Source organism: Rattus norvegicus, chromosome 1, assembly GCF_036323735.1.
Source record: "Rattus norvegicus strain BN/NHsdMcwi chromosome 1, GRCr8, whole genome shotgun sequence".
NCBI classification, from domain to species: Eukaryota; Metazoa; Chordata; class Mammalia; order Rodentia; family Muridae; genus Rattus; species Rattus norvegicus.
Genome location: NC_086019.1, coordinates 234,383,716 through 234,672,073, shown reverse-complemented (window position 1 = coordinate 234,672,073; position 288,358 = coordinate 234,383,716). Strand labels below are relative to the sequence as shown.

General features: G+C 42.6%; 2 protein-coding genes and 1 long non-coding RNA gene across 17 annotated transcripts; 1 reads left to right on the top strand and 2 right to left on the bottom strand.

Annotated features, from left to right (window-relative positions):
- Nucleotides 1–120,076: 120,076 nt before the first annotated feature.
- Nucleotides 120,077–144,088, bottom strand: LOC102555808 (uncharacterized). 6 transcript variants are annotated; one of them, XR_010063222.1, is made up of 5 exons: nt 143,955–144,088; nt 124,887–125,108; nt 121,463–121,637; nt 121,190–121,262; nt 120,077–121,065 (listed from the first exon to the last, which is right to left on the bottom strand). It is a non-coding gene; the product is annotated as an uncharacterized LOC102555808 (long non-coding RNA). The 6 variants fall into 6 exon arrangements; XR_010063221.1 differs by lacking the exon at nt 143,955–144,088 and adding an exon at nt 143,447–143,701 and having other exon boundaries at nt 120,077–121,079; nt 121,180–121,262; XR_005499627.2 differs by lacking the exon at nt 143,955–144,088 and adding an exon at nt 143,447–143,701 and having other exon boundaries at nt 120,077–121,079.
- Nucleotides 144,089–144,355: 267 nt separating this feature from the next.
- Nucleotides 144,356–188,592, top strand: Pum3 (pumilio RNA-binding family member 3). 9 transcript variants are annotated; one of them, XM_063271704.1, is made up of 18 exons: nt 144,356–144,495; nt 147,226–147,317; nt 148,297–148,515; nt 149,966–150,137; nt 150,714–150,789; nt 151,556–151,649; nt 151,889–151,955; nt 152,923–153,097; nt 154,096–154,199; nt 155,290–155,368; nt 157,576–157,674; nt 158,447–158,500; nt 162,216–162,296; nt 174,506–174,648; nt 175,220–175,442; nt 177,964–178,051; nt 180,056–180,146; nt 183,864–188,592. In XM_063271704.1, the coding sequence occupies exons 2-18, from the start codon at nt 147,236–147,238 to the stop codon at nt 183,994–183,996; spliced, it is 1,980 nt and encodes a 659-aa protein (XP_063127774.1). In that variant the 5' UTR covers nt 144,356–144,495; nt 147,226–147,235; the 3' UTR covers nt 183,997–188,592. The 9 variants fall into 9 exon arrangements, 8 of the variants coding, with proteins under 8 accessions (XP_063127774.1, XP_063127789.1, XP_063127780.1 ...); XM_063271710.1 differs by having other exon boundaries at nt 144,360–144,495; nt 147,229–147,317; nt 150,002–150,137; XM_063271708.1 differs by having other exon boundaries at nt 144,360–144,495; nt 147,229–147,317.
- Nucleotides 186,180–263,007, bottom strand: Kcnv2 (potassium voltage-gated channel modifier subfamily V member 2). Of its 2 annotated transcripts, none has more exons than XM_063287357.1 (2): nt 257,387–263,007; nt 186,180–186,355 (listed from the first exon to the last, which is right to left on the bottom strand). In XM_063287357.1, the coding sequence occupies exons 1-2, from the start codon at nt 258,788–258,790 to the stop codon at nt 186,197–186,199; spliced, it is 1,563 nt and encodes a 520-aa protein (XP_063143427.1). In that variant the 5' UTR covers nt 258,791–263,007; the 3' UTR covers nt 186,180–186,196.
- Between the last annotated feature and the right edge of the window lie 25,351 nt (nt 263,008–288,358).

Sequence of the window (288,358 nt, the reverse complement as noted above, 5' to 3'; positions counted from 1 at the left end):
ACTAGCCCTCTGACACTGTAAACAATTCCCTAATTAAATACCTCCCTTTAAAAGTTACCCTCGTCACAATGTCTCTTTACAGCAATATGACAGTAACTAAGACAACCCACCCCCACGCACCCCTGGGACACTTCCATGAACTCTTTCCCTTGACACAGGAGATTCCCTGCTGTGTGCTCTGAGCCTTTTCTGTAATTCTGTCATTGCTACTTTCACACATAACAGGCTTCTTCCTACACGAGTCTTTCCTTCTACCAAACACCCATGCTGGATGCCTCTGCCCAGTCTCAGCACCTTCAAGTACCTGGCACAATGAACAATAAGACACACACAATAGATGTCTGCAAAGGAATCGGTGCTTGAGGTTTGGGGCCAAGTGTTGGTGTCGGAATCTATTCATGCTTTCTTAAGAGGGGCTAGCCATGGGAAGATAAGGTAAAAGTAGCCAATAAGCTTTGGAGACTCCTCAGTCATGGAGAGTGGCTGTGGAATAATAGGTAAAAGGGTGAATAAAATATGAGAGATACATTTATCTGTCCCCTGCCAGAAGACTAGGAGAATGAAATACGGGTTTTTCATGCTCCATGAGCATGAATTCTGCATTATTTAAACATGGGCAGCCCTAAGGGCGAAAGGGAGTTTCACTACACTGCGGATAGAGAATTCTGTCTTATGAGGAGCTGTTGTGGCAGAATTTGGCCATAATGAAAGTGCTAATTATCTGAACAAGATTTAAGTCCAATCTGCAAAGGCTGCAAAAGGAATCTTTTGCAAGCCCTGAGACGCTTAGTTAGAGGTGTGATCGACTGCAGAAACCACTGCAGTTTCCTTGTTTCATTACCATCTCGAAGTTACTCAGCCAACCAGGCAGCTCATAGTCTGCCTGGGTGTGGTCTCTGGAGCGATGGAGCGAACGATGCTGAGCTGAGGAAGCACGAGCACGAGCCTGGGTCAGGTCTAAGTCTGGGCTGCCTGGCAGAGGTGATGGCTGGAAGGAGTGTTGGTTGGGAGCTCACAGGTGGGTAGGGGGACAGGGTTTAGGAATATAAAATATGCAATAAAGGCAGCTGGGAGATCCGAGCAACCTGTAAGGTGTGCAAACAAGGAAAAAGAAAGGAATAACAGCAAGGAATTTATTGTGGGATAATAAGAACCCTAACATATGAAGGCAAGTTATGAGGCCACAACATAAGGTCAATGGTGAGGTAGACTTCATGGCACAAGGGGTAAGCTGAAGTTGAAGGTGAGTGAAGAGGCTGGCCGAGAGCTTAAGGTTAGAGTTAGACAACGGAACAATCTTAATTCTGCCATTCATCAAGGACATGGAGGACCTCTTCTGACCATTGGCATTTTTATGTGAAAATAACAGTACTGTATTCTGGGGTTCCCAGCGCCAGTAAAGGAGGTAATGTTTACACCGTGCTAGGCAGACATGGCGCATGGGACGCTGCATGTAGTTGGTATTTGTTTTTAACTCTCCTGTTCTGAATCTCTTGGTCTTATACTTTTTATAATAATTTGGATACTCCCTGTCTAATTGAAGCCTAGAAAGTAAAATATATATTTGAATATGTGTGGAGGTATATTGTTCCTGTCCAAATATTTCGCAGGATTTTTTTCTGGACCAGGAATCCAAACAGACATTCTATAAATAAATAAATAAATAAATAAATAAATAAAGTAAGTAAGTAAGTAAGTAAGTAAGTTGAGTGAGTAAAATATGCTTTACTACCAGTAAATTCACAGAACAATTGAGCCAGTGGCTTTCTCCTATTGGTTTTGTAAGAATTTTGTATCATTTTCTAATACTACGTAAGAAAATTGGCCATTGGTCTCTGCCTAGGTGTCAAAAGAGCAGCTGAGAATGAACTCCCTTTTCATAGGGACAGGATCACAGGAGCCAACTAGATGATCAACAGCAAAAGAAGAGCAGCTTCTAAAGAACTCTTAAAGGCATTAGATTAGGGCCCAGAGAGATGGCTTAGTTGTTAAGAGCACAAACTATAGAGGACCTGAGTTCAGTTTCCAGCACCCAAGGCAGGCAGCTGCCTGCAACTCTAGCTTGAGGGGATTTGATGCTCTCTTCTGGCCCACATGGATACCTATACCCACATGTGCAAATATATACACAGAATCATAAACACACACAAAATTAAAGATAAAAATAATCTTTAATTATCCTTGTACCAGGATAGCCAAGTCCTCCTTGATTAAATGATAAAATGTCACTTAATCAAGGAGGACTTTTCTATCCTGGGATAAGGAAACTTTTCACAGAGGGAACACATCAAGATATACTTTATGTATCATACGAATCTGTTTTCTATTTCTGGAAGTGAAGAGCCTTTTTATTCATTCAGTCTGCCAACAAAAATTTAGTGAATGCCTCTACTAGGCACCAGACCCTTTGCAGTGTATTATCAGCTTGCTACTGGATTGGAATCAGATATTTCCTTTAGTGGCAAACACTATCAGAGGTAAGGGTAGACACTATTTGCCTTAGTTTCTTTTCCTGTCGCTATGATCAGTACCATGGCAAAAGAAACTTAAGAAAGAAAGAATGTATTTGATCCATAATTCAATGTTATAGTCTACCACTGCAGATAAGTCAAAGTGGAAGTAACTTGAAGCAGCGGGTCACATTGCATCTACAGTCAAGAGCAGAGAGCAATGTGTGTGCATCTATGCTAGTGCTCAGATTCTTTTGTCTCACATAAAATGAATAATTTAGTGCATAGGGAATGATGCTGCCCATGGTGGATGAATCTTCCCATTCCAGTGTAATCAAGATAATTCCCTTCAGGGAAATCCTTTGTTGAGACTCCTTTTCTCAGATATTTTAGATGATGTTAAGTTGGCAATTAAAACTAACCATCACACTAATTAAACAAGCCCACCCATTATTATGAGTGTTATAAAAGAAGGATATGAGAAAGTAGAAATGAGCTGGTGGATCAGCGAAGGTTCTCATAAAAAGTACAGCATACCCAACAGAATATTTCAAATAAGTTAGATAATGTGCTTAATTCTCTAAGATATACAAGGGTTTGGGAAAACAACCAACAAAAGATGTGAAGTATACCAGCAAAGGTTATTGGGCTCTGGTTGAAATCAGCCAAGTGAAATAACAATAGGAGATCAGGGACAAGAATTTGGAAGATGGCTACTTCAGTTTGTTAGAAAAGAGTGACCATCCATATCCAGACCATACTTTAAAAAGAAGAATAGAGTGGTCAGCTGTTAAGAGCACTTGTTGTTCATTCAGAAGACCTGGATTTGAATCCTATCACTACATAGCAGTTCACAACTGTGTAACTCCAATCCCAGGGTATCTGGCATCTTCTTTTGATTTCAGCAGGCACAAGGGAGATACGTGGTGCTTAAATATACATGAAGGCAAAACATTCATACATATAAAATAAAAATTAGTTTAATTTAATTTAAAATAAGAAGGGCAGAGACCATGAAGGAAAAATTAATGCAAAGGGAGACAGAGTTTGTGAAGTGGCATGGAGGTCAAGATACAAGGAAATGTGAGGTTTAGAGGACAAAAATGTTGAGCGAAAACACTAAGGATGAAGATCTTAGATAAGACAAGAGCATCCTGAGCTTGTCAAGAGAATCCTGCACTTATCCTCTTCAGTTCTGACTTCCAAAGTGAGGGTCTCCATACAGTCAGTCATGGCTGATTAAATCATAGGCCTTTCCAGAGATATCTTGGCTGATGTTGGATTTGAGGGATTACCATTTTGGGGGTCTTCCTTCTTTCTTTATTTAGTTGATGGATATTTGTTAATGTTTTTGTAGGTTTCCTACTGTGCTGGCCAGGGGCTGAGACACAAATTTTATGACCTGTATTTAGAGAGAACATGGGCTAGGCAAGAGAGACAAGTATGCAAGAAGTGCTTGCAGTAGCCTCAGCTGTATCCTTTGCAGAGAGCTGAGTACCAAGGGCTTGAGAGCCTTGCTTTGACTGGTGAGAGAGTACAGAACACAACTCTGAGTTACATGAAAATGAGTTTCCCAGATAGAAAACTAAGCAGACAAATGTCACTAAAGGGGAAAAAATTGACTATTGTATTCCAATTACTAAAAAGTAAGGCATTCTCATGTCTTAATCATTTGTCATAATGAAATGTATTTCCTGTCCATCCCATCTCTAATGCCTTCTGGGTAACCAACCCAGACACACCTGTTCCTTTCATGAATGAGTGGTCTTAGCATTGTTGCCTAGGAGCAAAAAGCATGGATGTTCCCAACCTTTAGGTTCCCTTTCTAATTTCCTGGATCCTACAGATTAAGCACACAGATCTCAAGAGTCAATGGTAGGATACACATTTGAGTGGGAACATGCTGTACTTATCTTTCTGGGCCTGTTTTACTTCCCTGTCAACTCGTCTGAATTTGGAACATTCATAAATCGAAGATACATTTGATATGCCTAACCTATCCAAATCACAGCACAGGGAGGCAACACCATTTGACTAAAAGCTAAGGCTCACCTCAGATGCTCGATGGTCTGTGGTAGTACACTGTCACACATCGCTAGTGCAGAGAACGTTCAAACTTCAGAACGGGTAGTAGCATTCCTGCTGAAAGTGTATCCTCCCCCACATCTCTATAAATTCAGAAATTCTTCAATGGACCCATCATAAACTAGAGACTGCCTGCCTTGGAAGCATATTCTGGACCCTTCGCCTGAAGTAACTCATCATATCCCCAAATAACTCTTGGCAGAAGTGGCCCTGTGCATGTACAGGCACAAGAGTATGGGGATGTTGTCCTGGTGAAGCTGCTACTTCTGAACAACTCTAAGTGAGAGAACATGAACATTTGGTTAGATGTTGGCTGCCACTGCTTGGGGAACTGCACAAGATATAACCAGAATCCAGAAAACGGATGGAATTCTTGAGAAATGGGAAAGGAAGAGAAGAACATGGGAGAAGCTAAAGAGATTGTTCAATTGCTTAGCATAGTCGAAACAGTTCAAAGTGGCTTTCTTGTCCTTTTCCAGAAACATGAGATGTTACATTACAGAGATGTAATTTGACTGGAAGTGCATTTCTTCCGCCCATTTCTCTCATCTTTTGGCACGCAAAAAGAGAACCTCTGAGCCTGGGGAGATGACTCAGCAGTTAAGAGCGCTTGCTGCTCTTGCAGAGGTCCTAAATTCTATACTCAGCACCTATGTTGATGATTCACAACTGCCTATAACTCCAGCTCTAGGAGATGTGGGCATCTGTACTCATGTACACACACACACACACACACACACAGAGAGAGAGAGAGAGAGAGAGAGAGAGAGAGAGAGAGAGAGAGAGAGAGAGAGAGTAATTAGTAAAACTAAATCTTAAAATAGAGTTATGGCAGTGTGAAAAGCAAGTCACTAAATCCAAGTCCCACCCACACTTACCAAATTACATATTCGGAAAGATTCATTTTTGTTTTCCATAAGATGGGACAAAGCTGTATGCTATCTATCCCAAGGAGACACAAAGATCAACACATGTACAAGGGACATCCTTTGGAACTGTAAATTTCTCTGCAGATATGTAAAGATTTTCTTGCTTTTTGTTGCTTTTGCCTGAGGGGGATATTTTTTCCCCAGGGCATCAAAATATAATTTAACATCTGCCAATGTCCTCAAATATAACCAATTCTGTGAAATTGTACCAATGGTAGAATAACAAATGAGCTCAATATAATTTTCTGTGAGAACAAAGAGATATAATTAGAGGACACTCAGTGGTTTCCTGAGGTGTTATGAGGGGAAGTGTAATGGAATTATCTGTGTTACTGTTCTCTCTTCTGCACTCTTGCAAATCCCATCTGGAAAGTGCTAGGTGGAAGGTTTTCAGATAATCTAGACATTTCCTTTCCATGTTACTTTTTTACCATGGATTTTCTGCTAGGCCCCACAGCACTGTTTCTGAAGTTGCACGGCCTAGGTACAGAAGGCAACATGATCTGCATTCACTCACCCTCCACTTCCTTGTCACATAGCGAAAAATTTGATTATTTTCTTTTAAAATACACACACAAGCAGGAAGTCGGAGGGATTATCTGGATCATACTGGCAAATGATCAGATTACTTTCCAAAGCCTATGCTCCCTTTTGAAAGCACCATGGAATTAAAGGTGTTTTGACTCAACTTAGTGAGAAAATTGCCTCAGTCTGTGTGATGGCTTCTATTGATTGACAACTTGACAGGATCTAGAATCATTTTGGAGACAGATCTCTGGGTGGGCCGGGAGGAATTTTCTTGAGTAGACTAGTTGATATGCAAAGACTAAGTGTGGATAATCAGTTGGGGAGGGGGTGGGAGAGGGATGGACACACAGAAAAGCAAGCTGAGCGTGCTTCTCTGCTTCCTGATAGCAGATGTGATGTGACCAACATTTTGTCACAACAACAAGAGAGGTAACAAACACAATTTATCATTTTTGTGTTTCCTAATAAAATGCGATCAGAGACTGTTAATGAGTCATCTTATCAAATGGACCAAGTTATGGAAAGCTTTACCTTGTCACTCCCCTATTTCCTCCCATTTCCTCTCCATGTCCTGTTTCCATCTCATTCCCAAAAGCTAGATACTTCTTTGCTTTAATCTGGATGATCAAGGAAATTAGGAAACACCGTTAGAGGAGGAACTGCATGGGAAGGTTTCAAGGACATCTGTCACCAGAGCATCCACTGCAGCCACGTACAATTGTCATTCTTTCTTGAGAACTTAGACTTTAAGGAGAGTTGAACATTATTCTACAGAGCCTCGTAATTATGGTGCTTCTTTCTTTGTGGAAATGGATTTTTCTTCCTACCTGAGTGGCCTCTACTTCCTAAATTATGAGAGCCATGCCCGCTCTCACAATGGATCATGCCAAGAGAAGGTACTGCCATGCCTGCGGAGAAGGATTGAGATGAGAACATTGGTATTTCTGCAAGTGTAGACAGCCTGACAGCCAAATTTGGAGTCTGGGTGACATTTCAAATTGGTAATGCTCCTAATTACTCAAGCCCTAGGAAACCATATGGAACGCAGCCACCACTCTAGAATTAATACAAGTAAGCACTGTGAACCCATTAGTGACAGCATGTTCTTCTGGGGTAATGGCACCGTGTATGTGTCAGCACAGTGTGATACTGCAGTTAGAATCTCTCTCTGTGTGTGTGTGCATGTGTGCACACACATGTACATGCCAAGTTAAATGTCTGATTCAAAGATAACATCCAAATAGGTGAAGAATGAAAGTCACCAAAGAGGCAGAAGTAAAGTGATTTGAAATTCCAATGAACACGCCATAGTCCAAGCTTGAGCTTCAGCAGTACTGGAGAGGAGAAATCCAGCATCCCTGGTCCACACTTACTCTCACCATTGCATGTTCCATGGGCCGTGGCTGTCATCCATGAGTGTTCCACAAATTAAGCCATAGATCAACTTTCTTCACCCAACATAACTTAAGGATCATCTTTGTTTAGTGCTTATTTATAATCTTGTTTCTTGTTTAAAATTGCAGCTACTATTTACATATTGTATATGTTACACGGTGTCTCCTTGCCTGGCATGTCTCAAGGTGATGGTCTCCCATACTGTTGGAAGGCTCCGATGGCTTTCACTGTAAAAGTCTTTACATGAGAATTCTCACACAGCTGACACTGCACCCTTGCTAGAGTTTCTTGAGCATGTGCCTTGGAAGACAAGTGTTGGTGATTTGCCTGTGCAGCTCATTCACCTTTGCTCTATAATGCCAATTTTGTTTCTCATAAAAACAAAGCACATCCTGTCCCACACTATTTGGCAAAGGCAGACGCCAAGGAAGAGGGAACCATGTTCTATTCTAATTTTTAAATTAAATCATATGTATGTGTATCCCATTTAACTCTGTGACAAGAATGTGGGGTTATCATTGTTTCACACCTTTGTTGGACTTCAGCACTGAAAATAATTACTCATTTCTACCAAGCTGGTGCTTACAACGTACTACTTAGGGTTTGAATTTGCATTTCCGCTCACTGGTGACTCTGCTTTCTTGGCTTATGTGCTCCTATCTTTGGTAAAAGACTTAACTCATGGATTTTGGCAATTTCTCATGCGAATCGGTTCTAATTCATCTGTGGGAATGAATTTTATCGTCTCTGGATTAACCTTCGTGAGGTATAACCTCTTTGTCAATATATCTTGACATTCACATCTTCCTGGTGGTCTTCTAAGACGTGATAAGAGACAAAAGCGTGTGCAGCAGGGCCTCTTGCGTGAAAACCTCCTTTGCTTGGGTCATAAGCTCCAAGGGTGAGGAGTTGAGATCTCAGGTGTGACTCACTTTTCATGTCTTTCTTCAGTTGTGTCCCTTAGTGCTGTTGGGGGATAGAGTAGGAGAGATAATAAGGATTAATAGCTATTCCTAACTGGAAATTTCCACCCTAATATAGAATTGAGCTTATGCATTCATGGTTGACAGTAGCTCCTCCCCAGAGCACAGTGTAAATAATTTAGGCCTTTTCTGGTTTTCATACAGCTTTTTTTCTCATTTAAAGTACGGTGAGGACAGTGTCGCTGTCTTTAAGACTTGAAAACTCGAGCATCTTTGTAGCTTTTTAGGGAAAAGGTATCGAGAGAGAGAGAGAGAGAGAGAGAGAGAGAGAGAGAGAGAGAGAGAGAGCGCAATTAGCTGAAGATTGTCTTGCATTTCCATAATCTGGTCTTCAGCCACACCACAGATTCTCAGTAATTACCAGCACTTCCCAGGGACCATTCTAGAACCCTTGGCGTGATCAAGTTCTGCAAGTAAATTCTCTTTTTACTTAAGCCCATAGCAGCCAGGTCCCTCTCTCAGGTGAGCCTCCACATGGCTGTTTATCACTCTCTGTGGCTGCCACATGATGGTAAGAGCCTCTGGCAAGAAGCTAATTCAGAAAGGGAGAAAGGGGAAAATCTTTTTTCAAACCTTTTGTTTAGAAATAGTTTCAACTTCCAGATAAGCTTCAAAACCAAAATCGATTTACAGACGACTCCAACTTCTTTAGTTCTTTTGCCTACTTATCTTTACCCCGTTTTCTCCCTTTGTTCTTTCTTACCATAACTGTACACACATGAAGATTTGTATAGAGCCATATAAGCATGAATATATTCATATAAAACATATAAAGCACATATATGTTTATGCACACAGAAATACACACTTATAGACATACATTGTAGCCTTTGATAGTTCTGTGTGTGTGTTCTTTTTTTCTAAGAGCAAGGCTCTTCTTTTGTATAAACTAAATTTATAAGCAAAAAGGAAGATGTCCAGTTATGTATGCACTGAGCCATTCAATGTTGCTGCTACAATGTTAGTGGAGACTCCAGTGTAAATGGGGAGGTGGTGCCCTGAGTATTGACGTGAGAAGGAACTATGCCTAATTGCCTCTTCCTTGTATAATATTTCCAGAGAGACTTGGTCTTTATAGTACTACAATTAATATTCAGGGGAAGGGAGTGGGCGTGGTCAAGATGAACAGCCAGAGACTGAAAAAGACAGAGATAGAGACAGAGACATAAACAATACCACACACACACACACACACACACACACACACACACACACACACACACATATACGGGGAGGATTTGTTCTATAGCACATTAGCACATCTGGGTAGCTAGGGTTGATAAAAATTCATTGCATATTTCAAAAGAGGTAGTAGAAAAGATGTTGAGTGTTCCTGACATAAAGAACTGACACATTTGACATGATGGATGAACCAGTTACTCAGACATAATCATTGAACAGTATCCACATGCATTGAAATAGCTCACTATCCTCCATGCATGTGCATGCTTCTGTGTCGACTTAGAAATGCAGTTAAAATTTAACACACTTATCAAAGAAAAAAAAACCCAGGTCATATTCTATTAAACCCCAAAGCAACATGGCTTGCAGAGGACCCTGGTGTTGTGAAATGTTTTTTCGGTGAATAGTTTGGGTGAGCTGGAGACAAGGACAGCTTTCAGGATGCTGTCAAGACTGTAGGGAGTCTGTGAAACCCTTGATAGTCAGTCTGTTCTCTCCCCCGGGCTTTCCCTGCATGTGGTCTAAACACAGGCTGGTTCAAAATGTATGCTGGGCTAAGGATGCCTAGAATCTTCTCAAAGCATGCGATTTAAAGAGGCCGAGGCTTCCTGCTGTGTGGGGTAGAGCTGTTCCCTGAGGACTGGGTGCCTTTGCCCTGGGAGGGCGAGCGGTACCAGTTCGTGGTTTCTACTGCTTCTCCCAACTCTTGACTGCACGGTTTGTGGGTGGCAAAATGTGATTGTGAAGAGCACAAAAATGATTTTGCCTCTAAGAATAGGCTGATGCAGGAGCCCGGCACACAGCGCGTGGGGCTCCTTTCGACCTTTTCATTATTTGGTAATTGAACCGGCAGACATTTAATTCTTTCCTCTGGAGTCTTCATTAAAGTGCTCAGAAAAGATAAAATTGCAACAAGAAAGAAAAATGTACAAATTTAACTACCATTGCTCATGCCTGGATTCTTCCTCACATACCAGGCTTCTGGGCTTTAAGGAAACAGAATATTTTCAAATTGCAGGGAATTCAATATGAACGGCAGTCACTGGCTCAGCCTGATTCCGTAAGGGTTGGCACTCAGTAGGCAGTGCTGTGAATGACTGCTGCTGAGGTCATGTGTTGAATTGAGCCCATTTTGGGGTGGCCATGAACTGAGGTGCACCTACACATTCTCTCTCTGGTTCCCATGTGACATTTCTGGGTGAGACTCTCCTAATCAAGGGACAAGCCAGCACTAAAGACTTCTACAGGTTTGAAAGTTTTGAACTGCCCAACTCATGTAATAAATATTTCTTGTTTTTTTTGTTGTTGTTATTTTGTTTTGTTTTGTTTTTAAATTTTCCCCATCTTCTTCCTCTCCCTCTTTTTTATCTTCAGTATGAAACATGAAACTAAATTTTCCAGAGATAATGGGCCAAACGCCAAAGAAAAGGCATGAATCAAATTTATATACATATGTAGCCAATGAAGGGGCTGTCATTTCATTCAAAGCTGGACTCAGATACATGTCGTACCTCTGTCTGAAGAACAACACTGAGAAGATCTAGCAGGATGATGACAGTGAAAACGTGTCAGGATGACAAACATCCTTGACAATACTACAAACTGTTATCGACTTATAGCAAAGTTCTTGGTCATTTGGACAACATTAATGATCATTTCTGATCCCCTTAAGAACTAGACTCTAAGTGCACAGTTCCTGTGTATACCTCATTTGGATGATTGTAAAGAGACCAAGTATTCCTGGAATTGTGAAGTGGTAGGAGTAAAAGCAGGTAGAATTAGAAGCATCGTGGCATCCTTCCTCTATAGACTCGCCTAATTCATCCTCACGGGAAGTTTCTTGCTCGGTGTGGTAGCCTCTGGTGAATATGACTAAGCTTAAATATAAGTGAACAATAAACATTCAATTTCCTAGTCACTTAAGAATATCTACCTTTTAGTAACCACAAGTAGCTAGTGGCTGTCATAGTGCGCAGCACAGGTATGGGGGACATCTTTCCAGTCTTCACAAAAGTTCTGTTGGGCTGCACTGATAGAGAGGTTGACATGGCCCAAATGCACCTACCTGGCATATAATGGCCAAGGGTAGTGGCTGTGCTCACCTGCCAGTCATGGGTACACGGCACATGGTTTGGTTTTAGTGAGGCGACCCTTTTCAGTCCCTCTGCTGTGCATATTGTGTAGCCTTCCTTTATTTGTATTTATTTGTGTTGGAGTTACTTTTCTATTGCTGTGATAAGACACCATGATTAAGGCAACCTACAAAAGAAATTGTTTAGTTAGGGCTCATTGTTTCCTAGGGTTAGAGTCTCGGATAGCAGGACCAAGGCATGGTGTCAGGGACAGCCAAGAACTAACCTCTTAACTTGCAAATTTTTGGAGACAGGGAGAGAGAGGAAGGAAGGAGAGGAAGATGGAGAGAGACTAGGAATGGCACGAATCTCTGGAAACCTCAAAGCCTTCCCCTAATGACATACCTACTCCAAGAAGGCCACACCTCCTAATCCTTCTCAAATAGTTCTACCAACGGGGGTTGGGGAGCAAGTATTCAGTCCTATGAGTTTACGTGGGCCATTCTCATTCAAATCATCACATTGTATGTGGGATCTGTTATTGACTGAGTTTCCTAGGAAACAGATCAGAGTGTAAATTTATTTGCATGGAGTTTAGTAGATGAAGCTTTCTGTTTTCTCCTACAAATATGAAGTCACATTCAGGTGGGCTTGGGAAGGGAAGAGTTAGGCTAGTGCAACTGGGGGTGTTCAAGATGGGCTAACCCTGGTTTAAGAGTTGAACTATCTAGAGGAAAGTGGCTTTTTATTATACACTTAGGGTTGTGTCTTCAGAAGGGGCATGAATAAGTAAGGTGGTCCTCATGGTATGAAGACAATCCCTACCTAGAGTACAGCTCAGCTGTGAACCATCGTCTCTCTTTATCCTCAGTTGCTAGACAACGAGTGCCTCCATCCTGACAGAAAGACTTGTGTGGTCCACCACAGTATATGCTGAAGACCAAGATCCAGGATCCCAGTTTGGGGATACAAAAGGGAAGGTGCTAGCAGGGATATCAAATCAAAAGATAGGGGTGCACATAATGGTCAAAGGAATGACTCTAAAACCTTAGCAGATGTTACAGGATAATTGAGATCACTTTCTCATGAGTCAAAGCTTTTAGAAACTGGGTATGTTACCTGACTGGCTGTGTTCTGTATGTTATGCGTCTCATGGGATCATACTGCACGGAAAGGACACATCCCTTCTTTCCCCCAGTGTATAGTGCAGTTGGGTGACAAAAAAGTGAAGTTCTCAATACTAGACAGTCAGTGGCAAATGCACATGTATGTGTGACTGCATGGTCGAGCTGGGCTTTCTATGGATCAAGCCAGTGGAGAGGAACTCTTTGGGACTGGTTAAGGGAAAATTTAGAGAAGAAAGTTAACAGGAATTGGTTGCTGAAGGATCAGAGTTAGTAGACTTTTACTCTCTATCTCACATCCTACCCTCACCAAAAAAGATTTTTAAATTCTCTTAGGTTCCCTTAGGATTCCTCATCTTAAATATGTTGATCGTCTTTTCATGTATGCTTTAAAAGCCAATTATTGGAAAGTCACTGCTAATTTTTAATCCTGAATACTAAAAATGCACACCCCCTGAGATTTTCCTACATGAATTTATCCTGACTTCACCTCTTCAGTTTCAGGTTTTTCTCCAGTAACTTCAGTGTCTCCAGTTGCTAGCTTCTATTTCTTCCTCACTCTCCCACGGACTCCAAAAGCATGAGTCACAGAATTCTGTCCAGCCTGTCAACACTTCTTATCTTTGCACTGACAACAGAGTTAAAGGGTGGCAATAAGGAACCTGTTAAGGAAACAATACTAAGCATTTGCATAGCTGAAGTTTTAGACTTCAGAAAACTAGATTTAGGAAGGACCTAGAGTGGGTATGACCACATTCCAGAACCTAGGCGTTAGAACAGGAAGCTAGCATATCACCTGAGAGCGAGACTATATGGAGATTATAGCCCTTAACCTATACTCTCATCACCATACAATGTGGAGGGGTATTGGTTTCTTGTTGCTGCTACTGTTTTAAAAAAGTAGAAATTACTTGGGGTTTAGAACAATACAGACATATTACTTTATAGGCTAGGGGTCATAATTCTCAAACAGGTCTTGAAAAGTATCTTAGTTAGGGTTTTTTACTGCTGTGAACACACACTATAACCATGGCAAATCTTATAAAGGACAACATTTAATTGGGGCTGGCTTACAGGTTCAGAGGTTCAGTCCATTATCATCAAGGCAGGAACATGACAGCCTCCAGGCAGGCATGGTGCGGGAGGAGCTGAGAGTTCTATGTCTTCATCTGAAGGCTGCTAGCAATACTGACTTCCAGGCTGCTAGGATGATGGTGTTAAAGCCCACACCCACAGTGACACACCTACTCCAACAAGGCCACATCTACTTCAACATGGCTACACTCTCTAATAGTGCCACTCCCTGGGCAGAACATGTACAAACCATCACACTAAGCTAAAACAGTGTACTGCGTTCTTCCTCAAGGCTTTAGGGGAGAATCCATCTCTTGTCTTTAGAGGCTTGGAGATACATTCCCATGGCTTTTGCCTCAGTTATTACATCTCCTTTGTTGTCTCAGACTTTCCACCTTTCTCTTAGAAGGACTCATGTGGTTACAATGGATTGCACTGTGATTGTGAACCCATGCAGATTGCATAGTCCAGCATATTTTCCACCTTTCAAGATCCATAGCATATTACATCTGAGAGCCCCCTCGTTATATAAGCCACCATGGAGCAGCGTTCAGTGGTTAGATTGAGGACATCTTTCAAAAGCCATTATTCTGTCTTTCACACAAGGTACCTAACCTTTGTCTTCATTGTCATCTGCACCAGTGAGATGACAGGTAATAGTCACCCTTAAGAATTTTTTTAATTTGGTGAGAAAAGGCCACATAAATAACATCATGGTGCCTGGTATTCCCCTGCTAGTGTAACTTGCCATGGTGGTCACCATCAGTGACATTGGAGATCAGCAACATTGAGCAGGGCTTTACCAAAATGACTTTTTGAAGATGCCCCAAGGACGTCATTTGGAGAGTGAAGAAGAGAGAAAAGCTGGAGCAGCAGCAAGCCTACCTCCCTGAACCCCTATGTTGGAGCATTTGACTTAGGTGAGGGTTTCTAAATTAACTCACTGGGCTTCTGTAGCAACGTGTCCTTGATATAAAAGGCCAAGAGTCTGGAGGCCAAGATCACCATCTGAACTGAGATCTGGTTTCCCTAATTGATGGTAGGCCTTAGAGATGTTAAGGACTATGTGTCGATCCATGTTGGTCTTTCCTCTTCTTAGGGTTTCAATGTTTTCCAAGTTCGTGTGTTGAGAATGAACTGCCACTGTGGTGATGTGAGCAGCCCTGAGGGGTGAAGGTGTCAACTCCAGACTAGAGTCACGACTGAAAGACACTAGCTTAAGCCCTTCCTACGTGCTCTTTTGCTCCTCTGAGATAGAAGAACAAAGACTGTCCCTCCTTCCCTTTCTGTACCTCATGTGAAGTAAGGACACCAGCATGAAACCATCCCTGAGCAGTTGGTTCATACCAGAAACTTAGTGAAGGGCTTCTGCATCTCAAACTTCTCAGCCTCCGTGACTGTAGGAGGTACATTTTTATTTCTATAAATGTCCCAGACTCTGGCAGTTTGTTTTAGCGGTGCAGACTAAGATAACTCTCCTACAGTATGTGTCATCTTAATAGTAAAATCTTATTTCTTGTGACTATGTTTTCAGTTACTTTGCAGCTTCTGAAATCTACGTACATCAGCTTCAGCATCTCTCTCTCTCTCTCTCTCTCTCTCTCTCTCTCTCTCTCTCTCTCTCTCAGCCTCTCCCTTTCACCATCTTCTTGGAGATTTCCCTCCCTGTGCTACTTTGCTGTTCAAGGGCCCTACTTAAGGGGCAGTTCGATTCTGAGCATTTGAGGAAGGGAAGCAACCTGTTGGGGAAAATGCTTGGTTAATCTGAAGCATTTTCCTAGCACAACAGCTGCGTGTTTTAGAGCAGTTGTGATTAGACCCCACGTGTTCTTGGCAAGAGTCAGAGACAGTAGGACACTCTGTCCTTTCAATTCACCAGATGAAGACCTGGGCACAGAGCTCTCGCCAAGCCTGAAACCAAAACGTGTGTGGGTGGTTGATGCTCATAGCTTCTTCGAACCCCTTTGCCCTAGCACCAAATATATGACTCCCCAGATTTACCAGAGAGGAGAGAGAGAGAGAGAGAGAGAGAGAGAGAGAGAGAGAGAGAGAGAGAGAGAGAGAGAGAGAGAGAGAGAGAGAGAGCGCTGGTGCAGGAGATGGGCATTCTGGGATCTCACTAGGTGGGAGGTACCAGAAAACCAAAATCTGTGAGTTCGGCAAGCAGTACAAAGCTCCTCGCTCGCGAACAGGGTTGAAAGAGCAAAATCATCTTAGTCAACAGGTTACTTCTCTGCACAAAGAGAAGCAATCTCTCTGAGCCTGACTTTCCCTAGAACTGATGACCCCGCCTTTGCCCTGGGCTAATGGTTTGGCCTTCTTGAAGCCTCAGATTGGCGGTCAATCTTCCTCTTTATCTCCTGGAGCCCAGGAAATGATCAGTGCCCTTGCACCTGGGTTACTTTTTAATGATCTGAAAGACCACAAGGAGCCGTCATTTCTTTTGTGCCGTTTCTCATTCAGCAACCTAATAGCTACCCGAAGAGAGATTTTCTTGAAAAGAAAATCCGCCTGCTCCTCTTGGGCGCCTCTGATTAAACTCTCACACTGCGCATATTACTGGGCATCGGACCTGCGTGAGGCTGGCTGACTGCGGGGTAGTCGTGGTATCTGCACTCTGGCTTTCCTGCCGACAAGCCGTGAAATAACAGATGAGCGGACACTGTGAATAGTGAGGAGAGTAACCAAGAAGTTGCTGAGGCCCAGGACTTCCTGTGGCAACCCTAGAGGGGGAACCAAGTTTTCCTGTAGGTTACCCTGCTTGTATTTCAATCACGGTAAAACCAGCACCACCCTATATACCACAATGGGTTGGAGACCCATCTCCCTAGGCAGGCACAGAAAATCGCTACTTACAGCGACCAAAGACAGAAGGAAACAGAGTGACTTCTTTCATCTCCATAACTCTTAAAAGAAATAAAGCGTTAACATGTCTGTAATGCGGAGTCTTCAAAAAGGCAACTTCGCAATGGCTACGGCACCGGTAGGTATTGATGGCATGACCGTAGTCAGCCCTGTGTAGGTACACAGCCAAGTCTGGGCTGTATAGCACAAGCAGTGATTCAGGGCTATTTTGTCAACATACAGAAATTATTTATTTGGGTAATGGTAGGTGTATAGCTATGTTCACACTCTATGTTTGTTAGAAACAGGCCATCGTTAAAGTATGAGGTGCTAACACATGCCCACAGAGAGCTAACATGTTTGAGACTGACAGCCAGCGAGTAGGCAGGCGCTGAGCCAGCGAGCCCTCCCACTGCTGGTAGAAATGGAAAATGAAAAGATAGAAATCTCCGAAACACCAGGCAGCTTCTTAAAGTTCAGCATAAGCTTTCCCCAAGACCCACCAACTCCAAAGTATTCAGTAAAAGAAAAGGAAATATATACCCAGATGAGGATTTATACCTGAGATCTGGGAAACAATCCAGGTAGCCCTCAGCAAACGAAATGATAAGTCAGTTCTAGGGTATCTAGACCCCAGAATGTTGATAAGCCATAACAGTGCACAAACTACTCACATATACAACAGTACCAAGAAGTCTTAGACCCACTGTGCTGACAGACAAGGCCGTATGCGTGTGCTTTGGTTAGCTTCGTGTTGCTGTACTAGAACTCCAAGACCAAGGCAACTTAAAAAGGAAGAGTTTGTTTGGCCTCGCGCTTCCCGAGGCTGAGTCATGACGCTGGAGGGCAGACATGGCAGCAAGCACAGAAAGCCGAGAGCTCACATCCTGCACTACAAGTACATAGCAGAGAAAACAAACCGAAAGTAGACAAGGATAGAAGCTCCTCGGTGATAACAATTCCTCCATCGAGGTTGCCCCTCCTAAATGTCCCCAAACAGTGGAACCCAGTGTTCAAATATCTGAGACTATGGGAGGCATTTTCATTTAAACCACCACAGTATGCTTTAATGTGAAATTCTAAATCAAGCAAAGCGATTGCAGTAGGAACAAAAGGTCAGTGGTTTCTTGATCCTGTTGGGGGTGGGGTTGGGGAACAAATGGAGACAACTGCAAACAAAATTGTGAAGGGAAGTTAGGGGTGATAGTTTTTCTCGATCTTTTCTGTGGTGGCGACATGCATGCATGTATTGATTAAGACATACCAAAGGAAATGCTGGGACTCAGATTCATCCCTGTATGCATGGTATGCCTTGATAACATGATGTAAAAACAAGAGTAAACTTTTAATCAGAATTGTCTGAAAGAATGTGTGCAACAGTATTAAAGAAGAAAGAGAGGAAGGAAGGAAGGAAGGAAGGAAGGAAGGAAGGAAGGAAGGAAGATAGGTTGGGTGTTGGTGGTGTACGTTTTTAATCCCAGCGTTTAAGAAGCAGACACTGGTGGATCTCTATGAGTTCAAAGCAAGCCTAGTCTACAAAGTGAGTTCCAGAACAGCCAAGGCTACACAATAAAAACCCTGTCTCAAAATCTCAAAAGAAAGGAGAAATGAAAGAATGGAAAAAGATGAAGAAGAAAGGAGCCATTTATTTCAGATCCGTGTTTTTAAACTAGTGACACGAAGCGCATGTTATTATGCGATGTGAAACACTGATTTGATGTTTGCTAATGACCTGCTTTTAAAGATCTAGTGTGACAAGTTTCCCTTGACGCGTGGCAATGACAGCTACCGCAGCTAGAAGCAAACCTTCTGATATGTACGTTTAAATGGAAGAAACCCAAAATGTGTTGAGGCAAACAAATCATGATGCTCCGTCTGAAATCCAGCCATCGTCACGTAACGTCCTTGAGGCGCAGCTGATGTGTTGCTTCCCCTGAGACCCGTCAGCAGATCTTACAAACTAATCCTAAATCCTCGCATTCTTTGCCCACCCCCTACCCCTCCGCCCCAGAAGCAGGCTTAAATTTTTTAAAAATTCTTCTTCTGGAAGACTTTGGAACAAGCTAAAAAAAAAAATTACGTTACCAAGTTTAAAAATTCTTGCAGATATGAGATTTTTTTTTAATATCATCTTCAGCAACAAAATCACATAATGAAATACCGCAAAGAACCACTTTGAAAGTGTTCTTTCTGCGGCAAGACTCCCCGTTGAAAGATAGCTCTTCTCCTGTTCATTACTGAAAGTCGCCATTATCTTAGAAGAGAAAAATTAAGTTTATTCTTTCTAAAATACCTCCTGAGTAGAACAGCTCTGACAGCTACTTGTCATCACAGGAAATTTTAGCAAAATGGGGCTCTGCCTTGAACGGGAAAGTTCCAGGATTGATGTGTAAGTGAAGAAGCCCTTGGGAGCCCTCCATGATGAAGAAACCCAGAGAGCTAGTGGAACGGACTCTAAAGGACAAATTCATGCTACTACTAGGTACCATAGATGGTGTACTACCACTTAAAGGCATTCCTTCTTTATTGTTGTAAAATACACATAACGAAAAATTTACTGTCTTTGCCCTATTTAAGAGCACAGTTCAGTGCTAAGTATATTTGTATTATCGTACAACTGTCATCGCCATCCATCTCTAGGACTCTTTTCCTTCCTGCAAAATGGAAACTCCATAGTCCTTAAATGACAATTCCCTGTCTCTGGTAGCCCGCAGCCCCTAGCAACCACCTTTCTACTTTGTGTCTCCATGATTTGCTTTTCTCTAGGTGTCTCCTAGAAATGAAGCACACAATATTTGGCTCCTTGTGCTTGCTTGATGGGTTGAGATCACACATAACATGATATCCTTAAGGCGTATTCATTTTGAAACAAGTGCTACAACTCCCTTATAAATACTCCATGTTTAGCATAATTTGCTTATCTATTCGTGTGTTGGTGGACACTTGTTGAGGTTTGGTCTTTTGCTATGTTTTGTAATGCTCTTATACTGGCCTCCAAAGTCTGGTTACCCCTAGGAATGAGGAGATCCTTACATACACCAAGTGATTCTATGTAATCTTGATCCTTAATTTAAAACTATTGGTTGAATAAAGATTCCAACAGCCTATAGCTGGGTAGAAGAGAGTTAGGTGGAGTTTCAGTTCCTGGGGCTTGGGGTCTGACCCAGGGGAAGAGAAGAGTGGAGAGAGAGGATGATACCATGGGATCATGAGGGATGGCCAGTTGGAGTAAGAGTGGCCCAGCTGGAATACAGCTAGACAGCTAGTCATATCCCAAGGTTATTGACGGGGAAGTAGACACTAATAGTTTAGGGGGTATATATCTGCCTAGCTCTAGTGATGATTAAAGCTCATAGGTTTTTGTGTCCTTTATCTGGGAACTGAATGATCAAAGGAGGGGGTAGAAACCCTGACTGATGATTGAATATTTACTATAACAGACACTTGAACTATATCTCAGACCATTTTGTGTTTTATTAAGGAAATACCTAAGACTGGCATTTTTTTATGTTGATAATTGCATACATGTATATTGGTCATATTTAACCCCACTTCCTTTTCTCTTTGCTCTGGGTGCCCCTCCCAAGATCCCCATCTGCTTTTATGTTCTAGTATTTTGTTATTGTTGTTGTTGTTATAAATCACTGAATCCATTCTGTGATGCTTATGTGCACATGGGGCTATCCATTGGCATTTGGGCAACCCACCAGAGGCCATACCCATAAAGAAAAAAAAAGCCTTTCTTTCTCAAGAGGTCATATACCCTGCCAGTGGCTCCTCAGCTAGGGGTGGGGTTCCTCGAACCATGTCCTGATGTTGACTGACTTGATTTTTGTCACTCATGTGCAGGTAACCCCAGGATCCATGAGCTCCTGAGTGCAACAGCCATGTTCTGTCTATGACAGTGCTTCATAGCACTCTTCTCCATCCACTGGTGTCTACAGTCTGTCTGCCCCTCCATCTGTGATGGTTCCTGAGTCTTGCTTGAGAGATGATGTAGACATCTCATTTAAGGTTGAGGACTCACTCCACAGTTGTTCCTTCTCAGTACCTTGACTAGGTACAAGTCTCTATATTTAACCGCTACCCACTGCAAATAGATGTTTCCCTGGCCAACGTTAAGAGTGATACTAATCTACAGATATCATCAGAAATATTTAGAAAGCAGTTTGACAATGTGTCTGTTTAGAAATAGGCCCTCCCCTATGACCGCCCCAGCCCTGGATTTTAAACAGATTTACAGTGTCAGGCCTTGAATCCAATCAGACAACAGTTGGTTATTCCCAGAACAGTCATGCTCTAGTAGGTAAATCTTGTGTAGTATTTTAATGTGAAAAGTTCAATGCTGGGTGAGGCCATTGATTTCCTTCTTCCCTTAGCAGTTTGCTTATTTTCTGTGACCTTGAAAGCCAAGAGGGAGTTTCCCGGTCACTTCCAGATTGATTTCCCTAAGTCTTGCAACCAAAGTGTGTGGTGTTTTCAGCAACGGAGTCTTGTATTGGACAGCCTAGAGCACCGGAATGCCTTGATTTTTAGGGGACTGGGGAGCATTGCCTGGTAGGAAGGCATCCGTGACTGACACTGAGATTTTTATTTAGTTTTCCATGTCCTCTGGGAGAACCATTGTCTACCAGTGCGGTACTTTTCTTTAAATAACTTATTTTAATCACATGTTTTTATACTCCCTTACAAAGTAGTCAGTTTCCACAAGGATTTTTCATACACCATTAATTTTAGTTAGCATAGCTCCCTACGGCTTCCTGTTTGTGGTGGTTTGAATAAGAAGGGCCACCCTAGGCTCCTATAACTGAATGGTTAGTCACCTGGGAGTGACACCTAAGAATTAGGAGGTGTGACTTTGTCCCTGAGGATGAACTTTGAGATTTCAAAAGAGTCCCAGTGTCTCTCTTTGCTTGCTATCTGTGGATCCGAATGTAAAGCTGTCAGCTACTGTCCCAGTGCCCCTTGTCTGCTTCCTGCATGATGATCATGGACATTCCTCTAAGGCCGAATCAAGCCCTCAGTTAAATGCTTTCTTTTATAAAAAAAAAAAAAAGTTGCCTTGGTCATGATGTCTCTTCACAACAATAGAAAATAATTAAGACATGATTACCCTTGCAATTAAGCCTTTAGTCCCTAATATCCTTACTCCTAGTTTTAGTTCAGGGGTTTCTAATGCTGTGAAGAGATGCCATTGACCACAGCAACTCCTATAAAGGAAAACATTTCATTAGAGCTGGCTTACAGGTCATAGCTTTAGTTCACTATCACTATAATGGGAAGCATGGTGACATTCAGGCAGACATACAGTGGAGAGTTCATAGAACCTGAGAGTTCTCTTGGCAGATAAGCAGGAAGAGAGAGCCACTAAGGCTGGCTTGAGCTTCTGAAACCCCCAAGACCCCCCACAGGGAAGCACTTCCTCCAGCAAGGCCGCACCTCCCAATTGTGTCACTCCCTATGAGCCTCTGGGGTTCCGTTCAAATCACACCCCTCTCTTTTATTGGCACATGCATTCTACTGTGCCCTCCCCTGATTAAGGAAGGATGAAGGATATTTTTAAAATGGAAATTTCTTTCTCATATTTCTGGTCACTGAGAATTTCAAGATCAGGGAGGTGGCATGTTTGGTTGCCTGGTAAGGGCTGCATCCTCTATAAAGGAAGACACCATTCTCATATGATAAAGGACCAGCTCGTCTAATGCCTCTCTAAGCCCCTTTTGTAGAGCTTTTAATTCCACTCATGGAAGAAATACCTTTAGGACTTAATAAGCCTCTTAATATGGCCATCCTGGTAACATCTGAGTCAGGGCATATATTACAATTGTGTCAGGTTGTTTCTATATCGAACTATTACAGGTTGAATATTCCATATTCAAGATGCTTAGAAGCATTTTTCCCCCCCAACTTGGAACTTTTTTTCCTTTCTGATTTGTTACCTGAAACTCTAGGATCAGAAATGCTTCAAAATCCCAAACTCATAGTACTGTGAGAAAGTTTTGGATTTTGGAGATTAATTTTACGTGCATGAATATTCTGACTACCTGTACGTCTGCGCACCATGTGCCTGCCTGCGTGTCAGAAGAGGGTATCAGGTTACCTGTAACTGGAATTATGGGCAGCTGTAAGAAACCATGCTCGAGAATCAAAGATGGGTCCCCTGCAAGAACAACTTGTGCTCTTAACTGTGGAACTATCTCCACCTGCCAGATAGTTATTCTGTCTGTATCCATAATGCTACTGTAAATACAGAGGCATGATCTATTTGAGATATTGCTTTCAAAGTTTTGGAGTTTTTTACTCAAAAATAGGATTGCTACATAACATGGCAATTCTAAAGGCTTACTTCCTGTTTGCTCCTTACCTAGTGCCAGCAACCTCTGTCTTACCCAGCTTCCACCGCTAGCTTCACCAAGCCTCTAACAACTGCCCAGTCAGTGCCCTTTCTCCAACCCACCTCAGTCCCTGTAGATGGAAAACACTAAGCAGCCTTTATATTTTAAAACTAGCAGACACAACTCAAGACGGATGATCAAAATGTGAATGCTTCACTCCTTCTTTAAATGAGGAAAAAGAATACCCTTGGCAGGGAAGGGAGAGGCAAAGATTAAAACAGAGACTGAAGGAACACCCATTCAGAGCCTGCCCCACATGTGGCCCATACATATACAGCCACCCAATTAGACAAGATGGATGAAGCAAAGAAGTGCAGACCGACAGGAGCCGGATGTAGATCGCTCCTGAGAGACACAGCCAGAATACAGCAAATATAGAGGCGAATGCCAGCAGCAAACCACTGAACTGAGAATAGGTCCCCTATTGAAGGAATCAGAGAAAGAACTGGAAGAGCTTGAAGGGGCTCGAGACCCCAAAAGTACAACAATGCCAAGCAACCAGAGCTTCCAGGGACTAAGCCACTACCTAAAGACTATACATGGACTGACCCTGGACTCTGACCCCATAGGTAGCAATGAATATCCTAGTAAGAGGATGGAAGGGGAAGAGGACCCAGTGGAAGGGGAAGCCCTGGGTCCTGCTAAGACTGAACCCCCAGTGAACTAGTCTATGGGGGGAGGGCGGCAATGGGGGGAGGGTTGGGAAGGGAACACCCATAAGGAAGGGGAGGGGGGAGGGGGATGTTTGCCCGGAAACCGGGAAAGGGAATAACACTCGAAATGTATATAAGAAATACTCAAGTTAATTAAAAAAAAAAAAAAAAAAAAAAAAAAAAAACTAGCAGACAACTCAATGGGCAAAGAATATCTTGCCCGGTCCTCCTCAGCCTCTGCAGCTGCCTGTGGAGGCTACAAACTATCGGTCCTGAGAGTTACATGTTTGCTACTTCCTACCCGCTCCACAGCCTGATCCGAATCCCTCCTCTCCCTCTCTCCTCTCCTCTTCATCCTGGGAACCGGAATCCCACCTTATCCTTCGCCCAGCAATTGGCTTCTGTTGTCTTAATTCACCAGTTAAAATGGGGAGAAGGTTCACAAGGAATCACCTCAGTATGTTGATCCACCCCTCATAGGGGCAGCCCCCCCTTGAAGAAGCAGAATTAGCATCAAAATACAAACAGCACCAGGGCAATCCACAATACTCTACCACTCACATGCCAACAGCTGTGTACAAGGATTTTCACTTTCTATATCCTCACAACAGTTGCTATTTTCTGGGTTGTGGCTTTTCCTTTGTTTGTGAGTTGGTATTTTTGAGACAAGACATCAAGCAGGCCAGGCAGGCCTCAAACTCAGTATACAACCAACATTAACTTTGAACACCTGATCTTCCACCTCCCAAGTATGAGATTCAGTGCATTTTATTTTATTTTACTTTTGGCACCATCCATTATAATGGTGTGAGCTGGTTTCTTTTTATCTTGATTTGTATTTTCTTACTGACTCTAGAAAGCATGTCTATAGGCTTATTGGCCATTCATTGGTTTTCTTGGAAGAAATGTCCACTCAAGTTCGTTGTGTTTGCCAAATTTTTTCATTAGTTCTAATAGGCTTTTTATGTGAAATGCACAGAGCTTTTTATATATAAGATCATGTTTTCCAGGGCTGTAGTGATGCCTCAGCAGTTAAGATGGTTTACTACTCTTGCAGAGAAAATCCTACAGTCCTGTTATTTCTGTAGACTTGATAAGACTTTTCATTTAAATTTTAGTTGTTAAGGACTCCTTATTTTTTTCTTAGTTTGTTAAAGTTTATCAATTTCTTCAATATTTTACAGGAACCAGCTTCTTGCTTCTTCCATTTTTTCTTTACCTTTTTTCCTATTTGTTCCATTTATCTTTACTTTCCTCCATACTATTTCTCTTCTTCCGGTAGATAGAGTTTAGTTGATTTGTTTTTTGGTCCTTTGCCATCGTTACCTTTCTTGTTTCACACAAGCATTTGCAGTTGTACGTGTATCCTTAGATCTTCTCTTTATTTTGTAAATTTGGGTATTTTGGGATGCTCTTTTTCATTTATCAGTGTTTTCTTATTTTTCCTGTTATTTCTTCTTTTGATCTTTTGGTTATTTAGGAGAATGATGTATTCTTCTGTATTCCTCTTGCTGGTTTCCAATTCATCCTATTTTGTTGGGAATTTGTGCTATTTCTTTCTCTTTAATGTATTGGCTTTAATTTACTATCTAATATATGAAATTTACTGAAGCACACCTCATGAGTTCTTAAGAGTTGTGGGTATTTTGTTCTTGGGTGTCCTATGTATGTTTATTAAATATATCTCATCATTTATATTGCTCAGGCTATCCTGTACATTGTAAAGATAAAGATTTAAACTATTCAACTAGGATTGTAAAAGTCTGACCATTTTGACACACACACACACACACACACACACACACACATGTAACATCTGTGATTTGTGTGTAAATGTTTAAAATTTTTATTTCTTCTTTCTGATAAATTCTTAATATGGAGCCATTCTTCTCCTTTATAACTTTTTTCATTTAACATATATTTTGTCTGATGTTAAGAGAAACTTTTTGCTCCCTTTTGATACCATTGGGATGGAGTTTCTTTCCATATCTTCATTTTGACCATTTTTTGCCTTTGAGTGTAAAATGGATCTCCTGTACATAGCATATAAGGGGATCATATGGGTTTTTTTTAAACACTATGCCTATATCTTTTGATTGTAGAATTTAACCCATTTATATTTAAAGTAATTGTGGGCCAGAAGAAACTAATACTCACCTATTCCCTTGTCTATATGACATACATTTTTCTGTACCTCATTTCTTACAATACTGTTGCATTTGTATTCAATTGAATTTTTGATAGTAAAACATTTAAATTTATTTTTCATTTTCATTTGTATATGTTATATAGCTAATTATCTTTGTGGTTACCATGGTGAGATGTCTAACATCTAAAGTTATGACAATCTAATTTGAATTTATACCATCTGAACTTCAATAATGTACCAAAACTCTGTTCATTTTCAGTTCTAACTGTACCTCTTTCCATAATCACTGTCACAATTAACTTGTTAATTAACCCGACTGTGTAATAACTTCACAATGTATATGTATATCAAATCATCATCATAGTATACCTTAAATGCTAATTTCATTTGCATTTATACAGAGGGGTTACATCTTTTGATTTATATGTTCGCAAATATCAACAATTTTAATGTATTATTCTTTTAAATCATGTAGGTAATCAAGGTGAAGTCATAAGCCATAATTTTAACAGTACTAGATTTTAGAAATATCCATATATTTACATATACTGAGATTATTCTGTCTTCGTACAACTTTGAGTTACCATCTGGAGTCTTTTTATTTCAACTTGTCAAGTCTCAGTTGAGAATTTCTTGTAGCAGTAATTAATTTCCTCAGATTTTGTTTATCTGAGGACATCTTAATTTTCTTTGACTTTTGAGGGACAATTTTTCTGAGCATAGAACCATGTGCTGATTGTTTAGATTTATTTGTTTTATATGTGTGAGTGTTTTGTCTGTACACACATGCACCATATGTGTGCATTGTACCTGTAGAGATTAGAAGATCCCCTGGGACTGGAATGACAGATCGTGAACCACCACGGAGGTGCTGAGACTTGCACTCAGTTCTTCTGCAACAGCACCAAGCAGTCTTAAGTGTAAGCCATCTCTCCATTCCTGACTTTTTTTTCCTTTCAGCGCACTGAATATATCTACTAATTTCTGGCCTCTAAAATTCCTAATGAGGCTTCTGATTATCATGTCACTGAGGATACTTCGTATACAAATAATATCCCTTAGATCTATTTGAAAAACTTCCAGGGACATTATTTTGATGAGTCTTCTAGTCTGAAGAAGCTCTTTTCTTTGGATCCCTGTATTTTTTTTCCCTTTGTCTTGAATTATTTTTATCAGTGGCACTTTTATACCTAACACATTTCAAATTAATAATTTATCTGTCAGTTATCCACTTCAAAACACTTTGTGTTGACCATAGGAAAAAAAAGTCTGATTTCATGTTGTCCACCTTCCAGTTACTACTGTCACCAGAAGGGGAATGTCATGGGTGACTGGACCTACGTCCCTTTCAATTTTTCTGGCCAAGGTCAGAAGTTGGCAACTTTAACTGCCAGCATCACCAGCACCACAATAGATCGGAAAAGAAAAGAGCTTACTAGAACTTTTCAGAGAAAGAGCAGATCTTGCACAGATAAACTTGACTGAGAGAAGGCATGCCAACTTCACTAGGAAATAAGATAAAGTGTATGGAAGCCTTTCGTAAACTGCAAAGCATTGTCCAAATGCTAATTGCTGCTATTATTCCTTCCTGTTAAATAGAGAGCCACGTTATCTACTAGAGTAAATTAATGCTGGTAGAAACCACTATTGTTCCACTCTTGAGCACATGAAAGTAAAGATGCAGTAAACAGGCAGGAGGTCACCAGCAAAAACTGTTCAGCACTGAACCCACGAGTTCTGCTTGTTACTTAGAAATGAGGCTGTATCTACATGAAAGCAACTCTTCTGCCACAATAGGGGAAACCGTGCATTATGGATTTTCTCAGTGCCATTATGTCCCTGGCTTTAAGCTAGGAGACATTCTAGAAGAATAAGATACAAGTCTTCTCTCTTGGAGGAATGCTCTGTTCCAACAAGGCTCCAGTAGTTCCAAACATGCAAATTAAGTCAAGGAGGGTTCAGGACAAATTGACTGGATTTTTCACTTTTTCTCCTGATGCCTTGACAGTCTATCACGCTTACTGAATGATGTTTAATTTAATTCACGTGCTTAAGGCACTGTGCTCTGCATTGCAGCTGTGCACTGTTTGTTTGAAAAGGCTTATGAGGCAAGGCCAAAGGCAGGAAGCACACCACCATGATATCTTGATGAATAGATCCCCAGGGAAAGATGTGCCCACATAATGAAGTCAGAAAAGAAATCACAAATCCCCCCAGGAGGTCCACAGCTTGCAGGTCCAAGTGTAACCAAGATAATTCCAAGAGGATCTGGGTGAGGGAAAAGAGACAACTGTCTCCTCAATTCAGAGCCACACATGCGTGCACAGACATGTGTGATCAAAAGTTGCCAGAATGGAAAGGCACCTATATCTACCTTCTGCAAGGCTGATTAACTAGTTAGAACTTCATTGGATGTTGAGGGTTAAGCGTGTCACAAATCCAAAGCCAAAGTCTCTTGGGCATTTTTAGCCCTCTTTACTAGTCATTTGTTGTTTGCCTCTGCAGCTGACCTAACAGCTTTGTGGTCACTGGGGCAAGTCATTTGCTATGTTCTCACAGGGCACTGGTTTTCCTTTGGAAAACTGAAAAACGGGTTGGCTCCAACCCCCAAATGAAGAATGTCAATCATATCCCATCCGAAGCTTGTGTCCTACTTAGGGTTACCCTTGCTGTGAGCAAACACCATGACCAAAGCAAGTTGGGGAAGAAAAGGTCTATTTGGTTTGCGCTTTCCCATCATAGTCCACCACTGAATGCAGTTAGGACAGGAACTCAAGCAGGGCAGGAACCTGGAGGCAGGAACTGATACAGAGGTCATCGAGGAGTATTACATACTGGATCGCTCCCCATGGTTTGCTCAGCCTGTTTTATTATACAACTCAGTACCACCTGACCAGGGATGGCACTGCCAACAGTGGGCTGGGCCTTTCCCTATCGATCACTAATTAAGAAAATGCTCTATAGGATTGCCTACAGCCTGATCTTATAGAAGCATTGTCTCAATCAAGATTTCCTCCTCTCCGATAACCGTAGATTGTGTCAAGTTGACATAAAGCTGGCCAGCATAGTCTGGAACAACCATTTACTACCCATTTCTTTGGTGTTTCCACCAATGTATTTGAAACATTTTGATTTGTGATTTAGAATCAACTCTCTCTGGGAATGTGGGAGTTGTACTTTTGTGTCAACACATGGACATGCACAAATAAATATACATGTATGTTCACACATCTCTTTTGTCACTCTTGTGAACCCTGATCCTGCTTCTAGCTCCTGCTTTTCTAAGAAAAAAAAAAAAAAACAGAAGCCATAGAGGAGTATTGCTTAGTGGCCTGTTCCCTGTGTCTTGGTTTCCATCAAGGAAGGAGAAATAGCTGTCAACTTGACACAGGCTAAAATCATCAAAAAAGAAGGAATCTCAATTAAGAAAATGTTTCCACGAGATGGAGCTGTAGACAAGCCTGTAGGGAATTTTCTTCCTGATGGATGGGGAGGGCTGAGACCATTGTTGACAGTGACCCCTGTGCTAGTGGTACTGGGTTTTATTTTATTTTATTTTTTAAAAAGCAGGCAGAGCCAGTCATGGGGAACAAACCAGTAAGCAGCATTCTTCCATGGCCTCTGCATCAGCTCCTGCCTCCTGGTTCCTGCCCAGTTTGAGTTCCTGTCCTGACTTCCTTCAGTGATGGATTACAATGTGGAAGTGTCAGCCATATAAACCCCTTTCCTCCCCAACTTGCTCATGGTGTTTCAGCACAGCAATAGAAACCCTAATTAATATACTCTCCCTGATCTATTGATCAGCTAGGTTACTCTTTTGTTAATGAATTTGACTTCTCAATCATTGCACTTTTCTGTCTCGAATCTCTGATACTAAGCAACTGACAACTCCAGGGTTGGGGAGGAATTATCTACAATCATTTTCTATCCTAGGTTTCTGGGCTATCCAGCCTCTTGGTCCTGGTTATCCAGTCAGGGTCAGGGGTGGGCTCCCTCTCATGGCATAGGTCTCAAGCTGTACCGGTCATTAACTGGCCACTCCAAAAATTTCTGTGCTACCTTTACCCCAACATATCTTGTAGGCAGGACAAATTGTAGCTCAAAGGTTTTGTGCCTGGGTTGGTGTCCCAATCCTTCCACTGGAAGTCCTACCTGGTTACAGGAGATGGCCAGTTCAGGCTCCATATCCCCCATTGCTAGGAGTCTCAGCTAGGGTCACCTTTGTAGATTCCTGGGAGTTTCCACTACACTGGGTTTCTACCTTGTCCTAGAGATGCTTCCCCAATTCCAGTTGTCTTTCCTGGTACTCTCCTACTCTATCCCCCTACTCCAACTTGATCCCTCCTGTTTCCATACCTACTCACCCCCAGACATCACTACCCAGATCACATCCATCTCAGATATCTACTCTTCACACTGTCACAGGAAGATTTGAGTGTCCTCCAAACCCTAGCCCCTGCACATACATTGAGCTGTCCTTGTTACTTAGCTTCTCTGGGTCTGTTGATTTCTAGCATGATTATCCTTTATAGTTAACATCCACTTATAAGTGAGTAGATACCATGTTTGTCTTCCTGTGTCTGGGTAATCTAACTCAGGATATTTTTTTCCTAGTTCCACCGATTTGCCTACAAATTTAATGATATCTTTTTTTAACAGCTAAATTAAACTCCATTGTGTAAATATGCCAATTTTATTTATCTTTTTTTTGGTTGAGGGACAGCCACTCTTTGTTTCCAGTTTCTGGTTATTATGAAAAAACTGCTATGAACATACTTGTGATATAATGGAGTATCCTTTGGGTATATGCCCAGGAATGGTATATTTGGATCTTGAGGTAGACTGATTCCCAGTTTTCTGAGAAACTGCCATATTGATATCCAAATTGGCTGCACAAGTTTGCACTCCTACCAGCAATGGAGGAGTGTCCCCTTTGCTACACTTCTTTGCCAGCATGAGCTGTCACTTGTGTATTTGATCTTAGTTGAAATCTCTAGAGGAAAAAAAAAGCAAACACACCCAAAAGGAGTAGATGGTAGAAAATAAATCAATAAAATAGAAACAAAGAGAACAACTCAAAAAAAAAAAATCAATGAATCAGAGAGTTGGCTCTTTGAAAAAATCAACAAGATGACAAACCTTTATCCAAACTAACTAAAAGGCAGAGAGAGAATATTCAAATTAACAAGATCAATAACAAAAGGGGAAAGCATAGCAAGAGACACCAAGGAAATCCAAAGAGTCATTAGGTCTTACTTCAAAAATCTGTACTCCACAAAATTAAACTATCGGAAGAAATGGACAAATTTCTTGAAAAATAGCACTTACTAGAGTTAAGAGCAAATACATAACTTAAATATACTATAACCCCTAAGGAAATAGAAAGTAGTCATTAAAAGTCTCCCAACCAAAAGGAGCCCATTTTAGTTCCACCAGACTTTCAAAAAAGGGCTAACACCAATGCTACTCAAATTATTTCACAAAATAGAAAAGGGAGGAACATTGCTAAATTCATTTTATGAGGCTATTGTCATCCTGATACCCAAAGCACACAAAGACTCAACAAAGAATGAGAACTACAGACCCATTTCCCTCATGAACATTGATGCAAAAATATTCAGTAAAATACTCACAGACCAAAAAATTTCAATAAAGTATTCATAAAACGAATCCAAGAATACATCAAAAAGATCATCCACCGTGATCAAGTAGACTTCATCACAGAGATGCAGAGATGGTTCAACCTATGAAAATCTGTCAATGCAGGCCAACGATATAAACAAGCTGCAAGAAAAACAAACAAATCCACATGATTTCTCATTAGATGCTGAAACAGCCTTTGGCAAAGCCCAACATCTTTTCATGACAAAAGTCTTGGAGAGATCAGGAATACAAGGGGTATACGTAAACATAATAAAGGTAATATACAGCAAGCTGATAGTCAACAGCAAATTAAATGGAGAGAAAGTCAAAGCAATTCTACTAAAATCAGGGACAAGACAAGGCTGTCCACTCTCTCCATACCTATTCAATATAGTACTTGAAGTATCAGCTAGAGACAAAAGACAACTGAAGGGGATCAAGAAGATACAAACTGGATTTGAATTCTATGCTATTGCTTGCCTTGCTGGCTGCTACCGTGTCCAAGGTTTAGTTATGAAAGTACCATAAGTGGAGTGGCTGCATAGGAAGGTTAGTGACACAGTTCAAGCCCGCAATCTGGAAATTGGCAGGAACGGTCTCTTCTGAGGACAGCGTAAGAGAGTTATCTCCCTGCTCCCTTTTCCTCTGGGTGCTTTGCTGTAGCCTTTGGTGTTCCTTGGCTGTGTTGTGCACATTGCTGCTTGCCTGAAATGCTCCTGGTGTATACACCTGCCTCTCGACATGCTCCCTTTATAAGGGCCTTAGCTGCATTAGACAGAAGGTCCACTTCCTCAGTAGAACCTCATGATAGCATCTGCTAGCTCTTCCAAATAACATTACATTTCTAGACCCTAAGTGTGGATACCCACACTTAAATTTTGCAGGGTCACAAGACAACCTCTACCAGTGGTAAATGCTCTACTTCCAATTTCCACAGTAATAAAATAGAATAATGGCACAGTACACTGTATGAGGTTGTTGTACATGGAAATGAATTCACATAGCACAGACACATAGTAATGATTCAGCCCAGGACAGTCAGAACTTCCAGTATCTGGTTTTGGGTTGTCTCTGTGTCTGTCTCCTTCATTAACCTATTGTGGGTGGAGATTGTGCACAGTCAAATACACAATGGTATTTTATCACAGATGATACAGCATCTAAGAATGTTCTTTCTGAGCTATAATCTTTGAGCTGATTGATTAAACTGACTCTAAAGCAGACTGATACCGAGGCTGGAATGGAAAGCCTGCCTGCATTTGTGTGATAGCGTGTTCGGGTAGATTATAGGCTCTCATCCCATTCATGAACTTAGATCCCAGAGGCTCTCCCTGAAAGGAATTTGAAACCTCTGCTTTTTCTTGTCTCTCCCCCAAGGTTTCCTGCTTTTTGAGAAAGCCTGGGGATTTGGTATTCTGCATGCAAATGCCATTGTCTTGAGATATGCAGGGAGCATCCAGCCCAAGCAGCTTACCTTGAGTTATTGGCTTCATTGACCACTGTAGTCCTGCCGTTCTCAACTCAGTTGTGATGTTATCTGTGCAAGGCAGAAAAACAGATGGAGGCACACTGTGATATTTCCCCTCAGAGGCCTGAGTGGGCCAATAGCAATCTTTAAATCTGGGTGCCAGATCAAATAGCACGCTTTGGGTGACTTCTAATATGTATTATTCAGGAGAGATGTTGTTTTAACCTCCACAACTTTACATGACTTCTGAGTTAATAGAAAGTTTTTCTCGTTGCTTGAAAATGAGGTGGAATGGAGCCCAGTAGAGACTAATACATCAGCATGAGAGCTCCAAATAGCAGCTAATTATGGGAAAGGAGGCTTAGTTATTCTGCAGAAAGAATAGACGAGGGAGCCATGTGCAATTGCTCACGGAGTGCACGTGAGGCACAGGCTGGTTCTTGACCGTTAGTGCATTTGGATCTACCTCTCGTACCAGTCACGAGTGAGGTCATCTTGGAGAAGAGTCCAAGTAGCTAGATGGGAAAATACTTACGCAGTAGACAGTGGGGTCAGCATCTAGCTTCTGTAGGGTTACTCTCTGGTTTGTTGAGATCAACAAGTCTTATCATTTCACCCCTTCCATTTTGGTTCAACAAAATCGTTAACGTATGATTGCGGCCTTTGAGGTACATTCTCTTCTATAACAGAAAAGTTTCTGCACCTCTTGACCCCAAGTCTTCTCTCTCTAGACTAGTTTCTTTCCCACTGCTTAATGACTTGCTTGGAGCTCAGTGTTAAGCTCTCTGTGTTCTTCATAGAACTGTCTCAAACAGGACTTGAAACCTGAAAGACCCTCACCCTACCAAGGGAGAGTCTTCTGGGTGGGTGGGGTTGACTCTGTACTGAGGTTTTACGACATCTTAGTGGATTGGGAAAGAAGTTTTCCCACGTGTAAGATCAAATGCTATTTACTGTTATTGTGCATATGAATCTTTGTTAAATTCAAAATAAAATAAGTTGAGAAACATATAACCTGGGACCAGGGACTTTAGTAGGAAAAAGATACACATGTGTGGCCTGAAATATGTCAGCCAGTTTCACTTTTGTGTAGATGCTCTGAAGAGGTACCCATCTAACTGGCTGGTGATGCAAACGTGTAAGCTAGTATATGGGATGGGTTCGTTGTAGAAGAAAGCTCTGTAAGGGTGGAGTGATCTGAGTCACTTGGCCTGACACAGGTTTGAATATTCTGAATCAAGAAAGAACATGGGTAGGGAAAAAGCTCTGAGAGCACCAGCCTAGTCAGTAAACCCCTGTATTAGAGAAAGACATTAGAGAAGTTGGAAGAACACACACCCAGACCCCTAGCCTAGGGACCCGTGGTTTGGAAGGCTCCTAGCAAATGCATTTTGTTCAGACCTAGTTTCTTATCAGAGCCTTGTTGTCTGATGTGTTTACTGCTGTTTTGCTGAGTCCCAGCTCCATTCACATCATGAAGGAGCTCTGTGTGAATGCAGCCTTCTCTTCAGATCTCTCAGCTATCATGAATATTTCATGTGCTTATAGGACTGCGTGCCTGACCACTTGGAAATGGGATGTTTATACTGCTGTCTAAGAGTCATTTTCTTAATTTCTAAGAAAATTCTAAGTATTGTGAAAGATGTAAAGTAGATCTGGTATGTAATGTGTGTTGTGTGTGATGTATATGTTTGTGTGTCAGTGTGTGTGGGGGTGGTGTATGGGTGGGTGGTTGGGTGGTGTATGTGTATATGTGCCATATGCGTATGTGGTATGTATGTGCGGCATATGTAGGTGTGTGTGATGTGTTGTGTATAGTGTGGTGTGCATGGTATATGTGGTATATGTGTGTGTGTGTATGTGGTGAAGGCATGTGTGTGGTGTATGTTTGTGTGTGTGCAGCACATGTCTGTAAGTATAGTATGTGGCTTCTGTGTGGTATATTTGTGTAGTATGTGTGTGTGTGTTGTGATGTTTGTGCGTGTGTGTGTGTGTATGTGTGTGTTGTGGTATACATGTGTGCATTTCACTGAACACCTTTTGCATATGAGGTATCCTTATGGAAAACCTAGATAAAAGAAGCTTCAGAATGCCATGAAGTCCAGGTTGCATTTCTGTGTTGAACTTATCAGTCCTTGGACAGCATGGCTGCACTTCTGTGATGTATGCATTTGGCTAGCCATCTCTATGGAGAAAACGTTCCATTTATTGGCCTGATGTCTTGGGGAAGCTGGTTATAGATTGGGATTATAGATATTTTCAGGTTCTATGTCGATCACAAAGACAAGGGTGGACTCATAAACTGAACTCCATGTTAGAAGATCAAACTTTGCAAAGGTAAATATTTGAGATTGGTGAAACCTGGGAAGAGATTTGATTTTAATATATTTGGTGGAAATAAAAATCCATATCAAGTCAATTTCTTCATTTTTAAATGGCCATACACTTAAAATTTTGCCAGAATTCATAGACTCTTTCATTTCTTTCAAACAAATCCCTCACTTTATCTCATCCCATAACTAACTTTCTTATATTTCCTTTATAAGTTTTAAACAAACAAAATCAAGTATATATTGTAATAATCACTTAAAAGCTCCAATGCCAACTAAATGTTTGGTACAATCTAAAAAGTTACTTTTGCCACTGAAAACCTCAATTGGTCCACTACTATGAAGAAATGAAGAACCCCAATGGAATAATGCCGAGTTCAGTTTTTCTGTCTACATGGTAGAGTTAATGACAACCCCTCTCTCGGTGTCATAGAAGGCAAAAGTACAAAGCTATCACCAACTTTATTAAACCAAAACTCCCCAAACACAATCATGAAGCCCAATTTTACTCCTTTTGTTATGCAGTTATAAGTTATTGATATACATTCCCAGAAGAAGCAAATCGGAAATAAATTCTCTCTTTATTTATTATTATTACGTCTTTCTTAAAACCCATAATCAGCTGGGGACTGACAGCCTTGAACACACTGATGGTGACTCTAGGGTGGAAAACAATTACTAGTAATGAAACTGGCCTGTTGGTATAAAAGGGAGCATGTTCCCAAGAAACCATGAGTAACCAACAGAACAGCACAGAAGAGTAGAAATGAATCTTCCAACAACTAGGTTTTGTTAAGAGTATCAGAACCACAAGACTCCCTGAGGCTGAAAAGACTCCAGACGAATCTGTTAGTTTGGTTCAATGTAATGGAAAACTTGCACCAGGGCCGCACAAGGCTGTTCTATCTCTTGTAAAAAGAAGTCTGAAGGAATGATCAGAGGACTGACCGGACAGGCAACAACGTTTGTAGAGCCAGCCCACTCTGCTTGTATCTTCTGCTATGCTAACCTGGTCCAAGGCTAACAAGGAATGGGGTACCTCAGAATCCCCTGATGCTAGCATTTAATCAACAAATCTTCGTTTTAGGCCACAGGATTAAGAAAGGGAAACTCAGAAGTCACTCTGCAGAGCTATTTCTTCCCTTTAAGAAAACCTTGTTTGGGAAGAGTTTCCAAACAATTTGTGTTTATGTCTACCCCAGAGGCAAGAATTTAGCCACACATTGCAGCGAGAAATGCTAGGGAATGTGGCATTTTAGTTGGTCTATTTTTGCCTCTAATAATGCAAGCATTTTATTTGTAAGATAAAAGGCAAAAATGGATGTTGGATTGGCAGGTACCGGATTCTACACATAGTATTTGTCCGGAGCATTTCGAGAAGAGTAGAAAGCAGAATGTATGGCCGGCAGAATTCTACCTGGTGGCCTTCTCCATCCTATTGGAAAATAACCACTAGCCCTCCCCTCCCTCTACCATAGGAAAAAGGGGGTGATAACATCTACTGTGTGGCTGCTGTTTCCTAAGCAACGGGCAATCACTCTACATGAATTATGCTGTTAAGTCCCAGAGCAGCCCAAGAAGTAAATGCTAATCTTGCTTCTATTTTACATGCAAAGGACTTGAAGCTGTGAGGGTGTTTAACCAACATTCCTAGGAGACAGAGGGGCACAACCTTGACCTTAGGTCTTAGGTCTCAGAAGCAAGTACTCTCAACCACAACACTGCCTACTGTTTCAAATGTGAACACATACAGACAGGCACCAGGGAGGGAAATGGAGAGAGTCATACAAAGGGGTGAGAATAAAGTAACCCCTGAAAGTTTCAAAAATTAGATATTAAAATGTCAAAAAGGGGCTGGGGATTTAGCTCAGTGGTAGAGCGCTTACCTAGGAAGCGCAAGGCCCTGGGTTCGGTCCCCAGCTCCGAAAAAAAAAAAAGAACCAAAAAAAAAAAAAATGTCAAAAAGGAAAAAATGGGCACAAAAGATTAGGGCATTTGCCACCAAGCCTGACACCCTGAGTACAAAGCCTAGGACCTTCAGGAAGGGAAGAACCAGCTCCTTCAAGTGGTTCTCTGACATCTACACCTATGTTATGGCATTGTGTACCCATGCACACATCGTAAACCACACATACATACACACACAAATAAATGTAATAATAAAAAGCTAATAAAATACATCAAAAGGTCATACAAACAAATTTTTAAAATGCAAAACCCAATTTTCTTATCGTATTTTTTCATTGGTTATTTTATTTATTTACGTTTCAAATATTGTCCTCCTTCCTGGTTTCCCATCCACAAACCCCTCATCCCATCCCTCTTCCCCTTTGCCCCTATGAGGGTGCTTCTCCACCTAAACACTCTCTCCCCCCTCACAGCTCCAGTATCCCCCTACACTGGGGCATCGAGCCTCCACAGGACCAAGGACCTTCCCTCCTATTCATGCCAGATAAGGCCATCTTCTGCTACATGTGTAGGTGGAGTCATGGTCCCTCCATGTGTACTCTTTATTTGGTGGTTTAGTTCCTGGGAGCTCTGGGAGGTCTGGTTGGTATTGTTCTCCTGTGAGGTTGCAATCCCATTCACCTCCTTCAGTCCTTCCCCTAGCTCTTCCATTGGGGTCCCCAGACTCAGTCCAATGGTTGGCTGTGAGTATCTGCATCTGTATTAGTCAGGTGCTGGCAGAGTCTCTCAGGTTCCTGTCAGCAAGCACTTCTTGGCATCAGTGATAGTGTCAGGTTTGGTGTCGGCAGATGGGATGGGTCCCTACGTGGGGTGGTGTCTGAATGGCCTTTCCTTCTAGTCTCTGCTCCATTTTTGTCCCTGCATTTCCTTTAGCCAGGAACAATTCTGTATTAAAAATTTTGAGATGGGTGGGTAGCCCCATCCCTCAACTGGGGGCCATGCCTGCCTACTGGAGGTGGTCTCTACAGGTTCTCTCTCCCCTTTATTGGGTGTTTTAGCTAATGTCATCCCCTGTTGGGTCCTGGGAGCCTCTTGCTTCCCTGGTATCTGGGACTTTCTAGTGGCTATCCCTAGTTCCTCATCCCCCACTGCTACATATTAATATTCAACTTCCTGACCCTTCCCATACCTGATCCTGCCCCCCTCCCCCTTCTCTCTCCCTCCCAGATCCCTTTCTCCCTCTACCTTCTGTGGTTATTCTGCTTCCACTCTAAGTAGTACTGAAGCATCCACACTTTGGTTTTCCTTCTTCTTAAACTTCATATGGTCTGTGGGTTGTATCATGGATATTTTGAGCTTTGGGGGCTAATATCCACTTATCAGTAAGTGCATACCATGTGTATTCTTTTGTGACTGGGTTACTTCACTCAGGATGATGTTTTCTAGTTCCATCCATTTGCCTGAGAATTTCGTGAAGTCATTGTTTTTAATAGCTGAGTAGTACTCCATTGTGTAAATGTTCCACATTTTCTGTATCCATTCTTCCATTGAGGGACATCTGGGTTGTTTCCAGCTTCTGGTTATTATTAATAAGGCTGCTATGAACATAGTAGAGCATGCAATTTTAATGGTGTAAAATCATAGTATGTCCTACAAGTATAAAAGAGATACGTATCAAATAGTTTACGTCCTCAGTGGGTGAACCAGCAAGTTAAACAGTTCAAAGGGAAAGTTGAAAAACTTTGATTTATAGACAATGAGGAGTGCCAGAATGATTCTAAGTAACGAGTTGTAGGCAGTGGCATCTTACCTGAGCAGTTCTTTGTCATGTCTCGCAAGATTCCTTGTATCACTGCCATCTCGCCTTATAGACATAGGGGTGACGATTGTCAAGGATATGTTAGACAAGACCCTTCGGAACCTTAGTGCACACCATACAGTCTCAAGTTTCCTGTTGTACTTAGATCACCCCCTTCCTGATACCAGATGTAGCAGCTTTGGGGAAGGCACATGACATCACTCAGACATTCCCTCTGTACACTTAGGCTCCCCTTACCCTCTACAAGAGGTGTACTGAGAATGGGGGGGGGCAAAGAACGACCTTTTCATTTTTAATGTTTTGAAAGCAATTTTCCAAAATAAGATGGAAAATTAAAGTGTTATATTCTTCCACTTTGCATTGTGTGTGGCGCGCGCAAGCGTGTGTTTCTGTGTGTGTGTGTGTGTGTGTGTGTGTGTGTGTGCATCTTAGCATGACCTATGTGGAAGTATGCATTCATGTGTGAGAGTGTGGATATGGAGGCCTGGAACTGATGTGTGAATCATCCTCAGTGACTCTTCTACCTTATTCTCTGAGACAGGATCTCTCAATGAAACCTGGAGCTCACCAATACAGCTAGTCTTGCTAGCCAGCCTGCTTTAGGGGTCCCGTTTCTGTTGTCTGGGGCTAGGATTATAGTTAGGCGACCACATTTATTAGGTCTGTGGGCAACCAAACTCCAGTTCTGAAAGCAGGTTAAGACAAGTGCTTCAACTGCTAAGCCATCTTCTCCTGCGTAGAAAACTGAAATCTAATGGCTGTCCTGACTCCTTTCATGAGAAAATTAGCAGAGAGGTATTAGATGCCTTCAAGATGCCAGAGGCACTGATGCATGGGCAAGGTAGATGAAGCAACTGATATTTCAACAGGAGGCTAGCCAAGATTGTGTACAAAAATAAAAATAAAAACTGTGTGCACGCCCATGCACACTCCCATTGCTTCTACAGACAGTGCATATTTATTAGAACTGCTTGGTCAGAACCCCTCTCCAAGGCTACAATGCTTGTCTGCCTTTTCTTGTCCTCCAGTGGTCGGGTAATTTGGAATATCATCACAAGAAGAACACTATGTGTATTAACATTGGCATTCTTTTTTATTTGCCAGTAGCCCAATTGTGGTCTTGACAGCCTTTCCTTCATAAAAGCTTTATGGGACTTTCTCCTGACACCTGGGAGTGCCTGTGGTGGTCAGGGGGGGGGGGGGGCCTGCTTGATCAGTACAGAGAAGTGTTCTAAACGCCAGTCACAGATTCTGTCCTTAAACTAGGACAAAGACGATAGGAAGACAACATAGCTATCCTGGTCCCTCCTTTCCTGCCTCTGCTCCCATCCCTGTGCTCTATCTCTCTCACTTTGCCCGCCTGTGCCCCTCAGTGCTCTGCTGGATAGCTGGCTTTGCAAAGGGTTTGTTTGTTTTTGTTTTCTGTTTTGTTTTTGTTTTCATTTTATTTTTATAAGCACATCTCTGGCTAGCTACAGGGTCCATTTTCTCTTCCTTGATTACAGACTTCTGATGGCCTTTTTCTCTGAGCATACCATGCACCCAGAGGTCAAGAGGTATACTATGCAGTCCTGAGAATTTATTTTGGTTACAGACGTGGGACAGGTTTGTCCTTGGGGAGGAACAAGAAGGAGGAACAACACTGGCCCCTGTGTTGATGTGAATTAATTAAGATAAGTGCTGTCACCATTAATGCATCTGTATCACAGTAAGGACAATAATAAAGAGTTTCCTCTTGGTATCATTTGACCAAGAGTGAGCACAGAACTTCTCTTTTCCTGTGTCCTCCACATCTGCACAGTTATGTTGAATCTCAATCTGTGCCTACCTGAATATTGACCCTGTGTCTGTGTCTGTGTCTGTGTGTGGATCTCTCTCTCTCTCTCTCTCTCTCTCTCTCTCTCTCTCTCTCTCTCTCTCTCTCTTCCTCCTCCTCCTCTCCCTCTCTTTCTGTGTGTGTGTATGTGTGTGTGTGTGTGTGTGTGTTTAACAAGTCTTGCTCCCTCTTTTATTGAGCAGCACAGAAAGCATTAGCCAGAGAAGGAACAAGAGATACATAACAGACTCCTTAACAGGATTCCCCAAGGCATGAAGTCACTGAATCCAATTGACCCCAATTGACCCAGATAAAAAAACAATATTACAAACATCTTTGCTTATCAGGCAATATCTGCATTTAAAGTATCTATTCACTGTATAGGGCCTCCTTCATCCTGAGTTCTGTTTTCAGCAAATGATTATCATAACACACGCCCCTTGCTCTGGGGTCTGGGGCAAGGAAGATACCTGCATTTTAGATGAAAGGTATGTATTAGCTTAGGTTATAAAGACTGACCATATGGGAAATCCAAAGCAAGTACTGTTGTTCCATTGTTCTCTTAAAGGCAGGTTAGAGAGCCAGGCTGAGGACACAGGACAGTGGTCTTCAGTCCTAAGTGGTCACAAGGTGCATTATTAACTCTGACTGTGAGGCCCAACCAAAGTTCCAGACGCTTAGAATGTAATAGAAAATTTTATCATAAAGCATTGCCACAGGCCTCCAGTACTCTCTCCTCAGATCTTCCTTAGAAAGGACAGGAACCATGATACAATGTTTCCCATAAGAGGTATGAGTGAAAATTGTTCAAACACCTTGATTAGATGGCTTTCTTCAAAGTCTGACACTACTGGTGGCCTGTCCTCTAGAACTTGGTCTCCTGATTTATGAAGTGAAAGTGAAAGTTTAAGACCTTTAGCTTAAACATCCTGCTTACACCAAAGCTACTGGATATTTCTCACAGTGATGTGAAGACTGCCTTTTTAAAATATTTAAACAACTCTTTGGAATCCTCCATTCAGGAATGGGGTTTGAATGGATGGAAGAAAATGAATGATTGGTACTCTAACTTTTTCCTCTCTCCTTTTTTAAAATACCTATACACATAGAAAGAGAAAGCAAAAAAACAAGTTCTCAAATCAAAGATTGTTATCCCCCACCCACCCTCTTCAGGCCTGCCTATGCCCTGATTTGAAATATTCCCTTCACCCCAGGATCATATGCTCAGCTACCTGATTCCAGGTAGTGTCAGTGTTCTTAGAAGCTGTGAGAACTTCAGCACAAGGGCCTTCCTAGTCAATATAGGCCATGAGTGGGGACATTGGAAAGTCCTTAGCCTTGCCTGCTTCCGGTCCAATTCCTTCTCCTTCCTGATCAACTAGATTGTGAACAAACCATGCTATAGGCTCCTACCTCCAGGGCCTGAGGTACCCTGTCCACCATGCTTCCCTGTCCTGACAAGCTATACTCTCTAGACTGAGCCAGTCTCAACTCAGTTTCTCCCCAAATGCTTCTGTCTCAGCCGTGAAAAAGAAGCTGCTACAGTAGGTCCACCGATGTTAGCCATCTAAGCTTATATTAGTCCTTCGTCTGGTTAGCATAAATGTATGTCACAAGGACTGCATTGCTGGTACTCTGAGTGTCACCTCTGCACCTGCTGTCAACCCCCATGCAACAGGCCTGGTTTCCTCTCCTGGCGACTCCCAGTGTTGCTTGGGTATATCATTTCTGGGTGGTTGAAATGTAGGATAATTGGCTGAGTCCCCAATGCTTTGACAATAGGCTGCTTCAAAAAAGTCTGCCCCATAAAAACAAGCTAAATATAATAACCTAAAAGAAGCCTCTTGCTATGGACTCAGTCAGCCTTATTGAATCCATTCCAGCAAGCACAATATAGATTGTTGTGGTGGCACAAGCATGCTTTTAATCCCAGCACTTGGAGATAGAGGCAAGTGGATCTTCTGTGAGTTCAAGGCCAGCCTGGGCTATAGAGTGAGACCCTATCATAAACAAATAAACAAAAAAAATCAAACCCACAGCAACATCAGAAGAAGAATGGTATGAGTGACAGAGGTGAGAGGTGAGAAGAGGTCAGTAGATGGAGAAATGTAAACGTACATTTTTTCTTTATAACATTTAAAAAATTTATTTATTATTATGTGTGTATATACACAGTGTACATGTGTGCATCCAGTGCACATGTGAAAGTCAGAGAACAGCTTGCTAGAACTGACTGTCTCTTACCACATGGTCCTGGAGATGAAACTCAGATCATTAGATTTGGCAGCTGTGCCTTTACCCACCGAGCCATTTTCCAGCCTTAGGCATAGCAATGTTTTATTGGATTTCACATTTCTTCACTTCTAATTTATATTCAGGTTATTACTGTTCCTTTCATGCTTTTCTTTTTAAAGTATATTTTGCTTTTTTAGGTGGTGGTGGTGGTGCTGGGGATGAAGACCAGGGCTCCTTGAGCAGAAACCAGGCAGGCTCCACAAAGGTGCCCGGCTAGCACCTTTCTTTCCTTGTGTTTTTGTCGCTCATATATAATTAAAATACCTCAAGGCTCTTCTTGCCTGAAAGTGTTTTGCATGCCTTCACGGTTTGTGGATTTCGTCTGGGTGTAGAATCGAAGTCTAGAAATCATTTCCCCTCAGAATTTGCCTCATGTTCTGCTCACGTCTGTGTTTCTCATGAGAGCTGGTCTTGCCATAATTCTAGCTCAGCCGAGGCTAGTGTGATTTTTTTCCTTTCCAACTTGGAAAGACTGAGGATTTTTCCTCCTATTCCTACAGTTGTTCAGCTTTGTTTTGATGTCTCTAAAAGTAGACAAAGTAGCCTTTGACCCACTTTCCCTGTGTTGAATTCTCGGAATGACTTTTTTTCTATTATTTCTTCATCTATTCAGTCCATCACTATCCTGACCTTCAGATTGGATGGCACATAGAGTAAATTATTTTTTTAACACTCATGCTTCTTTTCTTCTCTTTTCTTTCTTTTCTTTCTTTTTTTTTTTGGAGCTAGGGACTGAACCCAGGGCCTTGTGGTTGCTAGGCAAGCGCTCTACCACTTAGCTAAATCCCCAACCGCTTCTTTTCTTTTAAGAAGTATTTTGACTTTTTTGTGGCCCTAAGAATGAAACTAAAGGACTCAGTCATGCTAGACAAGTGCCTTGCCACTGAACTCTCCTTCTCTCCCTCAAGTAAAGATATCCTTAATTTTATACCAATCTGTCTTTATTTTATGGCTACAGAAAAATCTATAATATTCTGTTAGTTATTTTTGTAGCTATCTTGTTTCCCTTAGAGTCATTTACTCTGTTTATTCATCTTAAACTTTCTCTTTGGTGCGATTTATTCCTTTGTTTTCTTTTTGCATTACCTCAGTAAACCATGATTTATTCAGTTTTATTGTAGGGAGTACTATACAGAAAGCAATTCAAACACATATAATTCAACTAGCGGAAAATTCTGACACTTGTTATATGTAACTCTAACATCAGGCAGAAATATTCATGTGACTTTCTTCTTTGATATCTGGTGATTCTTGGTTCCTGTTTTTAGTTGAAAAGTGAGGGGCTTAGCACAGAGTGGTATGATCCTACATCCCTAGCAGGCCTCTTTCTTAAAAGAGCTGACCGATGTTTTTGCCTAAACAGAAAAGATATACCGATAGGGGAGTTTCCTGCAAAGTGCCCCGACATATTGTCCAAGTTGGGTGGTGCTAGCCCATAGCCCCAACCTCAACTCCCAGGGTCAAAAACTGGAACTGAAAGCTCTCCCAGTTTGTCTCTGTTCACCCTCCCAAGATTCAGTGTCCACTCTCTGGTTTCCTCTCTGGCCTCTCACCAAGAACAACACTAAGAATTCTAGCCAGGGGATGAAACCCAGTGATATCAGCCTCATACCTTTTGCATATGCAGAAGAGAAGATAGCTCCATCTGTGCAAGATGGCAGCCTTTTGAACTAATTTTTATTTTTTGGCTTTTTCTGGCCCCAAATTTTGATTTTTCTAGCAATTTCACTTCATTTAGAGAATCTTCATTAGCCGTATTTACAAAGCTGAGTCCTATGTTGCATTTGTTCATCAATTCAATGTATTTTGCTCTTTTTCCTATTCTAGTCCAAGCCAATGTTTTCTTTTGCTGGCTCTTTACAAAGTACATTCATGTTACGGTTTCTTTCCCATTAATAGAATGTCATGCATTTTGGTGGGCTCTCTCACAGAAGAGAGGAGACATATATTCACTTGGGTCCTGAAAAAAGGATCAAAGAAAGTGAGTACGTGACTGTACAAATGGACTTCCAAAAGAGTGCCTGTGAACAAAGTATTACTTATTTCAGAAATAAATGGACCAAGAGATAGTCTAGTAAAGATGAGAACTATCAACTTGCAGAGTGCTATAGATGCTATACACAGATGTCACTTGTTACAATTAATAAATACAATAAGCTGAAGCCATGAACACCGAAGCCATCCCCTTAAATGACTTTGTGCTTGTATATACACATATACCACACAGATACATGCAAATACATAGATGTCAGAAGAGTATATATGAAACATGTAGTAAGACTCTAGATATTTATTATCTGCATCTTCTAATTATCTGACATAAAATAATACTATTCATGCAGCAAGAAAAATTAGGTAAATTTTTTCAGTTGTCTGGAAATATCTTTATTCTCTTTCCCTAAGGTCTTCTCAACTCTGCATTTCTACAATCTAGTCTTCCTGAGGTCCTGAATCACAACAGCATCCATGCCCTAGGTTATTTTTCTCAGATGTTAGCAAAAAAAAGAAAAAAAATCTTTTAGACAACATCTTTGTTCTGTGGCAGAAAATTGAAGAAATCTCCCTTCCCGAGGCCATAGATTGTGAATCAATGTTATCTTAGTTGCTGTTCTGTTGCTGTGAGGAGACATCTCGACATGACAACTCATACAAAAGAAAACTAATTGGAGCTGGCTTACAGTTTCATCATGGTGGCAAGGATGGCAGCGTGCAGGCAGACTTGGTGTTGGGGAAGGAGCTGAGAGTTCTATATTTGCATGATCAGGCAGCAGAAAAAGGAGGACTCTGGCTTAGAATGGGCTTTTTTGAAACCTCAAAGGCCACGCCCCCAGTGACACACTTCCTCCAACAAGGCCATGCTTCTTAATTCTTTCAAAGATTGCCACTTCCAAGTCCCACACCGGCGGATCCCGGACCGCAGCAGCTCTCTGCTCCCAAACCCCGTGGGAGAGAGACCCCACCGCCTGATCAGGTGGGCACTCCTGAGGCTGCAGAGCGGAGGAGACCACCAACACTGCCCACCCCTGCCCACATCTCTGGCCCAAGAGGAAACTGTATAAGGCCTCTGGGCTCCCGTGGGGGAGGGCCCGGGCGGCAGGACCCCTGCGCCTGAGACACTGCCGGAACCTGAAGGAAACAGACCGGATAAACAGTTCTCTGCACCCAAATCCCGTGGGAGGGAGAGCTGAACCTTCAGAGAGGCGAACACGCCTGGGAAACCAGAAGAGACTGCACTCTGTGCACATCCAGGCGCCAGAGGAAAACACCAAACACCATCTGGAACCCTGGTGCACGGAGGCTCCTGGAAAGAGCAGCGCAGATCTTCCCGGTTGCTGCCACAGCGGAGAGGACTTAGGCAGTACCCCACGAGCAAACTTGAGCCTTGGAACTGCAGGTAGGACCAACTTTTCCCCTGCAAGAAACCTGCCTGGTGAACTCAGGACACACAGAGGCAAAATTCCTCTAAGGCCGGGCACTTCCTGTGTTTACCGGAAGTCCCACACCGGCGGATCCCGGACCGCAGCAGCTCTCTGCTCCCAAACCCCGTGGGAGAGAGACCTCACCGCCTGATCAGGTGGGCACTCCTGAGGCTGCAGAGCGGAGGAGACCACCAACACTGCCCACCCCTGCCCACTTCCCTGGCCCAAGAGGCAACTGTATAAGGCCTCTGGGTTCCCGTAGGGGAGGGCCCGGGAGCGGCAGGACCCCTGCGCCTGAGACACTGCCGGAACCTGAAGGAAACAGACCGGATAAACAGTTCTCTGCACCCAAATCCCGTGGGAGGGAGAGCTGAACCTTCAGAGAGGCGGACACGCCTGGGAAACCAGAAGAGACTGCACTCTGTGCACATCCAGGCGCCAGAGGAAAACACCAAACGTCATCTGAAACCCTGGTGCACGGAGGCTCCCGGAAGGAGCGGCACAGATTTTCCCGGTTGCTGCCACAGCGGAGAGGACTTAGGCAGTACCCCACGAGCAAACTTGAGCCTTGGAACCACAGGTAGGACCAATTTTTCCCCTGCAAGAAACCTGCCTGGTGAACTCAAGACACAGGCCCACAGGAACAGCTGAAGACCTGTAGAGAGGAAAAACTACACGCCCGAAAGCAGAACACTCTGTCCCCATAACTGGCTGAAAGAAAACAGGAAAACAGGTCTACAGCACTCCTGACACACAGGTTATAGGACAGTCTAGCCACTGTCAGAAATAGCAGAACAAAGTAACACTAGAGATAATCTGATGGCGAGAGGCAAGCACAGGAACCCAAGCAACAGAAACCAAGACTACATGGCATCATCGGAGCCCAATTCTCCCACCAAAGCAAACACGGAATATCCAAACACACCAGAAAAGGAAGACCTAGTTTCAAAATCATATTTGATCATGATGCTGGAGGACTTCAAGAAAGACATAAAGAACTCCCTTAGAGAACAAGTAGAAGCCTACAGAGAGGAATCGCAAAAATCCCTGAAAGAATTCCAGGAAAACACAATCAAACAGTTGAAGGAATTAAAAATGGAAATAGAAGCAATCAAGAAAGAACACATGGAAACAACCCTGGACATAGAAAATCAAAAGAAAAGACAAGGAGCTGTAGATACAAGCTTCACCAACAGAATTCAAGAGATGGAAGAGAGAATCTCGGGAGCAGAAGATTCCATAGAAATCATTGACTCAACTGTCAAAGATAATGTAAAGCGGAAAAAGCTACTGGTCCAAAACATACAGGAAATCCAGGACTCAATGAGAAGATCAAACCTAAGGATAATAGGTATAGAAGAGAGTGAAGACTCCCAGCTCAAAGGACCAGTAAATATCTTCAACAAAATCATAGAAGAAAACTTCCCTAACCTAAAAAAAGAGATACCCATAGGCATACAAGAAGCCTACAGAACTCCAAATAGATTGGACCAGAAAAGAAACACCTCCCGTCACATAATTGTCAAAACACCAAACGCACAAAATAAAGAAAGAATATTAAAAGCAGTAAGGGAAAAAGGTCAAGTAACATATAAAGGCAGACCTATCAGAATCACACCAGACTTTTCGCCAGAAACTATGAAGGCCAGAAGATCCTGGACAGATGTCATACAGACCCTAAGAGAACACAAATGCCAGCCCAGGTTACTGTATCCTGCAAAACTCTCAATTAACATAGATGGAGAAACCAAGATATTCCATGACAAAACCAAATTTACACAATATCTTTCTACAAGTCCAGCACTACAAAGGATAATAAAGGGTAAAGCCCAACATAAGGAGGCAAGCTATACCCTAGAAGCAAGAAACTAATCATCTTGGCAACAAAACAAAGAGAATGAAAGCACACAAACATAACCTCACTTCCAAATATGAATATAACGGGAAGCAATAATCACTATTCCTTAATATCTCTCAATATCAATGGCCTCAACTCCCCAATAAAAAGACATAGATTAACAAACTGGATACGCAACGAGGACCCTGCATTCTGCTGCCTACAGGAAACACACCTCAGAGACAAAGACAGACATTACCTCAGAGTGAAAGGCTGGAAAACAATTTTCCAAGCAAATGGCCAGAAGAAGCAAGCTGGAGTAGCCATTCTAATATCAAATAAAATCAATTTTCAACTAAAAGTCATCAAAAAAGATAAGGAAGGACACTTCATATTCATCAAAGGAAAAATCCACCAAGATGAAGTCTCAATCCTAAATATCTATGCCCCAAATACAAGCGCACCTACATATGTAAAAGAAACCTTACTAAAGCTCAAAACACACATTGCACCTCACACAATAATAGTGGGAGATTTCAACACCCCACTCTCATCAATGGACAGATCATGGAAACAGAAATTAAACAGAGATGTAGACAGACTAAGAGAAGTCATGAGCCAAATGGACTTAACGGATATTTATAGAACATTCTATCCTAAAGCAAAAGGATATACCTTCTTCTCAGCTCCTCATGGTACTTTCTCCAAAATTGACCATATAATTGGTCAAAAAACGGGCCTCAACAGGTACAGAAAGATAGAAATAATCCCATGCGTGCTATCGGACCACCACGGCCTAAAACTGGTCTTCAATAACAATAAAGGAAGAATGCCCACATATACGTGGAAATTGAACAATGCTCTACTCAATGACAACCTGGTCAAGGAAGAAATAAAGAAAGAAATTAAAAACTTTTTAGAATTTAATGAAAATGAAGGTACAACATACCCAAACTTATGGGACACAATGAAAGCTGTGCTAAGAGGAAAACTCATAGCGCTGAGTGCCTGCAGAAAGAAACAGGAAAGAGCATATGTCAGCAGCTTGACAGCACACCTAAAAGCTCTAGAACAAAAAGAAGCAAATACACCCAGGAGGAGTAGAAGGCAGGAAATAATCAAACTCAGAGCTGAAATCAACCAAGTAGAAACAAAAAGGACCATAGAAAGAATCAACAGAACCAAAAGTTGGTTCTTTGAGAAAATCAACAAGATAGATAAACCCTTAGCCAGATTAACGAGAGGACACAGAGAGTGCGTCCAAATTAACAAAATCAAAAATGAAAAGGGAGACATAACTACAGATTCAGAGGAAATTCAAAAAATCATCAGATCTTACTATAAAAACCTATATTCAACAAAACTTGAAAATCTTCAGGAAATGGACAATTTCCTAGACAGATACCAGGTATCGAAGTTAAATCAGGAACAGATAAACCAGTTAAACAACCCCATAACTCCTAAGGAAATAGAAGCAGTCATTAAAGGTCTCCCAACCAAAAAGAGCCCAGGTCCAGACGGGTTTAGTGCAGAATTCTATCAAACCTTCATAGAAGACCTTATACCAATATTATCCAAACTATTCCACAAAATTGAAACAGATGGAGCCCTACCGAATTCCTTCTATGAAGCCACAATTACTCTTATACCTAAACCACACAAAGACCCAACAAAGAAAGAGAACTTCAGACCAATTTCCCTTATGAATATCGACGCAAAAATACTCAATAAAATTCTGGCAAACCGAATTCAAGAGCACATCAAAACAATCATCCACCACGATCAAGTAGGCTTCATCCCAGGCATGCAGGGATGGTTTAATATAAGGAAAACCATCAACGTGATCCATCATATAAACAAACTGAAAGAACAGAACCACATGATCATTTCATTAGATGCTGAGAAAGCATTTGACAAAATTCAACACCCCTTCATGATAAAAGTCCTGGAAAGAATAGGTATTCAAGGCCCATACCTAAACATAGTAAAAGCCATATACAGCAAACCAGTTGCTAACATTAAACTAAATGGAGAGAAACTTGAAGCAATCCCACTAAAATCAGGGACTAGACAAGGCTGCCCACTCTCTCCCTACTTATTCAATATAGTTCTTGAAGTTCTAGCCAGAGCAATCAGACAACAAAAGGAGATCAAGGGGATACAGATCGGAAAAGAAGAGGTCAAAATATCACTATTTGCAGACGACATGATAGTATATTTAAGTGATCCCAAAAGTTCCACCAGAGAACTACTAAAGCTGATAAACAACTTCAGCAAAGTGGCTGGGTATAAAATTAACTCAAATAAATCAGTTGCCTTCCTCTATACAAAAGAGAAACAAGCCGAGAAAGAAATTAGGGAAACGACACCCTTCATAATAGACCCAAATAATATAAAGTACCTCGGTGTGACTTTAACCAAGCAAGTAAAAGATCTGTACAATAAGAACTTCAAGACACTGAGGAAAGAAATTGAAGAAGACCTCAGAAGATGGAAAGATCTCCCATGCTCATGGATTGGCAGGATTAATATAGTAAAAATGGCCATTTTACCAAAAGCAATCTACAGATTCAATGCAATCCCCATCAAAATACCAATCCAATTCTTCAAAGAGTTAGACAGAACAATTTGCAAATTCATCTGGAATAACAAAAAACCCAGGATAGCTAAAGCTATCCTCAACAATAAGAGGACTTCAGGGGGAATCACTATCCCTGAACTCAAGCAGTATTACAGAGCAATAGTGATAAAAACTGCATGGTATTGGTACAGAGACAGACAGATAGACCAATGGAATAGAATTGAAGACCCAGAAATGAACCCGCACACCTATGGTCACTTGATTTTTGACAAAGGAGCCAAAACCATCCAATGGAAAAAAGATAGCATTTTCAGCAAATGGTGCTGGTTCAACTGGAGGGCAACATGTAGAAGAATGCAGATCGATCCATGCTTATCACCCTGTACAAAGCTTAAGTCCAAGTGGATCAAGGACCTCCACATCAAACCAGACACACTCAAACTAATAGAAGAAAAACTAGGGAAGCATCTGGAACACATGGGCACTGGAAAAAATTTCCTGAACAAAACACCAATGGCTTATGCTCTAAGATCAAGAATCGACAAATGGGATCTCATAAAACTGCAAAGCTTCTGTAAGGCAAAGGACACTGTGGTTAGGACAAAACGGCAACCAACAGATTGGGAAAAGATCTTTACCAATCCTATAACAGATAGAGGCCTTATATCCAAAATATACAAAGAACTCAAGAAGTTAGACCGCAGGGAAACAAATAACCCTATTAAAAAATGGGGTTCAGAGCTAAACAAAGAATTCACAGCTGAGGAATGCCGAATGGCTGAGAAACACCTAAAGAAATGTTCAACATCTTTAGTCATAAGGGAAATGCAAATCAAAACAACCCTGAGATTTCACCTCACACCAGTGAGAATGGCTAAGATCAAAAACTCAGGTGACAGCAGATGCTGGCGAGGATGTGGAGAAAGAGGAACACTCCTCCATTGTTGGTGGGATTGCAAACTGGTAAAACCATTCTGGAAATCAGTCTGGAGGTTCCTCAGAAAATTGGACATTGAACTGCCTGAGGATCCAGCCATACCTCTCTTGGGCATATACCCAAAAGATGCCTCAACATATAAAAGAGACACGTGCTCCACTATGTTCATCGCAGCCTTATTTATAATAGCCAGAAACTGGAAAGAACCCAGATGCCCTTCAACAGAGGAATGGATACAGAAAATGTGGTACATCTACACAATGGAATATTACTCAGCTATCAAAAACAACGAGTTTATGAAATTCGTAGGCAAATGGTTGGAACTGGAAAATATCATCCTGAGTGAGCTAACCCACTCACAGAAAGACATACATGGTATGCACTCATTGATAAGTGGCTATTAGCCCAAATTCTTGAATTACCCTAGATCCCTAGAACAAAGGAAACTCAAGACGGATGATCAAAATGTGAATGCTTCACTCCTTCTTTAAATGAGGAAAAAGAATACCCTTGGCAGGGAAGGGAGAGGCAAAGATTAAAACAGAGACTGAAGGAACACCCATTCAGAGCCTGCCCCACATGTGGCCCATACATATACAGCCACCCAATTAGACAAGATGGATGAAGCAAAGAAGTGCAGACCGACAGGAGCCGGATGTAGATCGCTCCTGAGAGACACAGCCAGAATACAGCAAATACAGAGGCGAATGCCCGCAGCAAACCACTGAACTGAGAATAGGTCCCCCGTTGAAGGAATCAGAGAAAGAACTGGAAGAGCTTGAAGGTGCTCGAGACCCCAAAAGTACAACAATGTCAAGCAACCAGAGCTTCCAGGGACTAAGCCACTACCTAAAGACTATACATGGACTGACCCTGGACTCTGTCCCCATAGGTAGCAATGAATATCCTAGTAAGAGCACCAGTGGAAGGGGAAGCCCTGGGTCCTGCTAAGACTGAACCCCCAGTGAACTAGACTATGCGGGGAGGGTGGCAATGGGGGGAGGTTTGGGAGGGGAACACCCATAAGGAAGGGGAGGGGGGAGGGTGATGTTTGTCCGGAAACCGGGAAAGGGAATAACACTCGAAATGTATATAAGAAATACTCAAGTTAAAAAAAAAAGATTGCCACTTCCTAGAGACCAAGTTTTCAAATGTATGAGCCTGTGGAGACCATCCTCATTCAAACCACCACAAATGGGAACCATGTTTTTCCATAAGAGGATGCTGGGATGCCTCACACACACCAGAAAGGAAAAGAAAACAGGATAAAATCAAATCGTGGACTGGCCAATGTACAGTTCAGGAAAGAGACTTCTCAGTGACTTTTCAATATCCATAGTGACCGCGTCTGTCCTCCATGTTTGATTCTATCTAGAAAAGGAAATAGAACATTTTTTATAACAGTTTTTACTCAACTGTTTGAGTTTTTATTCTTTCTTTCTTTTTTCTTCATCTCAGGGTTCTATAACAAAATCGCTTTTTTTTTTCAATGAAATAGCCATAAGGTCTACTGTAGACTGCCGGCCAGAGATCCCTCTGCTTCCCAATGCTATAATTAAAGATGCACACCACCATGTCCTCCTTTTGTTGTTATTGAGTACAGTTTGTACTGCTCATGTGTGCATGGGCCATCCCCTAGAATGTGAGCAAACGATCAGTGGCCATGTTCCCAAAGGACAATGATTCTTCCTCTCAGTAGTCATCAACTGTCAATAACTCCTTTGCCAAGAATGGGGCCTCTGGGGCCCCACCCTAGCCATGCTGTAGCTTTGACTGGCTTGAATCTGTGTAAGCCTGACCCAGCTGCTGAGTTGATGTAGGTAGCAGCTACATAATGTTCAGAAGTCCCCATGTCACAGCTCTTTCCTCTCCATTCGTTGACTCTTGTATTCTTTCTGCTCTTCTTCTACCACGGGGAGATTGAGTGAGATGACCTGTCCATAGCCAATCACTCACAGTTACTTATTCCTGGACATTTTGGCCAGCTATGTGTCTTTGCAATAGCTACTACTTCCTGTAAAAAGAAACTCTTGTCCAAAGTTGGGAGTACCACAGCCCTATGTATTTAAGCATATTTGGAAGACAGTTTGACTGCATGACCATTTAGCAAAATAACAACAGACAACCAGATGATTTTTAAAAGTTGCACAAGTATATCAGTAAGATATACACAAGTAAATAAGTAATTTCTTGGCCCAAATTACTTAGTTTAAACTAACAATATTGTTACTCCTTACCCTGGTACCCTAGGAAGGCAGTTTGGTGACCACCAGGCTGTATCATTCATGCCTCTAGGTGACACAAGTAAGGCATGAAGTTCATCTGGAATTTTTTATATGTTTCAGACTTTAGGGTTTCAGACAGAGGTGCTGAGCATCCTGGGTAAAGACAAACAAGCTCACACAGAGCATCCCTGATGTGAGGAACTACTCTTGGGAGCCTTGTGTGTGCGCATGTGCGTTAAAGCTGACAAGCGAAGAAAGGAAAGGCACAAAGCAATTTGGCTTTCCTCCATGTGCTCACTGAAAAAATGTTTGGCTTTCATTTTTCTGGACTTCTTTTTCCCCAGGTGATTGGTGATTAGATCCTTCTCTGTGATGAGATTTTTACACATACATGATTAACCTGCTCCCATGCAGCCTCTCTTAATTGAACATTTAGATTTTATATCTAGGATTCCTTTTGACCCAGATTTTGGGGAGGTGGGGCTTGAATTTCCTTGAATTTTGAATTTTGCTATTTTTCTTTGAATTTCATCCTAGGATGTGCAATTTTATTCTATACTATTTATCTCTTTAGCAAGACAAGTAAAAATGACTACTTTTTAAAAAAAACTAAACTTCTATTTTGTATGTTCAAGAGAAGAAGGATTGGGGTTTTAAAATTATTTTCATTTTTCATTAAAAGAATATATAGTCTAAAAGATCAAATAATAATAAAAGTGAGTAAATCAAAATAGGAGCCTCTGCCACACCTCCTCCCTCCCAATTCTCCCTAAGAGCAACCACTATGAGCTCCATGCACTGCTTCATCAATATTGTGCCTACATTATCCTATGTGAAATTATTATATTGGCACTCTGTATTTGAGACTATGGCTGTCACATGCAGCAGCTCCTTCTCTTTGGGGTGTAGCCTCCCTTTGCCCCACCTCTCAAAGGACTTACACTGGTTCCCAATCCCTTATTCAAACACTCAGAGTCTGGATGTTTTTCAAAATTCAAATCTAAAGGACTTCAGCAAGGTAATACGATCATGGGCCATGTATTACTTCACACTCCTTCTGGGGGGTCTTCGGCAACACCCTATAATGAAACACATTGCATTTCTGCAACAAAACATGAATGCTGATTTGAAATGGGATAAAGATTATACATAGATATGTCAGCTCAGATCGGGGTTTGTCATCAATAATGTTACTGTAGAATTTAAAAAGTACGTTGATTTCCATAACTTTTCCTAGATTCTAGAATTTAGAATGGGGGAATATATCACCCTAGATCATTATTTGATTAAATCAGTGATGGGTATTGACATTATTATGATGTAATATATAATGTGATGTACATGTTATTCAATGCTGCAGTGCTTGGTTTAGCAGATAATCTATGATCCTGCTTAGTTTGCCTTTCCTGGAGTTAATGACCTTACTTTTTTTCATTAACTTGGTTTTGATATCCCTTGATAAATGGTTCCAGGCCCCAATTGATCTGAGAGGTGCTGTCATGGCTAATCTTGGTTGTCAAGTGGACATACCTGGGGAATTTCTCTGTTGAGGAATTGCTTTCATCAGATTGGTCTGTGGGCGTGCTTGTAAGGCAACCATCTCAACTGCCCGATTGTTGTAGGAGGGCCCTCCCACTGTGGGCAATACCATCCCTGGATATGTGGGCCCTGGCTCTATAAGAAAGGTAGCTGAAAGAGAGTGAGGGGAACAAACTAGTAAACAGTGTTCCTCCATTTTCTGTGCTTCAGTTCCTGCTTCCAGGTTCTTGCCTTGAGTTCCTCCCTTGGCTTCCCTCATTGATAGATTTTAACCTGTAAGCTAAATAAACTATTTCTTCCCCAAGCTGCTTTAGGTCATGGTTTTTATCACAACAACAGAAAATACCCTAGGACACATGCCTGTCAGTACTGGCTCTGTGGTTGCTTCCCTCTCGTTCCCTAAGGCAGGGTTGCCAGGGGTTGACTTTCATCCTCTTTGGTTTGCCTGCCTCTTTTACACCATTGAGTCAGCAAAGGATGTTTTTAGTAGCTTCTAGACGAAGAGTGCTCAAGAAAACAGGAGTCTCGTAATCTCCTCTGAAACGTCTCATTCACATAAGCAATATACTAATACACAAGCCTTTTGGGGTTGCTCTTACGTTTAACAGTTGCTGGCTTCACCTACTTCTCCCCTCTCTTTTTTTGAGCTAGGAGCTTACATAGCACAACCCAGCCTCAAACTATTTATATAGCCAGTGATGGCTTCAAACTCCTGTTCCTTCTATCTGTACTTCCCAAGTGGTGGCTTTATAGGAGTGTGCTACGATGCCTAACTAGAACCCTTCCACCTTGAAATTGAAAAATCTGGTCAACGATCGCCATTTTGACAGCAACACGGGAGGCTTAAATAAAGACCCATGAATAATACCAGAATCACACTTTGTCACTAGTCACCTCTGAAAATGCCTTAAATAATATCACTTGTATTTTAAAAGGCATAGAGGCCAAGACTAAGCACGAAGCACCGGCCATCCGATGGACGACTACACCCTGCATTTCCATTTTCTGTTATTCTTAGCTCTATGAACTTGGCTGTTTTACTTGAGTTATTTCTCTTTCATTTTACTTCCTCGTGTGTAAGATGGAGATGGAAATAGAACCTTCTATTGTTATGAAGCCCAAGTGAGCAAAGAAGTCCATAGAGAGCACATGACAGCCAACATTACCAAGACATTTTTAGCAATTATTGTTATTCTTCGTAGCATCTTTGGTTGCTTAGGTCATTCTCAATCCTCAGGTAGACTTAATTAAAAAAAACATCTCTTTTATAAATACAATTTAATAGATGACCCAGAAAGGTTGTCTTTAAAATAACAAGATAAACAATGCCAATCAACACATCTACCTATTCAGAAAGTTCACCCTTCTCTCATAGAGTCTAGACTCTCCCTTTCCACAGTGCCTGGAGATTCCAGAACAGAACCCAGAGTTGAGTTTCCCACTGGAGGATAGTGAGCATCCACAGAAGCACAGGCTCCCACCACAGTAAGAGAGAGGAGGGTCATAGTGTGAGGGTAAAAACCACAGTATAATGGGTTGACAGGAGCTGGTTGTTTGCAAAGCTGGTTGTTTCCACACTAGGTAAGAGGATTAAATAAGCACTAAAAGACAGTGCCATGAATCCCAAGCAAAGAACATACTGAAGGAAAAACAACTGAAAGGCACATGTATTGGGTTAAATGTCTTACCTAAGACTGCAAGCTTCTATCATCATAGAGCTGTGGGATTTGATTCACAGATATTTTTCACATTAAATATTCTACTTCATTTTAAGTCTTGCTTTGAGGGAAAATTCTATTTTATCCATTTATGTACAAAATAAAATAAAACAAAATTAAACTGGGATTGGCCTCAGGGGGCCAGACACATGTACCTTTCAACCAGAAGGCACACAATTAAATGTTTGGGTCCGTTGTCGTTTGCTCACTAGGGATGATATTCCTGGACATGCAGCCGCGTGAGGTCCCCTTTTCTGCTGACAGCTCTACATGAAACACTACTCCAAGAACCAACTTCTGATAAGGGTCTCTTTTCTCTTCCCCTCCTTTGCCTTCAGATTAACCAAAGTTTCCTGATTTCCTGATATTTTGAGGCCAGATAAAGTAGAAAATAGTTGTTCCATAACTGAGGGATATTTAGCAATCTCCCTACAAGATTGCTCATGACACTGTAACTGCAGAGCATGGTGACCAAAATGCCCCCCATGACACTGCCAAATGTCCCTGCTAGATCTCAGACCTTAAACTTTAGCACCCACTCGTGGGTGGGAGTCCTATTCACAAACAAGACAGACAAATCAAATAGCCGCCACTAGGATATTAAACATAAAACAAGAGAAACACAGCTGGTAAAATAATAACGTGTTTCTCAGACCTACCCCCCTTCCCACTTTTGTCATCTACCCTTTTTATTCTATGTGTAGCTTCTATCAGATATGCCTTGTGCAGAGAACACATCAATCAATACATGTCAGTGTAAATGACTTGATCAAATCTTCCTGGGAATTTCCCCAAATCCCAAATCAATTTAACTGGCTGTTGGCTTTGGGCCATTCCTTTCTCCCCTATGAGACTCTGTTTCTTGGTTTGCCTAATAGAAACTGATATAAAACCCTGCTAGTTCTAAAACACCATGACTTATTGGGTTTCTGTTTTTATAGGAAACAGAATAGCAATGTTGGACCCTTGTGAAGGAGGAGAAAAGAGGCATCATCCTCTAAGGAGTGGCACATGTGGGAGGAAGCAGAAGCAGGCGCTATGTTTTAATGTTTAAGTCAAGCTGGGGCAAACAGTCTTCTGACTCAGATGTCTAGAGTTGACTTCTGCATTTCCTCCTCTTTTTAATCTTAGTAAATGGGCATCAAACAGAAGGAGCTCTGGCTTTCTGGATTTAATAGGTAAAAGAAGAAACTGAAAAATGGCTTTGAAAACAGGGAGTATAGACTGCTCTTCTGAGAAATGTTGCTTCAAAGGGGGTTAAGAGATGGGGGGTGGGTGACTATTGACAAAAGTGGACTTTTGCTTTCATATTGATATTACTAAGTATTTTAATATCTGCCATCTATCTGTCTATCTGTCTGTCTGTCAGTCAGGGGTATTGACAAGATTGGACTTTTGCTTTCATCTTTTATTATTAAGTATTTTCATATCTATCCTCTATCTATTTGTCTATCATCTATCTATCATTTATCTATCTACCCAATTGAGAGGACTCAATTTATCTGAAACAGTTAACTCCCCTACCACATGGAATTGAGTTTAGATCTTCAGGCTATGGAAAGTGCCCTAACTCTCTGAGCGGTCTCACCAGCCCTAATTTTCCTCCTCAGGGTAAAGAAAGGCTATGCATTATAGGAGGTTCTAGTCAATTCAATGTAATCATTAGTTTTTATCAAGGTATAACATGCCAAAAGACAGTATGGCCAGAAGTCACATAAGAGCTATCTGGATGGCAAGTGTCCAGTTTATTGATTTGACCTATTCTGCTGTCTAAAACACGTCCGCCTCTTTCCCAACTCGGGTCCCATGTAAAACACAAACAATTCAGGCCAGCATAAGTTCACGAAGTAATGCTCATAATAAAGGCAGGCATCTTCCTGAGTTCTTCCTCCTCCATTCAACACATGCCTACTTTAGAAAGCTATTTGTCTTCTTCCATGATAAGTTTACCCTTCAAATTCTCCAAGTAAAAAGATTGGAAGGCCTCCGATGACCTTTATCCATCAAGATGTTTTGCTCATTGTCCTTCCAAGGCTTACCTAGAGTCTGACCTGTTCTCATACGACTACTGCTCTCTTTGATCGCAGCACCAATGCAACCCTCTTAAACCTGTGTGTCTTGATATGGCCAAGGCTAGACCATGTGTTCTGCCCACTCCGGTTCTTTCTTGCATTCTGACCTCATTTCCCTGCTTCCATGATCATTCTTCAACATGCTACTTCCTGTACATCTGCAGATTCTCTTACGTGGAATTTTTTCCCTCAGCATTCAGATTTAGGTAATTTCTCTAGTCTATAATGCTTTCCTTATATGCTACCTCTTCAGTGGGATACACCATGACTGCTGAGCTTAAAGGGGCAGTGTATCCTCCTTATTTTCCTCATTGTGATGATGAGTGAGCTGACAAAGGCAACCCAAGGAGAAGAGGGTTTGTTTGGTTTGTGGTTTGAGGGGTATTCATTGGGGTGGGGAAGGCTTGGCTGGTCACGTGCATCCAGTCAGGAAGTGAAGAGACATGAGCACTGATACTCAGCTGGTTTTCTCCTTTTCAAACAGTCTGCAACACAAGCCCAGGGGACAGTGCTGCACTCATTTAGGTTGGGTCTGTCTTCTTCAGGTCAATCTTTCTGGAGACACGGACCAAGGGGTGTTTCCATGGTGATTCTAAACCAAACCAAGTTGATTAACCATCACACAGCCATACATTTCCAGCCCCTCTCATGTGTACTCACTGGTTTCCTCCAGCACTTAGTACCTCTTATAAGAGAATATACCATTTTTCCTTCATTTTAATCTGTCAACCATGTCTCCTCAGTAGACACCTCAAGGGTGAGGCTTATGATTTTCATTGATACATCCCAAAGATCTATATGGCAGGCCCTCAGCAAATATCCTAGAGTGAATAAAAGTCTAATAAGGTCAAGCTAGCTAAATAATAGTTAGTATTGAGAAGCTTAAAATAACTATTATGGAGAAGTTTGTTTTAAATGTTTTTTTCTAAAATTCTTTCTTTTAAAAAAACGTAGAATCGCGACATTTTACAGTTTCTCTTCTTTTTTCTTTGACTACACTTTGTGAACAGGTTCTCATATCATTAAAATTCTTCTCCTGCAGGGAGTTTTGCTCTGAAGCTATATCAGAATTTGCTGACCTAAGCTCCAAAGTGAAATATTATTAAATGATTTTGATTTTCTTTGCTGTTTTGAGCCTATAAATCCTGTCAGAAATGATACTTGGGTGTTTCAGTGTTCCATGAAAATAGAAAATTTTACTTAATTCTATATCCTAACAACTTATAAAAAATAGCACTGATGTGAACATCCTTTTATAGATGTCTAGATGCATGATCTGGTGGTTTCTTTACAATAAAAAGAAAAATATTAGATTCACAAGGGTCAAGGGGAAAAACATATAAAAAAATTATCCTTCTGAATTACCAAGCTGCCCTTAGAAAAGTTTTAGCAATTAACACTTCCACCAGCAGGATCAAGCCTGCCTGCTATGTCTTGCCCATAGTGGGATATGCCCTTTAAAACGCCAATTTGGTTTGGAGGGGTAGGATAGCCAGCTTACTTTGATCTGCATTTTTATGGTAGCTAGTGCATTTAAATGGTCTTGGTTTTTGTTAAAAAAATAATAATAAAATCCTGAAAAATATATATCATCATTGAACTTCACAGGCTTCCTTTTTCTGATAACCTTCCCACTATAAAAAAGCCTTCTTCCCATTATAAAAAAGCCTTCTGTAAAGACTTCTGGCACTGCAGCCGTTCGCTGCTGTGATCTGGAGAACAGGTGGTTAGGCTTGAAGGATTTCTGCAAGAAGAGACAAAAGGATGTGGAAGTGCTGGCTGTTGCAGAGTGGTACCCCTCCCCCCAACGCACACACATACACACCCAGAAGAAAGCATTTGGGTAAGATGTGAAGGAAACTGAGCTTGAATAACTGAGAGGCTAAATTAGCCCATCAGACATAAGCAGTAACCCCGTCCTCACTCAACTTTCTACAAGCAGCCATTTGATTCTCTCTTTATTTCCCTTCTGAAATTCACACAGGGTTTCCCCTGCCTCACAAGATCCCTCCCAGCCTCAAGGGTCACATCTTTAACACTGGTGTGGTCCCATGGTTCTCTCATACATGGTTTTCTTTCCTGATTTCATCTAGTTTCTGAGGTCATCTGATTGTCTCTTGACTGTACATGCTGCCTCTACACAAACAATGCAGACAGAACTCTAGCCCAGGCCTTTGCCCAGAACTACAGACTCGGATGCCCAGCAAGCTGTTGGTATGAATACTTGGATGTCTGCTGTGCATTTCAAAGTTAATATGTCCAAACGCAAGCTGATGTCCTTCCTGGCCCACTTCCATTCATCCTGAGAAACAAAACAAACAAAAAATAAAACAAACATTATTTCTGCTTTAGGATTGCAATGGCCTCTTAACTTATTTTCTCTTCTTTAGCAATAAGAAAAGTGCTCTTGATGGCAGAAGCCAGATCAGAGTTCAGTTCTGTAGAATCCTCTGGTGCCTTCCAAAGTTCTCACAAATGACAGGCAAGACCCTGAGCATCCCGGACCCATCCTGCTCCCCCTCCCATTGTCCTCTCTTCTGCTTGCTCTCATGTTCCTCACTCTGGCCATACTGGCTTGTCCCCTATGTTCTCTTGCGGATACAGTAGAGAAGCAGTACCTGAGGAACATCCCTATGGCTTCACACAGACACCTCCTAGGGCTTCTTCTCATGCCTTGTCTTACTCACACATCACCTTCCTAGATAAACCTCTTATTGGTAAAAGTTAATTAATTAATCAGTTAGTTAATTACTTGGAAAATACTATGTTCTTCCCCCTGGAAGCCCTTATCACTGTTCCCCACTTTCTCAATGATACTTATTACTACCTACAACATATGTTTCTAATCACTTATTTATTGTCTCCCTCCTCAGAAAAGGCTGCATGTTTCATACAGACGGCTGTATGGCTCAGCAGGTAAAGGTGTCTGCCACACATTTCAGTCCCAAGATGTACATGGTAGAAAAGAAAGTCAGCTCCCACAAGTTCTCCTCTGAGCTCCACATGCATACATGCACACACATATAATAAGTTAATGCATGAGTTTTATAAGAACAACCATTTTGATTAGTGTTGATCATTTCTTAGCCCCATCCTCTGGGCCAATGAGCAAGTTAATGCATTATTGTTGACAAAGATAAATGGATTGATTAGTCAGAATTCCTATGTTGTAGAAATATTAAGACCTTTTTCACGTTCTCTTCAGACTTTCCAGTTAGCGTTGGAATTGTTTTTTCTGAAAGCTTTTATCCCAGAGCAGCTGCAGCGTCTGTATAGCTGGATGAGTCAGTAAGTTCCTTGCTTTGTTCTTTTCTTTCCTCACCCTGAATCTGGTATTAGCTCTTTCCTACTTTTTTTTGTGGTTTTCCACTTTTCATTAAACAGCAATGACAGAAACACACACTTAAATCTAAAGTTTGTCTTAACATGCGGAACGTTACAGGTTTACAATTGTATCCTTTGTGAATACACTACTAGCTACTGTGTTATGATGCCCAGTGCAACAACCTACAAAATATGGAAGCAAAGTTTAGAGCAGCGACTGAAGGAACAGCCATTCAGAGCCTGCCCCACATGCGGCCCATATATATACAGCCACCAAAACTAGATAAGATTGATGAAGCTAAAAAGTGCACGCTGAAAGGAACCAGATATAGATCTCTCCTGAGAGACACATCCAGAACATATATGTGTCCAATACAGAGGTCAAACCACTGAACTGAGAACAGGACTCCCTTGGGGGAAATTAGAGGAAGGATTGTAAGAGCTGAAGGAGCTTGCAACCCCATAAGAACAACAATGCCAACCAACCAGAGCTTCCAGGGACTAAACCACTACCCAAAGACTTACATGGATTGACCCAGGGCTCCAACTGCATATGTAGCAGAGGATGGCCTTGTTGGGCATCAATGGAAGGAGAAGCCCTTGGTCCTGCCAAGGTTGGACCCCCCCAGTGCAGAGGAATGTCGGGGAGGGGAGTCGGTAAGGGGGGTTGAATAGGGGGAACACCCATATGGGGAAGGGGTGGGGATGGGACTTATGGACAAGAAACCGGGAAAGGGAATACCATTTGAAATGTAAATAAAGAAATATATCTAATAAAACATATAATTCCATTAAATGCAGTGACGGTGATTCCTCAGCCCTCTTTAAGTAAGTTTCTGAGGTATTTCTCCTGGGAGCGGGCTCTGTCCAGAAGAAGCATCATTCTACCTGTAAGCCTTCAACATTAATGGAAGGAATTGGCTTTGAGTTTACAATCAGGCCTTCAAATATTATTTTGAATAGTTATTGTGGTGGTTTGAATAGGTATGGCCCCCACGGATTAGAGTGTTTGAACACTTGGCCCATTGGAAGTGGCACTATTAGGAGATGTGGCCTTGTCACCATGTAGACGGGCTTTGAGGTTCCCTCCTATGATCAGGCTCCACCAGTGCAGATGACAGTCTCCTCCTGGCTGCGTTCTAAACAAAATGTAGTATTTTTGACTCTTCCAGCAACATGTCTCCCTGCACTGTGCTATGATTGCCTGCGTGCTGTCATGACGATAATGGACTGAACCTCTGAAACTGTAAGTCAGCTTCAATTAAATGTTGTCCTTTAAGAGTTGCCTTGGTCACAGTGTCTCTTCACAGAAAAAAAAAAAAAACCCTAAGGCAGATATCATAATAAAATCAATGAAGAAATACAACTGAATAGTCTCAGAGAGCTTGAGAATATATTTATTCAAGTTGTGGATCATACAATATGTAAGTAGAATACCAAAAGTAGAATAACTGGACCCCATAACAAGGCCGAACTGTATTTGATTCTTGATTCTGTCAGTTACCAACTGTGAAAACTTAGCCGCATGAATTTAATTGAATCTGCTGATGAGAAATCTCCAGGTTCGGGGAGGAGTCATCTCCTTGTGCTTTCCTGCAGTGATAATCCTACGTTCACAGGCCATGCAACCAAAGTAAGGGTCTTCCAGATGCTGCTTATATCACCCCTAATTTCGTATTTAGGAGATGATGAAGTGACCATAGGTAATATGAAGGCACTGGCTGCACAGGGACATGGGTTTGATCCCAAACTCCATTTATTACACACTCTCCAGAGATCATCAGTGGATCATTCTCGATCTCTTGGTATCACTATCAGGTCACAGGTCAGGCTTCTTGTCTAACTTTCCTTAAGATGTCTAGATAGTCTCCTTTCCCCATTATTGTTGCTCTCAATACATGAGAGACCCGTCTTTCTGAAGAAAGGTGTGCTTTGAAGAGAGCATTTCATGTGTAGTATGAGGACACAGCAGAGTCCATTCTCCAGAGGCTGGATCTTCAATTTAATGATAGTCAAGTGGATTCTAGATTCATATGCCGCTTGGATCTGGAAACAGGATTAGTGTCCTGACAGTTTCATGGTGACAGCCGGCACACCATACTTGTGCAACAATTTTTTTGTTATACAAACTGAGCGTTATTCATCTCGGCTATCCATCCACTGCTCTTGGTAACACTAGGATCTATTAACAGCCATGACAGGGGTTGGGGATTTAGCTCAGTGGTAGAGCGCTTGCCTAGCGAGCACAAGGCCCTGGGTTCGGTTCCCAGCTCCGAAAAAAAAAAAAAACAAGCACAACAGCCATGACAGATGACTCACTGCCTCACAATACTTGATGTGTGTCACAGTGATTGCATTATTGTGGACCATAGCCATTAATTCCAGCTTCGTTGCTTTGGACCCTAGGAAATTTTATTGAAAGTATGACTATGAGGAACACAATCCAACACTAGCATAAAATACCACTATTTGGGGTTACCAAGCACAGCTACCCTAAGCTTCTCAAAGATGCCACTGTTGTCTCCATTGAGAAAGGAATGTTTCCTGGGACTGTGTGTGCGTGTGTGTGTGTGTGTGTGTGTGTGTGTGTGTGTGTGTGTGTGAATAACCAGGTCAAAAATCCTCAAGTCTCCCACAATATATTCACATAACACTTCTACCTTCCTGATCACAATATAATTTTCTGCCTCACTTACTGTAGACCAACATGATGACCAAGCTTCAAAGCAACATCCCAGCAAGATATTAAAATCAGGGACTTGTCAATGACTTATGTCCAGATTACAGTTTATTCTTCCTAATACAACCCCCTCACAATCCAATCTCATATAGCCCTTCTTGGTTCTTAGTACAAAATATTATCTAGTATCTGCAATTTCACAGGAACACAAACTCTGTCCTGGAGTAAGACATCCATTTATTCTGAAAGCTATGCTTGAATTATCAGCCTACCAGAAGTGAGGACCTTTAGCTTAGAGGCAGATCTTGAGGAGACTAACACCCATCTTTCTACCACATAATTCAAAAGTTTCTGTGAAGTGCTTAGGCAAAGGGAGGCTGTTGTTCTGTAAGTGGGGGGAGTAATTCTGTCTCTGTTGCCCTATAGGATTCAGGAGCACTGGAAAGTTTCCAATTGGATCATTGGGAAAGCACCCAAGATTCCTTGCTTGATCCAATTCAACTGTAAAACTGCCATTTCTCAGTACCCTACCCTTCCTCTGGAAAGCCCCATGTCTAATCCCCCTTCTATTGTCCCATTTTACTGTCTGGCTTGGAATGATGGTAGCATTAGCTTTAAGGATGTGACCTCTGCTAGTGACATCACCTTATTTTCTGCTGAGTAAGCCATGGAGCACCAAGGACTAGAAGCTCCTTTCATTCTGTGAGAAAAGCTCTGGGATTTATGCCTTGATTTATGGATTAAGGGTTAACTACTCTCAGATTATAATTTGCGAAGCTTCTCACTCAGTTATCAGAGGTTTGCCTTCCTCATTCCACACAATTTTTATCCCCATCCCAAACTTCAAGTATGGTCACCATATAACCCAATGTTTCACCTCTCTGCTGTCTCCTGGTAAACTACCAGGCAGATCTTAGAAATAAGGATAAATCTGACCAAGAGGTAGCAGTCTCCACCTACCACACGTAATGAGAAATTTATTGTAATCAGACCAGTGAACGGCTCCATCTCAATGCTCCACATTCCGGGGCCACACGTGGTATCAAATTGTCTAGGCTGGAGTTTTCCATGAAGCAGGGTCTCAGGCGAGGTTTGTAGCCTGACATATTAAGGAATGCAATCCCAGTGAAACCTAAATAGACAGGAGCAATGGATGGAGCAAGCATCCATTGGATGGATGGATGGAGAACTGATGTAAAAACCCCTTCCAAGATGACTACCGTGTGGTATCAACCAATTACTATCTCGGAATCATCGTATTGCAATGAAATAAACTGCATTACAGGACAGTTTATACAGAGTATGGGAGACAAAAATAATTTATTTATTAAATGTTTATTTAATCTTTCATCCCTCATTGGTCAAACGCTCTAGCCTCAGATCCTGACTAGTCTTCTCTTCTGACTTGGGCCACAGGTCACATGATATCTCATACCCAGAGACAACCAGGAATGCTCCAGCACAGGAGGATAGCAGTATAATTGAGCTGTGCCCAAAAAGATTAGATGAGTGTGTACTTTGGCAAGCTGAAATAAAACAATGTCCTAGGAATCCAGAGTCAACTGAGACTTGGAGGGTCTGAGGTGACAGTGAACAGATAATTTACCAAAGCAGGAGCCAAAAGGCACTTCCCAGCTCCCTCTTCCTTGTCTATGAGTGGGTGGTAGGCATCTATAATGCTTGAAAATGGCAGAGCCAACTGAGTGATGCAAGGGACATCTTATGTAGCAACATGGAGCTAATCATTCATAGAAGCCAGAAGCTCCTGTTTATGAAGGGTCGGGTACTATGAATGTGGGTAGAATCTTGCCACAGGCAATGACAACTTTCTTATTAGTCATCTTATTCTGGACTTCCTGAATACCTTGGTGGCCACGATTCTGCTGTGAAGCAATATTTTCTAAGAAAATTCACTCAACAGAGTGGGCATGCTGCTGGATTCTATTGTGAAACTGATAGTTTATGCCTCAGCTAAACTGTCTCAGTGTTGAAATCCTTGCGAACACTTCTTTTGCACAACTCAGGGCTTTTTGATCTTTCTCCAAATATATTTGACCCTGGTAGTCACTAGTTCATAAAAATAGCATGTGGATCAAAGGGCAGTTCAAATGAGATTGTGAGAGAACGATGTTTTTGTTAGAAGTCAAGGATACAACACAAAGTATCACGGAGAAAGAATATTTGCAGTATTTCTGAGTCCAGTGAATCACATCTGCATCCCCATGGTCCCCTGACTTTGTCTTCCATTTCATTAACCTCTCAGCCTAGACCAGTACTTCTCAACCTGCGGGTCAAGACCCCCCCCCTTGGGAACCAGATATCAGATATCCTGCATATCAGATGTTTACACTGTGATTCATAACAGTAGCAAAATAGTTAAGAAGTAAATTTATGTTATGTATGTTCCACACACGAGGAACTTTATTAAAGGGTGACAGTGTTAGGAAGGTTGAGAACCTGTTTCCACTATATTGCATGTTATATCTGTCGAATTCGTCTTGATTTTTTTTTCTCTTAAAGTGAGACTGTATTTCTGTAGCAATCTTTTTCTGGAACCTATGTCGCACTCTGTGGTTGTCCTGCAATGTTCTACCTCTGGGCGCTTTCATACCCAGATCTGTGGTGTCAGGATTCTCTATTTTATTTTCTATGGCCTCAGACAGAATTGCCAAGTCAAGCAGATAGCGACCACACCATCTCCCAGCCTGATGCTACACACTGGGCTAGAAGCATGCGGTTGCTCTTCACCACGAAGTTATAACATACCTCCTCTCAGAGTTGTGTTTATAGCCCAGATAGATTCAGCCTTATTCCTTATTTCTTAGAACAGGAATTCTAGGCTTCACATGACAAAAAGCCACTGAGAAATGGCTTACGAAAGGATATTCCTGATTCCAGTGTCTGAAGCATTCAGGATGAATTCATCTCCTTCGATACCAATAGATCCAAGGCACAGACATTCATGTTGGGTTCTAGGCGCTGGCTCTTGCTTGGCTCCAGTCTTCAGCTCTGTGTCCATGACTCCTCTGCCACAGTTTGGACTAAAATGCAATCTTGATTCTCACTGGGTCAGATGCTTGACTCTGAGTCCTTCTCTAAGACCAAAGTGAGTAGGTGTGCCACATGATATGTCAGAATCAAGACCATCCAAATCACAAGCTTCCCCAATGGGGAAGTGATGACCCACCCAAAGAAATCCTGTGCCCTACCGGACTTGTCCTGACTGACTACCTTTGATAGGGCCTCCATAAAGCAACCATTCAAGCCTAGGTATATCTTGGCACGTTTCTCAATGCATGCATTGCTCTACAGAAGTGACTTCGCCTGCTTCTCACAAAGAGGTACCACCTGATGTTAGTTTCCTTTTGAAGCCTCCTGAGTCCATTTCTCCTCTTCTTCTTTGTGTTACCAAGCAACTTTACATTTGCAATTATGAGAGTATATAACCTCAAAGAATGGAAAATGTAATTCACACTGCTGAGCTGATGCTTAAGCAGATAAAACCAGATATTCAATAAATAAACACAATGCTGGTAGGAAGAAAAATGGACGGCACATCTGCTTTAGAAAGGGTGCAGAGAGCTGCCAAGATGGCTCAGTGGGGAAAGGTGCGTGGCTAAGCCTAATGAACTGAGTCCCGGGACCCACACAGTGGGTTTGCCATGTAAAGGATCCCTAATAACCCTAGCTATGACACTGTGCCTGTATGCAGAAACAATGTAACCCATGCTTACATTTTTAGAGGTTTGATGTGTTTGTCAGTTTTGTTTTATCTTTGAGACAGTCTCACTGGGCAACCACACCAGGTTTCATGTTGAGTATTTTTAACATGCTCTTCTAATAAATAGAATAAACCAATGTAGAATTCAACTTAATTTTTAAAAGAAAATGGTCCAAAGTAATGAGCCTCCAGTCCTGCTATCTATGGAATGTGTGAACTAGCAAATGCAGCTGCAGCTTGTCCCGAGCTCGACCTTTGCCCATCATTCCTTGAGTCCTCTCCTTTTAGCCTCTGTTTTCTAGTTCTCGGGGTGACGGATGTATACCTTGGTTGATTGACTCTGATAATGCTTATCAGGCATGCAGCTTACCTCCAGCTCCTCCTCTCTCCTCTCCCCTCTCTCCTACTCACCTTCTTTCCTCTTCCCTTTTCTTTTCTTCATCTACCTGCCTCCTTCCCTTTCTTGTTCTGACTCCATTTCCCTTTCTCCCCTCTCCTCTATCCCCTCTTCTTTCCTTCTTTCTCTCTCTCCCCTCTCCTTTATCCCGTATCCTCTATCCTCTATCACCTCTCTCTCTCTCTCTCTCTCTCTCTCTCTCTCTCTCTCTCTCTCTCTCCCTGCCCCATCTCTCTCTTCCTTCTTTGAAAATGGAAAGTTTCCTAATAGAGATAAGCTGGTGGCTTTGTTAGAGTACAGTAAACTTACAGAGACCTTTATCTAAATAAAACATCTAAGTTTTGGAATGCAGGACAGAGAACAGGGTGTTAGTGTGGACAGGGACAAGGAGAAGCTCAGGCTGCAGTCCTCTCATCCTGGACATGGGTGGGAGGGGACTGGAGTAGGATCAGAAAAACAAGTGACCAAGGTGAGGTCACTTAGGAGACATCATGAACATGACAGAGACCAGGGAGGAAGGGCTCCATAGTAGGCTGTATGTACAGAGTGGTCAGGACGTGGGCTGATCCCTTCTATGCATGCTGCCTGCATGTGGGACTAGTGAATCCAGATAGAGTATCCTCAATCAAAAATCTAAAATCCGAAATGTCTCAAAATGCAACAGTGTGAGTTCAAATGTGGAGCTGCAAACATACAGGGTTAAAGTCAAAATGAGGCTACACTAAAAATACTGTATAAAATTCCCTTCAGTCCTGTCTGTAAGGTATTCATGAAACTTATTTACATTTGAGTCCCATCTCCAGGATATCTTATTATGAATATGCAAATACACTAAGGAGGAAAAAACCCTGAGACCCTTCTGACCTCAATCATTCTGGCTTAAGGAGACTAAACACGAGGTGAAAATGATTTATTTTTCTGGACTGTGTTGACAAGCCCTTCCGGATGCTGTGTGCACAGGGATGGTGATGGGAGCTGAGAAGAACCTCTCAGTGGTGAGAACCGCAAGTATGAACTGAGAGAAAGAACCCGGGGACAGACTCTTTCCTTATGCACTCATAAAGGGGCCATAAGCTAACTTGGGAAAACAAAACCCACAGACGAAGAAAACAATGGAAAGTCTCCCTCCCTCCCAAGTAAACAGATGAGCTCTATCCCCCACCCACAGTGACTCTTCAGAGACCCAGCCAGAAGCCAGCTCCCATCTGCTTTTATTATTTTATGATGCAGTACAGGAAGATACTTGAAATTTCTAAGAACTAGAAATATGAAATGTGGTCCAGCCAGGAATTTTTTTTAAACCCAGGCAGTAGGCTTTCTGCCCACAGCTCTCCCATCTGCCCCAGGAATGGTGCCCATTTGTACCACGCCGATTGTGGCTGCAGGGTTTTAATTGCTACTGAGCACACAAGGCAAATGGCGCAGATGCATCCCTTCCAAGAGCCGAGGTTGAGTCCAGCTATAGAGAGGGACTTTCAACTCAGCCACTGCGAGTGGAAGGCTGTCTCTGTCTTGGATGTTTTCCCTTCCACCCACTTGGCTGGGATTCTGGACCAGCTGACTTAGGTAGTTTCCACCTTAGGCTGAGCCTTAGAGATACCTTACAGGCCCTAGGTGCATCTACAGATCAAAACAGTCACAGGCCAGGTTCAGGTATAAGGAGGATTAGCTTTTCCTGATGCTATAGGACAAATGAAGGCAAGGCCTTCTGAGCACTGTGGAAAGTTCTCCTGTTCCTCCCCTCTTCTTTATTCCTTGTTTATCTCCCTTGTTTCTTCTCCTTTTCTCCCTACTCTCTCCCTTTCTCTCTTCCTCCAATACTAGACTTTTGTGACAGTAACTGTTTTCTCCTGAGCATCTCCATTCTACTTCTAAATAGTAAAATATTGTCTGAGCCTATGTGTTCTGTTCTGGAGCCTTTCTCCTGGGGTTATGGGGGCCTTGTTTTTGATCCACGCATTTATAGAGAGATGTGCGACACTGTTCATCGGTACATGTTGTCTAACTTCTTTCTGGCTCTCAGCAAAGCAGGAAGGTTAGGAGATGACTAAGGAAGCTGAAGAACCTCAAACAAATGGTTCCCTGTTCCCTTATTATTGTAATGACTGTTTGTGCCCACGTGTAGGGCAATATAGGAATTGGTGTCCTCCAACGCATTCACTGGCTAAAGGTTTCACTAAATAAGTAATTATAGATCAAATGAAAACAACAGAAACTATCTCTTGCTCCCAACTCAACAGATGAGCTTTCTGATCCTTCCCCAATCCACAGAGTATCTTCGAAGACCCAGCGAGATGCCAGCTCCCCCTCTGATTTCATTAGTTTGTGATAAAATTCCACAAACCATGCTAAGTGCCAACTGTACCCTAATGGATAAGAAAATTCTTATTTTAAGAGGGAAAAATGTAAATGTTCAACTACTACACATTTTTTTCCAATTTTTAATGGAAATGTTTGAGCCAAATCTTCAAGACTAAATGGGAATTAACAGAACAAAGAGAGCTCTAAGGGGAGCAAGAAACGACTAAAGGCTCATGGGTGAGGAATGACAAACACCATATCAGAACCTGTCAGTCATTCAGGGACTCACTCACTACCGACTGCATTCCTATGAAAAGGAGGTGGCGTCTTGCTGTCTGGGAGGACACTTGAGGCTGGGATTCCTTGTTCAAATTTGCTTTGACTGATTCAGTCACCAAAGTCTGATAGCACCACAGTCCTCTTACGTTTATTCTGTTTCTCTTGTTTTGTTTTGTTTTCTTTCTTCCCTGCAGGCTGGTGAGGTAGAACCTGATGGAGGATGGGAAGATGAGAATTGATTAATCGAATGGACATCGGACATCGGGTTCACAGAAGCACAGCGCAGACGCATGTACACATGAGGACAGAGTTAAGGGCTAAACATTTTCCATCTGTATAGGCAAGTCCCCAAGTCTTTGTGAATTTGGACCTAGAAATTCGAACTTGTAACAAGTTCCTCCTTAAGAATAACATGCCAGAGGTACTGCAGGAATCGCCTTTCTAGGAGCCAGGGCTGGTTTAAGAGGGTGCTATCCTGAGGAGAGTAGACATTATTATACAATAATGATAAAGCCCAAAGCATCAAAGTGCTGCCTATTTAACCCCGACAAGAACCTCTATGGTAAGTTTATAAGTATTGCTGCTGTAGAGGTGTGGAATTGAATGGAATTCAAGTGACCTTTTTGAGTCCTACTGTGTCAGCAGCAGGACTGGAATCATAGGAACTCTTCATTTACACCCTTGACCACATCTAAATGTTTAGGACTGTTAGCCATGCTGATGCCAAACTCTTGCCATGTGTCTGGTATGGTCTCTGTTGCAGCGGGTCCACAGTGGTGTGAGAGGACCACGAGTGCTCTGGTACATGCTTGACATCTGAGTTTCTGGGTTGAGGGTAGGAAGTTAGGCAACGTGAAGCGTGCTTGCCAGTATTTGTCACTTGCTGTGGTTCGGACGTCACTGGAAAAAGTGTGTCAGCTCTGAGGAGCTGACAGGAGCCACCATCAGTTCTCCATCAGACACAGCCTCCACTCACTTGTGAGTCACTGCCTGCTGCTGGACACCAACAGCCAAGGCCTTTGTGCAGACACAGGCCAGTTTGCACGGAATAGTGGAAAAGGTAAATCTGTTTCCTAAAACGTCAAGGGTGTCAAGAGGATTCGAAGATCTGTAATTGTGCTCTGGTAAGGGAAGGCCAAGGACATTTCATTTCATCACTTGGACATTATGAATAAAGCAGGAAGGTACTTGCAGGGTCTGAGAAGGACTCAGGCAGGAACCTCACCATTCCCCTGAGCCTGAGGAGAGCAAAGTCAGAGACACCGGAGTCCTTGACATGACCCAGCTCATGTCAACAATTTATGTTCACTTGGGGCTTCCTCTGTTCTCCACAATCATGGAATAGCAAAAAGAGCTTCTTGGAACACTGTGTTTATAAACCTTGTAACTCAGATCTCTCAATCAATAAGAAAATTGTCATAGGCACTGCTCAAAATAAGGGTGTTATCTAACTCCCTTTTGGTGTGTAGACTCTCCTTCCCTCACTACCCTGATCTGCCCTGGATATAAGCTCAACTCACCCACAACCAGTAACCCATACCCTCCCATTGATCCTGGTAGATAAAAGAACGATAGAAAATGAAACAGTGCAGTAGCTTAGCTGGAGCTTCGCTGCTCATCAGCCTGGAGTTTCAACCCTGGCCTTATCCTGTGTGATACTGGGGCAACTCATCCAAAAGCTTCACGTAAGTGGAAACCAAACTGGCCTGAACTGAAACGCAATGACTGTCCCACAAAGACGACAAAGCCTAATGACGCAGTGTATCTTTGACACCTGTTTCAAAGGTTCGAGATCATCTGGATCTCACTTTTAGTCCTTGGCTTTTAAATCTACACCCTCTGGTTTTATCCTGTTCCTTTACTGTAGCAAGATCACTACAGAAGCCCCAGCTTCTGTGTACCAAGTCCCACGAGGGTCTAGGTTTTCCTATTAACTTAATGAGCACCTCAGGGTTAGTACAAATAGATCTGATTGTTCAGTCTGGATCATAGGCCTATCCTTGAGCCAATCACTGCCGTCAGGAGGAAATTAATGTTCTGGATGGCCAAACTGAAATCACATGTCATACCTGTTGCTGAGGACAGATTAAGTTCATATAGTACTTTTTGGGAACGAATACTGTATAGTAGGAAAGATACCAAATACCCGTTGTAGAGAAGTTGCAAAAAAAAAAAAAAAAGCAAAATATACTCAAGTAAAAACACTTAGGAAAGCACAAAGCATTTCATGCTTGGCACGCGTAGGAAGTACTCAATAAATGCCTTGATGATGTTATCCCCCACGAGTTCACACTTTCTGCTTCCTCACTTGTAGACTTGAAATTGCAGAAAGAAAGCTAGACTGCTTACTTGCTTAAGTGCCATTGTCACAGCAGAAGTGTGACATCTTTGACTTCTTTCCCTCAAAAACACTTTTGACATTAGGCTCTTGATGGCACGGGTGGTCAACTTCACATTGTAGATGCAGAGACTGACTAGCTGTGCAGAAGCACACAAATTAGTGTCTCCACACCTCTCACACCCCACAGCTTTAGACTTTGAGGGGGAAGTGTTTTCACATGAGCTAAACTACTCAGGGATGGTTCAGTCTCATCCATTGCAAAAAACCTGAAGATAATGTCTCTTTGGTAGGAATTGTTGGAAAAGCTGAGAAGACAATACTTCTATCCCCAGATACTGTTCTATGTCCTTAGACTGCAATAATTCAGTGGTGCTACACATCTTTAATCTCAGCATGCAGGAGGCAGAGGCAGTCAGTCTCTGAATTCAAGGCCAACCTGGACTACACAGAAAAACCCTGTCTTGAAAACCAAACAAACAGTAATATAATAAATATAATATAACATAACATCTCATTTAATCATCACCACAAGCATATGTAAATTGTACTTCTGTCATCTCCATTTGGCAGATGCCAAAAATGAGGCAGAGGGTAATGAAAATTTGCATAAATGCATAGAAATGATACATGCGTTAAAGTTAAGATTTGAATGTTTCAGAGGGCTCCAGAATTTGGGCCTTTAGCCATTCTGTCCCAACCTGTAAAGTGTAAGCATGTCTATGAATACACCCAGGCCCACAAATTCATAACAATAACAATAAGCACAAGGCTTTGAGTGCCTGTTCCACATCAGGCGCATGTACTAAGTGTATTGGAGACAGTATCTTACCTCTAAGAAAACATTCAGTAATGATTCCTCTTTCTCTCCACTTGAAGAGACTGAGATGATGAGGCCTCATGACTTATCTTGGTTCCACTTTCATAGACAGTGATATAAATCTTTAATCTTTCAGTAGTGTTTTGCCCCTCTTTTTGCCTTAGAAAATCAATATTTGCATTGTTTTCTCCTGGGAAATAAAGTTTAGTCTCAGCCAGATCATAATTTGTCTAGAGCAACATAGGAAGCAATGGGCTAGCTGGGAAAACATTCATCCTTCTTAAAAGTATGATGGACAAAGTGTTCCTGTGGCAGTCAGGATAGGTGTAGCCTTCTACAGTAACAAAAGGCAACCTTAGTGGTATATGACCACACAGATGACTTTCTCCTTCATACTCTGCATAAACGGAGTCAACCCAGTATTTGACAGCCGCACTAGCGTCAACTCAAACAATGCTGGTCTCTAAAGAATGTGCATAAGCAGGTTCTGTGCAGAGATAGGACAAGTCACCTCTGCTCACATGAAACTGGTCAGAGCAAAGCCTGTACCTGAGAACAAATTGCTAAAGCTCTGAAGGTGACTCCTGCTGGCCATTTTCACTGCTCAAGGACACCTCCTGACTCCCAGGGAAGGTTTTGAAAATGATGCCTATGTTAACCTTCCAGGAAGATCATGCATTCACCAGTGTGTTGACAAAGTAAACACTTATGGAGATTCCACTGTGTTTCAGGGACAGATACTGTGGTGGTTTAAATATGCTTGGGCCATAGGGAGTGGAAGTGTTAGGAGATGTGCCTTGTCAGAGGAAGTGTCAGGGTAGGCTCTGGAGGTCTCCTCTTATGCTCAGGCTCCACCCATTGTGAAAGAGAGCTTCCTCCTAGCTGTCTGGGCATACCCCTTTCTTCCTGGCTGACTTCAGAACAAGATATAGAACTCTTAAGTCCTTTTCCAGCACTAGTCTGCCTGGAGGATGTCGTGCTTCCCACCGTGATGATGATGGATTAAACGTCTGAAGCTGTAAGCCAGTCCCAATTAAATGTTTGCCTTTATAAGAGTTGGGTTGGTGTCTGTAAGAGTCATGGTGTCTCGTCACAGCAATGGAAACCCTAACTAAGACATAGACGAAAGTCGTTTGTTCTAGTACCTATCTGTACAGAACGTAGAGTCTACCTGGAGGACTGAAAAACAAATAACTTCAATGTAAGACCAATAAATACAATGTGCCAAACACAATAGAGAATTCTAGAAATATTATGATTTCTGAATGAGAGAGAAGTTTAAATCTTTGGGAGCATCGTGAAGGTCAATACTCCATGAATCTGTAAGAATGCCTCTAGACTGTTGGATGGGGTGTCTCCAGAGATGGGCTAGCAACAACACCTTTTAGCTATGAAGTGATTTAAAGTTTACAAAGCCCATCTCATGCATTTTCTTTGTTTGGCACACACACACACACACACACACACACACACACACACACACACACAAGAATGAATTTTTTATCACCTTTCAGCAAGTGACAATTTGGAGATCCAGAAGCTAGAAGCAGTATTTTAAGGCCCCACAGCTAAACAAATACAGTGTCTCCATTGTGTTCTGTTGTCCCCTTGATTCCTACTTATTCTGCAGGTGACATACACTGTGGCCATTTATGCATGACTCCTGCTGTGGCCTGGTAGGAAGTTAAATCACGTCCCTTTTCAAAAAGTCAATTATGCCCATGACCTTCTTAACACAGTAATAGTCTTATAATCTGCTGCAAGTTTTTCTTTTTGTTTGTTTCTTTGTTTTGGGAGGTATTAATAACCCTTACCTGAACAGCTGTGTGTGGAATTAGCAGCAACCCCTGTTTTGACTTCTTGAAGATGGTTGTCAACTGGGACCTGAATCATCCTCTCTTGAGTCGTCAAACTACATCAGGACATTATATTCCACTCTTGGCAGTTCTGGATCTTTAAATAGAGGTTGCATGATTCTCACAGGGAGTTGACAAGAAATGGGCTTCTCAATCTCCCAGCATCCCTTGACAGTAATTATATACTTAGCCTCTCTGTTGAAACAAAGGTGTGCAAGACAAAGGATATTTCCTATGAATGCTTTCTCTTCCTATCTGTCAATAAAACAATGATAATTTTAGGAGTTTTCTTCTGCCTGCCCACCGCCTGTGTTTATTTCCTTGCAAAGTAGAATTCCCTTTGTGTTCCAGATGGCATTGTGGTTTGGTGTGGCCTTCCTTGGATCTCTGTTTCATCCTCCATCTTCCTAGCCTAGTGTATTCAACACTTGCATTTGTAGACACAATTACAATTCTTAAGGATTAATTTAAGCAACAGTAGTAGTTATTCTTTAATTTTCAAGAAAATAAGCATTACTTTTAATATATTATATATCAAAGTAATGCTTACTTTATTTATACATATATATATTTAAATTTTTATATTCCCAGGTGAAATAAACACAAAATGGTTTTCCATAGTACGGTATCAAATTTAATTCAAATCCACAAAACCTTATAAGCTGGTAACTGCACTGAGAACAAGAGAGCTAAAAGAGAGTCTGCCTTCTCTGAGCCCTCTTCATCCCTCCCAGGGTGGACCAGGTGGAATCTTCATGCCTGGTTATCCAACCTCTTATGCCAGTAATTGCTTGAATTATTGCAATCCCCATGGTCCTTGCCAATCCAGCATCCTTCTCTCAGGCAGGCATGTTTTACCAACATTAATGGAGATACAGGAACTTCTGAATCTGTGTTCTCCTTTCCTCCTACTGAAAAAGTTTTTGCAGGAAAAATAGAAGAAAGTTGACTGTCCATTTGATGGTTTTTTTTGTACAGGCAATACTACTCTCATGACTCCTGACCCCCAATTTGATACTTATCCTTGACTTCTTTTTTTTATTTAAATCTTTTTTTTAAGATTTATTTATTTATTATCATATACAAGTACACTGTAGCTGTCTTCAGATACACCAGAAGAGGGCATCAGATCCCATTACAGAATTGAACTCAGGACCTCTGGAAGAGCAATCGGTGCTCTTAACCACTGAGCCATCTCTCCAGCCCCTATCCCTGACTTCTTAACCCTTTGCCAAGGTTTCCTCAAGTGTCACAACTCTCAAGGAGATTTTACCAGATGATGTGTCCTTGTGAATGTTAACCTCTAGGCTTATCATGGTACCTGACTAGTAAGAAATCCTTAGGAGTCTGATAAAAGTGGTGGATATAGGTTCAAGTAAGAGAAACCAGGGGAGAGAGAGCACATAGAAGTCCACTCCAGGGTGACCACCAGAGAAGAGAATGGCACACACCATACTCCATGTAAGTACATTTGTTCAAGGAGTGTGGATAGAAATCTATCTCAGGGATATCCACATACTTGAAGTTATTCCTCAAAGAGGAGGAAGATGAACTTGAAGAGATTTTTTTTCCTACTGGAAAAGTTTCTTTGCGACTGATCAGTTGGAATTTTTAAAGTGTAGATAATCTGTATCCTCTATATTGACAAAATTGGATAGAAATGTGACTTATCACACCCAACAATTTAATTTTGTACCCTTTTGCTCAAGTCTTCACATCAGAATTGAACCTCTAGGACTTTGTCTCATGTTTAACCTGCCCTTGGTTTCCCAGGAGTCATTGCCTGGCCTCAGGGTAACTTAGTACAGTGTTAGAGGTTCAAAACCATGATCTCACTTCCTTCAATGAAATAAATAACCCCAATTTAAACACACATAAACAAGGTTCATCTAAATGGACGGTGGAACCCATCTGCTCTGACAGTGTGTCTTGCTTCCTGAAGCCCTCTCACAACCTCCAGATAGATTGATGTCTAAACTCTAGGCTCCTCCCTTGCATCAATGCTCAGATTAAGCATTTCCTAACTTAACTGTGTTATCAATGGGATGTCTGGTGAACTGTGATTAAGAAATATGGTTTGACATGGTGATTGAGTCTGTGAGTTTGAAATGTAGTCCTTCTGCTGTCATCTATGTGATATTGGGCCAATCATTTTATCTCTCTAGGCTTCCTTTGCAGCACTGTTATGTCAATTTCATGGGATAGTGATATTTATCAATTCTTGAAGTGTGTGTTCACATTCAACACACAGTAATGGATCAACAGAGGTACTCTTATGTTAAAGCATCACACGAGTCAAAAACACAAAACAAAATGGGTACAGGTATGGCATCTTCTCTGTGGATCCCAGAGGAAGTGTTGTTTATAGTCAATATATGGCAAGTAGAGAGAACACACATGTGATTTCACCTGTTTTGGGGCAATTGGAATAGAATATGGGAGAAACTGGAGGCTGCTTAAGATGCCTCTGTCTTCATACGAATGGCAAGCATTTAAAATCCCTCTTAGCTATCCCCAAAACCTAAAGGTATTACAGGATATTTGATCATACTGTGAATCCCAAGATGTTGTTGTTTACTGAAAAAAACCTGTTTCTATCTGTGGTGTGGCTCAGCCTTAGCACATACCTTTCATTCCTTTTGCTGGAATACACACATACACACCCTTATTATACACCTTTAATCCCAAACAATGAAAGTAAAGTTAATTTGTAGTGGGGAAACAGCCATGTTTGAAAGTGATGTCCAATTGAGAGGCAGACAAAGAATAGGGTATTCCCAACTCTTAAGAGAATAGATGGGAAAGGGAGGCTACTTAAGAGAACACAGAACAGAGAAAGGATGAGAGAGGACAGTTTTATCAGGACAGTTTTACAGAGACAAGTTGCAGAAAGAAAGCAAGTTAGACACAGGTGAAAACAGGGCAAGGCAAAGACTGAGAAGGAGCCAAGATTAGAACATATTGCCAAAGGTACGAGGCCAAACAGAGCAATTCAGTTGGAGGCCAAGAGAGAAGCTGGATTGAATCAGTCAGTTTAGAGAGGAGTAGAGCCAGAACAGCTGAGTTGAACCAACCAGCCAGAGTTCAGAAGGAACAAGAAAGGGTGAGCTTATTCAGCAGCAAGTTTCAGAGGCTGAAAACATTCTAGGCCTAGATTAGATTCTATAAAGGTTAGAAACTTCCAGGACTAGGCCTGGCTGAGCAGACAGAGGCAGTAAGCCTTAGAGACAATTAAACCAGGCAAATAAAAGATACTTTTATATATGGTACTCAAAATGATTGGAGAAGGAGAAAACCCAGTGTTGGTGGACTTTCTCCATCACATTTGGTAACAGATACTTTCTGTCCTCTGCAACATGTAGAGTCTACCTTTATTTCCTACTCATTACAATTCAATTTGTATATTTATGTATTTGTGATTTTCTATGCATGTACCTACATATAATATTGTTTTCATTTCTATAATAAGATTTTCCTAATAGTCTTCATCTTCATTCTTCTTACCCATAAGTCCTGGTTCTATACCAGTAGGTCTGCTTTGTTCCTTTAATAGATGCATGCAAGTCCAGACATGGATAACATCATAATGTCTAAAAATAATAAGAACAAAAACCCCAGTTCATGCCCTGGCCTAGCATTTGGAAGGCTGAGGTAGGAGGCTTGCAAGTCTAAGGCCAGCCTACATGACATAGTAAGACCCTTGGTAGAATAAGAAACAAAAGAAACATTAAAATGCTGCATGGCACTTGGGCTGCCTCCTACATTTTTGCTATTGAGAATGTCTCTAGTAAAGATCTTCAAATATATAATCTCTACAGTGGAATCCCAAGTGAGAGGCCTAGACATGGAACTGTTGTGACAAAGGGCGTGTGCCTCTTATGCTCCCACAGATGATACTGCCTCTCTCAGATCACAAACGGTCTTGCCTCGAGCCTGTAACAGGTGAACATGTTCAATGCTCACTCTTCTACCTCTTTGCCTAAAGTGAACGTTCCAGTCTGTAAGACTCTGACAGGTCCAGAAATTTTTAAAGATTTGTTAAAATTATTTCAAATCCTACATAGGCATGCATGCTTGTGTGTGTGTGCGTGTGTGTATGTGTGTTTGTTCACATATATGTACGTGCATGAAACAGAGAGAGAAGGGGGAGAGGGATAGGGAAAGGGGGAGGGGAAAATGGAGAGAGAGAGAGAGGAGAGGGAAGGAGAGGAGAGGAGAGGAGAGGAAAGGAGAGGAGAGGAGAGGAGAGGAGAGGAGAGGAGAGGAGAGGAGAGGAGAGGAGAGGAGAGGATATGCAGGTACACATGTATACATAAAAACCAGAGAGGTCTGATTCCCTGAATCTGGAGTTGCAGGTAGCTATGAGCCATGTGGCAGGGCATCATGCTAGCTGCTCTCATGTCAACTTGACATACATGCTAGAGGTATGTGAGAGGAGGGAACCTCAATTGAGAAAATGCCTCCATAAGATCTGGCTGTAAACAAGCCTGTATGGAATCTTCTTAATTGTTGATTGATTTGGGAGGGACCATCCCACTGTGGGTAGTTCTATTCCTGGGCTGGTGGTCCTGGGTTCTACAAGAAAGCAGACTAAGTAAAACATGAGGAACAAACCAGTAAGCAGTAGACCTCCATGCTCTCTGCATCAGCTGCTGCCTCCAGGTTCCTGCTCTGTTTGAGTTCCGACCCTGGCTTCCTTCAATGATGAACAGCAATATGGAAGTGTAAGCCAAATAAACCCTTTCCTCCCCAACTTGCTTTTTGGTCCTTGTGTTTCGATATAGCAATAGTAGCCCTAACTAAGACAAATGCTGATAACCAAATTTGGGTTCCCTAGAAGAATCGTGAGCAATCTTAACCAATACATGCTTTCCTCTCTGAAAGAGCCTGCCTTATTAATGTCCATTTTGAAAATGTTTCCAGAATGAAACTCAGGGCAGTCTCTGTATTCTGCTAAGTGTCAGGTACAAAAGACAGACTGTGGATGTTCTGAATCTTACTTCTAATTACATAGTGTAACATAAGTTTAAATTAAGTTGGAGCTCATTTTACTGAGTTTCGAGTCAAAGCTGAAAAGTTTATTTTCACGGGATCTATTTTTGAGCTGTGTCTCCTCTTTCGCTGACATGCGACTCTTTGTCACCTTTCCTAGTCTAAGCTTTTGTATTTTTCTGTCCATGCACTTGTCTGCATTTTTATATCTTCAGTAGAGCTGATGAATCATTTATTTTTTTAATCCCTATGTGTAAGACATAATGTACTCTTACTTGAAAGTTGCTTCTCTCTAGCCCACTCCATACCCTTTTGATTTGGTCATGGGAATGTCTCTGAATCTATCCTCTTGTATTTTGCTCACATCCATAGTCCTCAATGCAGGCCAGAAGAAATGTGCTCTACCCTTAGCCAGAGTGCTACCCAAATGAGCTGAAATATCTGGATCCACTCTCCAGTCCCCCTCGACAACCACACTGGAAAGGAAGACAATGAGACTGGTTGACTCTCGTTTAATATCTCAGTGGAAACGCCCCAGGCTTCTGGTTGTCACAGCTTTCTCAGTCCGGAAGGAGTTAAGTTTTTGAAGTGCTGATGCAGCTGCATCATTTCAAATAAGATGCTGTTGGGAGGCAGTGAAAGTCCTTCTTCCTGTAAGGTCCCCATTCTCATTCCTCCTGCCTCAGTCTACAGCCACCGCGGGTCACAGTGTATCTTATGGCTTCTTGTCCTCCCAGATTTTCACTAAGGATGAATTTAGAAAGCACTGTGGGGACAAGAATTTATTCCTACTTCTAGACTGAAATAGTAACATCTTTAATTTCTTTTCTTCCTCTTCATCTTTTAGTGAAGGAAACATCAAAAGGACATTTCAGTCTCTGGCCATCAGGGTCTTTCTCTTCCTTCCATTTTATTTCTGCATCCTGCTTTCTCGTTGATACAGTTGCATCGTCCACGCAGGTCAAAGCTTTGTCATAGTTTTAAATTTTGCAACAAAGTGTCTGCTCTCATTGTAAAACCAGGGCCTCCCTGAGCTCTGAAGTCTGGCATACTTCTGCACACGTTTCCATCTGCCCCTTTCTAATCTCAACTGCTTTTCCAGCCCTTGCACAGATGTTGGTGGCTACAGATGTCTTTCTCCTGGTGCTACAGAAACTGGGCTCTGGAGTCTGCTGAGTCTTTCTGTTCTCTGTACTTTGGGTGGCTTCCAGGCAAACAGTAGAAAATGCTGACTCATGCCATGTTCCTCCAGGAACTTATCATTTTCTTCCCGAACCCTCATAAACCAGCTGCTAAATGATGGATTCTAAAAAAAAAATAAAAAATAAAAATAAAAGATGTAGTGAGGAGCAGGAGCTAGCATGTGCCTGCAGGTTGAATTTCCATCATTTCTGCCTCTAGCAAAGCAGTCCTTGCCTTTCAATATTTACATTTTAAAAGTATCTCATGGTATACATATAATTGAGCACATTTAAACCGTTTTATTTTTCTATTTCCTTTATCTGAAAAACTTTGGGTTTCATCTATTCAGGCTGCTCTGGTTTTTTGTTTTGTTTGTTTGTTTGATTGATTGATTGTTTTACTTATCTGAATAATCCTTCTAATAGGTTCTTATCATCTTAGAAATCAAACCATTGACTTTCAGTCTGGCTTGGCTATCACAGGTACTGAAGCACCCACCTTTGAGGTCACATTTCTTTTGTGTGTGTGTGTGTGTGTGTGTGTGTGTGTGTGTGTGTGTGTGTTTCTTCTGGTTTTTTTTTTGCCTTTTTTTAATTCATTTTTTATCTACATTTTAAATGTTATCCTATGTCCAGGTTTCCCCTCCAGAAACCTGCTATCCCACCCCCACCCCACTCCCCTGCTTCTATGAGGGTGCTCCCTAACCCACCTATCCAATCCCTTCTACCTCCTGACCTGACATTTCCCTACACTAGGCATCGAGCCTTGACAGGATCAAGGGCCTCTCCTCTTATTGATGCCCTACAAGGCCATCCTCTGCTACATATGCAGATGGAGCCATAGGTCCATCCCTCTGTACTCTTGGGATGGTGGTTTGGTCCCTGGGAGCTCTGGGGGTGGGGGGTTGGGTGGGGTCTGATTGGTTGATATTGAGTTCTTCTTATGGGATTGCAATCCCCTTCAGCTCCTTCAGTCCTTTCTCTAACTCCTCCATTGGAGACCCTGTTCTCAGTTCAGTGGTTAGCTTCGAGCATCGGCCTCTGTATTTGTCAGGCTCTGGCAGAGGTCACGTGTCGATTTGTTTGTCTGTGAGCCTCCTGAGAAGAGGGACTGAGTCCCAGCCTGTGCTGCGCCTCTGTTCACTCAGCACAGTTCAGCAGGGTCGAGCAATGACTAAAGGAATGGAGGCAGCTCTAAGAAACTGGCTTGGCACAACGGAAAGAAGCAGCATGAGAGACTTTGCAGGCGTACAAACGGAAAGCGAGATAGGAGGTTGCTTCCTACTAGCTTGTTACTCTGAGGTAGTGAGGAGAGCAGGCCTGGAGTCTGCTGTATCCTGGTTCCATTTAGTCTCTGCTGTATGCTGGTTGGTGCCTCATGACCTCAGGCAAGTTTGTGAATCTGAACCCGTTTAGCATCATAATTTTCTCACTGCATCTCACCGAGTGCCATTTGTCATAACCGTCCCACAGGTCTTCACAATCCTAACGGTAATTCTCCCACAGTACACTCAGTGTACAGTGAGCTCATAGGAAGTCCCTTCCTTAGCTCTCTCTAATCACTGTGCTTTATATGTTTGTTGTTTAGAATTCTTGTTTTTCCTGATATTTTCTGTGAGCCTTAGCACTTCCTGCATGGTGTCTCTGTCTCCAGGATGTTTTTTATTTATTTATTTTTTTGGTTTCCAGTAAGAGTCTATTGTCCCTTCCCACTCCCTTAGATGGGATTGCCTCTCTCTAATTGCTAAATAATCTTTTGAACTCTGAACTCTGAGGAGGAGTCCCCGTGCAACCTCAGGGTGTGACAATGCCTGCCCTCTCTTTTCCCACCAGAACCATTTACATTGTGCTCTTAGCATTTTGTCTCTGACAGCTCCATCATTGTGCAGCTATCTACTATTTTATTGCTCTGGCAGCAATAAAATAAAACCTATCCTTTTATGAACTTTATGAAATCCGTATTCTGAAAGGTCACAGACACGATCTCTAAAGCATTTTTGACAACCTGCTCCTAGGAGTAAAACCACTTTATGTATACCTTCCCCACGCGTATCAGATGAATCTTTCAATTGGGAGCAGGCACAACAACAACAATAATAACAGGAAGTGCAGAACTAGCATGTATGGGTTCATGTATAGTCGCATGCATATCCACATATAGACAGATTGTGTACACATGTAGGAATTCGTTTTGTAGTGCATACAAAATTAGAAATCAGTGTGACACATTGACAACATTAAATATAGACAGATTATTGGATCTAACTCAGCTTCTTATCCTATGCCAAAATATTTTGAAGCACTTTTTAAACATTATGGATCCCCGTGAAGACCCACTACACACAGGTTTGGCGAGGGATTTGGTTTAGAGAGAATTTGATGAGCTTCGTGGTTCACAAAATTGGAAGAAGTGCTGATCAAAGAATTAACCCGTGGAAGCTTCAAGCCCTCCCTCAGCAGTCTTCACTCAACAGCTTTACAGAGAATGCCATGCACGGTCAAGCCTCTGGACAGCTCTGCATTTGGTCAGCTGCGTCAAGGAGAATTCTGGGAGGAGATTTCCGCAGTCTTAGTGAAGTATGGTAGGTGGTGCCTCAGCTTTTCATGACTACTTTTGCTCTCCCGCCTCAGATTCTCTGTGTGCTCATTACATGGTGGCTATCACCACAGATGGGCCATGTTATTTAGAAATAAGAAGAGTCTTACTGAATCATAGGTCCCATCTTTTCAAGACCTGAGCAACTAGGTAAAGATAACAGTGCCTCATGTTTATTTGGTGAGAGCCTCACACTCACCCAGGGAATTCGCCATGCTCTGTGTGTTTCAACAGCTATGCCATTTTCCTAAATCTGCTGGAGTAAGTTGTTACATGGTTGCTTAAAATAACAATGGTTTGTCCTTCGGTTCTCGAGGTCTGAAGTCTGAAATCAAAAAGAGAATAAGGCCCTGTTCTTTCTCAAAGCCCAAAGCTCAAGGAGAAATGTTGCCCTAAAAATTTCAGTCTCAAGGTGTTTCAGAATGATTGGCGTTCCCTGTGGCAGCACCCCTTGTCTCCCTAAGCCCTTCTTCCCTCTGTGTGTCTGTGTTCTTTCTTCTCATAAGGATGCCTTTCTCTATTGGGTATAACTCATATGGCCTCATCTAATCTTGGTTGCATAGGCAAAACAAGGTCCCATTCACAGTTACTGTAGTTTAAATTAAAACATAAATTTTGTGAAGGCACGGTATGATCTTTTATGATGATGACCAAAATATTAAAAATAATAGCTAAATATCTTTTCCACTCTCCCAGTGCTCTCCACACATTCCCTGGGGAAAATTCAAACCCCTCTAATAAATACTGCTCTAATGTCCATGTCTTGCTTAATCAATAAATCCTCACTGATAGGCTCAGTTTTCCTTAAGCCACCAGCCACTTCTGTTTCCCTATCCCTTTCTTCCTAATGACCACCTCCGAGCCTATTTAGAATTACCATATCTCATTGAATGTTACCAAAAAAGAAGACATATTAAAGAATGGTTTTTATACTCAGTATTGAACTAGATGCAGTCTCACCCAAACCATCTGCTCTGTTTCTGTACAGTTTTAAATGAATGAATGAGAAAAGATTTTAAGTACACATGTATATAAATGTATAACTACATATAATATATAAGATATAGGAACAAGTCAAACAACTTGTTCAAAGTAGCCAACAGTGATTAGTCTTTTGTAGACACAGTTTAGGAAAGCTATCTAATACTGCCACCTCTGAAACTTTGAACTCTAACTTTTGAGTTTAATGTTGACCTCCAGGGTGTCTTGCCACAAACTTTACATTATTTTCCTGTCATTTCAAGTACTCGCACATTTCCTTGGTCAGATGAGTCACTATGAGATCAGTGAGCTCAACTCCCACATCGTACTCTTCACCCATACACGGAGTGGCTCTGACAACCATTTTCAGCCTCTCACCGACCACTCTGATCTGGAATTCTCTATCTTCTTGTATCCTTCTGTCATTGGCAAACATGAGGACTTTCCGATTAAGGCTAGTTTCTCAGGAAATATGTATAACAGTAGATAAATGGGACCTTAGGAAATTCAAAAGCTTCCTGACAGCAAAGGAAATAACGGAATGAAAGAATGGCTTAGAGACAAAGCAGTAAAAGCACGAAACCAAAAGATGGTATACCAGCTGGTTTTGTGTGTCAACTTGACACAAACTGGAGTTATCATAGAGAAAGAAGCCTCCCTTGAGGAAATGTCTCCACAAGGTCCAGCTGTAAGGCATTTTCTCAATTAGTGATCAAGGGTGGGAGGCCCATTGTGGGTGATGCTATCCCTGGGCTGGTAGTCCTGGGTTCTATAAGAAAACAAGCTGAGCAAGCCAGGGGAAGCAATCCAGTAAGCAGCACCCCTCCATGGCCTCTGCATCAGCTCCTGCCTCCAAGTTCCTGCCCTTTGTGAGTTCCTGTCCTGACTTCCTTTGGTGATGAACAGCAATGTGGAAGTTTAAGCTGAATAAATCCTTTCCTCCCCAACTTGCTTCTTGGTCATGATGTGCAGGAATAGAAACCCTGACTAAGACAGATGGGTATCATGGAGGGGGTAATATGATTATGTACATGCATGAAAATATAATGAGATTTGTTTTATATATAATCAATGTATGTTAATAAAGATAACCAGAAGCCTAAAAATAAGGAAGCTTACAGGAAAAAAATTAAACAACTCAGCAATAAACAGGCTAATGAAATGAACAGACAGTTCTCAGATTATAAAATGCAAATGACCAATAAACACACGAGAAAATATTCAAACTTACCAGTCATCAGAAAAATGGAACTGAAACTACACTGATACCCCAGCTCACTGAAGTCAGAATGGCAGTCATTAAGGAAATAGAAACAGGGCTGGAGAAATGGCTCAGCAGTTAAGAGCACTGGATGCTCTTCTAGAGGTCCTAAGTTCAATTCCCAGCAACCACATGGTGGCTCAAAACCATCTGTAATGAAATCCAATGCTCTCTTCTGGTGTGTCTGAAGACAGCTAACGTGTACTTGCCTACATTAAAGTAACAAACGAACAAACAAATAAAACAAGCAAGCAAATCAGCCTGCAGCCCCAGGGCCCCAGGGAAACCAGAAGAGACACCTAAGTACTTGTCCTGGCCCTGCCTGCAGAGGGTGCAAGAAGAGAAAGATGGAGGACCCAGTGGAGAGCTGGGAGAGAAAGTAAAGCCACATGGTTCATGCACTGTGGAAAGATGTGGCGCTGAAGACTCCACAGTGGTGAGAAGGAGGCAGATATGAGGAGTCAGCCTGTGAAACCACCTGGGGCCATGGTGATGTCTGGGCCTGGGCTGTCCCACAGGGCCATGTCTGGGTCAATAACCCTACTGCAGCTGGGCTGTGTACTGATGTCTGTGGCCTGGGTTGCCACTGAATGTCAGTGATATGGGCTGCTGTCTGAGACCATATTGATGGCCAGAAGTCATACTGCTACTGGCCTGTGCTGCCATGGTGATATCTGGACTCATGCTGCTGCCAGTGAGCATATCTGGGTCCATGGTCCTATAGTAGCCAGGGCCTGTGTTCATGTCTGAGGCCCATGTTCCTACCAAAGACCAGTTTGTGTTCTGGGCTATCACATGAGGCCATGTTGATGTCTAAGCACTGTGCTGAGTAGCCCTCATAACACCACACTCTGGAGAGCTGACCTTACCCCTCACCTGAGCAGCACAGGAGAGCTAGTTCTGGTGGTGTATGGGTGTGAGAGAGCTGGCCCTGCCCCTTGCTGGATGCAGCACTCTGGAATGTGGCCACCCCACACCTTGCCTGAGATGCACAGTACAGCTGGCCCTGGTGGCAGACTCTACTCAAGGGTATAAGTGTGGGTGAGCTGACCCTGCTCCTCACCAACCTCAGCACCCAGGAGAGTGGCCCCTAACACCATGCCTGGCCATCACAGTAGAATTGGCCCTGGTGGTATGGGCAAAGGCCTCAAGGGCTAAAGAGGGGGAGAGCTGGCCCTATCCACTACCTTGGCCAAATGAGAGAGCTGCTTCTGGTGGCACGGGAGAGCTGATGGACTGAACTCCGCTTCTGCCAAGACCTCTAGATCCAAGGCTCTGAGTTGGCCCACTCCAACTTTCACCCCATCAATGAACTGCTGGAGTACATGAAGGGGCCAGTTCTACAGAACCAAAGCTGCAGGATCTCCATGACAAAGGGCAACAACAGAATATCTGAGAGGAGTCCTAGTGAGACTCTATTGATGGAGTAGCAGAAGCCAGAGGCCTTGAATCAGACCAGTGACTCATTGCAATGAACAATCACAAGTAAAGATGTGTGTACAAAAGGGTGTATTGTGTGACACACTGTGACTCACTGCAGCTTCAGGGGCAAGATTCCTTTGAGGGGTTTGTTCTCTTTTGAGGACAGATATGAATGGATGGGAGATGAGCAGAATTGGGGTACAAATAACCAATAAACCAATAAAGTGTTAAAAAAAAAACAGAAGGAAAGAAACAAAGAAAGCAAAAACGTCCAGGCAGTAATGGTGCATGACTTTAATCCCAACACCCGGGAAGCAGAGGCAGGCAGATCTCTATAAGTTTGAGGCCAACCTGGTCTGCAGACTGAGTTCTGGGCAAGCCAGAGCTACACAGAAAAACCCTGACTTGAAAAACCAAACCAAACCAAACAAAAACAACAAATATTACACAGGTGCAAACTAAGGGTGTTGGTAGTCTATTTGAGCTCCACCCCCAAGCTACCTGGGAACGGCCAGGTATGCTCCACCCCATGGTTGCCTGGCAACAGCTAGCTGTTTCTGACTATAAAAGGGGGCTAGTTGCCCCATCCTCTTCCTCTCTTACTTCTCTCTTGCTTTCTCTTTGTTCTCTTCTCTTCCCCTTTTCCCTGTCCCTTCCCCTTCCCTCCACATGCCCATGCCCAGCCTCCTTTCCTCTCCTCTCCTCTTCTTCTCTCATTAAACCTCTCTGTGTATTGAATTGGTATGCTTTATCTGGGTGCAAGCTGAGATTTAAACCCTAACAAGGGGGAACTCCAGTCTACAGCCACTGGAATGTAAACTAACCCACCAGCATGGAAATCACTATGGAGACTTCTCAAAAGACTCAAAGTAAACCTATCATGTGACCTGGTTAACATATCACAGACATGCTTGTGTATCCATGGTTACTGGAAGTGTTCACAATGGCTAAGTTATGGATCAAAGCTAAACATCCAACCACAGAGGACTAAATAATACTTGTATTTATACAATAGAGTTTCTTCAGCTATAAACAAAATTACATCATTTTCTAGAAAATGAATGTAGCTGAAGATTGCCAAGTTGAGCTGATTAAGCCAGTCCCTGAAGGATTGTATCTGAATCATCTCCCATGTGGTTTCCAGATTTTTATAGATGTATAAATCATGTATGACATGCTGCTGAAGTGTAAATGAAACTCTCTAGAGAACAAAGGAGACAAATATGAGAGGGATGGAAATGGGGAAGGAAGAGAGGAAGAATCTGAGCAGAGTGTAAGACATACAAGGAAATGTTCTTATGGAACACAAGACAGTGCACTATGACTGTAATACAGAAAAATAAAGATCCATGAGTAAATATTTATTTATTAGATAAATATTTATTTTATATGTATGAATGTTTTGCTCAGTTGCATGTCTATACTACAAGCATGTCTGGTGCCCATGGAAGTCAGAAGGAGGTATCAGATTCTTTGAAACTGGAATTATGGATGGATGTGAGCCACCATTACTGCCTGGATGTTTTTGCTTTCTTTGTTTCTTTCCTTCTGTTTTTTGTTTGTTTGTTTGTTTGTTTGTTTTACACTTTATTAGTTTATTGGTTATTTGTACCCCAAGGATCCTCTGCAAAGGATAGTAAGTAATGTTAACTGCTGAGCCATGTCTCTCACTATACAATATGATTTTCAAAATTTTCATCCAAAATAAAAAATGTGCTTCAATTTTGAACAATACATAGGTGTGTCTTCCTCTGACTTATTTACCCCCCCCCAATGCTTCCAGCAAAGTTTGAGCATCTTCTAAGGAGCACACTATCAACATCTAGTTTACCTACATCAGTGGTCCTCAACCTGGGATCATGACCCCTTTGTGGGTTAAATGACCCTTTCACAGGGGTCACATGTCAGATATCCTGCACATCAGATATTTACATTATGATTCATAACAGTAGTCAAATTACAGTTATGAATTAGGAACAAAATAATTTTATGGTTGGGGGTCACTACAACATAAGCAACTGAATTAAAAGGTCACAGCATTAGGAAGTTTGAGAAAACTGCTATAAAGTCTAACTTTAAATGTCACAGATGCAGTCAACTATTAAACAGAAGGAAATTAAAAACAACAAGCGAAGTAATCTCCTTTGTCAATTAGATGAATTTCAACAAAATCAAAAAGCATAATGTTGTTTTACTTGATGTGTGCCTATATTTTCCTCTCATTTCTTTGTGCCCAAGAAAATCTGTGACTTAGTTTATAGCTTTCAATTGACCTAACATTATATTTAAACCTCGTTAGGTAACTATGGCTAAAGATGGACTTTGGAATTTGGAAAAGAATTGTGGTAATCAAGTTAACCCTTAGTATTTAACCTCATCTATGTAATTAGATGGATAATTATTAGGCTAAGGATTAGGAAGAGAAGTCATAAAAATGGCATTTTCCTTGGTAGATATGGAATAACTCAGCGCACTTTCAGGGATATGTTAACAGCAACAGTGTTTGGAACCTTACATGTGCCCTTACATGTGCCTTACATCAGCATGGTGAGTCTGCCTCTAAGAATTTATGCCAAGGGAGTGATTGCAGGTATTACATAAAGATGTTTCATAAGAATGTCCTTTATAGCATTTTGTCCAAAAATTATATCTTGTTATTATAAATAACAACAGTATAAGATATAAGCATTTCGTAATAGGACTAAATAAATACTTCTTTGCCCATAATATGCCACCAAAAGTTTTTAATAATTTAACTCATGGCATCAAACTTGCTTATTAAAAAAATTCTGTCAAACAGCACTTAAAACACATACATCTATAGCCACATAAATGAAATAAGAAGAACATCCTATTAGGTCAACTGAAAAAAAATCCTTACCCGGTAGTGTTATAAAATATCTTCTTCATTTTTATGATGACTTTTCACTTTCTCTATGATGAATATGTAGTACTTTTATAATTAGGACATATACATCACTCAGAATATCCAACAAAGACTATAAGCATGGCTCCTTCAGATCAGCCATCAAGAACATCCCAGATTACATATTGTTATCAGTTTGTTCCTTCCACTATAATTGCATGAGCTTTCTCCTGGGGCCCCTTAAGCTCAGTCACATCTGTCAGCTGTTTACATCCATCTGAAACTTAGCTCAGCCATGACTAGAAAGGCACTTCAGTGAAGACCGTAGAGCAGCTGGTCCTTAAAGCCCCTTTCTGTCATTACGTGGGGAAAGTGCTCCACACCAGACACTTTAATCATCCAGGAGTAGTGTTAACTTGGTGGTTTTTAGATGAAGAAATTATAACCGTCATCTGTTCTCAAGAATCAACAAGGCATTCAATGGCCCCTGTCAATATTAATAGCATCTAAACAAGCAAACGAGAGCATGAGTAAGACACCAGAGCACATTCATGAAACTGCAGTGTATGTAACAGACCCCTAAGGCATGTGTGCGGTGCTGTCTTGTGAGATGATGTTGTTTCTCTGTTCCATAGACAGAGCTATGGCATTCAGGTTGTGATGCTGGTGAACCAAAACAGGTTTCAGATCTAAGAATACCCTCAATTTAAAGAATCCTTTGCTGTAGGTAAGATGTGCTGTATGTGTATATAAAAGGTCAAACGTTGGGGTTGGGGATTTAGCTCAGTGGTAGAGCGCTTGCCTAGGAAGCGCAAGGCCCTGGGTTTGGTCCCCAGCTCTGAAAAAAAGAACAAACAAACAAACAAACAAAAAAAAAAAAAAAAGGTCAAACGTCCCTGCAGCTAAGTCAAAGGTTTACAGTAATGCTGTCTCTTCAATTCAGATATGGACTTGGTGCTTTATGATCCATAAAACAGAATTTGGTACACAGCAACTGCATGCCAGAAAGAGTGCTGGAGAGCCCCATGAAAAAAAATTAGTCGTATGGCTTAAAGTACCAGTCTCTCTCTGGTATTGGTCCCCTCATGAAAGTTAATGTTGCTTTTTGGCTTTCATCCACTAAGGAGGCTTTGTGAAGTGGTTATCTTACTAATACACTCAAATAATGAGTTCATTTAAAATTACATTTTTTAATGGCCTAAAGTGTTGGAGCCACAGTTAAAAGTGCTTTTTCCTAGGAACAAAACCAACAACCAAAGAGTGAGTGCACATGGAGAGACCCATGGCTCCAGCCACATATGTAGCAGAGGATGACATTGTCTGACATCAATAAGAAGAGGCCTTTGGTCCTGTAAAGGCTCTTTTCCCCAGTGTAAGGGAGCATCCTCATAGAAGCAGGGGATGGGAAAGGGAGGAACTGGGGAAGGGAATAACATTTGAAATGTAAATATATAAAATATTCAATAAGAAAAAGAGTGCTTGCTGCTCTCCCAGATGACCAGAATTCTAGCCTTCAAAGCACTAAATACACTCACACAGACACAGACATACACAAGACATAAATGAAAATAAAATAAATCTTAAAAACAAGTAAATACAATAAATAACCTTTTGTAATTCATTTGATTATAGATTGTGTGGCTGGGAATTTTTCTCTTTAGATGTTATACACATTTACTGTGATGCTGCACTGTGTTTTAGTTACTTTTCTGTTGCCGTGACAAAATATCATGACCCAGGAAACTTATATAAACTTATATAAACCAAAGTGTTTAATTTGGGAATCCACAGTTCTACACAGTTAGAGTCTGCGATCATTAAGGCGGGAATGGCAGGCATGGGATGGTGCCAGGGCAGAAGCTATGAGCTTACATCTGATTTAAGATTAGAGAGCAGAAAGCTAGCTGCCAATGCCATGGGCTGTGGAAACCTCAAGGCCCTGCCTCTACCATGACACATCTCAAACAAGGAGACACCTCCTCTCCATCCTTCCCAAACAGTTCTATCACCTGGGAACCAGGCATTCGAACGTACGTGCTCTGGAGACCTTCTCACTCAACCCACCACAAAAACGTGTCTAGGGAGCTCTCCCACTTTAATACCTATTTATAAACCACAGTGGAAAACAGCCCTGAGCAAAACACACATTTCTTACTAAGGGGAAAATTTTTATTCATATTTTAGTATCTAAGACCTTTACACTGAACATCATATTTCTCCATCCTTATAGCTTTCCTGAGATATATCAAGCATATGACCCAGGGTTGAGCCATAGGGTAACAAGCTGACCACTTGCTGGCATACCAACCTACAAGTCAACTTACTGCCCATCGTGCTGTTCTCATCTGTAAAATGAGGCAAAAATACATAGCTTGCTGGGATTTTTGAAAGGCTTTCCATAGCATGCCTATTGTGGCTTCTGTGTGGTATACAGTACATGCTGGTGTCTTTCCTTCCTCCTTTTCTTCATGTTCTCTGTTCTCCAGCGGTATGTAAGGTAAATGGCTAATGATTCATAATTCATTCCAAGCAGAAACATCTGAACCTTGAATATTTGGGGGTGACTTGGAAAACTCACTTTCTGAAAACAAGAATATGTAAACCGTGGAGTTCCATTTCCCCTCACCTTATATGACAAGGTTCTTCCAAGAACGCTACCTAGAGATACCCCGAAGGAGCCAACTGTTGCTTTGCACAAAGCACACACATAGAGGCCAAGAGAAGGTCAGAGTGAGCTGGTCAAAGGCCAAGGGTAACCCAACCACAGCCCAGTCACTTAGGCAGGCTGTCACAGGAGGGACATACACCTTTCTGTCCTTTTGGTTGCACTCAAGTGACGAATTTAATTTTTTAAAAAAATGTTTGAAAATATGACCCTCTTGAGAATTCTAGATCTTGGGTGGGTTTTTTCTTCTTTTTTTTTTCTTTTTACAGTTCCTATCTTGATTCTTGAGCTCCAGAAGCCTAGTGTTGATAGGAAGAAAATGGCAGAATGTTTGAAAAGCTGGACTTAGAGTAGGTGCTGAGCTAATGTTCAGCAGTGACAGTGCCCTTTTTCTGTCCTCTACTGAACCTCAGTTTTCTACTTGCAACAAAGGACAGAAGAATGTGTGTCCCAGTGTGTGTGTGTGTGTGTGTGTGTGTGTGTGTGTGTGTGTGTGTGTGTGTGTGTGATGTATAGTTTGTATATGGTTTGGTATTTATGTATGTATATATGTATGTATGTATGTATGGATGGATGGATGGATGGTATATCTATGGGATATGTGGTGCATGTATGTGGTATGTGTGGTGCATGTATGTGGCGTGTGTGGTATGTCTATGGGAATATCAGTGGTGTATATGCATGGTGTGTATGTGCTGTGTGTATGTGTGTGTGTATGTAGTATGTGTGTGTGGTGTGTAGTGTGATAGGAACAAACCTTCTTCCTAGTCCAGAGAGGCTTATAGCCTGCCTAGGACTCATAAAAGTCAAATCAAATCTAATCAAATCCAGGCAGTACAGCACAGGAGGAGATAGACAGACTGACTGCCATGCCACTCACAGACCTGCCCTGCAGCACATGGCACAGGCAGGCCATAGACACCTGATTGCCACCATCCCATACAACATGGACGGAGAATGTCACCCAGGGACCTGCCAGCCTTGTGTCTAGCTTGCACTGGGAGTTATCACGATGTGTAAGTATGTGGTGGTCAGATGGGAGAGAAAGAGAAGTGGAGCAACTTGAGCATTTATGAAGAGAGATGGAACTGGAGACTTCAAGGGTGGAGTTTCTGTTATAAATGGTCAGCCCAGTCAACTGGAGCTCTGGTGATGTTCCAGCTTGAGCTGTAGCCAAGGGCCATGTCTGGGTTTGTTGCTACACAGCACAGCAGCAGGGGTAGGTGTCATATCTCTTGGTAGTCATATTATCATTAGGGAACATGGGGATGTCTCTGCTGGGGGCAGCCCCCGGGAAATACATGATTGTCCAGGGGCTGCACGGAACTGTCCCCGCTCCTCAGTGGGTTCAGTGCTCTGGAAAGCTGGCCCATCTCACTGGTGGCAGCACTTGAAAGAACAGGCCCTGGACTCACCCGAGCAGCACAGTGCAGCTACCCCTGGAAGTGTAGATGCAGGGGATCAAACCCTGAGACCATGAGAGCGGGAGAGCTGACTCTGCCTCCTGCTGATGGCAGCAATGGGTGGCCAAGCCAGAGCAGTGTGAGCTCTCCCTGGTGGTACAGATAAGGGAGACCAGCTCAGCCACTACCCAGGTCGAGATCTAAAGCTCTAAATTGGTCTACCTCAAAATCTCTATCATCTGAAAATGGTTTGGGTACATAAAAAGGGCTGCTGTTTCAAGGCTGCAGGATCTCCATAACACAATGCAGCAACAGGATAACCAAGAGGAGTCTGGATCCAATATTACAGTGTCACAAAAGCCAGAGATCTCAAACCAGACCAATGACTCATTGCAATGAGCATTTGCAAGTGAAGATGTGTGGACAGAGGGATGTACTTGGGATACTCTGTGACATACTACAGCTTCCAGTGATGTGGAAGATGAGAGACACTTTCTATGCTTTCTGTTTTTGTTGCTCTTGTCTGTTGTTTTAAAAACAAAACCCCAAATGTTTGATTTACCAATGAAGACTCAGGAACCAGATGCTATGGTGAAAGCCTGTTAGCTCAGAGAGGCAGAGAAAGAGCCCAGCTGAGCTTCCTCCTCCACAGGCATCCCAGAAGGAAAGTGCTCCTTCTCCTTCTCCAGCTCTCTTAAATGCCCTTCAACTCCAAGTCCCTCCTTTCTCTTTGCTGCGTTTTCTCATGTTCACTCTTGTAATCTGATTGCTACCTCCACCTCTTGACTTTATCTCGTGGTTACAGAAAGTTCATGAGTTAAAGGCGTGTGCTAAGGCTGAGCCACACCACAGAAAGAAAGGGTTTCTTTTTTTCAGTTCACCATCTTAGGGTTCACAATGTGATCGAATATCCTGCCCCAGTTGTTTGTGGGGTTTTTTTGAGGGGTGCAAGGAGAAAGGGCAGAAATGAGGGGATAGAGAGGAGAGGGGACTGGAGGGTATGATGTGAAACTCACAAAGAATCAATAAAAAGTCTAGAATGAAAGGAAGGAAGGAAGGAAGGAAAGAAAGAAAGAAAGAAAGAAAGAAAGAAAGAAAGAAGGAAGGAAGGAAGGAAGGAAAATTAAGCCTAAGTGCTGGTGAAATCAGGAAGTCACAGTGAATCTGGAACTTGGAAATGACTCAGGCAGTTTCTTAATCTACTTAGCATATGCCCCAGTAACCTCACACTGAGGTATTACACACGTTCAACTGATTATTTACTGTAGCTTTATTCATAATCACCAAAAACTAGAAGCAACTCAAATGTATTCTAAATGGAGACTTAATCAACTGTAGTGGGTGCATATAAAAGAATATTCAGTCATAAAATGTGAAAAGGGGTAGAACACTAGAGATCATTTTTTAAAAAGAAGTCAGACTTTTCAGAAAAGATAAATACTGTATTTTCTCTTATTTGAAGAATCTCCCCCTCCCTGTGTGTCTGTGTGGGCATGCACATATATCCTCATTGCACATTAAAGGAGAAAGGGGACCACGAGAAGGGAAAGAAGACAATGTAGAGGGGAATTGAGAACAGGAGAGGGAACAGAGGATATATATTATGAACACAGAAGGATAACAGGTTTGGGGAGGAGGGGGGAATAAGAAAAAAGTGTAATTATGGATATACATGGAAATATCACAATGAAAGCCACTTCTTATGCTAACCAAGACTTAATTTAAAAACAACAAGTTTAAAGGACAGGAATGAAGTCTTGTCATTTTACCATAATGTAGGTGAGTCTGAGATTCAAAATATCGATAACTGATTCTATTTGTATATCATTCTGATAAGAGAAGATGTGCTTGTTAGTAAAGCCCCAGAAGTGAGAAAGGACTCAGTCAGGTAGGGCAGATGTGCATGTAGAACCATCCAGAACAACAGAACAGGTCTTAGGGAACTTGAGCCATTGGCTAGCAAACAGTAAGTCAGAGCTTTAGTCTCTGCTAAGACACAGGAAATGAAAAGTTCTTTCAGTGAACAAGAATCTGGATCGTTGGCTCACATCTGATTTAGGCTGTGCATAATCAAATTCACTATATATAGTAGGCGAAAATAGATTCAAGGCTGCCCATAAAACCTCCAGGGAAAGCGGTGGGATTCAAGCAGGGAGGGACAGAAGATGGAAAGGGGGAATTCCATAAAGCCTGCCTGCTCCAGCTTTACTTTGAGATAGCACCTCACTCCTTCACCGTCATAGGGTCCTCTAGTCATCACGAACCAAGCAGGGAGGACAATGATAGTGAGACCCGTCAGCATGTGAGTTCATAAGCCACCTTGCCTACATTTTCAATAGATGTTTTAGGCTTGTTTAATCTTTTTTCTCTAAAACTGTAAACTTCACATCCTATATTGAGCAAACTGTTTCTTGGTGTTCCTTGGACTGGTTCCTTATTGCTTCAGACATTTTCCTAAAAAACTTTTGTTATTTTATCTTTAGAATAGCCACTCCCCACCATGCAATGGATATGCTCTGTATCTTCAGGGAATTCCCAAAATCCTAGACAGCATCAAGGGTTACAAACTCAGTAGCCATATAGATGTAGATGTATGATGTAGAATTTAGTCCCTAACTTGGGCACGGTAAGAGAGGAACAATAATAACAATAAAGTAGGACAATTTTAACAGGTATACTCTCGTGAACGTGACTGGAATGTATCTTCCTCTTCAAATACAGAATTTTTAGCTTTCATATTTTCAGACCACCATTACTGGAACATCAAGTAAAGACTGCAAAGCCTGAGGGTCTGTCAATGGTGCGGAGCTGACCCACTCCAGAGACAGTTTTAGGGAACGATGTCCGCTTTGTTGCACATAGACAAGTACTTACACAGTAGAAGGCTATCAACATTACCTCAGATTGGACAGTGAATGCTCGTACCACCAGGGTTTTGAAGTACGTAAAAGGAGATGTGGAGAGTGCAGACCATCAGCAGACCAGCTACAGGCTGCTCATGCCACTTCAGAATTCAGTGCTCTGACTTCTGGGAATACTCAGGAGCATGGTGGGCCATGCTTCTTATTTAGAGGCACGGTGGGCCAGGTAGACTGGTCACCAGGTCACGCCTGCATTTTCTACCACAGCAGTAAACTTCAGGTACCCAAACCAAAGGAGGCAAAGCTATGCCTCGGGTGGACCTACCACACTTCAAAGCCCACAGCATTGACTTCATTTCTGATATTATTTTAAGATTTATTTATGTATATCGTACGTGAGCACTTTATCTGCATGCATGCCTGCACAACAGAAGAGAGCATCCGACAGGAAATGTCATCATATCCCACTACAGATGGTTGTGAGGTGAGCCACAATGTTACCACATGGAATTGAACTCAGGATCTCTGAATGAATAGCCAGTGCTCTTAACCGCTGAGATATCTCTCCAGCCTTGGTTTCTGAATTCCCTTTAAAGGAATTAAAAACTCATGGACTTGTGATGTTGTGTGTGGGAGTGTGCTTGTCCAGCACAGTTGAGGTTCTTAGTGCCACACAAACACTGTGAGCTTGACTGTGATTCTGGCACTTGGAAGATGCAGGAAGAGTATCAGAAGTTCAATATCAACCCCAACAACATAGTGAGCTTGAAGCCGTCTGACCCTATTCGACAAAGTAAAAGTAAGTAAATAGGAATTTAACAAACCCTTACGTACATGCCACATTTGACAGATATGAGAGCATGTTATGGTGGACTTCTATTTGAATTTTTAATCTGCTCTTGTCCCTGTCTTCCACAAATCAAAAGCTAGCCTTGGCACAGCATGTTCTGAATTTCGCTTTTGTTCCTTTATTTATGTGATAGCGTTGTGTGCCACTGACGTGTCTGTAGCCCTTAAGAGATAACAGTGAAGGCTTTTTTTCAATTCCCTTGGCTTCATAGCAAGGCAAGGCAGCATGGAGGGGAGGCGTCCCCTTTACTTCATGGCATTTGCTATTCTATTTGTCACCCATCAAATAGGGATGAGAGATGGTCTTTCCAAAGACCAAGCTTCCCTCAGCTGAAGCAGCCCTTACAGAGCCCTTAGCAGAGCAGGCTGACACAGCAGGGGTTCCCCTCAGTAAGCAGCAGTGAAGTGCATTCACCAGCTGCTTGGTTGTTTGTTGTCAACCAGGGCTTTCAGAGGTCCATTCTGGTGCTTCCTGGATACTCATGTGAAGCCATCTTCCCTCCCACTCCTGTTTCCAGATGATCTAACATTTCAGCAGGCCTCTATCCCACTCATCGGTGATCTTTTCCAAGCACCTTCCTCACCCACCATAGACATATGCCTGCCCCGCCCCTTCTTCAGTGCACACGGTAGACTTACACACCTTTGTTTTCTAGCAGATAAACTCTATAGATTCAATCTATATCCTAGTCAGGTTTTGATTTCCCCTAATACTTAACATTGTGCTTTAAGCATCATGGATGCTCAATAAATGTACATCGACTAAATGGATTGATCCTGAACTTGAGTAATTAGAATTAGGAAACAGGGCTGGATAATGCTCCAATTCTGTTTTAAGCATGACGAGCAGAGACTAGACACATGTGGTGGTTTGAATGTGTTTGGCCTATGGGAAGTGGCACTATTAGAGGTGTGGCCTCATTAAAGTAGTTTGTGGCCTTGTTGGAGGAAGTGTACCACTGTGGGGTGGGTTTTCAGACCCTCCTCCTAGCTGCCTAGGAGACAGTCTTCTCCCGGCAGCCTTCAGATCCAGAAGTAGAACTCTCAGCTCTGCCTACACCATGCCCGCCTGGACACTGCCATGCTCCCCACTTGATGATAATGAAGCGAACCTCTGAACCTGTACATCAGCCCCAAATAAATGTTCTTTATGAGAGTTGCCTTGGTCATGGTGTCTCTTCACAGCAGTGGAAACCCTAACTAAGACAACACCTTAGTTACAGAAATATAATACGACTCATGCTGAGGCCTCTGCCCACTGATTCCAGTGTTCCTTCCAGTTGAATATTCATGTGGCATCAGTCCTTCTTGGCCATGCCCCTCCAGGAAGCCTTATCAATCTGTACTAGTGGACACAGCAGAAGAGTGTGTAGCCATTAGAATCCAAAGTTTTAATACTGAACCTTTGAACAACCCTGCAGATCTGTAGAGTTTACACATGTGTGGCTTTGCTGAGGCAAAAATTGGCTTCAAATATAAGCTACAAGGTAAGTGTGGCTTTTGGTTGGATGGCAGGTCTCCATGGGAGCAGCGATCTCTCCAGAGTATTTCTTAAAATGTGTTGTACACCTTAGTTTTAGAAATTTAAGTAGGTTCTTAGTAAACTTTACTATAAAATGGCGCCGTGTTCAGTAGAGTTGATTTCAGCGGGGAGATATAGTAGTGACTGACAATTCTAACCTTGTCTCTGCAGGTTTACTTGGAGTGGAAGAGGGTAGCATATCTAAATGATACTTATTCTGTTTGTAGGGGGAAATCAGCTTACTGTATCACCTGCAAATCCGAAACTCATCTTAAAGGCGGCCCCTCGATGGGGTGGTTGACTTTGTGTGAGTCTGGATGCATCGGAGGTTCCAGGAGCACAGTCATCTCCGGCTATGTTGGTGCTTCCAGAGATTTGCGTTTAACCTGCTGGGCCGAGATGAACAGATTGCCATAGCAGCATCTAATCTGTCAGGAACAAAAGGTAGAGTAGGTCTCCCTTTATGCTTCCTGCCTCCCTTGGCTGTGACATGGGTCTCCTCTTGTCTCTTCTCTCAGATACTTACCACTAACTCCTCTGGTTCCTGAGCCCCAGAAGTGGATGGGTTAAAGCTCTGGCTTCCATGGCTCCTGGGCTGGTATCGATGGTATCAGGTCTGCATGGCTGAGTGTGTATCAAATCCTTATAATAAAGCCCTCCACATGTATAAGTCACATGCATGCATGCACGTATGTACACAGGTACATGTACACACATGAACATGTATGCACATGCACACCCAGAGGCACAGACTCACATACACAGGCACACAGAGAGAAAGATACACATAAGAGCACTCATACACACATATAAAAGCATACACACACACACACACACACACACACACACACACACACACAAGCTGAGGAACTCCAGGCTGACATGGTGATAAAAAACACAGCTCTTGACTCAAAGAGGAACATAGATGAGCCTGCTCTAAATGATGTGTTCCAACGAGGACATGATTACACAAGATTTTAGAGTCAAAGAACAAAAGAAAGCCTGAAGAATTTACTGGTGAGGACATGAGTTAGGTGGGCCACAGCATAAAAGGTAAACACTGCAGCTGGTTCTGGATATCTTAGAAAATTCTCTGCTAAGTTAATATATCTTAAAGATCTCACCTGATAATTAGAAGGAAGTTGGGTCAGACACGAGGTGGCCAATGAATAGTTACAAAGGGAACTGAGATAGACCAAGATAATTTACTCTGGATGTATAATATTCCAACTCTCTAGCATGACTAAGTTCTAAGAAGGATACCAGCTGTGTAAGAACACCGATGAAAATATTTTTGGGGGGATGGACTTTAGTTCATACACATCAGGAACTCATGATAGAGGTTAAATGCCTCTGAGTGTCAGTGATGCAAGACCTTTATCAAAAAGTCCCTAAACAATATGAAAAGAAATTGGGTCTATCATATAAGAATTCAGAGCAGAATGAACTTTAGGATTACTGGCTTGGAGGATTTGGGAGATGTTGGTAAAGTGATTGCCTGGCAGCCAAAGGCCTGAGTTCAAATCGTAAAACCCAAGGTAAAGACAAAAAGAAACAAAACCAAAGGCTGGGTGTAGTGGCTCTCACCTGGAATCCCAATGCTGGGAAGGTAGAGGTGGTACCTGAGGAACAACAGTCAAGGTTGTCTTCTGTCCTCCACAGGTGCACACACCAATGTGCATATACATAGGCTATGGGGTTGGTTTGTACAGATCCTTTCAGTCTTCCATTCTCTGGTCATGTAAAGGACAAGATGACCATAGATATTGTAGGGGTCATGTTCAGACACAGTGATATTTAGAAACGTCAAAAAAATAGGAAACCATTGTTTTGCTGTCCCCTGTTGAAGTAATGACATTTGCCACTCACTGTGCACCAGAGAACCTTCTAAATGTTTTTGCACACATCAACTACTTTATATCCCCACTAAGCATATGCTATTATTAAACCCATTTAACAGATGAAGAAGTAGGGGCAGCATGGTTCAGTCACTTATGACATACATCTCCAGAGCCAGAGTAGTAAGCCAGGCAGGTCACTCAAGCATGGAACCTTTTGAAAATAGTCCAGACTGACTTGTCTGCTCCATTGGACGAAGCTGAGTCAATGTTTATATTAAATCACTAAATCAAAAGGAACACAAGATTAGCTTGGAACGAACTCAGGCAATCAAGATTTATCCCAGAACTAGAAGTAAGTTCATCTTCTCAAAGACATAGACCCTAAAACAAACTAAAGTTCAGTTGCAAAGAATAGGATTGGAGCCAGGGAGAAGAGCTCACTGAGAGGGATTGACACACAAGAGTCTAGCTTCATAAATCCCATTCCCTCGGTGACATTGTAGTCGTCCATGCATGTGTCTTTGCCTCCTCCAACTTGCTTGCAAGCATCTCAAAGATAGGAATAAATACCACACATCTGCAAATTTCCCACGGGCCCCAGCATAGGACTTTATATAGAGAAATTATTCAAGGAATATTTGTTCATTGTAATTGAATCTTCATTCTGAGTCAACTTAATTGGCAAGGTCAGCAGATGACCGTGCTCAAGGCAAGCAGATAATGCATTTTCACATAGATCTTATAATCAAGTGCGTTCTTAACCACTTCTCTCTCGCTGTGCAAAAACGCATGAAGTTATACATTAACATAGGTCAGTGCAAAAGCCCAAAGTTATTAAATTGTTAGTGTCTTGCACTCAGCACCCTTAGAGTTAATAGCAATGTCATGTGTTTATTGTGACTTCAGAGTTCCACTATATTGGAAAAGACACTGTACTCAAAAACATACATCAAAGAGCCATAGACAAGGCTAGGCTATGTAATTTGCAGGGTTCAGTTCAGAAAGATGTAGTATTTTAGTAAATCAAATGTGGCATCCTTTAGGCCTATTGTTCAAACCTGCAGGAACAAGTGGCTTTCAAGACACTGGAACTTCCTAATATTTAATTGCTTATTGAATATAGAGAAACAGCACCAGCCCCTAGTGGGTCATCAGGGCACCACCTTGTTACCCAGTGATGCAGAAGAATACTTTCACAGCCCCCACTTTTCTGGACTTGTGCATAGAGCTCCCCAGGGTAGAATACACAGTAGGGTCCCTAAGTCACTCACCCTCGACATGATTTGGGTGCAACCACAAAGAATGGTCAGAAAGAGCAAAAGGAATTCAGGCAGGATCTAGAGTTTGGCCTGTGAATGAAAACTTACTATAGAGAGCCACACAAAGAATACTCACCATGGTCCAGGGCTCCCAACTCCACTGTCCCAGTACACATAACTCACAAATCACCTGTCACACATCACTCGAAAACTCAAAGGTAAAACCAATCACTTCAGATAACGGGATTTTCCCAGACTCAACGGCTATACAAATAATGTCAAGGAGTTTTTTAATATTTTACAGTTTAGGCCTTTAGCTTGGGCTCCTTCCCAGTTCCTCTAAACTGACTAATTCTGGCCTACATCCTGCCACGTGGTCAGATCGACCTCTCTGCTTGCTCTCAATCATCCATCCACCTCCCCGTCTGCTGGCTAAATCTCTGATTTCTTCTCCCCAGAGACCCTTTCTCTGCCAAGAAGTTCTGCTGCAAGCTTGCACTGCCGTAAACCTCTTCAGCCATTGCCCTCCCTGCCAAGCGAAACCGCACTGCCTGGGATTGTGGGTCTAAATGAACCTCTCTCAGGCTTCTCCTGTCGGGTCCTCGTTCACATCAATGAAAGAAAGGAACCCGTGGCAGCACTCTGCTATGTGCTGATCATGTGGCCTGGCTATGGCCTCATAGAACCTGGTTTCAATCAAACAAGGCATTTTTAGGGAAGATAAAGCACATTTTAAGAAGTGGTATCATGAAGAGAAAAAATATAGCTGAGGGTATGGGGGAAGAATCAGACAACGGGGAGATATTTGCTTACCACATGCTCCTCCATTCAGTGTTTCCTTCCCTAAAAGTAGGCTGAACTGACTTCCGATTCTGCCCCACAGACAGGTACTAAGGAACCATCTGGTATTTGCTTCATGTTAGGATGAAGCAACTGGGTATATTCCATAGATCGAGCTCTTTGGCAGCAGAATAGAGAATTCAAGGAAATGGAGTGATTTATTCAAACATCCGAATTCTAGGTCACACTGCTGCTCGGATAAATACACTGTATTTGATGATATAATGTTACCAAGATATGGTTGGTATCATAGCACGGTGCTTAAAAGCCTGTTAGAATTCTGTGGTTATAAGAAGGTAAAGGCAGCTGGAGGTGGTTAAATTTAAGTTATACCTACCTCTGTTCAAACCCAAGTTCTACTATGCATATACTGGCTAAATTTGGGCCATTTGCTTGTCTAGTATGCGCTTAAGTTTTTTTTTTTCAATCAAGTAAATTGTGATAGGGTTTTGTGACAGTTAAATAACGGAACTGTGCGAAATGATACATAGAAACAACTTAGCACAGCGCCTGGCTCATTAGACATAGCCATTATTATCTTAGGAAATGAGCTGTTTACTTCCAAAGCCAGCTCTGCTTATATTTGTTCTAAAACCTCTGTGATTCCAAGACAGAAGGAAGGATGAATGCTCAGCCCTCTCCCCAACCAGACAATCATTCCCCCTCTGTACTGCACACTTTTTCAAGAAGAGAAGGGCCAGACCTCCATTCTTTCTGCTGCTATAATACTCCGCTAACCAGGGGCAGCCTCAAGAACTGACTACCAAACATGGAGTGGCATCTACTTTACTGTCAGTCTCTTCATATGTGAAGAGAATTTAGGGAAACAAAAGTCACTTTCTCTTCATAGCTTAATTTTAAATGTGTTGTCTTGTCAAATAAATGATCTTCTTTATTCATTCATTCATTCATTCAGGTCTCTCCTATCACCCTTGGTCAAAAGTCTGAGTAGAGAAAAAACTAAAGGCTTGTTGAGTTGAGGAAGAAATAAGATACATTCATTTAGTAGTCACAACGTAGTCTTCATAGAAAAGTCTTCATTGTTGCTATAATGGTACAATATGAAAAATAATTTCTGGAAAGTCTACTTATATAACATGTCAGAGTACACATAATTTGGTGTGAACAACAAAATAATTTCTTTATTAGAAGCCCCAGAGGCAGCTAGCATCCCCCAGGGATAAAGAAATATCTGGAAACTAGAGTGAAGAAAAAAAAAACATTGTTATCAAGATAAAAGATAAAAACTCAGAGGCCATGGTCATCTAAGACTAGAGAAGTCAGCAGTGGTAGTAATCTAGAGTCATACATGCTAGGTCTCCTTGTTCAAGAAAAGAGGGGGACTTAGCGCCCAATGGTAACACCTGTGGGGGGTGTTCTGAGCACTGGGATTCTATCAGCATTCCCACTGAGGTCAAAGGATGAGTAGGGTACAATTCTGTGGTCTTCCTGCCCCTCCTTGTCAGTTACAGATATTGATCTTGTACTGAGGCAGGAAATGGAGGTCAAAGTGAACCCTGGCAAAACTACTGCTCAAATTTTGACATGCCATTGAATAACTGGGAATAGATTTCATTGTAATTCAAATCTGATCGGTGGAGTTAGGATGTCTGTTGGGTAGTGTTTCTAGTAAGTTTCCTGGTGCTGGATGCTGCTGTCTGGTGGACTCTATTTTCAACAGTGAGGAAGCCTAGGTTGTTAAAGTATTTGGTGGGTGCATTAATGTAACACTTTTGTTTGGTTGGTTTGGCTGGGTTTTGGTTTTTTTGAGACAAGGTTTCTCTGTGTAGTTCTGGCTATCCTGGAATTTGATCTTTAGTACATCTGGCCTTGAACTCACAGAGATCTGCCTGCCTCTTCCTCCTGAGTGCTGGGATTAAAACCTGGCTCCATCACGTCTATTTTGACTTAAATCATTCTCTTGTTTTCTTTCCACCAAACACTGCATATTGTTCATCCTGATCTCAGAAAACAATGAAAATAACTTTCATCCGATTTGACACATCCTTTAGAAGGAAGATGAGTGCTAACTGTCCTTGGCCAAACCCTGGGTTCACCAGGAAGACCCTATCTTTACCCTCAAGGAACAAAAGCCACAGGTAAATATACTCAGCAACTATTTTTAAATGCCTTTTCTTCTTAGGACAAGAAGATACATGAAGAAGGTCAGAACAAGTGAATATGTTTAACCTGAGCCCATGTTTCCTCATCTGTGACTACAGATACTAACAAACGCTTCAAAGTTTTGCTTCAACGATTAAATGAATCTCAAGTCTCTGATAATTGCTTAGTGAATGGGTATATAGGAAAAGTATGTGGGAAAACAGAACACAGAGTGTTGGAGGGTTTTGCTCAGGGAGCCTTACTGGTGTGGTCACCATCACATTGATGAGATGTCTACTAGAAGTCTAGAGAAATGAACTCAGTGGGGGAAACAGTCTCTTGAAAGTTTGAGCAGAAAGTGATACTGCTGGGTTTACTTGGGCATTAGAAAGCAAGTCTGCTTCATCTATGACCAAGAATTGAAAGAGAAAACTGAGTCAAGAGACTGTTGCAAAAGAGCAAATCAGAGATGGAGTGTTAGTGGCAAAGTGGTAGAGCTTCAGTGGTAAAGATGCTGAGAAGTGACCAGATAGATTTGTGATCTGTTTTGGAGACACTAGTGATATGACAGGTAGGGCACTGGATCTTGGTAAGAAAGGGACAGAAGAATCGAGGTTAGTTCTTGTATTCACAATTGGGCCACCTTTATCCATACAACAGACTAAGGGAAGAGCACATTTGGAAGGCAGCCGTGAGCGTGCTAGGTGGAGATGGCTATTGCACATCCGTGTGGAAGTGACCACAGAGCAAACAAGAACACTCAGCTGGAAGTCAGGAGTACTGTCTGAAGATGAGGAGAGAGTGGGGAGCATGCATTGGTCATTGCAACAAAGGGTTACATGCCAGAGGGGGAAAGGGTGGAAAGAGAAGAAGGGGAGAAAGAAAGAGGGGGAGGAAATGGGAGGCCAGAGGAGAAGTCTAACATTTAAAGGTTAGAAAGAAGAAAAATTCTCATCAGGAAGACCAAGAGGTTTGCAAGAAGTGTAGGGTGCTCATGGTGACGTGAAATAAAGTAGTTATTTTGAGAGGGAGGAATATGTAATCTTCATTGTGTGGTTGTGGGGTCAAATATGACAGAGATTTGTCCCTTGAGAGATGCAGCATGGATATGATCCATGATTGTGACAATAACAGTTTAGGGATTGGTGTGTGTGTGTGTGTGTGTGTGTGTGTGTGTGTGTGTGTGGTGTGTGTGTGTGTGTGTGTGTGTGTGTGTGTGTGTGTGTCAGGGTCTGTGGGGTGAGATCCAGTAGGGAGATATATCCAGACAGCTCTTCTATGGAGTTTAAATGTAAACAGAGGATCTGGTGGACAATGGGTCCCGTGTTGGAATCTTGGTCTCAATAGCACCTGTGGCAGCTCATTCCCTCCAAATCTGGCTGCACAGAAAACAACCAATGCTTTGCTTTGGGGCTGTAAGTGGGCTGAGACTTTTCCTGAACCTTAACTCCAAGACTGGGACTGTGGCCCTCTCTGACAGACTACCCAAGAACAAATGTCTGCCTTCACATTGTCCTTCTAAAGTAAGAGCCAACAACTCACCCTGATGCAATGTACAAAGCAAGTAAATAACAAGTGAATCAACGAACATTTGTGATTTCTCACAAGACCAGAATGTCTCTATGTATGTGATGGCAGTCAAGAACAGGCTCTCAGAAGGATGACCCTCAGGAAAATGGGTGGTGGCAGTATGAAAGTCAGACCGTTCACATAAAAGCAGTTTTCATACACATACTGAGGTGCCCATGAAATTGATAACTACTTAACTATAATTTTTAATTGCGAATATATTCATATAATTAAAAATTCAAAAGGTTTAAAGGACACACAATGATGTCCCCATCTGCACTTGTCCTTTATATTTCTAGTCCAGTGCTCTGGAGGCAACCAGTAGTTTTACTCTCTTTCATCCTTCCGTATAACAGGTGCATCTGCATATATGTCCTTCCTCACTCTCTAGCTTTTGGTAAAGGTGACATTTTACTCCACATTTCCTTCTGCATCTACAGAGCTGGGAATCTGACAGCAAGGGGAGAAGTGAATTTTTGTTAGTCCTACCAAACAGGTATTGAACTCAAGATAAATATTTTGGGAGAAAGCATTTGTTCCACAGCAGGCATGATAAATGGGGCCTGAGTAGAGTTCTCGTGTGTCTAGAGATGATGCTTGCTAAATGAGTTTACTTATAGCAAGATGGGAAGTGCCCAAGAGAGCCCAGGAGAGCCAACATGTGTGCTTAAGCACTCTTACACAAGTAGAGATGTTCTAGAACTTACCATCACTCGTGCTTGCTCACCACCACCAGCCCTTCTGGGAAGACCTTACCCTCCTGCCAACACACCCACAGGCCCTTGGCTGGCTCTGTCTGAAGCTAATGGGCTGCCAAGATCACCACCTGTCTCCTGTCAAAGCTGGCTTTGTTCTACAAACGCCTCTCTTTTGGCTGACCATCAGTGCAATGCCACCATGGGTTCTATCACATCGCTGGGTCCCCGAGCTCCTGCTTTGAAGTCTGGCCCTCAGATGCTGGCCTGAGACCCTCTCCTAGCAAAAGGCCTGGGCCTGTTGAACATGAACCAGTTCTAATATCTTCTCTTAAAAAAATAGATGCCAGCTTTTAAAAATGACCATCTGACATACCCGGTGAAGTGAAACTCATTTCCAGATGATTCCCAGCTGTCACAACAGCACCATGCCTGATGGGCACAGTCATCACAGAGGCAAGGAGCATGAGTTCTTTTCACATCTGACCTGACAACAGCAATTGTGATTAGAGATCAACTTGAGATCCTCAGAACAGCTACTTGTAATTACAGCAATTAACGCACGCTCGCTGCTTTACCATTTATGAAGCACGGTTATGTGCACTGTCATAATATGCTACAGAGTGATGGCATCTCAGGAAAGAACATGGGTTCTACCCAAGCTTGGAGACCAGGAGGAAGCACACAAGTTCTTACACAAAAGATAGCAAAGCGAATATACTGCCAAGCATGAAGAAATACTCCATTGCCAGACTCAAAGGTGTTAAAAGAAAAATGGACTGAATCGTGAATATGACATGCACACATCATGGCAGGAAGCCCCAAGCAAATTGAAGTCCTATAATAAAGTGAAGCTATGAGCTGCTGAGCAACTGATTGGCTAGTGTGTGCTATCGTCTGCTGTTTCGCATATAGCATAGGTTATAAGAGGTTTTGTGTTTCAGTATAGCAACGAAAAGGGACGAAACTGTGAGTTTTTGGTTTCTCTGCCCAGGGTCCTTTCTTACATTTCTGATATTCTCTACTGATTCCTAAATCTCCTGCTCCTTTTGATTTGAATCCAGGAAGTGCTTAATGGTTCCTAGTCTAGCAAGCTTCTTCATGTGGTCTGGGACCAACCTTTTCCTAGCTCTTTAAGACTTAGTTATGAGCTTATATATGATAACCAAAATTCTAGGAGAGTTGGAGCTCATGGTTGTCTTTTGTCTTGGTCTGAATTGAATTCGTATTTGTATATAATGTGAAAGGATTTAGCTTGATTACTATCATACCAACCTAAGCTGAGCACAACCATAGTTCAATTTCTTAGCTACTTTTCTGTAACTTTAATGATTTTGCAAACCTTATTTTTAAGGATGGTTCTTAAATGCTTTAACCTCCCTTTTAGCCCACCACCCACCAGAGGTAGTGAAAAAGAAAAGATATGGGGGAAGTGGATCTGTTTAGAAAGGTTCTTTGGAGCAACTCCCATCTGTGTTGTCTGGAAATGGGCAGTTCTGTTCACAGGTCAGCAGGCAGTGGCAGCTCGATCTATTTGCAAACACCTCATGGACACACCAGCAGTCCAGTTCAGTGGAGTCGGGTCAGCAACAGTGGCACGACCTAGCAGCGATATCCAGGCTTCAGCATTGGCTCAAGTCAGCAGGAGGGACTAACAGGAACACTAAGAGAAGTTCTCGGCTGTGCCTCTCTCAGGGAAACAAAGATTAGAGCATGTTGCACAGCTAGGTGTACCAGCAAGCCAAGCTCTCCCTCTGGCACTCCATTGAGTCCTATTTATACTGTGCAAACATCACGTGTCCTCTACATGCCTTGCCTCAGCATATGCCTTACCTCAGCACATGCATGCAATCTGCCCAAGTCCATGGAAGCAGCAGGAAACTACGGCATCCCACCAGAAGTTGTTTGGTGCATTTCTCTCAAGAGGGTCCTGACAAATGCAGCTCAGCTATGCAGGGTAAGGCAAACCAATGCATACATTTCCTTGTTAGCAAAAATATCCTTCATCATGAGTTCCTTCACATGCTTGCTCACATCCTCTCTCCTGTGTCTGCTTCAACACAATGTTTCTTCATGGGTCTGCCTTAACCTTTCACACCTATGTCTGTTTTAATGAAACATTCTTTCACGTGCTTGGCACAACGAAACACCATCCAACTGACTTTCCAAAGAACCCCTAAGTTTCCACTTTACTTTTCTATTGCTATGATAAGATGCCATGACCGAGGCAACTTGTAGAGGGAAAAATTAATCTGGGGCTTATAGTTTAAGATGCCATGACCATCACGGCAGGGAGCAAAGCAGCAGGAAGGCAGGTATATAAATGGAGCAATAGCTGAGAGCTTACAACCTGATCTCCAAGGTCAAGAGGGGAATGAGGGAGGGAGGGAGGGAAGGAGGGAGGGATGGACAGACAGAGACAGAGACAGAGACAGAGACAGAGACAGAGACAGAGACAGAGAATGCCTTTGGATGGCTCCAGTATTTTGAACCTCCTCCAACCACCTCCCTAGTCCTTTCCTAGAAGTTCTACCAACTGGGAACCAAATATTCAAACATAGGAAACTATAGGGGACATTTTTCATTCAAAACACTACACTGGTAATGTTAATTTGTCGATTTTGTGGGATTGTAAAACTAGCTGAGTCAGCAGGCTTACGTGGTTCACAGTCATGAACCCTCAAAGGATAAAGTCATGTGGTCTGAGGACAGTCAGAGCTCAAGTCACTTCTCTCCTTGAGAGTAAACATGCGGATGTGGTGGAGGAGCTAGTGACTGGGTGTGAATGAGTGTGGAGCAGGGTTAGGGACTGGGCTGTGCCCATGCATTATTGCCTCCCTCCCCCATCCTCAGACTTTCCCAGCAGATGGCCCTCCTCTCCAGAAACAACTTCTTGGGATTCTTCCTTCTAGAGCAGTTCTTTCAAGACTCACCAAATATAGAGATCTTACCCATTTCATGAGGTTGTAGCCTAAGGTCTGAAATGGAAACTGCTTTTGGTCTTTGACCAAAGCCAGACCGCTGCCAGCATGGGCAGAACACTAAATAGAAGAGGGTCTTCCAGAATAAAGATCAGGACAGAATGAGAACATGGAAGTGGTGTGGGAAAGTGGCCATGAGAGTTACGGAACATGTTCTGTTAGATTTCTTCGGAAAGCTTGAGTGTCCTGCCTAGGACTGCTCAAATGCTATCCTGACCTAGAGACAAGATGAATAATTATTAATAAAGAGGGCAAAGAGAGGAATGAGTGGGGAAAGGAGTTAAATTATAGAAAAGCTTCAAGTGGGGTTAACAGAAGTAGCAAATGTGCATCAGTCGCCTTTCTATCAAAGTGGCTATGAGTAGCTATCCACATCTATTCACCCATGCATCCATCCATTCATGTATGCATGCATGCATCCGTCCACCCTATGCTGCCTTTTTATAAATGGGTTTAAATTGGTTCCCAAGAGTAAGTTGTATGTAATGATATGATATAAACTATACTGGGAGGGAAACATAGAAATACAAGGATGTAAGACTGCATGGGAGCCAAGAGTAAGGCTGGCTACAGACAGTTTCTACCTCTAGATCATGTGACATTGAAGAGGGGAGGACAAGCAGGGTGAGCATTCTGGTAAACCTGGGGTGTGGTCTACCACCACCTTGTCTGCCTGTCTGGGTGTGTCTAGCTGTGTCAGCCACAGCCCGTGGGATCAGTGGAGTGACCTCTACATAAATTCAATATAATGAATGGGCACATCTGTGAGTGTTGTGGACATTAAAATCCAAATAGCAAGTTTGCTTCAGTTGCATAAGGAATAAAAGCAGAAAGAATTTGCATAGGGACAGGGAATAAAAACCTTGTCAGGGGTTATGAAACAGCAACATTAAGTTTTTCATAGTTAGAAAAACAGCAAGTTTTCAAAACTTTATTTTGGAATTAAAAAAAAAATAGATGTAAAAGTGTGTTGACAGGGCTGCCTGTGGGCTTCCCTTATCTAAGATCTCCCTCTACTGACTGTGTTTGCTTGCTGGGTTTTTTTCCCTCCCCTTTGAAACTCAGCGGGAGAGTCCTTTGAAAGTGACATGCCTGTGAAATGGCTTTGAGTCCTGGCTCACAACATGGAGAAGGGCCAGGTTCGGGGAGGGGAATGATAGGTCCATTTGGGAATTGGAGGATTGGAGCCATCTAAGTTCAATCACCGGGAGAGGCAGTGCCTGGAGATCAGATGAGAGACCCGAGGCAGAGCAGTGGTGGGGAGAAAAGCTCAATGAAAGTGGATGAAAGAAAGAGAAGACGGAACATACTCTGACTTTGAGAGTCTCACAGAAAGGTCAGGCAGACGGGCAGGAGGAAAACAATACAACCTCGGTCCTTTCCCGAATACCTTTTTATAGCATTTCCTACTGACGACAATCCATCTTTGACTACAGTACCTCCAGTGTCTGAGAGCTCCTTTCCTTACTGGGTGGCTATTCATCCTCATCATTATTTCCAATATTATTATTGTTGGCATCTGTTTGTTATTGATATCTTTTGAGACAGAGTCTCCCAGCAGCCCGGGCTGGCCTAGAGCACACCATTCTCCTGCTTCAGCCTCCCAAGTGCTGGGATCATAGGCAGGCACCACCAGGCCCAGATGACACATTCTTTTTATTAGAGATTTATTCCTTTTGATGGATTGGGATCTGCTTCTCTGCCCATTCCTATCCCCTTTCTTTATTCTGCCACTGGGCACGAGAAGGATAGACTGTCTCCTTGTGCGTTTGCTCACTTCTGTTCTCATAGGAATCCCATCAGACAAACATAACCAAATAGTTAATCCCCCCCACCCCCACAGCCCAGTTCCAAACCTCTTCCCTACTCCTCTCAGAAGCCCTTGAGTATAAAATTGTTGTCTTTCTCCTTTCTCCACAGCCTCTGGCCTGTGGAGATGTCTGTTTTATGGATACTTCTCCCTTAGCTCTTCCCTGGCCGCGTCAGTGAGACACATGATTTTCTCCATCTTCAGATGGGGAGGCTGAGGCTCATAGTGATATGTGATTTGTATCAGGGAGGCCACACAATGAATGGAGGATAGAATCTGGCTGGGAAAACAAGAGCTCGCTGATGCTGAAGATGAGACATATATATCGCTGTGATTCTCCATCTTCTGCCCAGAGACAGCATCAGACACAGAAGCCCATGGTGGTATTTACTGTGTAGACCAAATGGTAGTGATACCTACTTGAAAATCAATAATTGACATCAATATCCTATACGGTAGAGAAGCTAAGATTCTGCAGGCCCGCGCTCCTCTCCTTGGTTTTTTCTGCACAGCCTCTGTAGAACCCCAACCCTTGTCAGCCCCTGGCTATCGAGACTAGTCTTGGTTTTGTTGTTGTTATTTTGATGCATGCGTTTGTGTGTGTGTGTGTGTGTGTGTGTGTGTGTGTGTGTGTGTGTGTGTGTGTATAGGACATGGTTTCTCTATATAGCCCTAACTGTCTTGGAACTAACTTTGTAGACCAGGCTGGCCTTGAACTCAGAGATCTGCCTGCTTCTGCTTCTTGAATGCTGAGATTAAAGGCAGGTGCCACCACTGCCCAGAAAATGGCTAACATTTTTGACTCTCCAAAGTGACTGTCTGTGACACAGCCTCCCACAGTTCTTATCAGCACACAATCTATTCAGACCAGTGTTGTGGACCGGAAGGTCTTACCAGTACTTCCAGGTTCCTAGAGGGTGACACGTTTTTATTTATTATAGTTTGGTTATAATAAGCCCTCCAGAAGTGAGTTCTATAGCCTTAGATGTGTTTGTCAAGTGCTTTGAAGCAGTGAGTATATACGGACACTTTAACTGAGACTATGAGCTAAAGGCCCGGCACAGCGCCTGTCTCACACCACATCAACTCTGAAAATTAGTTGTATAATCTGTTGAAAGAAACTGAAAAATGTGTACTTGTTCCTTCCAACTGGGGATGAGCAGAGACAATGGAGTTAACTCAAGGAAAACTAGGTTACAGGAACAAGAGAGTAAGGAGACTGAAGAACCATGAAAACCATAAAATAAATGTTATCTCCCGTTTCTATTTTCTAGAGAATGGTTCCAATTCTCTGTCTTGCGATTGGCATGGAGATTCAAGGGCCTTTGAAACTTCTTTTTCCGTAGTTAAGTGGGAATGGAGAAAATCATAGAGGTCTTAAGGAAATGAAGACAGTTACTGATGACAATGTGTAACAGGGAAAGGAAGCAGGGGACGGGGCAGCAATTGGGGGCAGGTGTATTAATCAGCGCTCACAGAACTGCTGGCTGAGGGAGCAGCAGAGGGAGCCGAGTGCCAGGGGTTAAGTGATTTTGGTAATGTTCATATTGTTGAATCTGTACTCTCTTAAGGCTTTCTGATAATAGTGAGAGAAAAGCTGGAGGGTTGTGCTGTCTGCAGCCAATACCAAAGCACTGAGGGCCAGAGAGCATGAGGTAAAATTCCTTTCACCTGCTCCCATCTGTGGCTTCTAAACTGCTACATTTTCTCTCCGTGATCTCCAACTGCATGAGGTCTGGAGTAAGGGGAACGTCCTAGAAGATCCAGGAATGCTGGTTGGTGGTAGAACTTGGATATGTGTATGGTTAAGACTGAATATTTAGATCCACTTGAGGAGTGCCTCCTGAGAACCTTATTTTCAACTCGGCTGCAGGCTGAAGGACAACCAGCCTGTGGGATCTAGACTTCTGCCTCCCTCAGTACTCTTGGCTAGGTAGAACTAGCCTAAACAGGTCAGGGATAGGATGGCAGGGGAGCCACTGGTCATTTATTATTGATCAGAATTCGTAAGAATCATCTGGTAGTGATGCTCTCCTCACTCATTCCCTGTGGGGACAGAGCCTGACTATCCAGTTCCTCCAGTGAAGCTGCTGGGTGTAACCAGCTTCTACAGAAGGTGAAGTAGGACACATCTGACCCTGTGTGCCCAAAGGAGACTCTTAGAGTTGGCTCAGCTTTAAGACTTTGTTCCCTTTCCCTAACTTGGAAATATGTAAAGAAAACATGTAAAAGCAGATGCTTAGATTCATGCATTCGGGGTTGGAAGGATGGCTCAGTGGTTAAGAGTACATTTGTCTCTCTTCCAAAGGACCCAGGTTCAATTCCCAGTATCCACACTGGGTGGTTCACAATCATCTGTTACTCCAGCTCTTGGGAATCCAACATCCTCTTCTGGTTTCCATGGACATCTGTACATATTTGTAACACACCCACATACAGACATTCATACATACAAAAAAAGAGAAAAAAATCATGCATTAACAGTTTAAAGATAGTTTTTGCAGCACACACCTGAAAGCCTAAAAGTCTTGATTTCAAGACCTAAAAGCCTATTTTGTTTATTTTTATTTTTTTGACCTTCGCGGTTTGGCACGCCCCCACTTTTGTTGATTTGGCATTCCCTCTGTGGATCAACTTTCATCTGGCTTTGGAAAAAGCGCCCATCTTTTACCAGGCACTTTTAACCTGCGGGATCTCCATTTAGCTTAATTGGCATATTTATGTATTGAGATGGGTGCCTAGAGGGCTTGGGCCACAGCATCTTTTGTATAAATCGAAAAAAATGAAATGAGCTGTTCTCACAGTGGTGTGCCCTTCAGTCATGGAGCGCGTTAAAAGGCTCATCATTTACAGGCTTCGAAAGCTCGGGGAGATCAATAGGTATAATGCAGCCCGGGGCCATTTAGAAAAGCAAAACTTGGGCATTTTCAAACCCAATTACTTTAGGAGCTTGGCCATTACTAATTCCCGCTAAATCCTTCCTGGGCCTCCATTCCAGTGTTAAGGAATGGCCTCAGAACAGAAGGCTCTGCTTGCAAAGGCTAACCCAGGACCTGCTCCTGAGAATTGGACAATGCAAGCTCTGAGAAGCTGGCACTCCTGGTCAGCCTCCTCTGATCACGAGCTGAGCTGCAGACTGTCATTTTTCAAGTCGCTTCTGGGGCCCAGCATGCTTTGAAGGCAAGTGTGGGAATTGATTCTTATTAGTTTAATATAGCTATAGTTAATGGCTTATAGATTTTTATATACTCTGGCCCAGCTCGACATGTCTATTAAGTCTCTATTAAAGTTGACAGAGGACAGAGCAGGTCATAGGAGGTGGACAAATACATGGCTTCCCTGCAAGCCATACTGAGAAGTGGCTCCTTAACAAGAGATTCTTAGAACCTCCTAAAGACTTGAGAGGAAAAAAGAGTGAGGAGGGGGAGACCTATGCCTGCACACCAAGGGAATGGAACTTGTGAGCTCAAGAAAGCCTGTCTTGATTAGAGCAAAGATAGTATCAGGCTAGCACAATGACCTGCTGGGATAAATGGCAAACAGATTGCCTGCCCTTAGGAGTTTCTATGCCTGCCAAGATGGTGGTGGGGGGTAAGAAATGTTCACCTAGAACTGGTGAAGAATCTATTTGGAAAAAAAATCTTTGAGGATGCAATTATGTTAAGGATCTCCCAGTATGACCATCTTGGATAATCTCCATGGGCTGTCAGAATAGTTATAGATAGCTTTGGAAAAGAAAAGATGCTGACACAGAGATGGGACAATATGAGACGAGAGTAGGGACTAGGGATGGGGCAGCACACCTGTGAGCAAAGAAGTTCCAAGGATTACCAGCAAGGACCAGAACCTGGAGTCGGGACATGGGGTGAGTTCTTCCTCTGAACTATACTTCCAACATTTTGTTTGGATCCCTAACCTCCAAGAATTCCTACACCCAAGGGAATGACTCCCTCACCAGCAACAGGTTTTGGGTAGGATTTTACAGGGGTTACACTGACTGAAGGAGTTACCTAACAAGAAGGCAACAGAGGACGAAGAGCAGCAATGGTTCTGTGACTACCAAGTGCTCCTTCCTGGGACTCCCCGCTCCCCTTTCTCCAACTCACCTGAACTCACACACATGAGCTCAACTAAATCAGGGCTCTGGGAACAGGAACTTAAAGTGAACAAAACAAAAAAAAATTCTTCCGATAAAAGACTGTATGAGGTGCCTGAACCAAGAACAAAAGCAAAGCGTAAGTAAACAAAAACTATATTTAAGTCTCTCCTAGTTTGATTTTCTGTTACTGTGATCAACGCCATTACCAAAAGCCACTTGTGGAGAAAAGGGGTTAATTTAGATTACAGGATGGATACAGACTATTATCAAGAGACCAGAGCAGGATCAAGACAAGAGATCATGGAGGAGCACTACTCACTGGCTCAATCCTCCTGACTTGCTCAGCTCTCTGTCTTCCACAGCCAGGTTTACCTACCCAGAAATGGTATTGTCCATGGACAGCTGGGTCTGCCTACAGCAGTCAGCAGCCAAGAAAATGCTCCTCAGACATGTCCGCAGGCCAATCTGATGGGTGTGATTGCTCAACCGAGATTCCTTCTTCCCGGGTAGATCTGGGTTTCTGTCAGGTTGACAGCAGCTAACTATAATAATAGATAGAGCAAAATACTAGAATCAATGTAGATGAATAATGAGTCACTGAGTGGGAAGATCGGTTTGTAATGAATCTGACAGACAACGAGCTCGTCTCTTTAATGCACTTATAGAAAGTTGAAAAAATGACCTGAAATTCCAATGTTTTGTTCATTTGATTTTGGAGATTTTTTTGTTTGTTTGCTTGTTTGCTTATTTGTTTTTGAGGCAAGATCTTGCTAGACTAGGTTTACCTCAAACTTGCACTTCTTCTCCCTGAGTCTCTCAAGTGCTTGGATTATCATTGTACATCACCATACCCAGCTCCAATCATTAAATGGTTTTGATTTGAAACCATTTGAAACAATTTGAAAAAGATTTGAGGAAAAATTCCCAGAAGCTCAAAACACTATGAAAACCCCAACTTGTTGATAATAAAATGATTATATAAAATGTTATAATAAAATAACTTTTGAATCCCCGAGTGGAAAAAATACAAAGTTCTTCAGAATAAAGTCATCAGGTTTGGGTGACGTTGACAATTGTTCAAATAGACACACCACTTCAGAAGGTCATAGGTTTTATTGGAGATCAGACTTTTTGGTAATACCTGAAATTAGTGCTTGATAGAAAACAGACCAGAAGGCTTGAGAGCACGGAGTACATGAAGGTGAGGTTGTGAGACAGGGATGCTCACACACTTCTGGGTTGCAACCTCTCTAGAGACTAATTTAAAGATACTAATCAGTCTAGAAATCTGTGAACTCATGTGGAAATTCCCAACCTCTGCTCTTAAAGGGAAATTCCTTTGCCACATCCCTCCTGATGCCCACAGAGGTCCTCTCTCCATCTTCCCGGCATTCTCTGTAACCTGCTCACTTGGTTCAGACTTTCCTAAACCTCAAAAAGAACAGTTGCCTTCAGATGATGAGGCAGAAAGAAGAACATTGCCTGACAGCCTCCTGCTGCTTGATTCTGGAATGTTTTTAGTATCAATAGATGTCCTGTATATTTGTTCAAGCTCTGAGGTTACCAGCAGGTAAATAATACAGAGTTGAAAGATTTAATAAAGGTTGAACACAAGTGCTCTCAATGCTCGGGTCATCATTTGGGTGAGTTTGAAATACTTCAAAGCTTCCCTCAATCACCAAGTGTTGATTTCCAGTTACATTTCCCCCAAATTTGTTTGTTCTATGGCAGATCTAGAAGGAGTGTAATGACTGATGCACAGGCCATAACCAACTAGAGGGAGATAACATGAGCTTTAGAAGTAGACATGGAAAGCATCGGTAAAACACACACAGTCCAGTTTTTAAAAGGAACCTCCAAACCTATGTGCCGGAAATAGTGAAAGATGGGCCAGGCAAACTTCATGGCTGAACAAGTAGTTTGCCTGCACTGAAGCCATCAGGCAGGACATCAGATGAGGTCTGTGTAGTACAGCAGTGTCAACTCCAGCAGAATCCTGCTTCTTCCCCATCATCTTGAGCTGGCACCTGGGTTTCTTCCCAAAAATTTTGGGCACTTGGTTTTGAGCCTTCTCCAGAGGAAGCTAGAAAAAAAAGTCTGTGATGAAGAGTAAATTAATTACCAAAACTCACAATGTAGGTCCAAGGAATTTAGGAAAACGACATTCTCAACATAGAGTAGCAGCTCCAGAACTCACAGGTGCTGACCTTGGCTGTCAATGTGTCTTTAGCCGAATACTCTCTTTGTTGAGCATCCTCATCCCTACCTTCTTGCCTGGACCTTTTGAAAAATAAATATGTGTTATTCTTTGAGACACTATATATTTTGATCATACTCACCCATTCTCCCAACTCCTCCATATCCACCCTCTCCATCCTCTGCTTCTGATTTGAGCCCCACCCCCACCTCCCATTAAGTCTAGTTTGTGTTGCCCAACTGGCCTTGGAAATGGGACCTGACCTAGAGAGTGGTGAACTTACCAAGAATCACATCATTGAAGGAAACTGGTCCTTCCTCTCATAGTAGCTACCAATTGCTAATGGCTCCTCCGCTGGTGGTGGTCTCATGCCAACCTACCTCCCCTTCCCACGCTGGGATGTTGTCTTGCTTGAGGTTGAGCCAGTCTGGGTATGCTGTGACAATCACTGTGACCTCCTATGTATAAGTGACATTATATCTGACAAATACTATTTCCTTGATGTTATTCAACACATCGTCTTCAAATCTTTCTGCCCCTTAGAGGGCAGGGAGGGAAGAGAAGTGTGATCTGTTTATTCCATTGAAGGCTGAGCATCCCACAGTCTCTTACTCTCTCTGCACATTGACCACCTGAAGGTTAATTGCCTGTGTTGATTTTCATCTATTACGTGAAGACTCCTGATAAGAGTTGATAGATGTGCTGATTTACACATCTATAAATCATTAGCATGCATTTTATTACTACATCCATTTAACAGAGTAATAGTACTGGGTTCTCCCCTTGGACCTAGCTAGCCACAGGTTTTTGTCTACTCTCACAGTGCTGCTATGGGTTCTAAGGAGCTAAGAAAGTTGCTCAGAAAGTTGTTGGTTACTTCATAATATCCATACCACTGTTGGACTAGTAGGTATATCCTGTCAAGGAAGTCACTGTTGCAAACTGCAGGGTTTACAGCTTACAGAAGAGACTCGGAATTACTCTTCTCTTCCGGCAGTATGCATAGCACTCCCCAGTGCCAGGAAAGCTAGACAATAGAGATGAAGCTTCTGTGTGAGCATCAGCTTGGTTTTGCCATATTCTATGACTCTAGTGTTTGAGGGTCTATGGGGCTCCATTTTTCATTTTTTTAATAAGAGTTCATTAACATAAATTATAGTTAAAGCTGCGTCACTTGGCCTGATGGGATAGTTTGTGTTTACGGCATCCCATCCTTGACTTTTAAGATAGTGTTTGAGAAGGTAGCATGCTTAATCTCCAGACCTGTATATTCTTCAAAATTTCCCTGAGGATGCTCAAGCTATATTTTGAAGCACGACATCCTTATAGGTTAGCAGAGGGCAGTGCAGATGCCTGCCAAATCGACCCCATTTTCCCAAGGCTGACTTTTGTTCTTAAATAAAGGCAGCACCTATATATTTAGGACTTAGAAAATGCCACTAGATGTCTGGCTCATGTATAAATACAGTGGGAGAGATGTGGGCTTCTTTGGTAATTATAATGTCGTGCCTGATATAAGGACTTGATTGAAAACTGAGAAGTGAAAGCAAGTGTTTGAGGTCACCAGTATGTAAGGAAAAGTAGATAAACGTTACAGAAGTGTTCGAAAGAGCAAGGGAGTGCCCCGGGGGCTGTCAGCAAAGGGGCTGGCATGGTGTAGCCAGGACAAAGGGATGTGGGCACTCTACCAGTTTACGTCATCTTGTTTAAATTAGCACAAATGTAAAGTTTGTTTGAACGACTCATTGGGCTTGTTTGTAAATGAGATACCAGGACATTAAGGATAGTTATTCTCTATTCTCCTTTCCACCCTATTAAATATGTATATTGTAAAAAAGCTTCATTCCTGAAGAAAATTCAAGCCTTTATAAATTCAAATCTTCTGAGACAGAAAGAAAGGAATAAGAATTACAGAAGCAGCCTGTTTCTATAAAGTAGATTTTTATGAAACGACGCCCAACAAACAATTAGTCAGAGAGGGAAAGAAGAAGACTGGGTAGCTTTATATTTTCATTTCTTTACAAGCTAAGAGTAATGAACAGCCAGGGCTCTCCCAGAGAGCGAGATGGGACACGGTGCTCTACCGAAGTATACCAGGACTCACTCTGCGGTGGTAGATTTGGAGACAGAGGTATTTTTTAAGGACAGAGAAGTGGATCCATGGCTCAAAGGGCACCCCAGCATAGGTTCATACACCAATGCCCACTTAGCGCACAGCTGAAGATACGTGCAAAGGCACTGGGGAGATCCGCCTTAAAAAGTGGAGTAGGGGCAAGAAGGAGAAAGGGAAGGGGGGAAAGTAAGGGGAAAGGGTGAATAGATTTTGATTTCTGCTTTGAACATGATCAATGAACAAAAATCAATTCTAGAGGTTTAAATATTTAAATATAAAAAGCAAACCACATTTTTTTTTAGAAGAGAACACTAATAAAGCAGAGAGAGCACAAATAAAGGAACACATGTGCAGGCCACACATATGCACATACACTTGGAGAGGGAGGTAGAAAGATGAGATAGGGAAAAGGGTAGAAGAAGAGGGAGAGGGAGAGAGAGAGAGAGAGAGAGAGAGAGAGAGAGAGAGAGAGAGAGAGAGGTGGGTGGGAGGGAGAGACTTAAAAAAGCTACCATGAACATGTACCTTCACTGACCATTCTGTACATCGGTTCAACTTTAAAGGCTGGACAAAAATCAAATGATCAAATGTTGAAAACATGGTACAGTCCAAAGTCAGTGAGTTGTTGGTGGGACACTAGTGCATTATGTAATTGGAGAATAGCATATCTTTATCTAGCACAATGTCAGCTATGAATTCCTGAACCTAGCAATCTTGCCGCTAGATATATTCTCCTTAGAGAACGTCAGCATAAACACATCAGAAGACAAGCAGGAGAATCAACTGAACAACACACTCATTATAGAAAAAAAAAACAGGAAAATTAAGGTCTGAAATAAAATTGATAAATGGATTGTGGAAATTTTACTTAATAACATTCCATGCAGGAAAAAAAATCAATAAACAAAAGCTGTAAAGTACAATGTGGGTGTTTTTTAAAATGTTTGACAAAAGGTGGAGACAGAATTATTCCTTATGATTTCATTTTTATAAAGACGTAAGTTTTAAAGCAAACAACTGGGCTGGGGCTGGAGCTCGGTGGTACAGGATTTGTTTAGCGCTCAGAGGTTCACACTCTGAATAGCAAAGCCTAAGGTATTCTGCTGGGGGTGATACACGTGTATGTGTAGAAGGGAAGAAAGGGGGAAGCACTAAGCTTAAAAGGGGAAGAGTAGGAGCTGTAGACACTTGGTGACATTTGAGGCTCTGAGGACAATGCTCTTCTTGGTGTGGACACTAGTTTCCCAGGTCACTTTACAAGGTCTTTTAAACTACAGTAAGATATAGAGGTTTAAATCTGGGTGTGGTGATTCATGTCTGTAAATTCAGCACTCAGAAGGATGAGGCAGGAAGGTTTTTGCTATTAGCCCAAGCCTAGCCTGTCACATAGCATGTTCTAGGCCAGCCTAAGCTAGAGTGTGAGACAGCCCTCTCATCTCAGACTCTCTCTCTCTCTCTCTCTCTCTCTCTCTCTCTCTCTCTCTCTCTCCACACACACACACACACACACACACACACACATATATATATATATATATATATATATATATATATATATATATATATATATTATAAGACCAAATCCACGACATACCTGGGGCAACGTGATAAATGAGCTCTTTCCTCTCCAAGCAGTCATGCACAGTGCTTTTGAACAGGTTCCTTTCTGTCTCTGTTAATAGACTGAGAGATTTTTCACCCTGGGATGCTTGTGGGCAGCCGTGGCAGATCGGCGACTATGCATGCAAAGAGTGCTGGATTTTCACAGAGGTTGGATTTCACGGAGAAACTCAGCTTCTCTCAATTCTTCCATATTCTGTGTGAAGATACATGAAGAAGAATGCTCAGGGCAACGCTGTTCAAAACAACCCAGCGCTCGAAAGGTCTCCATCAAAGTGAAGCTGATATTGTGCTCTATTGTGGCTTTGTTTAGCCGCAAATAGAAGCTGCGTGCAGCAATCTGTTTTAATCTATTTTCTTACCCAAATGTTGAACAGAACAAGACAAATAGAAAATGTCCTAATGTCTATGGCCCCGTTGCTTAAAAGACCAAATATATGTGAATATCTATTGTGTTGGGAGGTTCGTGCTTATATCTCAAAAGTTTCGGGGACAGAAAACGATGGGGTTCCAATGGATACAAGTCAACATGGTCCAGAATAACTGAGGTAAATGCCGTAGGATTCTTTAGAATCCCTTAATTACTGGTGTATTCGTCTCTGAAGCCATGTAGTGTTTCAAAAATGAAGGAACTTTAACAACCACTCAGCAGCATTTGCTTTTGCTTTTCAATTTTATATATGCTGTGTCAGCCTTACAAAGAAGTAATATCAGAATAAGTAACAGCTCATTAAACGGAATAATTTTAGATTTACAGCCACGCCTCTTACGTATTTGTTAAAATCCCTATCAAGACTTAGTACAAATTTCACAATACACTGTCTTATATATACACAATATTCTTCTTATATGTATCCCTCATCTTCATCATATTTTCCATACTTCTCGAAGTGGTAGAGTTTGTATCTATTTTAAAACTGTTGTGTTTGCCCGGGGTCCGCCTGGCCCTGAGGGGCTGTCACCTTTTACGTTACAGATGCTAAGCCTCTCTGTTCAGTGTACTCTAAAGATGCCCATGCTGGTGTCCCAGTTCTCATTAACACATTTAATGCAAACAAATCCAAATGCCAGTGTGAGTCTGAGGACTGACTGGTTGTACAAAGGGTAGAAACAAGTGAGACACGAAGACGTGGGCCTATTCTTTTTAAGGCGCTCACGGTTGCCTAGCTTATACTGGGACTGCATCTCCCCGTGTTTGAGGGAGCATGCCTTCTGGGAGGTCCTGGGATAGCTTCCCAATGAATGATAAATGGTGTTGCTGTGTGAAACCAGTCCAGGAAGCTGCAGATAAAAGAAACTACAGTTACTCTGTGGGGCTTGTCCCTGTGGTTGCTTGCTGGTGCCCCCTGCTGGCACTGGTGTCCTGGCTTACACATTTCAGGAAGGCTGCCAGTGACTGCTGAGTGATTCCGCTGCACATGTCCCAGTGAGGCTGCACCTTAACTGAGCAGACACCGGGCGTGAAAATAGAGTGATTAGCATACGCATCCTGTGCATAATAACAAAATAGACACTTTAGGGAAAACTGGTTTTAAGGACTTTTATTTGTACTAAGGAAAGTGAATTGTTACATCAATCTCGTTCCATTAAAATAACCCCATGGTAACTGACCCTTGATGCTCTTATGCTCATGGCACCAATGAAAGGAAATAGTTAACAAAGGATTGAAAACTGGTTTATCCCCTCTGGTAGTTGGGTGACACCTCTGTAACCTGTTTGAAGGAAGTTCCTGCAGGCAATTGACAAAAACTGTGTCAGGCAAGTGAAATTGTGACAGAAGCAGGTCCAATAGCTCTTCTGGTGTTGACTCGAGTCCAGCAACCTCCAGAACCAGGACAGGTTCCCAGAGCTCCAGCCTGGCAGGTGGTCACGTGGCTACTGCCCATTCATGGACCGAAAATAGAATAGAGGTGCGGGTGACGAGAGTGAGGTGTTGGGACAGTTCACCGCTTGCCTTCTTAGAATAGAGTTTAAATAGTTTGCTGCCTGCCCAGGCTGAAGCACCACCTTCGGGAGTGGTGGAGCCCCAGCTGCCAGAGCGAACACTGCCCTGGCTGCCGGCTTTTGGCCGGAAGTTGTTCCGTAAGGACTCATTGACAGGCATCCTAAGCCACTTTAAATTGTTTGGAAAGTGTTGAAGGCTAAGGATTGCTAAGCTGGGGTCTCTCCATAGTCACAAGCTCCACGGACAAACTGAAGAGGTCCAACTGAACGAAGAAATCTAGAGAGCGTGTGTGGAGGGGTAGGACGATGAATATTTTCACTGGTATCTTAGTAAGATGAAGCAGCTTATACAATGTGAGAGTAGGTGACAAACATCCCAGGACGGTTGTAAGTATCTTGAAGTGTCATTTTGTCCACATCTGTCCCACAACTGCAATGGGGAAGAGGCCTGCCCTGGGCTTTATTATTCCTGCATCAGTAAAAAGACATGAGTGGTACCACATCACACGTTTTCTTAACTATTCACCACGTTTTAGCAAGATTGGCTGCTTTTTGTAATCCAGAGTGTACCGCTCTATATATTTAAAGGGACCGCGCCGATGAGTTCAGAGGCGTAACGGATTGCCAGGGGTCTAAGAATCCCTGTGTTAAACTCTGTTGTGAACCTGTTTGGGAAGAACAGACTTTGGTCATCTTGTGCGGGGCAGCCTGAAGATTTGCCTGAGAAGAGATAGAACTCCTCAGCCCCCGTCCCCAGAGCTCTAGGCACCTATCCTTAGAAGAAATGTGGACAATAACTGTGACTCGTCCTGCTAAACCAAAGGGGTGCTCCAGCCAGGCTTTCCATACCATCAGGCATTTCTAGGCTCATACTGCCATCTGGTGGCCAGTGCCCGCCATCATTTCTGTCTGTCCTGTAATTGGGAACATCACAACAAATCAGCCTCCTTGTGAGGGCTCAGTGCTCTTCTCCACTTCTCCGATCGTCTATTGTCTCAGTCCCGTTAACTCTCAACCCTTACAGACTCGGTGTTTGACAATGCTCACGAATCACTTTGCAGACACACACCTGGAAATGTAAGTGTTTACTTGGGGACAGTGACTGGCAGTATTTGAATCCGTTTTCCTACAGTTTCACTACTAATGGAAGTCCCTTTTTCTACAGAAGGCAGGGAATTATGTAGCCCAGGATGACTTTAAACTCCTTCTGACTGCCTGCCTCCATCCACTTCCTAGATGCCAGGCTTCTAGGTGTATGCCATGACACTCGACTCCAAAAGCTCACTTTTATCTGTGCTCGTGTCTGGGTAAATTTAAATACAGGATGTACAGAGAGATGGTGGTGCTCCAGGGAGCACACATTTTTGACAGCTGGAGGCTTCAAGTGCGGTTAACGGTCCTGGAGTCTCAGGCTCCTGGCGTCCTGACCAGGATACTCTCCCGTCCTTGGTCACCTTGCCCTCCTCCGCTCAGACACTGTGGTGGTAGATCCTCAGGCTCTTCTACACTCCACCCTCTTATCCACTTCCAGACCTCACCCCTCTTATCCACTTCCAGACCTCCAGTGCTTCCTGCCAGGCTCCAAGCTTCTTTCCCCTTCGAGTTTTGAAAGGGCCTCATCCCTCCCTTCTCCCACCTTGGCCCCATCACTTCCTTCTGTATGTGGTGCCCAGAATAGTCCAGTTTAAAACACAAGCCGAGCCATAGCCTCCTGGGCTCACTACTCCTCAGAGTGAAAAAAGCCTTCACACTACAAAACACTATCATCCACCCTTTGAGCGAGTCTCTAAGCCTCCTACACAGACGCACCGACAAGGGGGACTTCTTGTTACCCTCCAAACAAGTGTTGTGTGCCCGTGTCTCGGGGCACTTGCAACTGCTGTCCTTTTCTGCCCCAAACAGCAAATACCAACAAAGCTCATTCCCTTAGTTCTTCCCAGGTCTAGGGACTCTACTCTGCCCCTTCCTGATTTGATTTTCTCTGTATCGTTGTATGAATTTTACTAATTTTTGTTGACTCTCTCCCAGTGATAAAGCAATCTTCCTGAGGATGCAGATAGCTGCTCTCAGTGTCAAATCCCCAGAGTTTAAAGAACTGCTAATCACGGGGCAGAAGACAGAATGTCTACAAGCTGTAAGACTCCCTGACTTTCCATCTGGATACCACCCTGCACCCGTCAGCGGGCCTACAGCAAGATTGCCCCCTCCCTGGCTGCTCCAGGATCCAGGAGAACCATCATCCTGGGTAGTTGAAGAAGTACCAGTATACAAAATGGCACTATTTGGTTTTGTGAGGGTTGCTTAGGTTGCTTATAATGAGGTCTTATGTATAGCTTTGGCTGGCATAGAATTATATATGTAGACCAGGCTGGCATAGGAATCCATACGTAGACAAGACTAGACTAAGATTTCATATGTAGACCGTGCTATCCTGGGATTTCATATATAGACCAAGCTGGCATGGGGTTCTATACATAGACAAGGCTAGACTGGGGTTTCATATGTAGAACAGGCTAATATGGGATTTTATGTGTAGACCAACCTGGCCTGGGATTCCATATGTAGACCAAGCTGGCCTGGAACTTACTGCAATCTTCTTGTCCTTTAGCATCTCTAATGCTGGGGTTAAAGGTAGGCATTGCCACACCCAGTCTTTTGGGTTTGCACTTTAGTTCCTCTGTCAGGGCTTTACAACGATTATTTGTCTTTAAAGGGTTTTGAATGCTAGTTGACGCATCATAATGGTAGATATTTATGGAGTTCAAGACAACATTTCAATGCATGGGCATAGTGTGAAATGATCAGACAAGTATAGCTGGCATATCCATCACAACAAATATGTATTTCTCTCTGTGGGAACTACTCAAAATCATCTCTGCTAGGTATTTTATTTGTTAAATGTAATTAATTTTCTTTTTATTTATTCACTTTACATTCTGCTCAATACCCCTCTCCCAGTTACCCCCTCCCACAACCCTTCCCCCATATTCTCCTCTGAGCAGTGGGGACCCCTCTAGGTATCCCCCCACACCGTGGCACTTCAAGTCTCTGAAAGGCTAGGTGCTCCTCCCACTGAGGCCACAGAAGGCAGCCCAGCTAAAAGAACGTACCCCACACATAGGCAACAGCTTTTGGGATGGCCTCTGTTCCAGTTGTTCAGGACCCACATGAAGATCAAGCTTCACATCTACATATGAGTGGAGAGGCCTAGGTCCAGCCCATGTGTGTTCTTTGGTTGGTGATTCAGACTCTGAGAGCCCCAAGGGTCCAGGTTAGTTGACTCTGTTGGTCTTCCTGTGGAGTTCCTATCCCCTTCGGGGCACAGTCCTTCCTCCTGTTCTTCCATAAGAGTCCCCAAGCTCCATCCACTGTTTGGCTGTGGGTGTCTGCACCTGTCTGAGTCAGCTGCTCGATGGAGCCTCACAGAGGACAACTTCCTCCTGTCTGCATCTGCTAGGTGCTTCAAATACACAACTGTTAACAAAACTCATCCTGCTGGCTTAGACCATAAGACGTCGTTCCTCTGATTGTACTCCTGTATTGATTATCACCCTTTCTCCAACCCCCTTCTTCACCCTTCTCAGCTTCTGTGAGATTAGCTTTTTAACTTCCATCTATAATGAGAGCATATGGCCTTTGTCCTGAGTCTAGCTTATTTTACTTAACATGCTAACTTCCCTGACTGGTTATCTATGCCACTACACATGACCGACTTCCATTCTTTATGGTCGGATGATATTCCATTGTGTATCTCTATCACACTTTCATTGAACACCATCAATCAGTGAATAGCAGTTTATCCCATATCTTGGCCTTGTTAATAGCAATGAACAGAGGAGTGCAAGTGTCTCTCCAGTACACTGATTTCATATCCTCTGGATGTATATCTAGAGTCAGGATAACTGATCATATGGCAATTCTATTTTCTTGAGGAGCTTCCAATATTACTTCCTAAATTTACATTCCTACCAGTGGTGTATGAGAGTTCCCTTTTCTCTGTTGGTTGTCAAGAACAGTGTCCTGGTTTTCCCCCTATAGTAGTTTTGTACTTTGAGGTCTTTCACTTAAGGTTCTGTATACTGAGTTAGTTTTTGTTCCTTAGGAACAAACATAAGGCCCTACTGAGTGTTGAGACACATGCCTTTAACCCCAGTCCTCAGGAGGCAGAGGCAGGCAGGTCTATCTGAGTTGGAGGCTAGTCTAGTCTATGTAGGCTACAGGCTATCAGGCTATCCAGGGCTACATAGTGAGACTCAATCACAAGACAACAAATATGAAGACCCCCCTCCAGTGTGAACCATGACATAACCTGAGGGGTGGGGTTTTATGGTGTGCAGCTAAGCATCTGACAGTTTTAAGTTACTAAGTGATTACAAAGCACAGCCAGGACTGCAAGACACTACTAGTTCAGAAACTGGCAGCTGGACCAAAGCACTTCTGTACTGTGTCACCTCTCAGTTTCCCACAAGAGATGGGACAATTGGTTTCTGTCCCCATTTTACAGGAGCTCCAAACAGATAACTGACCTGGCCATTCAGTTAGTCTCAGAGCTGGGACTTAAATCTGTCTTCTGACTCAAATCCCAGACTCTTTCCACACAACTATAGCAGAAGCCATCTGTAAATAACACCGTCTATTCATGCATAACTATCTCCACTCCTCCTTCATATTTAGCTCGCATTTCCTTTTCTGTCTTGTCCCAATAGATCACTAACCGACAAAACTTGGGAACAGACCCCAGGATGCATTATTCACTCAGGACCTAGAATATTTTGGGTTCTGCACAAGTTATGTTTTGAATGAATGAATAAATGAATGAAGCCGTTGTTCCCAATGTACTCTGAAAATTCTTGTCCCGCTTTAGTGATTGTACTGCCTGGTGGTAGTTACTCTCAAAGGTTGGTAATTAGGTCTGGTGAGATGGCTTAATGGATTAAAGGTGCTTTTTGCCATGATACACACACACACACACACACACACACACACACACACACATTTATTTTAAGGCAGGTGGTGGTAGTTTAGCACCAAGAACAAGTGATCTCATACCTGGGCCTAAGGAGCATGCCCCCACCTTGGACACATACATAGCTGAAAATGTCACTGAGTATTGAGGTTTGAAAAATTAAAGTTCTGCTCACAAGTCTCCCAACAGCAGGCTGTCATAAATAGGTTTCAGTGGAACAACTTGTTCTCCCAGCACGATTGCAAGTCTAAGAAGACAAAGGAGGAAAGAATAATCTTGCATTAAGTTGCTCACGGTTATTTTCTCTTAAGGTGAACCTAATGACTCCCCCAAACTAGAAATGTCAGGTCCCTCCCTACCAGGCAGTAAGGCATTCCGTGGTCTCTTTCTCCAGCTTAAGGCCAGAGCTATGGACCATGCTTTTTCAACCTTGGCAATGTGGATTTTAGGTTTGTAGCATGTTTTTGTGGGTGGGAATTTGTCCTATGCACTGTAGGAATTTAGAGGTGTCCCTGCCCCTACCAGCAGCTTAGTCAAAGCCTCTCTCCAGAAGTCCACATGATCCTGTCAGAGGCTCTTGCTTGACCTCTTCCTTTCTCTTCCACAGGCTATTTCTTTTATAGCCTCTCTGCCTTTACTTCCACTTATTGCAACACAATGAGCTAATGCAACTGGTACCAGACATAGTTCCATAAAGCTGGGAGCAAGATGGAGTTCCGAGAATGGCCCACTCACCGCCACTTGGCAAGGAGGACCACAATCCAGATTGAATATGGGGCACACAGGTCCAAAGGGCAGCATGGCTGCTAAGTTGCTAAGCAAATCACTATCAACAGGCAAGGGTATCTGATGAAAATACTCTTGTCAGTGCCGTCAATGGTTCAGGCATTTGGATGTTTTCAATTACGTTTTTCATCCGTGTATTGTAATGCCTGACAGAAACAACCTAGGGGAAGAGAGGTTTGCATTGGCTCCCGGTTTAAGGTGATGCAGTCCATGTGGCTAATCTTGGTTGTCAGGTGCTAAGCAACTGGAACCCAAGCTACTGAGCACTCCTGTGGGGAACTTTCTTTTAGATTAGGTGATGAGAAAGACCTCCCTAGACCTGGGCCACACCCTCTGGTGGCAGCCCACAGCGAAGGACACCAGAAAATGAAGCTTTGCTTTTTTGCCTGCTTGCCCTCACTCTCACTAATCCCTTCCCTGGGATTAGAACCTACATCTCTAGGGCTCCAGTTTAGACTGGAGATTGGCAGCTAAGAATCAGTGACAGCCAAGATGGAAGTGATGATGACCTTTAACCCTCAAGGCCGGCCTATCAGCAACCTACTTCCATCAGCTGGGTCCCAAATCCTAAAGGTTCTACAACCTCCTTAAACACTAGGTGTTAAACTGTGGGGACATTTCATATTCAAACCTTGACAAAGTGTTCTGTGCTTTTAAAAACATATATTGGATGATTTGTGCAGAAGAGTAGTGAGTAACTGGGTGCCTTTTAGCAATGAAGACCTAGTAGGAGGACCAGCGGACTTTTGGTAGTTTTCAAATAGGCTTCTACCTCCTGTGGGCAAAAGGACAAGCTGAGGAGAAAAACACATTTAAAAGTCGTGAATCTCAAGACTCTTGCAAGTGTTCAGCCATTGTAGTGTTTATAGTCAGGTCAGTGTTCTGGCTGAAAAACCTTGAGACTCTGAAATGTGAGCTAGGGACATGAGAGGATACCCCAGTGGCAGTACCGAGCACCCTAGCAAAAATCTAGATTGCCCCCCATGCAGGAAGACATATAGATGTCTCTTCCTGTAAGAATCCCTGTCTTCTCTCCCCAGTCAACAGCTGCCTCACTGCCTCCCTTAGCCATCAGACCAATAACTAAGATTAAATCCCAGCAGCAGGCTGGGGCTGGTGATAGAGATTGTTCTAGAGCAGACTTTCGAGAATTTCCCTGCGCACACTGTCTAAGGCGGAATACCGAGCGGCTGAATCACAAGGATACCGGACCAAGGGACTAAAGGAATAAAATGACCATGCAAAGATATACATACATATATATATATATATATATATATATATATATATATATATATATATAATCTTTATTCACTTCCCCAAGGCTTCTTAACGCCTTGGCATGGCCTCCAAAGGTCAGAGCAGAGCCATGGTTATGTGGCTTCCCAAAGGCCTGACTTTACCATAGCAGATGGTAAAAGATAATGAAAGCAGTTGGAAAATAGGATGAGAAGCAGTTCAAATTACTTGGAGTAATCAACATTCATTTCTAGTTTTGTACCAGGGCTATGTTAGCTCGCCCACCCTCTGTCTTAATATAGTCCGAAGAGATCTGGGCCATCTGGACACTACACAGAATGTCACTTCAAACCAGAACATCAATAAAACAAAGGCATGCTGGAATGATAGAGGCCTTGATTAGGAACAGGTGTCCCATAGGGCAGGCAGTAAACTCTACAAAGTGGGACACTGCGGTAAAGCTTCTGGGAATCCTATGAGAATGGACATGAAACGGTAACGCTTTTTTTTCTTTTCTTTTTTTCATGCTAATACACATCCACAAAGGAAGAGTCACTGAACAATCACTTTAGCCAGTTGGCATTAGTCAGTCTTCAGCCATGGATGGAGTAACTATGGGGGCAGAGATAGAATCTAGATAAAGGCCCATAGCACAAACTGTCATTTAACCAAGACCAAGGCAACGGCTACTTCCAGTGACCAAAACCCAGTAAAGGACACTCTATGGCACTTTAACACAAAGAAACCAGTGACAAGTTCACATTAGGTTCGACTCATTCTGAAGGGACCACCAGTTCCTTTTGATAGAAGCAATGTCCTGTTTTAGTTATGAGTTGGCCTTTGCCATTCACAATGTCTCCCCTAAAATCTGAATCTATCAGCCTATGAAATGCCTGGTCCTTGGGCGTAAATTCTACAAAACATAGCCTGCGTGTGGGAGATGTGCATCGGACTGAAACGGGGGCAGTGGAGGCCTGTTCCTTCAGTGGGGGCCATATCACACCCTGTCCCACCCAGATACAACCTGACAAAGCAGGATGGTGGCTTGTTGAAGACATAGCTGAAGCACTGGCCGAGAGCTGACCATCTGCAAAAATGAAGGGCTGTCATTCAGAATGCAGAGCAAGTGGTGTACTCCCAAAGATAATGCATGTGTCTAAAGATGATACATGTGTCTAGGGACCAAGCGATAGCAGGTGTGAATGGAGACAATTACCATTATTCTCTGTGTCTTCCCGGAAAAAAATTATGTTTCCTGTCTCAAACTATAGGCTCTTCAAGGTAAAAATAAAAAATAAAAAACCATTTTCCAGTAGGGACATACTTGCCAGAGGAAAGAGGAAGAGATTCATTGAATTATGGATGCCACCTAGATATTTTGTACTGGTTGTATACAAGACCAGCAGATAAGAAGAGGAATCACTTATGGCCAGAAAAATAACTCCAATTAGTAGAAGTTATGGCTGCTTCTATACAATAAAGTCAGGATAGTCAATAGAGTCAGAGGATAAAGAGCCCAGGTGACTTACTTAGATGTCTTGCAGGGTTCTTCAGCCCCCATTGTGGCTATAGATGTGTAGCAAAGTCTTTAAAAAGTATGATTACAAGCACTGCAAATGACTATGTAAGCCAGCCATCAGAACCTTGCTGATAGAGAAGGGTGAGTTGAGTTCCAATGAGGATCAGAAAGGATCAAGGATGCCCTTGAGCCCCTGTTGCAGCCCCTAGGAGACAACAGTTTGTCCCACAGGTATCTTCCTTCTAACTTTTTTTGGATGGAGAGAGTTATAGGGAATTTGGAGAGCTGTTTTCCCGCACAGTTGAGAGAAAGACTGTTTGGGTGTTGGACTCTGGTAGCCATGGAAGTGAACTGGTCCAAGTGCTTCTTAATGAAGACCCTGGAATTAGCGGTGCCATAATTTCGGGAGCCACGGTAACATGAATGCTATATCTATGTTCTTCCTAGATCCTCTTCCAGTGGATGAGTGCAGCAGCCACACTAGAGCCCGGATAGTTCTACCCTACAGGCCTTCTGAGGCAGTCACTTAAGTAAGTGTCTACACTGCACTTCCTTCCCTGTTGCTTAGCCAAGACTTTCTTGGAGCTTTTATTATTTTAAGGCACAACAGCCACCTCCTTCTGTCTCTCCCTTCATAGCTGTCAGGTCTAGATCTCCGCCCTCCCCCCTCCCACAGACACTGATTCCATGTTCCTACTCTCTCCTTTCAAAAGCCTTTTTCAGGATAAATCTCTTAGCCCTTGAAATCTAACTTGGCATCTGCTACTTGGTGACAGGATGAGTGAAGTTTTCCCTTTATCATAAAAGCAGTGGTAGGTGCAGAAAGGGAATTAGGTCATTATTAGAAGATACAAATTAAATTTTTATTATTTGTAAAAGGCAAAACCATAATGATAATTAAAAAATTATTCGTTGGGGCTGGAGAGAGATCTCCCTCATTAAGAACATTTGCTTTTCTTTCAGATGACCTGGGTTTAGTAATCAGCTCACAAGTGCCTATAACTCCAGGTCTGGGGCTCTAGTACCCTATTATGGGCTGCTAGGCCTCCTACATTTAAGTGGTGGCAAACACAAACACACACGCACGCACGCACGCACACACACACACACACACACATACACAGAGAGAGAGAGAGACAGAGAGAGAGAGAGAGAGAGAGAGAGAGAGAGACAGAGAGATCTTTAAAAAGGAAAGCAGAATGTTATTCTTTGAAACCACGAGTTCCTTCTTTGTTCATCTAATGACTAAACACATGCATTGTCATTGTGTCTTTATTGCTTATAGGTTAAAGACGTCATAAAGAAAAACAAATCAGTGCTTTGTAAAGAAAATAGCTTCCATTGAGTGTAAAAGCAAAAGTTAAAGGCTTACACTATAAGCCCCTTTATTGTCCTCGTTCTGATTAAGAACACAGAACTGCTGTGTGCTGCTTAGTTGTTAGGTACATCTGAGCACAGTGCACATGTGCGGTGTGTGAGAGACTGAGTGTAGGCTTTAAGTGGGGCTCCTTTTTATTGCATTTTCCTATCACATGCCGATGTGACAAATCACTAGTACAGCAATCAGATCAACCTTTACCCCAGGCACATCCTTTTCTCTTGCTCCAAAGCATGTCACAATACAAGCAAATAAGGACAAGGCTAACTTCATGTTTACTGGACAACAAGAACATAATGAGTAATTGGTGGTTAGACTCACTATCTCATATTTCGAGAAACTTGAGGTATGAAAAAAGACAGCGTACCTTACTCTGAAGCAGTTCTTTATTTACTAAAGGAAAACACATTGATGATTGTTTCCATGGATTTATTATTCCAATAGATTCTTAGAAACCATCTTTGCTAAATGTTCACTCATGCTTCCCATCAACATGCCCTTTATCCCTGCATATACATGTAAGAACAGAAAACCCAAGTAAAATACACAGTAAGCAGAATTTTAAAGAACTTAGGGGAGGGGAGGTGTATGGGAGATGATACCTGACACACCTTATTTTGAAGAAGGGAGAGAGAAGGAAAGGGAGAGGGAGAATGCAATCATGCTGAAATGAAAAAGAGAAAAGCAAGCATTTCCCAAGCAGGTTTTGAGATGTACAGTTCAAATTTAGATTTTTCAACTTCTTGTGGTGTTTAATCATTATAAGAGACCTCAGTCAATAAAAAAGACTCATGTGTGTTGAAGACATTCTGTTTAGAGAAACAAGAATATTATACATTAATTTTTATCTTTGTTGACTGCAATGAGAGCAAAGACCAGGACATTGCAAGATTTAATTAGAAAACCAAATCAACAATTTGAAGGCCATTCCTTAAACAAGTGGCTCTTGATTTAGCTGCACATTAGGGCAACCTGGGGAGTTTCCACAGTCTTTCCACCTTGGTCCACTCAAGATCAATTAAATGAGAATTGCTAACATCTTTAACTCCACAGGTGATTCTGGTGTGCTTCCAAGATTGACACAGATTTCCTTGGTTACTAAAGTTATTTTAAGCTTTAAAGTATATTCGTTTAAGCTACAAATTAAATATCTGCAGCACCACAGCCTGTCAGTCCTAGAAGTAGTGATGCAGCCCAGTTTTAAGCCCTGATATAGGAGAACATCCTTGCTGGGTCTTCTTCTGGGATGAGAACTGAGCCCTATTACAGCAGGAAAGGTGGACTTCACCCCTTTGTCCATCCCCCTAGCCCAGGGCTGTGCTATAAATCCTAAACAGGACACATGCCCATCAGAAAGCAGCAGACATGAGAATAAATAAATGCTAAATATGTTGCCTACGTCCACACTGAAGTTGACTCAAAAATCACTACTCTTAACTATATAGCGACAGTAGTGATGAACCTTTAAATAGATTCTCATCTAACTACAGATTAAATTTCATGCTGTATCAGAGCTTCAAAAACATCTGGAAATATGGAGATCTACATTGAAATCATTAGAAGTCGAAGAATGGACAAAGTTACTGGGTTTCAGACAAAATCATAAGATGCAACACTTTTGTATTATCCTATAAAAATGAAATATACTTCCTCACTCCAGACAAATAAAACTCCTGGATCAATCCATGTTGACAGCTTCTGGGACGTTATTTTTAAATGTACTACTGCTAATAATGAAGGTTTTGTGATAGAACAGGTTTTTATCCCCCTTGGTGAAGAGGCAGATGAGCGTAGGGGGTTAGTGTAAATGTTCAAGTGGTTTGGATGTGTCATCCAGATAAGGTGCTGCTAGTTCTGAAATTAAAGACACAAACATTCCCAGATTGTGTGGTAGGGGTTGTGGTGGTTTGAATATGAGTGGCCCTATAGACCTGCGTGTTTGGATACTCTGGATTAGAAAAGCAGTTGAATGTTTTAAGTAGGGGCTTCATGCGACATAGTGGTAGGAGCGTGTATGGCAGTGATGCTGGGGGTGATTTGAACTGTGGAGGTCTGGCTCAGGTTTCAGAGGAGAATATGTACATGTGATGTTGAGACTGTTCTTGTCATATTTTGGCTAAGAATGTGGGGGCTGCTTTCTGCCCTATTCCAGAAAAAATCTGCCTGAGGCTAAATTGAAGAGTTTTGGATTGTGTTGGCCAAAGAAATCTCAAAACAGCCTAGTATATTCTGTCATGTGGTTTATTAGTGTTCACTCTTACGGAAATGTATAATGAAAAGGAGCAAGCTGAGCAAGGAAAAAATAGAAAATGTACAATTTGAGCAGAAAGGGGGTACCAGGAAGTGGACTGGAGCTAAGTCCTGCATTCAAGGAGATCAGGAAATTAAAGAAAAGCCTGATATTAAATGAAATAAAGGGAGTGGTGACCTCAAGGCAAGATCCCACCTAGGTAAGCTTCCAAGTTGTAAAAAGGAGTTAAAGAAAAGTTTAGGTCCAGGCCTAGAGGTACATGCCTTTAATCCCAGCACTTGAGAGGCAGAGACTGCTGGATCTCTGAGTTCCAGGTGAGCCTGGTCTACAGAACAAGTTCCTGTACAGCCAAGCTTAGGCAGTGAAGGAAACCATCAAAACCAAAAAGCTGGTGCAGATGCAATCTGATGAGGGGTCCATGTTCCAGCCCAGCAAGCTGTAGAACTTGGCAGATTTGGCCAAGTGGTTCTGGCTTTAGATTCAAGGATGCAATAAAGGGGTAATGGCATCTTGCCTCATGAAAGCTGCTGAGGCCAGGTGTGTGGCAGGGGTGTCCACACGTGAAGGCCCAGAGAGGCCACTGTCTAAGGATGTGAAGGTAAAGCCTGGATTGCCTTGGAGACACCAAGATATTGCAGATGCTAGAGCTGTGGGCTATCTGCCAAGGAAAGCTGCGAACAGGGAGCGGAGCCAGCCCAGGAGAAGTGTGTTGTCGGCAACAACGCTGAATGGAGTTAGAAATCTGAAGAGCACTCTGACATCAGACGTGGGTGTAGTGTTTGGAGTGTTCCCAGTTAAGAGATTGCATGGGTCTCAGAAGAGACTTAGAAGTTTGGACTTTTAAACAAGTCTGAGACTGTTATAGACTATGGGGGCTTTTGAAGTTGGACCACATGCATTTTGAATTATGATATGGATACAAGCCTATGAGGACGAGTGAGTGAAATGTGGTGGCTTGAATAGAAATGGCCCCCATAGACTCGTGTGTTTGAATGCTTGGCTCATAGGAAGTGACACTAATAGGTGGTACAGACTTGTTGGGAATAGATGTGGCTTTGTTGGAAGTGTATCGCTGAGGGTGGGCTATGAGGTCTCCTATGCTCAAACCAGACCCAGTGCGGCATTGCCCTTCCCTGCTGCCTGTCAGTCTAGATGTGGAACTTCATCACCATTTCTGCTTGTGTGCTGCCGGGCTTTCTGCCATGCCAGGAATGGGCTGAATCTCGGAACTGTAACCAGCTCCAGTTAACGTCTCTCTTTATAAGGGTTGCCTTGGCCGTGCTGCCTCTTCATAGTCACAGAAACCCTAACTCAGACAGGTATACTCTGTAGTTCTTTTCCTTCTGGGGAACATTACTTGTCAGAGGTTTCTAAGTGTTCAATTGACACTGCAAACCAGGCTCCTGTGGGCCTTAAATTCCTGCTCCTTATTCTCCTTTCTTTGGCATTTGTCAAATTAATAAATTCCAGTTAATAAAAGCAGTCTAGAGGCAGCCACATTGAATTTGGAATCTGACTCTTGGAATCAAAGCTAGTGCATCCCCTTCCTGCAGGGGAATGGGGAAGATCACCTCCAAAATTCCTATTTACTTCATTTCTTTTTAAGTTATCATAAAAACTAATTGGTTTCATTGTGAAATTTTAGTACCTATGTGTATACATTTATACTTTGTTCTTATCTACCCCATCAGTGTTCTCTCCACTCCACCTCCCCTCCCTTCCCCTCCCTCCCTTCAAACATTACTTCTTTCTGCTTTCATCTCACAAATTTCTTTTGTTTCCCTCTCCCTTCAAAGCTTTGCATCCCGTCAGTCTTCTTTCTAGTGTCATGCCGACACACTCAGGGGTAGGGCGAGTATCACAATAAAGGCAGACAAGTACTTATAAAATCTGTGTGCTGAGCAGTGGGATGGGTACCTCAGAAGTAAGGATGGCTTCTAGGCTGGCAAACTGCACCGTCTTATGTATCAGCCTTCTCAAGCTGAGCGTCTCAGAGTAAAACACTGAGTGACTTGGAAGATGAGACAATCTTAAGGTCAGTGGCTTAGTCATCGTGAAGACACATCATGACCAAGGCAACCATTAGAAACAAAACCATTTAATTGGGGCTTAAAAGACGTTTAGTCCTTTATTGTCCTGGTGGGAGCACTGTAGAAGCATGGCAGCACTCACAGCTGAAGTAGCTGAGAGCTACATCCTGATTCTCAGGCCAAGAAAAGACAAGAGATTGGGCCTGGCTTGGGTTTTTGAAACCTCCAAGCTCACCCCTCAGTGACACACTGCCTCCAACAAGGGCACACCTCCTAGTCTTTTTCAAACAGTTCCATTCCTCTGTGACTAAGCATTCGAATATATGAGCTTACAGGAACCTTCCTCATTCAAACCACCAGTTAGTACACAAGGGATCAAATACCAAATGTTCATCTTTTCCAGATGTACTTGGCCTGTCTCTGCCAAAGATGTTCAGACTTTAACCCACAGAATATGTAAATATGATTGTATTTGGATAAAAAGGTCTTTGCAGGTATAAGTAGGAACTGGAGATATCCTGCTGGGTCTTAAAACAAGCCCAGTCTATTTTGTAGGCTCTTGATCTTGTAGATAAACAGAATTGAAAATCAGGCTCAGAAGAGAAGAACTCAAGGACAATTTTATTCAAGTTTGCATTTGATTTTTAAGGGTGCTTTTTAAAAATCATATTTATCATGTGTGTACTTGCAATGTGGAAGTCAGAGGATAAGTTGGGTTCAAGGGATTAACTTCATGTCTATTCTCAGGCTTGGAGCAAGCACCTTCACCTGCTGATCTATCTTAAAAGAACTCTGTGTGTGCATGTGTGCGTGTGTGTGTGTGTGTGTGTGTGTTGCATATGCACTGTGTGTTTGAGAAAAGCAAAAGGGCCAACAAGCCAGAGATCTTGACAGCTTCCATTATTAGTCAAGAAAGTAGGCAGAATCCATAACATGTAGAGCCCAGGGCATGGTGAGTTGGGGAGGAGTCTTCAAAGAAAACAAAGTCCAGGTAATTCAATTTGGGATTGGGCTGCTAATAGGGAGATACAAAAAAGAAGAAGGAAAAGTTACAGTCAGTTGTAATTCAGAAAGTAGGAAGGCAGAGTAGAGAGTGCCTGTAAGCAACTGCCTTGTGAGTGAAACTTCGAGAACATTAAGTGCCTGTTTCATTGAGGAGACAATTATGCCTCCCTTCTTAACATGACTTTAAGTTAATATATTTTGTAAAGTTTCTAGAACAGATAGATTTCTGAGGTGCATTTCCTGACCAGATGTTTGACAGGAAGATTTGGATTAACTGGAGAGTCTAATATGTTTTTGTAATTTTATATTTTGATCCGTTTAGAATATATGTGTCTCCACCCAGCAGCAGAGGTATGACTTGGGTCTCTCTCCCCGCCCCCCCCTTTTTTTTTCATAAAAAATACTGAAGACCTTTTTAAAATTAAAGTAAAACAAAATAATAAAGTAGCCATACTTTATCAGGGTATTTATAGCTTTTCCTTAATGCGTCACAATAAAGTCCTGCAACTCCATCCCTTTCATGTAATATTTATGGAATTTGTTTTCATAAGCCTCTTGTAACTGTGTAACATTAAATATTAAGGGGCAGTTGTGATACGCACTTCACATGGCACTTCTAAAAAGGACCCACTGTGGTATTTTCCACTTTCTTAAAATAGGTATGGTTGGCCAGTTACAGCAACTCAAGCTCCAGGGATGGCTTTTTTTTCCATGGCCGCCCTTTGTAAATTTTGTATACTTAGTAAACCTTCAAGGCACAAAATGGCCAGTCCCTGGCCTCAGGAGCTCCAGCAGCAAGAGTGAAAAAGCTAAAACAGCTGTTAACTGCCTTTCCATTTCTTCAAGGCAGAAAAGCGCCCAGATCCTGCCCCATGGTCCCTTGACTTTCCTAATGGTCATTTTCTAATGGCTGCAATAGCCATTCGTAACCCTGAGGTGGGAAAGTGGCCAGGCCCCACCGTATAAGAAAAAAAAAATCCAGACCACCCTGGAAAGTCCCCCCTCCTCAAAAACCCGATATAGTCCCCCATCCTCCAATTCTGCCCAGTTCTCTGTTGCTTTTCATCCAGGCAGAGGCAGCTACCCTCCCTAGCTTTTCCCTTCAAATTAATCCCTTGCCTGAGGTTTGTTGTGCAGTATGACTCTGTGGTATTCCTTGGCTCCTGACAGCCAGGATATCTTTTGGAGCAGAACTGTCACAGGGGAAATTTTCTCCGAGTCAGAGCAAAGCAGCAACACTAGCATCGGGGAAACTTTCCCAGCAGCTGGAGCAGAACTTCTGTAGGGGAAACCTTTCCCTACCGAGCTTCAACACTTACAGGTGTGTTACCAGAGACACAAGAGGCAGGGTCCACCTGGAATTATAGTCTGTAAGCTTATTTGCGAACGATCTAACAAATTGTCAAGTGTTCTTACAATAAAGATCCAGGAGAAAGAAAGGCAGGGGCAGGAGCCAGAACCATAAGCCAAGGGACTGCTGAAGATACACGGGAAGTTCACCCACTCCTTGGGGCTTCAAATGGGGTCCCGCTCAACCAACATCTACATTTCAGAACTGTTAGGTAATAAGGTTCTGTTGTTTGGCATGACGTGGGGTCCCGCTCAACCAACATCTACATTTCAGAACTGTTAGGTAATAAGGTTCTGTTGTTTGGCATGACGTGGGGTCCCCTGAAACTGAGTTTACAGTAAGTTGCCATGTAGGTGCTGGGAATTGAACCCAGGTCGTCTCCAAGAACAGAAAACAGCTTAGCCACGTCTACAGTCTCAAATATCAAGTTAACTACGTCTATTGCTTCCTCGGTAAAATGGAGTAATACCTTAAATATATATCCTGAAGTGGAAAAATGGGGAAATGTATGCCCAAACACGAGCCGACGTTAAAACACGCCATTTACGGAGAGAGCTTTTCACATTAACTTACTGTGCTTGGTTCTTTACACGAATGGTTCCCGAGGGATCTAATTTATCCAGAGAGTCACAGCTAGGGTGGGAAATGAGGGAGACATAGGAGTAGGTAAGCAAGATTACAATAGAACACACTCGGGGACAGCTTTTATCCTCCAGACTAAACTAACGAAAAAAGACGCGAACGAGCACACAGACAAGCGAACAGTCCAAACGCTAGCCCGGATTGCAGACTTAAGTCCTTCGGAAACCCGGCAGCCCTCGCGAGAACCGGCGTCGTTCCCAGAAATCTGCAGGCTCAAGCGTCACTTTCCCGAGCCACTGACTCGCCTTCCACCTGACGGATCCCCTCAAGGGCCAAAACTCACGTAGTCCTCTCGCGTATAGGGGCGAAAATGGACCAATAGAAACTACGGATTTCGTGTTTCCTAAGCTCCACCCCTTGACCCCAGCACCAGGACGGGACAATACAACCGAGGATCCGGGGCGGGGCGGAACGCGGAAGCGGAAGCGGCGGTGGGTAGCGGAACTCCGTGAGCTTCTTCCCCACGTGTGCGGTGAGTGTTGTGGAGAGTTTGATGCGGGATGTGCGGGGCTAGTTTCCGCCGATCGCTGTGGAGCAGGGGGCTCTGCGGGGTAGTGGGCGAGCGGCATCTACAGACCCACCCCCGGGATGGTCTGCCTGGCCGCTTCGATGGCTCCGAGTTGGAGGAACCCTGGCGAGGGCAGGGGTTAAACCCTCTCTATTGATTATTGTAGAGCTAGAGGAACTAGTTCTGTGGGTCACAGTCACCCCGCCCGTCCCTTGACAGACCTTGTGCATAGGAGCAGTGCAGGGAAAGCTGAAGAAGGGACCCATAAGCCGAGACCTAAAGCGTGATAGGAGGCAAGAGTATTTTAAACAGAGGCGGTGAGCTGTCCCGGAGTTGGGAGTTGGGAGTACGGCGCTAACTAGATAAAGAGGAGGGTAGAACTTCGGAGCCGTGGTGTCGAGTTTCTTTATTTCTGTGTAATGGGAAGCATTTTTCTTTGTGTCCCTATGCATATAAAACATTGAAGGATTATTAGAAAAAAATTGGAGGTTCACGGTAGGCCTCGATTCTCTTAAAGAAAAATGTACTTAATTTGCAAGTTCGGCAAGGAGACTTTTGATTTGCATTGAGTGTTGGTAGTAGAAACAGGTAACTTGAAGGGGATTACAAGATATAACTTACTGATGGGTACAAGGTGACTGGCAAAGAAGTAAAAGTCAGGAGCAGTGTTCCAGTTTTCTCTCTGCGGAGTGGAGTAGATGATGCCCCATTGGCTACAGCAAGATTAGGCAGGGAGAGAAAGATGGCAGTGTGTGGTGGAAATGCAGAGCGTTATGATTCAGACATGACGTATAAGATGCCAGTTATATGCATAATCAAAAGGTGTTGAGGACTCATTGCTGTAGGTGTAGGACGTTGTCTTGGGGTCTGAAAACACCCTTGTCCCAAGGCTCCACCTAATTTGCTTTTCTTGCTCTTGGGTTAGCCATTAATTTGATAGTGAAGTAACTTGGCAAATGGTCATGAGGGTTAACATCATGACTGCCACATACCTTTGTCACTGTGAGAACAGCACCGCTCTGCTATCATGTGTCACCCTCTCCCCGACCCAAGCATAACTTCAATCTAATAATAAAAATCCCCAAAGGGAACATAACCTGTAAAAACGGAGGAGGTATGATGGCTACATCTTGGATAGAAAGAGGACAGGAATGAGAAAATTGATTTCCAAATAAACCTTGTGTTACACTAGTGTCATTTCGAAAGTGTCTTATTAAGTTGCCAATGGGGAAGCTGAGTAACAGATCTATAGGCTCTTTATCTTTTTAAATCTAATGTAAGTAAATAAAGGTAGCCCTTGAAACCTACATTTGAGGGCCATTGGCACAGTTGCTTAGCATGTGGTATTTACATGAAACCTACATGCAGAAATGTAAACATCTCTTTTCAAGTGATAACATGACTGTAAAATCGAGATGCCCAGCAGGGAGCAGTTCCTGTGCTGGAATTAGAGAGATGTACCCTGTGTGTACACTGCTGGGTATCAGACCCACAGCATTTTCCAGAGTGTTTCCTGGAGAAATTGGTTCTGCTAGGTTTGGGAAGTCTTGTATGTTTCAGTCTTTGCATTGGGTAGTTCATGGTAGCAAATTAAAGAATTTGAAAGACCTTTCTTTACTTGCTGACTATTACTATTTGATTTATTGTTTTTCAAATACATTTTAACCTGGAACCTTGGAAAAGAAAGTTGGCTTTTCTTTTTTCTTATGTATGTATGTATGTATGTATGTATGTATGTATGTATGTATGTATGTATGTTCGTTCCTAAGACGTTTCAGGGTCCTGAGGAATCAATCCTGTTTTGTTTTGAGTTTTGCAACAGTATCTCATGATGGAGCCCAGACTGGACTCTAGTTTATGTTGCCTAGAGTATCCTGCCTCAGTCTAGGTGCTAGGTTGACACAACTGTGTGTCATCACATCCAACAAGAAATTAATTCTTGAGTGGAAGTTTCTAATCTGTAAACATTGTCCAAGAATTCTTGCAGGTGACTCTTGAGGTCATTTAGAGATGGGAGAGCATGTAACTCTGGGAACTGTAGACAGGAGCCTGGCGATGCTTGCCTTTTGTCCACATGTGTTCTGCTTCTTGCAGAGTTTGTAAGTTGGTGGAAGGTGTCTGTTACCTGTGCTCAATGAAGGTCACTGTACCCAACAAATGGCATGAGATCCCTTGGAATAAAATATTACATAGCTCAGTGTGACTTAGAGGTCAGCAAGTCATTTGGCTACCTCTAAAGCAGTTGGCCAATAACCTTTGTTTTAGCTTTCTTGTGTGTTAAATTAAATTGCAATATGTGCGAAGTACAGCTTATTGCCGGTTGTTGCTTTGTACTGAGATGCCGAGAAGTCCAGTGGCAAGGTTTCTATTACTCAACTCCAAGGCTTCCCAGGTTAAAAGCTGCAGACACGGTGGTCTATGTTTAGCCAGTGCTGTTGCTTAAGTGTTGCCTCCAGGTGTGTCGAACACTAGCCGGGGTGTGCATGTCATGGGCTCTTGCTGGGTCTTTTTTGCCCTCAGTTTTAAGTCTTAGAGGTAACTGTATACTTGGTAGACTTGAGAGCATCTGGGCGCAGCTTGGATGCTTTCTCCTGCATCTGAACTAAGGACTAAACACTGCACCAACTACTTATTGACTCTTATTGGATGAGCAATTCAGTGATTTCTCTGTGGCTTTTGGCTTTTGTTTTTCAGAAGTACTGTGATGGAAGTCAAAGGGAAGAAAAAAATTACAGGAAAGAGTCCACAGACATCACAAGGAAAGAATAAATTTCATAAAAACAGTGGTAAGAGGGCCTTGCCCCAGTGTGCTTCCCTTCTGGTGATTACTTAGATGGGGGACGGGAGGGGAATTATAGTAGGTGCTGCTCTGTTCATGGGCTGGGGTTACAGTCAACGTGGTAAAAAGAGGCCACTGCTACTGTCCACAAGTCAACCTGTTCGTCGTGGAACTTCTATGAGATTACCAGAATAATTGAGGCATTTTTTATTTCTAAAAGATCTTTTGTGTCAGTGGTTGAGTGGCCTCATTCATTCGCTGTGCAGTTCATTTTAATATTGATGTGTTAGAGCTGGCTAATACCAGCCTTTACCTTCTGACGTCTGAATGGTGATGCCTCTGGAGTTCCATCAGGTGTCAGTATTGCAGAGTAGAAACATCCAGGCCTATAGCGATAACTGCTCCCTAAGCAGTCTTATGATTCCCTCACAATGGTCTTAAGTTAGCTATTGTTGTTGGCATCCTGTTTGTTGGGTATATGTAAACTTTGGATCAAAAATTTTAACCAGATAATCTTATTATAGACTTTAAGATTTTTCCCAAATTAGACCATTTCAGAAATACAGTCTAGCTTACTTTTATGATATACTTTCTTCAGTGATACTCATTTTGTTCTTAGACTCTTATTTTGTAGAACCACGGATTGAGATTTTCGTGTAAATACTGATGATAGAGCCAGTAACCTCTAGCATATGCAGAAATAGCTAACAATATCTGTTGTTGCTAGGAGGTAAATTATAGTTTATTATGAGCTCCTCTACTTTCTGGGGCTTACATCACAGTTTTATACAGTTTTATAATCAGAAAGTTTTTATTTTGATTTGATTATTTAAATACGAATCTTTCCAAAAGGGTTAATGCGTAATTGAGAGCAAGGCAGTCTGTTGCAGTACAGAGCATGTCATTCTGTGCGGCATGCAGTTGAGTAGATGCCGACGATTTAGGCTCAGAGTCCGTGAACTAACACGTATTCCTTGTACTGCTAGAGTCTAGTTCTGCAAAGGCATTCCCAAGGAAAGCTGCTAAGGAAGGCGGGCCTAAAGTCACATCTAAGAACTTTGAGAAAGGTGCCACAAAACCTGGCAAGAAGCGTGTGAAGCAGTTCAAGAACAAGCCACAAGGGGGCAAAGGACCGAAGGACAAATTCCAGAAGGCAAATAAATTCAACAAGAAGCGGAAATTCCAGCCAGATGGGAAAAGTGATGGTAAGCTGGTTCACAGAGGCATTGCAAAAGCCTCCCCATGCCGAGTGGTGACTGAGCCAAGGTCCCCAGGTCCTCCACACTGTCAGACACCACTTGTCCTTGCTCCGAGACAGGCAGCATTTTGAAGTAAAAGGAAAGAAGCACACAAGAGTTTAAGTAAACAACAGCATGTTTCCAATCCATATTCCTCTCACTGGGGCTGGAGAGTTGGTTCTGTAGGTAAGAGCACTTGTTCTTGCTGAGGACCCAAGTTTGATTCCCAGCACCCATGTGGTCAAACAGACACACACCCATCCAGAATTCCAGTTCAAGGGGATCAGTGTCCTCTTCTTACTCCTCAGGCATCAAGCACACGTGCTGTGCCCAGATATGTATGTAAACAAAACACTCATAAGTGAATCTAGCAGTAACTGGTATTACTATTAGGTTTTATTATGACTCAGTTTACTTTTTATTCTTTTGGTCTTTGCAATGAGTCAGTTTTGTAATCAGAGAATGGGAGATAGTTAGAAATAACTAATTTTTAAAGGACTTGGAGAAAATACTCATGTAAATGATACCCTAGTGAAAAACCCCTACTCACTGGTTGGTATTACTGTTTAACTGATAACATAATCAGAGTTCAGAGATTATGATATAGGTATATATAGGTATAGGTAGATACTCAACCTGTCTGGCACCGATCTGTAGAGAACTTAGAAGCTTGCTGTGTGTTGTCATGAGTGAAAGGCAACCGTGGGTTGGTCTTGGATTTGTATCTTGTTTCTACCACGTGGGGGTGAGGGGAGGCTTTGGACAGGCACTCAATGTATGGTACCTGCTTCCCCAGTGTAGAGGGGGTGATTGAAGTCATCTACCTTGTGCTCTAGGAATTCAGTAGTGCATGGCAGCTCTTGGAATAGTAGAGTTTTTTTTTTTTTTTTTTTTTTTTGATGTTTTGATTTCATGAGGAACCCCACGCATGCAAGTGCTCCACCATTGAGCTTCACCACCAGCTTTTGGCCTGTAGATTTCTCAAATTGTTTTTCCTATTTTAATCTGGACTGACTTGTTTCCATTGAAAATCTGACTTAAAGGCAGTTGTCTGTGCTTTAAAGTGGAGTGTTGTTTCCCAGTTGAAGATGGTGCTTGACATTTTTAGGCACTCTGTAATCCATTCATATTCCATGCTCTCACTAGGTCTCCTGTTCAGAATTATAAGCCATTAAAATGGCTGGGCTTGGCCAGCCAGGGTGGTACATGTACTTACTGAGTTTGAGGCTAGCTTGTGAGACTCTTGTCTTAAAAAAGCTACTAAATAAATTGTTTTAGATAAATTTTAAATGTATAAACTAGCTAAAGATTATGGTCAAATGTAAAGTTTCTGGGAAATTGTATTTTCCCATTGCAGCGTCTAGAACTGGTATTGGTTCTGATCATTGCCCTTTGTACTAACCACATTCGTGTTTAGTTTTTGGAATGTTAAACACACTGAATCTGACTCTAGAATCAGCAGCCAAGAAACCCAAGTGGGATGACTTCAAAAAGAAGAAGAAAGAGCTGAAGCAGAACAGACAGCTCAGTGATAAGACCAATTACGACGTCGTGGTTCGAGCAAAGCACATTTGGGAGAGCTTGAGAAGGTACTGCCACCTCTCTGTCTTTATCAGTCTGTTTGAGGCAAGGGCAGCACAGAGGTGTTCCCTGCAAATGCAAACAGACAGGTGCTCTAAGCATCCAAGACCACACCTGGTTTCCTGTTGCATACTCCCAGCCTGCTCTCACGGCAGCAGGATGCACTGGTGTCTGCCTGGTGCGGATGTGTGAGAAATCATTAGGATGGTGTCAGATAGCTTTATGGAAATGGAGAGAGTCAAGTGGATTTGATATGTATCCTGGAAGATTTCTTAGAAAATGAAGCACAATTTCCTATGAGCTAGGTTTTGAGATGTTTAAGTATTTGCCATCTGAGATTGTTTTATTATTTTTCTTTGCTTCTGAAGTTCTGTCTGTTAAGATTTAGATTGATGCATAAAATTATACCTTGTGAGATGAGTTCTGTCTCTGAGAAAATTACTTTTGTCTGGCTGCTCCAGAATAATAATTTTAACATCAGAGATTTGCTGCCTTCAAAGGAAAAACCAACTGAACTGGTGACCATGTATTGCATGGCGTTTGGTTTTCATGTTTAAATAACTCCATCTGTGCTTCCTCTGCAGAAAAGACTGTGACAAAGAAAAAAGGGTGAAGCTCATGAGTGATTTGCAGAAGCTGATTCAAGGAAAAATTAAAACTGTGAGTAGAGTATGCTCATTAGTCCAATTTAAAAAAAAATCAGGTTGCCTTTGCTCTTAGGGAGGGAAGTTGGCTGATCATGACAGGGGCCCAACCACTGTTATACACATGTACAGGGCTATCTCAGTGGCGGGACCCAAGTGTGGATGAATCCTTTTGTTAGTACTTTATGCATCGCCATCCCTTCAGCTGTCTCTGCATGTTTTATTTTTAGTGTGCTTGAGTATTGACTGTGGCTCATGGCCACCGTGTCCAGGTGTGGAAATTCTTCCCTTATAGCATCGTGTTAGTGTTCACAGCTTTCAGGTTCTGGAATTACAGATATTAGTGAGAAATGCTAGTCCAAATTGAAGGGCCATAATGCTGTACAATTGTGACCAGATTCAAAAGCCAATCGACTAAGGTTTCTTCTCCCTGGGATTGTCAGTGTGTTGTGTGTGTGATAGGGTTACTGGTGCAGCAACACTTCTGCATTGGCCAGTCTCACAGCAGAGCCTGTTAATGTTCAGGAAACAAAGCTATAGTCGGGCAATCCTGTGGGCGTGGTCATAGTGAGGATTGGCATTTGAAAGGTGGTAGAATCCAGCTATCAAATATGGTAAGAAGCCAAGCCAAGCAGCAGTACCCGTATAATCGGGTATGGTTTTGCCTCAAGCAGTCTAGTGCAGATAAGCTGAAAAACGTATGAATTGTAAGAAATAGTGTGAATAGTGAGAAACGATTGTTCAGAAATTCCAGTGTAGAAAGCTCCAGCCGTGTCTTACAGATTGCCTTTGCGCATGACTCAACTCGAGTGATCCAGTGCCTCATTCAGTATGGGAGCGAGGAGCAGAGGAAGTGGGCTTTCGAAGAATTGCAAGGTATTGGTAATAAGCAGTGTGTTTATCTCATAATAAAGTCACTTGTTTTCCCTCGGAATGCTGAAGAATACCCTAGGATGTAGTTCCCTGTTTTCTGGGAGACCGTTTTTGTTGCTGTGTTTCTTTCCTGGAGCGAGGAGATAAGCCCTGGTCCACAGTCTTGCACGAGCTCCATTCCTTGTTTCTGGACAACTGCAGGGAGGAGCTCAGATCACTGAGGTGCTTTGCTTCTCCTCCAGGTGACTTGGTTGAATTAAGTAAAGCCAAATATTCCAGGAATATCGTTAAGAAATTTCTCATGTATGGGTAAGTTGTAAGGTGGTGGTGGTGGTGATGGTGGTGGTGGCGGCGGCGGCGGCGGTGGTGGCGGTGGCGGTGGCGGTGGTGGTTTTTAACTTTCAATTTTGTGGATTTTACTTTTGCATGAATGTTACTTTAAAATCTCTGGTCTTGGTGATTGCCTCCAGAGACTTGTGGTCTTTCTAGGGCATAACACCTTAAAACAGTAACTGAAATTGCCTGAAAAAAATGGTGCTGCCTAATCTGTTGTTAAGGACCTTATTACATAGGAACTTACAGACCAAGGCATAGGAAAAGTGTTGATCAACAGCATTTATTTAGTTTGTCGTAACAGTATTTAGAGGGTAGAAGGTTAAGAGGGACAGATAAACTGACTGAATACTGCTTGAGACAGAAATAGGTTTAATTATGATCCTGGCTATTAGAATAAGTCCCATTTTTTGTGACAGTTGAAGTTTATTTTATCTCCGTTTGTCCCCTTGACTTTACCTTCTCCTCCCCTTTTCTTGTGGTCTAGTTGAAGGAACTGTTTCGGGCACTTCCTATGGCCACTGTTCTAGGTGCATCGTAGTTCATCTAGGTCTCCTAGCAACCTTTAATGAAAAAGCCTTTAACTTCAGGGCTTCAGGGCTGGGGCTGTAACTTAGTGGTAGAGCATTTGCTTTGCATTCATGAGGTTCTAGATTCTGTTTTAAAATAAAATAAAATAAAATAAAATAAAATAAAATAAGTCAGCTCTGTGGACTGATCATCAGAGCCAGGCTTTCTTACTCAGGATTGTAGCCTGCTTTGTCTTCTAAGTGTTCAAGTCACAGTACAGGGAGATTGACTTTCCCATTCACAAGCTTTCCTGCATAGAGAAGTCCCCGCTCTAACTCAGACATTTAGTTGACCTTTGGAGAAGTTGTAGGTTTATTGTCACCCAGCCTCCTCCTGCTGTCATTTACTTTTTCTGTGCTCTTTGTGACTTTAGAAGTAAACCACAGATTGCGGAGATAATCAGAAGTTTTAAAGGTCATGTGAGGAAGATGCTGCGGCATTCAGAGGCATCGGCCATTGTGGAGTATGCGTACAACGACAAAGCCATTTTGGAACAGAGGAACATGCTGACAGAGGAGCTCTATGGGAACACATTTCAGCTTTACAAGGTGGCCTTTCGGGAAGTTCCTTCCCAGTGTGTTTGTTTTTCTGTGAGGTCTCTTTAACTTTCAGGGTCCTATATTTAGGATGCGGTTTTACCTGGGTAGTCCTTCAGGACAAGTCAGACTGAGATCAAAGACTTCAGTAGTGAGCGGAGCTTTTCTGCTCCATAGCCAGCTCTGCCTAAGGTGCACTGGACTCCTCTTCCTGCCCTGTCTCGTGTTTCTTCCTGGTTTTGCCTTACTTTTGTCCATGTTGGATCTGGGGACAAGAGACCAGGCAATGGATAATGGATAGAAGTCTGAGACTGGCCAGTGATGGGACTAGTACTGCTCTAGGACGTGTTTTAAACTGAGATAGGAGTGTCCAAGTGACAAGAAAGGATGTGGACTGACTGTAGGGTTCTCTCCAGGAGCTTCAGGGCCTGAGTTGAATTGCATTAGCATTCCTCTTGTGACACCCAACTGTACTAGGTGCTTGGTAAGATGTGATGGCTGGTGATTTAGTTAGTGGTTAGCCTGGCTCTAGAAGAATAGCCAGCTACCCCATCCCCTTTTCCAGGCTTCTACATCCTTTGACTCAGTCAACCAAAACCGTTAAGAAAAACTCATGTCTATATTGGATATGTGTAGATTTTGTTCTTACTGTTCCTTAAAGTATAATATCTATTTGCAGAGCATTTCTGCTTTGTTAGGTCATGTGGATTTAAAATATGCTGTAGGATCATATGGATTATGTGTGAATATGTTGCTGTTTCTCTATGAGAGTCTTAAGTGGCATCAAGTTTTGAATCCTTGGAGGTTGCTAGGGTCAGTCCTCCATGGGGATGACCACACATTGGCAGATATATAAACAGGGACTCAGATCATGAAGATCTTGCTGCCTAGTAGGTATTTGTTAGTGTGAAACATCTCAAATGTGTCTTAAGCTCAGTTTACCATGGCTGTATATCTTGCTTGTTTTGAAGTGATTACATGTGGAGGCGCTTGCTTTTCTTTCGTTTCAGTCAGCAGATCACCCAACGCTGGAAAAGGTGCTAGAGGTGCAGCCAGGGAAGCTAGAACTTATCCTGGATGAGATGAAGCAGATTCTGACTCCCATGGCCCAAAAGTAAGACAGGGTTTTTATTAACAGATTGAAAGAGGCATTTGAGGGAGCTACATCTTCTAGAATCCTTGCCAGAAAGGGGGCACGTTTCCTCCTCCTGTTAGTTACCAATTATGAATAAGAGCATAGAACTCTTTGTATAAAACCATTCTTGATGCAGGTAGACATCATTCTTGATGATACTGTATCTTACTGCCTAACTTGTAATAGTGATTTATAAACTTTCTAAGAGTGATAAAAACCTTTTTCCCTAAAATAAAGTTATAGTAAACCCTTGCATGTTAAATAGCTTTATAAAGTCAGTTGATTATTTAAACTGCACTAGTTAGAGCTTGCTGCCTTCGTGTCTTTGGTACCCTAACAAAATGGTTGAGCACAAAGCTTCTGGGACTAGGCAGGATGGGTGGGACTCCTGATGTCACAGCCTGTGTGCGTGAGGGGCCTCGTTTCCTGACCTGTGGAATTGAGGCGGCAGCAGCGCATCCTCGGTAGAGTTGTATGGAGATGAAATGGATTAATGTTGGCAAAGCCTTAGAAGAGTGCTGTGCGCATCAAGATTCCGCACTGTGTTTGCCTGGTCCCTGTGAACTTTAGGTCTTTGTCTTGAACATTAGCCTGCACAGCACATTAGAGGGGCATAGAGTGAGTAGGAGTTGTTGCTCCTGGTGGCACTCTTGTGGCTTATTCAGATTGTAGTGCTGCTGAAACTATTCTGGTACTGAGACATTTTGAAGGATGCTTGACAGAAAATAACCATGAGGACTTAGGTCTACGTGTGAGTTCTTAATGAATTGTCCAGTCCTTGGGGAGGGGGTGCAGCTGATAGAAACTGGGATAAAACACAGTGGGACTAGGGCATTAATCATCCTAGAGAGCTTGGAAATTTGTATCCTAGTCTCAGTCATAATGAAACTAAACCAGTGTCGCAGACAAAAATTCTCTAACCTTTTAGTGCTGCTGAGGGATGCATTGATATTTATGTATTTAGTGTATTTAGTAAAACTATCTCACTTGTTTAGGTGATCTTTAGGTTACCTGTCTTTGTGTGACTGCTTTGCTGCATCTGATTTTCGTTTGTTTGTTTTGTTTCCAGGGAAGCTGTGATTAAGCACTCACTGGTTCATAAAGTATTCTTGGACTTTTTTACCTATGCACCCCCAAAACTTCGATCAGTAAGTTCTTGGCTTTGTTCCTGCATTTGTAAAGCCAGTGTGGCACACTGAGTGTGGAACTTGGGGCCTGAGACAGGACAATACCTACTAGTGCGAGGTTAGCTGGGGCTCCATAGTAAGTTCCAAGCAGTGCGGACTGCAGTGTGAGATTGCGTCTACACTGTGGCAATGTACAGGGAAAGCAGGCTGCTCTGATGGCCACAGTCTTTCAGAAATGCCAGGTTTTCCTTCTCACTTAGATAACCCACTACACAGACACTGAACAGATCTGCTAAATCTCTTTAATGTTTTCTCCCCAGGAAATAATAGAATTGACCCTGGTTTTATTAATGCCACTGAATTTTACATTTTAGTTACAATCCGGAGAGTGTCCTCTAGTAATCTAATCCAGAAGGTAACATATTGGAGCATTGCTCAGTCTTCCAATAGTTTAATTTTTTTTTTTTTAAAGCCTGCTTTAAAAGGTTAAGGGAGGATACTTAATGTAAAACTAAATGGCCTGTGAAAACCTGAACCTTATCTGATGGAAGGCAGCGGACCAGTGAAGGTAACTGCACTGTCCTTCCAGTCAGTGGTGCGAATACAGATGAGAGTTGATACCTCAGCTCCCGACCTTCGCGTGCCTCATCAGGCCTAGCTGCTGTCCATTTGCTCTTAGTGTTTAATTCCAAGGGCTGACTAAGTAGCATGCCTGATTTCTCCCAGTGGAACTCGAAGCCCTCCAATTAGCATGTAGAGAAATTTCTTTGCAGCAGCCCCAAGAGCTTGTGACGAGAACAACATTCTCTTAGGGATCTTCTTCTTCCCTACTGAAATCAGTGTCTTAGGGTTTTTCATAGTTAGTGTGTTTTGGTGACAGTAGAAGGCAGCATTCAGTTACAGCAGGGGTTTGGAGTAGCTATAAAGGGACAAAACCTGAAGATCTTGGAAGCATAACCAGAACCTGTGTCACACTCTAGCCCAGTAGCTGTTCTTTGAGAATTTCATATATGTATATAATGTATTTTGATCATATGTCCCCCCCTGCTTCCTGTCAGATCCGCCTCCCAATTTTCTGTCATCCTTTTTTTTTTTTTTTTTTTTTTAAATAACCCCTGAGTTCAGGTTGCGCCACCCATATGTTCACAGTTAGGAGTCCATCCATTCGACTTACTACAAAGGATCAACTGATAGTAGCTCTCAGCTCAGGGTGGAAGCTTGTGAGTCCCTGTCCCACCCCCACGCTGCTCTAAACTGTGGATGCAGTGGTCCTGTCCAGTCAGGTGCACTCCAGGCCAGAAGACTGTTGGACCTGGGTTCCTTAAGCTGTGGCTCCTAGAATCTTCCTGCCCACTCTTTCTCAATGTCTCCTATGCCTTAAGGGGAAGAAGCTATGATTTAAATGCCACATTTATGGTGGAACGCTTTTGAGCATTTGGAGAAATTCTTAGGTTCAGGTATGTGACCTGAAATCCCTTCTTGAGACTCATTCCTGTAGTGGAAGGTACTTTTCAGGTGAAGTGCAGTCCTTTTGTATATGTTCTCTTACTGTAAATTTTTAATATGGGTCCCTATAGCTATTAGGTTACAGAACTCATACATATGAGTTGTGGAAATCCAATCCTGTGCTTTATTAACCACAGAAACTTGAGTCAGGATGAGGTTTGATTGTATTTGTATAGACACATGTAGGGGAGCAGTTTCTTTCCCCAGCTGTTCTCTTAAACACTCCTCAGACCACTAACCCCTGGCTTCTTTTCTGATAGTCATTAGAATATATCACATGCTACCTATGAGCACCTTTAAAAATAGGTATTGGGGGGCTGGAGAGATGGCTCAGTGGTTAAGAGCACTGACTGCTCTTCCAGAAGTCCTGAGTTCAATTCCCAGCAACCACATGGTGGCTCACAACCATCTGTAATGGGATCTTATGTCCTCTTCTGATGTGTCTGAAGACAGCTACAGTGTACTCATATATACAATAAATAAATGAATCTTAAAAAATAAAGTAAAAACCCCATTGGTTTTTAAAAAATAGGTATGGGGAAGAGTGGTTATGCTGTTTATCAGACATTAACTGTGAGCTGTATTTGTTGTGTGTGCCTAGAGAGCCTGGCTGTAGAATTAAAGCGACAGTGTTTGCTGCCTGGGCTCCCTGCTCTTCATTCTCCACCTTGCTGTTCTCATGTACACAGGAGAAATTACAACTGACCTCTTCTGTTCTCTAGGAACTAATTGAAGCCATCCGGGAAGCAGTGGTGTACCTGGCCCACACACACGATGGCGCCAGAGTGGCCATGCATTGCTTGTGGCATGGTACACCCAAGGTAAGTGTCAGAGCCATGTCTTGCCTGCAGTCTGCGTCTAATGAGCCCTTAACTTGGAGTTGGCCTTTGGACTGCCTTGGGTTCCCAGTTGTACATAAGCGTTATCCTCTGGAAGGTGTGTCTTAGGGCCTCCCAGGGCTTTGGCTTCTTCGAGTCTTGTCTTCTCTGCTTCAGCTGAAACCCAAGGCTTCACTGAAGATAAGGAAGAGATCCTCTGGTACATCCTCAGCTTCAGTACAGGGGCTTGTGGACCTTTGTTATTTACTCTTTATGTAATGGTCATTCAGAGAGGGAGAAGGGAAGGGATAAGAAGTGGACACACTGTGTGCATATTCTTGTATATGTTAAGTACTCTGAGAAAAAGTGAGCATCGGTCCTGATCAGAGAACTTTCCGTTTTCTATCCTTTAAATGGTAGTTGTGTTTTATCTCCCATTTACTTACTGCAAATTTAACTACTGCACAAACTATTAAACACATCTGTATACTCGACTCTTGGCATATCACATATTGGAAGAGGGGTGGTTGTAAAGGTGACTTCACTGGGTTTGCATGTGCCTCAGAAGCTCACGGTTCCATATCTGTGCATAAGGTGAAGGGTATGGAGCTCCACACAGCTGTTTATCGGGGCACAGTGCTCTGTGCTTCATTCTCCTTTATAACTTCTCTTCTCACTGATGATGCTGGTAAAAATTAATACTACACAAAGTATTAGCTATGACGTAAGCTTAATGTATAAATAGACGTCTATCAACGCAGTTTTTCTTTTTAAGGACAGGAAAGTGATTGTGAAAACAATGAAGACGTATGTGGAGAAGATTGCTAATGTGAGTACAGCAAAAGTGATTTCTTAAAGTCACTAACTGTCTTGATGTTAACTGTGAGATGCGTTTGTGCCTACTGGGAAATTTGAACACTACAGAAAATTGTTAAATTTGTTCATTAAATCTTTTCTATCTCTTTTTCTAGGTTAATTTACACAAAATGGGGCTCATAATGTAGTTCTTTCTCTCTTTGTATGAGTTGTATATGTAGAGAGCAAAGACAGGGCCTCATGTGTTCTGGGGGAGCGCTCTGCCTGTGCACTGCACCCCAGGCCCTATTCAGTTATGACATGTAAAGACTGGTATGTATTCCTGCTTTCATGAGTGTCTCCAGACATGTTAACTAAACATGGGATCACAGCTGCCTATTTAAGACATATCTAAGTAGATAATATAAGATTATAGCTCAGAAACATGATACTGGTTTCTGCTACCACCAAAACCTTAATAAATTAAAACTTTTGTCTTGGCATAAACTTATGTACTCATGAAAAGGTTAAGCTATTCAACATTAAATATTTTAGCTCCTTGCAATGTGTTGCATTAGATACAAAGTTTTTTTTGGTTTTTTTGTTTGTTTGTTTGTTTCTGGGGATTAATTGTTTCTAGGTGGGAAGCAGCCCAGTGGATAAACTACTTAAAGTTGAGGTCTGGCCTCCACACGTGTATGCACAGGCAGTCTTGCACTCACATACTTGTGTGCATAAGCAGTCTCTCACACATGCGCGCGCGTGCGCGCGCACACACACACACACACACACACACACACACACACAAGCATTACTATCCACACAATAATAAAGATAATAGAAGTCTATATGTATTTAGATGTTGAATAATTTTCCATACTAGTAAATTTCCAATATCAAAGTAATGGTTAAAATAGGTAGTAAAAATACTGGTAGTACTGTAATTTTAATTATATAGTTCAGTAAATTTGTCAGTTACTGGTGAGTGAAAGTTCAACTTTTTCCTATTAAAGAAACCCAATGAGAACAACTAACATTTGTCAAATTCTTTCAGACCAAGGTCGGGTACATGCTGTGTGATTTAGGTTGTCCTCTGGCATTGGGAATGATGGGAGTTAGTGTGCAATCATTTGGTAGATAGCTAACTTTTCTATACGGTGAAAAGTGCTTTCTTCAGCTTGTGGTGTAAAAGAATAGTCTACTCACAGTTCATTGTTGAGTAAGTTCTGTGTGAGATTTAATTGGAATTCTTAAATTAGGATTGAATAAAAATGGGATAGAAAGTTCTATCTAAACTATATTGGTAAGATACTTTTTAAGTAATAAAGTTAAACTTTTTAATTTTAGGTTTTGACTTCATGAAGTATTTGACCAATTCAGTTTCTGAGATCCTTATCCTAGCTTGGCATTGTGGTGGTGGTAATCGTGCCTAGTGATTTTACATCTTTTTAATTTAAGAATTACTTTTGAGGGAGGAAGTAAACAAATATAAATAACCCAATAGATTTGAACTATCAAGTTTTTAGAATCTCAGATGTTATTGTTGGGTTTTAAGGTTTTTCAATTTTTATTTTATTATTCCAGTGATTTAAATTTTATTAGTCCTTTCAGATCAAAGATTGAATCTGTCTTAGTGTCTTGAACATTGTTGTGGAGTCCTTCTGGGAGTCTGTGAGCCTTACTTGCATCAGTGGTGTTAGGTCCTTGGTATTTGCTGTGTTCCCATTCTCTAGGACTCAGCTGCTGCAACGCATGCTCAGTGACGTTGCCTGTTACTCACTAGTGTAACTGACATGGATGACTGGGACTTCAGTAGATACAATCTTCACTCTGTTCTGTGTAATTGTGCCTTTACAAGATGGTGTGACTCTGTCTGCCTTTTAAACTGGGTTGTGGACCAGTGTCTCCATTCATACAGAAGTACCTTGCACTTAGTCATAGAGACGAGTAGTTTTGGATCAAGTGCACTGTCCTTTACCTGTTCCCTTCCCTCGCCCTGGGAGCCACTCTATTTGAATACATGCTTTCCTCACTCAGTCTGACTTTCCAGTATTCCACTGCATGGCTGTACCATGAGTCACTTAACACGGTCCCTGCTGTTGGGTGGTTTCTAGATTCCTAAGTTGTTAGGATCCCAGCACACATTTTGTATGTGTCTACTTTGTGGAAGCATGTCTGCAGTAAATACCTAGAGCAAAAATTGCTGGGTGAGGACATACATGCATGTGGTATTGATGTTGTCAGCTGCTTTCCAGAGAAGCAAAGCCCTTTATATCCTGGCCAGGGTAGGATGCCTGCTCTCCCCATGTCTCTGAATTTCTTTTTTTTACTCTTACTCTTATCTATAGGCTAGGTAGAGCTGCATGTATTTCATTCTTTTATTATTTATCCTTGCTATTTCTCTAAAGTGTTTACACATTTACAGTCATTTGCCTTTTCTGTGAATCAAGTCTTCCATTCTGTTTTAGTTGATCTGTATTTTTTGTATAGTTTGTGTCTTAGATTAGTTTTTTTTTCCACTACTAGTAAATTTCTCATTGCCTCTGACTAATTTTATTACCTTTCATACTCTTTAGACCTAGTTCTGAATAAAGCAATCCCCATCCCTCAAAAGGCATACCACCTGAGATCTCACAAGGAGTATGTTAGAAACTCTGAAAACTGGGTTCTTTTGGTCTCCTCAGATGCCCCAGGTGACGTCTGTCACAGGTGTAGGAAGAGTTGCACCTATTTACACTTTGAAAAGCAGTGATTAATCTGGTTCTCATTATGTTTTACTTATTGTGCACTTTTGTTTTTGGTATTTGTTATTGTAGATTTGGGGGCATTTATTTGTTTCTTTGTTTTGGAACCTGTGGATTTATGCTGCTTGTTTAATGAGAGACTTACATGGTTTGGATTTTTGGGTTTCTTTTTTGGGGGGAGGGTATTTGTATTTAAATATAGTTATTGTCAAAGAAATTAGACTATACGATAAATAGGATGGACAAAATACAGTATAAAAAATTTATAGTTCTGTGACCCAAGGTGACTGTTTTGCCTTGTAGAGTTTTCTGTGCACATGTTTATTTAAGTGTATGCATATAATCGTGCCTGAGGATACTCATTTCTATTTTGGTAATTTGAATAGTTTCTATTTTGTTTAATTGTCTCATTCAAAATTTACAAATAGCCATTCATTAATTCATTAACTGAGTACTTGCTATGATGTTGGATTCTCATTCTTAGGCTATATGATTACATGTTTCTCTCTTTTTTTTCTATATTAACCTTATTTCTGATATATAATTAGCTAGTTCATTTGAGTGGCTTTGATTCACCTTGCCTGCACGAGGCTGGTACTGACTATGGGTAGGGCATAAGAAGGAAACTTTTTTTTAAGACTGAATCTCACTGTGTCTGTCATACAGTGTAGATCTCAAACTCAGAGATCTACCTGCCCCACAGATGCTGAGATTAAATGCATATGCTACCATGTCCAGGTTTCTGGGGTAACTCTCATTTTGTCTTGTTAAATTTTTTATTACATTAAGTTATTTAGTTGATGTATATGGTGAGAGACAGGAGGTCTGCACGTGTCTGTAGGTCGGAGGACAGCGTGGGAGAGTCTGTTCTCTTCTTCTACCGTGTGGCTTTGGAAGATTGGACTCAGGTCATCAGGCTTGGCAGCAAGGGTCTTTACCTACAAGAATGTTTTGCCAGCCCTGTATGAAATCTTTTTAACCTTTTCTGTCTCCCCTTTCTTATAGGGCCAGTACTCTCACCTGGTTCTCCTGGCAGCGTTCGATTGTATTGATGATACCAAGCTTGTGAAGCAGATAATCATATCAGTAAGTAATGCGGATGGGCTTGAGTTGCTTACGTTGGTCAGTGACTGCTGTTGAAGTTTAATGTCACACATGTAAACACTTTAACCTGTGCTTTCTGTCTGTATTTTTCATGACGTTTTAGTTGCCTGGGTTATGGCTTGTTCTGTTAACTTGTTAGTAATTGGGTTTTTTTTTGTTTTTTTTGTTTTTGTTTTTTTTTTTTTTTTTTATTAACTTGAGTATTTCTTATTTACATTTCGAGTGTTATTCCCTTTCCCGGTTTCCAGGCAAACATCCCCCCTAATCCCTCCCCCTCCCCTTCTTTATGGGTGTTTCCCTCCCCACCCTCTCCCCAACAATCACGTTCACTGGGGGTTCAGTCTTAGCAGGACCATTCTCAATTCAGTGGTTTGCTGCTGGCATTCGCCTCTGTATTTGCTGTATTCTGGCTGTGTCTCTCAGGAGCGATCTACATCGGCTCCTGTCGGCCTGCACTTCTTTGCTTCATCCATCTTGTCTAATTGGATGGCTGTATGTGTATGGGCCACATGTGGGGCAGACTCTGAATGGGTGTTCCTTCAGTCTCTGTTTTAATCTTTGCCTCTCTATCCCCTCCCAAGGGTATTCTTGTTCCCCTTTTAAAGAAAGAGTGAAGCATTCACATTTTGATCATCCCTCTTGAGTTTCATTTGTTCTAGGCATCTAGGGTAATTCAAGCATTTGGGCTAATAGCCACTTATCAAAGAGTGCATACCATGTGTGTTTTTCTGTGATTGGGTTAGCTCACTCAGGATGGTATTTTCCAGTTCCAACCATTTGCCTACGAATTTCATAAAGTCATTGTTTTTGATAGCTGAGTAATATTCCATTGTGTAGATGTACCACATTTTCTGTATCCATTTCTCTGTTGAAGGGCATCTGGGTTCTTTCCAGCTTCTGGCTATTATAAATAAGGCTGCTATGAACATAGTGGAGCACGTGTCTTTTTTATATGTTGGGGCATCTTTTGGGTATATGCCCAAGAGAGGTATAGCTGGATCCTGAGGCAGTTCAATGTCCAATTTTCTGAGGAACCTCCAGACTGATTTCCAGAATGGTTTTACCAGTCTGCAATCCCACCAACAATGGAGGAGTGTTCCTCTTTCTCCACATCCTCGCCAGCATCTGCTGTCACCTGAGTTTTTGATCTTAGCCATTCTCACTGGTATGAGGTGAAATCTCAGGGTTGTTTTGATTTGCATTTCCCTTATGACTAAAGATGCTGAACATTTCTTTAGGTGTTTCTCGGCCATTCGGCATTCCTCAGCTGTGAATTCTTTGTTTAGCTCTGAACCCCATTTTTAATAGGGTTATTTGTCTCCCTGCGGTCTAACTTCTTGAGTTCTTTGTATATTTTGGATATAAGGCCTCTATCTGTTATAGGATTGGTAAAGATCTTTTCCCAATCTGTTGGTTGCCGTTTTGTCCTAACCACAGTGTCCTTTGCCTTACAGAAGCTTTGCAGTTTTATGAGATCCCATTTGTCGATTCTTGATCTTAGAGCATAAGCCATTGGTGTTTTGTTCAGGAAATTTTTTCCAGTGCCCATGTGTTCCAGATGCTTCCCTAGTTTTTCTTCTATTAGTTTGAGTGTATCTGGTTTGATGTGGAGATCCTTTATCCACTTGGACTTAAGCTTTGTACAGGGTGATAAGCATGGATCGATCTGCATTCTTCTACATGTTGCCCTCCAGTTGAACCAGCACCATTTGCTGAAAATGCTATCTTTTTTCCATTTAATGGTTTTGGCTCCTTTGTCAAAAATCAAGTGCCCATAGGTGGGTGGGTTCATTTCTGGGTCTTTAATTCTGTTCCATTGGTCTATCTGTCTGTCTCTATACCAATACCATGCAGTTTTTATCACTATTGCTCTGTAATACTGCTTGGGTTCAGGGATAGTGATTCCCCCTGAAGTCCTTTTATTGTTGAGGATAGTTTTAGGTATCCTGGGTTTTTTGTTATTCCAGATGAATTTGCAAATTGTTCTGTCTAACTCTTTGAAGAATTGGATTGGTATTTTTATGAGGATTGCATTGAATCTGTAGATTGCTTTTGGTAAAATGGCCATTTTTACTATATTAATCCTGCCAATCCATGAGCATGGGAGATCTTTCCATCTTCTGAGATCTTCTTCAATTTCTTTCTTCAGAGTCTTGAAGTTCTTATTGTACAAATCTTTTACTTGCTTGGTTAAAGTCACACCGAGGTACTTTATATTATTTGGGTCTATTATGAAGGGTGTCATTTCCCTAATTTCTTTCTCGGCTTGTTTCTCTTTTGTGTAGAGGAAGGCTACTGATTTATTTGAGTTAATTTTATACCCAGCCACTTTGCTGAAGTTGTTTATCAGCTTTAGTAGTTCTCTGGTGGAACTTTTGGGATCACTTAAATATATTATCATATCATCTGCAAATAGTGATATTTTGACTTCTTCTTTTCCAATCTGTATCCCCTTGACCTCCTTTTGTTGTCCGATTGCTCTGGCTAGAACTTCAAGAACTACATTGAATAAGTAGGGAGAGAGTGGGCAGCCTTGTCTAGTCCCTGATTTTAGTGGGATTGCTTCAAGTTTCTCTCCATTTAGTTTAATGTTAGCAACTGGTTTGCTGTATATGGCTTTTACTATGTTTAGGTATGGGCCCTGAATTCCTATTCTTTCCAGGACTTTTATCATGAAGGGGTGTTGAATTTTGTCAAATGCTTTCTCAACATCTAATGAAATGATCATGTGGTTTTGTTCTTTCAGTTTGTTTATATAATGGATCACGTTGATGGTTTTTCGTATATTAAACCATCCCTGCATGCCTGGGATGAAGCCTACTTGGTCATGGTGGATGATTGTTTTGATGTGCTCTTGGATTCGGTTTGCCAGAATTTTGTTGAGTATTTTTGAGTCTATATTCATAAGGGAAATTGGTCTGACGTTCTCTTTCTTTGTTGGGTCTTTGTGTGGTTTAGGTATAAGAGTAATTGTGGCTTCATAGAAGGAATTCGGTAGTGATCCATCTGTTTCAATTTTGTGGAATAGTTTGGATAATATTGGTATGAGGTCTTCTATGAAGGTCTGATAAAATTCTGCACTAAACCCGTCTGGACCTGGGCTCTTTTTGGTTGGGAGACCTTTAATGACTGCTTCTATTTCCTTAGGAGTTATGGGGTTGTTTAACTGGTTTATCTGTTCCTGATTTAACTTCGGTACCTGGTATCTGTCTAGGAAATTGTCCATTTCCTGAAGATTTTCAAGTTTTGTTGAATATAGGCTTTTATAGTAAGATCTGATGATTTTTTGAATTTCCTCTGAATCTGTAGTTATGTCTCCCTTTTCATTTCTGATTTTGTTAATTTGGACGCACTCTCTGTGTCCTCTCGTTAGTCTGGCTAAGGGTTTATCTATCTTGTTGATTTTCTCAAAGAGCCAACTTTTGGTTCTGTTGATTCTTTCTATGGTCCTTTTTGTTTCTACTTGGTTGATTTCAGCTCTGAGTTTGATTCTTTCCTGCCTTCTACTCCTCCTGGGTGTATTTGTTTCTTTTTGTTCTAGAGCTTTTAGGTGTGTTGTCAAGCTGGTGACATATGCTGTTTCTTTCTGCAGGCACTCAGCGCTATGAGTTTTCCTCTTAGCACAGCTTTCATTGTGTCCCATAAGTTTGGGTATGTTGTACCTTCATTTTCATTAAATTCTAAAAAGTCTTTAATTTCATCCTTTATTTCTTCCTTGACCAGGTTATCATTGAGTAGAGCATTGTTCAATTTCCACGTATATGTGGGCATTCTTCCCTTATTGTTATTGAAGACCAGCTTTAGGCCGTGGTGGTCTGATAGCACGCATGGGATTATTTCTAACTTTCTGTACCTGTTGAGGCCCGTTTTTTGACCAATTATATGGTCAATTTTGGAGAAAGTACCATGAGGAGCTGAGAAGAAGGTATATCCTTTTGCTTTAGGATAGAATGTTCTATAAATATCTGTTAAGTCCATTTGGCTCATGACTTCTCTTAGTCTGTCTACGTCTCTGTTTAATTTCTGTTTCCATGATCTGTCCCTTGATGAGAGTTGGGTGTTGAAATCTCCTACTGTTATTGTGTGAGGTGCAATGTATGTTTTTAGCTTTAGTAAGGTTTCTTTTAGGTATGTAAGTGCCCTTGTATTTGGAGCATAGATATTTAGGATTGAGAGTTCATCTTGGTGGATTTTTCCTTTGATGAATATGAAGTGTCCTTCCTTATCTTTTTTGATGACTTTTAGTTGGAAATTGATTTTATTTGATATTAGAATGGCTACTCCAGCTTGCTTCTTCTGACCATTTGCTTGGAAAGTTGTTTTCCAGCCTTTCACTCTGAGGTAGTGTCTGTCTTTGTCTCTGAGGTGTGTTTCCTGTAGGCAGCAGAATGCAGGGTCCTCGTTGCGTATCCAGTTTGTTAATCTATGTCTTTTTATTGGGGAGTTGAGACCATTGATGTTGAGAGATATTAAGGAATAGTGATTATTGCTTACTGTTATATTCATATTTGGATGTGAGGTTATTTTTGTGTGCTTTTTTTCTCTTTGTTTTGTTGCCAAGACGATTAGTTTCTTGCTTCTTCTAGGGTGTAGTTTGCCTCCTTATGTTGGGTTTTACCATTTATTATCCTTTGTAGCGCTGGATTTGTAGAAAGATATTGTGTAAATTTGGTTTTGTCATGGAATATCTTGGTTTCTCCATCTATGTTAATTGAGAGTTTTGCAGGATACAGTAACCTGGGCTGGCATTTGTGTTCTCTTAGGGTCTGTATGACATCAGTCCAGGATCTTCTGGCTTTCATAGTTTCAGGCGAGAAGTCTGGTGTGATTCTGATAGGTCTGCCTTTATATGTTACTTGACCTTTTTCCCTTACTGCTTTTAATATTCTTTCTTTATTTTGTGCCTTTGGTGTTTTGACTATTATGTGATGGGAGGCGTTTCTTTTCTGGTCCAATCTATTTGGAGTTCTGTAGGCTTGTATGCTTATGGGTATCTCTTTCTTTAGGTTAGGGAAGTTTTCTTCTATGATTTTGTTGAAGATATTTACTGGTCCTTTGAGCTGGGAGTCTTCACTCTCTTCTATACCTATTATCTATTCTTAGGTTTGATCTTCTCATTGAGTCCTGGATTTCCTGTATGTTTTGGACCAGTAGCTTTTTCTGCTTTACATTATCTTTGACAGTTGAGTCGATGATTTCTATGGAATCTTCTGCTCCTGAGATTCTCTCTTCCATCTCTTGTATTCTGTTGGTGAAGCTCGTATCTACAGCTCCTTGTCTCTTCTTTTGGTTTTCTATATCCAGGGTTGTTTCCATGTGTTCTTTCTTGATTGCTTCTATATCCATTTTTAATTCCTTCAACTGTTTGATTGTGTTTTCCTGGAATTCTTTCAGGGATTTTTGTGACTCCTCTCTATGGGCTTCTACTTGTTTATTTATGTTTTCCTGGAATTCTTTTAGGGATTTTTGTGAATCCTCTCTATAGGCTTCTACTTGTTCTCTAAGGGAGTTCTTCATGTCTTTCTTGAAGTCCTCCAGCATCAGATCAAATACGATTTTGAAACTAGATCTTGCTTTTCTGGTGTGTTTGGATATTCCATGTTTATTTTGGTGGGAGAATTGGGCTCCGATGATGCCATGTAGTCTTGGTTTCTGTTGCTTGGGTTCCTGCGCTTGCCTCTCACCATCAGATTATCTCTAGTGTTACTTTGTTCTGCTATTTCTGACAGTGGCTAGACTGTCCTATAAGCCTGTGTTTCAGGAGTGCTATAGACCTGTTTTCCTGTTTCCTTTCAGCCAGTTATGGGGACAGAGTGTTCTGCTTTCGGGCGTGTAGTTTTTCCTCTCTACAGGTCTTCAGCTGTTCCTGTGGGCCTGTGTCTTGAGTTCACCAGGCAGGTCGCTTGCAGCAGAAAAGTTGGTCTTACCTGTGGTCCTGAGGCTCAAGTTTTCTCATGGGGTGTTGTTTATGAGCTCTCCGCGGCCGCAGCAACCAGAAGATCTGCGCTGCCCTTTCCGGGAGCTTCCGTGCACCAGGGTTCCAGATGGCGTTTGGTGTTTTCCTCTGGAATCAGTAATGTGTGCAGAGTGCAGTCTCTTCTGGTTTCCCAGGCTTGTCTGCCTCTCTGAAGGTTTAGCTCTCCCTCCCCGTTAGTAATTGTTTTAAATGACCACGGTTAAAATAACATTTCAGACACACACAGTATGTCCTTAATCACCTCTTGAAATTGATCCATTCCTATACCTGTGACAGGTTAATATTGACACTTCTACTTTGAATTAAGGTGATTGGATTCTTTTTATAGCAAAGCAGTGCTTAAATTTAATTGATGATTAAGTGTGGTGATGGCTGGCTCAGTTTAACACACTTTCTGTGGACAAGCAGCCTTTGCGGTTGTCCAGCCCATTCGTCCCTGTGTGCTGGGTTATGCGGATGGAGAAGACAACAGCCTGCACGTACTCAGTTGTGCTTGTAACATCTTTTTACAGAAGCAGGTTAAATGTTACTAAAGTTGAAATATTAACTTCCCTCTTACAACTTATCAATTACTCAGGTACCAATTACACAGGTCTAATACAATGACCAAAGGTGGTAAACACTTGAGAGGATGTCTTTATCCCTGCTCTTGACTTTCAAAACTCTTGGAAAAGTAGGTCTTATAGTCAGAGCTGTCTGTCTTCCATGTGTCCTTTGTGACTCGCATTTTCTCATTGTGCTTGTATGAACCCTTCTTCCCTCTATATAGGATGCACAAGTATTGAATGGATAAGGTCGAGATTACCCAAGTGAGAAAGAGAAATTGCAATATTGTTAACAAAGACCAAAACTGAAAATGTTTTCAAAGCTGCTTAGTCTTTGTGAACACAGTTGTTCACCTGAAAAATCATAAAGGCTGTTGTAAAAATCATAAAGGCTGTTGTGTTTGCACATGAATGACAAATGAGACTTACAGTGTCAGCAGAGAGAAGACTGTGGTCAGTGGGGATGCTGTGGCCTTTTCAGGCCAAAGTGAGGGTGGCTGGGTGTTTACCAGCTCTCCCTAGTGGAAGGGCGGTGGGGAGGCCTGTTGTTCTGATGGCAGCTGTAAATCCCAGCTGTGGGTTCTCATGCCCAGGCTGACACCTTCCAGCTTTGTTCTTGACTGTGTGAAAGTTGTAATGACTTGTAGAGGACTGGATTGTGGGAAGGAGCAAGTTGGCAAGATTTTGTGTCACAGACTGAGTACTTTGACATGTTCCTTGTGACTTTAGTACCCTTTGACTCCAAGGAATAGTGATTGTTTTTAATTCCTGTGACAGAGATGTAAGGCTGTAGAATTGGCTATGAATAAAGCTGTTTAACAAAAATGGAAACCGGCTGGCCTATTGAAAGTTTGCTTTTGTGTAGTATTTCACAAAATTGAAAATGCATAACTGTTCCAAATGGATTTCAGGGAAACAATCACCCTTCAGGACTTGCCAGAGCTGTCTGCTGGGTTGGTCTTTCCCAACAATTTATCTCACTTCAGCTTGCTGTTGGAGTCCTTTTCATTCTCCTGCTTATCAATTTGAAGTCCACAACTGTGGAATCCACATTCCTAAAAACTCATGGACATGCCTCTCACTGACAAATGCTCAACCAGTTCTGTGTGCCGTTAAGCCCCACAGTTAGTGATAACGCTGTGCTTATGTTCATTGCTCTCGAGTTTTCCCACTCATCCATCACAGGGTCTGTTATGGTTTTTTAAAAATAGCCAGGAAAGATTCAGCATTGCCAAGCACTCCTCAGGGTATCTGTACTTCCCAGAATGTTAAGTCGAAATCCCAGCCTTGTCACTTGTATCTTTCACTAAAAAAACTAAATTTAAGCTGTTTCTCGTCTACTTTGGTTTCCCAAATGAGCATATTTATAAATGAAATGTGATCCCGTTTCTTTTGGTATGCACTGGCTGGTTTGATAGCAATGTTCCTAAGGAAAGGGATAAGAAGTCTAGCCAGCCGCTGTTTGGGAATGAAGAAGTGTTGGTTCATATTTAGATGCCTTCTCTTCAGTATGTGCTCCAAGTTACAAAAAATAACTTGCTGAGTTCTCAGCCTTCCGTCTTGTGACACAAAGAAGACCTGGCTGGTCGTAGTGTCTCATCCTATAATCCCGTCACTTGAGAGGCCAAGACTGGAGGATTGCCATGAATTTGGGGGCCATCCTGGGCTGAAGAGTAAGATACTGTCTTTAAAACTGGGGGTGGGGTGTTGGAGGGAGTAAAACTTGACAGGGTTGAGGCTTTTCTTTCTTGTGAAGAGCTAGATAGTAATTATTTGAGGCCTTATAGGCAGTGTATGGTTTTTCTTGTTTGTTTATACTTCTAAAGAATGTTTTGCAATGTAAAAAAAAAAAAAAAAAAGCAGGAGGAGGGGAAAGGCGAGTCCTTTTCTAGTATCCATAAAGCCATGGGCTTCATACCCATCACCACATAACCCAGGCCTGGTAGCATAGGCTTTTAGTATCTAGCACTTAAGTAAGAGGGTGAAGGTTATCCTTGGCCACAAAGCAGCTCTGAGGCCAGCCTTGGGATACATGAAACCCTGTCTCAAAGACAAAAACCAAACCATTTTTGGAGAGGTGTATATGAAGTTCATTGAGGGAGCACGTGGACAGCACACAAGAGGCTAGGCTTCAGTCCCTAGCACTGGAAACCAAAAACTAACAGCAACAAAAAGCAGAGAAACCCCAAGGATTACTCTTTCACTTATATTGGCTTTTGCTATCCCGTATAATTCTTAATCACATGTGTGTTCTAGTTTCATTTCTATAGCAAACAAACAGGGCTGGAAGGATGATTCCGAGATTAAAAGCACTGTCTGTTCTTCCAGAGGTCCTGGGTTCAATTCCCAGCAACCACATGGTGGCTCACAGCCATCTGTAATGGGATCTGATGCCCTCTTCTGGTGTGGCTGAAGACAGCGACAGTGTACTCACATACATAAAGTAAATAAATCTTTAAAAAGCAACCAAACAAACTAAAACCAACCTTGGGAAGAAAGGGTTTATTGGCTTACACTTGACAGGTTCAGCCCCTTATTGTGGAGAAGTCAGGGAAAGAACTCAAAGCATCACATCTGCCATCACTAATAGAGTAGGCATGGATCCTTGCTTCTTGTCAGCTAGGGTTTGGTCATTACCCCTATACCTAGGGAATGGTGTTTCCCACAGTGGATTGGGTCTTCCTACATTAGTTAACAGACAAGACAATTTGCCCACAGTCATGCCGACAGGTCACCTGCTTTGATAATTCCTCAGTAAGACTCTTCCCAGATGATTCTAGGCTGTGTCAAAGTGACAGCAGAACTAAGCAGTATAGTCCTTTGATGATGTTCCCACCCAGACAGTAAACCTCCAGCGTTGCTAGGTTTTCTCTTCAGAGTAATTGTCTTTACCAAAATGTCAGGTTGAAGTCATAGGTCGATAATCACTCTTTGTTTCCTAAGGCCATTTGCCAGGTAGTGCTCTCTGACCTCTCAGCCATATCTCTTCCTCCCTTGAAGCTTTCCTTAGGTTATTTTCATTCATATATAGAAGGTAACTGTGATCTGACAGGACTTAGAAATGCCCATAGACTAGGTGCTTACATGAACAAGATAGACTAAGTATTCAGTAAAGAGGGAGGCTCGGGGCTGGGACTGGAGAGAATACCTGCCCTGAGTGCAGCCAAAGGGTGGGCTTTGGAGTAAGTCATGTTTGTAAAGTACTCAGCTTTCCTAGTCATCTAGCCTTCCCTCGGCTCTTCTGTTGGTATTCGTTATTGAAGTCTCTTCTCTTTGTTTTTAACTTTCCATTAATTCTCTTCCCTGTTCGCTAGGTTTTTAGCTCCTTGAGGCTAATGTAGTTTATACAGTTTTTTGGTTTTTTGCTTTTTGTTTTTCCCTTACATATAAGCTATTATGGTAAGGTGTTTACTATAGGTTCAGGTCTCAGGTTTCTGTTGCTTGTTCTGTTTCTGTCCTTGTGGAAAATGTGTGTACACTTGAACTCCATTGCCTATGTGTATCTTTGTTTTGAACCATGAACCAGTCGCCCTCTTAAGAATGCCAAGGAGCTTAGGCAAAGGCCTGTTTGGTCAGAGCAAGTCAACTGAATGTGTCAGTTACAGAAGTTGTTCGTCCTGGCTGTGCCATTAGAGTGGTTCTCATGTGTGGGGCCTGCCAGTGTCCATTGCTTATTTGGTGCCTCTCCCCTTTTCTCATGCCGTGAAAAAAGAGTCCAGCTACACTGAGGACATAGGAAAGCTTCCCTGTGTTTGGGTCATTAAATAGCTCATTAGCAAAAGCACAGCTAATAATAATGCCACTTTGGGACTTATTTACTTTGAGATTAGAAAAAGAATTTGATAAATTCTGTGTGATTTTCCCCTTTTCTGTTTTCCCTCTTATTACTGAAATTTTACGTTCACCTTTTTTCCCTGGTATGACTGAAATTATAGATCCATTTTTAAGGATCTGGAAGGCTTCGTGTTTTATGTGGAAATTATGCTTTGATGTCTTCAGAGGTAATTAATTCAGAGATCTGGGTGCTCATTGTAGTTCTGGAACCTGGACATAGTGTTGTGAGGAGGGTCATTCAACATGGTAGATGAACAGCACTTGGCAGTGTCCGCTTCAGTCTCAGCATATGGCCACTGGTGGCTGCTCGCATTAGATATCTGAGGTATATAGACGGGTGCAGCAGTTGAAGGAAGCCTAAGATTTTATCATCAATATATGAATTTTGCTGTATTGCGATGCTGTGGTTGATAACTGACTTTTTAATTTAATTCCTTGTACTAAAAACACTAATTTAGTAGAAAAAAGGTATTTTTTGTGGTTTGATTTTTTTTTTTTTTTTTTTTTTTTAAGAGCCAGTGGCTGCTCTTCCAGAGACCCAGGTCCAATACCCAGCTCACACTGCTGTAACTAATGCCATTGGATCCAATGCCCTCTTCTGGCTTCTGCAGGCACTGCGTGCATGTTATGCACAGACATACATGCAGATAATATGTTTGTTTTTTTTAATTCTTAAAAAAAGAAAAACAGAACAGGCTGGAGAGATGGCTCTGTGGTTAAGAGTACTAACTGCTCTTCCAGAGGTCCTGAGTTCAAATTCCAGCAACCACATGGTGGCTCACAACCATCTGTAATGGGATCTGATGCCCTCTTCTGGTGTGTCTGAAGCAGTGTGTGTACTCCTATATGTTAAATAAATAAATCTTAAAACAAATAAACAGGCCTGACTATGTATCATTTTAAGAGAACTTCTTCCTTTCAGAGGAGGTGTATGCTTTCTTCAGATCTGACAGATTTGGAGTCACGTTCAGGATGAGTCAAATCCCTGCTTCTAACCCTGACCTATAAACCTAGCAAGTGGGCCAGCACTCTCTGGCTCCGGGTAACTTCCGCTCAGTTGTGTGTGGATTTGGACATTTAAGAAGGCTGTCATAGGAAATGATGTTGTAACAGTAATGATGCATTTCCTTTGTGTTTTCTGTTAACAGTCCGGGTGTGATTTAGTTCAAGATCTTTCCAGGCTACCTAGCAAGAACTTGTCTCTAAAAATAAAATAAAATCTAGATTTACTCAGGCGTTTAGCTGGGGGAGAGCACTATCATTTCAGTCCTAACCACTGGCAATGCTGATGTCAACTCCATAAGTGGTGAACATCCTCTTGCTGGGTTATCTTCTCATCTCCCTGTTTGTACTTTTCACTGTAGTAAACGGCCTTCATTTGCTGGGCATAAGCAACCCAGCTAGGCCTCTGTACCTTTGTGATTAACAGCAGCTTTCTCTCGTGCCTCAGCAGGGAGGTTCTGAGGTCCAGGCTTCATCAAGGCTTATGCTACATTCAGCGCTCCTGCTCCTGACTGTCCACTCAGATCACAGCAGGTGCTGTCCTTAGTAATAGCAGCCCAGGACAGGCTTCTAATGAGCCGAGGTAGCTCTTCTAAGTTTAACAAGTCCTTGGGTTTGATCAGTTAGTTCAAACAGGTCGTTCAGTAATGATGGCCACAGTAGAGAATTAACTGTTCTGAAAGCAATTCTTTGTGCTTTGATAAGAGATGTCAGAATTGACGTCACTGTGACGTGAGTGAGGTGAGGAACGTGCCCAGGGTGTGTTCCTCCCCATCCAATCTCAGCGGGACTCTGAGGATGTAATATGCAGTGGACGTTTTTGTTCTCTTTAGGAAGTCATCAGCTCCTTGCCCAGCATCGTTAATGACAAATATGGAAGGAAAGTGCTGCTGTACCTGCTGAGCCCCCGAGCCCCCGCCCACTTGGTGCCAGAGATCATCCAGCTGCTGCAGAAGGGCGACGGCAATGCACACAGGTGAAGGCCGGCTCGTGACTCCAAGAATTCCTCACAGATGCATCCCTCTCTCCCTCCATCGCCCTACAACTTCCCCGTGAATTCCGTGGTCTCAAGAGCCTACCTTTAAGCCTTCCTCTCAAGAGGAAATGGCGGTATCGGGCTGAAAGAACACAACTGAACACCTCCCTGGCACACAGTAGGCCTTCAAGTGTATAGTGTGCTTTTTGTTTACTTCACTTTCAGAGTTCCCAGGCTCTTACCCTTTAAATGTCCTGAGAGCATCTGTAACGTACTCTGAACACATCCTGTCCTGCATGATGACTTGTCACTGGTTTACGGTGGGCTGGACTGGGAATGGTTACTCTGACCGTGGTGTAGCGCAGCTTCCTTTACTGAAGTCTTGCTCCAGGCCAGGTAGTGTTCAGATCCTGGCAATGGCAAGACGGAGCCTAGTTTGCCCTTCACTCACTAACTGTCCAGATGCTCGACAGGACAGACAGTTACAGTCGATGGCGCCCTGGGCTCTTAGAGGGCTGTGATAACACGATTGGTCCCTTAGCTTACCACCTCCTTCAACGTATTCCGACAGTAAGAAGGACACTGCAATCCGCCGGCGTGAGCTCTTGGAGTCCATCTCTCCAGCTTTGCTGAGCTACCTGCAAGGACACACTCGGGAGGTGGTGCTGGACAAGTCCGTGTGTGTGCTGGTGTCTGACATCCTGGGATCTGCTACTGGGGACGCTCAGCCTGCTATGGATGCCATCGCCGGTTTGGCAGCAGAGGAACTGTATCCTGGGGGCAAGGACGGAGAGGTGATGTGCTGTTGGTTATAATACCCGCAGGAGAGCCACGGGGCCTGGAAACCGTCAGATCTGGAGACTGCAGAGTGTTAATAGTAATGCCAGTAGTAGGTTTAAAAATGATAATTTAGACCTCCATTGTGGTAGTTCTTGTCTTCCCCAGAAAACAGCAAGCCACCCTATAGTGCTACAGACACATGCTATGACTCGTGCTTATCTGTGATTCCCCCTTACTACCTTTCCACGTTCCGTGCTTGCTGTTGCTGCTGCTTCCTTGGTGTGAATTGCCGATTTTCTCTCTATTGTCCTGCTCTATTGTCCTGCTCCATCAGTTCAAAGCCTAACTCATTCCCTTGCCCACAGTTCTCCTTGAAGTATTCCCTAACTTTGTTTGACTCATTAAAAAAGACTCATTCAGCCAGGTGCATACCCACAAACCTAAACTTTAGACTCTAGAGATTGGGGTAGGAGAAATAGGAGATCAAGGCCATCCTCTTCTACATACGGAGTTCAGGGCCTGACTGAGCTAGATGAGTCTGTCTCAAACAGTATAGTCGCCCGTTCTGATCATTCTTGTTTGTGTTTACATGGATATGGTGTGGTCCTACATTGCGTCTTAAGTTCACTGATTGCTTGTACCTTGTTAGTGTAGACAGCAGGTAGCACCAGCCTCCACAGCAACCCAAAGCTTTCGGAAGACGCACTATTACTATAATTGTTTAGATTAATACGAAACAAAAACTGTGAAGGACAACTGTGTGTTCTGTGAGAGACCCAGCCTGTCCCTAGGTAGCCTTCCTGGAAATGGAAAAAGCTACGCTGAACCCTGAAGGGTTAGAGCTCAGCCAAGAATGGTGGAGAGAAGAGCGTGGGCTGCAGGGAGGTTGTACTGTAGCCCTGAGGAGGGAGCATAGCAGACCAAGACTTCCGCTTGCAAATTAGCAGGCAGACAAGAGGAAGGCAGGGGCTGATTGTACTGGCCTTTGTCCTGCGCTGGCTTGTAAGCTCCCGGAGCTCTGAACTAGCAGCTGGTTACAGGGAACCACCGTTTTTTTTTTTTTTTTTTTTTTTGAGTCTTTGACCTCTGCTGTCAGTTAGTCTCACAAAAGCCTTTATGTGCTAAATAGAGCAGCCTTTCATTATGATCCCTGGCATGGCTCAGGATATAAAATAAGCTGTTCAAGTTCTAAGCCTTTCATTCATTAATTGAAAAAGCAATAAATCTGTCAGGAATGCTTAAAGAGATACTCAAAGATGAAATGACAGTCCCTGCACTTAGAGTTTGGGATCCATGGGCAGACATGTGCATGTCACTTTTATGTCACCTTTATGTTAGCTGAATGCTAACATCTGCATTTTAGTTCAGTCCCCAGGACTTTAAACCGGTGATCTGTGTAGTTCTGATGAGAAGTCCATAGGCTGTAGATAACAGAGTGCCTTGTGGTAGCAACATTGAGTCATCACGATGCAAAGGTGGTGCTGCACCGAGGCAGTCTGCCTCCCCCATTACGCTCCTTTCCTCTGCCACCTTTCCGTGTTGTTCTGAGCATAGCCAACTTCCATAGCCACAGCACTTCCTTACCTCAGAGTCTCGGGCAGGAAGGAAAGCAAGAACAGTGAGGCCTTTCCTTGTTGGCCAGAAGACCGTCTCCAGCCAGGCTTTCCTGCCATGTCATTAGTGAAAATCGGTCTGAGTCACATCTGCTTCCAGTCCAGTCTGACAGAGTGACTGGATGGCCATGACTGCTTAAAGCCATTGAGGAATGTAGTCTCTGAACACAGTGGAACCTTGAGAGGAAACAGGTTAGGGGCTACTTGTTGAGTAATTAAGTAGTCCAGCATTTTTCCAAAGCACGATTATTCATTCTATCTGTAATTCCCTCTAGCCATGGGTCCAGTCTGGCATGCAGCCATGTTAAAACCCACACACATTGGATTCTGAATACAATGGATGCCTGGTATTGTCTGGCATGCTTTTGACACATGGGTTGGAAGAGACAAGCGGGTTGTGAGCTGAAGCTCAGGCCCCTGGCTTCCTGGAGCAGGTCAGATGAATGTGTGATCAAATACTGCTCTCTGTGGAAGTAGTGCTCATTGGTTCTCAGCCTAAAGGAAAGGAGACACTGTTACTGTGGGAACAGTTGGTAAGGGCAGCAAGTCAACTGCAGAATGTCTTCTTGGCCTGATGGTTAGGTCATTGTGGTGAATGATATTTAAACACCATGTAGCGTCGTTCTCCCCAGAGGTTTCTTTGTATCTTAGAGCAGTGTATTACTGTGGGAAGAGTGGACAGTTACCTGATGTTTAGATGAATACTGTACGTTGCTATTGAAACAAACTCACTAATTCCTGAACTACTTTGTAGGGCTCTGATGTCCTACTTAGCTGTGCTCGTTGCTCCCTGAGTATGTGATGGGCATCCTGAGTAAAGATTTCTTAAGACTGCATCCATGCCTACACATGGAGTAGAGATAGACTCAGGGACCAGAGACAGACGATAGCTTCCAAAATAATGTTCCGGGTTCTCTCGTAGCTCCACATTGCTGAGCATCCTGCAGGACATCTGGTCCTCAAATGGTTAATAGAGCAAGATAAAAAGATAAAAGAAAATGGAAAAGAAGGTAAGCTGTGCAGCTTGTCTTTCTGTGTTTTACATGGAATGTTTGCATTTCTTGACTTTATACTGGCCGTTTAGGTTAAGGTACGATTTGCCAAGTATGTAGAAATCATGCCAGTGAATAAGTAAGTAAGGATTACGTTTCAGGGGTTGGGCTACAGCTCACTAGTAGACTGCCTGTCTGCTTGCCTACCGTGCAAATACTTTGAGCTGTTAGAGTGGCTGGGAAAGGTGAGGTCATGGATTTGTTTCTGGAGACAGCTTACAGTGCTGTGGCTAGCATGCCCCTTGGTACAGGGTGGAGGGTGGCACTGTCCTCTCACTCTCAGTTTTAAAATGAAGACCTGGGATTACTTTTTGCTGCAATTATTATTGAAAAAGTTGATACCTAGTTTAGGTGAATTTGACAAGTTACTAATTTCCAAACATTTTTCTAATGATTTTTCATAATTAAAATGTCAAAAGCCCTAAAACGTGGTTGTGGGCTTGGAGTGTCGGTTGTTCTCAAGCACAGGTAAGTGTCTCTGTTTATCCAGGTTATGTGTTGCTGTGTGACAAGCTACCACAGCTTAGTGGTTCTCTGAGCAGTGGTTTGGGCTTTAGTGGAGCTTGTCTCTGTCTCTGTCTCGAGGATCCTCATTGGGACTGGAGTGTCCCCACGATTACAGTGGCTGCCACAGGACTGCCAGTGTTAGCCGCACTTGCTCCTCCTCAGCTGCTTGGGCTTGCACACGACTGATGACCTAGAGGGCATGGCACATGTGTGGAGGGCAGAAGACAGCTTCAGATGTCAGTCATTGCCTACCTTGTTAAGACAGAACTTGTCTTTTGTGATCTATCGCTCCATATGCTAGGCTAACTGGCCCCTGTGCTTCTAGGGGGCCTGTTTGCACATCTTATTCCACCAGGAATATTGGAATTCTAGGCCTGGCTGTATAATAATAGCAAGCTGCTCCCCAGCCGTACACAGTTTCTAGGAATCTGAGGCCAGGCGCTCAGTGCTTATGCAGAAGCACTTCCCCACCTCAGTGCTTGGTTCCTAGACTGAGTATCCAAGGAACAAAGCACATGTATGCTTATGCCTCAGGAGTGATCTTTAGAGGTCATCTCACGTCACTCCACCATGTTCTGTTGTTGCAGGCAGTGAGACCACCCAGAGACTTAGATTCCACCCTTCATGGGGGGCTGGCAGCATGTAGAAATGCACTCAGTGGAGAACATCTTGTTTTTATCACCTTTGGAAGGCAAACGGCCTCACTAGCTGATAGCTGCCCCTGTTTACCATGAAGAGCTAAGTGTGCTCCGTGCGTATCTTTGAATTAATTACTACCTATCCACAGTGCCTACTTGAGACCTTTGCCGTCAGCATACGTCATCCTTTCTTCCCAAGTCCCAGTCACTAGAATTCCCCCAGTGGCTGAGAATGAGGGGCATCTCGAAGGCACGTGAATAACATGCTAAGACCTTGGAGATAGAGTTACAGATGAGCTGTGCTTGGAATGGAGGAATTGGCTAGCCTGAAGCTCATGGCCGTCCTCTAGCCTCAGCCTCCAGAGCTGGGACAACAGGTTATGTGACTATGAAAACACTGTAGAGAGAAATTGCTATGAGTAAACCAAACGGTCGTTCGTTAGCCCCTAGTGCAGTTACTGGTCCTTCTAGTTAAATTTTTTTCTGTTAGGGGAACTGATTCAGGCTGCAGGTGAAATGATACTGTCAAACATTTACTTGCTGAGTAGGTCAAGGTTAAATCATTAAATATTACAAAGAAATACAGATGTGATCAAATGGGTTTTTTTTTTAATTAATTTGTTTTTCTTGGGTAATTATTGCTAAAAATAGTTTGGAAGTTGCATCAGAGTTAAGAAAAGTGACTGTATTAACACAGTACTAGATCTGTACTAAATTTTTAGTGTTTATAGGTGGAGGTTTTTATTAACTTAGGGGGAGAGAGATGAGGGACAGGAGTGTGCATGTGACGCTCACTAAGTGTCAGTCTACTTTACAGGTTGTTTTGCAAAAACCCTTGTAGAGTGCGTTGGTATGAAGAACCTCAAGTCCTGGGCCAGCATCAACCGAGGAGCCATCGTTCTTTCCAGGTTGGTAGTTGTGTTGTGTAACAAATACACTTCATTTCTTTCTTTTTCTAAAATTTATGCCCAATAATGTGGGATTACTCCATCTCTCTTAGTCTAGACAAGTATTAAAAACTACTTGTGGAGGTGGTGAGACAAAGGCATTTGCCACTAAGCTTGACTGCCAGGGTTGCCTCTTGGGGCCCACATGAGACAAGGCGAGAGCTGAGTCCTTGTTGTCCTCTCACCCATCGCATATGCTGAGGCAAGGAGCTTTGTGTGCTCACCTAAAAACCATAAACAGATGGGACTTAGGATTTTTTTTTAAAAAACAAATACAGCTCTTCAGTCCTCATATTTAAGTGTCATCTTTGGGTGTCAGGGGTCACAGAAATTTACATTTACAGTGTACACAGTTTCACTTCATTCGTAAGTTTAACCAAAATTTAGTTTGTTTGTTTGTTTTTTTTTTTTTTCTTAATGAATAAGATGTATGCCTCTGGAAACCCACAAAGCTGTTAAGTGAAGCCTGACCTTACAGTTTCTTTTGTGTTTAGTGACTCCAGGTAGAACAGGAGTTGTTAAACTACAAGGAGTTGGTGTGGAAATGGAGGCCTTGCTTATAGATTGCTCTCTGGACTTGGCAGTGTTGAGTTTATAATGTATAGAACATTGTTTAAAATGCTCATTTTATAATATCTTGTGCTTGTTTGAATCAGTTACTGGTTTTGTTTGTTTGTTTGTTTGTTTGTTTGTTTCCTGCTATGTTGCTGTCCTGGTTTGCTTCTCAGTTATAAAGCAGTGGTCAAAATCAGCTTTGGGGAGGAGTTCATTTTATCTTACCTTCCTGGGTTGCAGTCCATCACTGAGCACAGTCAGGGCAAAAGCATGAGGCACGGAACGGAGACAGTGGGCAGATGATGCTGGCTTACTGGTTTGCTCCAGGTTTGCCCTCAGCTGCTTTTCTTGCCTGGCCCAGTCCCAGGCCACCTACCAGGGATGGCATGTGCCACGGTGCTGGTGCTGGGCTCTCCCACATGCATTAACTAGAAAGGGCTCCGTGGCCAGTCTGTTGCAGGCCGTTGATTCCTCTTCACAGTGATTCTAGTCAGTATCAAGTTGACAAAACTAGCCAGAATTTACCGACAGTGAGAAATGAGTCCTCAGCTTGACCTAGCTGTCTAGCCTCACTGTGTGATTTGTAAGCATTAGGCTCAGTATTCCATTATACCATGTGATCTACTGTGGATACACGAGAATTCATTTTATTTGATGGTCTGGTTATTGCATGTAAACTAGGCCACCTGTTTCTTAGTCAAATGAGTTAACATCCCAGGGGCTGTCAGAGTCAGAGCCATTAGCTGCAACAGGGACTCTTTGGCTCGCGTTTCTTTACCGGGCCTCTGGAGTGTTAGCTCTCCTGACAGATGCTTTCATTCTGCCCAGCTAAGTGGAGATTTCAGGGATGCCATGAAGTTAGTGTGTAAAGTTTGCTTATCAGTCAGCACTCCCTCGGGTAGGTCAGACATAAGAATGATGCAGTGTTGTTTCCTGTGGAGCTTTGCCTGGAACTCTATGGAGACACATAGTGTTTAAGGTTCTAAACAGAAGGTCAACTGGTAAGACTTCAAATGCAGTCTTCATGTTTGCTGGATTCTTGAGTAGCATTTGTTTGCCAAAATTCCCTGCCTGTTTCCATTTTAGCTAGAATGTGTGTTTTCTTTGGGGATTGTTTAATGTTGGTTTGTTCACAGTTGCTATTCAGTTACTGAAGGAACATTTTGGGTGGAAAGGAAAAAGCCTTGTGTGCTAGCTGAGGAGTAACATTGTAAAGTAGATAGAGATTTCCAGCAGCTAGGAAAGTAGGCCTTGTTCAGTCTGCCTGGGCCTCGAGCCCTGCCCACTGTGTGGTTTGGAAAGTCATTGAGCTTTCCTGGTTTTCCTTGGTTGTAAAGCAAAGTTAATAATCTGTGAGAACAGGGCATATAGAGTAAGTGCCTTTCACTGTCTGTGTAACGCACTTAACAGATGCTAACTTTACTAACACTGTGTACTGTTTAGCCAGGGTGCTAACATAAGGACACTGAGTGACAGGTCCATTATAGGACGCTCTACTAGCATCTGTTGTCATCTCCTGTGAGCTGTAGGATACTGCCTAGTATTGTTAACACACCTTCCTCTTTATTGATACAAATGAAAGTTACTGGACCAGGGGCTTTTGAAAATGCCAAGTGATCTCCTTATAGAATATATTTCAGAGGTTGACATTTAAATGTAGTCCTAAAGAACTTGGGAGAGAAACAGAAATTTGGGCCTGGGGGCCTACAGTCAGGTGCCTGTGACCCAGCCCTGTTTAATAGTTCTCAATTACTGCTTACTAAGTATCAATCGCTAGCTTAAAAAAAATCATTCCTCTGGGGACTGGGGGTCTAGCTCAGTGACTTAGCGTGAGTGCGGGTTTGGCCTGAGTACTGCTCAGTGTGAGTGCGGCTCAGCTCGGCAGCAGAATGCAGCCATAGACGTGCATAGTCAGTGGTGGAATCTCTGAGACCCTGGAGGAGAAGGTGAATTCTGTTGTGAATCCCAATCTACAGACCAGAAAACTGAGTCTAAGACAATCAACATGCTCTGAGTTACTGACAGAGACAGTTTCTGGCCAAATCAGGGACGTTGTAAGGTAAAGCCCTTACACTTCCACAGCACACTATGTTGTAGGTGACAAAGTCACCAAACTGCTTTCCTCGTGCTTTGTCTACCACACCTGTTCTCTAGTGTGAGCTCATCTATGTAGCCATCTGTAAATGAGTAAACCATACGATCTCTGCTTTTGAGATCGTCACCCAGATAAGACAGTGCCCTGGTGACTTAGTCACTGTTTATTGCTGTGGAGAGACATCCATCACCAAGGCAGCTAATGGGGGGAGGGGTTGCTTACAGTTTTAGAAGGTAAGTCCATGGCCATCATGGCACGGAGGACCGGCATCAGGCAGGCAGGCAGGCATGATGCTGGCACAGCGCAGAAGCTGAGAGCTCACTGTGACCCACAGGTAGGAGACATGAGCAAGACTGAGTCTAGCATGGGTTTTGAAACCACAAAGCCCACCCCAAAGGCTCTACCTCCTGATCCTCCCCAAACAGTTCCATCTATGGCTGCATTCTGCTGCCGAGCTGAGCCGCACTCCATACTGAGCCATGCTCAGGCCAGACCCACACTCAGCCCTGAGCTAGACTCCTAGTCCCCAGAGGAATGCTTGTTTTTTTTTAAGCTAGAGAGTGATACTTAGGTTTATATGAGCCTAAACCACCATGCCTGCCAATCAGTGTGAAGGCAGGATGCGAGTAAATCAGAAGATAATCACAACCAATGGAGTCAGTCTTGGCTCGGTGACTCCGCCCACAAGTTCTAAGTCATCTTCAGTTTCAGAATGTGGACAAGTCTCATTTGGTGAATTTTACTTGTTTTAAACTACATTCATTTGTTCATTTAGTGGGCATGGGTATGTGTGCACACGTGCATGGCACAGCACACGGATAAGCTAGGAAACAAGTTGCTGCAGCCGGTTTCCCTCTGCCGCATCCGCCTGTGACCCAGACTGGTGGCCCCCATCCGCTAAAGGTTCAAAGCTCTGTATAACGAACTGTGCAGGGGCGACTCAACAATGAATTGGTTACACTGTGGGCTGTGTTTCAGATTCAGGGCCTTCATGAAATTTAATGTTTTGATCCTTTTCCTCCCTCCAGCCTTCTTCAGAGTTGTGACCAGGACGTTGTAAACAAAGTCAAAGCTGGACTGAAAACCCTGATTCCTACCTTGGAAAAAACCAAAAGCACCAGCAAAGGCATCCAGACTCTGCTTGAGAAGTTGACTGCATAGGCGCGCCAGATGAGCAAGCTGGAACCCGCTTCCCGAGGGGAAGGGTGGAATCTGTCACACTCATAACTGGATGCCCTATGCATGTACTTGTTAAAGGACCTATTTATATATAAAATTGTAAAAGAGATATTTGGTTTAATGTCAACTGTCTGATCTGTCGGACTGAGTACTACACAGTTCGAGGTATGACCGATGCAGAAGGGTTAGCAGTCAGACTGGTAAGGTGGGCCCAGATGTGTGCTCCGTGGTTGAATGGCTTGATTCAGGAAAGGAGACGGGTGTGATCTGAGAAGACTTCCTGGAGTAGGTGGATTTAGAGGAATGTTATAACAAAGAAGGAAGGACATGAAAAGGTCAAGCTGAGTGTGTATAGTGGGAGCTGTAATGTGATCTGAACTCCAGGAGGCCTGTGGCCAGGGCAGCCTGCGTTACTGCTTCAGCTACTGCGCAGACTGAGCTCCATCAGGTTTGCTTTGAAAGCTGCTCCAAGTCCAGCGCATGAGCGAAGTGTGTTACAGGAATTAGGAGATCATGGGTTCTCTGCTGGGAAACTCTCCTATCATTGTATTTGGGCCTTCGGGGTAAATACCTTCCAAGGTACAGTCCCTAAAATAGCCATAGCCCATAGTGTGACAAAGGGGGGTTGGGGCTGTGGAAATATGTTAGAGTGTAGAGGTTTGAGTGCAAGTAAGTTGTTTGGACTTTAAAAGTACAGTTGGCTTTCAGCAGCAAAGCTGGAGATCTGTAGATCACAAGAGCTCATGTAGCAGGCGTTTTTAGTACAGAGGCCTGTCCTTGCTGCTCTGGGTGTCTGAGGATGTAATGAGGCAGCCATCTGGTCTGTAAGTGCTTAGGCCGTCTGGGAAATTGGCTATCCTGACTTCAAGGTCCCAGGACTACTAAATCAGCTTCTGGGCCTTTCCCGTTCTCTCATGCTGGGGTATGTAGTAAGCCCTTTCCAAAGGCTTGACTCCTGCCTCTGTTGGTTGGATCCTCAAGGAAGATGACCATGGAGTGAGGAGGAAAATGGGGGAAAGACAGTTTGCTTTGTTTCTGTATGATTAGCATATCATGGTTTGGGTCTGAGTTCTCCATAGAAAGGACCATTTGGAGAGATTAGAGGGGGGTGCTACATGTTTAATCTTTAAAAGTGAAAAGATAAACACGTCTGTAGCAGGAAATAACTAAAAATGCACCATTCCACACTAATGCTGGCTACTCTCTCACCCTGGTGGTCTCAGTGCCTCCATGGCCAGCCCCAAGCAGCGACTACCCGTCTCGCAGTTCTCCTGCTGGGGATCCTGGTCACATTCCCAGCCATCTACCCCCTGTGTTTAGCTGTCACAAGTCCCCATAACCTGGGATAATCCAAACTCTAGAGGCTTGTAATTTATCAGTCAGATTTATATTATTAAATTCTCGGCCCATAAAACACCCACACAAAGAACTCAAAGCTCAGTTGATATAAACACAAGATATACACCTAGCTGGGGCAAACACGCCCTACTTATCGCTTAATCATTTATCTAAGAAATCCCCAATACTTACGGCTTCCTGGACTATGGTTCTGGCTCCTCTTCCTCTCCTATAGGTTCCTTCTCCATCTCCCCTGTCTCTGTCCCTTTGTACTCATCTCTAAAACTCTCCGCCCGCCTTCCGTTTCCACTGCCCAATCATAGGCTCCCGCCTTATCTCATGCCTGCCTTCCGCTGCGGGCAGACAGAAATCTACACATGTACATAACTTGCTTGTAGGAAAAGCAGCCATTTCTTACAAGCACTAACTCACGCTCTCCATAATGATTAGAGTTCTTAGCTCTGGTGGATTTCTAAACGTAATCTTGAATGTATGTTTTTTAATATATACGGTTTTTTGTATTTGGATATATACATTTTAGATGGGGCTTCATACTGCAGGAAATACTTGCTGAGAGCTTAACATTCTGTTGTCCCCTTTTATGCAGTACACTGCATCTGTGATAAAAGGGGTCTACATAAATTGTTGACTATTGAATTATGACATACCATTTTTCTCACCAGAGTTACGTAAACATACCTCTTACGTTGCATGGCTCCAACCCTACAGCCATTTCCTCTTCTGTGTGCCTGGTGTGATTCCCCAAAGCTGTTCTGGTATCTGCTTAAGGTGCACCATCAGTGTCTCCTACCTGATGTGTCTCATGTGGGTCACAGATGTACAATTACTCACCAGCCATATGCATATTCCTTTTATTCTTAGGAAGAAGAGCAGTGGTGGGTTCAGGAAGAGTGGATTTACTTGGGAGTGCTTGTGAGAATCCAAATCTCCACTGTGGACTGTGGTCCTGAGGGTGGGATGTTTGGAGTTTGTTACCTTGCCACTATAAGGAAACACAGTAGACATGCTGCTGAGTAGGCTGAAAAAGGTCAAGAGTTGAGAACTGTCATGATTTTGAGCTGCTGCATAAGTCAAACAGCTGTGTTAGCCTTGAACTCCTGATGACAAGGGAAAGCAGACCTTCATTCTCATTTACATTCATTTCACTGTAAATTGGATCTTTAGAAATTTGCAGCCCAATGAGCTAACCTGGCTCTGAATACCATTAGTTTTGCACACTGCCCAACACTTGAGGTCCCATCTCCTGGAGACTCTTGTGGCTTTCTGAATGTCCTCAGAATTGCATGCCTTGCCCCTTCATCTCCTGTGGAAAGCCCATTTCTCTTATTTCTTCTTGCTTAACACTCTTACCTAAATGAGTGATAGCCTTTATTAGACTTCCTGTGAAACAGTGCATGTGAAGTCAAATAGAGTGCTGGCAAATCTGAGACTGTACTCTGACTTGTAGACAGTTTAGCTGGGTATAGAATTCGTTATTTACACACATACACACATAAATTTCATCATAGAATTTGGAAGTATTAATCTTGTCTGTAGTATGTAAAGTTGCAACATAAGCCTAGTGACACTTTGATACTTTATAGGTAGTCTTTGGGGTGATATAAGAGATAAACATTTGAAGGTCTGTGTCTTCATTCCCTGTCCCTTTTTTCTTGATATTCCTTTTAGGAATTCTTGTTTATTTGTACTTTAATTATGAGTCTATCATTTAACCATTCAATTCCCCCAACTGTGAATGTTGCCTTTTTCTCCCCTTGTTTTTATCTCTGGCTTTTTTTATGAGTTATTTCACACACACATACACACACACACACACACACACACACCAGCCCCCACTCCAACCCCTTGTGAGATGTCTTCCTTTTTTCTAGGGTATGATATCTCTGTGTCTCCAAGTGCTGGCTGTATTTGTGGTGGATGCTTTTGTTTTACCACTTCTCTATATGGTCTATTTTGGACACTCTCCTTTCTCCATACATACCACAGACACTTGAGACCATGAGAAGAAGGCAGCCTGTTGTCTTTGCTGTCACTGCACTATGGGTGATGGGGTACCATTCTGGTATTTCACTGAGGTCTTCCAGATGTCATAGTCAGGGCCTTTTGCCTGGGACCCTGCTGTGCCTCCTGGACCACTAAACCAGCCACCTGTAACCTGCACCAGATTACCAGGCATTGTGCTTTTAGAGGGCCAATTTTGGGTCCCAATAGTTTTTCTCCCTCTGGCACCTCCCAGTATTGAGCATTTGGAACAAACTGTAACCCACAAGATCTAAAGTAGGGAAGGAGTGGATAACCAGTTGAGCTGGTTTGTATGAATGTAAACCGTTACTCTTAGGTCTAGATTGTACATGGAAGGAACAGAGCTGATGTTTCAGTTTGTAAACTCTTCCTAAAAGACTTACTTTCTTCCATGGATGGATAAGCTTAAAGGCCTTGAGAGTTTATATAATCAGACCTCACAACACAGCACATCGACTCCCAGCCCATTCTAGTAGTCAAGCAGTGCCCACGAAGGGGTGCCTATTACTTCCAGTCTTATGTAATAGGCATTTGCATAATGGGTAAGGGGCTCAGAATACATGACTTCTTTTGTTTGCTTTTTGTTTTTTTCAAGTCTTGCTATGTAGCTCTGGCTGTTTTGAAATTCACTGTGTAGACCAGACTAGCCTCAAACTCAGAGCTCTTACTGCCTCTGCCTCCAGGGTGCTGCAGTCAAAGGTGTGCACCACTGCATCCCGCTGAGGACTCAGTTTCTTGCATGACCAAACTCAAGGCTGGAGTTAGCATTTCTTTTTATATTTCAGTGAAATCTTATAAAGATCATATCTTAATTAGAGCAAGCTGATCTCATCTAATAGTAAATCTTGGGCCAGCAAAATGGCTCAGTGTCCCTGCAACCAAATCTAACAATCGGAGTTTGTTTTCTGGGACTCGCTTGGTGGAAGGAGAAAACCAACCCCCCAGACTGTCCTGTAACCTCTGTGCGTGCACTGTAACATGGCTACACGCACACTAAATGAGTGTAAAACTTTGTAAGTTAAACTTTGCAGAGGCGTGTGTATGTTTGAGTTGAGGACAATGGCGACATCACTGGAACATGAAGAAGGCTGACTTGTGTGAGCATGTCTGTAATCCCAGCACTTGGAAAGCTTTGGCAGTAGGGTCATGAATTTGAAGCCAGCCCAGGCTAAAATAAATAAAAGAGTAAAACATGAAGTCTTACAGCATTGGTTTGTGTGGCGCCCACTAGAGTGAACTAAACAATGCTCTCCGCTCGGGGCTTGCAGTGGTCCCCACAGCAGTGAGCTGGCCTAGCATGCAGGAGGCTGATAGGTCTGTTACGAGCAGCCCAAGAACGAAAATGCAGAACTTGGGAAACAGGTCACACCATGCTCTCCACCAGTGCCTTCTAAGTTTGAGACATCACCGAGGGTGCTCCAAATCCCTTAGCCTATGTTGTGGGAAATGAAAACAAGTGTATAGTTGACATGGGGGTAGCCGGGTCAATGATCCCAGTGTCTCAGCCCCATGAAAGCCCCAAAGTCCCCTGAGGACGCTCCAGTGGAGATTAGACAAACCTGTCTCCTTGTTTAGCTGTATAATAAACTCACTTTGCTTCCTGGGTGCTGTGGGTCTCCATCAGAGATCCCAGTCCATCTGATCCCAGCTTTTCTGCGTTTGTCTTTTCTTCCCTCGCCATCCCTGTTACGCTTCTAGGACCTCGCTGCACTGTCTGGGTGGATGCTTAGCATCTTCACTAGAGCGGTCTCACCGGGGCTGCAGTGTGCTGTTTGTCTAGGCTGCATTTTATGGGTAGTGCAAAGCGGCTACTCCACATTTCAGCCTGCAAACACTCTGTACTCTTAACAGCGTCTTGGAAGGCATTGCTGATGCCTTCTCTCCCAGAGGATGATGCTCTAGAGTCTTGCATAAAAAGAAAAATTTCTCACTCACTTAGGAAATTTTATCCAACAAGTAAGCACTGTTAGGAGCCTGTGGAAGGATGCAGCTTCAGAGATGTGGGGGTGAGAAATTTTAGCCCATGTTCTGTTCTCAGTTACATCCTGGGAAGACATGATTATCTCTTGGTGCCCCATGTGTTGAGTACTTGGGTGGGAGGCGATAACGGTTTGGTAAGGTCATGAGAATCAACTGACTTTGCGCTCTTAATGACTGCAATTAAGCATAATGAATAATTTAGATATCTTAAATTACTTCAAGATGCTTGAAAACAGACTCCCCTTTCAAAGAGAACTTGTCTTGCACTTAAAGCTCATGTGGCTAGCCCTATCCATGTATCTGCTGGGGGTTACACGGTGTTGCTTCACCAGCAGCAGTGATGGGACTCTTAAAGACCAGCACCACAGCGGGAATGTGCTCTTTGGGAAGCATTTGACCAGATAGGAGTTTTGGTTTTCTTACAAGATCAACCATTCTGCCATTTGTATTTCAATCTCTTAAGCCAAGTCTACATATGGATCCGCTGGAAACAGCAGCATGTTATCTGGGCATATTATCTTTGTCCATCAGCATCTTGCTAGCAGTTGGATTTCATCATTGTCTTAGGTGGAAAAGAGGAGGCCATTTATGACCTACCCCAGCTTAGGAATCAAGACCTCATGTCCCCCAAATCACAACTGATTCTTTGGGGGAACAGGGATTGGTTAACAGACCAAAGTACTCTGCTTAATTAAAAGCATCCAATCAGAATGTAGAACATTTGAGTTCTCCAGCTTAGGTGAGCAAAATAGTGAAAGATGCTCTCTTCGAATCCCAGGCCCCTCGGACCCTGAGCTGCAGCGGCTTGCATGAGTATTAACCACGCTCCATCACTTTCATTCTGCGCACCTGAAAATTGCGAACCTTTCCGCTGCATCTTAACAGTGATACTTGAACATGGCAGATACTTGACAGGCAGCTCATTTTTTAGTGCTTCCTAAGATAACAAGAGTCGGGCTCAAGGGGTGTTAAAGCACAGCGTTCTGCCATTCCCTGCCTTCTCTACGGCAGTCTGGTTTGCTTTCCTTCTATAACAGCCTCTAAGTCCTCGAAATCTTCATTGCTGGACCTAGGGGTTAGGTTAGCAGGGTGAGATGGCATGGCTTCTGAAATGTATTTGCACACAGATCCCACCGCTTTGGAAGATGAAAACCAGGTGGAGTGAGGGGCAATAAAAGGTATTGTCTGGGGGTTGGGGATTTAGCTCAGTGGTAGAGCGCTTGCCTAGCAAGCGGAAGGCCCTGGGTTCGGTCCCCAGCTCCGAAAAAAAAGAAAAAAAAAAAAAAAAAAGGTATTGTCTGGCATGGCCAGCCTGGAGTGACTGAAGCCTAGCTCTGTGGTTTAGTCAAAGCCTAGCCCGCTGTTTGGTCAACTGTGCGAAACTGGCACGACTTCAGCTTCACTTTAATCTGTGATGAAGGTGACGCGCACCTCCCTGCATCTTTGTGAAGATGAGATGAGTTTGTGTATGTGAAGCACTTAGAACTGGACCTAACCCAATCATCCAGGCTTCCTACACAGAGGTAGGACCACTGGGGTTGGGAAATTATTCTAAAGGTCCCTGTGACAACTCTGAAACCTGTGACTTGCGAGTGAAATGAACTCTCTAGCCTTTGGAGGTAGAACATTTCTGCCTTCCCTTTCCTGCACGCAGGAGTCGCTGGAGCTAGGCGTGTACCGCTTCTGCCATTGTCTAGGGTAAGAATATCTGCAGTCCCCTCCAGTCACTTCTGCCTCTGGGTTAGGAAGCCTGGAGGAACTCTGAACCCAAATAGAATCCTTTTGAAATGCAAATGATCCTGATAGAAATAGCACCTTGAGCTGTTGCTTGTCACAACACCTTCTTGTGAAGTCTGTCAACCCCATTATGTAGATGGCGTAGTGCAAGACTTGTTAGAGAGGGAGGCTGGTTCCCTGGGGAAAAGAAGGGGGTAAGATGAGGTCACCTAGGCTCAGTAGGTAAAGGTGGTAGTCTTGGCCTCCAGAGGTCAAGTGTGAGTCAGTGTCAAGAGACACGGCAGGGATAGCCCTGGGTGGTGGTTTTGCCACAGAAATAACTGGAGTTTTTTTGGAGAGGGCTACCATGGGGGTCTGCCTACTGGCCAGCAGGTGATCTTGATCCCCAGTTTCTTCATTTATAAAACAAAATACCTGCTTACTTTAAACCATCTGCTTACTTAAGTCTGTCTTCAGAAGATCTGTTAGTGCTGTGTGGCCCTGTTTCTGACCTAGAACGTGGGCAAGTGTTCATCTCCAGAGCACTCATCCCTGTGAAGGTAGAGTAATGCCTGAAAGCTCTCGGGATGCTCAGAGAAGCTGTGTGCGTGCCAAGGTGCCTTGAAAAACCTTAGCTAGTCACGTGTTCCTAGGCTCATTTTAGACCCATATTACAGGGTTATAGGTTACAGATTTAAAAGAAGGAGAAAAAGAGGCAAAAATCAAAATTTCTACTGTCTGGCAAAAGGATCCAGATTTGCCCCCATTCAAGAGCTTGCTAGAGCAATGTCTTCCTGCCTGTGGGGCATCAGTCTTTCTAAGGGAGGCATTGCTGTTTGAAAAGTGGGTGATAAAAGTAGGCTGACTTGTCTAGCCTCAGTGGAAAACGTACCTAGCCCTACTGCAAATTGATAGGTCAAGGTGGGTTGAAGTCCATGGGAAGCCTCCTCTTTTTCTGTGAATGGGGAGGTAAGCTGCAATCAGGATGTAAAGTAATTGAAAAACAACGAAAAAGAGAAGTGGGGGATGGTGGGATGTGTAGAACAGTAAGCGTTAGCTCTCCAACAACATGGCAAGCACCTGAGGTGATGGCCTGGAGAACTTACCCAGGTTGATCTAAATTTGTCATCTTGTTCTAGGAAGATCCTTACTCTGTTTGTGTGTGTGTGTGTGTGTGTGTGTGTGTGTGTGTGTGATTTCAATCTACTGTATCCTGCTTACTTTTTTAATAAGTTACATGAAAATTATTATATGCTTGTATAAGGATGTAAGCTTGGTCTCACATGACAAATGCCGTCTTTCGTTGATTGTATGTTTAATGCTCTAGGTGTAGTTATGTTATTTTTCAACCTTTTGTTTGAACCAAACCTATACAACATTTGGCCCTGGTAAAAGGCAGTAGCCAAGCAATAACCGATCTTCAAATAGAGAAAGCAAGCTGCCTGCGGCTGTTGTGGTGTCATCATCAGTGTCGGCGTGGATGTGCTGTGGACAGCTACTTTCTTGCGTTCAGATGCATTATAAATTTGTGTTGAAGGAAATGTGAAGAGTGACATTTCTGTTCCTTTCTGTTCCTGAGAGTCCTAGTTACTGCTCTGTTGCTATCGTGAACACCATGACAAAGCAGCCTATAGAAGGAAGCGTTTAACTGGGGGCTTCATTGTGGTTTCAGAAGATAGTCCATGATCATCACAGCACAAAGCCTGTCAGCAGCCAGGCACAGAGCTAGAACGGTAGCTGAGAGCTTACATATGATCCACAAGCACTCAACAGAAAGAGTGAGACTAAGCCCGGTCCCGATTTTTGAAACTTCTAAGCCCACCACTTCCAACAAGGCCACACCTCCCCCACAAGGCCACACCTCCCCCACAAGGCCACACCTCCCCCACAAGGCCACACCTCCCCCAACAAGGCCACACCTCCCCCACAAGGCCACACCTCCCCCACAAGGCCACACCTCCCCCAACAAGGCCACACCTCCCCCACAAGGCCACACCTCCCTCAACAAGGCCACACCTCCCCCACAAGGCCACACCTCCCCCACAAGGTCACACCTCCCCCAACAAGGCCACACCTCCTAATCCTTCCTCAACGGTCCATCATCTGGGACCCAAACATTCAAAGACATGAGCCTGGGGCGGGCATTCTTATTCAAGCCACTACAATGATGAACATTAAAGCTTCCTGCTGGATTGAAATGTTCCTTGACATTTTATAATTGAGGAAGGAGACTCTTCTCTCGTTAGAAAATCTTAGTCAGGGAACTTGGCCCATATACAATGTGACAATAGGACTGTTTGAATCAAGAAAAGCACTTACCATGCAGGGAACAATTGTTTTAGGACTCAAGTGGGCAAAAAGCAAACTGATATTCTATGAAAATGAGGAGCAACTTAAAATATCTCTCCAGAGAAGCTGTTTAAGGACAAGCACAATCAAAAAATAAAATAAAATAAAATAAAAAAGGACATGAAGTTCCAGCAAGTGGGGTGGAAAAAGTTTGCAGCCCATATTTAAATCAGTCAGCAATAAAAATGAAAGATAGAAATGCAAGTGTCTGTATGCCTACATATACTTCCTTAGCGCTCCCTGAGGCTTTTTGAATGGTTTTCTTTTATCTCCGCCTAGGTGAATTCAGCCAACTCAAGATCAAGAATAGCTTTGAGGCTACAGCATGTATCTCTGGCCAGCCTGTAACTGCTGGTCCTCCTGTCCCCATTCCCCAAGTACTGAGAGATTACAGGCATGGCCATCGCCCCCTGTTATGTGTTTCTGGGGCACAGGTCTAGGGAATGGTAGCCAGCTGATAACTTTTCCAAATAGGAAAAGCATGTTTTTCCTATGCATGCCTGGCCAACACTCACCAACTGCGCTATGTCCGCAGCCTCAGAAAATAGGGTTTTTAAAGTTTTGTACAGGACATGGGGAGGTGGAACAATTGGTAAAGTGCTTGCCACACAAGCATGAGGGCCTGAGTTCAAATCCCCCACCATCCATGTAAGAAGCTGAGTGTGGCAACACACAAATCCCAGGAGCGTGCAGGATGAAGACGGGAGGATCCAGGGCTTGTAGGCCAGCTGCTCTTGCGAGGTTGATGAGCTCCTGTGTAGCAAGAAGCCCTACCTCAGGCAAGAAGATGGATCGATTGAGGAAAACACCTGATAGTGATCTCTGGCTTCCCTTTATCACGAATACCTGCATATAGGCGTGTAAACACATGCATATACATACAATGTGTGTGCTGAACAAGTATAGACCTTTTTGTTACTTCGTGAGTGGTAAAAAAAAAAAAGGTAATTATTTTCATGGCACTTGCATTATCTATTATTTAAATTATGTAAATATTTGGTGGGTGACTTAAAAGGTTCAGGACGTGCTTCAGTGAGCATGTGGACTTCATCAACATATCCTGAGGAGGGTCCTAGGGCCTGTGGCCGTAACTGTCTAGAGATGAATTGTATTTCATATCTCATGGAGCCAATGCCACTCACTGGTTGCCTTCTCGGCCTCTTGCCTCCTGTGTGTATGCCAAAGACTTAGCCAGTGGTGCAGAATGTGAGAAGGGCAGACAGGACCTGTACAATACACCGGCTGAGGGGAGGAATACCCACCTTCCTGGGCCACAGCGGGGGTAGAATTTCTCTGACTTTTCCCCTCTAAGGGGCGGCGCTTGCTGTAATGCTATCCTGCTTAGCTTAAGAGTCAAGGTGCAGTGTAAGATCTGGGAGTAGGCAAGAGTTCTAGGCCCTCTCCCCCAACACTTAAGCATGTGACTTAAGCTGAGCCATCCACATTTTCTGGATCTTCCCTCTGTCCACTGTAAGAAGCGGCCCTTGAGATATATCAGAGCTTTCGGATCTTTGACGCCATGATTTCTGCACGACAGGTCAGCAGCTGAGTGGAGCAGGATCACGGCAAAGCAGACTAAACTCTAGAATCCCCACCAGGACTCAACCATGTCGCCCCAATCGTATCTGCTTCAGATGTTCAGATGTGGAGTCAGACTTCCTTTGTAACTGCACTGTGGTCAGGACACAGCAAACCCAAGTTAGAAAACCACTCATCAATGTCATCTCGGTGTACCTACCTTCCGGGGGAAAGCGTCCCTGACTTACCTAGGAGGACCTGCCCTTGGTCCTCGGTGCTATCAAGCAGTCAGCACTGGACAAGAAAGCCTTAGGCTGTGAAGCCAGCTAAGCCCTTCTTTGGATAGCACAGAGTCCACGCTACCTAACAGTGTGTCCCTGATGTAGCATTTCTTTCCAAAAGGAGGATCTTACATAGCGCAAAACTCTAGGCTCCACACGTCCTTGTGCTACCTCTGTGCTTCTTACCACAGAGGCACTATCACAAGCCTGTCTGGAAATGTCGAATTCGTGTCTTACAGCCTTTTAGACAGTAGGTGGGAGCAGGCAAGGCCAGTGCTGTTCTTGCTAATGAGGCTTTTTGTAAATAGAAGCACCTAGTAGACCTTCCCCGTCCACCATCACTGTGGCATAGCTTTGAGACTAAGAATGCACGCTCGAAGATGACATTCTGTTTGATGCTTTCAGTTACTCTCCATTGCTTTCCATTCCTGGACACGTGGACTGCTGGTTAGTTTTTGCCAACTCGAAGCAAAGACAGCTGGGAAAAGGATACCTCAACTGAGGGATTGTCTCCATTAGACCGGCTTGTCAGCATATCTGTGAGACTTTTTTTTAATTGCTAACTGTCTTAGAATTACTATTGGCTGTGATGAAACCACGACTAAAGACAACTTGGGAGGAAAAGATTTATTTGGCTTATGTATCCCAAGTCACAGTTCTGAAAAGGAAGGCAAAGTCAAGAGCTCAAACTGGAGGCGGGCAAGGGGCAGAGCCTAGAGCCAGAACCTAATACAGAAGTCGCCGAAGATTGCTGCTTACTGGCTCATCCTGCCTGCTTACAGCGTCCATCCCCTCCAGCCCAGGGGTAGCATCACCTACAATGGGCTGAGCCTACAATATCAATTGATAATTAAGAAAATGCCTTTCATTTCTCCCCGTTGCGGTTTCCTTCTCTCAGGTGACTCTAGCTGTGTCAAGTTGACATGAAATCAGTCAGCATACTCATTTGGGAGGGCCAAGACTACTGTGGGCTGTGCCAGCCTTGGTCAGATGGGTCTGGGCTACATAGGTGGCTAAGCAGTACTCCTGCATGGTCTCTGCTCCAGTCCCTGCTCGGACCTCCCTGCATTATTGACTATGATGGATATGAAGCCAAATAAACCCTTCCCTTCTTTCTGCAGTGTCTTAGCATAGCAACAAAAAGCAAGCTAGGATACACTGTGAGAACCTCTTCAAGCTCTACTTTTCTTGTCCATAAAATTATAATAACCGTTCCCCATAGACCTGTGAAGGACCAAGATATGAACTCACAATAGTCTGCATGTTTAGGTTGTGTACATAGGTTTGCTTTTCCTATTGCCATTGTTGGATGACTGGTTACAACAGAAAGAACTGGTTGGTTCTCTCAAAACCCTAGAAACAGTCACTCATTTTTTTTCTTTTTTGCAGTGTGTGTGTGTGTGTGTGTGTGTGTGTGTGTGTGTGTGTGAAATGCATGTGTGTATATGCCTGTTTTTGCATGTGTGTGAGTATATGTGTGCATGGGTACACATGTGTGTGGTAGCTATGTATACATATATATATATGTATATACATATACATGCATTTTCATGTATATATACACACATGTGAGTGCATGTGTGTATGGAGGCCTGGGCTTGATGCTGGGAATCATAATCCATCACTCTTTCAACTTTATTCATTGAAAGCAGGATCGCTCAGTGAGACCCAGAGTTCACCGACATGGCTAGTCTTGCTAGGTAGCTTGTTCTGGTGATCCTATCAGTGCCTTCTCAAATTAGAATTGTAGGCAGTCTCCCAGATCCAGATAGCATTTATGTGGGTTCTGGGAATCCAATCTCTTGTCTGACAAACACAGCACACACATGCACACATCACTACTGCATTTTTTTTCTCTTTTAGAACCTTGATCTTGAACTGGGTAGTTGAGTATCCAGCCAACAGGCGTTTTCAGCTTTCTTCACAGAAAACAAAACAAAATGTGCCTTGTTTTTGCTGTTCCTTGCGAGGTTTTATATTTGCAGTATGATATGAGAAGTGGTGCTGTGCTCTGACAGAATCATGCTAAGGTAGGATGAGTGCTCTCTAGTCTACTCCCTTAGACCCAGCTGTGAACTCTGGACTCCGACAGCTGCCCCAGTGAACCTGTGTGCAAGGCTCACATGTGGCCCTGAAAATGCCAAGCAGAAGGAAGTCCAGGTCCCTGGCAGCTTCTTGGTTCTGCTAGACTTTCCTTGGGTGGCCTCCTCCTCAAATTCTTAGGGTAAGTGCTTCTTGAATCTGTGAAGGACTCACTAAAAAGAGTTCTGTATTCTACCCAAAAAGTTTCTAATTGCATAGATTTGGGTTGAAGTCTAAGAATTGGCATTTCTAACAAGTTCTGAGGTAAGGTGCATGGTGCTAGCGAAGGCAGAAACTATATACAATAGGAAGTAACTCCTCACTCATGTGGGCCTGCTGTCCAGGATGCTCTGTCAATAACAAAGAATCCCTTGTTATTGACTTTTCATAGCTCACTCTTCTTGTTCTGATGAATAAAATAAACACAGCCAAATGGCTAAACTATTCCTCAAAGAGAAGCAGAAAACCAAGGCAGACCTCAAATTGAGTCGCTGACCTCTGCACTATTTACACATGCAATGCATATGGAGGACCACGGATGTGCTAGGCATGTACAAAGATGATCAAGACAGGCAGCTGGTGCCTAGCAGATACTCACAGGTGTGTGGATCAGACTGATAGCCAGTGTGCTTGTTTCTCTTTCTGTGACAAAAAATGTCCCTGACTATAGCAATTTAAGGAAAGAAGGTTTTATCATGGCTCAGTTTGATAGGTTACTCCACCTCGGAAGGGAAGGTGATGGGTTGGTGAGAACAGCTCTAGCCATGGTGGCAAGAGTGTGATGATGTAGCTGGCCCCCATGTCTCTGCAGTCAGGAGACAGGAATGCTGTTGCTAAGGTGAAGCCCCCCTTGTATTCCATCTAGGACTCCACCCCATAGGATGCTGCCCACATTCAGGATGCGTCTTCTCAGTCAAACTGCTCTGGAAATGCGTTCGCAAACATACCCAGAAGCGAGTGCCCCAGGTGATGATTCCAAATCCGGCTGAGCTGACACTGAAACGTAAGTGTCACAGCCAGTGCCTGAACCAGAAAGAGGGCAACAAAAGATCCCAATGGCTTCCAATCATTCAGTCTGAAAATGGGGGGTCAGAGAGTCCTCTTGATGCATCTTGAACTCATCTAAAGAGCTTAGCCTACTTGTCAGGGATCCTCCAGTAATTGCCTGGGTTTGGGAATCCAGTATCTGGAATATTAAAATACACTTGACGAATTTGTTGTGGATTCAAGGTTGAAAACCACTGGTCTGTTCCTCCAGAGAGGCTGGGTGGTTGGACCCAAAGTTAGTGGCTTAGAGAACTAGAGGCAGCTCTGCTGTGCCTGCCGCACTGTTCTTCAGATGCTGGGTGGCTCGTCTGACCAAGGCCAGGCACAGGTGAGTCCTCACGTGTGCTCAACAGGCAGTTCTGTGATCATGTGTCCCCAGCTCACTTACAACTCGCTGCAGCTCATCAGTTTCCCTAACAAGATTTTCCTCGGTGACAGAGAAACAGATCATTTTAATTAGCACTAGATAATGAATTTAAATGGCGTTGCAGTCATTCCAAAATCTCCCTTAACTGTCCTAAATAACATCATGCAGGCAGCACTCCAGTGGGATTTACTGCGGAGGAATATCCACGTCAAGAACGCAGTTCTTTAAAGGCTCCTTACATGAAATTATTTTCTCTTGATACAGTCAGTTAGAGCCAGGCTGGAAGGATTTACGTGTCATCTGGTGGCCTTGCTTCTTGGCTGTGCTAATATCTGCTCATCCATTTGTCTCTAAGAGGAGGGAATTTGTTCTGTCTCCTGAGGAGCCACTGTCCCTTCAGAAAGTCCTTTCTACTACTCAGCTAAGAAGGGCTCCTGTGCCTTCCCCCTCCATTCTCACTTCTGCTCTCTGGGAATTCATTCTCTGCTTTTCCATGCTAAGGGGATTCTTCTGAGAGCCCCGTATTGGATTTGAATAGATGGTGCTCTAGAGTGACTACTATTGTCACCAGGTCTGGGACTGAAAGAACCGAGAGGATATGTCCGATCCTTGAAGCTCTGGGGGATCTTGCAAGTCCTCTACATATCCATTGCTGGTTGTGTATTTTTTGTTTGCTTGCCTGTTTGTTTTGCTTTTTGAGACACAGATTCTGTACATAGCCCCGGCTGGCCTGGAACTCACTATGTAGACCAGGCTGGCCTTGAAATCACAGAGATCTGCCTGCCTCTGCCTCCAGATTGCTAGGATTAAAAGCATGTCTAGCTTCTTGTGAATATTTTTGATTCACATTTCTCAAAGAAAAGGAAGGCAAAGGGATATGTTTGCCACCTTCAAGCCATTAAACCGCGAGCATGCTTGTGTTGACTAGTTTTTAGGTCAACTTGACACAGTCTAGTGTCATCTGAGAAGACAGAACTTCAATTGAGAAAATGCCTCCACAAGATTGGGCTGCAGACAAGTCGCCAAGACACTTTCTCAGTGACTGATGTGGAAATGTCTAGTGTGAGGTGGGTGCTGCTAACACTGGGCTGCTGGTCCTGGGTTCCATGAGGAAGCAGGCTGAACACACCAGTCAGGAGCACTCCGTGGCCTCTGCATCAGGTCCTGCCACCAGGTCTTTGCCTTGAATTCCCTTTTCCTGCTTTGGTGATGAACTGGAAGTGTAAGCAAAGTAAACCCAAGTTGCTTTTAGTCACAGTGTTTCATCACAGCAATAGACACCCTAAGTAAAAGCAATGCCCTCTTGCTATTTTAGTGCCATCTCAGGCCGTAGTCTGGTTTAGAAAGAGGGACTCTAACGACTGAGTATGGTAATGTATGCCCATGATCCCAAAACTTGGAAGGCAGTGGGAAAAGGATTGATATAAGTTTGAGGCTCATCTGATCAACACAGTAAGTTCCAGGCTAGCCAAAAATATACAACAAAACTCTCACCTAAAAACAAATGTAAAAGAGAAACTCTGCCTTCTCTTCCTACCTGGCCTTGACTTCTTGTGGACAGGCTGGTCATCAGTAGACTTAGCTATTCTATGAAAATACAGGTCATTACATGCTATTCAGGAACACGTCAAATGATTAGGTTTTCTCCAAACATAGACTAAATGGGCTTGAGGGCTTTAGTCTCTGAGATTCCAGGCTACAATTCCTGATTTATTGACATGCTCTGAGGACACTCTTCTCCGGGTGACTTAAAATCTCTTGGGAACTGAACACTATATTCCATATATAGAATGCAGCCATTACATTTCATATCTTAATATTCTGCCTATTGAATCCATCATCCCCAAATAACACTTGTTTGATCGCATTGTAATTCCTTGGTCTTTTTCACAGAGTAAATGCACTTGATTTTGGTTTCCCAGAATCTAAAACAACATGATTTTTCTCCGTCATCCCCTTTGCCACCCTGATTCTCTGTGCCCAGAGGTGAGAATATAACGGAAGCTCCTGCCCAAACTGTTAAGAAGATGTGCTCTTCATTCACCATGTTACGATACCAGCGTGATGCAAGATTTGAGTTACTATTGCATGTAGCCAATGGGAAAGAAGGCAGAATGGAGGAAGTGGGAGTGGGGATAGCCAAGTCTATGTAGCATCATTTGAACCCCAACCCAACTTGCGCTTGAAGTCAGATTTAACTTGCAGTTCTCAGTTTTTCAAAAATAAAAATCAGGAAATAGTTTAATTCATGCACCAAGAAAAAAATAATACATAGCACAGTCCAAAAGAGCTGGACCCAAAGGTTGTAAGAAACTCAGCACAGAGGTGAGAGCCCAGCTTATGGAGCAACGAAGAGAAAGCATGTTATTTCTTGTCATGACTGGCAAAGTTTGCATTTCTTTCCAGGTAGCCCTGCTCTGTGAGTTTATGCATTCACTTCTCGTTGCTGGGGATTTGTAGGTTCATGCTGGCCTGGGAAACTTTGAATTCTGCTTCTAGGTAGAGCTTGCATTTCTGAGGAAGGGGCTATTTTTAGGTTTGGTTATATTACCTCAGATGTTTGAGGTAAGGGCTTATCAGACTATGGCCCTCAGAAAGTTCATGCTGCCTCACCTCTGGTCATTTTCTCCAGTAAACTAAGCATTTCTGTGGTCACTGTGGCTCTCATTCCTTTCATGGTTTTCTGTTGCTCATTTCTCATGGATTCTATCCCACGAGCTAGTGACCTCTAACAAACATGTAGGCCACCTCACAAGAATGATTCTCAAAATGACTAATATGAGGGTGATAACGAGAGTGAGACATACCCCAAAGCAAGGTCTCCCCACATTTGAGACTTAATCACTCAGCCAGGTCAACCGATTGTCCTTTCTCAGTTAGTTAGAATACGTGGACACAACTGTCCTGTCTTAGTTTCAACAGTCTCTCATTTACTGATTAAAATGCCACTGTGTTTCTAATAAGAGTGCATAGCTCCTCTTTATTAAGCAGCGAGTTTATCTAGAATTCTTCTGTTGGTTTAATTTCCAGTTCCCACATGCTGGCTCATAACTATCTGTAACTCCACTTCCAATGCCCTTTTCTGGCCTCTGGGTACACTGTATGCACATGACGCACAGACACACATGCACATAAAAGATGAATGAAGAAAATTAAATGAAGGCACACAGTCAATGCAAAGTGTGGCTGAGTTACGGACGTCTGTGTTTCAGCCAAAGCAATTAAGAAAAGGAAAAAAAAAAAAAAAACCTGAGAGAGTGTTGCAGTCCATTTGGCTCAGATGGTTCCTTTGCCAATAGGATGTTAGCATGTGGTGGGAACTCTTGGAATAACGTGGGCTGGGAAGATGACTTAGTTGGTAAACTGCCTATCTTACAAGCACAGGGACCTGAGTTCAGATCCTCAGCACCAACTTAAATGTGCGAGGCAGAGCCAGACACAGCGGGATCCCTGCAGCTCAATGACCTGCTATTCTAACCAGTTGGCGATCTCTCAAATTCTGACCTCAGCCACATACACCTGCACACACACACATGTACATACACCTGCACACACACATGTACATACATCTGCACACACACATGTACATACACCTGCACACACACATGTACATACACCTGCACACACACACACATGTACATACACCTGCATACACATATACATGTACATACACCCGCACACACACACATGTACCATGCATACCTTGGACTAACAGTTCTACTTTCAACTATAGGATCTCTTGCAAACTTCCATTCTCATTCATGTTTTTGTTTTGATTTTTTTTAATGGGCAGGGTAGAGAGTACCACTGCAGGCTGGTACAAGGATAAACCTTGTTATTTAAGCCTTCTGTAGAGTAAGCCCTTGTGTAACTTCACTTTTAGGAGATGATCCTTTATCCAACACCCTTTCTGTTTGTAATACAAACAAGCATCTTCGTCCCAAGAGGTATAAGCCTTTAAAGCTAGAGCAAATGGGCTGGGAGATGGCTGTGTGGTTAGAGCGCCTATCACAAAAATGTGAGGACCAGAGTTCAGATCCCCAGGAGCCATTTAAATACCGAGTAGAAACAGCAGCCCACCCGCATTTCCAGTGCTCAGAGGCACAGTTAAGATCTACAGAGTTGGGGTTCGGGATTTAGCTCAGTGGTAGAGCACTTGCCTAGCAAGCACAAGGCCCTGGGTTCGGTCCCCAGCTCTGAAAAAAAGAAAAAAAAAGACTTAAAAAAAAAAAAAGATCTACAGAGTTAGCTGGCTAGGCAGATGAGATTAGCAGCAAGCTCTGGTTCAGCTGAGAGACCCTGCCTCGGTGAAGAGTGATGGAGGAAGAGTCCTGAGTTCAACCTTGGGTCTCCATGTGCATGTGCATACATACATATGTGAACCTACACACACTTGTTCCTACATACACAAGTAACACATTGTACCCCCCCCCAACACACAAAAGAAAGAAAAATTAGAACAAACATCTTGGAACAGTTGTAAGTACAAAGTCATTAATTTGACTGACAGTGATTCCTTGTCTGTCCTAACATTGTCTCAAAATGCTCTGCTAAATGTTGTAATTCTGACAGGGGACAGGGGAGAGTCACTTCCCATTCTAACAGTGATTTCTGGAATCACTTATCTCTGTATGTAGTCCATTAACATCATGGAATGACAAGACCACTTCATCAACTCAGCCAATAAGACCAGTGTTGGCAATGTACTCTTCTAAATGCATAGTAGATTCTGTGTGTGTGTGTGTGTGTGTGTGTGTGTGTGTGTGTGTGTGTGTATGTGTGTGTGTGTATGTGTGTGTGTATGTGTGTATGTGTGTGTGTATGTGTGTGTGTGTATGTGTGTGTGTGTGTGTGTGTGTGTGTGTGTGTGTGTGAAGACTGGACTGCTCATCTATTCTTAAAGAAAATAGCCGACCGGAAGTCCCACACCTGAGGATCCCGGCCCGCAGCAGCTCTCTGCTCCCAGACCCCGTGAGAGAGAGACCCAACCGCCTGGTCAGGTGGGCACTCCTGAGGCTGCAGAGCGGAAGAGACCACCAACACTGCTCACCCCTGCCCACATCCCTGGGCCAAGAGGAAACTGTATAAGGCCTCTGGGCTCCCGTGGGGGAGGGCCCAGGAGCAGCAGGACCCCTGCCAGAGACACCGCCGGACCCTGAAGGAAACAGACCGGATAAACAGTTCTCTGCACCCAAATCCCGTGGGAGGGAGAGCTGAACCTTCAGAGAGGCAGACAAGCCTGGGAAACCAGAAGAGACTGCTCTCTGCACACACATCTCGGACGCCAGAGGAAAAAGCCAAAGACCATCTGGAACCTTGGTGCACTGAAGCTCCCGGAAGGGGCGGCACAGGTCTTCCTGGTTGCTGCCGCTGCAGAGAGCCCGTGGGCAGCACCCCACGAGCGAACTTGAGCCCCGGGACCACAGGTAAGACCAAATTTTCTGCTGCAAGAAAGCTGCCTGGTGAACTCAAGACACAGGCCCACAGGAACAGCTGAAGACCTGTAGAGAGGAAAAACTACACACCCGAAAGCAGAACACTCTGTCCCCATAACTGACTGAAAGAGAGGAAAACAGGTCTACAGCACTCCTGACACACAGGCTTATAGGACAGTCTAGCCACTGTCAGAAATAGCAGAACAAAGTACCACTAGAGATAATCTGATGGCGAGAGGCAAGCGCAGGAACCCAAGCAACAGAAACCAAGACTACATGGCACCATCGGAGCCCAATTCTCCCATCAAAACAAACATGGAATATCCAAACACACCAGAAAAGCAAGATCTAGTTTCAAAATCATTTTTGATCATGATGCTGGAGGACTTCAAGAAAGACGTGAAGAACTCCCTTAGAGAACAAGTAGAAGCCTACAGAGAGGAATCGCAAAAATGCCTGAAAGAATTCCAGGAAAACATAAATAAACAAGTAGAAGCCCATAGGGAGGAGACACAAAAATCCCTGAAAGAATTCCAGAAAAACATAAATAAACAAGTAGAAGCCCATAGAGAGGAGACACAAAAATCCCTGAAAGAATTCCAGGAAAACACAATCAAACAGTTGAAGGAATTAAAAATGGAAATAGAAGCAATCAAGAAAGAACACATGGAAACAACCCTGGATATAGAAAACCAAAAGAAGAGACAAGGAGCTGTAGATACAAGCTTCACCAACAGAATACAAGAGATGGAAGAGAGAATCTCAGGAGCAGAAGATTCCATAGAAATCATTGACTCAACTGTCAAAGATAATGTAAAGCGGAAAAAGCTACTGGTCCAAAACATACAGGAAATCCAGGACTCAATGAGAAGATCAAACCTAAGGATAATAGGTATAGAAGAGAGTGAAGACTCCCAGCTCAAAGGACCAGTAAATATCTTCAACAAAATCATAGAAGAAAACTTCCCTAACCTAAAAAAAGAGATACCCATAGACATACAAGAAGCCTACAGAACTCCAAATAGATTGGACTAGAAAAGAAACACCTCCCGTCACATAATTGTCAAAACACCAAACGCACAAAATAAAGAAAGAATATTAAAAGCAGTAAGGGAAAAAGGTCAAGTAACATATAAAGGCAGACCTATCAGAATCACACCAGACTTCTCGCCAGAAACTATGAAGGCCAGAAGATCCTGGACTGATGTCATACAGACCCTAAAAGAACACAAATGCCAGCCCAGGTTACTGTATCCAGCAAAACTCTCAATTAACATTGATGGAGAAACCAAGATATTCCATGACAAAACCAAATTTACACAATATCTTTCTACAAATCCAGCACTACAAAGGATAATAAATGGTAAAGCCCAACATAAGGAGGCAAGCTATACCCTAGAAGAAGCAAGAAACTAATCGTCTTGGCAACAAAACAAAGAGAATGAAAGCACACAAACATAACCTCACATCCAAATATGAATATAACGGGAAGCAATAATCACTATTCCTTAATATCTCTCAATATCAATGGCCTCAACTCCCCAATAAAAAGACATAGAGTAACAAACTGGATACGCAACGAGGACCCTGCATTCTGCTGCCTACAGGAAACGCACCTCAGAGACAAAGACAGACACTACCTCAGAGTGAAAGGCTGGAAAACAACTTTCCAAGCAAATGGTCAGAAGAAGCAAGCTGGAGTAGCCATTCTAATATCAAATAAAATCAATTTCCAACTAAAAGTCATCAAAAAAGATAAGGAAGGACACTTCATATTCATCAAAGGAAAAATCCACCAAGATGAACTCTCAATCCTAAATATCTATGCCCCAAATACGAGGGCACCTACATACGTAAAAGAAACCTTACTAAAGCTCAAAACACACATTGCACCTCACACAATAATAGTAGGAGATTTCAACACCCCACTCTCATCAATGGACAGATCATGGAAACAGAAATTAAACAGAGATGTCGACAGACTAAGAGAAGTCATGAGCCAAATGGACTTAACGGATATTTATAGAACATTCTATCCTAAAGCAAAAGGATATACCTTCTTCTCAGCTCCTCATGGTACTTTCTCCAAAATTGACCATATAATTGGTCAAAAAACGGGCCTCAACAGGTACAGAAAGATAGAAATAATCCCATGCGTGCTATCGGACCACCATGGCCTAAAACTGGTCTTCAATAACAATCAAGGAAGAATGCCCACATATACTTGGAAATTGAACAATGCTCTACTCAATGATAACCTGGTCAAGGAAGAAATAAAGAAAGAAATTAAAAACTTTTTAGAATTTAATGAAAATGAAGGTACAACATACCCAAACTTATGGGACACAATGAACGCTGTGCTAAGAGGAAAACTCATAGCGCTGAGTGCCTGCAGAAAGAAACAGGAAAGAGCATATGTCAGCAGCTTGACAGCACACCTAAAAGCTCTAGAGCAAAAAGAAGCAAATACACCCAGGAGGAGTAGAAGGCAGGAAATAATCAAACTCAGAGCTGAAATCAACCGAGTAGAAACAAAAAGGACCATAGAAAGAATCAACAGAACCAAAAGTTGGTTCTTTGAGAAAATCAACAAGATAGATAAACCCTTAGCCAGACTAACGAGAGGACACAGAGAGTGCATCCAAATTAACAAAATCAGAAATGAAAAGGGAGACATAACTACAGATTCAGAGGAAATTCAAAAAAATCATCAGATCTTACTATAAAACCTATATTCAACAAAACTTGAAAATCTTCAGGAAATGGACAATTTCCTAGACAGATACCAGGTATCGAAGTTAAATCAGGAACAGATAAACCAGTTAAACAACCCTATAACTCCTAAGGAATAGAAGCAGTCATTAAAGGTCTCCCAACCAAAAAGAGCCCAGGTCCAGACGGGTTTAGTGCAGAATTCTATCAAACCTTCATAGAAGACCTCATACCAATATTATCCAAACTATTCCACAAAATTGAAACAGATGGAGCACTACCGAATTCCTTCTACGAAGCCACAATTACTCTTATACCTAAACCACACAAAGACCCAACAAAGAAAGAGAACTTCAGACCAATTTCCCTTATGAATATCGACGCAAAAATACTCAATAAAATTCTGGCAAACAGAATTCAAGAGCACATCAAAACAATCATCCACCATGATCAAGTAGGCTTCATCCCAGGCATGCAGGGATGGTTTAATATACGGAAAACCATCAACATGATCCATTATGTAAACAAACTGAAAGAACAGAACCACATGATCATTTCATTAGATGCTGAGAAAGCATTTGACAAGATTCAACACCCCTTCATGATAAAAGTCCTGGAAAGAATAGGAATTCAAGGCCCATACCTAAACATAGTAAAAGCCATATACAGCAAACCAGTTGCTAACATTAAACTAAATGGAGAGAAACTTGGAGCAACCCCACTAAAATCAGGGACTAGACAAGGCTACACACTCTCTCCCTACTTATTCAAAATAGTTCTTGAATTTCTAGCCAGAGCAATCAGACAACAAAAGGAGATCAAGGGGATACAGATCGGAAAAGAAGAGGTCAAAATATCACTATTTGCAGATGACATGATAGTATATTTAAGTGATCCCAGAAGTTCCACCAGAGAACTACTAAAGCTGATAAACAACTTCAGCAAAGTGGCTGGGTATAAAATTAACTCAAATAAATCAGTTGCCTTCCTCTATACAAAAGAGAAACAAGCCGAGAAAGAAATTAGGGAAACGACACCCTTCATAATAGACCCAAATAATATAAAGTACCTCGGTGTGACTTTAACCAAGCAAGTAAAAGATCTGTACAATAAGAACTTCAAGACACTGAGGAAAGAAATTGAAGAAGACCTCAGAAGATGGAAAGATCTCCCATGCTCATGGATTGGCAGGATTAATATAGTAAAAATGGCCATTTTACCAAAAGCAATCTACAGATTCAATGCAATCCCCATCAAAATACCAATCCAATTCTTCAAAGAGTTAGACAGAAAAATTTGCAAATTCATCTGAAATAACAAAAAACCCAGGATAGCTAAAGCTATCCTCAACAATAAAAGAACTTCAGGGGGAATCACTATCCCTGAACTCAAGCAGTATTACAGAGCAATAGTGATAAAAACTGCATGGTATTGGTATAGAGACAGACAGATAGACCAATGGAATAGAATTGAAGACCCAGAAATGAACCCACACACCTATGGTCACTTGATTTTTGACAAAGGAGCCAAAACCATCCAATGGAAAAAAGATAGCATTTTCAGCAAATGGTGCTGGTTCAACTGGAGGGCAACATGTAGAAGAATGCAGATCGATCCATGCTTATCACCCTGTACAAAGCTTAAGTCCAAGTGGATCAAGGACATCCACATCAAACCAGACACACTCAAACTAATAGAAGAAAAATTAGGGAAGCATCTGGAACACATGGGCACTGGAAAAAATTTCCTAAACAAAACACCAATGGCTTATGTTCTAAGATCAAGAATCGACAAATGGGATCTCATAAAACTGCAAAGCTTCTGTAAGGCAAAGGACACTGTGGTTAGGACAAAACGGCAACCAACAGATTGGGAAAAGATCTTTACCAATCCTACAACAGATAGAGGCCTTATATCCAAAATATACAAAGAACTCAAGAAGTTAGACCGCAGGGAAACAAATAACCCTATTAAAAAATGGGGTTCAGAGCTAAACAAAGAATTCACAGCTGAGGAATGCCGAATGGCTGAGAAACACCTAAAGAAATGTTCAACATCTTTAGTCATAAGGGAAATGCAAATCAAAACAACCTTGAGATTTCACCTCACACCAGTGAGAATGGCTAAGATCAAAAACTCAGGTGACAGCAGATGCTGGCGAGGATGTGGAGAAAGAGGAACACTCCTCCATTGTTGGTGGGATTGCAGACTGGTAAAACCATTCTGGAAATCAGTCTGGAGGTTCCTCAGAAAATTGGACATTGAACTGCCTGAGGATCCAGCTATACCTCTCTTGGGCATATACCCAAAAGATTCCTCAACATATAAAAGAGACATGTGCTCCACTATGTTCATCGCAGCCTTATTTATAATAGCCAGAAACTGGAAAGAACCCAGATGCCCTTCAACAGAGGAATGGATACAGAAAATGTGGTACATCTACACAATGGAATATTACTCAGCTATCAAAAACAACGAGTTTATGAAATTCGTAGGCAAATGGTTGGAACTGGAAAATATCATCCTGAGTGAACTAACCCAATCACAGAAAGACATACATGGTATGCACTCATTGATAAGTGGCTATTAGCCCAAATGCTTGAATTACCCTAGATCCCTAGAACAAACGAAACTCAAGACGGATGATCAAAATGTGAATGCTTCACTCCTTCTTTAAATGAGGAAAAAGAATACCCTTGGCAGGGAAGGGAGAGGCAAAGATTACAACAGAGACTGAAGGAACACCCATTCGGAGCCTGCCCCACATGTGGCCCATACACATACAGCCACCCAATTAGACAAGATGGATGAAGCAAAGAAGTGCAGACCGACAGGAGCCGGATGTAGATCGCTCCTGAGAGACACAGCCAGAATACAGCAAATACAGAGGCGAATGCCAGCAGCAAACCATTGAACTGAGAATAGGTCCCCCGTTGAAGGAATCAGAGAAAGAACTGGAAGAGCTTGAAGGGGCTCGAGACCCCAAAAGTACAACAATGTCAAGCAACCAGAGCTTCCAGGGACTAAGCCACTACCTAAAGACTATACATGGACTGACCCTGGACTCTGACCCCATAGGTAGCAATGAATATCCTAGTAAGAGCACCAGTGGAAGGGGAAGCCCTGAGTCCTGCTAAGACTGAACCCCCAGTGAACTAGACTATGGGGGGAGGGCGGCAATGGTGGGAGGGTTGGGAGGGGAACACCCATAAGGAAGGGGAGGGGGGAGGGGGATGTTTGCCCGGAAACCGGGAAAGGGAATAACACTTGAAATGTATATAAGAAATACTCAAGTTAATAAAAAAAATAAATAAATAAATAAGAAGATTATTAATAAAAAAAGAAATTGAGACTCTTATGGAAAATTAAGCTGAATAAAACTTTTAAAAATTAAAAAAAAAAAGAAAATAGCCAAAACATTCTTAAGATTTATTTTCCTACTTTTCTACCTTTTATCGATCCATCCTTGGAGACATATTGCATAGAATCACCACAAAGTCTAGTGGGGCAATTCCAGTCTAAATCAAGGCTTATCAAATAAACAGATTGATAGAATCAGGGACTCCTGGAGCTTGCACACAAAGAACTTCAAATTTCAAATGTTTAGTTTGATATTTTTTTCAGGTCTGAAAAAGTTTACATGGCTCAGAATTTGTCTTGAGACCAAGATTCTAGTTCTGCTTAAGTTGATACCTCAAGCTCATTACCTTACCTTAAATGGCATTCGGTGTGAAGAAGTTCATGAAGAATCAACAGGGTTAGTGCATTCAAAATAGGCAACAGAAATAAGTAGAAGCTAAGTGAGGGTGCCCACTGGATCTAGACTGACTTTAGTCTTGAATTTATTAGCACATTGTTAAGATTCTTATAGAGAGAATTGGAGTGTAATTCTAGAAACCTTTATTTGCCAATTAAATGATGCAACCCATGGTTTGGGGAGATTTTATATCCTATTTTTTCGAGGGCATTTCTAATAAATAACTATTTTATCTACGGGAAAGATCCCCAAGGTGACCACAACTTCAAATTATCCTTAGTGAAGTTTACTAATTTTTCAAAAACATAAAATTCCAGTCTTTAGTGTTGAAACTGCAACTGGTCCCAGACCTTAGCCCAATAGATCCTATTCGGGCCTTGGAGCCCAGCATGTGAGCAGCACTATTGGTCAAAACAGGAACAAAGATCTAGTCTGCCTGCCAAATGGGATCAAAGGCCACGTCAGAGAACCCAGGCTGGAGCTGGAAGAGTCTCTAAATGTACCAACCTTGCCTTTTGGCTTTAGTGCTTCCATTTCTTGCTAACTGCTCTTGTTAACTGAAGTGTTTCAACCCAGGATATGATTTTTTGTGCTTAAGAAGCAAAGAACAGTAGGGCTCGGGGCTGTAAGATTTGGGCAAACTCCCCATGCAGCCACTGGCTCTAAAGGCTTTCTGTTAGCTTTAAGAGTCTGTGTGTTCTCTGAAGGAGTTACCACATGACAAAATTTCTAAGCCAGCTAGTACCAGATGAAGCTAACACTAGAACTCCACACAGCCACGATGAAGTAAACACGGTGGGCTCTGTGGCCTTGAAGCTTCTCTGGACCGTTTATGTATCTCTCCTCCAACACAAAACTAGAGCAAACTTATTATGATATGGTGAAATTAGGACACTGGAAGCACATGAGAAGGACAGATGAGGGTTTCCTGTGCAGATGTGGGGAGAGTGCCTCATCTCCACCTACACTGTACATTGGCCAACCCTGTTAGTGGCTTGGTACAGGGAAAGAAAAATCCTCAAGGTCTTTCCCAGCACAGATGATGCTCAGTAAAAAGAAGACCCTGTCCTCAACAGTGATGGCTTGAATGAAAATGGCTCCCATAGCTCATATTCGGTGGAGCTGTTTGGGAAGGAGCAGGAGCAGAGTCCACTGTGTGTGGACTCTGAGGGTTCCAAAGACTTGTACCATCCCCAATGTTTCTCTCTCTGTTTCCTGGTTACCCATAAAGATGTAACCTCTCAGACGTTCCTCCTGTCATGCTTTTGCTCTGGCTTCATGACTCTAACCCTCTGAAACAATTAGCCCAATTATGGGCTGAAGACATGGTTCAGCGATTAAGAGCACTGACTGCTCTTCCGAAGGTCCTGAGTTCAATTCCCAGCAACCCCGTGGCGGCTCACAACCATCTGTAATGGGATCTGATGCCCTCTTCTGGTGTGTCTGAAGAAAGCAACAGTGTACTCATGCACATTAAATAAATAAATAAATAAATAAATAAATAAATAAATAAATAAAATGAGTAAATCTTTTTAAAAAAAGCCCAATTATACACTATCTTTTCTAAGTTGTCTTGATCATGGTGTTTTATCACAGTAATAGGAAAGCAACTACTATATCAGCCAACGTATTATTTCCTTATTAAACTGTGAGGTTTTCCTTAAGACTTAATATTTTAAGAGTGTGTGTGTGTGTGTGTGTGCCTGTATGTGTGTGTGTGTGTGTGTGTGTGTGTGTGTGTGTGTGTGTGTAGATGTCCACAGAAGGCAGAAGTATCAGATATCCTGGCGTGGTGCTGTGGATACCATGTGGATTCTGGCAACTGAACTAAGGTCTTCTGCAGGAGCAGTGTGTACTTTTACTCTCTTCAGTTCAAACATTTTGGTGGTGGCCACTTCTTATGAGCCTTAAAAGAGAACCAGGAGAAAACTACTCGAAGGAGGAAACTCACTCCACCATAGTTTGAGAGGAAAAAGCCATCTTTTCCCAAGTGACTATCCTGTCCACTACAGACGGAGTCATTAAAGCCTCTGAAAACAAACCAACTTCTTGCACTGCCACCCACCCCTGAGGGACCTCATTCCTGGAATGTACTTTAGCTTCGCTAAATAAACCTCTGCTTAAACTGCCCCTATCTCTCTGCTGAATTCTTTCCTCTGGAAAAACAAAAACTGAGAACCCTTTCCCTGTGATATGATGAGAAGGACAGGGTACAAATCAGAAAACTCCATGCTAAAAATGGCCAGAAACTCAGCTATCAGTAAGTACGACCACCACTTCATCATCAGATGATAAAGGGCATCGCTCTCTGCCATGACTGACTCCTTGAAATGCACATTCCTTTTAGGGTAACAGCACTGCATGAGCTTTTCGTAGCTGACTGGCTAGGAATTGTAAGGTCACGTTGACCTGGGAAGCCTTGAGTTTTGTTTATGGTTACAGCTTGCAATTTAGGGAGATAAGAATAGTTTTTAGCTTGTTGACTATCCAGTGACGATGAACAGTTATTCTTGGGTTAGTCCAGTAACAGTCTCTAAAAAAGTTTATCCTTAGCAAGTCACTTGGAGGAACAAATCGCTGGGATAGGGTGCTGCTGGTCTAAACTACTTTGAGCCTTCCTCAAGAGTCCTAACTAAACCTACCAGTTTTCTATGTAGTGGAGTGCTAGTAAATGTTTACTGACCCATTCTTTTTGGGAGGGGAAAGGACAGTACCTCATGTATCGTGCTTTCCTATTTTATAGTCTGTGCATGCCCACTGTAAGAACACAAGCTATTGACACGAAGCCTACAGGCTTGCAGATACTCTGAAAATGTAGCCATCAGCTTTCATAGCCAGATTTAAGACACTACTTTTTTTTGGTGGATTTGTCAAGTTCTAATTTGTTAATTTGTTTGTTAGTTTTGCTTTGTTTATCAAGACCAAACCAAACATTATCAACTAGGGAACCTCCCTCTCGTAGCAACTTGACATGGGTACTCCAACCACCACTATTTGGGGAAGTTCAGCAAGCTCCACATTTAGCTGTTGCTACTGCCAGCCAACTTGTTTCTACTTGGTCCAACATAAAAGGCTATCCACGTGAGCAGAGGGTGAGAGACTTTGGAGAACTGAATCCGAAATGGGATTTCTTCGTCGACTCTTCTTCCCTCAAGGTTCAGATAGCTACGTGGCAGAAGAGGAAGAAAGATTGCGAGAGCGTGAGGTGGCAGATTCTTGTTTAAACTACTTTGATGCTTACTCATCCAAGAAACAACATCTTCCAGACACAACAAGGCCGATGCACATGTGAACTCACAGCCACGGTGACGGTGCACATAAAAATCGCACAAGTCTAAACCAGACAAAAATCCCAGCACTAAAATGGACATGGACATGAAGTCCCACCACAGACACGAAAACTATTTAGAGTCGAGATCTGCTGGGAAAGGAAAAATCATTTTTCTCCAGTGGAGTGTCCCTGGGTGCACCAACTACATTCCCGGCAGGCTCCATGCCCAGTAGTTGACCAATGTAAAAGGAATTCCATGTTGTTTGTGTGCTTTTGTGCGGTATTTTTTGCCTCTAATGGTTTTTGTCCTTTGTTTTGACTTTTATTTTTTTGTTTGTTTCACTAGAGTTGAGAAAGAACGTGACGATGGGTACAGAGGCAGGTGCAATCTGGGAGGAGCTGAGGTAGGGGGAAATACGATCAGGATATATTGTGTGGGAAAAATGAATAAAAAAATAAAGGGCTATCCAGTATCCTGCATCCTTCTGTCAGCCCGTTCATCTTGTTGGACCAAGAAATGAGACAGCTTTATCTTTACCATGGCTGATTGCTTTTTTTTAAGGAATCCATGCTGGCTCCTAATGATGACTTTCCATTCTGAAGGGCCAACCACACACTAAACACTCCAGGCTAGAGTTTTGATTACACGGCAATGGTCTCACTACTTTTTAAATCTAGTCACTTTGTTTCTATTTAGCGTGCCTATAGCCAGTCTTCGTTCCAGTCCCTCTTCCATTCCCCCACTCCCTCTTTTTAAGATGGGGTCTCATTTATGTGGTCCAGACTGGTCTCAAGCTGGGATCCTCCTGCCTCAGTGTCTCAGATGCTAGTACAACATTACCGCACCCACGAATCTGTCAACCATCATCAAATATTCTGCCCATACATAGTGGGAAAAAACAGGAACAATTGGAGTTGCAATTTCATATGATCTTACCATTTTAATCTTTATAATTTTGCCAATATCTGATTTTTCCCCCAACAGATTCTTAATTTCAAATGTTTCTAGAAGCCTGCTTTACTTAAAGAAACTGGGGTTCTTTTCTAATCTTCCTTCAATCTTCATATTGATTCCACTATAAATAATATGTTCTGAAGCCCTGTGATAAAAGTATTACTGGTGTAGGGATAGTATATTTCCTTCTCCCTGTCCTTTGCCAAATGCCCTTCCCTGTCACCATTGAGTCTGTGGATTTCCAACCAGGATAGACTCCTCTTACCATTTCCTATTCAACTCTCCAATAGGTCATATTTTCCACAGATACTTGGCCCTACAGGAGCTCTGGAATGCACAGATTTTAACTACCAATAGCTGACCATTAAAATTATTTTATCCAGTGTTTATTCTCTCTCTCTCTCTCTCTCTCTCTCTCTCTCTCTCTCTCTCTCTCTTTCAATACCACCCCCTCCCCAACATCTCAGAGAGCTCCCACTGTGTAGGCCCTGGTTGGTCTGGATCTTGACATGTAGACCAGGTTGGCCATGAACTCACAGATCCATCTGCCTCTGTCTCTTGTCTGTGGTGCTGGGATTAAAGGCATGTACCATCATGCCCAGCTAGTGATTCTTCTTTCTTTGCTTTTACTCCTCTGTGTGAGGAGTTCTCAGGTTGGAAAGGCTGTACTGGTGTGTGTGTGTTCCTCTCCATCTCTGACGACATGCCTTGTCCTTGACTGAGACTTAGGCATCTAAAAGTTTTGCCATACCCCTGACACCCCAAATCCTGTTCTTGGGTATCAGCTATCTATACTGTTAGCTCTTCAGCTCCCAAATCCTGTTCCAGCTGTCCTTCAGGACAAAATAAAACCAAGCATAACCTCAGGGCAGTCAAGCCAGGAAGCTGCATGGTCCCATCATTCGAAAGGGGGTCGTTCTTAGATTCTGCTCTCTCCTTTGTTACCGGCTGACTCTTTGACCTTGAGCAAGTCGCTTTAACCCCCTTCCCTTTTCTAGCCAGGGAGAGCATGGTGTTTCTTCTTCAGAGTTGTTTTCAAAATGGAACGAGAGTGTTTCAGAAGGTGTTTGTGAGGGAAGCACTGTACACCAGTGAGCTTGCTAGTGACATTCCAAAAGCTCCTTGTAAAATGTGGGGATGTGACATTCATTAGTCCACAGTTGTGAGGTTTAACCAAGTCATCATCCATTCATGATCAGAAGGATTTACATGATTGATTCAGCATCACAATGGAAGGAGAGAGAAGGGTAATGCATTTGCTGAGCCATTGATCTTCATTTCTCTTAATTGACACCTTCGCTAGTGAAGCTCAGGAAAACGGTGGCACTGTTTTTTGCCTTGAGACAGCTTAAGTGAAACCCTGGCTCCTGAGGACCATGCGTTAACTACTTCTATGTCACCTCGAGCAAACTCTTCTCCCATCCCTAGCTTCTGAGGAGTAGGTGGAAGAGGAGAGAGAAAAATTGGCTTTGTCTTCCTGTTGGTAATTTAATGTTGGTAATTTAGAACTGATAAAAATAATGCTGTCCTTATGAGCATGTTGTCTAGAAGTGTGTGTGTGTGTCTTGTGTGGTGGTTTTTTAATTCCACCGGTTACTGATAAAATCTCAAGAAAAGAAAGTTGCCAGATTTGGGATTGGTCTATGCCATACCCCTTCTCCTACTTAACATAAACTTTTAGAAAGAGGACTTTACATCAGATTTAATAAGTTTGAAGAAGTCTTTTATCATTAATTATGTGTGAATATCATTATGTAAATAATATTAGGAAGAAAATTATTATTTAAAAATTCAATATGCATAATGTATGCCAGCTCATGGCCTCCCTGGCAAGGCTCTCAGGACCCCTGAATCTGTTGACCACAGATCTGTCACTAGGTTTTCTGAGCCACTGTCCACTTTTTTGGGAACCACCTCACATCACTGTGTATTGGGGCACACACAAAGACATGTGACAAAAAGATTCAGGCCAGGGCAGATCATGGCTGCTTCCTAAGAAGATACAGATGTCTTTATCTGTCTTCTCTCCTTTCTTCTCTGATTATTTGTCTTATTAAAATAGAATATAATGTGCTTTCTCCCTATTCATTAAAACCACACTAAAATACTTCCCAGGCCACTGGTGTAGCAGCCATCTTCCTGCTGATGGGCATAACCTCTCTTTCCCTTCCTTGCTTTCCCTTACCGTTCTCTGTTCTCTCCCCTCCCCCAACTGTGATCTACGCAATTTATCTTAAGTAGCGTCATGAATAATCCTTTTAAAAAGAAACCAGATCATCACATTTCTGCTCTCAAGACCCTGAAGCAACTCCCCATTTCACCACCGATTGACAACCAAAGCCCTAATATTATTTACGTAATGATATTCACATGTAATCGATGACTTAAATTGCTTTTTTTTTTAAGCTTGTAAAGATGTTCTAAATAGGCAGAGGAGAAAGTGGAGCCTTGCGGCTGTGGCCCAGAGCCACAGAAGTCACCCACGGGTTTGTGCAAAGTTAACACCAGGACACTACCTGGCATGTCAGGAGAAGCCAGGGCAGGTTTGCAGTATCTGGGAAAGCGAACTTGGAGGTAGGGAAGAAGCCTGCTGTATGTTGGGGCAGGGGAGGCAGCACCTACCCAGGTCACACTAATGTCTCAGGGCAGCCAACCCTCAGACATCTGGTCTTCCTGGCTACACAGGATTTTTGCCCACAGCTGGGACATCCTCTGGAAGCTGGCTGTTGCTAGTCACTCTCCTCATTGACTTGTACAAGGAAGCTGTCTACCTGCTCCTGAGGGGCGGTCAGTCATGGCAGCCGAGTTCACAGGATTTCTAACACTGACGCGAGCACATCTAGATTCTGTACTGTCTGCTGTCCATCACTGCAGACCCCTTCTGTAGATCCAGGGTAGCCAGGGCCTCGTACAGAGCTTTAGTCACTTGCATTGTACTCTGTGTCACTCTCTTCATGGTCACAGCTGTCTGCACCTTAGAAACTACATCATCAACGTGGGACTTGTTGGCTCCTCCTCAGTTTTCTGTCCACTTTGGTCTGCTCAGCCTTGGACTCCATCTCTGTCCTCTTGGCTGGCTTCTCCAGTTGCTTTGCTTTGAACTTTAACAGGACTAGGGTATGGTCCATGGCCAGCTGGGCGGCATAGGGGTGGCACAGGATATCACCACTGACAGTTTTAAAGTAGAAAATGTTTGCAAACATAGAGAGGGAAAAGCAACCACACACAGAGAGCACGTTACATGCCTTTTCAGCGATTGGCCACGCATACAGATACGTCTATAACTGGGAAATGATTTTCAGCAATACCGTAAGATTGTTTTCCAACCTGACATCAACTTAGCATTGTCAGGCCTCTGTGGACTGCTACAAAATAACCAAATAAGAATCTTTAATATGCCTGTACCAGATGACGGTACCTGGTTCTAGGTATTTGGTGGCCACTGCCATTGCCACAAGCTCTGACAGGCCCGATAGTTCTGGCATCTGACAGACACTCTCCCTAGCAACCCAAGGAGACCTTTTCAGTGGCTCCTCACCTGACCTTTTTTTTTTTTTTTTTTTGGTTCTTTTTTTTCAGAGCTGGGGACCGAACCCAGGGCCTTGCGCTTCCTAGGTAAGCGCTCTACCACTGAGCTAAATCCCCAGCCCCCTCACCTGACCTTTAATGCTACTTTAAACTTTAGCTCTTAGACTCTAAGCCACACACACACCCTGTATCCTTCCTCCCATGGAGACTCAGTGTGGTAGTGGCTACCTGAAACACAGGCTGATGCCTTTTTCCCAGACAATGCTACTCCCACCTCATTAACAAACAAACAGTTTTCATCTCCTCTCTCTCTCTCTCTCTCTCTCTCTCTCTCTCTCTCCAGTCCCCCCAACTTCCAAATTAAAAAAATAAAGACAAAACACTTTGCTGGAGTCTTCTCATAATTCTCAATTTTGATTTCGAAATAGCAAAATTAAAACTTACCCACCGTTCGAGAGATTTAAATATACTAAAACTCAAGAAAAGCATTCTAAAAATATTTTTTTAATCTAAGGCAGAAACAGTAGTAAAGAGAAGTTAAAAAAAAATTATCCTATCTTACATAAACAAGTACACACAAAGTAATCCTGCAGTTGGTGCCCTGCCCAGCAGTTTGAGAAATGAGACAAAAAGAAAAGCTTCAGAGGAACTGCAGCTTGCAGACCAATCCCTGCTCCAGGGAGACGTGACCTTGGCTGTGTCAGGAAAGTTCCTGGGCTGGCAGCTTTGTAAACGGTGAGTCATAATCCTGTCACCAACCAGAGAGGGTCAATCTTTCAGAGAGGAGAGAGGGGGATGGGGCTGGAGAACCAGCTTCTCAGGGCCCAGTCAGTAACCCAGAATGGCACATACTGACTTGCGTTAGGTATGTGCGACTTTCAAGCCAATCAAATTCAGCCAATCAAATTCAGTCTCCAGTTAAAGAATCTCGGAGCAGCGTCTGCTGAGTACCAGATGCTGTGGATACAGCAGTGAACAAGACAAACAGGATCTCGCCCTGGCATGCTTAACATCTGTTCGTCTTCTCCCTGTAGGGAAGCTGCACACGAAGTCAATTTATGATCAGAAAGTTGTGTCAGGACCCTGAAACCAAAAGCAAAATTAAAATGGTGATGCTCAGTGTAGTTTGTGAAATCATGCCTGGCCAAATGTAGGTCTGTGGGGCAAGGCATCTTCTCCTAAACAAATGTTGGAAATGGAAATTAATTGGGGGGTTTTCATACCCCTTGTATGATACTGGGGGTTGAACAGGAATCTCAGACATACTGGGCAAATGCTCTACCAATGAGCTACATAGTCAGCATATAAACTGCAGCGTTCAAACTGCTTTTCTCTTCTCTCTCTCTCTCTCTCTCTCTCTCTCTCTCTCTCTCTCTCTCTCTCTCTCTCTCTCATCAGGTATGGAGGTGTATGCTTAGAATTCTAGCCCCCAGAAGGTAGAGGCAGGCAGATCTGATAACAAGGCCCAAATGATCTAGAAAGTGAGTGATTGTCTGTGTGTTCAGCTAGAGCTGAACAGTGAGACGCTGTCTCAACAAAACAAAACAAAGTATGAAAAAAGTTGAGGTAAATTAAAGATGCTTAGAAGACTGTAAATAATAACTGTAAATAATAACTTGACGAACCACGAACACTTGCCCCATCCTGATTTCCCGAACTTAACACCTTATCTCAAAATTCCCAGACATTTTTCTTTTAAAGGAAAATCCTTTTTGTTGTTTTAATAAAAAAAATAATAATGTATGCTTTTTACAGAGAGTGCACATAGCTAAGAGTAGCACAAAGGTCAATGCTTAAAAATATTTACCAGGAATATGATACCCAGAAATAATTTATTATTTATATTAGTCAAACTCTTAATTATTTATTTTATATAGTCTTAGTTTCCAACACAGACTGTCTTCAAATTTGCTATGTATCCATGCTAATCTTGAATTCAAGATCCTCCTGCCTCAGCCTTCCAAATGCTGAGAGTACAGGCATGTCCCACTATGTCTAGCTTGGTCAAACACTTCCTTATAAACACTTTCAATTTGAAGACAAGGTAGATTGAATGGCAGCAATGGTTTTGTTTTGAAGCATCCTGTTCTATGCAATTGTTTTAGAAGAAAAATAGAAATACAGAAAGAGGAACAATTGGACTTCAGTATTTTTATTTGTAAGAGACAGATCATTTATGTCTAAAAAGGTAATTGTGAGAAACATTGACATCAGAGGTTAGAAAAGCATGTTGTTAGCATATCTAATGGCTTCATTATGATATTTTCTCACCCACACACATTATAATGCGTTTCTATCACATTCACCACCTTCTGCCTCTCCTACTCCCTCTGACCCTCCCCATTCCCTCAATGGATTTTGTAAGTTGATGTCAGCTGCCTTCCTCTTCTGGGAACACAGCATTTGAATACGAAGTTGTCTTTCTCCTTCAAAATCTCTGATTTTGTTACGTTTGCTTCTGTATGTCTGTATGTTTACACATGCAGATGCACATACATGTGTTGGTTGACTAGCACTATATATTTGCTGCCACATATCTGAGCACTGCCTTCTGTCTACAGCTCTTACTCCCCGTTACTGTCTGTTAGCTCGACACTGAATTTGATTTTTGTGTATATGTTCCTGAGTTTTCTTTTACATTCTTTGTAAATTACCTGGGTGCCGATTTCTGATTACTGTATATTGGCACTGCACTTGACGTTTCTTTCATTTATTGAGATAGACACTTTAAATTACCCTGGCTCTGGGTATGGCCTCGCCAAGTCATACTTCCTTTTTCTCAGAACTTTGTAAAACAGCGTCCTTGTCTTCTAGTATTAAAACTGTGCTGTGGAGAAGTCTGGAGCCTGGCTAAAAGTTCAGCCTCTGCAGGGGCTTGTTTCCTGCCTGTATGTCAAGTTTTTAATTTTCAATGGTTAAGTAGGCTATGTCCAAAATTTCCTTGCTTCTGGCTTGCCCCATTGATCTAAAGATTGCTTTATATATCTATGCGTTTTGTGTACAATTTCCGCTCTCTATATATGGAATTTTCCAATTTCCATAAGTATCACTTATGGGACTGTTTGATTGCTTTTATGTCATTAGTTTCTCTCTCACTGATTTAGTAGCTGCCCATCTCCATGGAGATTAGCCTTGTCTTCCTCTCACTTTTAGTTTTGTCTGCTCACTTCTTTTCTACTTCATTATGTCTATAGTTGGTTTGGCTCCTACTGTGTTTATAGTCTTTTTCCCTATCCTGTAATCTATCTTTTAGTTTGTTTATCTAATCAATAGAGCCTCATTTGGAACCACTTCTATAAGAATAACTGCCCTGCCCTCCTACTCTACAGGCAAGGCAACCGTGTGGTACTGCCCTGTTTATTATATTGCTCCTTTCCCTCTGGCCCAGGAGTCCTGACAAGAATCATACCTTGCATTTGGTTGTTATGTCTCTATGTCTCTATTTGGGCTGCTATAGCAAAGTATCCCAGAGGACAGGAAGCTTCTAAACAACAGAAGTGCACACAGTTCTGTAGGTGTAGAAATCCAAGACTGGAATGCCATCAAGTTCTATAGAATCTGTTTCTTGGTTCTGTAAGTCATCATCTTGTTGACCCCTCACAGTGTAGAAGGATGAGGGGAGATGTGTTAGTTAGGGTTTCATTGCTCTGAGACACTATGACCAAGACAGTTCTTATAAAAGACAACATTTTATTGGGGCTTACAGGTTCAGAGAATCAGTCCATTATTATTATTACGGTGGTAAGCATGGCAACATGCAGACAGACACGGTGTTGGAGCTGAGAGGTCTACATCTTGATCTGAAAGCAACCAGAAGATTGTCTTCTACAGGTAGCCAGGAGGAGGGTCTCCTCTGCACTGGGTGGAGCTTGAGCATAGGACTTCAAAGCCCATCCCCACAATGACCCACTTCATCTATCAGGGCCACACCTACTCCAAAAAAGGTCACACCTCCTACCAGTGTCACTTCCTATGGGCCAAGCATATTCAAACTACCACAGGATATATCATGGAAATATTTCATTTCTTTTAAAATTATGTGTAGGTGTGTACATCTGCATGTGGATTTGTGCATGTGAATTGAAGTGAATTGGGTGTTAGAAACCAAACCCAGGTCCTCTGGAAGAGCGGCAAGTGCTCTTAACCACTGAGTCATTTCTTCAGCCCCTTTATTAATTTCTAATGATTCTTGTTTAATGTCATCACCTTTAGTTAGGGGGTTCTACATTTTTTTGTGTGTGTGGGCTGAGGAGACCATTATGTTTTTTTTTTCAGTTTCTAATCCGGGATAGCTCTTCCACATCTCTTTGCCCATCTGCTTTTCCCCTTCCCTATTTTCCTCCCATCCTCTCTTTTATTACTGGGGATCAAGCCCCAGGCCTTCACATGCTAGGTAAGTGATCTGAATTTCATCCCCTACTCTAACTGGTGGAAAAGGGGATAGTTACTTTAGAATGTTCATAACCTTGATTTTGCCTGATAATGAATGGTTTATAACATGGGCAACAACAGCATAGTTCTCCAGTGTTTTAAGTGACACTTGCTTTTAATTGCCCTACTGTTAATGACATTAACTTGGACTACTTAATTAAGGAGGATCTGGCACCACTAGTTTGAAGCCACTTCTTTCCCTTTTTGAATTAGTAATTTGTATTGGGGGGGGGGATGGATTGTACCATGAGCCTGTGCACAGGTTATGTTTATAATGAAACCATTTGCTAACTCATTTTAGCAATGATTTAGGATTTTCATGCCATTTTAAATGATGGCAGGATTTATATTTTTATATAACCAAATAGCATTTGAAATAGTCCCTTCAGTATTTCTTCTTGGAAAATCCTCTTTGTTCTGTCTCTCTTGCCTGCTGGGACCAAGGCCAGCTCTCAATACCTCGGGGAAGGACTGATGTGGGGGGTTTTAGAAAATGAAATAAAATTCTTTATCCAGAGTTTCAAAATAAGGTCTTGCAAGCCTTAGATACCGTTCACTCTTTATTTTCATTGCTATGGGTTGAACCTAGGGCCTTGTGCACAGTAAGACACATGTGCTCTACCTTTGAGTCAAACTCCCTCCTCCTCCTCCTCCTCTCCCTCCTCCTCTCCCTCCTCTTCTTCCTCCTCTTCTTCTTTTCCTTCCTTTAAATTTAAACGCTTGGCTTTGGCAATTACAAGAAATCTTACACTGATGTTATAATTCAGGGAAGGATTATCAATGTATAAAATAAAAATCTGTTGGGAAATAGGCTGTTTGATATCAGAGGACCATGCTTCCAATTTCATACAAGTTTCAAAGCAGAGTGTGGCATTGCAGGAGAGACTTCTAGCTAAGTAAAGCTAATATCCCTATTTCAGGATGACTAGACATTGAATATCTGCTAACCCGATGTTCTTTCACTATATATAAGGTGTACACCGCACAGAAAATTCCTTTTTCCAAAGTTGTTTAACCTGAATCTCATCTCCAGATTCAATTTCTGGTTTATGAAAAATACATGTGAGACAGAAGTCAGTGTTATGGGTAGAATGTAAATGTCCTACAAGGGCTAATGTGCTTCTCTACTTGATCCTAGCCAGTGACATTGCTTTGGGAAACTGTTTTAAAATCTCTGGACCTTAGGGCTGGCTGGTGGACATAGGCTGCTAGAGATAGCCTTTGACAGTTACAGTTCATCCCTGCTTCTTGACCTGCCTCTTCTTCCTGATCCGTTAAGATGTTGTAATGGTTTGCATATGCTTGGCCCAGGGAATGGCACTATTAGAAAGTGTGGCTTTGTTGGAGGAAGTGTGTCACTGTAAGGGTGGGCTTGGGGACCCTCCTCCTAGCTACCTGACGATGCTCAGTTGGTTCCTGGCTTCCTTCAGGTGAAGATGTAGAACTCAGGTCCTCTTGCACCATGGCTGCCTGGATGCTCCATGCTCCCACCTTGATGGTAATGGACTGAACCTCTGAACAATTAAATGTTGTCCTTTATAAAACTTACATTGGTCATGGTGTCTGTTCACAGCAATAAGACCCTAACTAAGACAGAAATGAACAAGCTGTGTTACAGGGTCCAGCTGCCATGCTGTCCCTGCTATGATGGACAGAAACTGGGAGCAGAGATAATCCTCCTCCTATAAGTTGCTTCTGTCCAGTGTTCATTCTCTTACAATGATCACAACAGTAACCATAACAATACAGTAGGCTGAATGGCATTTTAAGGCAGCTGTCAAATCAAATGTGGCACATTAAAAAATATCCAATGGGAAGGAGCTGCTTTAGATAAAAAGATACTAAAGAGAGAAAACAATTAAACCAGATAACTGGGAATATATATAGGATGTTGAGATATTACTGGACTCATGATATGAAACCTTCAAATTTTGTACTCGTGATAGTATATGCTATAATTTTACATAACAATATGTCTACTTTTAGACTATACATGCTGTAATACTCAGAGAGGGCACTCACTAGTTATGGAGAGAACATCTGGGTCTCTAAATTTCTCCACATCTCTTTTTTATTTTTTTTGAGAATTTTGTATAATGTGTTTTGATCATATTCACCCTCTGTCCAGATCCACCCTCCTTCCCTGAAGTGGAAATCTCTAGTGTCTTTGGAGACTCAGTTGTGTCGTGTGATGTTTTTCTGGAAGCTGTCTCAGAAGATGTTTTGGTGAAGCAGACATGGGAGAGGATGTTTTTCTGAGAACGGACCCATGGTGTTTTTCTGGAAGCTGTCTTGTGAGAGGGCACATGATGTTTTGCTAGAGAAGGCACTTGAGCAGGTGTCTGATGTTCAGAAAGAATATATATAAAACCACACAGACAGTGAGCGGATGCTCTTGCATTGAAACACTTGAAGCACTTCGCCAGTCTTCTCTAACGATGCTCTTGCATTGGTTCACCTTGCTGTGCTTTGCTGGTCTTTACCGATCTTCACTTGTTGTGACTTCATGGAGAGAAATGTACCTCTTGGTATTCTGCCTGTTTCTTGCTACTTCCACATATTTCTGCCATTTTCGCAGAGGCTTGTGGTTTCTTCTGGATCGAGCCACTGCTATTGATTCAAGTCTGATATTTGGACTGGACTGCTGATATCCTGATAACAAAGATCAGAATCGCCCCAAAGAACTATTTCTAAACAGGTCCACATCCCCCTTGTCCTATTAACTTATCTTTTTCTGCTACCTCCAGTTGGTGGTCTAGAAGGGAGGTTAGAGCATTTAAGAACTTAATTAAAGTAGGTTTCGAAAAATCTAAGCCTTTAATTCCCTTCCCACTCAACTTTTTATTCTCTTTAAATATAACACACACACACACACACACACACACACACACACACACACACACACCTAGTTTATGTTGCCTATATATTCTTGGATATTTGGTCATTTACTGGAAAAATGTTGATTTACTAAGGGTAGCACTCTGAAAGAAAACTGACTCTCTCTCTCCCAAGAGCTAACAATTACTACCAGGTCCTGAGCTATGGGTGGGACATCATGCCCACTTTCTCCCTCCATATTGGGATTTTGTCTGGCTTGAGTTTGCCCAAGTCCTGTGCATGCCACCATAACCACTGTGAGTTCATAAGTGCAGTTACTCTGGTGAATCTGGAGGGCACTGTTTCTGGTTTCTGTGTAGTTGCTTACCATCACTGGCTCTTACACTCTTTCTGCCCCTCTTCCACAATGATCCCTGAGCCTTTCAAAGAGGAGCTGTCCTATTTAGGGCTAAGCGTTCCACAGTCTCTTGGTTTTTGCATCATAGTCATATGTGGGTTCTTTGTTAATCACCATCTATTGTAAATAGAAGCTTCTCTGATGAGGGTCAAGATATGCATTAATTTGTGGGTAAGTCATTAGGAGTTAGTTTAATACTAAATTCATTTATCAAAATAACTGTAATAGGATTTCTTCTAGAGCCTATGACCTGTCCTAGTCACAAGTATTTGTCCCAACAAGAGTGCCAGGTATGATTTCATCATGTAGAACATGAGTTAAATCCAATCAGAAAAAGGTTGGTTACTCCTATGATGTTCACACCACTATTACACCAGTTGGCATGCATTATCAGGCTAGTTGTTATTGTAGCTCCCTGTGTTCACAACTAGATGACGATTGTTTTTATTATCTAGTAGAATGCTTAAAACATTTCAGCAGTATGAAAGCCAGCCAGTAGAGATGAACCTTCTAGATCAGTATCAGCTATATCTTTTAATAGTCTATGACTTAAGTACATGGTATCTTCAGCAATAAAGTTTTCCAAGCTCTGGGGGATAACCAATAACATTGACAATAGCCTCTGCGGTGGTTTGAATATGTGTGCCCCAGGGAGTGGCGTTATTAGGAGGTGCAGCCTTAGAGGAAGTGTAGCCTTGTTTGAGGAAGTGTGCCACTGTGGGGCTAGGCTTTGAGAGCTTCCTCCTAGCTTCCTGGAAGCCAGTCTTCTCTTAGCTGCCTTCAGAACAAGATGTAGAACTCTCAGCTCCCCCAGAACCATGTTTATCTGGACACTGCCATACTTTCCACCATAATGATAATGGTGGAAACATCCAATTGAATGTTGTCCTTTATAAAAATTGCCATGCTCACGGTGTCTCTTCATAGCAGCGGAACCCTAACTAAGGCAGCCTGTATTGTTTAGAGGTCTATCAGACCTCGCTGGTCAATAATCCAAAAAGGGCAATCCATTCTTGGCACTAATTTCTTTTTGTTTAGCCTGTGGGGTGTGTGTGTGTGTGTGTGTGTGTGTGTGTGTGTGTGTGTGTGTGTGTGTATACATATATGTGTTGTTGTAAAAATATAAAGGTAAAAAAGAGTAGTTGTCTTTTACCCCGCTAGGTCCCCACTGCGATGCCCCAGATATCTGCTAGATATCTTGGCGGAAACACAGCCCAGCCGCACACTTTCCTACATTCAAACCCTCATATAGAAGAACACACAACACAATAATCTTAGATCCAATTGGTAAGATATAATTGCTCACTTAAACATACAAAGCCCAGTACCATCCATTCCTTGAGAACATTAATAACAACCTGTAAATACACAGAGCGGAATCTTAACATCACCTGCCATGGCTTCTCGCCTCTCTCCGTCTCTCTTCTCCTAGTCTCCTCCTCTTCCTTCAAACTTCTCTCCCGCCCATCCTTCCTTCTCCTCCAATGACAGGCCTCCTTCTATCCTGTACCTGCCTCACCTGTGACATCATCCTACATACATGTAGTAGGCAGTAATATTATATTTTGTTTATCTCTATTTATCTCTCCTCCTGTTTCTTCCTTCACCCTTCTCTCCCCCACCACAATTTAACCCTTGCTGTACTATTGTTCCCCTTTACATCTTTATAATATACTTTATAATACACTGTGTCTTATCTCTTCTCCCTTAAGAGCCATTTCCTTAAGAAAATCTATGTGTGCTTCAAGCTTGCAGAGAAAAGGCTGTGGTTGCTTTCAGCTGGTCTACGATGCTGCTGCCACAAAGCTCTACAGCGTCTGTGCTTATGCTACAGAGACCAATGTCTTCACAGCTCTACAGGTCAGAAGCCTAAGGTCAGCGTGGCTTAGTTAGGATGTCAGTCGCTGTGGTAAACATCATGACTGAAAGCAACTTGGAGAGGAAATTGTTTATTTTTTTTCCAACTCTCAGTTCCCATTCCATCACTGAGAAAGCCAGGCTAGGAAGCTGTAAGGGTGCTGCTTACTGGCCCACTCCCATGGCTTTCTTAACCTGCTTTCGTATACCATCTAGGACCCACCTGACCAAATGGACTGGGTCCTCCTACGCTGATCATTAATCAAGAGGATACACTACAGACTTACAGGCAAATCTTAGGGAGCCATTTTCTCTACAGAGAATTGCTTTTTCCAAGATTATAGCTTGTGCCAAGTTGATGTAAAACTGATCAACACACAAATACTGTCAAGGTTGTTCTTGTAATGGGCAAAAGGAGGAAAGGGAATAAAACTCATCTTTTTTCTCTTACTCAAAATGTACTCCCACAAAAACCACACATTTATTGTTTCGACTGACCTAACTTCCTCTGCTTCTTCCTCATCCTCCTTTTTCTTCTTAAGACATGGTCTCTCTGTCTCCCAAGTACTGAGATTAAAGCTGTGTGCCACTGTGCCTGGCAAGGACTAATTTTCACTTTAATTGTTCCTCAATACATTATTGTGTGATTATGTGGGAGCTGCGCACGTTGGTTTTTCTTATTTAGCAGTTGAGAGTTTCTAGTTAATAGCAATGTCAATGGATGGCTTTAACTCAACTGGTGCTCCCCCTGTGTATTGACTACAGTATGTGAGCTATTTGTGCACTTTATACCGACACCACAAGCTACAGTGGTAAAATGTAAATTGTATCTATGCCATTGCATCAGAAATAAATTTTAAATATTGTTATTGTACTAGGTGTTCACCTAAGGCTATGGTAGACATGTTAGGCAAGTGGTTTACTACTAACCTACAGCCCCTAGCCTATTACTTTAAACACAGTAAGATTTTTATCAATTTTCTAGTTAAATATAGACAGATTTTAAAGCTTAAATGAAGGCACACTTTGGAGCTGGCGAGACAGCTATGCATGTGGTACACAGACATACATGCACATACAAGATAAAAGAAAATTAAATGAAGGCACACAGTCAATGCAAAGTGTGGCTGAGATAAGGAAGTTTGTGCTTCAGCCAAAGCAATTGAGAAAATAAAAAACCGGGTGGAGGGATACCCAGGAGGACCTCCACTCACTCAGAGAAGGGGAGGGGGGACTGGGGAAGGACTGTCAGAGCGGTGACCAGGAGTGGGACAGTGAGAGGGATATAAAGTAAATAAGTAAAAAAATAATTAATAAATAAAAACAAACAAATAAGAAAAGAGAAAACCGAATTGTTGAAACTGCATGCTGAAGTGCAATTGCAATCTATTACACTAAGTCTTCTGAAATAATATTTGTTGTGTCAAAAGCTGAGATATTTTAAACAAAGAATTAGAGTTTCCTGTTAATAATTATTTGCTAGAGTAAATTACTTTTAACCCACACAGAACGGTTTGAAACAGGACTTGATCTTGCTACTTTGAATTCAGAGCTGTGCACGCATGCCCAGGCACACGCACATGGTACTCTTAGGTGCTGAGATGGCTAAAGGAATTCTTTCACTTATAGAACTGGGCTCAGAAATTATGAGTAGACTACAGTAAACACCCTTATAAAAGGTAAAATATCTAGGTCTAAGTGGACAGTTACCAAAGCCACGGAAGGCCTTCAGAATGTGACTGACTGTCATGGGCTCAGGCTGTGGCTAGTGCAAGGCCCATAAGCACAACCAGAGTTGAAAGTGGAGAGGTTTGTTACTTGCAAGAAGTAAGAAGACTGCTGGGGTAAGGCTGTCCGGTGCAAACACATTAATAGTCATTTAAAGTGGCAGCACGTGGAGGCTTGTCTAGAAGAGAACCTACTTAGGAGTAACACTAGTAACTGGGCAGTGACGGTTCACACCTTTAATCCCAGCACTCAGAGGCAGATGCAGGAGGATCTCTGTGAGTTCGAGACCATCCTAGTCTACAGAACTAGCTTCAGGACAGCCAGGGCTAAACAGAGAAACCCTGTCTCAAACAAACAAACAAACAAACAAAGTAAAAAAAAAACTAATGAACTAACTAACATTAGCAATTTCAGAGATCAATTTATTCAAGGTTGGACAAATTGCAAGTATGTTTCTTTAGCTTCAGATGAGTCGTGTGATAAAAAAGCTACCACCTAATTAATTCTTTAGGCTCAGTTCCTATGACAGGATCTCCAGGCTTACAGAGAAATGTTGTCATGATGATGAATCCTTGTTAACTCATCGTGTTGAGAGATGCCTAGAAAATTGGCAAAGCATACTCCTGCTTGTGACTGCGAAGGTGTTTTCAAAGGAGACCCGTATGTGAGTCAACGAGTTGGGCGGGGAAGACCCGCTCTGAATGTTGGTGGGGTTCAAAAGGCTAGAGAACCATGGGGAATAAAAGCAGAAAGGGAAGGCCTGAGTCAACACATTCTAAGCCCTCTTTTGGGTGGATGCTCATTTAGCACGCCGTCATCCCTTTTGACATCAGATACCACATTCTTCTGGTTTTGACTGGGCTTTCCGTCAGCCACTGGGTAAGATGTTTGCTCACAGGCTTTCAACTTTCACCTGGGGCTGTGTTTCGAGTCCTTTTGTCCTGAGACGTCTACTGAGACCAAGCTTGCTCAGCTCCCCAGCCAGCAGCCAGTCACTGTAGGACTATTTAGCTTTAGTTGTGGGGTTGGGGATTTAGCTCAGTGGTAGAGCACTTGCCTAGCAAGCACAAGGCCCTGGGTTTGGTCCTCAGCTCTGGAAAAAAAAAAGAATAGCCTTAGTTGTAAATGACTCAAATACATCTTTATATAACTAAGTGTACATCTATTGGTTCTGCCCCTGTGGAGAATGGAGACTGAAGGAGTTGTAAGTTTGAGTCAAAATCTTAACATCGTGGAACAGATGTCTAGATCTTTTACATCTACTAAAGAAATACCCCTCCACTCAACTGCACTTGATTGGTTTTTATCACGATGGCTAATGTTCTAGCTAGGTTAGGGTAAGAGTCTGGATTTAAAATAAGAAAGATCCAGCCATGGTTATGCACACTGATAATCCCAGCATTCAGCAGACAGAAACATGGAATCAAGAGTTCAAGGCTGGCCTGGGCTACATAGCAAGACCGTGCCAAAGCAATGAAATATTCAAGAAAATGGCTTTCCCACTGACTTTGTTTTCCAGATCAATATTCCTGATGACAGTTTGTTTTGGCCTTGCTTTCCTGGCAAAGGGTCTCTGTAATGCTCTCAGTCCCATAGTTGAAACAGGTTATATCGTCTTCCTCAATAGTTGTGCCCTTTCTCTGTCTCTGTGCCTCTGGATTCCCAGACTGCCTTAACTTTCCTCAAAGGGAAATGAATATGTTCCCTCCAAAGAATGGGAAGGCCACCTTTGCTTTTTTGTCATAAAAAGGGTTTGTGAGAGAACCTTTACAAATACCTGCTAATGAGCACAAAAACCGCAATATCTACAGGGCAGTAACACAGTACTAAGCTTTCCTCAAACAAAAGGCTAGGCTTCTCCAATGAATTGCTACGTCCTCTCAGCTCCTCTGCATGATTGCACATTAGTCAAAGACTATGAAAGGTACAGACCTCTTCAGAACTGGATAACGTTGAAGAATCCTGAAAATCCTTTGCATTGTATGTAAAGGGAGTTTGAGGCCAGGGAGATGTTTCAGTGGCCAAGGGCACTTGCCACTTGCCATGAAAGCCGAATGACCCAAGTGTGATGCTTGGAACCCACACAAAGCTGGAAGGAGAGAACAAATTCCTCCACCAAGTTGTTCTCTGACCTCCGCATGCATGGTGTGGCATGTGTGTGCCCCCAAATGCACATCCTGCACACATATGCAGACATATAATATAGTATAATATGATATAATAATGATAAAATTGCAAATAAAAGGATGTTCAAAATATCTTTGCTTATTTCAAAGTTTTTTTTCATGTTTCTTCCCAGCACATTTTAACTGTAGGAATTTGAAATCTAAAAGGAGAAATTTGTACACCAAGATTATAACAGAGAAGGGAATTAATTGTGCACTATCGTGCTGTTATTGAATGAGATAAAGTTTACGTTACATAAATTTTTACATGTTCTAATAACATGTACACCACATTAATACATGAAGACTCCTACTCATATACCTGGGGTCCTTAGACAAAGATATAAATTCCATCCATTGCTCTTGGGGACAGAGAGCCTATACTTGGCGCCAGACAGGCATAGTCCAGAGAGCCATGCCCCTGGAACCCAGTGTTTGGATTCTGTAGAAATACATATACATCTAAGAGCTTGTATCCTCCATTTACTCATAAAGACACCATTAAGAGGCAAACACACAGAACTGAAACTATGTGACTCGGAGAGCAATCTTGGTCTGGAGTGCGCTCACTTCAGTCCAGCCTCTTCTCCCTCCACCACCTTCCACCCTTGAAGACTTTCGATGTAAGCGAAAGGCTTCCATCCCCTTCTCCGCATGCTCTACTCAGGAAGGACACATTCTTAGACTCAGCTCTCTTTTCCCGGAGTCCCTGGGAATCAAAATCTCCAGAAAGAGCCCACCCCTAGCCACTGGGGAATTTTTTAAAAAACTTTCCCATTCAATCTAATTTGCATTAAGGGCCAGTAGCCCTGCACTGGGTTGCAGGGCTTGTTTAAAAAGAAATACATGAGAAGACAAGATCATCTGAGAGTTAAAAAGATATGCATGGGCAGACTATCCAAATTAAAATCAATTTGTAGCTCAGAAAGACGACAGAATGTGCACAGGGCTTCTCCCTGGCTCATTGGTAGAGCTAGGAATAGAACCCATGTAGCAACTGGAAGGTGAATGTCACTTCTGGGTGACTATGTCTCATGTGACATAGTCTCAGCTTAATGAAGCCTCACCTTTCACCACACAACTAAGTGAAACCCTGCTGAGTGAGTTCAGCCAGTTTAGCCTTGATACCTGACCACTGTCCATATCTGACCAAATTCTCCCTCTCCTACCTCCAGATGTTGTCTGAGCAAGAATCCTGTTGGATTGGTTCAGCCAGAATCTGATGACTCTGATGACTATGTCAGTGACTTTGCACCTACTATTGCTCGCTAAAACTCCATTATAATACATTAAACACTCATCTTCACAGTACAGTGCCTTCCTAGCTTTCTTCTCCTGGGGTCTTATGTCTTTTGTATTTTGCTATTGTTTGTTGTTGACACAGGTTGGCCTGGAATTCACTATGTAGCTTGGCTGGGAACTCAAGATAATCCTCCTGTCTCTGCCTGTCGAGTGCTGAAATTACACTTTGAGTCACTAAGGCCTCTTCCAGCCTGCCTTTGAATAATGTTTCAAGTAACCATTTGTTTACCACACAGCCCTAGAGATTCTCCAGGCAGGTTTAATCTAATCTCAAGAGCCCTTTAAGAGCAGCCAGTGGCAAACGTCAGAAAGATCTAAGATATAAGGGGGTTTGAAACTCAATGCTTCTCCACTGCAGTTATCAGAGAGTAGTTAAGAACAGAGAACCTTCACTTCAATGACTACAGAGAACTGGATTTTCCCGGAAACTGAGTGGTTCCAGAGGAAGCAAAAGATCCATAGAGGTCCTCCAGGTAAAACCTAGTTAATTTTAACTTTGCTTCAGGCACGAAATCCTTAAACAAAGAACCTAGCCACACCCCTCAAGTTTTTCATCTATGCAACTGTGAGATAAGCATAGAGTTTAAAGCTGTTGAATTTGTTCAGCAACTGAAGCCCGTTGGAGTCTTTTTCCCAAAGCATTCCATTAGGTATCCCCACTGCCTGACAGGACAAAGGTCCTTCTGCTTGCCTTGTGAGGGGTGGAGTGGTTTAGAGGGGTAAAGGAATTTGAGAAGATAAGCTCTCACTTCTGGTGATCATAATAAGCACATTGCCACTTCTGAGTAGGTGCTGGGAGGCAGGCTGAATGAAAAAAAAATACTGAAATAAAAGGAAAGGAAAATGATTGGCCCTACTTATGCTAGAGGAGAAAGCTTATTGCAGATAAAAGGGAAGAGAGCATAGCCAGAGGCGGGGCAGCTGGGAGAGTCCAGAGTGGTCAAGACACTGAGCCCTGTGAGGAGACCTGGGAGAGAGGAGAACCAGGTGCAGTAGCCAGAAGGTTCAAGAGAGAGCAGATGAAAAGACCAGGTAACCAAGATGGTTGGATTATAGGGGGAAGAACAGCTAGGGAAATGGGAGCACAGCCCTTGGGCTAGACAAGTTTAAGGTAGATGTAGCAGGCAGGAGGGCCTTGTAACCAGCTAGGAGAAACTGGAAGCCAGGTCCACTTCTATATGTTAAATAAACACTCCAACCCACTTGTCTCAGGTTTGAAACCCAATACAGGCATTGTAACTAGATGCTTGCCTTTGTTACTTGGTTAGATTTTTCATGGCCATAAGCTATGGAGAATTCTCTTATTTGATAGGTGAAGAAGTGGTGACCTGATAAGGTCAGGGAGTGGTAGAAGGTGGTGGTGCAGAAGTTCAAATCAGTTGTTTGACCCATCTGGCTTTGTGCTCATGGTTTCCAATGTTCTTGTACTTATTGTTGGGTTTGCTATAACAAGGACCACAGACTGAATGGTTTAAACAACAGAAAGTTGTCTTCCATTTCTGGAGTAGCAAGTCCTAGATCATGTTTAGTGGCGTTGGATGTTTCTGGGGACTGAGTCAGACGTTTCAATGATTCTCTCTGGCTCCTTGGAACTTTTTGATAATCATTGCTATTCCTTGGTCCATAGTCTGGTCAACTGATCTCCTGTCTTCATTTTCACATATCATTCTTCCCAGGTATGCCTTTATCCCTCCTTCCTTATGAGCACAGGTATGTGGGATTAGGACTCATACTAATGACCTCACTTTCATTGGATCACCTTCCAAGACCCTGTCTCCAAATGAGTTGTATTTGTAGATCCAGAGAGGACTCAACATGCTTGTGGAGAACACATTACAACCCCATCCTGAACCACAAACTGTGGTTCTTATGTAAAGGCAAGAGATACACAGCTCTTTGCAGTTGTGCATTGCCTTGTTCCATTAGTCTCTAACGTGGAGATTGGTATCAACATGCAAGCCATCAGAGAAGGATGAAAGGGAATCTGGGTTTTCTTCTCTTGGCTGTTCAGTCATCCAGTTTCTTAGCATTCTATACCATGCCTATAGGTGCTTCTGCCTCTTTGAATCCTATAGAATGGAAGTGGTCAAATGCTCCTGAGAGGTCACTCTGATTGGCTTTGGGGTTCCAGATCTATCTCTGCCGTGCACGGCTGAGGGCAGAGAGGCCTCTGGTTGCCTCTGGGCCAGAAGGTAGCTTTGGGTAGATGAGGCTTCTTAGCAGGAAAGAGGAATCTGGACCCAGGTCAGAAGTTAGACAAACATTAATGACTTCACTTGACCTTCCTGGCAGAGGGCCTGTTAATAGGAAGACTCTGTTATTTGTCCCCTCTCTGCTCCTAGCCAAGCTATGATACGGATTTTATATATAAATTCATACATCATTTTCATTGTCAGAATTTTATGCTTGCACCATATTCTGCAGTTTGTAAAACATTTTCTCCCATGACCTTTGCTGAGAGAGTCATTTCCTTCCATTTCGTAGGTGGACAAACTGACCTGTTTTAAAGTCACCCGCATTTGGTAGAGATTGTATTAATTTTGCATTGCTGCCTGTGACATAATACTAGACAGAGACAGCTTATTTAAGCTCATAGTTGCAGAGAGATTTGAAGCCATGGCAGGGAAGGCAAGTGGCATGACTCTGTATCATGAATTGTGATAGGTGTTCATGTAGACATAGACTAGAAAGCACAGAGAACAGGCTGGGACAGAGAGCTGTCTTGAATGACTGGTCCTAAATTACATGGACTTGAAGGAACAGCCAGGGGTTGAACTTTGGAAGCTAGGGAATTAGGAAATTGCTGGTAAACAGAAACACGAGGTGCAGAAGGCCCCCAGGGCAGATGACTTCACTCAGCTACCCACAGTGGCAAGGCAATTTCACTGCAGGCAACTGTCACCACATTGAACTGAAAGGGCAAGTGTCCTCCAGGGATACCTAGGTAGAAGGCAACAGTGACCCTGTAGCTATCTCCCTGTGCCTTGGAACAGATGGCCTGCTACAGTGAACCAAAAGCAAGAGAGGGAAAGAGTAAAAACACTTTGTGCATATATCACATGGTGGTATTGACCTCTGGCTACGGAAATAGTCACTAACCTGACAGGACTGAGGTAGAAGCCAAGACTTGCACTCTTCAGTAACACCTCCCGCATCTAGTTCCCTCTACTCAATCCTACCTCCAGGGTCTTGACATATAACCTAGGTTTGTAGTCCTCCTGCCTTGGTCTCACAAATGCTAGGGTCACATGTGTGTTACACACCCAATGCAACCCTGCACATTGCCTACTCTGCCCCAGAGCACTATGTAGGTATGTCTTTGTGGAACCCAGGCAGGCCTCCTTTTCCCTTTTCTCACAACATTCAGCTTCTTTCCTCAGACTTGGGCTACACATAGTTCAATGTCACTCCAAATTCCAGCCTCTGTTGCTTTTTGGTTGAACAGGATCTTACCCCGAAACTAAAGACCTGAGGAGGAGCTTTGAAGCTTCCTAAAGAAACTCTTGAGTTTTGCTAAAACAAAGAAGTGTGCAGCCAGAGCAGAGAGAGCCTAATGATTGGTAGAGAAGTCACTAGAGAGAGAAAATTCATTTTTTTTGAGTCTCTTCCAACAGGGAGAAAAGCTTTCAGCTTGTTATATTTTCTTTCCAATGATTCCTTTCAATAGCCCTATTACATGTTATGGTTTTCCCATCATATTTACGAGGGAATTGAAGCCCCATAGGGTTAAATAACCAGCCCAGGTCTCATGGTAAGAAAGAGACAGAACTTGACCTTCTATGTGGAACCTAAGATAGGCTGTGGCTCTCACAGTAGCGAGCACCTAACATGCTGGACTATCTTCTAGATGCCAGGCAGACCTTGTCGAATCCTGAGAAATACGTCTCACTGGGCCAACATAGGAGCTGACAAACGGGCTTAGCAAGGTTAAGTGTTCTGCCTAAGGACATGAGCAGGATGTGGCAGGACTCAAAAGGAGTTTGGAAGGTTCATGGAAAGCCTTTCGTCTTCCAGCCTCCTCCAGGGCAGAGAGGGATCATCAGGCATTTGGTACTTTAGAAAACTTGACCCTAGTCTCTCAGTGTTCTGCATCCATCATGGGCTCTGTTGAGATGTATCCAGGGCAACATGTCTCTCCTACCTTACACACACGGCACGGTTTTGTCATTGCCATCTGCCCTGGGGCCAGCAGGACCATCCCACCACCTCTTGTTCACGCTTGTAACAGTTCCTGAAGAAGCCTGGTCCACTGTAGAATCACTCAGGCCCCAGGCTTTCATTCCCACCCTCGCCCCCCTCTAACAACAACTCCTTACACTTTCCACATTCTCCAGCCCTTCTGTGCAATGCCCATCACCGACGAGAGCACCTGTATTCCTCACCTTGCTCTTTCAGGCTGGACCTCCTTACTTCCTGCTTGTGTTAATTTTCTGCACCACCCTCTCCAGTCTCCCCAAGACAGGGTTTCTCTGAATATTCCTGGCCATCCTGAAACTTGTTCTGACTCTGTAAGCCAGGCTGGTCTTGAACGCAGAGAGATTTTTGCCTATCTCTGCCTCCCAAGTGCTGAAATTAAAGGTGTGCACCACCACCACTAGGCTTGCATTGATGTTCTAAGAGAAGGCACTACAGGATAAGACAAGCCTCCATTTTGTGGAGCGATTCTTTGCCTTGTAGGGCCTGTTGCATCTTTGGACCACCTGTCCGGTAAATACTGGGTGTGTTCTCTAGTGAAATGCCAATGGTCATAACTCTTCCTGGCTCCCCACTGTGGGCTTTGTAGTCCACTCTGTGAATGGTGTTAGTCTATCCAGAGGCTTCTGCCTATTCAGCTTGGAGTAAAGCAGGTATCCTCCTAATTACTTACGACTGCTTCCAGATCATTGTGATCCTTCCTTCCTAACCAAGCCAAGCTGAAAGCAAGCTATCAGATCCCCACTCCCAGTCACAAGTATCTGCTGATCCCCAGATCCTCTCTCTAATTTCTTGGAGGGTATGAGCTGGCTCTTTGTGAGCCTCACCATCCAATAACTCTGTACTACTTAAGAGATTATCGTGTCTACCAAGATACCATTGCAATACCCTTTGTCTCCGACCTCACTTTTGTCTGTGTCCCTATTTTAGACACCCACTATCCATCTGGCTCTAGATTGGACCATCCAGGTACAATAACCAATCAAGTTGGTTGCACATGCCCTAGTTTTTGATCAGCTCTTCTGATTCTCCCAGTTCACTCCCTGCAACCTCTGAATGTGATAATTCTGAGCGTACCAGGATCTTTTTCTCATCTTTCCCACACCCTTGCATTGCTCCTGGATACACTGAGAGCATGAGGTCACTCCTGGATGGGATAAATCTCTTTGGGGGACATGGGGTGGGGTTTTATTATGTAACTAACTGGCCTGGAATCCTAGGCTTTCCTCTTGCCCCAGCCGCAGATGTGCTAGGATTATGATTCATGAAGCATGAGTGGCTGCGAATCTTCCTTTCAAGGGCTGCTCTCTGGCTGGGCGTCCTCATGCTTTCCCGTAGGGTGTTTGTGAGAAATACTTGGTGATTCCTCTTGCTCCCAGGCATCTGCAGAATCAGCTTTTCTTCTTCAAGTCACCCTCCATGGGAAGCCTACCCTACTTCTCTCATTTAAACTTGGGATCCACCCTAATGTGTTACTTCTTTTCTGCTATTGGGCTGATCACTGAGAGGCTACGCATTCCCCTTGTTATTTATTCCTCTAGAATGGAAACTCTGCAAAGGCAGGGCATTTTCTTCACCTCAAGCCAGTGCTACAACAAAGCTTGGCACTTCCACAGCTATTGAGAAGAATTTGTTGTGTGAGAACCAAGTGCTAAGACTGCTTTCTGAACACAGGTCAGGGGGGCTTCTCACTACTCTGTGTCATCTCAAGATATGCCACAGCTATAAATTACATTTGTGTATGTTTGAGTTTGAGACTTTTCTTGGGGGATACTAGTGGGGTACAAGGAAGAAATTACATAAAATACCTTTGACAGTGTGTCTTAGTTAGGGTTTTACTGCTGTGAACAGACACCATGACCAAGGCAACTCTTATAAGGACAATGTTTAACTGGGGCTGGCTTACAGGTTCAGAGGTTCAGTCCATTATCATCAAGGCGGGAACATGGCAGCATCCAGGCAGGCATGGTGCAGGAGGAGCTGAGAGTTCTACATTTTCATCTGAAGGCTGCTAGCAGAATACTCACTTCCAGGCAGGTAGGATGAAGGTCTTAAAGCTCACATCCATGGTGACACACCTACTCCAACAGAGCCACACCTTCTAATAGTGCCACTCCCTGGGCCGAGCATATGCAAACCATCACACAGTGTAGTGGTGATTCATGATCTGGACCAACTGAATTTTTTAAAGATGAGATGAAAGTTTCATGTAGTGCTGTCAAAATGAAGACACAGGGTCTGATTCAGTGCTTTTCTGTTCCTTTTCTCATCTTCCTTCCCACCTTACTCTCTCACTTCTTCTATGCATCTTTCCTGTATTCTACCCTCCCTTTCGTCCTCCCTGCTTCTCATTTCATTATTCATACTCCTCTGACCCCCTTTCCCCTTCTCCTTAGCTTTTTCAAAGAACAAAGCAAATTATGTTTTGGAAGGAATTTTAATTTCCAAGGCACAGGAAAAACGAAATTGTCCCCACTCCCGAGTTTCCCTTGAGCATCTGTACTTTAATGAAATAAATGGCCTGGAGGAAACTGGGAAGTGTGGAGGTCAGGTGATGGGTCCATCGTGTCTGGCTTCTCTCCCTCCCTCTGTATGGACTCCATTTCTCTAGGGAATGAATCAGGCTGGAAACTTGGCCCTAGCCCCTTGTCTCTTGCTACTTATGAAACCAAAATAATTGACAGGTGAGCTCAGAGACCTTGGGAAAAAAAAAAAAACAGAGGAAGGAGGGAGCAGCTCCTCAGAACTGGATCATGAAACTGGTACAAAAGCAGAACCTTCTTCTTGAAGGCCAAGTTTTATTTTCAAGAGGTATTGGCTTAGGGGAACCCGGTTTTCTCTCCCTTCTCCATAAATTGATCTAAAACATCTGTAGGTGGTAGAACAATGGACCGGTTTTGTTTCATGTTAAACTACCAGATTCTGGTGGCATTTGTGGAGCGGCTATGGAGGCAGCATGGAAAGCACATGATTTGGGTTTAGTTCATAATCATTTTGTCTCTGGAACCTTGGGTATATTGCATGCTGAGCTAGAGAACTCATTTAGTTTCCATTTCTGTTACTGGAAATGGATAGCAGTACCTTCCTCACAGAGCCTTCCTAAGGAACTGCATTGCAGCAGGGACAGTGATGCATGGGAAGGAAGATGGAGTCTGGGTGCTTTGGTATCTTATATGTTAGATGTACTCACTGGCAGGCAACCTGGAAAAACGGTGGTCATCGATGGGCACCGGACACTTCACCATTTCATATTGCTTATGTGCAGATGCGTTTAGGGCCAAACACTGGCATTGGATAAACTATCAGGAGCTTTATCCAGACATAGATTCTTCTTCTCTTGGCAGCCACTGAATCCCTGGAGTTCTTCATTTAGGAGTGGGGCTTGTGACATTTTCCCCATCCCCATCGACATGTGGACCAGGGTAGTCATTATGCAGGTTTTGTTTAGGCAACCATGCTGTTTGGATTTCGTGTGTGTAGCATTCCAGTCATGCCTGGAGGACACTATCTCATAGTGACCTTTTAAGCAGCACTATCATCTAGCACTATGTAAGACACTAGGAATTGGGGATCACGAACATTTAGAACACAAACATATTTCAGGTCATTTCTCTGTTGTGAGACAGGGAAGTTTCAGCCACCCTCACTGTGCAAAGACAACATCAAGATGTATGCAGATACAGAATGGAGGGCACGTCAAGTGGCTTAGGCTCTCACCGCAGAAAGAAATGACTTCCAAATGGTAGTACCTTCCCAGGCCAGGCAGGTTTCTCATTTACACTGCATATCTCACAAGGTTGGCCTTGGGTTCTACTCAGGCTCATTCCTCACAGCCTGATGGTTGTTCTATCACGGCTTCTGTTCTCACACTCACTCACAAAACCCAGATACAGGGCTGAAGGTGTAGCTCAGTTAGTAGAGTGCTTGTTTAGCATTCCTGAAAGCCCTGGCTCCTTTCATGCAAATTATATTGGTAAACTGTCATATAGTTTACTGTGTTAAAAGTGAACCCTGAAAATACAGAAGGCTCTCCTTTCTTTCCTCTAAAACCTGTGCTGAGCAGGTTGGGTCCTTGTCTGTGTAACAGGGAGAGGGAAACAGTAACTAATAAGAGTATTAAAAACTGTATGTCCTTGAAGGTGAACCATTTCTCACACAGGTAACTAGCATTCACCCCATGCTATAAAAATGCTCACAGTGGGAGGAGAGAATAGAAAGCTCATGCTGAGCTAGAGAACTCAGCGAGGGAGCCAGCAGACTGCCTCTGCATCCCATTGGTTTCTGTTGGTTATTTGTGAGCCACAATTTAATGTTCCCTTTGATTTCTCTCTTATATCAGGCTTCTCCAGTCTGTTTCTGGTGAAAATTGTGAGCTTTTAATTGGAAGGTATCTGTTATATGTTGCTTCTGTCTATCTGTAGTGATTTGACTGGAAATGCTCTCATAGGTTCACAGATTTGAATGATTGATGCTTAGTGGGGGGTGAGCGTGGTGCTACCTGATAGGGATTAGGAGGTGTGGACTTGTTGGAGGAAGTTTGACACTAGGTGTGAGCTTTGAGGTTTCAAATGCTCAAGCCAAGCCCAGTGGCTGTCTCCTTCTGCGTGTATCCTATATGTGTTATCAGATTATTTATACATGTGTACATGTATGTGCACACACATGCATGCGTGGGTACCTGCAAGCACACACACAAGCACATGCACAAGTACACATATCTTTTTATGTAGCTCCGAGTAACTTACAACTCCAGGTCCTCTGTGTCAACCTTCTGAGTTCTGGGATTACAGGCATGTGCAGTTATACCCAGCTTGGATAGGATAGCTATTGTGCCAGGTATCTCCATTATCAGATCCCCAGAGAGGAAAGCTGAAATCTTCCTAGGGTCATTTTCTAAAACGTATAAGAATGAAGGATAACATGAACAGAATCCATGTAGCTTTTCTGAATTAGAAAATCCTGCCCAGCCCCACCCCCAAAAGAGCAGGGCACTAGGAGACATCTGAAAGAGTAATACATTGGTCAACAATGTTTGACTTGGACATAGGCAAAGGGCAGCATGTGAAACTCTGCTGGCATTTGTCTGCAGAGGGATCAACCTACAAAACAAGGCAAGTCAGGTAGAAACCTGGACAAAGTAATTTCCTGATGTCCTTTGAGAGGATCAGAGCTTCTGTTCCTAGTTGCAAATATTCTAGCTGGCCCTATGCATATCATATATGCATGAAACTATTTGTATGAGTGGAATGGCTTACGAAGTGCACCCAGTGGACTGAATAATTGGAAAACTGCTCTGCAAAGGGCAGAGCTGGGAGCGTTGGACAGGAGAGCTAAACCACTTAGTGCTTTGAGGTGCCGGTCATCCCAGATCATCTATGAACTGGATGTGCCTCTTGGCCTTTAAAGTAGAGAGCTGGGTTTCATTGCCTAGGATGATAACCTGTGGAGGCATGACTGTCCACAAACACACACACACACACACACACACACACACACACACACACACACACTCACAAACACACATAGCTGCGCGTGTGCACGCATGCGTTGTTGTTTTGCTGGCAAATTTGGGGAATACAAACTGCTTTTCGCAATGCACTTGGGACATCAATCAGGATTTCAGCTGGAAAATGCTGACGGATCCAAGGGGACCACCAAAGTGACTTTAATAAACATTCTCTTTACAGAGATGAAAGGGACCAAGTAAGAGTAATGAGGTACTAGGGGACAAGCAACAGTGAGGGGACTCTTCTACTCCTAGACTGAAGGACAGCAGGAGGAAAGCCTCTGCAGGGGAATTCTGAATGCTGTCACCAAAATAGAGAGCTGGTAAGCTGAACTACAGCTGTGGGGACTCAGCTTTTGTCTTCCGATCTCTGATATCCTGGCAGAAGGCTCAGAATCTGCCTATACAGACCTTTGTGGCCACACAGCTAGGTGGGGAATAATAACTAGATTAGAAATGTCAACAGAGGACAGGGGGAGGGAAGAATGCTGGGCTTAGGCACCACATTCATCTCATTCAAATTGTCCTAGTCACCAGTGTTTAGAGGCTAGTAGTATTTAAATCCATTTCCCTTGACCTAACTTTTTTTTTTTTTGGAATAATGTTGTTTTGTTGTTCGTTTGTTTTTTATAGTGATAAAATTAGTTTCTTTGACTTTTAAGAAAGGTTCCTTGTAAACATGTCACTTTTTCCCATGAGGTAAATCAGAAGCAACAGTTGCGATCTAACTAGTAGTCACTGTATAGGGCATGGTTCAATGTCTTCATCACTACAGGAAGTCCTTTTGAACACATTGGCCTGGGACCTTGTGCATAGCCCTGGATGGTAAAGATTCAAAGTTGGTTCATTCAGGGCAGCAATAGCTCTACCTGTGGGTCATGCCCTTTTGGGGGTCGCAAATCAGATATCCTGCCTATAAGATATCTACATTATGATTCCCAACAGTAGCAAAATTACAGTTATGAAGTGGCAACAAAAGTAATTTTACGGTTGGGGGTCACCACAACATAGGGAAACTGTATTAAAGGGTTGCAGCATTAAGAAGGGTAGGAACCACTGCTTAGAGCCCTCTCGGTGGATGTGTCTTGTTTGACATGAGCATGGCCCTGTCAAGGACTTCAACACATCAGACCCATCAGAAAGGCAAAATCTTTCCCTATGAAACATTTGTGTGAATGTTGATAACGTGTATAGGAAGTTTCAACTGTAGCTTCCTCCTGGATGTTTATAGCCTGAGACTGCTCTCTCATAAACCTTCTAGCTAAGGTTTATGACTAGCTAAACCTGCCTCCTCCTTGTTCTGCTATATACAGTAAACCTGCCACCTCAATTCAGTTGGATAAAAGAAATGCATTGAGTTCCTGGCTGCCATGTCTCCATTACCGTGCTTGGTCCGAAGCCTAGCTTTCTGTGTATGTGTCTGTGTGTCTTGTCCTTTCTTCATTCCATGATGTCTGAGCTGGGTCAACTACTGAGCCCTGAAGAGCACAGCTTCTTCTTGATGACAGAGGACACTGACTGAAATATGAGCAGCTTTCTTGTACAACAACAAAATGGTGAAGAGAAAACAGAGATGATGAAGAGAAAGAGGAAGAGGACGATCAGCCTTTATTTAATACATAACATGTGTCAGGATGCTAAAGTTTTAAATATACACAATGTCATTTAATAGTCATCCACATTGTGAGGAAAACACCATTATTATTTCTATGTTAACAATGTGGGAACAAGTTGAGAGAAATTACAACCACATAACTCTTAGGTCATGCCAGAAGAAGCTGCCAATATTCAGTCATGTTTGATGAAAACGTCAGCTTCATATGGTTCAACTAAGTGGAGTCTATTGCAGAATCAGCTTTAAAATCAAGAGTAGGTTGATTGTGATTAAGCCTTTGTGAGTGACCAGGGAAACCTTGATAACGCAACTGAAGTATTAAATTAAATAATGTTCCTATGCCTGGTACACAAGCTCACAAAATGTTCTTTTTGTGTGTGTTAATTGTATTCTGCCTGACATTCTTACTCCCTGGGGGAGGCAGTGCACAGCTGTCTGAACAGATGTGGCCAGTGAGACTGGGAGGAGGCCTCTTGCTGTTGACTAGATCGCATCCCAGGAACCTGGAAAGTTCCAGATTTGTTATCAGTGCCTCCCCCCATACCCCATGTGCCCCCATCCTGTCTCTCAGGGAGTTTCTTCTGCCTTGCAGTTCTGGGTCTGCTCTCTCAGAGCAGAAGGAGTGTTATGATCATTAGGTCTTCCCTGGTCCCCATGATAGCCCAGAAGTTTCACTTCATCAGCAAATCCATTCCTGGAGTTTGAAGTGCTCCAGGGCTGGGGATGGACAGCAGGGCGGCCGCCTTGTTGATTGCGTTGTGTGGATATGTGAGCTGACTGAGTTCATGTGATTACTTCTGGCAAGGAGACTCGTTCAAAAATCCCCCCTCCTTTTAGCTGGCAAGAGAAAAGACTCCCTTGGCTGAAGGGTGTGCTGTTTAGGGCTTGGGGGTTAACTAAATGAAGAAAACTTGACACTGAAAAACAACAGTACAGGATTATCAGATTTAGCAAGCAAAATGCCAGACTTGTAGTTAAATTTGAATTTTAGAAGCCTATACTATGCAATATTTGAGATATATTTCTATTACAAATTGCTGCTCATCTAAAATTCAAGTTGACCCTATGTTTTGGCTTGAATAGGTCCCTCTGTAAGTCAGGTGTGCTGTCACAATGGCATATTAAGAGCTGAAGTGTTTAGGGCTGATTAAGCTATGAGGCTGTTCCTTCATGAGTTATGGTATCACGGCCCTTATAAGATACTTGGAGGCAGTGTTCAGGAAGCTCGCCTTATGCTTTTAGGACACAGTCTCCTCTGTAGAATGCACCAAGAAGACACCAACTTGACTGAAGAGAGCAGCTTGAACATATAACCCAACCGGCCTGTGTCTTGTTCTTGGAGTTCTAACTGAGCTGAGGGAAATAAGTACTATATGTTGCTCAATCCACAGTATTCTGTAACAGCCCCGCAAAACAGAGTAAGACACTCTTTTGATTTGTTGTTGCTGTGAAACACCATGACCAAAAGCAACTTGGGGAGGAAAGGGTATATTTCATCTTACTTTTCTAGGTTGAAATTCATCACTAAGAGAAATCAGGGCAAGAGCTTGAATCAGAAACCTTGGAGGAATGATGCTTGATGGCTCACTCTCTGGCCTGCTCCCTGGCTCACATTCATCTAGCCTTCTTATATAGCCTAGGCTTACTTGCTAGGGATGATGTCACCCACAGTGGGCTTGGCATAACAATAATCATCTCTAAGTGTTAGTGCTTACTTATCAAGCCAAAATTTCTTGTAATCATCAGTCAAGATAACTATTCACAGACACAGCCATGGTCACAGACCACTTTGGTCAGAGCAATCTCTCAACTGAGGTTCCCACTTCCCAGGTGACTCTAGATTGTATCAAGCTGACGATGGGAACTAACCGGCACTGATGCCGATGTATGAAAGTCACACGTTTAGACTTCCAACAGAGCCTTGTGCCTCCCTCAGATGAACCTATGCTTAAAGCCACTATTTTAGTGGCTAGGAGAGTGTGGATGGACCATTTAACCTCTCTAAGTCTCCATTTCTCCTTAAATAGAACCAGAGCATCTAACTTAAGGATGTACTGAGGGTTAAATGAAGTTAAAGACTAGATGTATAGTCACTAACATTTGCCTCTGTCAGTAGCACAATTATTCTTACATATGATTCAGATGGGGCAGTCATACCCTGAGAAGGATTCTATAGCACCACGAACTCCAGTTCTAGGGGGCAAATCTCTGTGTGCTCTGTTCAAATGAGCCTTTGATTTTAAGACTTCAATTTACAGGAGCCCTGTGGACTCAGAAAGGAATTAAAAGAAAGATCTCAAGAAGAGAAATGACCCAAAGGGCACTGGTTTCCAACCCTCAGCCTAGAGAGGTCTTCCAGCGCTTGCCTTACAGCCATTGTTGGGGAGGCAGCACTGCTCTCCCACCCCTTCTCTGGGAAACAGAAAGAACGGAAGTCTGCATTAAGAGAGAGGTCACTTGGGGGCTCCTTTCAAGGGAGAGAGAAATTCATACATACAGAAAAATGTCATGGACCAAGTTTGGGTTCCCATAGTAATTCTAGACATTCCTCAACATTGGCATTACTGACATCTAGTAATTTGTAGGGCAGACACTATTGTATACTGTAGGGATCTGTAGCACCCCATGCCTCCCTAATCTACTAGATGCTAGGAACCCGCCTCATCCTTTTTAACTATAGTGATGATCAAAAACATCTCCAAATGTGGCCTGGGGAGAAGACTTGCCTCTGGTTGTAAACCACTGAGAATGATATATCAGATGTTACTCACTCAGACACTTTGAACAGCTATCATGTACACAGCACTTATCTTCAAACCCAAAACTCATCCTTCAAATCATCAAAACTCATTCTACATCTCACAGTTGAAGAGACCAAGGCTCAGAGGGTTGAAGTAGGTTCCTTACAAACCATCCAGCTGGTAGATCTGGGATTCTGGCTGAGAGGTTGGTCTGATTCCAAAGTTTCTCCTGCTCCTGCTGAGACGCTCCATTCTCTGGAAAATTAAGGGCCCCTCCTCCTGCTTTGAACTAGGAAAAATCATCTCTAGTCAATTCATGTCTAAATATATGCATCAAGCTTGATGCCATGAGAAACTAAAAGAGAAATCTAAGATGTTGCTTCCTTGCAGCCGTTTCCAGGACTGACGTCATACATAAACACAATCTAGCTAAAGGGCCATGTGAGGAGTTTTGAATTTGGGCCCAAATGAGCATTTTTAGAGTTAGAACTTTGAACTGAATGCTCTTTGTCTGCGTGGGCTTCACACGCCCCTCTGTTGCCAGGGGCGGGGGGGGGCATAATTTTAAAAGAAGCAACGAAGCTTTGAAATTCATGGGTTCTATAAGCCTTGTGTCCTAATGAAGCCTTAATTCTCTTGCCTTGTGGCGGACTGTGCATTACTTCCAGATAAACATTCAGCCATTTTCTTCGTGGCTCTCTGCATAAAGTTCACTTTTCCCCGTTCCCTACGGATGGCGGTGTACTCGTAAGCTTTGAGCTTGCTGTAGTAATCGGAGAACTTGTTGTAGAGGATGGAAATGGGCATCCCGTTGAGAATAATCCCAAAAGCGATGCAGAGGAAGGCAAAAAGCCTGCCCAGGTGGGTCTCTGGATACATGTCTCCATAGCCCACGGTAGAGATGCTTACCTAAAAGGAAGGAAAGCAGTATGGAACCGTTAGCCCTGAGAATGATGAGGAAACGGAGCCTGCAATAAAGAGCCGCACCACCCTGGAGGTGCACAAGGGAATCGCTAAGAGCTCGGGTGGAGGCAGCTTTCAGAGCTGCCTGCAGGATTATGCCATGCAAGGACTACAAGCCGTGGAGCTAAAGACTGGTTTAAATCCCGACTGGCACACCAGTGTTTGTATATGCAGTACAGGGAAATAAGATCGACGCTAAGAAGCTGTAGGAACAAGCATTTATATAACATATGCTGAATTCCTATCACGGACGGTGTTCAGTAATTGTCTGTTTTCGTGCCCCTTCCAGTTGGGGCCGGTGTTAGGATGGGGGATTCTCTGGATTCACCTTCATTATGGATGTCTGAGAAAAAGCTTGATCTTCAAAGAAAACAGATCACTTTTCAAGTCCAGACTGACCCTTCTCAGCTGGTGGATCTTGGGACATATATTTAGACACTGGGACCGTCACTCAGGGTTCTAGTAAAGATGAAACGCAAAACTAACTACAAAGCAGTGGGCCCTGTATCGGCCACCCTGGGTGCTGACTACCTCTACTATGCTGGCCTCATCTTTAAAACGGATGATTACAACACTGCCCAGAGCTGTTGTGTAGTTCAATTGGCTTTTTAACGGAGACCCTTTGACACATGTAGAGAAACACACTCATTGCTTTGCAAAAGGGCCCTCGGAAGACCTCATAGAACAAAACTACATTCATCTTTCATGAAATTCCTTTCTTCATTCTTGTCGCCCTGTTTGAAATCCCACTAATTAGAGATTTATTTCCATTAACAAGCTTCCTGTTTAAAACACAGATCCTCGCAGGACCAGTTACCTCTTAGTATAGCCCGAGCAAACCCTGGGGAAGCCCCCGGGGGACTACTTCCATGCCTCATGTGCTTCCACTGGTCCCTAGATTAAGTCCCTAGAAGCCTCTGAAGCAGGGCTGTTGCTTGCAGTGGTAAAACCTTCCTGTTGCCCAACTCCAGGCCTGCTTGCTGCTCCATGGGCTTGTGTGACACTTGCCCCTGAGCTTCCAACAGGTGGCAGTAATTATACAAAGTCACTCCCTGGCCATTCTGAGATGGCCTCTTTCCGCTCAGAGATGTAAACGCTCTGTGCTAAGGATGCTGCAGTGGTTAGTCTGAACCTTCAAATGTGGCTGACTGTTTAGAATGAGATGGAGACAGGAGTCAGTTGGGCAAAGCCAGTGGCAAAGAGCCACAGACAGGGAAAGGGATGCCTCCAAGGAGGGGCAGGTCCCAAGGCTCACTGCTCTACATCTGACAAGAGAACCCCCTTTTCCCGCTCTAGAATGCAAACAAGCACGGCAGAGGCAGGGTGGCCTAGACAGGGTTAAAGGACCATACCTGCTGACGTCCCTGATCCAAACCTACTTCACAATTATGTGGGTTTTGGGCAAAGCAGCTAAATTCTCTCTGCCTCAGTTTCTATTTTTGGCATATAACAGAGATAGTTGCCACCTTACATGGTTGTAATAGGAACCCATGGTGTGTTTACTCACAGGCTGTGGGAGCTCATTCGTGAGGGAGACCTGAGGGACCCTGTCTGAGAGCTGGCCCCAGCTCAAGAGAAGCAAACACAAACACTTATGGGCATACTCTCTACCAGGAACTTGACTTCTTTTTGTGTCTATTAGAGGCTGTAGACATAGGCTCCTTCAGACTTTGTGTAAATGCAGGGTGAGGGAGACTTTGGTAGATAGAGGATGTGCTTTTCCCACACTCTGGCTAAGAACATAATGAGCAGAGGAAACCAGAGATGAACACCTCGGTTCAGCTCCACGTCTGTATGTGTACCTGTGTGTCTGCATGTATGTCCTTTGTCGCTGGCCACACCAGAGTCACACCTCTCTCTTGGTGTGTGAGCTTGGCTGTGGTTTTCACCTCTCACTATTACTTACAGCCCAGGATGACCAGTCAACTGATTCTCCATAGAGACCACTGAAGAGAGTTTGGCTACTGGGACAAGTGGAAGAAAGACACAGCTTTAGAATAGCATACAGCGCCAGTGGCCTTGCATTTCATCAGATACACAAGGGTCCGACAGTATGCGTGTTGGGGAGCAGGGCTGGGGGGACATAGAACAGAGAAAGTGCTACTGTTAAGCTTTTAATTAATTCCCATACTGCCTTTAGCTTCACCCCCAACCTTACTTTCTTTTGTTTCCCATAAATTATCAAGACCTTCTCATTTCATTTCTTCTTTTCTCTTTTCTTTTTAAAATGATGGTATAATTACATCATTCTTATTTGTGTTTCTTGGCTGAACTTTGGGGGAAAAGTCAAAAGCAAATTTATTTGTCTTACATAAGAGCAAATATCTGTTATGCATAATCAGGCCTCAAAAATCCTGGGTATCTTGGATTTCTAGTTTCAGAGAAGAGACCTCTCCTAGTAGGAGGCTATGTCTGTCTGGTTCCCAAGAAGCTGTTCAATGTGTAGAGTTGTTTTGCTATCTGTTTTGGGAATAATTTGATTTAGTATGTAACCTTGTTCTTTTCGTTTCCTTAAAGACAGGATCTCACTGTGTAGCTCTGGCTGTTTTGGAACTCATTGTATGGACCAGGCTTAGCTCATGGAGATATATATGTCTGCCTCCTCTGCCTCTGCCTCTCGCCTCTGCCCCTCTGCCTCTGCCTCTGCCTCTGCCTCTGCCTCCCAAGTACTCGGATTAATGGTGTAGGACACTATCTCTTATTGTAAACTTGTTCTCTTCCCTTGCTACTGGAGTAGAACTTAGGACTTCTTGGTTTAGGGTAGTTTCTGTAGATTCCATAGAACATGTCACATCTCCATAGATACTACCACTGAAGGCCCCAGACTGACCTCAAATGACCTCATAGAGTAAGTTCTGGATTAGCAGAAGATGAGTTTGGAATCTGTGACCAAAGTGTCCGTGATTCATCCAAATATCTAGAGAACTTGGCTCTTTAGCCAGTCTTACCTGAAAGCTGACTGTCCTATTGAAAAGTCACAGATGTCCCCTGGTTTTGGCTTTCAAGGTTCAGAGCATGACCTTCCCCTGACAGCTTGCTCACTAATCAACAAGCCTGACCTGCCGAAGCAGTGTTCAGCAAAGCATCAGGATGTCCTCTGAACAGGAATACCACAATGGAATTTCTCCTACAACAAGCAATGTTTGTCTCCGTCATGAAGAGTGGGGTATAGATAAAATGCCTTGGCAGCTAGTAGTTCATGAATCTAGGAGGGATGATGCCAGGAAATAAAGGTAATTAAGAAAATAATTAGTACCCCCTTCTGGTTTTCCCAAAGAAGTAGAGGCAGAAAAGGCTCACTGTTTTTCCTCCTAAAACTCAAGAGTTGATGTTGTTCTTCAAACGTTACTTATCCATGTTGCTGATGTAACGAATATTTCCCTTGAGGATTATAATCTAAAGAAACAACTCAGGTGGGTACGAGCGGCTGTACAAATTCTGATAATTTTGTTGTCAGGTGCCTTCCTCAAAAATACCGAATGCACCCACTCTGGAGCAATTCCTCAAAGCATTCCAAAGACTGAGATCAACACTAAACAGTAACTCTCCTTTGGACATTACTGGGTGTCACGGTTATATCATGGCTGTAGGTGGTACAGTAAGGAGGAGACTGGCCTGAGCTAGGGCAAATCCATGGACGAAAGTCAGAGGTCTACCATACAAAAGCAGACAGTAAAGATGCCCTGTGCCGCTCCAGCTTATCTGATGCTCTCTAGCCCTTTGATACTCAATCACATTCCACTGAAGTCATCTTGAAAAAGAGGGGGACCATCCTTTTGAGACACAATAGGGGTCCACTCTCAGAGCAGGAACCCATAAAATAACAAACCAAAGAGTCTTTGAGCTGTTGCTTCATTTACGAATGTTTCTGAAGAAGCTAGAACGTCAACACTTTTTGTAATTTTGCAAGGATTGTATGGTCTACATTTCCTAGTTTTCCTTGCTGGCCAGTTTTCGGAGGAGGGGCATGGACACTGGGAGGTAGGAAGGAGTTATGAGGATCTCTGTTCTGGTCTCCTCTATCACCACCACCACCACCACCACCACCACCACCACCACCACCACCACCACCATGACCACCACCATCACCATGACCACCACCATGACCACCACCACGACCACCACCACCACTACCACCACCACCATCACCACTACCACTATCACCACCACCACCACCACCACCACCACCACCACCACCACCACCACCACCACCACCGTCTTGCTCAGATAGTTTGAAATTCCCAGTACTCTCAGCACCTGCCTCATGGTGCCACCATATCAATCTGCAGTGGCTATACATGGCTGGCCCCATGTGCCCAAGTCTGACAACACTACATCTCCCATTTGTTCTTCCTGTTCTAAGGCCAATAGTTATTCTCTCCATTTGTTATTTTTTCTCTTCTACCTCCTATTAACTGTGCATTTTTCCTCATAGCACAGTCACACTTTGATTTCCATTTTCCTGATTGTAATCTTCACATGCGTCTTTTCCAAGCAGTCAATTAAAATGCATTTTCAGTGATCTTGTAAAGACCAACTACTTTCAAGGAAATGATTCTATCACTTAGGAAAACAAAGATGGGAGCCATCTCTATGGGGCACAATTATCTGGTGCTTCAGATTAAGATAACTTTCCTTTTGGGAGAGTTTTCAAAGCGACGAGTTTATGCCATAGTTTCCTCTTTGACTCCTACAACATTAACTTGATCTGGAAGAGTCCAAAGGAAATGGCTTGTTGAAGGTCCAACTGGCCTTTTTACTTGAAAACAAACCCACCCAGGAAGCTGATGGTTACAGCTTTATCACAGAGCTATTGTTGACCCAAAGAATTAATTTATTCACTCTTAGGCAATTCTGAGCCGCCACCCCCCCCCACACCAAACGCATGATTGACAGTGCTCCAGGCATGGCCTGTTGATCTGCAGAGTCAGAAATTTGCCCTTCCGTGTGTCTCATAACACCCCTCCCCTCAGGACCTGGTAGAGAAGGAATGACTTCTGTATTAATTTCCCCCACAAAAGATCTGGAATCAGAGGTTATTGCTTACATATGATACCACATCAGCTAGTTAGATGTGGTAGGTTCTATTTATTAATTACGTACTCCAGGCTAGAATGTTACATGTGTATTTTTATTACACTAATGCTCGCAAATAACCAGCATTTGACAGGTTGAGATGGGTCTATTTTACATACTATTACACGAGCAATTGCAGACCGAAGGTTCCATGGGGGATTCATTCTTGCAGATATAAGATCTGTCGAATAATTAAAAACTCTTTATAATAACAGAAGTGACTTATTCCTCTTAAAACCCTGAGTTGAATTACAGAGGGTTGACAGATTCTTGGCATTAGAAAGAGGGACAATATTGAAAGCAGATCTGTTTGGGAGTTGTCCTATATGGGTAAGAACATAGATAGAATGGGTTGGAGAATCTGTGTTTCATTATGAGGTCCAAAGAGCACAGTTCTAGGGTAGTGTAAGAGACTATCAATCACAGCCAGGAGTGGGAGCTCATATCTTTAATTTTAGCATTTGGAAGGCAGAGGCAGGTGGACCTTCAACCAGGAGTTCAAGGCCATCCTGGTCTGTTAGTGAGTTCCAGGACAGTCAGAGTTACACTGGAGACCCTTTGTCAAAGAAAACAAAAAGGAAAAGAAAATACCTATCATGTTTCTTTTGATTCCATCTTGACATTTTGATGTGTGGGTGTATGGCTATAATTTATTTGAATTGTATTATATGACTACAGTAGAATGATTGCATTATTGGGCCTAACTTATAGTATCATCCCGTCATCAAGGTATTTTCTCTTAATCTCAGAGCTTTTTTCTACTGGGCTGACTTGCTCTCACCCTTGCCTGAGAGCATGGTCATGGGACTTGCTTTGGGTTGAGTGATATTGAACAACAATTTGAGAAATATGAACAGAAGTGATGTGCATAGTTATGTTTGTGCTCTCTCTCTCTCCTGACCTTTGCCACAGCCTTAGAGACAGGCCTGTTGACGTAGGAAGGACATACATTTAGCCCTAGTATCTCATCCTATCTTCATATCGTCTTTCACCCAGCTAGACAGTCATATGAGGGCGAGTGTCACCAGATGAGAAGAGCTTCTAGTTTAAACCATCCACAACAGTTGCTCATCCGCATTTATTTCTTTATTTTGAGACAAGATCTCACTGTGCAGCCCTGGCTGGCCTGGAACTTGCTCTGTAGCTCAGGCTTGCTTTGATCTCTCAGAGATGGGCCTGGTTTTGCCTCCTAAATGCTAGGATCGAAAGTATGTATGACCATATGCAGATTCAGGAGCTCACTTTTATACTCACATGCTAAATGAATGCATGATGTCTGAAGTCACTGAGTGTTGGCATGGGCTGTGACACATCATGTCAGTAACTTGTAAGATACATTACTTATAAGTAAATAGATGTATATGTATTTTGGGGTTGTACTCAATTTATTGGTAACATTTATATGTGATTAATAAAATACTTGTGGGCCAGTCACTTTTAAGATCCCACTTCTTCATTTTTATTTATGTTTTAATTAGCATGTCAAAATTCCACTTCTCAGAGTCTCAGTCTGACTAGTTATGTGGATTTAAGGGAATTTCTTCTCATGGTTCAAACTTGATCTCAATGTCATCTCATCTCCAAATTGACGTTTCTGCTATACCATGAAAAAGGGATGCTAACATCCCAACTGCTCTCTCCTGCTATCCCATATGTTTCCCCTCATTGACTTCAGAAATCAGTATGTATCTGTCTGCACTGAAATGCAAGCATCATAATGAAAAAATACCTTCCTGGGCATCAAACAATGCTTAGTGCTTAGGGTATCACCTGGCCCACTGTAGACCCTCAGTGAAGACGATGGACCTTTGTGGGTTATTCAAAGCATTAATCCTAACAGTCTGCATCCTCTTACTTCATAGCTACACTTAAGAAGCAGGACACTTTGTGTATATCATTTCATGCTGTTCTGTCCTCCTTGATCCTGATAATACAGTGCATAAGTACACAACAGGCAAGATAATCAGAGTACCAAGAAGAGCTGAGTTCATAGCCTCGGTCCTGAGGAATGCCACAGGCCTAGAACAATCAAGGAAATGGTTTCTACTGTGCTCTTACGTTTGCCCAGGAAGAATTCACAAGCTATCAGTCACGTGTGTACCTCATAATGATCTGTATTCTAGAAACCCAAGAATAAAATGGATAAAGATCATTGGTATGGGGTAAGGTTGGTAAATGAGGAAGTCAGAATAGGTGAGATTTAGTGTGCAAACACAGTGCTTGATAAAGGTACAAGCTCTACACCCTCAAACTCCTCCCATTGGTTAAAACAATAATAGCCAAACTGTCTCACAGATAGAAAAGCAAATGGTGATGTAAATTCTCTTGTAAATTTTATCTTCAAATAAAACCACTAATTTTGAATAAAATGAACTCCTTAACAACAACAACAACAACAACAACAACAACAACATCAACAACAAAAACTCTTCAGTTTTCATTAATCAGTACAGGAAATTAAGTAACCAATGGTCAGGAACATCAGAACTATTTTAAAAGTAAAAAAAAATTCCAGTATTAACAGGCCTAGTAAAATATTTATATTAGCATATTAACACAAATACTGTGGGTTAAAACTAGTTGAAGGTCCCATCATACTGCTGCCTATACACAGTAAGATCTGTGGAGGAGCAAAGTTTCGACTTTAAAACTCTATTATATCATCAGTGTGTGGATTGACTGTTTGCATTCCCACTTTCGGCACCTCCAAAGTAAATGTCATTTGCTGGGGATAAATCATCCTCTGTGAACTCCATCTGTCACATGGTTTATCTCCTATGGAGATGACCTTTTGTCTCTTGGGATATCAGATAGAATGATCAGAGCAGCAGCCGTTGACAAGCCTGTTCAGAAGAGCCTGATACCATAGCCCGCCATTGAGGAAAGTTCAGCTTATTTTAATCATGGAAAGGAAGGAAGACTCGTGGAACTGCAGGGAACATTGAGTCCAACTTCCTCTTCCAGAGACACGGGAATGAGGAACGGGAATGATGGCATGGAATCTCACATTTCTTAGCCAGAAGTATGGTTAACTGTTGGAATATTGGAGGCTAGCCCCTCTACGTCTCCCATCATGGTACACTGCTCTGTCAATAGCCTTGGGGTTAGTTTATCTCAGAATTTTATACCAGACTACATGCTGACACCCTCAATGATGTTGTAAATAACCAATCTTTTCAGTTTTTGCTTAATGTCTTTAAAGATTTTCCCGTTTGCTTGGCAGAAGAAAACCCAAGGATCTATTCAATTACTCACTGCTCTGAGATGAGTCGGTCAGCTAGCATCTTTCAAAAAGGATTCATCTAGTAAACCAGAAACAGGCCTTTTAAGTAAATGGCCTGGGTTACTTTGAAGAGTCAAGCTCTCAAGACAGTGATAAGAATAACTCAGATATTAACAGTCAGTTTAAGCAAGGTATGACAAATCCTGTGAGACACAGTGGTAAAGCAAGGAAAGGTTGTGGACCTTAGAACAGGACAGACTTATTTTAGACTGGGCCAGGACAAGAGGCAGCCAGTCCTCAGGATCAGCACTGCTCAGCCAACGCTTACCCTCTTCTGTAAGGTATCTATAGTGTCCTTCAAAGACTGGTGCTGCTTTTCGTCCTCTTAAAAAGAAATGGTGACAACAGCCATGTGCTTCTTATGTTTACATGAAGTCAGTTTTACAAAATATTTAGGACACTAAGTGTCCAATGAGAGGTGACTGAATGTGCAAAACATGAATCGTTTTTCACTTTTCCAAAATTCTGCCTGTCAAATTTTTCTCCCCCACCCACGTTTTGCTTTTTTTTTTTTTTTTTTTTTTTTTTTTGAGATAATAGGTGTCTCAAGTAACCCAAGCTGGCCTCTAACACGTGGGCTAGTCCTCCTCTCTCCCCAGTGCGGGGATTACAGGATTCATGCTACACCTAACCAGCTCTCCCTCCGTCAAGGAATTTAAGATTAAATCTGGATTTGAAAAAAATTTAGGGTCATGTAAACCTCAGATAGGAAACTACAATCATGATGTTGCTCCAACCTTATCCATCCAGGTTTTGCTGGAGGCAACCACGTGGTGAAGAGGTGCTCTGACAAGCTTGACCAAAGGATTGGGGGCAGGGCGGGGCGGGGTGGGGCGGGAATCAGAGTGTTTTGTGCTGATAGGAAGGATGCAATAGCCCAAGTGCCACGCTACTCACCGCAGCCCACCACCAGGCATGGAGGATGCTGGTGAAGTTGGTACCAGGCACGTCGTGCTCCACCGAGTAGACCGCTGCAGAGAAGGAAAAGATGCCCATAGTGATGAAGAGCATCAGGCAGCCAACCTGCTGGTAGCACTGGCGCAGCGTGAAGCCGAAGGCCCGCAAACCTGTGGAGTGGCGGGCTAGCTTGAGGATGCGGAAGATGCGCATGAGGCGCATGATGCGCAGGACCTGGCCCACCTTGCCCACACGGCCCACGGTCTCCAGGTCGTGTTCCCGTGGGGAGCCCTTGCCATGCCTCTGGTCCTCGCTCGTGAAGCACTCCAGCAGCAGCTGCAGGTAGAAAGGCAGAATGGCCACCAGGTCCACCAGGTTGAGGGCGCTGCGTGCAAAGCGCCGCAGGTTGGGGGTGGAGGCGAGGCGCAGCAGGAACTCCAGAGTGAAGAAAGCCACGCACAGCATCTCCACGTGCTCCAATATGGGCCTGGGGTCCCCACCACCTGTGCCCTGCTCCGCCTGGTGCTGCATCTCCTCCACCGTGTTGAGCGCCAGGGCCACTACGGAGATGAGGACGAAGAGATTGGAGGCCACCCCCATGGCCTTGGCGGCTACGGAAGAGAAGGGCTTCTCCATAAGGTTCCAGAGGCGCTGACGCTGTGGTCCATAGAAGCGCATGTCCCGAAAGAGTTCCTCGGCCTCCTCGGCCTGCGCCTGCGCACGCAGCTCCCTTTGGATCTTCAGTTGCTCGCTCAGTTCGTCCCTCCGCTCCTCGAAGCAGATGCGACAGCAGCGTGGCGTGTACTTGAGCCTCACGCCCCAGTAGCCCAGCTCCTCCAGGAAGCTTCGTGGACACAGCTCGTCTCGCACCAGCAACACCCCTGATGTGTAGAAGTTGTAGATGAGCTGGAAGACCGCCGGGTCACGGTCAAAGAAGTACTCGTCAGTCTTTGCCTCGTAGTCATCGCACAGGCCCAGCTGGCAGTTGCGGCTGGTGGAGGTGACCAGGCGACCCAGGCGCGTTTTGGGGTAGTTGGCCAGCTCACAGCATTCCAGCTGATAGCTGTGGCCGCCTACGTTTACTTTTAGCGTAGACAGCTGGGTTGGAGTGTCAGTGTGGCCATCCAGTGGAGCTGGGGGGCCCTCGGGCTTCTGGTTCTCTTCAGCAAGATCATCCTTCCAATCCTCCTCCTCCCCGCAGTCCTCATCTTCCTCGATGTAGTAATTGTAGTTGCCCTCGGTCCACTGTGGTGCGATGCTGGCCTGAGAGCCAGTGCGGGCTCCCATGGAGCAGATGCTCTTACGGTGTTGGTTGCTTCCAGTGTTGGGCACATCCTCAGTCTCTGAGGTATTCCAGAGCTTGTAGCTCAAGGACCATCTCCTCTCGGTGCTCTGTTTCAGCATGGCGTTCGGAGTCAGACCCCTTGCCTGTCTCTAGCGTTCACTGCCCTGTACTGTTTTAGAGAGACCAGCAGACTGGGGCCCCAGGCATTACTCTCAAAGCTGCTCTTTCTCCTGGCCTGAAAAAGTCCAGGCTAGCCTGCCAGATCTGAATACTTAGTGGCAGAGAGACTTGAGTGCTCTAATCTTGCTGATAGGGAAGAAGCAAGCGTTAGGAGGGATTTGGGCCTCTTAGCCAGTTCTCCCCGCCCCCCCCCCCCACCTCTGACGCGGAGGGTGATTATGTGGTCTTAAATCTCCAGATAATCAGAAGAAGGCAGAGATTATTGCTAATAAAAATGTCGGTCAGCCTTGCCCTGGGGAAGTGCTTAGGATATGTGTGCTGAGATAAAATCAACTGAATTAGCTAGAGATGGATGCCCCTGCTTTCATCCTTAAACCTGAGATTGAAGCCCCTGCCCTCGGAAATCCCACCATAGAAAGTAATGACAGCAGAGAGCTGACCTCGTGACTCGTCAGCTTAGGACCCTTTGTTTAGATTCCCTAGAAGGTTTTCTTTTTATTGAAAATATATTTTTTCATATAATATATTCTCGTTATGGTTTTCCCTCCCCCACTTCTCCCAGTTCCTTCCCACTTACCCTCCCATTCAAAGTCACACCCTTTCTATCTCTCCCTAAGGGGGGAAACAGGCATTTAAGGAATAATAATACAAATAAAAATAAATCAAACATATCAGCATATGACACAGTGACCAAAAAGAAAAAGAGGTGAAGAAAAAACACAAGAAACACATAGATCCAGACACACAGAGAGAGAGAGAGAGAGAGAGAGAGAGAGACAGAGAGAGAGAGAGAGAGAGGGAGAGACAGACAGACAGAGACAGAGACAGACAGACAGAGACAGAGATACAGAGAGAGATACAGAGAGACAGAGACAGAGACAGACAGACAGACAGAGACAGAGATACAGAGAGAGATACAGAGAGACAGAGAGACAGACAGGGAAGAGAGGAATCATATACAAATTCAAGACCAGAAACCATAATACTTCCGCAAAGGACCTGTAAGTTAAAAAAAAAAAAAAAAAAAAAAAGCCCTGACATTTTGAGACAGAGAATCTCTGAAGACATCACTGAGATAATTTTTAAAAATATTTTTTGAGATTTAGTTATTTTATATATGAGTACACTGTCACTGTCTTCAGACACACCAGAAGAGAGCATTGGATCCCATTACCGAGCCACCATGTGGTTGCTGGGAATCAAACTCAGGACCTCTGGAAGAGCAACCAGTGCTCTTAACTGCTGAGCCATCTCTCCGATCCCCCACTGAGATAGCATTGTGCTGTTTGTTCATCTACTGCTGGGCATGAGGCCTATCCCAAAGCGTGGTTTGTTTCCCCTAGGAGTCTCCCTTAGAGAAAACTCATTTTGTTTGCAAGTGTCTATCCATAGGTGAGAGTTTCTGTGACAGGGATGAGGGCATGTGCCTATTTCTCTTCAGCTCTAGGACCCCATGTGGTGCAGGCTGATGTAGGCTCTGTGCATGCTGCAGGAGTCTCTGAATTCATATGGGCTCCGATCTTGTATCTAGAAGACCTTGATTCTTGGTGTCCTTCATCCCCTCTGGCTCTTACAATCTTTCTGCCTCCTCTTCTGCAGAGCTCCCTGAGGCCTGAGGAGAAGGAGTTGATGGAGAAATCCCTTTCAGGCTTGGTGTTTCAAAAAAATCTCTCTCTTCATATTGTTTGGACATGAGTCTCTGTATTGTTCCCCATCTGCTGAGGAAGCTTCTGGCACAGCTTAGCAAGGCACAGATCTATGGATGTAGGAGTCATTTTATGGTCACATTGTTTTAGCAGAACAGTGGTAGATGGTTTTCTCCTAGATCCCTGAGCTGCATTGCCTTAGGATCCTAGGCACCTAGCAGTGTTGGGATGGGTTCCATTTCATGGAGTGGCCTTAACTTGAATCAGATATTGGTTGGTTACTCCCACCAAATTTATGCCGCTGTGGTGCCCTGTAGGATGATGCTATCACGCAGGTGTAGGCAGGTCAAAATAGAATGAGGCCTGTCATTGGACAAGAAGGAAGGATAGGCAGGAAAAAAGTTTTAGAGAGGAGGAGGAGACTGGAGTGAGAAGGAAGAAGCAGTGGAGAGAGCATGGAGGCTGATGTTAAGATTCCTCTCTGCACGTTTACAGGTCGTTATGAATGTTCTTAAGGGATGGCTGTGTACAGGGCTTTGTATGTTTAGGTGGGCAATTATATCTTATCAGTTGGATCAGAGTTATTGTGTTGTGTGTTCTTTCATGTGGTGATTTAATTGAATTCAAGAGAGTTTGTGGTGGCTGGAGACACTGGGCTGCCATGGAATTGGGATGTGTATGTCTGGCATGGTGGCAGCCTGCCTTGGGAACTAGATGGGTAGAGATTGTTGCCAGGCTCAGAGAGTAGCCATAGGCAGTGTGATATGGGATAGAGCGGAGTGGGTGAAGCGCTTTGCTGACTGAGATGAAGACATCCTCTAGATGTCTTGGGGCACTATGGTGCCAGATCTAGTGCAGATCTAGTGCGGGGTAAAAGAAAGCCATTATTTTAATTTTATAGCATCTGCACTCATCTCCTTACTTTTAAGACTTGGCATAGAAGTATGCAATGGAACATTATCTACCCTACCATTTCCCCTCTCTTTGTCCCCCTAACAGGGCCCATTCCAACTTCACTTCTTTTTATATTATTATGATTTACTGTAGTAGTTACCCTCTCATTGCTCTGATGAGCTACCATGGCCAAGGCAACTGAATAGAAGGAAGCATTTATTTGGCCTTATGGTTCCACAGTAAGAGTGCATAAGGAGAAGAAGAGCAGGGGTGTGCAGGGGCCAGGGGAGGAAGCTTCGAGACCACTTCAACCCCTAGGATAAACAAGTGAACTCTACCTACTCTCAAAGCCAGCACTCGCTCTTCTGCACATACTTCTTCTAACAAGGCTGTACCTCCTCAAACTCCCCAAGCAATGCCACCAACTGGTGACCAAATGGGAACATTTGGTGAGTCTAAGGAAACCACCATATCCACTAGCTACAGTTAATGCTGCCTATATGTGCATGAGAAAGGGAAATCCAATAGATCATGGGAAATGGATCAGTGGACACATCCTCCAAATAGAGTAACTTACCCTTCCTTGACAACTACCCACTGCCAATAACACCTCAGTAAGAGGAGATTGTCTACTCAATCAATGCTACCGTTTTGTCTGGCTTGATCTTAGGTAGATCTTATGCAGGTAACCACAGAACTGTTGTGAGTTCATGATTGTGATAGTCAGCCATGCCAGGTCCAGAAAGCATTTCAAGCACTCCTCCTCAGCCTCTCAATTTGCATTCTTCCTTTTCCAAGATGGTCCCTGAATCTTGGTGCTGCTGTGATTGATTGGCTGTCCTACAGAGCTGAGCACCTACTCTCTTATTCTCAGTACTCTGAACAGTTCTATATTTTGCCATCGACTGCTCTCCCCTACAGGAACTTTTCCCATGGATCTATGGGTATTAAGCAGAAATATTTGGAAGACAATTCAATCATTTAGGCAAAATAACAAGAGCAGGTTCCATTCCAGGGCCAATAACCTTTCCCAATGCCAGGTTTTTGACCAGGATGACAAGACAAAGCATAGCGTCCCTCCCTGTGAAGCAGGACTTCCAGCCAATCAAAAACCACACTGACTTGCTAGGCAAGATGTGATGATGTAATAGTGCAAGGCCATTATGAGGTCATAGAATCTACAGGGTGAGTATCTTCCCTCTCACTCACACAGCTGAATGTCTCCACGTGATTTTCCCTAACAATACTGCAAGAGAGTCAGGTCTATACCACCATTTCTCTCTCTCTCTCTCTCTCTCTCTCTGTCTTTCTCTCTCTCTCTCTCTTCTCTCTCTTTCTTTCTTTCTTTCTTTCTTTCTTTACTTCCTTCCATCTTTCTTTTCTTTTCTTTTCTTTTCTTTTCTTTTTCTTTCTATTCTCTCCACTTTCCCTTAAAAGGATAGTCTTCATACTGTGACCCATTAATATAGTAACTCAAGTTGTGGTACCCCTCAGCCATAAAATTATTTCATTGCTACATCATAACTGTAATTTTGCTACTGTTATGAATCTCAGTGTTAGACATGTGTGTTTTCTGATTGTCTTAGGTGACTCCTGTTAAAGGTCACACAACCTCCCTCCCCCAAGGAGGTCGTGACCCACAGGTTGAGAAATAATACCTTAAAAGATAGGGACAGGTTTCAAACTAGAATCCCAGAACTGAATGAGAAAAATCTGTAATGCCTTCTTCAAATGTGTCAGGATTCTTTGTAGGGAGAGGGTTTTTATCATCTTTCAGAAGACTTTCAAATGCTGAGGTGGAAATATGCGAGGGAGAGAGGGAGTCATTGGAGGAGTTCACTGCTGGTGATACCTGTAAGCAAGAATGTTGACAAAAAGCAAGGGAACAGGTGAGGAGGTACAGAAGAGGAAGGGATTTATCCTGAATGGGGAATTCACTTTGCAACTCCATTTGTTTTGATTAGCTCATACACAGTCATCTTTAAGCTTCATGAGCTACAAAGGTTCATTACAGTAGAAATAATCCATTCTCCTACCACAGCCTCTAGCTGTCAGGTTCCCTCCAAGGAATCAAACACTCTTATTGTTTTCTGGCCATGTTTTCCATAGGAATATTTGAGCATACGATAAAACAATCTACCCATCTTTATATGATCTGCTAACCATTAACACAGATCATAGGACAGGACACACTGCTGTTTTTCCAGGTTACTACACATTTTGAAGATGTTTGAGTACATTAATGTAATTATTTTATTTTGACGGTAGTCATTAGATGGGCTTACCCAATTAGGTTTACCTGGCCACCTGGCTCATCTTAGAGTTACCCATGGGGGATTTCTCAGGTCAGATTGGCCTATGAATATGTCTGTGGGGGATTGTCATGATTATCATTGGTGTAGGAGGACCCAGCCCACTGTGGGTGGTGGCATTCCTTAGCCTGTATGAAAAAGCTACTAAGCATGAGCCTAGGAGTCAGTTAGCTAGCAGTATCCTGCATTGTTCCTGCTGTATGTTTTGGGTATGAATTGATTTCCTAGATTAGACGTAATGCTGTGTGAAATAATAAGGTTGCCTCTTTTCAGGTTCCTTTCTTGACTTTTTCCATGAGATTGTGACTGCTAAGTGTCAGCCAAATCTATCTTTTCCTTCTCCACATTCATTTTGATCAGAGTGGTTTTTTTTTTTTTTTTGGTTCTTTTTTTTCGGAGCTGGGGACCGAACCCAGGGCCTTGCGCATCCTAAGTAAGCGCTCTACCACTGAGCTAAATCCCCAGCCCCGATCAGAGTGTTTTTAATCATGCAACTAGAACACATGACATGATAATAGACAATTAGGCTATTTTCTTTCTTTGCTCTTAAAACAATGATAACAAGGAAACTCATGGAGCCATGACTGACATTGAATGTATACCACTTTTTACTTATTTGGGGAGCATGAGAGATAAATTGCTAAAGATGGAATTAAGATGAAAGTTACTTACCTATAACTGATTAATAGTGCCAAAATTTTATCCTTTTAAAGATTTTCCAGATTATAGCCCTCTATCAGTAGATAAAATTTATTATTATTGTTGGAGTAGGTACAAATGATAGTATATGTGCTAGTTTTAATTTGATTTCAATTTGTTTACCTTGTGGTTAGGGGCAGAAGCCAAGTCTTTACAATATTGGATGTGTGTTCTTTTACTGGTTTTTTGACTAATTATGCATCTTGCTACTGCCTGCCTCCCCACTATTGCCAACATAGTTTGTTTTTGTTTTTTTTGTTTATAGTCATGAATGAACATTCATTTATGTCATTAGGAGATGTGATATTTCTTTTCCTTAGAATTATTTGTTCATGAATTTTTTCCCCATTTAATACTTGGTAATCTTCAGAGGAGTTTAAATGTGTCATGATCTAGATTGTTTACCTGCACTCTGGACTGCAAACACATCTGGGGAGATTTTTCCTTATAAATATTTCACTGGACCCATGTATCAGGAAGCAGTAGAAGCTGGAAGCTTCAGCCTCATGGTTCTGAGTGTAGAATCACAGAAGAAAGGGGTTCTAGGGTCATAGAAGTCATAGTCAGGTCTAGAGTCATAGAAGCAAGCTCTTTGTAGCTAAGGAAAGTAGCTAAGTCCAGGCATGTGCCAGAGAGGCCATTGTATGAAGCTGTGAAGGTGAAGCCTGGTTGCCTTAGAACCCCAAAGACACCGAAGATGTCAGTGCCATGGGTATCTGCCAAGCAGACCTGGTAACAGACAGTGGAACATAGCACAAGAGAGAGAAGTGTGGAGTTGGAGATCTGAAGAGCATTTTGACATGAGATATGAGATGTAGGGATTGGAGTTTGCCCAGCTGGGTTTTGGTCTTGCTTTGGTCCAGTATATCCCCACTGTGGAACCTTTTGTACATTTTGAACTGGTAATGTATCTTTTGTACCATTATATGTCAGAAGTAAGTGATCGGCTTTTTTGATTTTAATTTTATAGGAGACTACAGTTAAGAGATGGTCATGAGTCTTAAAACAACTTTGGGTTTTTATACATTAGAGACTGCTATAAACTAGGGGAACTTTTAAAGTAGGACTAAATGCATTTTGCTTTATGATATACCTATAAGCCTATGGGGTGCCAAGGAATAGAATGGTAGGTCAAATAAAATGGTCCCAGTAGGCCTTAAGGAGTGGCACTATTGGAGGTTGGAATAGGTCTGGCATTGTTGGAGAAAGGATGCCTCAGTCTCTTCCTGTTGTCTATAGATGCAGAGGTGGAACTCTTATCCATCCTCCACAACATTACAATGGTGGACTAGACCTTGGTAAGTCAGCCCCAATAAAGTGTTTTCTTTATAAGAGTTGCCATGGTTGTGGTTTGAATATTCTTGTCCCATGGGAAATGGAACTTAGAGGAGGTGTGGCCTTGTTGGAATAGGTGTGGCCTTGTTGAAGGGAGTGTTACTGTGGGTGTGGGCTTTGAAGTCTCCTAGCTTAAGCTCCACCCAATGTGTAATTCCAGTAGTCTCCTGTGGGGCCTTTGGATCAAAATGTAGAACTCTCAGCTCTTCTAACCCCTGTCTTTCTGCACACCACCATCCTTCCTACCATTATGATAATGAACTGAACCTCTGAAATTGTAAGCCAGCCTCAATTAAATGTTGTTGTTATAAGAGTTCTTTGGTCATGGTGTCTCCTCATGGCACTGGAACCCCAAGACAGTGTTTCAGCTTCAAGAGAAGCAGGTCTCACTGTCTGGCCATTAAGGTACTTCAGCACAAAGTGAGGACACCCGCTGCATGTGGACGCTGCCACCTTTAAGCTGGGAGTGATGCTGAAGTCCTGTAGTTCTACTGCTCACTTTATGGCTAAGGAAACACAGGTTTCGCTTACTCAAGGTCCCATAGAAATGCCAGTTAGTATCTTTCTAGAACCTTCTCTAACTCCAAGTCAGTACACCTGCCCCTCCCCAAACCTCCTGATTCTTCCTCACTGTTAGTTTTTCACTTAGATCTTTTACCTTCATCACTCCTGGACACAATATGGGCCTTAAACACTTGTCTAACAGTTACTTAACTATCAGAACCTAGCTTTAAAATTTTCATTGTTACTTCATAACTGTAATTTTGCTAGTTATGAGTCACAATGATATACATTGTGTTTTCTGATTGTCTTAGATGACTCCTGTTAAAGGATCAATCAACCAACCTCCCGCAAGGAGGTCATGACCCACAGGTTGAGAAACAATTCTTTAAAAGATATTAACAGGTTTCAAACTAGAATCCCAGACCTGAATGAAAAAAATTTGTAATGTCTTCTCAAATGTCACAGGATTCTTTGTAGGGACAGGGATTTTATCATCATTCAGAAGACTTTCAAATGCAGAGCTGGCAACATGGGAGGGAGAGAGGGGGCATTGGAAGAGTTCACTGTTGTTGATACATGTAAGCAAGGATGTTGACAAAAAGCAAGGGAACAGGAGAGGAGGTACAGAAGAGGAAGGGATTTGTTCTGAATGGGGAATTCACTTTGTAACTCCATTTGTTTTGATTAGCTCATACATAGTCATCTTAAAGCTTCATGAGCTACAAAGGTTCATTATAGTAGAAATAATCCATTCTCCTACCACAGCCTCTAGCTGTCAGGTTCCCTCCAAGGAATCAAACACTCTTATTGTTTCTGTCCATGTATTCTCCAGGAATATTTGAGCATACGATAAAACAATCTGCCCATCTTTATATGATCTGCTATGATCATAAGACAGGACACACTGCTTTTCTTCCAGGTTACTACACATTTTGAAGATGTTGAGTATATTAACATAATTATTTTATTTTGAAGATATTCACTAATTGTGCTTCCCCAATTAGCTTTAACTGTGCACCTGGCTCAGCTTAGAGTTACCCTTGGGGGATTTCTCAGGTCAGATTGGCCTATGAATATGTCTGTGGGGGATTGTCTTGATTATTAATGGATGTAGGAGGACCCAGCCCACTGTGGGTGGTGGCATTCCTTAGCTTGTATGAAAAAGCTACTAAGCATGAGCCTAGGAGCCAGTTAGCTAGCAGCATCCTGCATTGTTCCTGCTGTCTGTTTTGGGGATGAATTGATTTCCTGGATTGAATGTAATGTCGTGTGAAATAGCAAGGTTGCCTGTTTTCAGGTTCCTGTCTTGACTTTCTCCAGTGAGACTGTCACTGCTAAGTGTCAGCCATGTCTACGTTTTCCTTCTCCACATTATTTTTGATCAGAGTGTTTTTATCATGCAAGTTGATCACATGACATGGTAATAGACAATTGGGCTATTTTCTTTCTTTCCTCCTAGAAAACAAACAAGGATAAAAACAAAACCAATGAGCCATGAATGATATTGAATGTGTTATACTCTTTACATATTTGAGGTAAAAGAGTGATAAATGTTAAAAATGGAATTAAGATGAACGCTACTTACCTATAACTGATAGTGCCACGATTTTACCTTTTCAAAGATTTGTAAGTTATAACACTTTCAATATATAAAATTTATTATTACTTTTAGAGCAGGTACAAATAATAGTATATGTGCTAGTCTTAATTAGATTTCATTTTTTTTTGATTGTGGTTAGGGGCAGAAGCCAAGTTCTTACAATGTTGGATGTGTGCTCTTTTACTGAGTTTTTGACTAATTATGCATCTAGCCACTGCCTGCTCCCACCACCATTGCCAACATAGTTTGTTTTTGTTTTTTGTTCATAGTCATGAATGACCATTCATTTATGTGATTAAGAGATGTGATATTTATTTTCCTCAGAATTATCCGTTCATATTTTTTTTCCTCATTTAATAGTTGGTAATTTTCAGAAGAGTTTAATGTGCAAGGTGTCTGGATTGTTGACCCTCGATGTGGACTGCACATTTTAAAAATTGACCCTATGGGGAGATTTTCATATAAATATTTCTTTCATGACCGATGGAACCGTGTAGCAGGAAGCCATAGAAGCTAGAAGCTTCAGCCTCATGGTTCTGAGTGTAGAGTCACAGAAGAAAGGGGTTCTAGAGTCATAGAAGTCATAGTCAAGTCTAGAGTCATAGGAGCAAGCTCTTTGTAACTAAGGAAAGTCACTGAGGCTAGGCATGTGTCAGAGGTATCCCTGAAGGGAGGCCCAGAGAGGCCATTGTATGAAGCTGTGACAATGAAGTCTGGTTGCCTTGAAGTCCCGAAGACACTGAAGATGCCAGAGCCATGGGTATCTTCCAAGGAGACCTGCTAACTGAGAGTGGAATGTAGCCAAAGGGAGAAAAGTGTAGAGTTGGAGATCTGAAGAAACTTTTGATATCAGACATGGGGATGCAGGGTTTGGAGTTTGCCCAGCTAAGTTTTGGTCTTGCTTTTGTCCAGTATATCCCCACTGTGCTCCCATTCATACATTTTGAAATGGTAATGTATTTTTTGTGCCATTTTATGTTAGAAGAAACTGATCTGCTTTTTCGATTTCGATTTTATAGGAGATTACAGATAAAAGATGATCATGAGTCTTAAAACAGACTTTGGGTTTTTATAGATTAGAGACTTTATAGACTGTGGGAACTTTTCATGTTGGACTAAATGCCTTTGCTTTAACTATAAGCCTATTGAGGTCAGGGAATAGAATGTGATAGAACAAAAAGGGCCCCCGTAGGCCCTAGGGAGTGGTACTTCTAACAGTTTTGTTATCAGTCTTTTACTATTTTCTGTAGATCCAGATGTGGAACACTGAGCCATGCTTCCCACCATGACAATAATGGACTATACCTCGGTAAGGCAGCCCCAATTAAATGTTTTCCTTTATAAGAGTTGCCATGGTTGAAGTTGGAATATCTTGGTCCATGAGAAGTAGACATTAGGGGAGGTGTGGCCTTGTTGGAGTAGGTGTAGCTTTGTTGAAGGGAGTGTTACTGTGAGTGTGGGCTTTGAAGTCTCCTATGTTTAAGCTACACCCAGTGTGCAATTCCAGTAGTCTCATGTTGGAGCCTTTGGTTCAAAATGTAGAAGTCTCAGCTCTTCCAACCCCATATCTGCCTGAACACTGTGATGCTTCCTGCTATGATAATAATGGACTGAATCTCTGAAATCGAAAGCCAGCCCCAATTACATGTATTCCTTTGTAAGAGTTGCCTTGGTCATGGTGTCTCTTCACAACACTGAAACCCTAAGACAGTGTTTCAGCCCCAAGAGAAGCAGGTCTTACTATCTGTCTGGCCATTAAAGCACTTCAGCACAAAGTGAGGACACCTGCTGCCTGTGGACACTGCCACTTTTAAGTTGGGAGTGATGCTGAAGCCCTGTAGTTCCAGTGCTCACTTTATAGCTAAGGAAACACACATTTCACTTGCTCAAGGTCCCACAGACTCGCCAGTTAGTATCATCTAGAACCTTCTCTAACTCCAGGTCAGTAAACCTGCCCCTTCCCCAACCTCCTGATTGTACCTCATTGTTAGTTTTTCACTTAGAACTCATACCTTCATGGCACGTGGACAAAGTGTGGGGCTTCAACCCTTGTTTAAGAACCACTTCACTATCAGAACCTAGCTTTAAAATTTCATTGTTACTTCATAACTGTAATTTTGCTACTGTTATGAATCACAATGTCATACATGTGTTTTCTGATTGTCTTAGGTAACTCCTGTTAAAGGGTCACTCAACCTCCCTCCCTCAAGGTGGTCATGACACACAGGTTAAGAAACAATGCTTTAAAAGATGAGGACAGGTATCAAACTAGAATCCCAGACCTGAATGGAAGAAATCTGTAATGACTTCTTTAAATGTGTCAAGGCCCTTTGTAGGGAGAGGATTTTTATCATTTTTCAGAAGAGTTTAAAATGCCGAGTTGGAAACAGAGGAGGGAGAGAGGGAGGCATTGGAGGAGTTCACTGTTGGTGATACATGTAAGCAAGGATGTTGACAAAAAGCAAGGGAACAGGTGAGGAGGTACAGAAGAGGAAGGGATTTGTTCTAATGAGAATTCACGTTGCATCTCAATTTGTTTTGATTAGCTCATACATAGTCATCTAAAAACTTCATGAGCTACAAAGGTTCATTATAGTACTAATAATCCATTCTCCTACCACAGCCTCTAGCTGTCAGGCTCCCTCCAAGGAAGCAAACACTATTATTGTTTTCTGGCTATGTTTTCCCCAGGAATATTTGAGCATATGATATAACAATCTTCCCCTCTTTATATGATCTGTTAACCATTAATACAGATCATAGGACAGGACATACTGTTGTTTTCCCCAGTTTCTACACATTTTGGAGGTATTTGTGTACATTAACAAAATTATTTTATTTTGAAGATATTCATTAATTGTGCTTACCCAATTAGGTTTACCTGGCCACCTGGCTCAGCTTAGAGTTACCCATGGGGGATATCTCAGGCCAGATTGGCCTATGAATATGTCTGTGGGGGATTGTCTTGATTATTAATTGGTGTAGGAGGACCCAGCCCACTGTGGGTGGTGGCATTCCTTAGCATGTATGAGAAAGCTACTAAGCATGAGCCTAGAAGCCAGTTAGCTAGCAGCATCCTGCATTGTTCCTGCTGTACTACTTGTGTGTGAATTAATTTCCCGGATTAGGCGTAATGCTGTGAAATAGCAAGTTTGCCTGTTTTCAGGTTCCTTTCTTGATTTTCTCCAGTGCGACTGACTGCTAAGTGTCAGCCAAATCTGTATTTTCCTTCTCCACATTATTTTTGATCAGAGTGTTAGTATCATGCCACTAGAACACATGACATTTGTCAATTAGGCTATTTTCTTTCTTCGCTCTTAGAAACCAAACAAGGATAACAACAAAACCAATGGAGCCATGAATGACATCAAATGTATACTACTTTTTACATATTTTGGGAGGATGAGAGATAAATTGCTAAAGATGGAATTAAGATGAAAGTTACTTACCTATAACTGATTGATAGTGCCAAGTATTTATCCTTTCAAAGATTTTCCAGTTTATAACACTCTTTCAATAGATAAAATTTATTATTACTTTTGGAGCAGGTATAATAGATAATATATGTGCTAGTTTTAATTTGATTTTATTTTGTTTTTCTTGCGGTATGGGGCAGAAGCCATGTCCTTACAATGTTGGATGTGCTCTTTTACTGAGTTTTTGACTAATTATACATCTTGTTACTTCCTGCCCCCCCACCATTGCCAATATAGTTTGTTTTTGATTTTTGTTTATAGTCATGAATGAACATTCATTTCTGTGATTAAGAGATGTGATATTTCTTTTGCTCAGAATTATCTGTTCATGAATTTTTTCCCAATTTAATACTTGGTAATCTTCAAAGGAGTTAAATTTACCGGCATTCTGGACTGCATACACATTTGGGGAGATTTTTCCCCATAAATATTTCATTTATGAATGATGGGACCATGGAGCAGGAAGCACTAGAACCAGGAAGCTTCAGCCTCATGGTTCTGAGTGTAGAGTCACAGAAGAAAGGAGTTCTAGAGTCATAGAAGTCGTCATAGGAGCAAGCTCTTTGTAACTAAGGAAAGTCACTGAAGCCAGGCATATGTCAGAGGGGTCCCTGAAGGGAGGCCCAGAGAGACCATTATATGAAGCTCCTGGTTGCCTTGGAGCCCTGAAGACACTGAAGTTGCCAGAGCCATGGGTATCTGCCAAGGTGACCTGCTAAATGAGAGTGGAACCTAGCCCAAGACAGACAAGTGTGGAGTTGAAGATCTTAAGAGCTTTTTGATATCAGAAATGGAGATGCAGGCTTTGGAGTTTGCCCAGCTAAGTTTTGGTCTTATTTTGATCCAGTATATCCCCATTGTGCTCCATTTCCTACATTTTGAAATGGTAATGTATTTTTTGTGCCATTATATGTTAGAAGTAAGTGTTCTTCTCCTTTGATTTTGATTTTATACTAGATTACAATTAAGAGATGGTCATGAGTCTTAAAAAAGTCTTGGGGTTTTTATAGATTAGAGACTGCTGTAGGCAATGGGAACTTTTAAAGTTGGACGGAATACATCGTGCTTTGTGATATAGCTATAAGCCTATGGGGGCCAAGGAATACAATATGAGAAGACGAATAAAAATAGCCCCCATACGCACTAGGGAGTGGCACTATTAGGAGGTTGGAATAGGTCTGGCCTTGTTGGAGGAAGCATGTCTCAGTCTCTTTCTTTTGTCTGTAGATACAGATGTGGAACTCTCCTCCATCCTCCCCAACGTGATAGTAGTGGACTATACCTCAGTAAGTGAGCCCTAATTAAATATTTTCTTTTATAATTGTTGCCATGGTTGAGAACACATGGTAGAAGTTAGAGGAGGTGTGGCCTTGATGGAATAGGTGTGGCCTTGTTGAAGGGAGTGTTACTGTGGGCGTGGACTATGAGGTCTCTTAGACTTAAGCTCCACCCAATGTGTAATTCCAATAGTTTCCTATTCCTGTCTTTGGATCACAATGTAGAACTCTCGGCTCTTCCAACCCCATGTCTTTCTGGACACTGCCATCCTTCCTACCATGATGATGATGGACTGAACCTCTGAAATTGAAAGCCAGCCTCAATTAAATGTTGTCCTTTATTGGTCATGGTGTCTCTTCACAGCACTGAAAATCTGAGACAGTGTTTCAGCCCCAAAGAAGCAGGTCTCACTGTCTGTCTGGCCATTAAGGCACTTCAGCACAAAGTGAGGACACCTGCTGCATGTGGGACACTGCCACCTTCAAGCTGGGAATGATGCTGAAGCCCTGTAGTTCCAGTGCTCACTTTATAGCTAAGGAAACACAGGTTTTACTTGCTCAAGGTCCCACAGACTCACCGGTTAGTATCTTTCTAGAACGTTCTCTAACTGCACATCAGTAAACCTGCCCCTCTCCCAACCTCTGGAACTCCCTCACTGTTAGTTTTTCACTTAGAACTCATACCTTCATGACACATGGACAAAGTGTGGGGCTTCAACCCTTCTTTAAGGATCACTTAACTATCAGAACCTAGTTTTAAAATTTTCATTGCTATTTCATAACTAATTTTGCTACTGTTATGAATCACAATGTCATACATGTGTATTTTTTGATTGCCTTAGGGCACACCTGTTTAGGGGTCATTCAACCACAGGTTGAGAAACAGTGCTTTAAAAGTTAAGGACAGATTTCGAACTAGAATCCCAGAGTACTGAATGAGAGAAATCTGTAATGCCTTCTTCAAATGTCTCAGAAATCTTTGTAGGGAGAGGGTTTTTATCATCATTCAGAAGACTTTCAAATGCTGAGGTGACAGCATGGGAGGGATAGAGGGAGGCATTGGAGAAGTTCACTGTTGGTGATACCTGTAAGCATGGATGTTGACAAAAGGTGAGGTACAGAAGAGGAAGGGATTTGTTCTAATGGGGAATTCACTTTGCAACTCCATTTGTTTTGATTAGCTCATCCATAGTCATCTTAAAACTTCATGAACTACAAAGGTTCATTACAGTAGAAATAATCCATTCTCCTACCACAGCCTCTAGCTCTCAGGTTCTCTCTAAGGAAGCAAACACTCTTATTGTTTTCTGGCCATGTTTTCTATAGGAATATCTGAGCATACGATAAAACAATCTGCCCATCTTATATGATCTGCTAACCATTAACACTGATCATAGGACAGGACACACTGAAGTTTTTGCAGGTTACACACATTTTGAAGATCTTGAGGACAGTAACATAATTATTTCATCTTGAAGAATTCATTAATTGTGCTTCTCCAATTATGTTTAACTGTCAAACTGGCTCAGCTTAGAGTTACCCATGGTGGATTTCTCAGGTCATATTTGCCTACGAATATGTCTGTGGGGGATTGTCTTGATTATTAATGGATGTAGGAGGACCCAGCCCACTGTGAGTAGTGGCATTCCTTAGCCTGTATGAAAAAGCTACTAAGCATGAACTTAGGAACCAGTTAGCTAGAAGCATTCTGCATTGTTCCTGCTGTATTTTTTTTGGATATGAATTGATTTCCTAGATTGGATTTAATGCTGTGTGAAATAGCAAGTTTGCCTGTTTTCAGGTTCCTTTCTTGACTTTCTGCAATGAGACTGTGACTGTTAAGTGTCAGCCAAATCTATCTTTTCCTTCTCCACATTATTTTTGATCAGAGTGTTTTTATCATGCAACTAGAACACATGACATGATAATAGACAATTAGGCTATTTTCTTTCTTTGCTCTTAGAAACCAAGCAATGATAACAACAAAATCAATGGAGCCATGAATGACATTGAATGTATACCACTTTTTACATATTCAGGGTAGATGAGGGGTGAATTGTTAGAAATTTTAAGATGAAAGATACTCACTGAAAACTGATGGATAGTGCCAAGATTTTCCCCTTTCAGAAATTTTCCAGGTTAAACACTAATTTTCTTCATTAGATAAAATTTATTATCATTTTTGGAGCAGGTACAAAAAATAGTGTATGTGCTAGTTTTAATTTTGTTTCAATTCATTTTTGTTGTGGTGAGGGGCAGAAGCCAAGTCTTTACAATGTTGGATGTGTGCTCTTTTCTAGGTTTTCTGAGTTTTTGGCTAATTATACATCTTGCCACTGCCTGCCCCCCACCATTGCAAACATAGTTTGTTTTTGTTTGTTTGTTTATACTCATGAATGAACATTCATTTATGTGATTAAGAGATGTGATGTTTTTTTCCTTAGAATTATCTGTTCATGAATTTTTTTCCCATTTAATAGTTGGTAATTTTCAGAAGAGTTTAATGTGTAAGGCATCTAGATTGTTTACCTGCATTCTGGATAGCACATTTTAAAAATTTACCCTTTGGGGAGATTTTCATATAAATATTTCCTTTATGAATGATGGGACCATGTAGCAGGAAGCAGTAGAACCTGGAAGCTTCACCCTCATGGTTCTGAGTGTAGAGTCGCAGATGAAAGGGGTTCTAGAGTCATAGAAGTCATAGTCAAGATTAGAGTCCTAGGAGCAAGCTCTTTGTAACTATACGGATAGTCTCTGAGGCCAGGCATGTGTCAGAGGTGTCCCTGAAGGGAGGGCCAGAGAGGCCATTGTATGAAGCTGTGAAGGCGAAGCCTGGTTGCCTTGGAGCCCTGAAGACACTGAAGATGCCAGAGCCATGAGTATCTTCCAAGGAGACCTATTAACAGAGAGTGGAACCTAGCCCAAGAGAGACAAGTGTGGAGTTGGAGATCTGAAGATCCTTTTGATATCAGATGTGGAGATGCAGGGTTTGGAGTTTGCCCAGCTAAGGTTTGGTCTTGCTTTTGTCCAGTATATCCCCACTGTGCTCCCATTCCTACATTTTCAAATGATAAAGTATTTTTTGTGCCATTATATGTTAAAAGTAAATGATCTGCTTTTTTGATTTTGATTTTATAGGAGATTACAATTAAGAGATGGTCATGAGCCTTAAAACAGACTTTGAGTTTTTACACATTAGAGACTGCTATAGACCATGGTAACTTTTGAAGTTGGACTAAATGCCTTTGCTTTATGATGTAACTATAAGCCTATGGGCGCCAGGGAATAGAATGCGATAGTTAGGATGAAAAGGGATGCCACAGGCCCTAGGGAGTGTCACTTTTAGGAAGTTGGTATCAGTCTCTTCCTGTTGTCTGTGGATCCAGATGTGGAAAATTCAGCCTTGCTTCCCATCATGACAATAATGGAGTATACCTTGTTAAGTAAGCTCCAATTAAATGTTTTCCTTTATAAGAGTTGCCATGGTTGAAGTTGGAATATCTTGGTCCATGGGAAGTAGACATTAGGGGAGGTGTGGCCTTGTTGGAGTAGGTGTAGCTTTGTTGAAGGGAGTGTTTCTGTGAGTGTGGGCTTTGAAGTCTCCTATGTTTAAGCTACACCCAGTGTGCTATTCCAGTAGTCTCATGTTGGGGCCTTTGGTTCAAAATGTAGAAGTCTCAGCTCTTCCAACCCCATGTCTGCCTGAACACTGTGATGCTTCCTGCCATGACAATAATGGACTGAACCTCTGAAATTACAAACCAGTCCCAATGAAATGTTGTCCTTTATAAGAGTTGCCTTGGTCATGGTGTCTCTTCACAACACTGAAACCCTAAGACAGTGTTTCAGCCCCAAGAGAAACAGGTCTCACTATCTGTCTGGCCATTAATGCACTTCAGCACAAAGTGAGGACAACTGCTGCCTGTGGACACTGCCACCTTTAAGCAGGGAGTGATGCTGAAGCCCTGTAGTTCCAGTGCTCACTTTATAACTAAGGAAGCACAGGTTTCACTTGCTCAACATCCCACAGACTCGCCAGTTGGTATCATCTAGAACCTTCTCTAACTCCAGGTCAGTAAACCTGCCCGTCTCCCAGTCTCTGGATTCTACCTCCTGTTAGTTTTTCACTTAGAACTCATACCTTCATTGCATGTGGGCAAAGTGTGGGGCTTCAAGCCTTGTTTAAGAACCACTTAACTATCAGAACCTAGCTTTAAAATTTTCATTGCTATTTCATAACTGTAATTTTGCTACTGGTATGAATCACAATTTTATAAGTGTGTGTTTTCTGATTGTCTTAGGAGCCTAGTGTTAAAGGGTCGCTCAATATCCCTCCCTGAAGGAGGTCATGACACAGAGGTTGAGAAAAATGCTTTAAAAGATAAGAACAGGTTTCAAACTAGAATTTCAGATCTGAATGTAAGAAATTTGTAATGTCTTCTCAAATGAGTCAGGCTTCTTTTCAGGGAGAGGGTTTTTATCATCTTTCAGATGATTTTCAAATGCTGAGGTGGTAGCATAGAAGGGAGAGAGAGTGCTATTGGAGGAGTTCACTGTTGGTCATATATGTAAGCAAGGATGTTGACAGAAAGCAAGGGAACAGGTGAGGTACATAAGTGGAAAGCATTTGTTTTGAATGGGGATTTCACTTTGCAATTCAGATTTTTTGATTAGCTCATACATAGTCATCTTAAAACTTCATAAGTGGCTCTCATGTCACTTGTGAGAGAGAGCTGAACACCTAGCTGTGCAGGCAATTCTTAGATTGCAGGGCCAGACTTCTGCCAAACTTTGCCCTCATTCCTGTCCTAAGAGGAAACTGCACAGTGCCTGTGGACACAGGAATATATGATCAGTCAGCTGCAGGAGCCCCGTGGTCCAGATCTGGGCCTGGATCTGACTTGAACCGGTCAAACAGCTCCTTATACCCAATTCACATGTTCATGGGAGAGGCAGACCCTCAGGGGTTTGGACACTTCTGAGAACTCAGAGGAGACGACTCTCTGCCCACATTCCCGACTTAGGAAATAACACCTAATGCCATCTATGCCCTTTGCGCACACGGACCTAGGAGCAGTAGGGGCAGGGCCCTTCCTGTTGGTGCCCTTGCTGAGAGCTGAAAGCCAGGCCGTAGGAGTGACTACAAAACTGAGAGCAGAACACTCTCTTCCCATAACTGGCTGAAAGAAAACAGGAAAACAGGTCTACAGGAGTGCTGACAACACCATCAGAAACAGCAAGACAAGCTACCACCAGAGACAACATGATCGCGAGAGGCAAGCACAGGAACCCAAGCAACAGAAAACAAGATTACTTGGCATCATCAGAGCCCAGTTCTCCCACCAAAGCAAACACTGGATATCCAAGCACACCGGAAAAGCAAGATCTAGTTTTAAAACCACATTTTATCATGATGATGGAGGACATTAAGAAAGTCATAAATAACTTTCTTAAGGAAATACAGGACAACACAAGTAAACAAGTAGAAGCCTGTGAAGAGGAAACATAAAAATCCCTTAAAGAACTACAGGAAAACACAACCAAACAGGAGAAGGAAATGAATAAAACTATCCAGGAGTTAAAAACGGAAATAGAAACAATAAAGAAAGCACAAAGGGAGACAACCCTGGAGATAGAAAACCAAGAGAATAGATCAGGAGTCATAGATGCGAGCATCACCGACACAATACAAGAGATAGAAGAGAGAATCTCAGGAGCAGAAGATACCATAGAAAACATCGACACAACTGTCAAAGGTAATGGAAAATGGAAAAAGCTCCTAGCCCAAAACAAACAGGAAATCCAGGGCACAATGAGAAGATCAAACCTAAGGATACTTGGTATAGAGGAGAGTGAAGACTCCCACTTAAAGGGCCAGTAAATACCTTCAACAAAATCATAGAAGAAAACTTCCTTCCTTAACCTAAGGAAAGAGATGTCCATGAACATACAAGAAGCCTACAGAACTCCAAATAGATTGGACCAGAAAAGAAACTGCTCCTGTTATATAATAGTCAAAACATCAAATACACCAAACAAAGGAAGTACAATTTGTCACAAAATAGGCCTCAACAGATACAGGAAGATAGAAATAATCCCATGCATCCTATCAGAACACCACAGACTAAGGCTGGCCTTCAATAACAACAAAACTGATAGAAAGCCCACATACACACATGGAAGTTGAACAATGCTCTACTCAATGATAACTTGGTCAAGGAAGAAATAAAAGAAATTAAAGACTTTTTATAATTTAATGGAAATAAGGCACAGCATACCCAAACTTATGGGACACAATGAAAGCTGTGTTAAGAGAAAAAGTCTTAATTCTGAGTGCCTGCAGAAAGAACAGGAGACAGCATACATCAACAGCTTGACAGCATACTTAAAAGCTCCAGAACAAAAAGAGGAAAATACAGTCAAGACGAGTAGAAGGCAGGAAATAATCAAACTCGGGGGTGAAATCAACCAAGTAGAAAGAAAAAGGACTATACAAAGAATCAACAGAACCAAAAGCTGGTTATTTGAGAAAATCAACAAGATAGATAAATCCTTAGCCAGACTAACCAGAGAGCACAGAGTGTGTGTCCAAATTAACAAAATCAGAAATGAAAAGGAAGACATAACAACAGAATCTGAGGAAACTAAAAAAAAAAAAAAATCAGATCCTACTACAAAAGTCTATATTCTACAGAACTTGAAAATCTGGAGGAAATGGACAATTTTCTAGACAAATACCAGGTGTCAAAGTTAAATCAGGGACAGATAAACCATCTAAACCACCCCACAACTCCTAAAGGAATTGAAGCAGTCATTAAAAGTCTCCCAAACAAAAAGAGCCCAGGAGAAGATAGGATTAGTGCAGAATTCTATCAGACCTTCATAGAAGACCTCATACCAATACAGTCCAAACTATTCCACAAAATAGAAACAGATGGAGCGCTACCCAATTCCTTCTATGAAGCCACAATTACTCTTATACTGAAACCACACAAAGTCTCAACAAAAAAAGAGAACTTCAGACCAATTTCCCTTATGAATATCACCTCGATAAAATTCTTGCAAACGGAATCCAAGAACACATCAAAACGATCATCCGTCATGATCAATTAGGCTTCATCCCAGGTCTGCAGGGATGGTTCAATATAAGGAAAACCATCAACGTAATCCAGTATATAAATAAACTCAAATATAAAAACCACGTAATTTTATTAGATGCTGAGAAAACATTTGACAAAATTCAACACCCCTTCATGATAAAAGTCCTGGAAAGAACAGGAATTCAAGGCCCATACCTAAACATAGTAAAAGCCATATACAGCAAACGAGTAGTTAATATTAAACTAAATGGAGAGAAACTTGAAGCAATCCCACTAAAATCAGGGACTAGACAAGGCTGCCCACTCTCTCCCTACTTATTCAACAGTTTTCAAAGTCCTGGCCAGAGCAATCAGACAACAAAAAGAGGTCAAAGGGATACACATTGGAAAGGAAGAAGCCAAAAATATCGCTATTTGCAGATGATATTACAGTATATTTAAGTGACCTCAAAAGTTCCACCAGAGAACTACTAAGCCTCATAAACAACTTCAGCAAACTGGCTGGGTATCAAATTAAATCAAACAAATCACATATTCCCAAATAATAGAAAATACCTCGGTGTGGCTTTAACCAAGCAAGTGAAAGATCTGTATGATAAAAACTTCAAAACTCTGAAGAAAGAAATTGAAGATCTCAGAAGATGGAAAGATCTCCCATACTCATGGATTGGCAGGAATAATATAGTAAAAATGGCCATTTTGCCAAAAGAAATCTACAGATTCAATGCCATCCCCATCAAAATTTCAATTAAATTCTCCATAGAACTAGAAAGAACAATTTGCAAATTAATTTGGAATAACAAAAAACCCAGGATAACTAAAACTATCCTCAACAATAAAAGGACTTTTGCGGGAGTCACCCTCACTCACCTCAAGCAGTATTACAGAGCAATAGTGATAAAAACTGTATGGTATTGGTACAGAGACAGACAGATAGACCACTGGAATAGAAATGAAGACCCAGAAATGAACCCACACACCTATGGTCACTTGATTTTTGACAAAGAAGCCAAAACCATCCAATGGAAAAAAGATAGCATTTTCAACAAATGGTGCTGGTTCAACTGGAGGTCAGCATGTAGAAGAATGTAAAGAGATCCATGCTTATCACCCTGTACAAAGCTTAAGTCCAAGTGGATAAAGGACCTCCACATCAAACCAGACACACTCAAACTAATAGAAGAAAAATGTGGGAAGAATCTCGAACACATGGGCACTGGGGAAAATTTCCTGAACAGAACACCAGTGGCTTATGGTCGAAGGTCAAGAATCTGCAAATGGGGTCTCATAAAACTGCAAAGCTTCTATAAGGCAAAAGACACTGTCGTTAGGACAAAAGGGCAACCAACAGATTGGGAAAAGACCTTTACCAATCCTACATCTGATAGAGAGCTATTATCAAAAATACACACAGGGGCTGGGGATTTAGCTCAGCGGTAGAGTGCTTGCCTAGGAAGCGCAAGGCCCTGGGTTCGGTCCCCAGCTCCGAAAAAAAAAAAAAAAAAAAAAAAGAACCAAAAAAAAAAATACACACAGAACTTACGAAGTTCGACTCCAGAGAGGCAAATAACCCTATTAAAAAACATGGTGCAGAGGTAAACAAAGGATTCTCAGCTGAGGAATACTGAATGGCTGAGAAGCACCTAAAGAAATGTTCAACATCCTTAGTCATCAGGGAAATGCAAATCAAAACCCTGAGATTCCACCTCACACCAGTTAGAATGGCTGAGATCAAAACTCAGTTGACAGCAGATGCCGGCAAGGATGTGGAGAAAGAGGAACACTCCTCCATTGTTGGTGGAATTGCAAACTGGTACAACCTCTCTGGAAATCAGTCTGGAGGTTCCTCAGAAAACTGGATATTGCACTACCTGAAGACCCAGCTATACCTCTCCTGGGCATATACCCAAAAGATGCTCCAACATACAACAAAGACACATGCTCCACTATGTTCATAGCAGCCTTATTTATAATAGCCAGAAGCTGGGAAGAATCCAGATGCCCTTCAACAGAAGAATGGATACAGAAAATATGGTGCATCTACACAGTGGAGTACTACTCAGCTATCAAAAACAATGACTTCATGAAATTCAGAGGCAAATGGATGGAACTAGAAAATATCATCCTGAGTGAGGTAACCCAAGCACAAGAAAGCACACATGGTATGCATTCATTGATAAATAGATATTAGCCCAAATGTCAAATTGCCCAAGATGCAATGCACTGAGCACATGAAACTCAAGAAGGATGACCAAAATGCAGCTGCTTCACTCCTTCCTTAAAAGGGGACCAAAAATATCCATATATGAGGTGATAGGGAGGCAAAGTTTAGAGCAGAGACTGAAGGAACAGCCATTCAGAGCCTGCCCCACATGTGGCCCATAATATATATATATATATATATATATATATATATATATATATATATATATATATATATATATAGGAACTGGATATAGATCTCTCCTGAAACAGCTAGAACATGTAAATACATAGGTGAATGCTAGCAGCAAACCACTGAACTGAGAATGGGACCCCCGTTGGAGGAATTAGAGAAAGGACTGAAAGAGCTGAAGGGGCTTGCAATCCCTTAAGAACAACTATAACAACCAACCAGAGCTTCCAGGGACTAAGCCACTACCCAAAGTCTATACATGGACTGACCCTGGCCTCCAACTGCATGTGTAGCAGTGAATAGAGGCAGCAGTGGAAGGGGAAGCCCTTGGTCCTGCCAAGGTTGGACCCTAGTGTAGGGAATTGTTGGGGAGGGCAACAATAGGGAGAGGATGGGCAGAGGAACATACATATAGGAGGGGAGGGGGAGGGTTTAGGGCGCTGATGGACAGGAAACCAGGAAAGGAAATAATATTTGAAATAAATAAGAATTACCCAATTTAATAAAAATGGGGGAAAAAAGAAAGAGCTGAAGGGGCTTGCAACCCCATAAAAAGAACAATGCCAACCAACCAGAGCTTCCAGCGACTAAACCACTACCCAAAGTCTATACATGGACTGACTCAGAGCTCCAACTACATATGTAGCAGAAAATAGACAGCAGCAGTGGAAGGGGAAGCCTTTGGTGCTGCCAAGGTTGGACCCTCAGTGCAGCAGAATGTTGGGAGGCAATAGATATGGGGGAACACCATATGGGGAAGGGGGAGGTGATATGGGGCTTATGGACTGGAAACCGGGAAATGGAATAACATATGAAATGTTAATACTGAAATATATCCAATAAAAAGCATCAAAAGAACAACAAAAACCAAAAAACTTCATGAGCTACAAAGGTTCATTATAGTAGTAATAGTCCATTTTCCCACCACAGCCTCTAGCTGTCAGGTTCCCTCCAAGGAAGCAAACACTATTATTGTTTTCTGGCTATGTTTTCCACAGGAATATTTGAGCATATGATAAAACAATCTGCCCATCTTTATGTGATCTGCTTACCATTAACACAGATCACAGGACAGGACACAATGCTGTTTTTCCAGGTTACTACACATTTTGAAGACGTTTGAGTACATTAACATAATTATTTTATTTTGAAGATAGTCATTAAGTGTGCTTCCCCAGTTAGGTTTACCTGGCCACCTGGCTCAGCTTAGAGTTACCCATGGGGGATTACTCAGGTCAGATTGGCCTATGAATATGTCTGTGGGGGATTGTCTTGATTATTAATGGATGTAGAAGGACCCAGCCCACTGTCGGTGGTGGCATTCCTTAGCCTGTATGAAAAAACTACTAAACATGAGCCTAGGAGCCAGTTAGCTAGCAGCATCCTGCATTGTTCCTGCTGTACTTTTTGGGTGTGAATTGATTTCCTGGATTGGATTTAATGCTGTGTGAAATAGCAAGTTTGCCTGTTTTCAGGTTCCTTTCTTCATTTTCTCCCATGCGACTGTGACTGCTAAGTGCCAGCCAAATCTATCTTTTCCTTCTCCACATTATTTTTGATCAGAGTGTTTTTATCATGCAACTTGATCACATGATATGATAATAGACAATTAGGCTATTTTCTTTCTTTGCTCTTGAAAATCAAACAAGGATAACGACAAAACCAATGGAGCCACAAGTGGCATTGGATGTATACCACCTTTTACATATTTGGGGTAGTTGAAGGATAAATTGTTAGAGATGGCATGAAGACAAAAGCTACTTACTTATGACTGATAGAACGACAGTTCTCCCATTTGACAGATTTTTCCAGGTTATAACACTCTTTCAGTAGATAAAATTTATTATTGCTGTTGGAGCATGTACAAAAGATAGTATATGTGCTAGTTTTAATTTGACTTCATTTTGTTTTGGTTGTGGTGAGAGGAAGAAGCCAAGTACTTACAATGTTGGATGTGTGCTCTTTTATTGAGATTTTTACTAATTATCTTGCCACTGCCTGCCCCCCCCACCATTGCAAACATAGTTTTTGTTTGTTTGTTTGTTTATAGTCATGAATGAGTAGTGATTAAAAGATGTGATATTTCTTTTCCTCAGAATTGTCTGTTCATGATTTTCCCCCCATCTAATAGTTGTAATTTTCAGAAGAGTTTAATGTGTACGGCATCTAGATTGTTAATGCCTGCAATCTGGACAGCACATTTTAAAAATTTACCCTTTGTGGAGATTTTCCCATAAAAATATTTCATTTATGAATGATGGGGCCATGTAGCAGGAAGCAGTAGAACCTGGAAGCTTCAGCCCCATGGTTCTGAGTGTAGAGTCACAGAAGAAAGGGGTTCTAGAGTCATAGAAATCATAGTCAAGTCAAGGGTCATAGGAGCAAGAGCTTTGTAACTAAGGAAAGTCACCGAGGCCATGCATGTGTCAGAGGTGTCCCTGAAGGGAAGCTCAGAGAGGCCATTGTAAGAAACTATAAGGTGAGGCCTGGTTGCCTTGAAGCCCTGAAGACACTGAAGATTCCAGAGCCGTGGGTATCTGCCAAGGAGACCTATTAACAGAGAGTGGAACTTAGCCCAAGAGAGACAAGTGTGGAGTTGGAGATCTGAAGAGCCTTTTGATTTCAGACATGGAGTTGCAGGGTTTGGAGTTTGCCCAGCTGGGTTTTGGTCTTGCTTTGGTCCAGTGTATCCACACTGTGGCTCCCTTTCCTATATTTTGAAATGATAATGTAATTTTTGTGCCATTATATATTAAAAGTAAGTGATCTGCTTTTTTGATTTTGATTTTATAGGAGATTACAGTTAAGAGATGGTCCTGAGTCTTAAAACAGACTTTGGGTTTTTATAGATTAGAGACTGCTATAGACTATGGGAACTTTCGAAGATGGGCTAAATTCCTTTGCTTTATGATATAACTATAAGCCTATGGGAGCTAGGGAATAGAATGTGACAGAATAAAAAGGCCCCCATAGTCCCTAGGGAGTGGCACTTTTAGGAGGTGGGTTATCAGTCTTTACCTGTTGTCTGTAGATCCAGATATGGAATACTCAACCATGCTTCCTACCATGACAATAATGGACTAAACCTTGGTAAGTCAGCCCCAATTAAATGTTTTCATTTATTTATAAGAGTTACCATGGTTGTAGTTTGAATATTCTTGGCCCATGGAAGTAGAACTTAGAGGAGGTGTGGCCTTGTTGGAATAGGTGTGTCTTGTTGAAGGGAGTGTTACTGTGGGTGTGGGCTTTGAAGTCTCCTAGGTTTAAGCTACACCCAATGTGCTATTCTAGTAGTCTCATGTTGGGGCATTTGGTTCAAAATGCATAACTTTCAGCTCTTCCAACCCCATGTCTGCCTGAACACTGTGATGCTTCCTGCCATGATAATAATGGACTGAACCTCTGAAATTATAAGCCAACCCCAATTAAATGTATTCCTTTATAAGAGTTGCCTTGGTCATGGTGTCTCTTCACAGCACTGAAATCCTAAGACAGTGTTTCAGCCCTTAGAGAAGCAGGTCTCACTGTCTGTCTGGCCATTAATACACTTCAGCACAAAGTGAGGACACCTGCTGCATGTGGGACACTGCCACCTTCAAGCTGGGAATGATGCTGAAGCCCTGTAGTTCCAGTGCTCACTTTATAGCTAAGGAAACACAGGTTTTACTTGCTCAAGGTCCCACAGACTCACCGGTTAGTATCTTTCTAGAACGTTCTCTAACTGCACATCAGTAAACCTGCCCCTCTCCCAACCTCTGGAACTCCCTCACTGTTAGTTTTTCACTTAGAACTCATACCTTCATGACACATGGACAAAGTGTGGGGCTTCAACCCTTCTTTAAGGATCACTTAACTATCAGAACCTAGTTTTAAAATTTTCATTGCTATTTCATAACTAATTTTGCTACTGTTATGAATCACAATGTCATACATGTGTATTTTTTGATTGCCTTAGGGCACACCTGTTTAGGGGTCATTCAACCACAGGTTGAGAAACAGTGCTTTAAAAGTTAAGGACAGATTTCGAACTAGAATCCCAGAGTACTGAATGAGAGAAATCTGTAATGCCTTCTTCAAATGTCTCAGAAATCTTTGTAGGGAGAGGGTTTTTATCATCATTCAGAAGACTTTCAAATGCTGAGGTGACAGCATGGGAGGGATAGAGGGAGGCATTGGAGAAGTTCACTGTTGGTGATACCTGTAAGCATGGATGTTGACAAAAGGTGAGGTACAGAAGAGGAAGGGATTTGTTCTAATGGGGAATTCACTTTGCAACTCCATTTGTTTTGATTAGCTCATCCATAGTCATCTTAAAACTTCATGAACTACAAAGGTTCATTACAGTAGAAATAATCCATTCTCCTACCACAGCCTCTAGCTCTCAGGTTCTCTCTAAGGAAGCAAACACTCTTATTGTTTTCTGGCCATGTTTTCTATAGGAATATCTGAGCATACGATAAAACAATCTGCCCATCTTATATGATCTGCTAACCATTAACACTGATCATAGGACAGGACACACTGAAGTTTTTGCAGGTTACACACATTTTGAAGATCTTGAGGACAGTAACATAATTATTTCATCTTGAAGAATTCATTAATTGTGCTTCTCCAATTATGTTTAACTGTCAAACTGGCTCAGCTTAGAGTTACCCATGGTGGATTTCTCAGGTCATATTTGCCTACGAATATGTCTGTGGGGGATTGTCTTGATTATTAATGGATGTAGGAGGACCCAGCCCACTGTGAGTAGTGGCATTCCTTAGCCTGTATGAAAAAGCTACTAAGCATGAACTTAGGAACCAGTTAGCTAGAAGCATTCTGCATTGTTCCTGCTGTATTTTTTTTGGATATGAATTGATTTCCTAGATTGGATTTAATGCTGTGTGAAATAGCAAGTTTGCCTGTTTTCAGGTTCCTTTCTTGACTTTCTGCAATGAGACTGTGACTGTTAAGTGTCAGCCAAATCTATCTTTTCCTTCTCCACATTATTTTTGATCAGAGTGTTTTTATCATGCAACTAGAACACATGACATGATAATAGACAATTAGGCTATTTTCTTTCTTTGCTCTTAGAAACCAAGCAATGATAACAACAAAATCAATGGAGCCATGAATGACATTGAATGTATACCACTTTTTACATATTCAGGGTAGATGAGGGGTGAATTGTTAGAAATTTTAAGATGAAAGATACTCACTGAAAACTGATGGATAGTGCCAAGATTTTCCCCTTTCAGAAATTTTCCAGGTTAAACACTAATTTTCTTCATTAGATAAAATTTATTATCATTTTTGGAGCAGGTACAAAAAATAGTGTATGTGCTAGTTTTAATTTTGTTTCAATTCATTTTTGTTGTGGTGAGGGGCAGAAGCCAAGTCTTTACAATGTTGGATGTGTGCTCTTTTCTAGGTTTTCTGAGTTTTTGGCTAATTATACATCTTGCCACTGCCTGCCCCCCACCATTGCAAACATAGTTTGTTTTTGTTTGTTTGTTTATACTCATGAATGAACATTCATTTATGTGATTAAGAGATGTGATGTTTTTTTCCTTAGAATTATCTGTTCATGAATTTTTTTCCCATTTAATAGTTGGTAATTTTCAGAAGAGTTTAATGTGTAAGGCATCTAGATTGTTTACCTGCATTCTGGATAGCACATTTTAAAAATTTACCCTTTGGGGAGATTTTCATATAAATATTTCCTTTATGAATGATGGGACCATGTAGCAGGAAGCAGTAGAACCTGGAAGCTTCACCCTCATGGTTCTGAGTGTAGAGTCGCAGATGAAAGGGGTTCTAGAGTCATAGAAGTCATAGTCAAGATTAGAGTCCTAGGAGCAAGCTCTTTGTAACTATACGGATAGTCTCTGAGGCCAGGCATGTGTCAGAGGTGTCCCTGAAGGGAGGGCCAGAGAGGCCATTGTATGAAGCTGTGAAGGCGAAGCCTGGTTGCCTTGGAGCCCTGAAGACACTGAAGATGCCAGAGCCATGAGTATCTTCCAAGGAGACCTATTAACAGAGAGTGGAACCTAGCCCAAGAGAGACAAGTGTGGAGTTGGAGATCTGAAGATCCTTTTGATATCAGATGTGGAGATGCAGGGTTTGGAGTTTGCCCAGCTAAGGTTTGGTCTTGCTTTTGTCCAGTATATCCCCACTGTGCTCCCATTCCTACATTTTCAAATGATAAAGTATTTTTTGTGCCATTATATGTTAAAAGTAAATGATCTGCTTTTTTGATTTTGATTTTATAGGAGATTACAATT

Excerpts from the sequence above, each read along its gene's own strand:
- Pum3 (XM_063271704.1), top strand. The coding sequence starts at position 147,236 with ATGGAAGTCAAAGGGAAGAAAAAAATTACAGGAAAGAGTCCACAGACA. Across the intron at positions 154,200-155,289 it reads CTGACTCCCATGGCCCAAAA|GGAAGCTGTGATTAAGCACT; the intron begins GTAAGACAGGGT and ends TTTTGTTTCCAG. Across the intron at positions 178,052-180,055 it reads AAAAGAAAATGGAAAAGAAG|GTTGTTTTGCAAAAACCCTT; the intron begins GTAAGCTGTGCA and ends TCTACTTTACAG.
- Kcnv2 (XM_063287357.1), bottom strand. The coding sequence starts at position 258,790 with ATGCTGAAACAGAGCACCGAGAGGAGATGGTCCTTGAGCTACAAGCTC. Across the intron at positions 186,356-257,386 it reads ATGCCTGGTGGTGGGCTGCG|TGGCAAGGTAACAAACTCCA; the intron begins GTGAGTAGCGTG and ends GTTTCCTTATAG.